This window comes from Monodelphis domestica, chromosome 4 (assembly GCF_027887165.1).
Source record: "Monodelphis domestica isolate mMonDom1 chromosome 4, mMonDom1.pri, whole genome shotgun sequence".
Classification (NCBI taxonomy): Eukaryota; Metazoa; Chordata; class Mammalia; order Didelphimorphia; family Didelphidae; genus Monodelphis; species Monodelphis domestica.
The window spans coordinates 8,775,855-9,019,647 of NC_077230.1; the positions used below are offsets into that span (position 1 = coordinate 8,775,855).

General features: G+C 36.8%; 3 protein-coding genes across 3 annotated transcripts; 1 reads left to right on the forward strand and 2 right to left on the reverse strand.

Annotated features, from left to right (window-relative positions):
• Positions 1–7,953: 7,953 nt before the first annotated feature.
• TFF1 (trefoil factor 1) lies at positions 7,954–15,405 on the reverse strand. The gene is made up of 3 exons (XM_016433145.2): positions 15,295–15,405; positions 10,830–10,973; positions 7,954–8,170 (listed from the first exon to the last, which is right to left on the reverse strand). The coding sequence occupies exons 1-3, from the start codon at positions 15,365–15,367 to the stop codon at positions 8,157–8,159; spliced, it is 231 nt and encodes a 76-aa protein (XP_016288631.1). The 5' UTR covers positions 15,368–15,405; the 3' UTR covers positions 7,954–8,156.
• Positions 15,406–36,603: 21,198 nt separating this feature from the next.
• TMPRSS3 (transmembrane serine protease 3) lies at positions 36,604–95,382 on the reverse strand. The gene is made up of 13 exons (XM_007493179.3): positions 95,365–95,382; positions 94,107–94,257; positions 74,233–74,343; positions 73,270–73,386; positions 72,690–72,813; positions 65,665–65,790; positions 55,895–55,938; positions 54,538–54,703; positions 50,416–50,585; positions 49,578–49,673; positions 43,024–43,166; positions 40,425–40,577; positions 36,604–37,020 (listed from the first exon to the last, which is right to left on the reverse strand). Exons 1-13 carry the CDS (start codon positions 95,380–95,382, stop codon positions 37,003–37,005), a joined length of 1,437 nt encoding a protein of 478 aa, XP_007493241.2. The 3' UTR covers positions 36,604–37,002.
• Positions 95,383–102,680: 7,298 nt separating this feature from the next.
• Positions 102,681–242,774, forward strand: UBASH3A (ubiquitin associated and SH3 domain containing A). Its single transcript, XM_007493177.3, has 14 exons — positions 102,681–102,878; positions 105,767–105,820; positions 138,396–138,582; positions 152,703–152,901; positions 190,529–190,698; positions 202,280–202,488; positions 206,568–206,691; positions 212,126–212,225; positions 221,116–221,238; positions 223,824–223,916; positions 230,058–230,202; positions 233,674–233,774; positions 234,550–234,659; positions 242,480–242,774. Exons 1-14 carry the CDS (start codon positions 102,766–102,768, stop codon positions 242,612–242,614), a joined length of 1,863 nt encoding a protein of 620 aa, XP_007493239.1. The 5' UTR covers positions 102,681–102,765; the 3' UTR covers positions 242,615–242,774.
• Positions 242,775–243,793: the final 1,019 nt, after the last annotated feature.

Here is a 243,793-nt window from a genome sequence, read left to right on the forward strand (position 1 = left end):
GAGCCCCTCTCCACTACTCAAAGTTCCAAACCCAGGACCAGGCTAGCAGTGAAACCCCAAGACTCTGCCTGAGCCCGAAGCAGAGCATCTCTGAGCTTGCAGCTTGAAGTTCTGGGCCTCAGCTCCATCCTTGGCTGATGAAAGGCTGTGGTGAGGCCCTGAGCACGAGTATGAGTCCCCAGTGAGGCTCTGAGGCCCAGAATAAGGCAGACCACAGTGGGCTGTGGTAAGGCTCCCAAACCCTGACTTTGCCTGGCCTTGCAAACCTATATCAGGCCACAAGGGAGACTGAATTAATAGTGGAAGGCAGCTTCCTTCAACTCAGCCCACAGGCTATACAATCACCCTGGAGGAATTACAGAACTAGATCTGAGGAGGAAGAAAATACTAAAGTTCAAGAGAAATATCACCTCTACTATAGGAGAAAGCCCCGACTGTAAGTTAAAAATAAAGGTCAAAAAATGCTCTGAATGTCAGATCTTTGGGGAAGGAAAGAATTTAAGATCAAGCAAGAGACAGAGAATGGTACAAAATGTAAAATGAATAATTTTAATTTCATTACATAAAAAATGTTTTGTACAAACAAAACCAAATGCATCCAAAATTAGAAGCAATAAATGGGGAGAGGATTTTTGTAGCAAAAACCTCTAACAAAGATCTAATTTCTCAAATTTATAAGGAGCTAAGTCAATTGTACTAAAGCTCAAGTCATTCCCCAATTGATAAATAATCAAGAAACATGAATAAACATTTTTAGATAAAGAAATCAAAATTATCTATAAACACATGAAAAAATGTTCTAAATCTCTCATAATTAGAGAAATGCACATCAAAACAACTCTGAGGTACCACCTCATAGCTAATATTCTGGCCAGTATGACAGTAAAGGAAAATAATAAGTGTTGGAGGGGATGTAGCAAAATTGGGACATTAATATACTGCTGGTGGAGTTGTGAATTGATCCAGCATTCTAGAAAGCAATTTAGAACTATGGCCAAAGGGTGCTGAAAGGCTGTCTGCCCTTTGATCCAGCCATAGCACTGCTGGGTTTTTGCCCCAAAGAGAGAATAAGGAAAAATATGTGTACAAAATTATTTATTTTCTTTGTGGTGGTAAAAAATTGGAAAATGAGGGGATGCCCTTCCATTGGGGAATGGCTGGACAAATTGTGGTACATGTTGGTGATGGAATACTATTGTGCTCAAAGGAATAGTGAACTGGAGGGATTCCATGTGAACTGGAACGACCTCCAGGAAGTGATGCAGAGTGAGAGGAGCAGAACCAGGAAAACATTGTACACAGAGACGGATACATTGTAGCACAATCAAACATAATGGACTTCTCTGCTAGCAGCACTGCAATGACCCAGGACAATCCCAAGGGATTTAGGAGAAAGAACACTATCCACATCCAGAGAAAGAACTGTGGGAGTAGAAAAACATATGGTTGATCACATGGTTCGATGGGGATATGATTGTGGATGTTGACTTTAAGTGATCACTCTAGTGCTAATATTACTAATATGGAAATGGGTTTTGATAAATGATACAAACCACACACACACACACACACACACACATACACACACACACACACACACACATAAAACCTAGATCAAATTGCTTGCCATTTGGGAGAAAGGCAAGAGGGAGGGAGACAATTTGGATCTTATCATTTCAGAAAGCATATGTAAAAGATTATTACATGTAATTGGGGAAATCAAGTATTAAAATCATTTCATTTCCTTTTTTTAAAAGAAGAAAATGCATTTTTTTAAAAAGGTCTGGGACAATGGCAACTATGCAAGAGCACATAGTAGCTCATGGTGGCAAAGTCCAGAGAGCTAGGAGTTCAGGCAACAGAAGAATGAAGCATGACTGGTCTGGCCCTCTTCCCAAAATGAAAGTACTGAGGGGTATTTACTAAGGAGAGAAGTGGGGCCAGCCCGGAGGAAGGAGGTTCCCGGAGAAGAAGGCAGTTGTATTATGGTAGTGAAGAGTGCAGAGAATTAGAAGCAGACACCAGAGGAAATAAGACAGACTTCCCTAGTGGTAGGGTCTATGAGTCATACCAGGAGGGCAGGGGGCCCTAGCTTCAGCTGCTATATTTTTAGGCTCTGGAACTTTTGAGTAGGTTTGCTGTTCTCTTTCCTCAGTGTCTGAATTTATAACGTGAGAGGTTCAGACTAGAGAAGCGTATAGATTTTTTCCTAATGCTATGTCTATAATCTTCATCAAAGTAACGGGATTTATTGCCTAGGAGAGCCTGCAGAGGTCCCCTCTCCACTGCCCCCCATCCATGTCCCTAAGGGTGGCTTTCCTTCTGAGCTCTGTGTCAGAACTAAACAAGCAGAATGAAGGTACGGGTTGGACAGAGTTCATGCTGGTGCTTGGGTCTCTGAGCCTCAGAACGGATACACGAGACATCCCCTGTATAGTCAGTTGTACTGTTCGTGAAGGACATAACTAGGAAAGGAAGATCTCTAGTGCAGAAACCTACAAGAAATGGGAACCAGACAAAAAATGACAGAGCATTTCCCTCATTAGAATCCTGTGAGGTAAGGAGATATTATCCCCAATGTACAGATGTTTGAACTGAGAAGCAGAGAAGGGACTTGCCCATCATCACACAAATATGCAGAGTTACAATTTGATCTTATTTCTTTCCATCAAAAGTCTAGTGTTTGACAAAACACACACACACACACACACACACACACACACACACACACACACACACACAAGTTTATGAGAAAGCCCTCATTTTAGGCAACTTGAAAGATGCATTTAAAATGGGATACAGGCTGGGGCAAGACAGTGAAGAACTGGACTAGAGCAAGGTACTGAAGCAATTGAAAGCAAGAAATAAACAGATTGTGTCAGCCAGTGTAAAGGAAAAACAGTTATTGACATCAATTAGAAAGACTGATATTGGTTAGAAAGCCTGCAAAATAAATGGTGGGTTAACCAATTTGAGTGAGTTTCAGAAGTGTTTAGATTTATAGTATATAGAGCCAAAAAGTTTGTTATTAGTCCAACCACTACCTGCCAGCCTCCTTTGAAGTAGGTGTGCTAGAGCTGAGCCTTCCATCTCCTACTGACCACACACAGTGTGTTCCCTGAGGAAATGTTGCTAAAGGCAACACCTTCTATCTGTACCAGAAGAAAGCATCTTCCACCTCCTGCTGCCACTCCAATCTTCCTCAATGGTAGATAAGCATGGAGCAGCTAGATGGTGCAGTGGATAGAACACTGGGCTTGGAACAGAGATATAGAGAACATCCAGTGCAAAGAACATCTCTAGTTGCACTGTTCTTTGAGGGTAGAAGACTGGTTCCCTCCACTCAGTAATGAATATTCTTCTTGTTCATACCCTTCTCATCTGTAAAAGTTAAAATCAAATCTCAATAATAAAATATTATATTTTAGGAGATTTATTAATGATCATTATAAATAAAGGAATAAAAGGAATACAAAATAAAGACCACATGCCCATGGCTGATCAGCCAGTTCAGACACCCACCCTACCACCACTAAGCTCACTGTCATCAAGCCAAAGAGCCCAGAACCTTACACATCTCTGCCTAATATCCCCTGCCTACAGGAAGTATATAACAACAGGAAGTCAGTGGGCTCCTGGGAAATGTAGTTCTTTTTTTAGGGTAACAGATTTTCAATTATACACATCTCAGAGACCCTGATCATTATTCAAACTCTACTCTATACCCCTTTCCACCTGATTCCACATTCTTATCCCCCTCAACTCTCCTACCCCAAACTTGCATCCTAACTCCACCCAAACCTAACACTATGCCCTCTGGAATACCTATTTTGTAGATAACAAATTTTGCTTCATCTTAATCATTTCCTCTCCCACTACTTTCATCTACTAGCTCTTACTGAAATCTGATTTTCCTCAATGACACAGCCTGCCTGGCTATACTGCCACTCATTTTCTTCAGCTCACTGGTAGAGGCAAGGGAATTGGAGTAATCCTTGATCCCCATTGCCCTTTCAGGTACTCATCCTTCCTCTGTCACTTACTAACTACTCTTCCTTTAAGGTTCATGCTATTTGTAATTTTGTTGCTTAGGCATTTTTCAGTAATGCTCAACTCTTCATGATCCCATTTGGGCAAAGATTCTGAAGTGGTTTGTCATTTCCTTCTCCAGTGTATTCCTATTTTACAGGTAAGGAACTGAGGCAAATAGGAATTAATTGATTTGCTTAGGGACACATAGCAAACAAATGGTTTTGAATTTGGATCTTCCCAATTCTGGACATCTAGGTGGTACAATGGAATAGAGTGCAGGACCTGGAGTTAGAAAGATTCATCTTCCAGAGTTGAAATCTAGCTCTGGGCACTATGTGATCCTGAGTCAGTCACTTAATCTTGTTTGCCTCCGTTTCCTCACCTGTAAAATGAACCAGATTCACAGGGCCACAAAAGAGTCAGACATAACTGAAAATAACTGAAAAACAACTTCTTGATTCCAAGCCCAGTACTCTATCCACTGCACCATCTAGCTGTTCCATTCTTATCTACCATTTAATCAAAATTTTGATGGCTATTGTCTAACTTCCCTTTCTTCCTCAATGAATCTGATACCTATAATTGTTCTCTCTTCTCCAATTCCTGCCCTCGTATTAGGGGATTTCATTATATATATTGATACTCTCTCAAATATCCTACTAATCATTTCCTCATCTCATTCACATTTCATTAGATACTCTTCTATACCATGTTAGCCACATACAAAAAATGGTTATACCCTTAATCTTGCCATCATCCACAAATGTACTACCTCCATGTTCAAGGATTATGAAATTCCCTTATCCAACAGTAACCTATTGGTTTTTCATCTCTCCCTCTGCTCTCCCTTACACAACTCTACTCTTCATTCTTACTATGACTTACATTTTATTTGACTCTCAGATCATCTCTCCTTGTGAAAAAATTGGAGAAATTTAGGGGACTTGATCAGCAAATAGGTAATTTTAGAACTTGAGTGAATCATACCGTCTCCATCTTGTGACTCATTTCTGAAGTTAGCTTGGTTTTCTTTTTATTTAACTATGTGTCTATTCCAAATCCTGTTTTGTGAGAAAAGTTTTTTTTTTTCAATTCTAGGAATTGAGAGACCATATAGCATTGTTTGAAGCTAGCCCTGAATGACTGGGAAACCAGAAATTATATTTAGAGATCCTTAACCAAAACCTAGGTTATTTTGACCAAAAATGCAGGCAGATCCTAAAACTGATGCAAGGAGTTTTCTCAGAGTTGTATTTCTCAAACAAATCTATATGTCTTAACCAAAAAGTGGTCCCATAATGATCAATTATTGTTTCCATGTTCCTTAGATTATAAACAGACACTTAGAAAGAGAGAGACATCTCTTTCCCTAAATTCCAGGAATTGTACCTGTTCACTCTCCCCACTCCCAACTTGGAAAGTCTCTAATATTTCTTCCAATTAGAAATCAGATTGCCTAATATTGTATTGTTTCCTTTTAATTAAATTTAATTAATTATTTTTAATGTAAAAAGTCTATATTCCCCCGTATTCAAGGTCTAGCCTAATCTGAGGAAAGGATGTGTTCCCAGTTGGCATGCTTTGCTTAATAAAGTAGTATATTCAGAAGATCCCAACCTTTCTTTCCTCAGTCTTTTCATCTTTTGCTCATTACACCTTGCACTGATCACTCTCCTTTTCTCTCCATCTTGACTCATTGGTGAACCAATTGAACCCTACAGTATTCTCTTTTCAATCCCTAGTCCTCTAATCATGTCATCAGTTATGTGTCAACCTCACTTTTGGATTATTCCCACCATTTGATGCTTTCATACCTACACATGTGCTGCTGGGGAAAAGTAGAGAGAATTCTAGGAGTGTTCTGACTGGGTCAACTATAAATTTATGTCCCATAACTTCAATGAGATCCACATTACTGCTTGGTAATCCTACTATTTTCTCCTTAATAATTCATTCTTCTTCTCTCCCCAGAAGCTCTTCCAAACCTTTTCCATCCTTCCTCAAGCCTCCCATTTCGGTTCTCTCTCACCTCTGCCTCATTTTACAGAAAAAAACTGAAGACGTTCATTATGAGCTCCCTCTTTTCCTCTCGTCTTCATTTCTTGCCATGGAGCTGCCTTCTGTCATGATTTCCTCCCTTATTACTCACTAAAACTAACCCCTCTACTTGTTTAAGTGATTCCAATTCCTATCTCTTCCAGCAGATTGCTCATTCTGATATTTCCATTTATTTTCAATTTGTCCCTCTCTATAGACTCAGTTCATACTACCTAAAAGTATGCTCATATATCCCTTATTTTGGAAAAACCCTCATTTGAGCCTTTCATCCTTCTTTTTTTTTAAACCCTTACCTTCCGTCTTGGAGTCAATACTGTGTATTGGCTCCAAGGCAGAAGAGTGGTAAGGGCTAGGCAATGGGGGTCAAGTCCTTTCATCCTTCTTAATTGCAGTCCTATTTCTCCTCTGCCCTAAGTGCCTCTACTTTCTCTCCTCTCCTTCTTAATATGTTGCAATTATTTTTTTAACTTATCACGCCATAGAAACTGCTCTCTTCAAAGTTATTAATGACCTTTTAATTGCTAAATACAATAGCCTTTTCCCTTCTTATACTATTTTTCTCAATTACATGAAAAATTATTTTAACCTTTATTTTGTTAAGTTTGAGCCAAATGTTCACCTTCCTTCTTTCCTGTCCCCCTTCCCTGAGACACCAATCTGATATAGATTTTACATTTGTAATAAAGTAAAACATCTTGCCATATTCATCATTTTGTGAACAAGAACTCTAATAAACAAAATAAAAGTGAAGAAATAAAGTGAAATATAGCCTGTCTTAGTCTGCATTGACCCTGCATCAGTTCTTTCTTTAGAGGTGGATGGCATTTTTCATCATGACTTTTTGAGGATTTTCTTGGATCACTATCTTGCTTTGAATAGCTGTCATTCAAAAATGGTCATCACGTACTATTGCTGTTGCTGTGTACAATGTTCTCCTGGTTCTACTTATTTCACTTTGCATCAGTTCATGTAAATCTTACAATAACTTTTTTTCAGTCCTTATTCTTTTGATCTCTTTGCAGCCATAATACTGCTAATTACTCTCTCCTCCTTGATTCTCTCTTCTGTCTGGGTTTTCCATTACTATTTCTGTGCTGATTCTCAAATCTACCCTTCTTGCCTTGGACTCTCTTCTGACCTCCAATCCAGCAGATCCAACCTCCTTTAAGATATCTCAAAATGAATGTCCAGTAGTCATCTTGGACTCAATATGTCCCAAACTGAACTCATTATCTTTCCCTCTAAACTAACCACCCCCCCCCATCTTCTATATTATTGTATCAGGCAAATGATTGCCCCAGTCCCTGAAGCAAGCAACCTAGGGATTATCATGGAGTCCTCACAATCTCTTATCCTACATATACAAATAGGGTCCCTTCCCTCCTCTGAAACCAGCAAACCATCTAGGTCAGACCTTCATTGTTTTAAACTTTGATTACTATAATGGGTCTGCAATGCCTCAAATCTCACCTTAGGCAATTAATAAATGTCTATTGAATGAATAAATTGTCACAGCAATCTGAGATGCCATTCTATAACTGTCTCTTTAAGTTACCCACTAAGCCATTTTTTCCTAATAATAGTGATAGTGTCTTCTTCTGAGATCTTATGTGATGAACTCATTTGTAAGTGAATATGCAAATTCTCTATATCTCAAAAGGCAAAATAATTTTAGATTTTTTAAAAAGCCCTTACCTTCCATCTTAGAATCAATACTATGCATTGGTTCTAAGGCAGAAGAGTGGTAAGGGCTAGGCAATGGGGGTCAAGTGACTTGCCCAGGGTCACACAGCTAGGAAGTGTCTGAGGCCAGATAATTTTAGATTTTTTTAAAGAACAAACATTTGTAAAATTTTTCAACTCCTTTTATTTTAAGCCCAAATTATATTAGCTATCAGAGAAACATAAAAGAAATGATGAATTTTGTCACAGAAAAAGTAAAGTCAGAAGTGATACATATCCATGCCAAAGTTGTGGAATATTCAGGAAAAGCTATAAACACCTTCCACTGCCATAAAGTAAGGTTTCCAATGGATGACACAAGCAAAGTCTTGAGGTAAGAGCTCTTAAAAGATGCATTCTAAAGAAAAAAAAATACAAAATTTGTTAATGAATATAAATGTTCTTATTTAGGAAAAAATAAAATTATTTTTTGAATTTTTAATTTCAATTTTGAAAATTGAAAATAGCTTTATTAAAAACATAATTTGAGGAACAGTAGAACAAGTCGTGGCTTATGATTGTGATATAACACTATAAGAAATGACAACTTGGGGGCAGCTGGGTAGCTCAGTGGATTGAGAACCAGTCCTAGAGACGGGAGGTCCTAGGTTCAAATCTGGCTTCAGCCACTTCCCAGCTGTGTGACCCTGGGCAAGTCACTTGACCCCCATTGCCTAGCCCTTACCACTCTTCTGCCTTGGAGCCAATACACAGTATTGACTCCAAGACGGAAGATAAGGGTTTAAAAAAAAAAGAAATGACAACTTAAGAAAAACCTGTAAGACATAAATGAATTGATACAGAATGAAGTGAGCCGAACCAGAAAAATCATTGTACACAGTAACTACATTATAATGATGATCAGCTGGGAAAAATTTAACTACTCTGATCAATACAATGATCCAAAAGAATTCTTAAGGGCTCATGATGAAAAATGTATTTGTCTCCAGAGAGGAAATTGATGAACTCTGAGTGCAAATTTTAAAAAATATACTTTTCACTTAATTTTTCCGGCTTTTTTTGGTAATGTGATTAATATGGAAATGTTTTGACTGATTTCACTAATACAATTGATATCATATTGCTTGCCTTCTCAATAGGTGGGAGAAAGGCCAGAGGGAAGAATAAAATTTGGAGTTCAGTTTTTTTAAAAGGACTTTATTGGTGAAGAGTTTATAGAAAAAAAAAACTAATGATAGGTCAAAGTGCAAAGGATCAGCATGATAAATTGTCTACTTTTTCCAGGTTTATTTTATTCCTTCTTTTAAAATTCTAATTACTGAACATATCACAGAATTAAGGTGACTACTTTTTAGTTAAAGATCCTTTTCTCTCAATGATCATTTAGCTCTTCTGTGTAAAAATACCACCTTTGTGTCAGTAAGGGAAGTTTTTATAATCTTGTACCTAATAATCATCTTAAACATTTTAAAAGATCTGTCATTCCATTGGCATAAATTTTTGTTCCTTGATGTAGATTTTAACCTTTTGGTGAATTAGTTAGCATTTTCACATACTGCCAAATATCTTGATAAACTCCGCCCTAAGCTTTTAATGAGAATCTCATCTCAGCTTTCAGAGATTCATCTTTATCTGAAAATTTGCAATTCATCTTCACCTGCATACCAAGCCTTTCCAACTCTGTTGTTGTTTTAGTCATGTCTGACCCTTTGTGACCCCATTTGGGATTTTCTTAGCAAAGATACAGGAGTGATTTGCTATTTCCTTCTCCAGCTAATTTCACAGGTGAAGAAACTGAGGCAAACATGGTTAAGTGACTTGTCCAGGGACACACAGCTAGTAAATGGATGTCTGATTGAAACTCTGGAAGATGAGTCTTCCTGACTTCAAGCCAGGATTCTCTCCATTGCACCATCTAGCCACCCCTTCTAACTTTGTAGGACCACTCAAAGCCTGAACTTCCCTGACGCAATCTTCCAAAAGGGTAATGGTAGGGAAGAACAAAGATTATGTGCAGTTGTGTGAAGAGATAAACTGATGTAAAGATGAAATCAATCGTGCATGTCCTGATAAAAGAAAGATCCACTTTCCAATGACACATGTAAAACCCAGTGGTTTTAGCTCGTTTGCTGGGGTGGGGGGGGTGGTGGGAAAGAACATGAATCAGGTAACCACAGAAAAATATTCTAAATTAACTAATTAAATAAAAATTTTCAAATAGAAAATGATCAAATTCTAGGATTTTGGCTGGTAAAGTGATATTTGTGTTTCTTTCATCTTCTCTTTGTTTAGAAAGAGGAATATTACTGCAGAATCACAAACTTAAAAAATATTTTTGATAGCTTCATTTCTACTTAGTTGGCTTCTTTACTATAAATTTTATCATTTGGATTTAAAATGTTATCCTGACAGGGGTAACTAGGCAGCTTAGTGTATTGAACCAGACTTGGAGACAAGGTCTTGGGTTCAAATTTGACCTCAGATACTTCCTAGTTGTTTGACCTTGAGCAAGTCACTTAACTCCACTTGCCTAGCCCTTATTACACTTCTGCCTTGAAGCCAGCATTTAATGTTGATTCTAAGGTAAGGGTTTAAAATGAATAAATGAAATTAAATATCTTGAGAAGGGGTCTAGAGCCTTCACCAGACTGCCAAAGGTATCCATGATACTTAAAAATAAAAAAAAGTTTAAAATGCCTAGTTTCAAGCAATTGGAATATTTTGAAAGAATGATGTAAATTGAGATTACTTTCGATAAGGTTACTGTCAAAACATTTTTTACTAAAAAACTGCAGTTTGCCTCTATATTCAGCATGCTTCCTATCAGATGGACCTTATGTTTTATTTATGCTTTAAGCATTATGTTAAATTTATCGTCTTTCTTTGTATGTAAGTAATTATCTAGATTTCTAAGAGCACCCACGTAGGATGATAAACTTTCTGATTAGTTCTTCATAGCACTATGGATTTTAAATCTGGAAGAAACCTCACCTAATTCAACTTCCTCATTGACTGTAAGCATAAATAAGTTATAATAATTTCCCCCCAATACATACCTGTTTCTATAGCCTCAGGGGAGAAGCACCAGGGAGTATTTGGAACAGTGGTGTCAAAGCAGCACTTTTTGTCTAGACATTCCTGTTCTGTGACACCAGGCCAACCACAATTAACTCTTTTCTTTGGTTCCACGTTACATGTATCTGAAAATTTGTAACATGAAATTAAAAATAAATAATCCACAAGCACCAAATAGTCTTCATCTGTTAAATAACATTTATCATGAAATGTAAGTTAGAAACAGCCTCAGAAGTGAGCTGTCCAGATCCTCCTTTCCTAGAGGATGAGACAGAAAGGAAATAGTGGAGGGATGATCTGGATCTCTGATTTTCTCAATGTGGGAAGCGTCTAGCATGAAACTCCCTTCACTGATACAAATCATCATAACTCATCCATAACAAATATTGTTTAAAATTTTTTAAAAATATTTCATTTTCCCATTTAAATGTAGTGATCATTTTCAGCATACAATTTCAGAAATTATGAGATCCAAATTGTCTCCTACCCTCCCTTCCCTGCCCACCTCCTGGAGATGGTAAGCCATTTGATCTGGGGTATTATCACGCAAAACTTACTTTCATATCGGTCATTGTTGTAAAAAAAATACTTCTGTAAAACCCAAACCCCCAAATAAAAACACAAATAAAGTGAAAAACCATATGCTTTGATCTTCATTCTGACTCCAACAATCTTTTTGTCTGGAGGAAGAGAGTATTCTTTGTTAAAAATCCTTCAGAATTGTGATGAATTATTGTGTTGCAGAGAGTAGTTAAGTCTTTCACAGTTGATCATCATACAATATTGCTTTATTGTGTATGGCGTTCTCCTGGTTCTGCTTATTTCACTCTGCATCAGTTCATGGAGGTCTTTCCAGCTTTTTCTGAAATCCTCCTGCTTGTCATTTCTTACAGCACAATAGTATTCCATCTCATGCCACAATTTGTTTAGTCAATGCCCCAACTCATGGGCATCCCCATAATTTCCAATTCTTTGCCACCACAAAAAGAGCTGCTATAAATATTTTTGTACAAGTAGGTCCTTTCCCTTTTTTTAATCTCGTTGGGATATAGACCTAGTCATGGTATTATTAGATCAAATGGTATGCACAGTTTTATACCTCTTTGGGTAACTATAAGGTACATTTTTATACTGTTGCTAGATACACCAAGGTTTATAATTATGCAACGAATATGAGTCAGAGACCAGACTTGAATTTAAGTATTTTCAACCCAAGTTTGATTCTCTATTCACTAGGGCATGCAGCTGCTTGGTCCAAGCAATCCCTGAACAACAAATAATGGTGCTTTGAAATGTTTACTCATATTATTCCATTTGATGCTCATAGTGTTTCTGTAAGGCAAATTATGCTCATTTAACACGTGAGAAAAATGAGGTTCTGAAGCAATAGTTGCATACCTAGTGTGCATGTCAGAATTGGTCCTGCTTACTTCAAGTTCATTTTTATTTCCAATACATTATGCTATTTTAAAAGAGCAATGCTCTCTATAACATACCCAAATGATTATTTACTATTTCCCCAGTGAACAAAACCCATAACTTTCTGATAGACCTACCTATTTATTGTTGGAAATTGCTGAGAAGTTTTTCCTGACATTAAAATTTTATATATCTCTTTGCAATATTCTCTATTGTTTCTAGCTTTGCCCCCTAGACCAAGCAGAATGAATATAATTTCTCTCCTACAATGATACTCTTCAAGTATATATACACACACTTGATATAATCTAAGAAGATTATATTGAATTAGGATAGATGCAGTTTTTATATTTGGGTTCAAAACATCAACTTCCATAAGTACAAGAAAGAAGAGGAAAATCTAGATATGAGTCTGTCTAAAACAGAATAGGTTATTCTATTGGCCTGGAACCCCAATGTGAGTCAGCAATAGGATATATGAACCTCCAAAAAAAAAAAGCTAATGTGTTGCTGCCTCCAGGCTAAGACTTCTGTCTTTCCTCTGACAGAGCAAAACTCTTTGCCATCTTGATTATTATTTTCTGAGTATGGAAGGAATAATATATCTATTAAACCAAGGCTCAGAGGACTTACCACAATAATACTATGTCTCAACAAGGGAAGAGCATGGTGAAATGACTAATATCTTATTTCCAGATATTTTGTTTCTCTTAAGGCAGCTTAAGAATATATTTGCTTTAGTTGGGACATTAATGCACTGCTGGTTGAGTTGTGAATTGATCCAACCATTCTGGAGGGCAATTTGGAACTATGCCCAAAGGGCGATAAAAGACTGTCTGCCCTTTGATCCAGCTATAGCACTGCTGGGTTTGTACCCCAAAGAGATAATAAGGGAAAAAGACTTGTACAAGAATATTCATAGCTCTTTGTAGTGGCAAAAAACTGGAAAATGAGATGTCCTTCGATTGGGGAAGGGCTGAACACATTGTGGTATCTGTTGGTGATGGAATACTACTGTGCCCAAAGGAATGATGAAGTGGAGGGATTCCATGTGAACTGGAACAACCTCCAGGAAGTGATGCAGAGTGAGAGGAGCAGAACCAGGAGAACATTGTACACAGAGACGGATACACTGTGGTACAATCAAATGTAATGGACTTCTCCATTAGTGGCAATGCAGTGATCCTGAACAACTTGGAGGGATCTATGAGAAAGAACGTATCCACATTCAGAGGAAGAACTGTAAGTAGAAACACAGAAGAAAAACAACTGCTTGATCACATGGGTTGAGGGGACATGGCTGGGGATGGAGACTCTAAATGAACATCCTAGTGCAAACAACAACATGGAAATAGGTTCTGATCAAGGACACAAGTAACACCCAGTGGAATTGTGCATCAGCTGTGGGAAGGGGTAGGAGAAGGAGAGGGAGGGAAAAAAATAAGTTAAAAAAAGGATATATTTGCTTTTTTTGGCCTATAGATATAGATATAGATATTGATATTTCACATTGAGCTTTCAGTTCAATAGAATATTCTATTCTGTTTCAGGCAAATCCTTTTCTAACCATTCCTCTTCAGTTCTGTGCTTGGGATGTGGGCATTTTCATCCCAAATGTCAAAACTTTTTATCTCTTATCTGTTCAATATAATCTTCTTAGATTCATTCCACCCTCTCCCAAGGCTGTTTTTGGACTCTCTATCCCCAATAATGTTGTCTTCTTCAAAGTTGATAAGCATGCCATTCACGCCCTTCAGTCATTGAGAAATTCATCAAATAGAATAAAGTGAAGAAAAGACATTTGAAAGACTTGGGCCAATACCTCCTTTTAAACTATGTAAATCTGCTTTGTCTAGCTATTCAATCAATTCCAAAAGGACCTGCCCATGATATTGCCTGTCTCATATGTTTCCATAAGAATAACATAAGTAATTGGTTAGATTATTTGCTAAAATTGAGGTAAGACATAGAAAGCATTCTACTGATGTGCCTGTCAAAAAAGAAAAAGAAACGAGGATAGCTCGGCAAAATTCTTAGTAAAGAATCATGTTAGTTCATTGTCTTAATGACAGTTAGGGGAAGATAGGTGGTTTTGTGAATTGAGGGCTGGGTCTGGTGCCAGGAAGAGCTGAATTCAAATTGAGCTTCAGACACTAGCTATGTGAACCTGGGCAAGAATACTTAACCTCTATCTGCCCAAGTTCACTTTACTACAAAAATGGAAAAACAACACCTACCTCTCAGGGTTGCTGCAGTGATCAAATGAAATAGCATAAAGTGCTTACAGTGCCTGGCACACAGTAGGTGCTTATCTGCTCCTTTAATTTTTAAAAACTAACTCTAATTTTTTTTGGAATTTTGTCATTGTATTCCCTATTCTAAACATCAGAACACTTGCATCCTCTATCCTGCAGCATCTTTCCCAGGCTCTCAGCCACTTATTCCTAGTTGCATAGACAACGTGGAAAAGGATCTGAGGGATCAGCAGGCTCCATCTCTACTCACATAGTGAGTATCTCTAATCACCAAGGGATCGTCCAGCCTCTTTTTTAAGATCTCCTGTAGGCAAGACAGAGCTCTAATGATTGGGAAGTTTTCCTTTGTGTTAATCTGAAGTCTGTCTGCTGGATATCTTCCTCTATAGTTTACACTTTTGCCCTCCAGTCTCATCGAGTACTTGCTAAACTGTTGGCCACCGCCTTCTGCGTCCTAGATCAAATAGACTTCTCAAAAACAGGTCATTTCTAGTAGGGGTCGTACTAGCAGTTGGGATGGGAGTGATGATGATGCTGGGAATTACTTTTACTACCTGCATTCATTTGGGTGAAAAAGTACCAACTCCAGAAATCGTATCACACATCCTCAAGCCATATGGATTTTGCCTTTTTTTCCTGAGACATTCCTCCTGCCTGCCTTGACTTAGCACTTCAAATAGGGAAGAGATCACTACCAGGAATGGCACAGTTATGGCTTTATTGTGCTGCTTCTAGGGCTTCAGCATAAGAAACAGAAATAAGCTTGCCTTACCTTCTCCCTGGGTCAGCAGGCTGAGCCCCAGAATCATAGTGATGACCAGCGTGCAAAATACCTTGTGCTCCATTCTAGTCTTCGGTCGGCTCCCGCTCAGACCCAAAGAAGAATGTGTGTCAAGGATGAGAACTGGCCTAGATTTTGTTTATTATATAGACCCAGGCATATTTGCGTAAAGAGTTTTAGATAACATTTACCTAAGGAGGGTCTGTCAGCTCTCTGCTTGAAAATAATCTCTGTTGATTAAAAAGTCGTTCTTAAACCTGCTAAAAACCAACAGAGTTTGATAGAAGAAAATGCCATTTTGTGTAGTCATCTTGTGACAGGCTTTCCCGATAAGCATAGTCTTGCTTATCCTGTGGGAGTATCCCTGACCTAGCCATAATCCATTTCATAATCAGGGAAGGGACTTTTCTGGAAGTTTTTAATTCTTCTAAAGAAAAAATAACTCGGGAAAATGAAGCAAAGAGTGGCACAGCTGTGATAATAGTACTGTCATTGGTTTTCACTTTCTCTTTTAGAGTGGGACAAAGTCGGTGACATTAGCCCAGCCCGAAGGAGATGTACTTTCCCGAATTAGAGCCTTTTTTTCAGATATTGTAGGATTCCAGAATATACTGAACTGCGGGGATAGAAATGACTAGATCATCAATCATTAGGACCAGTTATTCTTCCAAGGAAACGTTAAAGAGAGGAGAGAAAGTCCTTCTTTGCTCAAATGAACAATTCTTGAAATAACCATTTTTAGTTGCCATTCAATATCTTGATTTTCAGCTCATACTATATTTACCTTGAACTTTTATGAGCCAAACACAGAGTTCTTTATAGTTACCTCCTTGTCTGATCTTAGCAGCAGTAGTTATTATAGTGATAATATTATATTGTGGTCACATTTATATAGTATTTTAATAGTTAAATTTTATATTTATACAACAAAATCTTTCACAATTTCAATTCAAGATGCCAGCAGATCTTTTAATATAGTTAGGCATCGCTGTTCATAGCTTTTTTGTTAACGAGTCTTGCCTGAAGAACAAAGTAGTTGTTTCGCCTTTATCCTCTGTACTCCAGTTTAGTCTTCCATTTCTATTCTTCTATTGGACATATTAAGAATTCCAGATTTATTGAGTCCAAGAAGCATTTTGTGTCACTGGCGAAATAGCACAAGATAAAGGAGTTGTTTAATAGATTTTGAAGGAGTCAAATTGGCATCTTCCAAGTATATTCAGTGATTCATTCTTTCATTACCTTAAAAGCAGTACTCAGTTCTATCCTGGAAAGTTTCTAAGGGATTTAAGGTTAGGTAGAGCCAAAAGAAGTATAAACTGTCTCCCTAGAAAAAGTATGGCTTTGAATCAATTATTTATTAAATTAATGCATTATTGGTGGGGTTTTATGTAAATACCAGAGGCTCAAACATTATTCCCAGGCTTGGGCATATTTTATCTACAAGGAGTGTCCATCTGAGTTAAAAACTGCAACAACAAATAAAGTTATTTAAAATGTTAAATTCAGGAAGCTTCTTTTTAGAAAAAAAAAAGGCAGGGAAAATGAAAATTTAAAAACTAACCAGCAAGGGGGCAGCTGGATAGATGGCTCAGTGGATTGAGAGCCAGACCTAGAGACAGGGGGTCCTAGGTTCAAATCTGGCCTCAGACACTTCCCAGCTATGTGACCCTGGTCAAGTCACTTGACCCCCATTGCCTAGCCCTCACCACTCTTCTGCCTTGGAACCAATACACAGTATTGAATCTAAGATAGGAAGTAAGGGTTTCAAAAAATAAAATAAAATACATCCCTATTCTATACTTTAAATGTGATTGTATTAAACAATCCAATAAAATGAAAAAGAATGACAGATTGAATAAGAAAACAAAACCCCATGATCTGTTGCTTATAAGAAATATATCTAAAAATCAAAAGCAGACACAAAATCAGAATTAGAAACTGGAAAAAATCATTATACTTCAAATGATCCAAAAAAAAACCAAAACAAACCCAAAACACATGAATTGCAATTATGACATCAGACAAAGCAGAATTAAACATTTATGACATAAAAAAAAGATGAAAAAAGAAAGTTACATTTTCCCAAAGGGAACCATAGGCAACAAATTAATACCAGTATTAGAATAGATGCTCCAAATATCTCTAAAATGATAAAATAACCTTTTACTGAACTACTAGAAGACATCACAACACAATGGTTGCAGAAGATTGGAATATTCTTAGTTTTCAATGAATCTAAAAGAAATATAAATAAAAAGGAAACCATAGAATTAAACTAACCATTGGAGAAACTAGAGCTAAAAAACTTATATCTTCTAAATGGGACTGCTAAAGAACATATTTATTTCTCAGAATGACAAAACTTTTGTAAAAAATATTGCAAGCAAATATTAAAAAGCAAGAAAAACAAATATATCTTTATAGTCAAGTCATTCAACTCATTCAATTATTTCCTTATTGATGATAAATTATTTTATATGCTTATACTTTTGTCACAAATGTTTTACTCTTTAACTTAACATAACTAATGCATATGAAAACAAAATATCCATGTATTTGTAGGATTTAGTGACATATATATGTATTTATATATAATTATTACTATTATAGAGGTGTATGGGGTGCTCAGGGAGGGGTAGTATCTCTGGTATGGAGGGCTTGTCGTGCCCTCCTAGGGCAGCTCTCCAGCCTCTGACCCCCACCTGACACCCAGCTCTCACGTGTGGCTCCCAGTAGCTGCTAGCATGCGGCAGCGGCCACACCCCGGGCACCGGCTTCGACAGGCCGGCTAAACCTTGTGAGGGTAGCCATCGGGTCGTCGTCGACCCCTGGTGAACCAGGGCTTTGCTCACCCAGCATGTGAAGACTGCTTCGGTTGAACAAACAGAAGAAACCAATAAGAAGGTTCAACGGCTGAGAGGGCGACCCAGCAAAGCACTGTGGAGTGCTTAGGGCATGTTGGAGCACAAAGGACAACACGGCCATCCAATGCAGCTGAGGAAGTCTCCAGGTGTAACGACTTTTCGTGCCACTGGACCCAGGCTTCCAACACCAGAGAGTGGGACTGTCTCTGTGCATCGACTTTTCCACTTAAATCTCCTTCACACACAAGTGTTTTTGTGCACACTCATCTACATCACAGTTGAACGCGCACAAAGACAATCATCCTCAGTTACCGAGAGACTACTACTACTACTACTATTATCATTATATTGTTATTATCTTGTAGTTCAGATGGGAAAAGTAATTTTTCTAATATTGTGATATTTAATGTTATAGGGATCCCACACTTTAACTGCTTTTCTGCAATTGAACAAAAGTAATAATATAAGTTTAACTTCTATAGATTCTTGAATCTAAGTGACTTTTAAAAATTATTGAAGAAATGCACAAAGGGCGACAAAAGAATATCTACCCTTTGACCCAGCCATAGCACTGCTGGGTCTGTACCCCAAAGAGATAATGGACACAAAGACTTGTACAAGAATATTCATAGCTGCTCTTTGTGGTGGCCCAAAACTGGAAAACGAGGGGATGCCCATCAATTGTGGAATGGCTGAACAAACTGTGGTATATGTTGGTGATGGAATACTATTGTGCTCAAAGGAATAATAAAGTGGAGGGATTCCATGTGAACTGGAACAACCTCCAGGAAGTGATGCAGAGCGAGAGGAGCAGAACCAGGAGAACATTGTACACAGAGACTGATACACTGTGGTATAATCGAACGTAATGGACTTCTCCATTAGTGGCGGTGTAATGTCCCTGAACAACTTGCAGGGATCCAGGAGAAAAAAACACCATTCATAAGCAAAGGATAAACTATGGGAGTGGAAACACCGAGAAAAAGCAACTGCCTGAATACAGAGGTTGAGGGGACATGACAGAGGAGAGACTCTAAACGAACACTCTAGTGCAAATACTATCAACAAAGGAATGGGTTCAAATCAAGAAAACATCTAATGCCCAGTGGACTTACGCGTCGGCTATGGGGGAGGGGGGGAGGAAAAGAAAATGATCTATGTCTTTAACGAATAATGCTTGGAAATGATCAAATAAAATACATTAATAAAAAAAATTATTGAAGAATGTGATGGAAATAGGGCTTCTCTATTTTCCTACAGCAGAGATTAGTTTCCGGAAAAGGTAACAAAACTGACTTAGCAACCCAAATAGCCTTTTCTTTTCTTGATGCAGCTTTGTTGTCCCCAAAGATCACAAAAATTCCATTCATAAGGGATAAGAACTCTTTAAATTTGGTAGGTTTCTGAAGGTCATAGAGTCATCCTACACTGTAATTAGTGGCCAGATCCATTTCATTATGGAGATGAAGAGACTCATGTCTATAGAAGCTACATGTATACCATATCTTTGCTATATTAGAGCAAACTAAATCTTTGATTAAATGTTCTATTACTTACAAGCACGTCATATCAATCTAAAATCAAACATTAGTTGAGAGAGTGATGGTGTTAGGCCTGACCCTAATTGTTGGTCTCATTGATAATTGGGATGAGTTTATGTGACAGCATGTTGGAAGTGGTAGTTAAGTTTGAGGAAGTGATCACATTGCCCATACCACACAATGATATCTAGTGACCAAAGTCCTTCTGATTGTGTATAGGAAGCCCTTTCTGTGGGACAGGGAACAGGATCCTACTCTAATTCTATAAGTAGAAGGGTCATTGCTCTGTGGAAGCAGGGGGTGGATTGCCTTTTCTACTATGGGAGGGTTGTATGACAATTTTAAGCAAAACTTTGATGAGTCACAATATCAGTGACTTGTGTAGGCATGTGATCAATATTGAGAATACTCTCTTATAGAGTCAGATACATTTATTAAGTCTCCATAAATGAACCAACCCTTGTCCCTTTTTTGGTAACTAAGCCAGGAAGTTTTTGCAATCTGGCTCTATAAAGATAAGTTCCTATTTTAGCTATCTCTCTGAGAGGGGAAAAGAAGGTGAAGTTTCTAAAGGAACTCTCTTTGATAGATTGTATCTATACAGCAACTTCTCACCATTCTATCATATTCTATGATCAGCCTACTGTTATATAGATTTACTTCAGACTTTAGGTATGGGTCTAAACTATCTCAAAAGTATACAAGTTTGGTTTAATCAATTAGAAGACTTTGAGCACAGCTTAGGCAAATACTGCTATGAGTACAAATAGACACTCTTGTAATTGGATTATGTAATGGTAGAAATTTTAGGCTTTTGGGAGAGGTTATAATATTGTAATGGTTAAAGTGTGGCTACAGGATTTATGTAATATTGAACAATGGCCGCCAAGGAATTTACTTATGAAATTCCTAAAATGAAACACTCAAGTCAGAATGGAGTTTATGGAGGTTTAATCACACTGGAAGTAGAGAAAGGAGAGGGAGAGAAGGAGAGAAGAGAAAAGGGAAAGAGCTACTCAACCTCTGACCAAGGCAGAGAGAGTTTTAGGCCCAAAGGCCCAGGTGGAAAGAATCAGTCCTTAACTCACGTGAGTGATCTGAAGGAAAGCTGTCTGCGGGCGTCCTCCCTGTTCAAGCTCCTAACACCAACTCGCGTCTAGCTCTCTCCACAGGAAGTGAGTGAATTCCAGAGGCTGTTCCCTACCTCACTTCCTGTGTCTCACAAAATCCAATGGTTGGCTCTAGCTTGGCTTAGGACAACCCAGGTGGGCAGTTAGTTATTTCTGATTTGTCCTTGACTAGCACATGCCCGTGTAGTGTGGGTGTGCACAATTTTTTTGGTGCTAGACCAAGATGGAGACTTTTAAAATTCACAATTAGGAGTCATAGTGTCCATTGTCACCTTGGTAAGTGGGTTGGAGTGGATGATGCCATTTCCAAGAGAGAGCTTTAGGTGGGACTTCTGAAATGTGGGGTTCCTAAGAAAGCAATTGATGAAGAATATTGTTATAAGGAGAGGAAGAAAGCGGTGAAAGGTAATACTTAAACCTTTCTCTCAGTGGAATCAGTTCTGAGATGGAAGAACAGCCAGATCTATTGGGGTATAGAATTCTATCTTACCCCACAGGGAAATTGAGAGGGAATAGTGAAGGGGAGTAGTGGGGTGGAGAGTATTCAAAGGAAGGGAAAGGTTGGGGTGGTGATTAATAGACCTTAATGAAAAATAAGAGGGGAATAAGAAGGGAGGGGGTTGGAAGGAAAGTAAAATAAGGGTTCTGAAAAGGGGAACTGATTAAAAGCAAAACACTGGTGTAGAAGGAAACAGTGAAAGAAGAAAGGGCAGTAATAAAAGAGGAAATCAAAATGATGGGGAATATACAAATGGTAATCATAACTCTGAATGTGAATGGGATGAACTCTCCCATAAAATGGAAGCAGATAGCAGAGTGGATTAAAAAACCAAATCTTATCATATGTTGTCTACAAGAAACACACACGAGGCAGGTAGACACACACAGGGTAAAGGTAAGAGGATGGAGTAGAATTTATTGGGCATCAACTGAGAAAAAGAAGGCTGGAGTCACAATCATGATATCTGACAAAGGCAAAGTAAAAATAGATCTAATTAGAAGAGATAAAGAAGGTAACTACATCCTGATAAAAGGCAGTATAGACAATGAAAAAATATCAGTACTCAACATGTATGCACCAAATGGTATATAGCATCCAGATTTTTAATGAAGCAACTATTGGGGTTTAAGGAGGAAATAGATAGTAAAACTTTACTAGTGGGAGACTGCAACCTTCTTCTATCAGATTTAGAGAAGTCAAACCAAAAAAGAAAAAAGAAAAATAAATGTGAATGAAATCTTAGAAAAAAATAGTTAATAGATATATGGAGAAAAGTAAATAGGGATAAAAGGAATACATCTTTTGAGCAGCACATGGTACATTCACAAAGATTCACCATATACTAGGGCATAAAAACACTGCAAAAATTTCAAAAAAGCAGAAATAATAAATGCAACTTTTCCAAATCATAATGCAACAAAAATTATAATTAGTAAGGGTACATGGAGAGGCAAATAAAAAATTAATTGGAAATTAAATAATTTGATTCTCCAGAATTGGTTGGTTAAAGAACAAATCATAGAAATGATTAATGATTTCATCGAGGTGAATGAAAATGAGGAAATGCCATACCAAAATATTTGGGATGCTGCAAAAGCAGTATTCAGAGGAAAATGTATATCCCTATGTGCCCATATTAACAAAAAAGAGAAAGAGGAGATTAACAAATTGGGCATGCAACTTAAAAAAGAACAAATTAAAAACCCTCATATAAAGACCAAATTGGAAATCCTAAAAATCAAATGAGAAATTAATAAAATTGAAAGTAAAGAACAATTGAAGTAATAAATAAGACTAAAACATAATCTAATTAAAAAAAAGAAAGAAGAGAACCACATTAACAGTATCATGAATGAAAAGGGTGTTCTCACCTCTAATGAAGAGGAAATTAAAGTAATTATTAAGAACTATTTTACCCAATTATGTGGCAATAGACATGGCAACCTAGGTGAAATGGATAAATATTCCAATTTTTGTATTTAGCTCTAGCCTTTTCCAGAAATTTCTCTAGTCTATTTTTCTGCCATGATGGATTATACTCAATTTGATTGGGTAGGTTATTCTTGGTTTTCATAAATTTCATAAATACTTTGCCTTCTAGGATATTATATTATAAGCTCTCCACTTCTTTCCTATGGAAGCTTCTAAATCTTCAGTGATCCTGATTGTGGCTCCTCAATACTTCAATGGTTTCTTTCTGGATGCTTGAAATATTTTGTTCTCCTGAGAGCTCTCAAATTTGGTTTTCATATTCCTAAGGGCCTTCATTTTGGGATATTTTTCAGAGGGTGATCAGTGGATTCTTTTCATTTCTATCTTAACAAGTATATTTAAGATAGGACAATTTTTCTAGATAATTTCTTGGTAGATGATTTTAGGAGTTTTTTTTTCTTAAATTATCTCTCCTATTTTCCAGCTCAACTGTTTTCACATTTTCTTCTACCTTTTTCATTTTTTGACTTTGTTTTATTGTTTCTTGATATCTCATTGAAGCTTCTACTTCAGGTTTTTTAAAAATTATTTTCTTCAGTGAGTTTTTAAACTTCCTTTTCCATTTGGCCAATTCTGCTTTTTAAAGAAATCTTTTCTTCAGTGAATATTTATGTCTCTTTTGCCACTGAGCTAGCTCTGTGTTTTAAAATGCTATTTTCTTTTTTTATTGTTTTGCCTTGTTTACCAAACAATTCTTTTCATAATTTTCTTGCATCACTTTCATTTCTTTTCTCAATTTTTCCTCTAACACTCTTAATCTTTTTTTAACTTTCAAATAAATCGTGTTCAATTTTGATCCAATTAGTACTTTTCTTTGAGACTTATTTGTAGTTATTTTTACATTGTTGTCTTCTTCTGAGCTTGTTTCTTGGTCTTCCTTGCCATCATAGTAACTTTTATGGACAATTCCTTTTTTTTGTTGTTGTTTGCCCATCTTTCTAACTTACTTCTTGAATTTGAATTTTATGTTAAAATTAAACTGTGTTCACCTAAGGTTTGGGAGGCACTTTGCCAAGTTTCAGGCTTTTTTCACACTGCTATTTTCAGAGGTAAGTTCTAAGGGTCTTCAAGTTTCTTGGTGTTTCTAAGTTATTGTGATTTAAGGAGAAATGTGGTCATTGCCTGATCTATACTCTGGTCCTTATTTAGGAAGGACCCCTGCTACAAAAACACAAATGATATTCTTGTCCCTGGAATTATAAACAGGTCCCCAGCTCTCCCGCTGCCACAAGCACAAGTGATCCTCTTTACCTTGGAATTGTAACCAGGGCCCCTGCTACCTTGTGACTGACCATAAGTACTACTTTCCATTCTGGAATTTTGTAAGGACAATGGTTAACAATCAGCACCAGTGCTGTATACCCAGTGCAAGCAAAGGGTCTTTATTATTTTTTATTTATTTTGAATCTTTTCCATGGTTACGTGATTTATGATTTTCCCTTCCCTCTTCCCTCTTTCCTCCTGGAACTGACAAACAGTGCCACTAAGTTATACATATATCATTGTTCAAAACATATTTCTATATTATTCATACTTGAAATAGAGTGATCTTTTAATGCCAAAACCATAATCATATTCCCATCAAACCACATGATCAATCATATGTTTTTCTTCTGCATTTCTGTTTCCACAGTTCTTTCTCTGGATGTGGATAGTGTTCTTTCTCATAAGTTCCTCTAGATTGTCCTAGATCATTGCAGTCTATTACATTTGAATGTGCCACAGTGTATCAGTCTGTGAAAGGGAATTTTTTATTCCCCTTGTCTATTTTAAATTAATCAATCAGGAATTTGAAGTACCCCTACTTAACACTTAATAAGTCATTAACGAAAAGAGTTCACACTTACTTAGTCATTAACACTTAGTCCTAAAAGACCACAAGCACCAGTCCTTTTCCCCCAGCAGTTCTAGGCAAATTGAGAGACTTTGGTTCCTGAGATGTGATAGACCAGCCCACAGTGAAAGGAAGGAGAAACCAGAGAGACAGGAAGTGACATGGAGAAAACTGCTTATAAAAGCCAGCAGAGGGCATTCTGATGAACTTCTGCTACCTTGGTGGCTCTTGCTGAGGGAGGACTTCTGCACTGGTATCTCTGTGTTGGAGAGTTTTTTGTGTTAGAGGGATTCTTCTGCCTTGGACTTCTGCATTGGAGATTGATTCTGCCATGGTAAGACTCTTGCTGAAGAGAATACTGTGACTCCTGGTTGGGGATTGGGACCTGAGGGAGCCTTTGTTGTAGTTGAACAGGATTTCTTCGGATCGGCAATTATAGGGTATTTAGCTAGGCAATATTTTCTACCTCCTTCCTACATTTCTCTCTTTACTGTCCCTACCCTGCTGTAATAAAGCTACTAAAGCTTCTAAGATACTCATAGTTTAATTTTTAATTTTTATAAATGGCGACCTCAACATTTTTTTTAATACTTATATTTGTCAAACCAAACTTAACTATTACAAGTCTCCATGTACAGTATTCTCCTGATTCTGTTCCTTTCACTCTGCATTAATTCTTGGAGGTCTTTCCAGTTCACATAGAAATCTTCCAGTTCATTATTCCTTTCAGCATAATAGTATTCCATCACCAACAGATACCACAATTTGTTCAGCCTTTCTCTAGTTGAAGGGCATCCCCTCATTTTCCAATTTTTTCCCACTACAAAGAGTGAAGCTGAAACTATTTTTGTACAAGTATTTTTTTTATTATCTCTTTGGGGTACAAACCTGTCAGTGCTATGACTGGATCAAAGGGCAGACAGTCTTTTAAAGCCTTTTGTGCATAATTCCAAATTGCCCTCCAGAATGGTTGGACCAATTCACAACTCCACCAACAGTGTATTAGTGTTTGAATTTTGCCATATCCCCTCCAACATTTATCACTTTCCTTTTCTGCCATATTAGCCAGTCAGTTAGGTGTGAGTTGATACCTTAGAGTTCTTTTAATTTGCATTTCTCTAATCAGGAAGGATTTAGAACACTTTTTCGTGTGCTGATTGATGGTTTTGATTTCATCATGTGAAAACTGTCTATTCATGTCCCTTGACCATTTGTCAATTGGGGAATGGTTTTATTTATTTATTTGTAAATTTGCTTTAGTTCCTTATGTATTTGGAAAATTTAATCTTTATCAAAGAGTTTTGTTATAAAACATTTTCTCAGTTTGTGCAAGCAAAGGGTCTTAAGAGTCCTCTGTAATCATTTTCTCACCAGTTGTCTAACTGCCCTACCATCTTCTGAAAGTTCTTGAAGCTACTGCTACTGTTGTTACCACTATGACTGCTATTACAGCTGCCTCCAAAGCCTCAATACTAGTGCTGTTACTTCATTTGAGTCAACCCTCACCTTGATGTCACAGTACTCTTCTGCCAACTTCTTAAATTGTTATATCTCACTCTGATTTTTTGTTGATTATTTTGATTCAAATTTTAATTTGAGGAATTATTTTAAAGTTGTTTATAGGGGAAATTTGGGAGAGTTGAGTGAGTTGCTATCTGTACTCCATCATTTTAGCTCCAGCTCTGACTGTTTTTATACAGATATCAAGGAAGAGAGGTCTCTGCATTCTGTTTCTTTGAAGTACTTGATAGTTTACTTAGAATTTATTTATTTATTTTAAATACCTTGCTCTTTGAAGTCCATAACTTTACTGACCCATCTTTAAAAAAGAGGAACAATGGAAAAAAACTGGTATATTCTGTGTAGAAAAATTACCTTTATATATGTTTTTCTTGTTTACTTGGAAAGGACATCATAAATTCTATAGTTAGCTCCCCTGTTTTCTTCCTCTTGCCAAAAACATAGTTAGAGCAGCTGTTTTCTTCTACTTGCCAAAAACACTCTCCCCATCTTGGTCATATTATAATTTTGCTTAATTTTAAAGACTTTCTCAATTTTAATATAAGACTAGCTGTATACTCATAGAAAACCTTGTTTTTTACCCCATTGAATTTTCATTTCTTTATTTGCAAAATAAAAAATTTAAGCTATGTAGCTCCAAGTTCCTGCAAGTTCTGATTTCTCTGATTCTAGGTAATGAATTAAACTTTAATCTAACTTTTTAGTAACCCCATCCCCTTACAGAATGCAATGTTTCGTTTTTGTCTTTGTGTCTTTAAGGACCAGTATTTTTAAATGTTTGTTGAATTTAATTGTTGAATTGTATCCCTCTCCAACATCTTTGACAAATGATTATTCCCTTAATCTGTAAAACAGAAGTATGAATTTTAGTCTACTGCAACAGTCTTTTAGAAGTGAAAAGCCCTATGAAGGACAATGATGAAAGGAAATGATAAGGTATATATGAACAAAAAGGGAGAGGAAATAATAAAGACTCAGCGAAAATTTATGCTCTCTTTAAACTCAAAATAAAAAGAGAACAAATAAATCATCAAAGACTGATGGGGAAAGTGCAGCTTGAAATGAACTTTACTTGAGTGAGCCATTGGTCTGGAAATTATGACATTCATTACTTACCATTTTTTTCCATTCTCAATAAAATGCAATTACTTCTAAAATTTTCACATATACCTAATCCAATGTGTTTTTCTTATTTTGTTTTAAAGGGAAAAATATATTTCTCAGGATTGTTACAAAATAAAAGGGAAATAATAAAAATGAATTTTCGTAATACTGATGCTTTTTAAGTTACATAAGACACTGCTTGCTAATTTTGGAGGCTTACTCATAAGAGATGTCTTTCACTTCTTTTAAGAATGTAGATCAACTATGTAGATCAACAACTTTTGATTTACTGGAAGAGGGAAATCTTGTAATTATGAAAAATATGTGAGGTAGTGGTAGTAGGACAGTTTCCACTTTGGGATTCAATGTATTTTTCAATTTTATACCCAAATCTCCAGCTTCTTCAGCCTCCAATCATGTTTTTAGACTTGTCTATTTTTTCCCTTCTCCTTTAATTTTTTTTATATTTTATTTGATCATTTCCAAGCATTATTCATTAAAGACATAGATCATTTTCTTTTCCTCCCCCCCGCCCCCCATAGCCAACACGTAAATCCACTGGGCATTACATGTTTTCTTGATTGACTTGTCTATTTTTAAACATGACTAAATTAGAGAGTAGCATGATTTAATTATCCATAAAATCAAACCTTTATTTTACCTATTGGCATTGCCCAGAACAAGAAAAAGAAAGAATTGATATCATCTCTACATGATATTATCTCTCACAGATAACTACAAAATTTGTTTGAGCATCCCTAATCTAGCTCTACTCATACTTCATTATCATCCTACTGAATATACCCCACAAAGGGCGAATAGACTTCAGATGTGTTCAAGGAGTTCCAGCATCAGAAAGTAGAAGTGACATAGCCAATTTATTCTTTTTCAACAGTTATATTATGCTATTATGTTCCAGCATTATAAAGTGAAAGTGATGCACTTTATTCTTTTTCAACTATAATACTATGTTATTGTGTGCAAGGAGAATTTGTGCAATATACATGCAATAGAAAGTAATGGATTTTGGGCCAAAGAAACTCTTATCTTTGAAGACACAAAAGAATTATAATCTGAATCAGTGAAGAGAGCTACTATGATAACAAAAACCAAAAGAAATGCCATCTTCTTAAGAGGGAAGAATTATATCCCCATGGTTTGTTTCTCTAAATATGGATGTGGGGACAAGAACAACTCTTGGATCCTTAAAATGACACACTAATTCCTAATTAGACCTCTGCATATCCCTATCAATTACTGTACAACAATCGATGCTCTTCCTAACAATATTATACTCCTTTCCGTCAAATATACAGTAGTTTAAAGATGATACAACGGACCCATCACTAAGATTCTTCTTAGTCTTCTGATTCCCACTTTGATCATTTGGATGATTAGGGACATAGTCAATAACTATGGAAAAGTGTGGATGGGTGAACAACAAAAAAGAGAAGACCTTGGTAACAATCTAAGACCTTTGTTTCACTTTCTAAAAGCTCTAAACAACATTACTTCAATAAACCTGTGATTTATTTGAGGTGAATCCTCCCTCAAATTGTGCTGATTACAACTAATTCATGCCTTCTAATATTCAAAGAACAAGTTTTGTTTATATACTCTGACATTTTCTCTGTGTTGTATCAATGTATTAGAAGCTATCCATTCAGCATTTATCCTGATGTGTAGTACATACTCAGAGTATTTGTATTTATTTCTTGCTACCTGCTCAGCCTTTCTCCTTTTTGATCTTACAGACCTTTCCACACCACTGATTCTACCTTAACTATTTTATCCAAGACTACCAATAACCTTTTGATCTCTCTGTAGTTTTTGATAATTTGAACTACTCCTTCCTCCTATATGCTCTCTCATCCCTTGGCTTTCATGACACCAATTTTTTTCAGGTTCTCGTATTACCTGTATTCTTCAGTCAACTTTGCTAGATCATCATCCATCTCTGACTCTCTTAGAATGAATACTCCTTATGGATCTCTCCTGAGCCCTCTTTGCTTGTGTCTATACATGCTTTCTTATAAAAGTTATCAGCTTTAAAGAAATCAGCCAAGATGGTAGAAAGGGTACATGTACCCAAATGATCTCTACCAAATTACCTCTGAACAACTTTGATATAATAACTCAAAAACAAATTTTCTGTAGTGACGGAACCCACAAAAGAATGAGTTAAAACGGTTTTCAGGCCAAGACATCTTAGAAGGTCTATAAGAGGGTTCTATAATACCCTGGTGGGAGCAGGCAGAACCTATCTTGGCAAACCAGTACAGGTCTTGGGGTGGCTGAATCAACAGCAATGAATTCTGAAGTTATGAGTCACAGATAATAAGGGAGTCAAGGCAACAGGTCATTATAGGGGTCTCTTTGCTGTCTCCGGGTACAGGCCTCTGTTTCATTGTCTGTACTAATTTTCAAGTCGAAGTCCAGGCCAAGGAGGACCACTAGCACATCCCAATCCTTCAGGTTGCAAGGGAGTAGAAGATATTGGTCATAGTTCCAGGGTATAAAAAAGTGCTTGTGGTTGTTTACAGAGCAAAGCACATGACAAGACAGTATTGAACACACATTTCCTTACATCATACCATCTTATAAGTACTGAAAACTTACAGATCTCCAGAGTTAACTCTACTCTAAAGGCAGCTGTATAAAAATCCTATAGCACTGGGGAGTATCCCCTTCACCACAGAAATTAAATATACCTGAAATAGTTTTTTTTTTTAATTTAAAAGAAAATAAAAAGATTTGGAAAAGAGCAAGCAACAAAAAAAAAAGAAATTCAACAAAGAAAATTATTTTACTAACAGAAAAGAACAAAACAAAAACTCAGAAGACAGCAAAGTCAATACAAATACATCCAAAGTATCAAAAAAATATGAATTCATCTCCAATTCAAAGAGAATTGCTGGAGGATCTTAAAAAAGATTTTAAAAATCAAATAGAAGAGGTAGAAGAGAATTTGGGAAAAGAAATAAGAGTGATGCAAGAAAATCATGAAAAAAAGATTTGACAGATGGGTGGAGGCACACACACACACACACACAAACAAAAACAAGAAAATAATATTGTTTTTAAAAATGCCAATTGGTAAAAGAGACACAAAAGTATACTGAAGAGAAGGACTTTTAAAAAGCATAATTGGACAAATGGAAAAACACACAAAAATTCACTGAAGAGAATTTAAAAGACAGAATTGTCCACATGGGAAAAAAAAGTATACACAAAAAAAGAACACCTTAAAAAGTAAAATTGGCCAGATGGAAAAGGAGGTATAAAGCTTCCTAAAGAAAATAATACTTTAAAAATTAAAATTGGACAAGTAGACACTAATGAATCAATGGCACATCAAGAAATGGCAAAACAAAATAATTAACTGGAGGAATTCTATGTGAACTGGAATGACCTCCGGGAATTGATGCAGAGTGAAAGGAGCAGAACCAGGAGAATATTATGCACAGAGACTTATACATTGTGGCACAATCAAATATAATAGACCTCTCCATTAGTGACAATGCAGTGATTCTGAACAACTCAGAGTTTACAAGAAAGAACACTATCCACATTCAAAGGAAAAACTGTGGGAGCAAAAACACAGAAGAAAAACAACTGCTTGATTACATGGATTGATGGGGATATGATTCGGGATGTAGACTCCAAATGATCATCCTAGTATAAACATCAACATGAAAAAAGTTTTTGACCAAAGACACATGTAAAACCTATTGGAATTGCAAGTCGGTTATGGGTGGGGTTGGGGGAGGGGAGGTAAAGAATAGGATTCTTGCAACCAAGGAATGTTCTAAATTGACCAATTAAATAAAACAAAACAAAAAAAAAAGATAAAGCAAAATAAAAAGAATGAAAGAAATAGAAGAAAATATTAACTATCTACCCAGGAAAAACAGTTGATCTGAAAAATAGATCTAGGACAGACAATTTAACAATCATTGGATTACTTGAAAGTCATGATAAAAAAAAAAAGGAGCTTAGACATCATCTTTTATGAAATTATCAAAGAAAACTGCCCTGATATTCTATAGCCAGTGGGCAAAAATAGAAAAAGAAAGACTCCATTGATCCCTTCTCGAAAGGAATCCAAAATATAAGCTCCCAGGAACATCACAGCCAAGTTTAAGAACTCCTAGACCAAGGAGAAAATATTGCAAGCAGCCAAAAGAAAATAATTCAAATGTTATAAAGCCAAGTCAAGATAATATAAGACTTAGCACTTTCTACAATAAAGGATGAGAGGACTTGGAATATGATGTTCCATAAGGTAAATGAGGTAGGATTACAATTCAGAATCACAATTGAGAATAAACTCAATAAAACTGAGTATAATGCATCAGGGTAGAACATGGATATTCAATGAAATAGAGGATTTTTGAGCATTCCTGATGAAAAGACCAGTGCTGAATAGAAAATTTGATCTCAAATACAGGACTCAAAAAAAGAAGAAAAAGATAATCAGGAAATAAATTCAATATAGTTAAATTGTTTATATCCCTACATGGGAAGATGGAATTTGTAACTTCTATGAATGTTATCATTCTTAGGGCATTTGAAGGAGTATACATAGACAGAGGACAAAGGTGTGAGTTAAATTTGATAATATGTTGTCTAAAAAAATAAAAGATGAGGAAGAGGAATACATGGGGAGTATGGGGAAGGGGAAGGTAGAATGGAGTAGATTACTTTACATAAAAGATGAACAAAAGAGCTTTTTCAGTGGAGGGAAAGATCAGGGAGAGGGGAAAGGGAGACTTTGAACCTTACTCTTGTAAGGATAAGTGCTAAGGGATAGAGAAAAGGCATAGATTGACTTTAAGAGGAAAGGAGGAGAATTTATATACAAACCCTGGGGGTAAAGATTCTGGAAGGAGAGAAGGATCTTGGGATTTGACTGTTTTTAACTGTCACTCCTGATTCTGGCTTTCCTACTGAACTGAAAGAAGGATTTTTGCTCTGGCAACCCCTATGAAGAACTAATCTTGTGGAAAGGTTAGAGATTCCTGGGTTGGAGAATTTGCCTTGGAATAGATTACCTTTTCCCTGGAGTACAGAGATCAACCTCTCTGAGAGCTACCAGTCAAAGACCAACTTAGCTAAGGCAATCCCAAGGGTTTTGTCACCTGGGACTCTGGGTTACCTAGGAAGCCAAACCCAGGCTTGAGAGGGGATTTAGGTTGTCAGTAAGTCCTGTCTTCTTATTAAAGACAATCTGAGTAGTTAGATTAGCAGATAATCAGATAGCATTTGGGGTGTTAGGTAAGAGCAGGGAGTGGATAGGCAGGGCATACAGAAGCAACAAAGAGTACCTCTTGCAAAGTGCATAGAAGTGAGGCTGAGTCTAAATCTATAGTGTTAGGACCCTTCCTACCCTTTTCCCTTACTCCAATTATCAAAATAAACTTGGTTCCCAAAGCCAAAGGGTTTGTACTTTACTGACCCTGGGGAGGTTCCTAGGTGGGTGCTTCTCCTCTCCCATCCATCTAGGACTTTCCAGAACAACCTACCTCCATTTAGTAGGAGTCATATCTTTCACACTTATTATAATTGGCTCAGAGGGAAGAAGATACATATACAACTGGGTATAGAAATCCATCTTACCCTTATAGATAATAAAGTGAGGAAGGGATTGATTGAATAGGGGTGGGGCTGATAGAAAAGTGGATGAATCAGGGTAGGTGGTGGTCAGAAGCAAAAGACTTTTGAGGATGGGCATAGGAAAAGGAAAGAAATTAAGATAAATGGTGGGGAAGAAGGGATAGAGGGTAAAACATTGTAACTATAATGATGAAAATAAAAATTTTTACAGGAAGTCTCTAGTGAAATCCTTATTTCTCAAATACATAGAGAAATGAGTCAAATGTAAAGGAATACAAGTCATTTCCCTTTAGATAAATGGTCAAAGGATATGAACAGGCAGTTTTCAAAGTGATTTAAGGCATCTATAATCATGTGAAAATGCTCTAAATCATTATTAATTAGAAACTTGCATATTAAAACAACTCTGAGGTACTACCCATACCTATCAAATTGGCAATCATGACAGAAAAAAAATTACAAAAATTAGAGATGATGTGGGAAATTGTGGACTGATTTACTTGTTCTAGAAGAGTAATTTGGATCTATGCCCAAGAGGCTATAAATATCTTTTAATTCAGCAATATCATTAGTATCCCAAAAGGAACAAAAAGGAAAAGAACTTACATGTACAAAAATATTGATAGCAATTCTCTTTGTGGTTGCAAAGAATTAGAAAGTGGAAAGATATACATCAACTGGAGAATGGTGGAGGAATTTTTGGTATATAAGTGTAATGGAATACTATTACATTATAAGAAATAATTAGCAGAAGGATTGCAGAAAAATTTGGAAAAACTTATATGAACTGAGCAGAGTGAAATCAGGAGAATATTGTATACAGTAATAGTAATTATTGTACGATGAACAACTGTGAATAACTTATCTATTCTCAGCAATACAATGATCCAGGACAACTCCAAAGGATTCATGAAAAAATGCCATCTTTTTCCAGAGAAAGAATTGATGAAGTCTGAATCTAGACCAAAGCACAATATACATGCATACACACATATATCACTTTCTTAATTTTTGTTCCAAGTTTTTTTCCATAATAAAATTAATATGGAAAAAATATTTATATGATTTCACATATAAAATCTTCATCAGATTACTTGCTGTCTAAGAGAATGGAGAGGAGTTAGGGGAAGGGAAAAAATCAGGACTCAAAATTTTAAAAAACCAAATGTTAAAATTTATTACTTGTAATTGAGGAGAAATAAAATATTATCAAATAAAACAGAATTAAAAAATAAAACTTATTTGCTTCCATCAGGTATCAGGAATCATTTCTCTACAGATAACTACCAAATGTATATGCTCTTCACTAATTTAACTCTAATCATATTTTATTATCAGCCTACTGAATATTTCTCAAAGGAATCACAAACTCAATAAATCTAAAACATATTACTCTATGCTTCTCTGTCACTAGGAAGAGTACCATTCTATACATCTCTGTTGCTCTTAATAATACCACTATCATCTCAGTCATTCTAATTTGCAACTTCTGAGCAATCCTTAATTCTATGCCTCTTACTTGGCTGCCGAATCTCAATGAGTCTATCATATTACTTCTTACTTCCCTTTTTCTCTACATACATAGCAACTACCACAGCCCAGGTCCTCGTCACTTCTTGCTGGAGTATTGTAGCCATCTCCTAAGTGGACCCTCTCGTAAGGCATAGAACTAATTATTCTCAAAAATCATCAGCAGTTCTCCATCATTGATAGCAGTAGTCTCCATTTTTTTTGGATTATACATTCTTATAAGATAAAAATGTTGAACATCTGCCCATAATAAATGTATATTTACCTCTGTGTAAATTTTACAACATATTACTATATTAGATATGAAATTTACACAAAGAGTATATATTAATTTTCAGGGCGTGAGGTCAAACCTCAGAATTGCCTTCCTTTGCATTTCTCTTATTATTGGTATTTTGCAGCATTTTTATGTGATTTGGAAAACTTTGCTGTTCTGTTGAGAATTGTTCATGTCCTTTTACCATTTTCCATTGGGAAATAACTATTAGGTATGTGTGTGTACATGTGTATATGCATATACGTGTACACAAACACACACACACACACATAAAATGGGATTAAGGAAGTCTTCGTGTCCTCCAGACCTTTACGCTGATTCTTTATGACTTGAGTTGCCAAAGGCAAACCACTTTAGTGTCTGAGTCTCTATTTCTTCACCTGGAAATTAGTGATCATGATAGCCACACTACTGTCATATATGGACGTGAAGTACAAATCAGCTCATATACATACAGGGATTGGCCAACCCTAAAGGAAATGCGATGTTCTTAGCACCATGGTGGCACTTTAGTGGGTGCTGAGTAAATGTTTATTGCCTTTCCTTTCTCTTATTTCTCTCATGGGCAAGTGATTGCTGTATGATTCCTTTTATGGTTTAATAATTAGTTTGGGGTTTCGGCAAAGTTTGCCTTTAGTCCATCCACCCTTTTACACACTTCTCAAGAAACCCCACCTCTCAGACAGTTCTATTTCAATTGGTCTCTCTTGAACCTTATCTTTATCCAACGCTTATCTTATCTTTCCAGCACAATTCATGTGTCTTGTATTGCTTTCCTTCAAAATGTATTGCCTGATCAAATAAATTTGTGAAAGCATTAAATAAATAGCTTCAGCAGGCTACAATTGCAATCTCATGTGAAATTTGTAAATGAACAGGAACCTTGTAGAGACACCATGGAGTGACTTTAATACTGGAAATTTATGAGGCATTTTGATTTGGCTGAAATGTGTTTCACTACGTGGTCATCAACCGTGCCTTTCCATACATTGAATTGGAGACAGCATGCTTTGGGGGAAGAGGCCCTGGCTGCAACTGGACTCCGGGGGCATCATTTCAAATCCCCCTTCTGAAGCTTACTGCCCTTGAAAAAATCATTTGCTCTCCTTTGGCATTAGTTTCTCCATTTGCCAAATGAATGGGTTGGACTACATGCTCTCTGTGGTCCCTTTGGATTCGAGATTTATGATACTATTATCAACATATGTTTCCTGTAAACCAGAATGGTAAGGACTACTCGCATACAGCAGCCAAAGTCCAAACCTGATCCTAGGTTTGGGGCTGCCTCTACTGTGTTATTAGTGCCGAGATGGACATTTTTAGACTTCAAATTCACTCGGAGAGTTTAAGAGGTTTGTCAACCTGGGTCCTTTGGTCAAAATGGACCCAATAATACCCAACAGCAAATACTCAACAATAATCCTGAAAAATGTCGGATGCTTAGATGAGGTTAATAATAATATATAATAATAATAATAATATTCTCTCAAGAGAATACAACAGAATTTATTTCTGCTTCTTTAAATTTTTTTCTCTCAATGTGTGCTTATGAGTGTTTTGTATCTACTATTTAGTTGCAAATGGAAAATAAATGTATATGTACAAAGGAAAGGAACACCTGAGTGGAAAAGGAGGAGGGGTGGACTAACCGAGCCCCAAGATCCAGTAGAGAATTGTAGACCTACATAACAAATGAGTAGTAGATCAAAAGCAATTTGTTTCCCTTTTAATCTTAAGAGTTTCATTTCCTGAATCTTACACAAGCAATTAAGCTTCTGGTTTCTTTTAATGACCACAGACCTGGATGTTAATTAATTCACACCAAGATTAAGCTCATTTTCTCCTCCTAGGCAAAAGGTTTCAAAACAAAAAATTAGCAACAATTCATTTTTAATACATGAAAATGATTTATTAATGAACATAATTTTGACATATAAATAGATTTTGAAAGAAGGAAGTTTTGTTGGTGGCCTGGTGTCTAGTACCATGATATTTAATCTAAAATAGCACATTTATTTAATTTTCAATCACATGATTATAAAATTCCTTGAGAAAAATCAGTGTGTTGTGCGTGGTTCCTGTTATTTGTGATAGCTAGGTAAAACATTTGTAAGTTCTTACTCTCTGCCAGGCACTGTTGTGAATACTCAAGGAGAATAATGGAGACCTCTGATCTTAGCCAGAAGTTAAGTTCTACATATCAGTCTTCAGGAGGAGAGGACAGACGTGCTGTAGAGTAGAAATTCAAAGTGTGAAAAATAATCCCGGGGCCCATCCATGCAGTCTTCAAGTTTTTAGTTCCCTCTAAAAATAGAAACAGTGGTTAATTTTTCTAAAATGTCTAAACTATTGCTTTCTATTTTAGCAGTTTTACCATTTCTGTTCAAGTAGGCTTCTCCACTCAGTACTATTGAAACTTTGGGATGCCATTGAAAAATAAATTTAGAGCACACAACAGAAAGCTCATGGTGTAATCTATATAAATATATAGTTAATTCTTTGGTAAAGCATTCCTATTCCCCCCAAACAGAGGCCACAGATTTAGTTAGCAGCTTGTTTGAAATTGTATCAGTCAGTAGATATATCTATGAATACATGGAAGTATGTATGATCCCCATTCACATCTTTTTTTTTTTTTAAACACTCATCTTCCATCTTGGAGTCAATACTGTGTATTGGCTCCAAGGCAGAAGAGTGGTAAGGGCTAGGCAATGGGGGTCAAGTGACTTGTCCAGGGTCACACAGCTGGGAAGTGTCTGAGACCAGAGTTGAACCCAGGACCTCCCGTCTCTAGGCCTGACTCTCAATCCACTGAACCACCCAGCTACCCCCTCCCCATTCACATCTTGAAGAAGATAGCAAGCAAACTTTCATTAAACTCTTCTATATTTTCTTGGTGGCTACAGAAATTCTCATCTCACATGGACATGTACTGATAATTAATTACTAATTCAGTCATTCTATTCCATAAACATGTATTAAACACAATGTATATGACATTGTGATAGGATCTGGGATTATACTATTAGACTCTATTCTCCAAAAACATATAGTAGTGGAGGTCTGATGGAAGTCACAAAGCTAAAAGATTATGACATTACTAAACCAAAATATGTAGCATGAGTGGAGTTTAAGAGGAGTGTGGAGGAATGGTCCATGCAAACTTTCTTTGAAGGGTGGAAATGAGAAAATGTGAGGCAAAGTTACTCCTGAGTTGAACCCTGAAGGGAGGAATATGACATGTGGAAATAGAGGACGAGTCATTTAAAAAGCAATAGGAGAAAGATGGAGCCAATGTGGCAGAGTGGTAGAAAGCAATGCAGTGAGCTCCTTTCCACAATTTCCTCCAAACAGATCTAAAAATGCACCAAATCTTGATGGAAACATCCAGAGAAAGTCACATCCTAGGCTATTATTGATTAACCCCTCCTCATATCCAATCTGTTGCCAAAGTCTATTGATTTCACCTTGGTAATGTCTCTTGAATATGCCCCTTCTCTTCTCTGACATTGCCACCACTTGAGGGAAAGTCTTCATCATCTCATGAACAGACGATTGCAGCCTGCAGATGGGTATTCTTACTTCAAGTCAATCCCTACTCCACTCTATCCTCCATTCAGCCACCAAAGTGTTTTTCCTAAAGGACCACGTCATCTCCCTACTCAATAAACTCTAATGGGTCCTGTGACGTCCAAAATCAAATACAAAATCCTCTATTGAGAGATCAAATTCTGATATAACCTCGCTCCCTCTGACCTTCCCAGATGTCCTTTACCATACTCTCAACCATACAGTCTTCAATTCTATGTCAGACCTTACTGTTTCACAAACAAAACACTCTATCTCTTAGCTCTGGGCATTTTCTCTGGTTGTCTCCCATGTCTAGAATGTACTTCCTTCTCATCTCAGGCTACTGAATTCCTTGGCTTCCTTTAAGTCCCAACTAAACTCTTACCCAAAGGAAGCCTTTCCTAACCCTCTTAATTCTACTGTCTTCTCTCTTAAAATTATTTCTTTTTAATCCTACCCATGAATTATTTGGATTTATTTGTTTGCTTGCTGTCTCCCCAACTAGATTATGATCCCCTTGAGATCAAAGACTGTCTTTTTCCTCTTTTTACATATCCAGTACTTAGCATAGTGCCTTTCACACAGTAGGTGCTTAATAAATGTTTAATGACTGACTAATTGGATTCTGTGAAAAGGAAAGAGAAGAGGGGCAGTGGAGCAGAAGCAGGTTGCATCAAATTCAGAGATCTATTACTAAGCACACCCTGCTCTCATCATTCTGCTCTTTATAAAGAGAGGTCACAAAACCAAGTGAAAGAAAAGTATAAAAGAATAGGATAGAAGGAAAATATTCAATAATCAGCCAAACTGAGAAAATAAATGAGATGAACTCACTCATAAAACTGAAGAGGACAGAAGTGAATTAGGAAGCAAAATCCAACAAAATGTTTTTTATAAGAAAGACACTTGAAACAAAGATTGATGGGAAATTAAGATAAGGGACTGGAGCAAAATATATAATGCTTCAGTTGAATTTTAAAAAGACAAAAGTAATCATGATCTTATATGAGGAGAAAGCCAATATAGGCTCAATTAAAATAGATAGACAGGAAAATTAATATTTGCTAACAGATTCCCTAGAAATTGAATTTATCAAAACCAAATACACATGTACCAAATGATATAGCATCTAAATATTTTACAAAAAAGATTTAATGGAAAAATATCATATAAAATTATAATAGTAAGGAGTCTCAATGTAATCCTTTTAAGACCTAGATAACTTGAACCAAAGAATAATGAATTAATAAAAGATTTTAGAAAAGTTAGATTATTACACTTCTGGAGATTGGAGAAATACAAAAGAAAAGGGTGTACAATTTTCTCAACTATAAATGTTAATTTTACAAAAATTGACTGTAGTTTAGGCAATTAACTGATTCAGCAGATAGATTGTTACACTTGGAGTCAGGAAGAATTAAGTTCCAACCTGACCTCAAACACTTACTAATTGTGTAACCTTAACTTCTTTCAGTATCAGTTTCCTCATCTGTAATATGGGGATAATAATTACGCCTAACTCTCAAGGTTGTAGTGAGGATCAAATTATATATATATATATACATATATATATTTGTGCTTTGTGAGTGTTAAAGTGTCATAAATTTTAGAGTTATTATAAAATCCTAGAAACAAATGAAGAAAACAAGAAATGTGAAATTCATATTTTATGGCCTACAACACAATAAAAATATATTGGAGAAATTATTAAAAATTAATTGGACTTTAAATAATTTATTTCTGAAAAATGGATAAGTCAAAAAAACCTGTATAATCAATAGATAATTTCACTAAAGTTCATGACAGCAATGAAACAACATACCAGGATTTTTTAAATGTAGCTGAAGTAGGCTGTAGGGGAAAATTTATATCTCAACATTTTCTTCAATAAAAGAGAGAAAGAACACATCAAAGCTAAAAGAATAGGAAAACTAAGAGATCAAAACCTCATGATTAAACGTCAAAATAGAAATTCTGAATACCAAAGTTGAAAGCAAAAACCTCATTGAACTTATACATAAAAATAAGAAATGCTTTTAGGGGACCTGATGGGATCTCTTTAGTTTGAACCAGAGAGCTATCTGGAGTTCAAAGCGAGGTACAAATAGAGGAAGCTGGTTATACAGTGAGATACCAACCTCCATCTGTTCGTGTATCCAGTCCAAGAAAGAAGTGATACGGGTGTAGACCCCTGGTTTATTTACATCAGCACAGCCAATTCCAAAGCTGGTAGCCCCTACCAACTTCCAAATCTTCCTCTCTTCACAGACCAAAGGTCCTCCACTGTCACCCTTAATGTGAAAATAAAATGAAACAAAATGTCGATCAACATCAATTTAACCTCATATACTAGGACACATTGTTGTCTAAGCATGAGTGACTAAATAGCAAGGGATGAACATTTCAAGCCTTGGATGTAATCTTATTAATTTAAGTTCATCAGTAGCTCCTGGATCTCCCAATGGACACTAGATACACTTAAAAAAAAAACAAAAAACAAATTTTACCTTCCTTCTTAGAATCAATACTCTGTGTTGGACCCAAGGTAGAAGAATGGTAAGGACTAGGCAATGGGAGTTAAGTGACTTGCCCAGGGTCACACAGCTAGGAAATGTCTGAGGTCAGATTTCAACCCAGGACCTCCCATCAACAGATACACTATTGAAGGTGCCTCTTACATCTACTATAGGACATCTTGGAGGAGGAGATCACCAGTACTGAGACAAGGAACCCAAGCTATGGCCTAGAGTTATCTGGACTTGGAGGAGGGAGTTGGACAATGCAGAGCCAAAGTGAAAGTGATTACTTAGTAGTCATCAAAGTGTTTCACACTCTTCCATTTTAAGTCTTATCCATTTAAGAGAATATAGTATTTTACTGCTGCTGCTTGCTTAAGGGTTTGTCAAAGTGTGTTTGTGAATTCCTTATATTAAGCATTTCTTATACAGAAGAAATAAATAGTTGTCCAACATTTGGTTTACACCGTACACAGAGTCTCCCTTTTTTGGAGAAACCCTAGAGATAAGGCAAACCCAAGACATGAGTGATTCACTTTAGTACTTGGGAGGAGGGAGAATGGGGAAAGAGTAGAATTCTTTTTTCTAAAGGTTCTTTGGTTCTTGTGAGGGACCTCATTTTGAAGAGGGAGAGGGGGCAGAGACCCAAGTTCTCTGGGCCCAGAAAAATGTATATTGTTATACGTGTATCCATTTATACTTAAAAATATAAAATAGCAAAGCCTTTTCCATGTGTCAAAATCTTTGTGTGTTGCCACTTTATTTCCCCCTAACCTTATAGTCTGAGCCAGCATGATATGCAGTATCCCAAGGGAAAAGGTTGTTACTCTTCCATCAGAAGGCTTTGTTCCTTACTTAAGAGAATAATACAAGGCCATCCTCCTGACTCTGACCAAAAATATTTTAAGACACTATTCTTTGGGAAAGCTCATAACTATATTACATATCTATAATCCTGAATGTCTAATTTCAATTATTTCCTGATTGCAATCCTGAAATCAGTTGATAACCAGGTCTCCCAACTATTCCAGTTATAATTTCAGAGACAGACAGAGAAAGACAGACAGAGAGAGAGAGAGAGAGAGAGAGAGAGAGAGAGAGATACAGAGACAGAGAGAGAGATACAGAGAGAGAGAGAGACAGAGAGACACAGAGAGAGACAGAAAAAGAGAGAGACAGAGACAGAGAGACAGAGAGAGAGAGTTCCCTAGCTTCTGGGATCCCAGAGAGACAGAGAAAGAGAGACAGAGACAGAGACAGAGACAGAGAGAGACAGAGACAGAGACAGAGACAGAGAGACAGAGAGAGAGAGACAGAGAGAGAGTTCCCTAGCTTCTGGGATCCCAGATAAACCTTCTAATACGTCCCTTGTTAACACACTTTTAATAAACAGGAAACACTCTAATCCTACATTTCCATCCACCTTCAGCTAAGCTCAAAGATCTTAAACCATAGAACTCCAAGCTGAGCTTGCTCCTCACCAATTATGGAATTTCTTCCAAAAAAATAATAAGAAAACCTAATATATAGTAAAAATGTAACTTTTCATTTACAAAAAAAAAAAAGAAATCTGACAAACTATCTTAGTGACTGGCATGGAGATATGCTAAAGTCAGTTTATAATGGCTTTGGAAAGTTGATTCTTAAATATTCAGAAGGAGCCTAAAGCCTTGTAGAATGATGAATGCTAAAAATCGGGCAGTAACACAGATTTAGAGAATGGACAGAATCTCACTCCCATCTTAGTCAAGTGTAAGAAAATCTCTTAGTACGTGGACACAAGCTTTAGAAGAGGGCTTCTTCATTTTCCTCTCCAATGTGGACCTTACGTAACCACATAATATCTCATTTGGAGTGATCTTTGGTGCCAAATGTAGGACTTATAATGCATGGTAGAAACTGATCATCTCGTTTTTAAATTTCTACAAACTAACATTTAAGACATTCATTCAAATTTCTGCAATGAATGGCCATAATTCAAATGCACACTAAGCAAATCACATAAGCCACTCTCAAGCAAATGCATCTTTTGTCATTCTGGAAATTTACCTTCCAATTATCCAAAAAGTGACTATAACTCCAGGAAGTGTAAATAACGTAGAAGTTCAATATAAGTCTAAAGTACAGATTTTTTTTTTGCTTAAATAGGCCCAGTTAAGCTTCATTTTACTGTCTTGGCATTTTAAGCTCGTTTGAATAAGTTTTAGTGAAAACTCCTTACCTGACAACTGTCTACACCACCCTGTAAATAACCTGCACAGACCATTGAAGGAGCGATGATTCCACCATACACATCCTTATGATTACAAATCTTGTTTGAAATTAAAGGAACTGCCGCATGGTTCAAGACTGTCGAGGCATCTCCTGTTGCAAAATATGTGCAGATATTTCATTAGAAGTACATTAAAAATGATGTGTATAATAAAGGGAAAAAATCTAAGTATAGAAACTATATATGTGTGTGCATAAATATATACAGACATATATACATATACATAGATACATACATATATGAAAGTCATTCTTACTAGAAGTAGGATTTTGATGAATATTTCTATAAAATTAAAAAAATATAAAAAAATTTCTATTAAAATTAAAAAACGAATCTCTATTTCTTATTGGTAAATTCATATTTCAATATAGCAGGTTTGTCCAAGTCAAGAAAGTCCAAACATATATAATATGCCATTCAGTTTTACACTAACTAATAACAATAATAATCATGAACACCAAAAGGGAATGGTTCCAATCATTCTTTGAGGGTTCGTTTTTGAATCTGTACCTCGATTGAATATGAAATGATGACCAATAATGTACATAGTTGTAAAAGATGGAAATTTTACAGTCAAAACAAATTAAGTACTTTAATCCAATTTTTATTTAATTTAAACCCTTTACCTTCTATCATAAAATCAATACTAAGTATTCATTCCAAAGCAGAGGAGCAGTGAAGTCAAAGCAATTGAGGTTAAATGATTTGTCCAGAGAAACAGTTAGAAAGTGCCTGAGGCCAGAATTGAAGCCAGGATCTCCCATCTCTAGGCCTGGCTCTGTAAACACTGAGCCACCCCACTGCCCCAATTCGATTTTTAAACAGGGTTACGAGCTATTAATTCTCTGCCTGACCAACAAAAGAGTTCCTTGGAGTCTTAAAAAAAAAAAAAGGAGGCTGATTGTTCAGTTCCTTGGGAAGAAGCTTCTTATAAGCCTATTTCATGGCACTTAACAAATTAATCTGGGGAGGGAAGAATATTCACCCCTCCTACAAACACATATTGAAGGATTATAGATGATGTGAAATATATGCACCAACAGCTTTAAGAACATAATACTTTCAGTGGCTGCAGCCTAAGAGAAAGAGATGTAGAGTTGGGTTAAGAGATTTTCCACACATAGAAAAGACCTCAGTATCGAGTCCAAAGTGAGCACTTGATAGCTACTTGTTGATGGATTGCATTGCATTTCTCTGTCTGCTGCACAGTCATTCTCAGGGGATTTAGGGACATGACCCTAAATGTCCTCGTAAAACTGGGAGGGAGGAAGAGAAAGAGTCTTTTCTTTGGGGGAAGAAACATGATTTCTTCCTCTTAAGATAGAAGGAGAAAAAAAATGCAGAATTTGTTATAAAAAGGATCCCAGGACCTAGAATTCTTCAAGGAAAGAGAAATGCAATCCACTTGAAAATGAAATTCTGTTGACAATTCTGAAGAAGAAAAGGGGAATTGTCTGGAATGATTAACACAGGTGGACAAATATCATAAATATATCAGATGCACAGTCAAGGGAAATAGGCACATCTCATGCTCAGGGATTTGACCAGTCACAAATTTTTTAAAATATTAAGATAATTAATAGAGAAAGGATATGTATACTTTTATGGTAGATACATACTGGATTTTAGTTTTTTATTCTAATCCTAATATATGCTAGGTATCTGTTAGATCCAACTAGGAACTAGCCACACCTCCATAGGACAAAATATTGACCATAAGTAGCCTATTGTCACCTTTCACACCATCCACCACCACCTCAGGGACATATTTTTTTCCTTATGATCAAAGGTATACAAGCTACTCAGACATGCCTTACAAAGTCACCATTATGAATAAACAAATAAGACTACATGTCTTGGATAGCATGATTTCTTTAGTTCCTAGAGGTTATTTCATCATCTTTCAGCCTATCCCACCCTCCTTTGGAAAGAAGACCAGATATGACAAATATCAACACTGAGCTTTTACAAAAGAATATTTCCTTCTGAGTTATAATAATAATTCCACAGACATACATCCCAAGACATGGGGCAGGATTTTTCACCACCACCTCATACTCTGGGGAAAGGAAAGGAATTAGGTTCATATCTCATTCTTCTTCTGGTCAATAAGTCATCAATAACAATGTTAGATCATATCCATATCACCTAATTTGGAGGGATCCATTTATGGGAAAAGACATCCTGTGTTCCCCTAACACATGGATGGAAGTAACCTCTTTAATTATGTCTTTAAAACTGCCAGACAGGGATGGTCTTCCTCTTCTCTGTACATTCTTTCCACTAGTAGACAGGATGTTCCTTCACAGCATAGTCCCAAATTCAAAGTCCAAAGACTTCCTAGGACCCAAGTCAGAGGTACATTGATTTCTCAGGTCTTCCCTGTTGGACTAACCAGCTATAATGTCCACCTTGGAATCCTTCCTCTAAGGCCATTTGGCTCAATTCAAAGGGCAAACAAAATAAACTAAAATACAACCCCCAGCCCAATTCTTGTGGCCACAGAATAAAAAGATGGAAAATCAGAAAGGCAACCCTTCCTACCACCCAATCAACTACTACTAATGGAAAGAGAGTACAAAAAAAAGAGAGGAAGATTGTCCCTGTCTGGCAGTTTTAAAGACACAATTTATTCTAATTATTCAGCTCATCAAAAAAAGTTTACTTCCATCAATATGTTAGACACAGGATGTCTTCTCCCAGAAACAGGTCCCTCCATACTATCTGGAGCTCAGATGGGAAGGACAGGGAGCAGATATGACCTAAGAGCACACTACTTTGGGAACACTATAGCTCCCCCAGATGGAGCTCTCCTGAATATTCTAGAACAAGATGACACTCATCAGTCTCAAGATAACAAAAGAAGTACCCAAGAAGACAGAAGCTCAGTCCAGACATCCCCTGGAGAAGAGTACAGAGCCTGTCCCTACCACAAAGTCCAAGGTCAAGAAGTAAGCTGGAAGAAAATATAGCAAACAAACTATTATGGTGAAAAATAGATTCAAGACATGAGCCCAGAAGAGAATGAGAACAAAACTTCAACAAGAAAATCCTCAAAGAAATACAAAATGTTTACATGCCTATAAAAAATGATCATCCATTCATCTCTTGGTTCTCTATCCTTATCAGGAGTTATAAAGGCAGTGTCATTAGGCAAAGGGCCTGAAAGTGGTTCTGTTTTGTTTTGATGATCTTAAATAAAAAGAATGGAAAGGAAGAGGAAAAGCAGCATACTCCAGATGTGAATTTTAGATTTTCTCCACCCCGATTAGTCTTTAAAATCCTAGCAACCAGGAATGTATACACCCCTACTTAAGAATTAAGTGTTGAGGAGAATAGCCTATGATAGTCATGTGCTATCAAGTGACAAATAACAAACAACTGACAGACCCTCTGGGCTGTCCTAGGTCAAGCTTAAGCTACCATTGGTACATGTGAGATCCAGGAAAAGATGTAAAGAATGGTCTATATATTTTGCTTCACTTCCTCTCTCCAGCCTCTCTTGCAGAGACATGGCTCTCTCTCTGGCTCATGTGGCTCATGGCAGCATGCTGTGCATCTTGGTGGTTTGGGGGTTGTGGCTTGCTGGTGAGGTGACTAGAGAAGCTCTGTAGCATGGGTTAGGTGAGGCATCTTCCCTGAGTGACCTGGGTAAGTGTTTAGGCTGATTCCTTTTTCCTTTACCTCCTAAAAGGCTATCCTCCTAGGAGACCCCTCATCTCAGAGGAGGCCTCTTGTCTAGTAGCCAAACTAGATTGAGAAGGCCCCTTGGCCAAGGCCTCTGAACTCCTGCCTGGCTCAGCCTGGGCTGGAACAGTTTAAATTCTCTTTCCTCGATCTTTCTTCTTCTTAATTTCTTCCCTCGATTGTAATTAAACCACCATAAAAATCCCAAACTGACTTGAGTATTTTATTGGGATTGAATTAATCCCTGGTAACCACTAGTATGATATATTCAGTCAATAACCCCTAAATTTAACCCCTTACACAGAACAGGAGGAAGATGACAAATGGGAGATAACATGTAATTTGGATGCACAAGTAATTTTTAAGTTTTTTTAGTTAAATCCCAAATAAAAAAACTAAAAATCAAGAGAGAAAGGAACAGAATTTTAAATTTAAATTTATTTAAATTAATAATAATAAAAATAAATAAATAATAAAACTAATTTGAAAAGGAGCTTTATTTTATTGTTTTAAAACTATTACCTTCTGTCTTAGAATCAATACGAAGTATCAATTCCAAGTCAAAAGAGTGGTAAGGGCTTGGCAATTGGGATTAAGTGAGTTCCCTGGGGCCACACAGAACAGAAAGTGTCTGAGACCAGTTTTGAAGTCAGGACCTCCCATCTTTAGGCCTGACTCTCTGTCCACTGAGCTACCTGCCCCAAGAAGCCTCATTTTAAATTGATAAAAACTAACTTAATTTAAAAAAAAAAGATTAAAACCAAAAAGTAGTAAAAATGAAAAAGATGAATTCACAACCACTGAATAAGAAATCAAAGAAATTATTAGGAGCTACTTCACCTAATAATATGCAAATAAAACTAATAAAGTTAAATAAAGTAGATGAATATTTAGGAAAATACAAATTGCTCAGATAATGAGACCAAATAGAATACTTATATAACACTCTTTTAAGAAAAAGAAATTGAATAAACCATAAATGAATTTCCAAAGGAAAAAATAGAACCATATGGATTTATAAGCAAATTCTACTTATTCAACATAAAGTATATAAAAAAAAATATGAGGAGGGGTCCTACAACTTCCTTCTATGACAAAAAGTATGGTCTTTATTTGTATATCATGGGGAATGTAAAAAAACTATAAGCTAATATTCCTAATCAATATTAATGCAAAAATTTAATTGAAATATTAACAAGGATATGACAGGCTGTATTACTACTTGACAGTGATATCATAGAAAAAAATTTTCTGAAGATTAAGCATATATTAGTGTTCTAAAACTGAACAAAACTTAGAGAGATATGGTATAATACATAATCCTACACAGCCTTACATAAACATATATATATATATATATATATATATATATAGAGAGAGAGAGAGAGAGAGAGAGAGAGAGAGAGAGAAACAGAGAGAGAGAGAGAGACAGAGAGACAGAGAGAGAGAGACAGAGAGACAGGGGGGACAGAGAGAGAGACAGAGACAGAGAGACAGAGAGGGAGAGGGAGAGAGAGACAGAGAGAGGGAGAGAGAGAAACAGCGAGAGGGAGAGAGAGAGATAGAGAGACAGAGAGAGAGAGAGACAGAGAGGGAGAGGGGACAGAGAGAGACAGAGACAGAGAGACAGGGGGGGCAGAGAGAGAGAGAGAGACAGAGACAGAGAGACAGAGAGGGAGAGGGAGAGAGAGACAGAGAGAGGGAGAGAGAGAAACAGAGAGGGAGAGAGAGAGACAGAGAGACAGAGAGAGAGACAGAGAGAGAGAGAGGGAGAGAGAGAGATGGGAAATGAGCATAAATGTTAAAAGAGATTTTAAAGTTGAAAAACAAAAGTAAAAATTTTTTGGTTAATAATACAATTTAAATTGAGTACCAGATGTTATCCATTCTGTTAGGTGATCTTTGTGAACCAGAGCATTCAACATGCAATTTCTCAGTATGAATATTTATAAAATAAAGATGTCACCAGCAAACTGAATATGAAAATATTTTATCAGTTAATTGACATATAATTATTTTCTTGCTGCAAATTTTACAAAATTTATTGAAGAGGATAATTTGATCATGTTGTTTAACATTCCATCATCTATAAGGGACCCCAGTTTCTTACCTGTTTAATACATTTTTTAAAGTACAAGGAAAACAATGTAAAGAGTATTTTTGCCTAATAACTATTCCATATGTGTTCCCCATGTATAATCCCTTCACTCATCAACCCTTTTAAAAAAATCGTTTTTACCTTCTGTCTTAGATCAGTTCCAAGATCAGTAAGAACTAGGCAACTAGGGTTAAATGACTTGCCCAGGGTCATACTATTTGAGGTAATGATCAACCCTTATGGTTGATGGTCTATAAATTTGTATGACAGGATTTGATTGATCCTAAGATGGAAGGTAAGAGTTTTAAAATAAATAAATAAACTCATTAGTGGGGGAATTCTGAGCTATGGTGATGAGTGGGTATAGACCAACAGATTCATTGAACCTGAAACAACTTTTGTGGGAGATTCACATATGAGTGAGAATGATCAACTACTAAGAGAAAAAAATCTGTCCCTAACTAGATAAGAGAGGGGTCTCAAATTTTTGCAGACAATTAAGACATTTAAAAGAATTTGTAAAAAACAAAAAGTCAATTCAAAAACAAGATAATGATAATAATAATAATGACAATGAACTTAATTTCCCCATTTATCCTCCAGGATATAAGATAAAATCATCCAAAATCTCTTGGGGAAAAGTTCCTCTAATTCCTCACAATCAGGGGCCATAGGTTGGTATATCAGGTTCCATAATAGGAAATTTTAAAGTACTCACCTCCCTCTTCTGTGGCCCCCCACCCTGATGTCCAGCACATTTTCCCATCAGGGAAATCCTCTTCAGAATTAGGCAGACAAATTGGTTGAATCATATCTGTTTACAAAGGGAATTATATTTTCTTTTAGATTCAACTAAAGAGTCAAGATGGAGAAAAATGTAATTTCTTCTCACTTTAACATTTATCAGTAGAGATTAAATGAAACCATATGGAAAATATGAGCTCTTGATAATATTAAGAACTATTGATTTGTCCCATGGTCTCCCACATAACAACATCACTAGAATAGAACAGAGATGTCTATGAGTAATCTGTCAATGATCACATTAACATTCTGAATATAATATTTATTTTCAAGTTCATATGTTCTTTCTCTCCTTCTTGCCTCTTTTTTTATAATAACTTGCTTTATTATTTGCCACGCATATGTAACCCAACACAGATTACTACATACTAGGTCACATCTATGGACCTCTTTGCCAGGGATTTATAACAAAGTCGAATAAGATTTTATTACACTATATATGGGGACACTAGAATAATTTTCCATTTTAGCTGCATTTTAGATATGTCTAAAATATTTTTCTTTATTGGCAAGCCTTTGCAATCCATGATGGACTCTCTACCTTGATCAAAGATTTATGTATTTCGTTATTTTCTCATGAAACATAGAATCCTGCACTTTTAGAAGTTCAGATTATTATGAAGCCATTCAGGAGATGAATAAGGATTATCATTTCAGAATGGTTCCAAGTGGCAACACTGGAGATCATTGTAGTTCTTATCACTTTAGTTTAAAAAGCAAGAAAACAACAAGGAAATCACACTTTAAATTACCATTGAAAGTGAGAGGTACAGCTAATTTCATTAGAGCAATGTCATTCCCCAATCTTTTTGGCTTATATTTGCTGTGGTATATGATTTTGTCCACTGAATAAGAAGGAGCTGGAGTATCTAGTAAGGTCACCAAACCCACTTGTATGGTCCATGAACTGGGCATGTACAGGCTGAAATGGAATTAAAGATGGTAAAGGTACAGGAAACAAAAATAAAACAAAATATCTACCTACAAATACTGCGAAAACTAGTGTCGAAGGAGGTTATAATACATGTTAGCATTCATGTCACATATTATGCTCTATTTGGTTTTTCTTTCAAGTGACTTCCTTACCAGTTTCTCAGGACGTCTTCAGAACTCTTTGGATACTAAGTAGGTACTTAGAGATCCAACAAGACAGATTTTTACTCAGCTATTAAAGCAAAAAAAGTATTTACATAAGAATTGGTGTGGCTTTGGTCAACAGAAAACTATTTCTGGCTTGAAATCAGAAAGATCTGGGTTCAATTCTTGCCTCTGAAGCTACTCTGACAACTCTATGACCATGGACAAATTGTTCATCTTTAGTGCATCAAGTAACTCTCTAACACTAAGTTGCAAAGTGGATGCCAACCTGCAAATCAAAACTACTCTGAGATATCTCTGACCTCTTAGATAAGCTAAAATGATAAAAGGGCAAAATGACAAATGTTGGAGGGGATGTGGGAAAATGGGGGCACTGTGAACAGATCCAACCATTTTAGAGAGCAATCTGGAATTATGCCCAAAAAGAACTAGTAATACCACTATTAATTTTCTTTCCTAAATATGATCAATGTTTTAAAAAGAAAAGAATGTATGTTTCAAATATTGATAATTATCTATATATTCTAAAATACTTATTCATAGAGCTTTCTGGTTGCAAAGAACTGGAAATTGAAGAGATGCCCATCTATTGGGGAATGGATAAACAAATTGTGGCAATATGATTGTGATGGAATAGTACTGAACCATAAGAAATAATGAGCTTGTTAATTTTTTTAACATAGAAAAAAAGAAAAAATAAGAAGAAAAAATGGAAAGACTTACATGAAATTATAAAGAGCAAAATGAGCAGAACCAAGAGAATATTATATACAGCAACAGAAATATTATTTAAAGATTATGTCCAGCTCCAGATAAATAACTGATATATAGAAACAAGCAAGAAAAAGTTTTATATGGACATATTCTTTTTTTGTCAGATGATGCCTTCTCTAGTACAGGTAGGGAGAAGGAGAGGAAGGTACTTGGAAACTGTAATGTAACAAATAAATAAAATTAACCAAAAATAAAATGATATGGTTCCAGTGTTTAATTCCCAAGGGTCTTTTGAGGCCTATCTTTGTATTATGGAAATGTTTTATTGGTTGATTTACAAGCGGTACTTAAGTAGCTGAATGGTCATCTCTTACTATGTATTTGGTTCATGAACTACAATTTCCACAATTTCTTTCTATGATATAAATGGTTGAAGATCTTGGCATTTAAGGATAATTATCAATAATCTGGTAGTGATCATTTGGTATTGAATTTTTATCCTAAAATCCTATTTTTCTAAACAAATCCACATAAAAGTCATTTCAAAACTTCTTTGATTTGTTTCTTTTTTGATGTCTTTAATTGGCGATATGATTTTCATGTTTTCTACTATGGATATGAATTTATATATTGAAGTAACATTCCAATGTCTTAGTGAATGGAAACAAGATTTTGGAGTAGCAGGAAGAAGTACAAATGAGTTCAAATTCTCAATTCTTCCACACAGAAGACACACTAGAAAGGACCTACTGATTGGGAAATCCAGGAGGGGAAATTATGATTTGTTTTTCCAGTCCAAATTGACAAATGGAGGTCTGTGAGTACTGGGGATGGTACCCAGCCAAGAATGGCTACACTTAAGCATTTCAACTCAGAGAAAGCCTGTGGAACAGGACAAAAAGAGGTCCCAAATACAGTAAAGAAGGATTGAATCTTGAGGACGTTCCATAATTCAATTACAGGTCTAGTGTCAACTGAGGGAGGGACAACCCAGGGTTGGGGTTCTAGGGGAAAGAGTGGTTTTGATCTGTAGGTCTTAAACTGGGCAAGGAACAAATTCAGGAGTAAGCAGCAACTATGTGGTTCTGACTCCAGAAGCAAAGCAAAGTCCCAGTTCCAACCTTAGCCCAGTCTAAAGTCTGTAGCAGAGTAACCAAGGCAAAAAGACCAGAATAAACAGGATCCAGAAGAGCCTTTTGGCAGGCTACTAGTGGTTGAGAACAGCATCAGTATGCTGGATTTCCAACCTGAGACAAGCCTGAGATGTTGTTCCAACTCAAAGAATATGCAGAGCTCACAGTAAGAGAAGAGTGATCAGACTTACCCTGGATCAGTAAAAGCTTTCAGGTCCCTGGTTTAACTGTTCCCAAGGTGTAATAACCCAACATTTGATATCCCAAGGAAGTAGAAGCTAGATCGGCCCAGATGATTCCTCCAGAACTGCACAGAATTTGTCCCTTAATGTTTGTCAGTCAGTCAATAAACATTTATTAGGTACTAATGATTTGTCAGACACTGTACTAAGTGTAGAGGGAGATTTAAAAAAAAGGCAAAATGCAGTCTTCCTCCTCAAGGAGTTCAGTCTAATGAAAGAGACAATATGCAAACAACTACAGGGAAAAAAAAGTTATGCAAAAAATAAATTTTGACATAATCTAGGGAAGGCACTAAAACTAAACGTAGCTTAACAAAAAATCCAAAGTCAGAAAGGAGGATGAAGGAATAATAAAAAGACTCCACCATAAAAAAGACAGAGCCTCCAACAAAAACCCAGAAGAGAGAAAGATTCTAATGCATCTATAAAATAAATTTCAATGAAAAATACAGATTGGACACAAGTTCAACTAGGATTTCCGGGAGAGATGAAATATGTGTTCACAAAGTAGTTTAAAATGTTTCCATAAATAAAATGAGAATATTAAAGGGAAAGGTGAGAAAGGAATAAACGCTATAGAAGAAGGAATTTGAAAGGGAATTAACAGGTTAATACCAAAAGTGTAAAGTTTCATCCAAGCAACAAATGTCCTGAAAATAAGAATAACCCAGAGAGAGGCCAATTAATCAATAGAACAACAAGAAATATTTAAACAAAGTCAAAAGATGAGGAAAATAGAAGTAAATCTAAGACATATTTGAGAAAAGGTATCTCTGAGAATCAGAAGTCAAAATGATTATAGAAAGTATCCACCAGTCACCTTCTGAAAGGAAAATTCCCCAAGAACATCATAGCTAAAATCTAGTGCTTCCATATTGAAGGGAGAAGACTACAAGCAGCCAAAGCGAGAGAATTCAAAGTCTCAGAAACTACAGTCAGAATCACATGAGTTACAATATTCCAGAAGGCAGAGGATATAGGCTTACATCCTAGCTACACCTAGCAAAACTGAGTATAATGTTACTGGGTAAATCTATCCTTTAATGAACAGACAACTTCCAAGCATTCCTGATGCATTTTTTTTTAAAGGCCAGAGCTACATAGCAACTTTGAAGTTCAAATACAGGAGCCAAGAACCGTAAAGAAGAAAACCTAAATGAATAATTATAAAGGACAAAACAAAAACAAATTGATTAAATTATAAGTTTTGCCAAACTAAAAAGAAGAATGCAAAGAGAAGAGGAAAGGAATATACTGCAGGGGAAAAGGGAATGAAGGTTAAGGAAAATTATCTCACATAATCACAATAAACAAGTAGAAATCTATTCAAACAAAATGTGGGAAGAGTGGAGAACACAAAACTATTTACAATATCTCTTTTTTGCAGTAGAATAATAATATACTTTAAGAAATTCTTTGATTAATTTTTATTTCTCTGGATTATGCACATACTATGATGTGAAACATTTCCATATTGTTCAATTTTGTAAGTGAATAATCCTATAAAACCCAAACTGCAAAATACATACCCAAATAAACAAGTGAAAAATCATGTGCTTTTATCTGCATTCCAACTCCAATAGTTCTTTCTCTGTAGGTGGATATGCTTTAAGAAATTTCTGAAAGGAATGCGTTTAGCAGGCACTGATAAAGGAGCAGTAAGATAAGCAATGATGCCAGTACTCACTCATAAACACAATGGGCAGCAGTAACAATCCACACAGGAGTGATGAGAGAGCCACCACAGAGATGATATCCCTGGAACTGGAGGCTAACCTGCCAGGGCCATTGCATAAGGGATGACATGTTTCCACCGACTATGCGTGGGGAATAGCCTATCCTCAGACCACAGGCTGTTGGAGTAAGAAGAAAAAAGTAAAAAATCTCCTTAGTCTAACCATCTCCAAGACATTTGTTACTACCTCTCCCCTCTCCATTTCTCAAAGAGATTGCTGTCAGAAAAGGAGTCACCTTCCATGCAATCATCAATTCGGTTGAATTAAATTAAGGTCAATTCAATTCTCTTATTATAATCTCCTTTTTCTCTTCCCCTCTCTCTTCCTCAACCTGACTTTTCCCCCAGTCTCACCTCAGTTCTAGCTCATCAACCTCTCTTCATGGTCTCAAATCTACAATGTCAACAAGATACTTCCCTTTCCACGCTCCGGGATCCATGGTGCCTTTGTCTTTTCACTGCTTTTCTCCTATTTCCTGTATCCTGCTCCAGAACCATTGCATTTTGAGGAAATTGTGAGATTTCACCATATAGGTCCACTACAAATTCATGTTCTCTGCTTTCTCGTAATCTAGCTCCTTCTCTACAAATACAGGAAAATCTTTCCTATCCTTAAGTCTGCCATCTCTGCAGGCTAGCATACTTTCTTTCTCTTCATCTTTCTCATGCACATCCTCCTACATGCTTAAACTCCCCTTCTTGGTCTCCTTTGCCAGAGACCTCCATTTTCTCCCACTCCTTAAGGATCTACGCCAGATACTCTCCTACTCTATCTCTATACTTTTCCTTAGCAATCTAATCTCTTCGCACTTCCCAATTCAGAGGATTACACTAAAGAATGCATTTTGAAATCCTTTAAAAGTTACAGAAATTTGATCTGTTATCCTATATGGAACTTTCTGCCTACCTTTGCATCTTCAGTGCTTAGAATCGACTGCTTAAAAAATTGTTGCTAGCCTTGCATGACTTGGTTTGACAAGAGTAAAGCTCTCCCAAGAGAATAAACCAGTCATTGCCTTGTTACTTGTTAGAAAGGAACAACAATCTTTTGACCTCGAACCTTTATTTAGTAAATAACATGGGAATATATCCATCCTATTATCAGAAAGCATCAGTTCTGACTCCCTAGCCTATATCTGGGAGAAACTAACTCTCTTAGACTGAAATATATTATACATATTTCTTGACCTTTAATTTAAAAAGATAGAAATCAAAATGGCCCCTTAGAGGGCATGCTATTGTCAAACAGACAAACCAAATAGAGAAATCTTCTCTAATTTTCATATCATTGATATTCCAAAATACTTACTCGTACACTTTAAGATGACTACACGTCCAGATGCACAATTCTCCCTAAAATAGAAACAATAGTAAGTCTTTTTTCTCAAAATACATTTCCCATAAAACACATTTCTTGGTTGTTGAGATTATTAAAGTAATTTTTTAAATACTGGGATAATGGTTATTTAGATTTCTCCCATAGTAGAACAAGGATCATAACTTCAATATGTTATGAAAGAGATAACTGAGATATAAATAACAAAAATTATGGTAAATAACATTAATATTCAAGTGTTATACACTAATAAACTATGAGTCCAGAAGACTGAAGCTACATACCTCTGGCCAAAGAGGGGTTATATTTAAAATCTAGAATGAGAAATACATGTTTGGCCATAACAAAATAAATAATTTATTTTAGTGTACTATACAGGTCTCTTGTGAGGGCTACTTTGTTATGTTTTCTTTTTCATTGGGGGAGGTGACAGTGGAAAAGTTCAGTTGAGTCAATGAACATTAATTGTTTACTTTGTTCCAGACATTATTCTGGTTCTAAATTCTAAGGACACACACACAAAAAGAAAAAAGCAAACCCAAACCAAACAAAAAAAAAAACCATAATTCCTCTTCATCATAGTAATGGGAGAAAATAATTATTTATAAATTAGATACACATACACACATCTTATGATGGAGTCACACAATATATGTCTATGTGTGTTTATAAAATAAATTGCAAATACTCTTAAAGGGAAGGCACCAGCATCGAGAGATATAGAGAAAAGTTGCTGCAGAAGATAGGCTTTTAACCAGGATCTCAAGGAATTCAGAGGAAAAATGAGCTAGATATGATGAGAGAAATAATTATGGGAATGGAAGAGAGCCAGTGAAAATGGAGAATCAAGAAATGGAGTATTGTGTTCAAGGGAGAGCAAGGAGGCTAATTTCAATGGACCATAGGATATACTGAAGGGAGTTAGGTATAAGTAGACTGGGAAGGTAGGGAAGGTCCATGAAGCACTTTGAAAGCCAAAAAGAGGATTTTATACTTGGTACTATTAATAATAAAGGACCACTTGAGTTTATTGAATAGATTCAGGAATATAGTTTTGACAGATGAATAGAGGATTGACTTGGCAGGGAGAAAGTTGAGTTAGGGAGACCAGTCAGAAGGCTATTGCAATAGTGTAGGCACACCATGATGAGAATCTATACATCATCATGGTGGCAGGGTCACAGGAGAGAAGGGAGAATAAAAGAGAGACGTTACGGAAGAAAAATCAACAGGAATTTGTAACAAATTGATGAAAGGTGAGATAGAATGAAGAGTTACGGATGACACCTAGATTGTAAGCCTGACTGACTAAGAGAATGGAGATATTTTGATAGTAATAGTGAAATTAGAAAGAGTGGAAGGTTAGGGGAAAGATATTGAGTTCAGATTTGGACATAGCGAGATTTAAGATATTTATAGACCATTCAATTTGAGATACCAATGGGCAGTTAGAGATAGTATCTTGAATTTTAAGACAGGAGTTAGGACTATATTAATAGGTCTAAAAACCACCTGCATAGTTGAATTTATGGGAAATGATCAGGTTACCAAGTAAAAAAAGCATACAGAGAAAATAGATGGACCAGCACAGAGCCTTGAGGAATACCAGTGGTTAGCAAGCATGATCCAGATGAAAATACAGCAAAGGAGGCTGAGAAGGAGGGGTCAGAGGAGTCAAAGAAGAAGAGTGTGACAGAAATCTAGAGATGATTGTCCAAAGAAAAAGTGTTGAATAGCATTCAAGTTCCCAAAAACGCCAAGTAGATGAGGACTGAGAAAAGTTATCAGATTTGGAAATTAAGAGACCATTGTAACTTTGTAGAGAGCAATACTGATTAAATGATGAAATAGGAAGCACAACTGAAGAACATAAAAAGAGGAAGACAAAAAAAGAACTAGTAGCCCTGATTATAGGCAACATTCTCAAGGAGGTTAACCATAAAAGGGAGAAGAGATAGATAGCACCATAGCTAAGAAGGAAAACTGTCTTAAGATAGGTTGTTGTTTGTTAATTTTCAATTGAAGAAATAAGGAAGCAGATAGTATTTAGGGAGAGATTGAAGATTACTGAGGGAGTGAAGGTGATTTACGTTACAATTTTCTAGAGAAATTGGATGGAAAAGGATCATGTATGTGTGTGTGTACATACATAGAGAGCTTTGCTTAGACAAGGAAAATGTCTGCCTCTTCTTGTGAGGAAAGGGTAAAGGAGGAGATAGTAACAAAATAAATCCAAATAATATAAGGATGGGGGGAAGAGAGAAGATGGAGTTCTCAGCAAATGGCCTAATTGGTTTTCAGTAAAATGTAATATCCTCATCTGATTGGGGTATAGGTGGGATATTTTAGGAGGGAGGAAAATATTTGGAAATGCTGTAGAAGTGAGGTGGGCAGGATCATCAATTAATTAAGGATTGCCTTAAGTCAGAGCATAATAGATATAATATAAATTTGTAATAAGCCCATTCGGCAGTTTATTGGTTTTCTCCATCTTCATTTAGCAGCACTCTAGTAGGAGTAAAAATAGCAGATGGTGGAAGTAATCCAAGGCTAAGTAATCCAAGGTTAGGCAGCGCAACATCAGTGATAGGATAAGAGGGCAAGAAATTCAAGAGAAGAGAATAGTATAGAATTGAACTAGTTCTGGGGACAGCTAGGTAGTATAATAGACAGAGTGCCAGGTCTGCTGAAAAAAACCTGGGTTCAAATTTGGCCTCAGACCCTGAGCAAGCCACTTAACCTCAATTGCCTGATCCTTACTGCTCTTGCCAGGAAGGGTTTAAAAAAACACACAATTAAACTAGGTCCAGAGGCAGAGCCAAGATAGCAGAGTAGAGGGAACATTCTAATTGAACTCTCCCACCATTCACCTCCAAACAAATTTAAGATAAAGCATCAAATTGAGTTCTGGAGCATAACAGCTAACTAAAGGTGAAGGTGAGGCATTTTTCCTGCCCAAGACAACGTATACGTTTTGAAAGAGTTTGGGGGGACACTCTTTGGCCCAGAGTACAGCATGATAATACCAGCCTTAGAGGATGTACATATAGTAACAGTAGCAGTAGCTCTAACATTTCCAGAGCTCTAACCATCCAGAAACAGTAAGGGATTGGACAATGAGTCAGAAAGCAATGGTAGGGGACCCCTGTACAGGCACTGGTAGTAGGACCACTTGGCAATTCCATTGCCTATTATATAATCCAAGATCACAATTACAGGGTGAAGAGCAGTTGCGGTCTATCACAAGGGAACTGGGAGTCTTGAAATAGGAGAAAAATGATTCAATCATTCCCAAAATAATGGACATCCCCTCAATTTCCAATTTGCCACCACAAAAAGAGCTGCTATAAATATTTTGGTAAAAGTAGGTCCTTCTCCCTTTTTTGTGATCTCTTTAGTAGAGAGATTTACTATTTTTTCTAGCTCTATTAAATAATCATTTTGTAGAATAATTGGTATGTTACTGAATAGATAAATTAGTGGTATTACAAGATCAAAGGGTATTCACTGGTTTATAGCCACTTTTATCTCTTTGGGAATGAGTGAACAAATTGTGGAATGTGTTGCTGTTGTACTCTAAGAAAAGATAAGTAGGATGGTTTCAGAAAAAGCTGGAAAGATCTACATGAATTGATGCAGAACAAAATAAACAGAACCAGGAGAACATTGTACATAGCAGCAGCAATACTGCACAATGATCAACTATGAAAGACTTAGCTACTCTCAAAAATCAATGATCTGGAATGATGCTTCAGGACTTATGATAAAAAAATACTTTCTACCTCCAGCCTGGAGTCAGATGCAGACCAAAGCATACTATCCTTTAGAGTATATTTATGGTTTTATTGGGGGGGGGGGGGTTTAATGACTATTTTCTTACAACAATTACCAATATGGAAGTATGTTTTGCATGATAATACATGTATAAAACAGATCAAATTTACTTACCATCTCCAAGAGGGGGGAGGGAAGGGAATAAAGGAGGGAAACAATTTGAATCTTATAATTGTGGAAAATATTTTTAAATTTATTATCATATGTAATAGGGAAAGCAAAATATGTTTTAATAATATTATTTTTAAAATCAGAATTGATTGAGTGGAAGTTATTGATTCTATGAGACATCAAGAAACAATAAAACAAATAAAGCACTAGAAAAAAATGTAAAATATCACACTGGAATCTGTTTTACAAAACAGATTGAAGACCAATGATGTGATAGTTATTCAACTCTAAAAAAGAGCCTACACATCACATTTCAAGAAATTATAAAGAAAACTGACAAGATATCTTAGAACCAGGAGGCAAAATAGAGATAAAAAATATTAACAGTCTCAGATCCAAAAATGAAATCTCTCAGAAATATTATAACTGAATTCTAAAACTCCCAGACCAAACATAAAAACAGTGCAAGCATACAGGAAAAAAGGCATTCACATACTGTAAAATCATAGTCAGAATTACACAAAATTTAGGAGCTGCCATGATAAAGGAGCAGAGGCCTTGGGTATGATATTCTGGAAGGCAAAGAAGTGAGATTAAAACTAAGAATAACTGACCCACCAAAACTGAGTATAATCTTTAAGAACAAAAAGGATATTTGATGAAATTGAGAACTTTCAAGCACTCTTAAGAAAAAGACTAGAACTGAATAGAAAATCTGACAGACTCAAGGAGATATATAAAGGTAAATATGAATCAGAAATCAAAAGGAACTTAATACAGTTAAATGCCCACATATTTCTATGTAGGAAGATGATACACGTAACTCCTAAGAATTTTTATCCTCATTAGGGCAGTTAGAAGAAGTCTATGTAGACAAAGGGCATGGGTGTTAATTGATTATGTTGGGAGTATTCTCTAAAAAATTATGGAAGGATAAAAGAGATGCAATAGGAGAAAGGAAATAAGATTTCAGGGTACTGTCTCTCAGAAAAGAGGCTCAAAAGGAAGAGTTTTTATAGTGGTGGAGGAAAGAAACAGAACAGGTAACCTTGAACCTCTCTCTTAACTGAACTGGTTCAAAAAGGGAAAAATACACACACACACACACTCACATAGAAATCTGTATTATAAAATAGAGAAGCAGGAGGGGGAAAAGCTAAGAGAATGAAAAGGGACTGAAGATTAAGTAAAGCAGAAGTCAAAAGAAAAGTGGACTTTTGAAGGGAGAATTAGGGAAAAAGAGGAAAAGAAAAGAATAAACAGAAGAGAATGGGAGGGGGGAAATGCACAATTACTAATCATAATGGTGAATACAAATGGGATGAAATCACTCATAAAATGGAACCAGACAACAGAATGGATTGAAAAGAAGAATCCAGAAATGTGTTGTTTATAAGAAACACATTTTGAATTGAAAAGACATGGACAGAGTGAATAATTTGGGGCTTTAACTGAAGCAAAATAATTAAAAAGGCAGGGGTAGCAGTTATGATCTCAGACTTTAAAAAAAAAATGAAAACAGACTTGTTAAGAAAAAGGGGAAGGAAGCTAAATTGTGGTAAGAAGGCACTATCTATAAAGAAGCAGATAAAGGGTCAGGCCTGAATTCAAGGAATACATCTTTCTGAGTTCACATCTGGCTTCAAACACTTGCTAGCCATGTAACCCTGGACAAGTCACTTAACCTTGTTTGCCTCAATTTCCTCATCTATTAAATGAGATGAAGAAGGAAATGGCAAACCACCACAATGTCATTTACAGGAAAAACTCACATGGGGCATAAAGAATTGGATACCACTGAAACAACTGAACAGATAAGTCATTGGTCAATTTGATGGAAAAAAGAAAGAAAACCAAATCAATATTAAAACTGAAAGTTAGCAGAGCAGATAGAATGCCAGATGTGGTTTTGAAAGACCCATACTCAAATATAGCCTTAGACACTTCCTAGCTATTTGACCCTGGGCAAGTCATTTGACCCCAGAGTCCTAAGCCTTGCCGTTCTTCTGCATTAGAACTGATACTCAATTCTCAGACAGAAGGTATTCTGCCTTTCTGCCTTCCCTCCTTAACTTCCCTCTCCCAGATTCACTCTTTCCCCTCTTGTCTCCCCTCCACTGCTTGAGACCAAAGGGTCTCCCCTTGATCTGTTCACTCACACTCAACTTGGGGAAAAGATAACTATTTTAATGTCAACTCAATCAGGGGTTAACAAAGAATAACTAGCAGGGAAGAAATGGGAAAGGAAAGTGGGAAAAGGGGGTCCCTGTCTCAATCTAAAACCCTTTTCCCTCCCTTCTTGAATTTGGGGGGGAACTCAAGCCTTGGCAGTCTAAGCCCCCTGAAAGAAAGTCAGGTTGACTCACCCTGGGTTTGGCCCCTTGGCCACAGTTCAGACTCAGGGCAACAGGAGCTGAAGTAAAGTTGGACAAAGATTTAAAATGTCTTTCTCAGACTTCCTCTTCAATGGTTTTTTCAATTGGGAAATGTTGGGGGAAAGATTTCCAGTCACCAGCAGGAAAGATGGGAAACTCTCAGGAAAAAGTGTTTTTCCACCTTCTCTCTTTGGCTTCTGAGAGACCAACTCCTCTACCAGCCAGTCTTCTCCTCCTCAAGATTCCAATCCCTTGGGGCCCCTCCCCCATTGAAGTGATCAGTTACACACACTCTTCAGCCTGGCACTTTTCTTATGTGCCAGCCTCTGTCACTCGTCCCTTTACCTAATCGTAACTGTGCTTCTGATTTGGAACCAATACACAGTATTGTTTCTAAGATGGAAGATAGTTGTTTTTTTTTTAATGAATGTTAAAAATAGATACTTTTTTAAAGTAAGTGAATTAATTCCCCAAGTATTCAAGATGAGGAAGAATGGAGGATATAGTTATTTCATGGGCTAATACCTTGGGAAAGAATGGAAAGAGGGAAGCATTAGAGGTCACTGTGAGGATGAAGGGTTTAGCATTGCATTGTCTAGGGAGAGGTGTAATGACAGCACATTATGATCATAAATGAATTTTAGAGTTTGTGACTATAAACAAGGAACATTTGTGCATACTAGAAAGATCAAGGATATGATCATCTCTCTGTATAGCAGTAGTAGTAGGCTAGAGGAGGAGATCATGAAAAAAGAGTAAGTTGAGAAACTGGAAGTTTAGTCTATTTAAGGGAGTATCAACAGACATGTTGAAAGTCTTTGGTATGAGGACAAAAATTGGGGAAGAGATTGAATCAATCGCTGAATGCACTGAAGAATGAAGAAAAGTGCCCTGAAGGTTGTAGTTAATAACTACTAGAACCTTGATAGGGTTATAAGTTGAAAGAATATCAAAGAAGGACATAGTGATAAAGGGAAAGCTTTAATGTGGCTTTCATGAAAAACAAGGAATATTTTGATTTCCCCATCATAACTAGTGAGTTGAGGGTATGAGAGAAAGTGTAACTAGAACTGGGAAAAGTGATCAGGGAAGCTGTATCTTTAGGAGAAAACCAGGCTTCAGTGAACACAAAAAGATGGAAAGAATGAAAAAGGAAATGTTTTAAAAGGAAAGTAAATATTTCAGGAAGTACAACAGAAGGGTTGGATAGCTTTAGGGTGGGATATTGGAGAAGTTGGGCTATGGGAGATGGAAATAAAGGATTGTTCATGGTAGATGGAGAATGAAATTTGAATAATGGCCTCCAAGGTTAGGAAGTCACTGTGATGATATAATGGAAGTACATTAATCAATGAGAAATTAATTCAGGTAGGTTGTCATTATTGCTATGGTGGGAGGTAGAAATTTTAAAATACATAAATAAATGATGCAAAAATACATATTTATCCTGTTATTGATTAGCTTATTTCTGAGATATACATCCACTACTTTTTCCATGTGATAGAGATATGGTCTGTCTCTTAAACAAACCACGGCTTAATATAAACATTTCTGATATTATACACATAATTTTCTTCAAAATTTTAGCCCGAGATATAAGAAAGGGCCACTAAATTCTCAAAGAATACTTGGATTTTCTTTAACCTGAGCTTAGGGATCATGTATGTCAGGGACAACTTCCTTCTTACTTTGTGTGATCGTAACTTAAGTTGGACAAAGATTGTTTTTGAGAGTCAGCCTGGTGCTGTAGAAAGGAATCCAGATTTGGAAAAAGAAGATCTGGTCCTGATTAACAAATATTCTGCCTTCTAGCTGTGTGATAGTAGACAAGGGATGATGCGTCTCATGCTTGCAGTACTATGCCATAAGGTTCAGAGAGTCATAAGATCTTAGTTTTAGAACTGGAAGGTGTCTTAGAGGTCAGCAAACCCAAGCCCCTTGTTTTATAGATAAGGAAACTGAGTCCCAGGATGTTTAAGTGCTCTGACCAGGCTCACATAGCTGTTAAATATCCAAGGTAAGATTTGAAACTGAATCTTCCTGATTCCAAGTCTGTGTTCTAGTCATAATGGCATGCTGCTTCATGAGATTGTTGTGAAGAAATCGCTTTACAAATTGGAAAGCACTATATTAACGTAAGCTGCAATTATTCAATAATGTGTTTGTGAAGAGACAGGAGATGTGCTTTCTATAGCATGAAAAACAGATGTGAACATGTTTATATTCCCTCCAAAAGTTGTAATATACAATAAGATTTGGACCTACTTGAATTGGATCTCAGCAGTCTAGAGTTCAATTATTTCCTAAAAGGTGTTTTTTCTTAATGCATGTTTTCCTCCTCGTGATTGCTTGATATATTTTTGTTAATTGGACAGGCAAAAGGTCGAAATTAAAGCCTAGCATAATGCCTGGCACATAGTAGGCTATTATCAAATTCTTCTTGATTGATTGCTTTCTAGAGAACATTATATCCCTTTCTCAGTTTAGCATCCTCTATTTTTGTATCTGTTATTTCATCATGATCACCAGTTGCCATTTCTTATAGCTATTGTTTTTCCAAGTTATATTTACAAGTGGAAACTTAGTACTTCTTTAGGATTAAGTCCTTTTGTCTACATTTCCTTTCTCATAAGGCTTTTTACTATGTATAAATTTAATCATTAAATAATACAACCAAAGAAAAAGAAACAGAGCAAGCTACCCAGTGGAACCAGGATTGATGAGGGTCTCATTGTTGCCCTTTCAGATTTATGTTCACCCATCAGAAGCCTAAGGATACTGAGGACAGGCTTAGGAATCTTACGCACTGTCTGCACCAAGGCTGGTACACATGATTTTTAGAAGGTGTACCTCCTGAATGTTTTAGTCATCCTCATTAGGGCTTGTTGCTGGAGGTTCTGTCCCAAACCGCCGAGTAACTTCTGGAAACAGACTAGGCGTGAGTGGTCAGCTTTCAGAATGTGATCTGTGCTTCTAGCACACGTAAGCCCGATCTGAGCGCCGGCATCTTCCAGCAAGATGTGAGTAGCTAGAACGTTCTCTATGTAATGAATCTAACCAAGTGGCCTATGGTTTTTTTTGAATATTTTCAATATCCCAGGGTTGGAGTCTAAGTTTCTGTGGATACTTTTTGCTTTTTGGTCAGTTTTATCATTTGTTTCATTAGATACTAATGTCCAGCGCTAGCCTAATGATGCCGATGCTCAATCCCGGGTCCTTGAGGCCATCACAAGCTCGGGTGGGTCCATGGAAGCGAGAAAGGCATGACGGCCATTAGAATACCACTTCGGAAATGTTTGGGGCGGAGGGACGAGGAAGAAAGAGATTCAGCAAGTCATGAAAGCTACGTGCCAGAACACGAAGGGATTTCGGTTTGCATTGGTGGAGAAACCACCCACAGCACCCAGGCTATGAGCAGCTTACCTCACATATACTGCATGGTGTAAAGAGGTCACCTTATTTTCGGGTATGAGGTGATTCATGGAAACAAATTCCTCTTGCAATTCCTCCTCGACTGACTCTAACCTCATGGTACGTGAACTTATATAGCTGCAAAAAATGAGAAATATAAATCACCATCACAACTATTATATTTATTTTTATCTCTCGGATGAACTTGACCTCAACTCAAAAGTTGACTTTTTTTTTTTTACTATTTCTATCTTTTTTTTAAACCCCACCTTCCGTCTTGGAGTCAATACTCTGTGTTGGTTCCAAGGCAGAAGAGCGGTCAGGGCTAGGCCATGGGAGTCAAGTGACTTGCCCAGGGTCACCCAGCTGGGAAGGGTCTGAGGCCAGATTTCTATCTTTTATAAATCAGGCCTCTATGGATGTAAGAAAGTGTAAGATGTTCATTTCGGATTAAGATATTCCTCATAGAAAGAACACCGTCCACATTCAGAGGAAACACCGTGGGAGCAGAAACACAGAAGAAAAACAGCTGCTTGATCACATGGGCTGAGGGGACATGGCTGGGGATGGAGACTCTGAATGAACAACCCAATGCAAACATCAACAACATGGAAATGGGCTCTGATCAAGGACCCAAGTAAAACCCAGTGGAATTGCGCGTCAGCTATGAGAAGGGAGGGGAGGGAAAGAATAGGATTCTTGTAACCAAGGAATAATGTTCTAAGTTGACTAATTAAATAAATTTTTTGAAACAATAGATATTCCTCATAAACATCTGCACAGGGTTCAAATGAAGGGCTCGAGTAGAATTGATTAAGCTTCAGACAAAACAAAATGTAAAAACGCAACGGTAGAAATATGAATCTTAGAAAATGCAATGGCAAAAATAGTTCAAAGTGATAAACAGGGAAATTATGTTATGTTTACAGCCATCGGGTGTTATTCAACAGGATCATTACCTAATATATGAGAAGCAGAACAGCACAGAAAATAGAGAGAGCCGTCCTTAAATCCAGAAAAACCTAGACTGAAATCTTCCCTCTGATACATACTAGTCATATATCCCAGAATAGGTTACTGGTCTCTGCAGGGATGTGGGCAAAGCTCTAGACCTCAGCTTCTTAAACCTTTTGAGCCATAAACCCCTTTAGCAATCTGATGAAATCTGTGGGCTTTTCTCAGAAAAAAAAATATTTTAAATGCATAAAATAAAACATAGTCAATTAAAAAGAAATGTCCCATATTGGGGTACAGTTATATATGCGGGAGGGTATGTATGTTTCAACTTACATGTATATGTCTGTGTAAACACATATGTAAACATACAGATATTTAAGACAAGTTCATATGTCCTGGGTGAAGAACTTTTACTCCCTCGTTTGAAGAAAAATTATGAACCTATGCTAGTAGAGTTTCCTTCTCTAGCAGTTCCCTCCATCGATGAAATCACAGAAGCAATGCCTATTCATAGCCCTGCTATATACATGGGTACTGGTATGGCATAACAACGTAGACAACTTGATTGAAACTCAAGTTTCAAGGAAAATTAAAGGAAAAAAAAAGAACTTAGAGGGAGCAACAGACAGAAAACTATGAGAGGGGCCTTGATGGGTGTCTTTGACAAATATGTCAACAAGACAAATAAAGAAGAAGTTAAGGACACAAATAAAAGTTTAGAAAAGTTGGATGTGGCAGGTTTCTGGCAGGTAATGGGTACGAATTGCAAGGAACTTAAAATTTTCACAGCTTGACATGAAAACCTAAAAAAAAAAAACACTAACCATATGTTTGGGCAAAAAATTTCATAAACAAATTATAAAAATAAAAATAGTTACTGAAATATGCAAAAACTATTATAATTAAAAGGTCATTAAAGAAAGGATTCAAATTTAAATGTAGATTAGGTAATTTAATATTAAACAAGATGAAGAACAAACTGAAGATAATTTTTTTAAGAAATGACAAAAATAAAACAATAAAACTTTTGAAACACAGAGGAACACCTCAGCAAAAAATGTGTCCCTAAATACTTTAATTATTAAAAAAGAGAAAAAACCAACTACAAAACTGACCATAAATCATTAAAAAGCAACAAAATGCAATATCCAAATCAAACACAAAATTAGAAATTCTAAAAAATGAAAGAAGGAAAAAAATGTAATGGAATTAAGAACAAAAGTAAGACGTGGCTTTGAAAAAAACCTAATTAAATAAACCATTAACTAACCTGATTTGTAAAAAGAGGAAATCAAAATGCAAATAACGGAAATCAAGAAAGAATTCTCAAAAAATAAAGAGAAAATAATACAATTTTAGAAGTAATTTTGTTCAATCATATTCAAATAAAACTAACAAATGTTAATTCTTTTTATCTAGACATTTAACTAGAAAATTTTATTTCTTGTTTTCTTATATCAAAAGTTGCAAACTTGTGATGATCATGTCCTGTTGCAAGTAACTGAACCTATTTACAGTTTCTTGCAGTTAGTCATTATGTTTTTCCTAAGTAGAAAGCAAATGCAGTAATAGAGGTTTCTCTGCCTGCCTCTTCTGTTGTGTGTTTCTCTTTTTGAGCTTAAGTGACTAAGCAGTAACTGAGATTAGTGCTTCTTGTCTCATTGACACCATTGTGATTTCAAGAGAATCCTCCACCCAAGTACTGGTTGCCCATTAGGAATGATTTCTGAGAAAACTTTTCAGAGAAGTTAACAATGACAGAAAGACTTTGAATTGCTCAAACAATATTCTCACAAAATATTTTAATTACTTATCTCAAGGGACCGTCTTACAGGAGTTGTAATTTATTGTTACGTGCTTTATTTGTCAATACAAGTTTTAAGTAACTTTTGTGGCAAATGGAAATAAGTGGTAAATAAGTCGTTGTCTTATCTAGTTTATATGTCGATTACCTTTGAAGAATAAATCTGAGGAAGTAAAATGACTTGCCCAGAGTTGTAAAGGTAATGAGAAGACACTTCAAACCCAGTTCCTCCTGACTTCAAGTCCAACACTCTAACCATTGCACTAACTACCTACTGCTAGAAAGATTAATTAATACCAATATTACATAATTTTCCAAAATTGAGAAAGCATACCACATCCCCTTTATGAGACAAACATAGTTATAATGACTTAACCAGAGAAGGTAGAGAACTAGAAACTAAATCATTCATGAATATGGATTCAAATTTTTAAAGTAAAACCTATCAAAAATATTATAGCAATGCATTCAAGAAATTTCAAACTAGATGGCACAGTGAATAGAATTGAGGGCATGGAATAAGGAAAAGTTAAGTTTGAATCCTGCCTCAAATATTTGCTAGCTGTGCATTCCAGATAAGCCACATAACCTTTAAATGCCTTGGTTTCTTCTTTAGTAAAATGGAGATAATAGTAGCATCTTGGTTAGTATGAGGAACAAGCGAGCTAACAGACATAAAACAATTTGCAAGCCTTGAAGTACTAGATAAATGCTAACTACTATTATGGCCAAATTGAATTCATGCCAGATGTGCAAAAATGGCTCAACAATCAAAAATTTAATAATATTTTTAAAAATCCTGAACCACATGATAATCTCAATAGACTTAAAATATTTGTATAAGACATTTGACAAAGCAAAACACTCGTTATTGCTTAAAAACCCTCAAAATGTAGAGAGGGACATTTTTAATATAATAAAAATGATCTATCTAAAACCAAAAGCTTTAGAATCATGTGCAATGAGAAGACCCTAGATGCTTTTCCAGGCTTTACAATAATAAAGCAAGGATCCAAACTCCCCTGGCTATTATTTGATATCATCCCCAAAATAATAACAATAGTAATACAAAAAATAAAGGCATAAATATAGGCAAAGAATAAATAAAAACAATCCCTCTATGCTGGTGCCATATTTACTTAGAAAACCAAGAAATAACTGAGACAATGAATAACTTAAATAATATTGCAAACTAAAAAAACTTTCCACAAAATAAAATTTTTCTATATAATAATGAAATCTAAGAAGCAAAAATACCATCTTGTTCCAAATTTGTTTGTAGTCCAAATGACTACAAAATACACAAAATATGTATGGATCTGTCTACCAAAGAACACAAAATACTTTTATAGATTTAATTACAAAATACTCCTTAAAGAAATTAAGAACAAATTAAATTGTAGGGAAAATGTCTAATGTTCATGGCTGAGCTTTGCCTATGTAATAATAGTGACAATACTATCATGGTTAATTTGTAATTTTATCAATTGATAATTGATCAAATGATCAAATTTATACTTCATAAAACTCAATAAAATTAAATTCATCTGGAGGAATCAAAAATCTAGAACATCAGAGGAAATAACCAATGGCAGTAATGGAGCATTAATATTAGCAGACAAATTATACACAAAATGGTAGTCATATAAACCATTTAGTATTGGTTTTTGTTTTCTTTATTTGAGAAGTAGATCAATGGAACTTCCTAGATAAGGGAGTCAGAAATAATAGCTCAGTGTCTGTTAAAACTGAAAACACAAATTACTTATGAATTAATTCTCTATTTAATAAACTCTACTATAATAATTAGAAATCACTCAGATAAAAAAAGTTAGGCTTAAACCAACATCTTATGCCATACTCCAAAATAACTTGGAAATATGAATTTGATCTGAATATTAAAGATCATACACAATAAAATTAGGAAAAAAGAGTATAGTCTCTCATTGCTAAGAGCAGGGGATGTGTTCTTAAGCTAACAAGGGAATGAAGCAATGGCAAAAGATAAAATGGATGATTTTGATTTCATGAAATAGAAAAGCTTCTCCAAAATTAAATCAATTCTTTTAGGTTAAGTAGAGTAGACAAAAAAAAATTTAATAAAATTTCTCTGTTACCAAGTTCTTGTTTGATATCAAAGACAGGGACAACTAACAGATCTATCTATCCATCCATCCATCTATCACCAAAAACCATTTGCTAATTTCACACAGTGAAATTTGGGCAATAAAAAGGAAAAGATAACAATAAAAGTTTATGCTCAAATGTTCTTTTTTATATGGGATGGCTCTCTAGGAGAAAAAGTGATGGATAAAATGAAAATTTTAAATCATTTAAAACAACAATTCTTTAAAGTTAGATTAAGTACTAAAATGGATCCAAAATCTTAACCATTTTGGATGTTCTTTCCAACATTATAAGTATAATCCATCCAAATCTGCCCATACTGTGAGTGTTATCCATGTACTCCCATAATTTCACCACCAACCATTATCCTGAAGCACGTCTAGCTTTTTTTTCTGACAGACACTACTAAATTCCTTGAATTCTCTACTTGGCATCTCTCATTCTTACCAAATAAGAAATTTTGCTTTTAACTCATATTTCTAGCTGATGAAAATCTTTTGGTCCAGTTCTTTTCCTAAATTCTGTCCATGTTATATGGTTTAAACCTGCTCATATACATGATGTACCTTTTCATTTCCTACTTTATGATTCTTATAACAATAGTGGCAAAATATTGGTATTTAAAAATTTGCTAAATAAAATAAAGAATTCCCAAGGTTGATAAAGAATGCAAACAGTCCTAACATATACTAAAATATGAGAAAATGTGATACAGGTCATCTTATTATATTGTTATTGAGATACAACTTATTAGAAAGTCATAGAAGAGAAAATTATTGTCAGACCAAAGAATGGGAATAACAAAAGTTAAAGTGTCCTTTTATGGTATCTAAAATTCCAACTAACTCTAGAAGACCTTTTAAATCCAGGAGGTGTCATACTCGATATGTTACCCGTTGAGACATTATCGGTAATTAATTTATCGCAAGAATCCACAATCTTTTGGTTTTTTAAAGAATTTCTTTTTCTTCAAAATCTTTTGATAACCAGTATAAGGGAAATCTCTGTAAACTATTATAGATCGTGATGTTGCTAGAGATCAATTCCTTCCATTCAAGTAATGACAGAAAACTTTTTAAATGGGGGAATGTCAGTAGCTACTGGCTTGGATATTTACTAGACAAGGACTCGTGATCTACTGGAATAGCCATATTCTTGGCTGGAAGTCTATGTTTAAAATGAGACGTTGTTATAATGTGAATCACAGGATTTATGCTGAGTCTTTTACTTATTTTCTGTGTGACCCTGAATCAGTCACTTAACCTCTTTGAGGTTTTAGACTTTGAGGTCGTTTTTCATTTGAAATCTACGATCCTATCATAATCATATCAACAACACCCTTAGTCAATGGGACACGGGACAATTTTGAGGAGGGAAGGAGAGCAGAGTGGAAAGTCTATCATTTAAGAAACATTTGTGGGGATTCGTGCAGAGAAGTCCTGTTTGGACGGGTGTTGAACATTTCCTACAAAGTTTCATTTAGGTTCCATATTTGAGAGTTCTGCAGTTTCAGAGAGATTGTAGTCAAAGGGAAATGTGAGTGGTGAAGAGAAGGCAGATTGAAATAAGGACTAGGATGTGTTTACTTGATGCCCTCACATGTACACAAAGCATGGCTAATGAGTGAAAAAATCATTTAAACAGCTTTATTTGGATGACGTAAGTAACAGGTCTAAATGACTACTTTCTAAAAAAAGCTAATTTTTTAAAAAATTCTTTGTTCTCATGCTGATGTTGTTCAGTCATGTCCAACTCTTTGTGACCCCATTTGGGCCTCTCTTTTGCAATGACACTTTTGCCATTTACTTCTTTGGCTCGTTTTACAGATGAGGAAACTAAGGCAGAAAGGATTGAGAGACTTGCCCAAGGTCACAGCTAGTAAGTGTCTGAGGCCAAATTTGAACTCAGACCTTGCTGACTCCCAGCCCAGTGCACTGCACCCCCACCAGCCCTTGGTTCATGTAAACCTAGCCAAAAAGAAAAGAGAATTTTTTTGTAAGTTTATGTTGATGCTCATACCAAACCTACAACCTTCTAAAGACTTCATACTATTTCCATCTGCATCTCAAGACTTTGACTTGTTTTACTTCATTCTTCCAAACAAACAAACAGCACACAGAATGGTTTCCAATGGGGTTTTCCCATTTACCTTGAAAAACCCAATTGTTCACAGGCTATCAGTCCATATTGACCTTTCCAGTCATCTGAACACATCGTTCTCCACGCAGCATCCACAAACACCTGCAGTACAGCATTGCGGCCACTGACACGGACTGCAGAAAACAGGAAAAGAACATGGTTAGATGACAACATAACTGTAGGATGAATGAACAAGATTATAATCAAATAGTACTTTTATTTATCAACTAAATTGCAATTACTCTATCGGTTATTTTTATTCATTATTACTCTCCAGGTATTATTCACAATTCAATATAATTAAATCCCATCTCTTCATTGCAATAATTCATGGGGCTTCGTGCCCCTGCAGCATTAGTCTGCACCTCTCATTTGTCATACATACATATATATGTTCATATGTACTCTCACATAATTCTCTTGTGGGCAGGGAACAGAATTGACTTTCTCGTGTCATTTACATAGTCCAGCATAGAACTTTAATGTATTACTTTTCACAAAACATGACCTTTTTGTGGGTAAGGAGAAGGAGTAACTGAATTGATTTTCTATTCCTAACAATAATAAAGAAGAGGAATAAATTGAATTACCACATCTGTATTCATCTTCTCCATCTTTACAGTTGAATACACCATCACACCTTGCTGTCAGGTCAATACACTGAAAAGATGATCTGCACCTGTATTTCCCAGAGCAATTGAAGTGTACTAAAGGAAATTGGATTTTAAAAAACAGAACGTTGTAATATTCAACTTTCAAACCCAGGAAAACAAACTTTTGTGCTCAAAAGGCAATTAAAAAACAGTGGGCAAATTCTTGCCCAGCCCTGTTAAGTTAGTCATAAAATTCGTAATGAAACTGTATTCTTCTCGTGTTCTATCTTTTCCTCCCTCTTAGCTGCTATTTCTTAACAAAGAAGAGCTATATCTTCCTCTCACAGAGCAGAATCTATCTGAAAGCAAATCTGAAAGGGGGAAATTCCAGCACTTTAAAGTACTGAGTGGTGAGTAAGTTTACTGTAGGAGCCCTTCACATAGTCTGCCCATTGATCGATCTTCTTTTTTCTTTTTTCCTCCCTCCTTCAGAACAAGGAACAATTAAATGGTGACTCCAAAGTGCCCCCCGACATATTAAATCATTATTTCAGTAGTCCAGTTGATGAGCAAATATGTTACCTTTTAAGACAGATTTCAAAATAAGTTTTCACGAAAATTGCCTCCAACTTGTTTTTCAAATAGCAGAAGTATTTGATAAGTGAATGAATGGGGCTCTTTGTGTGTGTGAGCATTCCTGCCAATATTGACACACCTCACGCTATTCAATTACAGTATCTCCCTTTGACTGGCTCTCATTGTTTCAATTTCCTTAGTGACATAGCCTTGGTTTTTCCCTACATTTGGCTTTAGAAATAGCAGACTGACTACCAAAAGAGTGCTTTGCTTCAGTAATTAAGCCTATAGGGCAGCAAAGCACTTATCTAAAGAGGAAGCTCATGAAGGTTTAATTGCTCTAATAGTTATTTTAGGACCTATGAAAAAATAAATTGTACTCACTGCCCAGACCAATGGCCACTGCTATGATTAAGGCAATAATTCCAATGACGATGATTGGGAAAAACTTTAATGGAAGTAAAGAGAGGATCTGCGCAGCTAGTGCATCAGCATCTATAATCCAAATGGAAGAGTGAGGATAATTGCCATAATTGAAAGATATTTATCTCCTAACATCCTCAGTATCACTCCCTCCCCATCTGCTCTCATCCGGGTCTGACTCAGGTCAATCTTCCAGACATTATTAGACAGAATATTAGAGCCAAATGAGAAACCAAAAATGCATTCAACAGTTAACAAAAAGTGACTTACCAAGAAAGCGACATTCAACAAGGACAAGGATTGAAGAGAGCTGATTCAAGTGAGCAAAGCTCGCTTGCCTAAATTGCCCAGCACAAAATCCACCAGCCAAGCATTAGAGCGTCCTTGGAGTTCTTCATAGTTGCTTGGTTTAGTCCCCTGAGTTAATACAGTGTCAAGAATGGCCTTACTACCTTTGAGGTAAAAAAATATCCTAGCTTAAATAGAGGAAGGAGGATATTGCTCTCTATTAGAAACTTTGCCTCCTACTTTACTGAGAAAAGAGGTCATCAGTCATAATGAAAACTAGAGGCCACCAGTCATGGCCCCATTTATAATATGTGCCATTCTGTCTTCTACTTTCAAATAAGGAAGTCAATCCATCCTTCAAAGCCAATCCTTCTATTTGTTCCCTTAATACCAGGATCCATCTAGATAATTTTTTTTCTTTAATTCACCTTCAGGCTTTTTTATTTTCTATATCCTTTCTCCCTGAGCCTACAAATATGCCCAGGTCTCTCTCATCCTTTGAAAAAAAACAATAAAAATGAATATTTTAAAATCTTCACTTAACCCTTTTCTCCTCTCAAGTTATCTTGAACATTTTTTCTTTCACAATTGAACTACTAGGAAAAGTTGTCTCTTCTCCAAATCGAGAGCCAAAGAATGAAGGATACTCGAGTCAAAAAAAATTATTCTGAGTTCCCTTATATTACAAATAGAAAAACATGCTCAACTAGGTTAAGTGATTCACCCAAAGGTCACACAAATGATAACTGGAAGAACCAAGATTCAAATCTCTGACTCCCAAAGCAGTTCTCTTTCTACTATGACTATCTACAGCAAATAATAATTATTATCATTATCATTGCTCTTATTACTATAACAAATTCCTATAAGTCCAAACTAGCATCCATTCCGTGAAGGTTGGTGGGGTTAAAGGGGTATAAGAGAGGGGTTTTGTTGGCTAGAGTGAATCTGGGTGTCGGAAGCTGTTAGGATACCTGTGGATCCCTGAAATACCGGTTAATCGGGCTCTGGCAATAATATTCTGGGTTAGTCCCACAGAGTAATAATGAAACTGCTTCTAAGAGTCAAAGAAATAAGTGGAGCAGCATAAGATGGAGACTTACTCAACACAAAACCATCATCATGGCCTATATAGAAAACCTCTCCCCTGTTTTTAGTTAAATATGGCAAAAATACCCAAGAATAAATCAGAAATACCAATACCACATCTACTAGAAATGATTCCATGCAGATAGCCTTGTCCAGTCCCGAGGCTAATCAAGTCCTGTTTTTCCTCCTTTTAGGGCTGAAGTCATTTTGGGGGAGGGGAGAACCCAGATGTATGTTGGTCTGCACATGTGTGCAAACACACACACACATACACACACGCATTCATCATGTGATCTACTTGCCAAGAAGAAAACATATAATCCATCAATTGGAAAGTCAATTTGAGAAAGTTCAAGGCACAGTTGAGGGAGCACAAACATACATAATAGACTGAAATGGATAAATCTTCCAGGAATAAGACCCCTGGGAAAGAGATGGGATATAGATATGGGCTCAGAGGATCCATAAAATTGAGAACTGAACGCTAAAGAGAAGTAGACCCTAGTAGCTTAGCTGAGAAAACTACCACGCAGAGATAGTGCATCAGGGGAAGATTTTTGTGAGTGCTTCTATAGAGCAGAAAGTCATCTAGCCTTGGGATATTAGACTTGAAAGTAGTCCTGGCCCTATGCATTTCCTATATGTAAGCCTCATGGTCATTACTCAGATCACATTTGTTAGTAGAAGAATATTCCTGAAGGTTGTAGGGGGATGTTTTACAATCTCTATTCTTACTATAGCTGTTCAATGACTAATTCTCAATGTGAAGTATTCTAGATGAAACCTATGAGCTAAAATAAAAGTGCAAATACCCACTTGATTCACAAAGAGTTGCTCCCTTGGGGACTTGTCAGAAAATCTAAGTGGCAAAATGGAAATATCTCAAAGGAGATACTATGCTTTAATATTTTCATTATCATCAATGCATAATTGGAAATAGATCTTATAATTTATAATATTTCATACTGATTTTTGTCAAGATTAATCTTAGCAACAACTCACATAAAAATATTTGCTTATCAGAACATGGCATTCAAATAAACTCCATCCTTTTAAGTTTTCCAAAAGAAATAAAAATGAAAAGTCACTTAAATTTGAAAAAAGGAAGAGGTGCAGAACCTAAGATTATAGAAAATTTTCAATTAATACAAGCTTCAAAAATCATACTTAATCATGAAACAGATGACAAATAATTTAGCAATGTCTCAAACGATGCTGGAAAGGAGATGCGCATGCTTTTTGCTTTGGCATTACAAATCCAACTTACAAACTGATTATTATAAACAGAATATTTTTTAAAACTTGCATCTGCTCTGACAACCATAAATGAATGCATTGTCCCACAGAATTTTACAGAAAACCAAAAGATATTTTGTGGCCCGCACATGAAGTGGGCATCTTCACAGTAACAACCACTAGAGGAGAGATGGAGTTGTCAATGGATCCTCTTAAAAAGAGTCAAACAACTTCCTGGGAGAATTAAAATGAGCAATTCAGTGAAGATCTAAGGAAAGGAAGTATAAGATTATATCAATATCTAATTGGTACTTGAAGTAGAAAACTGAATGCCATATTTTCCAGTTAAAGGCAACCAAGAAGGAACATACTGAAAGAGATCTAGTGGGGTTGCAAGGGAGCATAACATAAATTCTAGCTGTCCTTCAGCAAGTTCAGATGGCACAAGGAGTCAAAGCAGAACAAAGAACAAATTAAAATAATTCAGCATATGCTTGTATTACAAATACGGAAACTGAGTCTGAAACAGGTTGTAACTTCCCTAGATTCAAAAAAGCTGGTATTGGAGGCAAGATTTAAACTTTTAAATTCTGCTAAGTATGAAGTACAAAATGAGATTTACTTTTATTTTCATTCAATAATTATTAATTATTTGAAGTATTTTGCATATGTTTGTTGCTAGCTTGGATTTCTTCCTTGAAAACTGCCAATTCATAAACTTTGACCATTTCTCTATTGGCTCATAGAAGATAACAATGAAGAGGATGACTTCATAGAAACCTGAAAAAGACATGTATGAATTGATTCAGAAAGCAGAAGGAGAATAATGTACACAATAACAAGATTGTAAAGACAAAAACTCAAGACTGCTGATGAATGAAATGACAAAGTTTAATTGCAACTGACTGGTAATGATCTATCATACCCACCTCTAAACAGAGTCAACAGATTAAAGATGCATAATGGGACATATATTTTTGGACTGAAATAATGTAAGAATTGGTTTTGCTTTGCTATGTATATTTTTAGTATGTTTTCTTTTTCTGTTCTTTTTCTTTTAAATTGAGAGGAGAGAATAGAAATTTTAATCCTTATTCATCGAAAAAATAAAACAAAAAGTAAATTGGCTAGATTTTTGTGAAAAAAATAGTTTTACATAACCAAAATTTTACTTTTGTATCTTCCGTAATTCTCTCTATCCCTTATTTTGTCATGAACTATTCCTCTATCTATACTTATAAATGGTAATGTCTTCCTTGCTCCTCTAATTTATGCAGGTATCCATTTGAAGCATGTTGGGCTATAGAGTGAGGTATTGGTCTGATTAAATTGTCAGACTTTTTTTTTCCAGTTTTCCCAGAATTTTTTGTCATCTGGGAAGATCTTATTGTAGTAGTTTGGATTTTTTGAATTTATTGAACATGAGGCTATTAAGTTCTTTTGTTTCTTTTTATTTTGTACGTTATTATTTTCACTGATCAATCTCTCTATTTCTTAACTAGTACTAAATTATTTTGATGATTACTGTTTTGTAGTATAATTCATCATCTGGGCTTGCTAGGTCCCTTTAGATTCTTTTCCTTGAGATACTTGGACTTTCATTCTTCTAGTGGAATATTATTACTATTTTCTATAAAAATCCATAAAATCGGGAGTGGAAACACCGAGAAAAAGCAACTGCCTGAATACAGCGGTTGAGGGGACATGACAGAGGATAGACTCTAAATGAATACTCTAATGCAAATACTATCAACAAAGCAATGGGTTCAAATCAAGAAAACATCTAATGCCCAGTGGACTTACGCGTCGGCTATGGGGGGTGGGGGGGAGGAAAAGAAAATGATCTATGTCTTTAACGAATAATGCTTGGAAATGATCAAATAAAATATATTTTTAAAAAAAAGAATCTTAAAAAAAAATCCATAAAATCTATCCATAACTTTAAAAATGCTTTGGAAGCTTGATTATTATAGCACTGAATAAGTAAATTAATCTAGATAGTATTGTCATTTTTATTATATTATCCAGGCTTACCTATAAACAATAAATATTTCTCCAATTTTTACGTCTGTCTGTTATTGTATTAACCACGAATCCTGGTATCCCCTTGTTCACCAGCTTTAACATTCCTCTCTTCATTCTGATGTTCTGCATGTTGTTGGTATTATAAAGCTTTTGGTGGTTGTGGTTTTGATTTCTCACTTCTCAGAACCAATATTACATCATCTATTTTCTAGTAATTTCTTCACTTGTTCTTCAATTAAATATGTGAGAAAACAAAATTCTCTTCTTTTATTTGCTTTTAAGTCTATAAACATTTTAATCTTGACAGGACTGACCATCTACAAATGTGCCAAAATATTCATTTGTTGTGGGGTTCTTTTCAAAAATATACATGCTCGGTCCATCCACAAATACTTTATGGGGAGGGAAACCCTTCCTTTTCAAAGTTTCAGTCTTTTGAAATTTTATGTATTTATCAGCTAGTTCATATTTATTAACTTCCAGAACCTTATCAATAGTGGCAGGATTTCGAAAAGCAAAAATACAAATCACTTTGATGTTCCAGTGACTGAATCTGTTTTAATTGCAAGTCTAGCACTAAACAAGAGGAATATTTGTATAGATATTTGCTTTTATCCCATTTTAGGCCCTTAAAAACATTTTACCACCACCTAGTTTACTTCTAGATTTAAATGATTTTGGATCTTGCAGCAAAGTCCTCCAGTTTTATTTGCTTATGTCCTCCATGGCAGAGAGGTTCTCTGCCAGTTGTAAATGGGATAGAAATGGCATTGCTTGGGAAGTTGATTGTATGCAACTTTAAAATGGTGGCAGAAGAGTTACTGTAATTGTAATCGATGAAATTATATGTTGTTTCCATGACACTTTTAATTCAACTATTCTTTAGGGTTATTTAGTCCACAAATATTTTTTAATCTTTTGCTCAACATTGCTTTGTTGATTAAAATTTTTATCACATTATGATCAATAAAGAGTGCATGTAATATGTAGAATTTTATGGAATTTCATGAGGTTTTTATGTCAACACATAACCACTTTTTAATATGCCATCTACTTCTGCGAAATAAATATTTATAGAGAAGGAGAAATATATGTTTGTGTATATGCATATTTGTGTATATACATGTATGTGTTATGTATATATGCTCCTCTATATTCCCAATCAGCAATCACCAGAGAGCTTTAATATATACTTTCCAAAATTCTATTCAGATCTGTAACTTCTTTCATTTGCCTGATTTTTTCATAAATGTATTTATCTAGGTTTGAGATGGGTACATTGAAATCTACAGCTTAATCATGTAGAAGAGGATGGTGAAAAAATTTGAGTATACTCTGCCCTAGTGGTATTTCCTTGCTTCATTCTGCTTCTATTTACCTTCCTTTTTTCAAGACCACAAATATGGGTTCTTATATCTTTCCTTCTACTCTTTTAAACCTCTTTTCATGATAACCATAAGGTCATAATTTGTTTTGATTATGACTAATATCTCCATGGGTGTACCAAGCATTTCTTTCATCTGAGTTCTGCTATCTCCATCATTCCAGTCCCTTTCTTTTCCCTTTTAAGTTGAATGTATTTCTATAACAAATTTGTGTATATATGTGTCTTCTACCCTGCTTTGATGGTTGAAATGGAATTGAGTTTCAAGTGATAGTAAATAGACCCATTCCTCTTTTGATATAATCTACAATTTGTCTATTGCATACATACACACACACACATTACACACACGTTTCTTCCCTGGTGCATTTCTTCTTTGTCTCTCATTCCTTTCTTCTTTTAATAAATGTATAAAAAGTACTTTCAGGTGAAAGGGAGGAACTCACCCATAAAATGAAAGGGATTAAAAACACAGATTAGAAGGTAGAATTCAAAAATATTTTGTCACAAAAAACACACTTGAAATAAAGACAAAAAATTAGGAAAATTCAAAAAGTCTATTATGCTTCAACTGAAATAGAAGAGAAGAACAAAAAAACATACCTAATTAAAATAGATTAATAGGGAATTTATATTTTATAAATAGATAGTAAATTAATATCAATACTTAATATATGTATATATACTAAATGGTATAGAATCTAGATGTTTCAAGGAAAACTTAAATATTTAACTTCCTCTTTGACCTTCAATGATATTAGAATTGAGAAGGGACATTTATTTCATTTCATCATATTAGAATGTAATCACTACATCTTTGTATCATTTCTTCTCATTCCTCCAATGTATTCACATTTTTAGAATGTAAATTTTAGAATGTAAACATGGGTTTACATTACAAAGTATCTACTGAGGTCTTATCTTTTCATCAGGAAAGCTTGGAAATCCTTATTTCATTAGAAATCCATTTTTCTCCTTGTACATTTATGCTTAGTTTTTCAGATTAAATTATTCTTGATTGAAAGTCCATATTATTTGCCTTTAAGAATATTGTATTTCAGGGGCAGCTGGGTGGCTCAGGGAATTGAGAGCTAGGCCTAGAGATGGGAGGTCCTAGATTCAAATCTGGTCTCAGACACTTCTAGCTGTTTGACTCTGGGCAAGTCATTTAACCCCTATTACCTAGCCCTTACCACTCTTCTGCCTTAGAACCAATACACTGTATTGAATGCCAAATTGTGGTGAATGCAAAATTATTTGTAATCCTCATTTTGCTTCATGTGAATGTGAAGTCTTTTGGGCTTCTTTTGTGTCTCTTTTTTAAAATAATGGAACTTCTGGATATTGTCAGTGACCTTTCCAAGAGTTTTCATGTTATGGTTTCTTTTAGCAAGTGACCAGTAAATTATTTCTTTTTTTCCCCACTTTCTTCTAGTTACAATATTTCTGGGCAGTTTTCAAACATGATATCTTGAAATATAATATTCAAACTCTTCCTTTTTTAAGAATTGTTTTCAAGTAGTATATTGATTCTTATATTTTTTCTCCTCTTGTCTTCCAGGTAATTTATATTTTTTCATGTAATATACTTCATATCTTCTACTTTTCAGTATTTGGGTTTTATTTTAATATTTTAATTTAATGACTATTAATTTCTGTTTAGTCAAGTCTAATTTTTCAGGAATCGATTACTTGGAAAGGTTTTAAATCTCTTATAATTTGCTATTAATTGTTTCAAGCTTTTTCAATGGTGCTTTCATTTATTTTCTATTTATTTCCTATGCAGCTCTCATTTCATTTAATATTATGATTTTTTAAATGTTTGTTCTAATTTGTCTAGAAACCTTAGCTGACGTGAAGGCCAATTTATATTTTTCTTTGGAATCTAGATAAAGAAAAGAAATTAAAAGAGTAGCAAAAGCAGATTTCATCATTTAGAATATTGGTGCTATACACAATTCTCTCCTTCTTTCATTGTAAAGAGGATGTGGGGAACAAAGTGAAGAAAAAACATAAGAGCATAAAAGAAAATTCACAGAATTAATGAACATAATACTGAATGTCCATGGAATGAATTCACCCACAAAATGGAAGAGATTGGCAGGACAGATTAGAAAGTAGTATTAAGTGTTATGTTTACAAGAAACACACTTAAATAAAGGCAAAAAATTATAGAATACAGAAAAATCTATTATGCTTCAACTGAAATATAAAAGACAATAGCAAAAAGAAAGACCCTAAAATAGCTAAATAAGGATATTCTTTTCAGAGCAAATCAAATCTAATAAAAACATTGGAAAGATGATAAGGACCTGAATTGAATTTTGGAAAAGTTAGATACAATTGATCTCTGACCAATACTAAAAGTACATGTATATTTAAACTATGCATGACATATTTACAAAAATTGACCAAGTTTGGCTAACATAACAGCAAAGGAAAGTAATGAATGCTGGAGGGGGTGTGGCAAAATAGGGACAGTAATTCATTGCTGGTGGAGCTGTGAACTGATCCAACCATTCTGGAGGGCAATTTGGAACTATGCCCAAAGGGTGCTAAAAGAATATCTACCCTTTGACCCAGCCATAGCACTGCTGGGTCTGTACCCCAAAGAGATAATGGACACAAAGACTTGTACAAAAATATTCATAGCTGCGCTCTTTGTGGTGGCCCAAAACTGGAAAATGAGGGGATGTCCATCAATTGGGGAATGGCTGAACAAACTGTGGTATATGTTGGTGATGGAATACTATTGTGCTAAAAGGAATAATAAAGTGAAGAAGTTCCATGGAGACTGGAACAACCTCCAGGAAGTGATGCAGAGCGAGAGGAGCAGAACCAGGAGAACATTGTACACAGAGACTAATACACTGTGGTATAATCGAACGTAATGGACTTCTCCATTAGTGGAGGTGTAATGTCCCTGAACAACTTACAGGGATCCAGGAGAAAAAAAACACCATTCATAAGCAAAGGATAAACTATGGGAGTGGAAACACCGAGAAAAAGCAACTGCCTGAATACAGAGGTTGAGGGGACATGACAGAGGATAGACTCTAAATGAACACTCTAATGCAAATACTATCAACAAAGCAATGGGTTCAAATCAAGAAAACATCTAATGCCCAGTGGACTTACGCGTCGGCTATGGGGGGTGGGGGGGAGGAAAAGAAAATGATCTATGTCTTTAACGAATAATGCTTGGAAATGATCAAATAAAATATATTTAAAAAAAAAAAAAGAACACCCATGAGGGGAAAAAAAAAATTGACCAAGTATTAAAGAATGTAAACCTCATGAAAAATTTTAGCATTATAAATATATTAAACAGATCTGATCTTAATTGGGAAAATTTTAAATAAATAAGGGATCTTTGAAGAAAGGATTAAAAATTAATGACAAAATGACTTATGAAACAATATAACAAAATTCCTGGGATATAGTCAAAGAGATCCTTGGAAGAATGTATCACTCTAAAACTTCCATCAATAAAAGTGAGAAAGAACAGATAAATGAATTAGGCATGCAACCAAAAATGTATTTAACAAATAAATTTTAAAATCTCAATTAAACCAAATTGAAATTTGAAAATCAAAGAAGAAATCAATGCAATTCAAAGTAAAGAGATGGGGAATTGAATTAACGAATAAAACTACAAGTTGCTTTTTTAAACAACAACAAGAAAGATAAACTGTTAGCTGATTTGATTTTAAAGTGAGGAGGAAAACCAAATTACAAGTATCAAAAATGAAAAAGGAGAATTTACTACAAATGAATAGAAATAAAGGGAATTTTAAGACTATTTTTCTCAACTTTATATGAATAGCTATAAAAATGTAAATGATGAAGTTAATAGAACATAACTTAGAGAATTTAAATAACCCAATTTCAGAAAAAGAAATTGAGTAAGTTATAAATTAATTCCCAAAGTGGGGGAAAAAACTGAGAACCACTTGAAATTACAAGTAAATTCTATTAAGCCCTCAAAGAACAATTGATTACCAGTATTTTACAAACTGCAATAGTAGTGTGAAGATTTGATTTAGCTACCTCCTGATTGTAACAATGGAGATACTTGTTCTAACAGAATCAGGAATGTGTTGGGAACTTTACATTGCTCCACCCTACTTAGTCTAACAAGGTCAGGAATGTCTGCACCCATCCTTAAGGATTAAGTATCTAGGAGGATGGCCTTTGATAGACATGTGCAGAAACAGCTGACAGAACCATGGGCTGTCCTAAGTCAAGCTAAGCTACCATTGGTACAGACAAGATGCAGGAAAGTGACGTAAAACCATCTATAAAAGGTGCGTCACTTCCCCCTCGTCACTCTTTCTCCCGGGAGAGGTGGATCTGACTGGTGACTTCCTGTGAACTGCCTGGGTGCCAGTTCTATCCTGGAACTCAGTCTGAAGGAGCTCCCTCAGATAGCTTCCTTGAGACAGTCTCATGGTGAGTGATAAGACTGACTCCCTTTTCCCTTGGGCTCAAGGGAGGCCCCCTTGACCAAGACTTGAACTCCTGCCTGGCTCATCCTGAGCCAGAGCAGTTTATATTAACTCTTTCCTCTCTCTCTTCTCCTTAATTCCTTCTCTCTACATTAATTAAAATCACCATAATTTCCAGCTGACTTGGGTATTTTATTATTTGGGATATCCCATGGCAACTAATAATTAAATATAGTTTAAGTCACAACTATAAAATTATCCTTACAGTTTTGGCTGACCACGTCAGCTGTGATGAAATACCCTCAATCTTCTTAACTTTCCTAAACTTTTTCTTTACTGTGACTATCCCTAAGTTCATCTTTTAATAGCTTATTTTGATCAGCTGTAGAGATAAGTAAATTTGGATTTTTTCCCTATCTCCTTAAATTAGATAGAATACGGCTATTTTTTTTAACCAAAAGCAGCAAGACTGGGGAAGCTGTTTAGCTACGAAACCTGGAGAAAATTTTGGCCTTGTCCTATTCCCTACATGTTTACTTCAGAAATATGTCATTACAGCCAGTTCACAACTTACTTAACAACTGGCTTATCAGTTCCATGACCAAACTTGTAAATATATTATTCCTTGTCTCTGAAATGGCTCATCCCATGGAACTTATGGCAAAGTCTAATCAACACACTACTCCCCCTTGGGATTTTAATTGTTGTAGCTGTAATATTGTATCTCCTTGGAAAAAATATTTCCCAGCCAAACCAACCAATTGTTCCTTTTATTTATTTATTCAGCAATATGCAGAACAAAATACCCAGCTTGAGCTTATAGAGGAAAGTTTGGGGGAGATCATAGCTTCTATAAAAAGCATTAAAAGAGAGTTAAGAATATCCCAGAACAGGAGTGACTTATCTCTTCATATTCCATCATTATCAGAATCCCTGTCCCACCCTGCTCTACACAATTTGGCTCCTAGTTCTCAAACCACCCCCTCCCATACCCAACCCTCTTCTCCCCCTGCCCATTCCCCCTGCCCTGTCCCCTTGACCCTAGGCCCCCCCCCCCGAGATCTTACTATCATTTCCTATGATACAATTATAGTCTTGATACCTAAGCCAGAGGAAATCTAAACAAAATATATATATATAAGATCACTATCCCTAATCAATATTGATGGGGAAAGTTCCAAATAAAAAAGGCTGAAGAAACAAATCAAGAAAGTCATACATCATTCAATACCAGATCAAATTTTATACAATGAGCTTAGTGGTGATTCTATATTAGGAAGACTATAACTATAATTAGCCATATTAATAAGATCAAGAAAAAATAATATGATTTTATCAATAGCACAGAACGTGATTTTGTGAAAATATAAGATAGTTTGGTTAAAAGCATTAAAATATAGAAAAAAATTAATCTTTCCTCAATATGGTTTATAATATCAATCTAAAACTGAGTCAGTTTCTAGAGCCCATTCCAAAAAGAAAAAAGGGTATTCTTGTGTGTCTCTATAGGTATATTTTATTTTATCTTAGTATTTTATCCATTCTCTGAAATACTAATGATTTATATGGATATACTTTATATCCTGCAGTTTGTTGAAGGTATTAAATTAATTTTTAGTTGAGTCTTAAAGATTCTCTAAATAAGCCATCACATTGCCTACAAAAATTATTAATTTGTTTTTCTTTTGACTATATATTATTTCAATTTCTTTTCCTTGTCTTATTCCTTTAGCTAGTATTTTCAGCAAGATAACAAATAGAAGTGACAATGGATATCCTTGCTTTATCCTTTTTCTTAAGGACACAAAGAAAACTTAAAGGAAAAAGTCACTGTTCCCAAGGAATTTGCAATCTCGTGGAGGAATGCAAGTAATCATGTCCAGAGAAGATGTATACAGGATAAATTTGAGAAAATCTCATATGGAAAGGAGTCACATCAAGGGACACTGGGAAAGGCTTCTTGCAGAAGGTGGGATTTTGTCTTATATTTTCAGGAAGCCAAAAGATAGAGACAAGGAGAAAGAATATTCCAACCATGAAAATAGTCAGAGAAAACGCATAGTGTTAAAAAATGTAATGTCTTATACAAGGAACATCAAGAAGGCCAGTGTCATTGAATCAAAAAGTATATGGAAAGGAGTGAAGTATGAGAAAGCACACAAAAGAAATAAGGGACAAACTTCTGTAAGACTGGATTTATATTACCTCCTGAAGTAACTGGAAGTTATTGAATTTTACCAAATAGAGAGTTATGTGGTCAGATCCTTGCTTTAGGAATATCACCTTAATAACTGAATGGAGGAAAGAATGGGAAGATAGACCTAAGTAATTAAAGAAATATTAATTGCTTGTATATAGGCCAACCAAATACAGTAAAAAATTACAATACTACATAAATTTATTTATTTGATGTTACAGCCATCAAACTGAAAATGATTACTTGCTAAAGACAGAAAAAAATAACGAAGTACATCTGGAAGAACTCACAAAGGAAGTAATAAAAAAAAAGGAATTTGGTACTAGTTTCAAAATGTTGATCAATGAAACAGATGAATGAAACACAATAACAACAGCAAGTGAATTGGTATCCTAGGTTCTTAAGGACCTCAGTTACTAGAATCAAGACTTACTATTTGAGAAAAACCACAGAGAAAACTGGAGAGCAGTCTGTAAAAAATTAGAATTAGATCAATATATTACATAACATGTTAAGATAAGATCCAAATATCAAATGGATATATGCCTTAGATTAAAAAAAAAAGGTCACATCATCAATTAGAGGGAAAAAAAGAAATCACTTTTAGGATCTACATTTATAATGAAATAAGAAAAAAGAGGATCACAGAATATCAAATAAAGAATTTTGATTAAATTAAATTTAAAATTTTTGCACCAAAAGAAAACCTCAAAGTATCTAGGATTAGATGAAAGTTGACTAGGAAAAAACTGGTTCCAGCCTCTTTCCCAGATAAAGGTCTCCTTTCTAAAATATGTAAGGAACTAATTCAGATGTATAAGAACAAGTCCTTCTTTGACTCCTGGGCTATCATGGAGGACACCCCTATCATCTTTTTTGTTGTTGTTGCCCTCCTCTATAGCATCCTCACTTTCTTCTCCATCGCTTTCCTTATCAGCTTCCTCTTCCATGCTTTTTAAGAAATGATCAAGGATATGAATTAGCAATTTTCAAAGTAAAGAAAGTCATGCTATTAATTACCAAATGTAATGATGTTTCAAAGAAGGTGTCAGATATGTGGGCTGAGGTTCTTATGCAATCCACAGTACTCCCAAGTACAACCCAATCCAGAATGCAATTGGGAACTATTTGCCAAAATAAAAACACAATAAAATATGTATAATACTATATTTTAAAATTATATCAATATACAGCCTGCAGAAATCCTTCTGTATAATTTAATGGTCTCTATTTTTAGGACTGACACCACTGCTCTGAATCACTAATAATTAGAGAAATGCAAATTAAAGCTTTAGAATTCTATCTGAAACCCATCAGGAAAAAAAAAAGAGAAAATGGCAAATATTCACAGGGCTACAAGAACGTAGACAAGGTAATTCCCTCTAGAAAGTAAAATAACTCAATAGTTACTCAAATATCCAAACACTTTGACCCAAAGAAACCTCTATTGGGCTCTGATCTATTAGATCAAAGAAAAAGAAAAAGGGCTTATGTCTTCCATGTACTTACTACATTCTATTTTGTATTCTTTATATACAGGTTTTATAACCCTATTCAGTCATGGTTGGGAGCCACTTCTTATTTGTGTTATCATTTCTTACTGCTTTTTTTTTAAACCCTCACCTTCCGTCTTGGAGTCTATACTGTGTATTGGCTCCAAGGCAAATGAGTAGTAAGGGCTAGGCAATGGGGGTCAAGTGACTTGCCTAGGGTCACACAGCTGGGAAGTGTCTTAGGCCAAATTTGAACCCAGGACCTCCCACGTGGCTCTCAATCCACTGAGCTACCCAGCTGCCCCCTCTTACTGCTTTTTAATAGCACAAGTGTTTAAAAATAGTGTAGTGGAAAGAGAGGCGAACTTAGAGTAAAAGAGACTCTGATTAAATTCTAGGTTAGCTTTGTGACCAAGGGCAAAACACCTAAGCTCTCTGAGTCTCAGCTTCTTCATCCATAAAATAGGAGGGACCATGCATGTACTATCTACCTCTAAAGTTTCGAGGGCCTGCAAGTCAAAATGCTGTTTGAATGTGCTATAATTGACTTGTCATATTGATCTGCTGAAACGTAAAAAGGAAAAAAGTTCCAAGAAAAGGAGTTTGGAAGAAGAAAAGAAAAATGAAAGTGAACAAAAACAGAATAGGAGAAAGGCACAAAATGGAACATACAGATTGAATGTTCATACAGAAAGTGAGGAGGTGTGACAAAAGATAATAGGTAAGATTACTTTTATCCTTAATTAGCTAATAATGAAAAGGAGTAGGACTGCTTAATAGAAGAACAAAGTAAACAGAAAAACTCCTCCTTGAGGGGTTCTTAAGCTGAAGTCTATATGGAGATTTCAAAGGTTCTAAGAAATTGCATGGGGAAAAGTAAATCTTTAATAAAAGTATAATATGTATACATAATAATATATTACATGCCATTATACAACATAACTTGTCATCATATATAACAACAAAATATAATTTCATAAATCTATGTCTTTAATAAACTTGGTTTCCTTGTATATTTCAATTTACACTTTCAAAAACATTATTCAGAGAAGGTGTCCAAAGTCTTTTGTAAGACTATCAAAGAAGTTCATGAGAACTTTAGCTCTAGGAAATAAGTGAATGAATTTAAATGTGTTACTTCCAGTTAGTGTATTACATTGTTCTCTTTTTCTTAACTTGGCAATGCATCATTAAGTAGAACATATTTCATTGTACAGGTTATAGTTTGTTTGTTTTTAAACACATTTAGGATGAGTTTTGTTTTCTGACTCAGACATTCTAAATTGGCCCTTGGTTGCTTGCTAACAGCTGTCCTATTAATGCATCATCATGCTATCTTGATTTCTTTCATCTTCTGGCAGGCCCAAATAGTTTCACAATAGCAATGAAATGGAGCTGATATGACTATTGAGCCCCTGATCTTTTTTCTATCTCAAGGAAAAAGCCAGAAAATAAAATTCTATGAAATAGCTATTATTGCTTCTCACTAGATCAGTAGTCTAGATGGCTTAATAAAGTATTTATTAAAGTAGCATCCACTTTAAAATTCTTTGAGGCTTGGAACAATTTTTCACATGATCCTTTCTTTCCTAGCCATCTCTATGACTCTGAATAAATAAATTAACAGGTTGTTTTTAAAAGTCCTTTGAACAGTATGGGGAAAATCACATTTAGATCAACATCTTACACCCTATACCAAAATAAATTCAAAATAGGTAAATGACTTAAATATAAAAAGTGAAATCATAAATAAATTAGGTGAACATAGAATAGTATACCTGTCAGATCTGTGGGAAAGGAAGGAGTTTAAGACCAAGCAAGAAATAGAGATTGCAAAATGTGAAATGAATGACTTTGTTTATATCAAATTAAAAAGGTTTTGTGTAAACAAAACCAATGCAACCAAAATTAGAAAGAAAGCAACAAAATGGGAAAACATTTTGTATAACAAAACTCTATGACAACATTTAATTTCCCAAATATATAAGGAACTAAGTCAAATTTACAAAAAAAAAATCAAGCCTTTCCCCAATCAACAAATGGACAAGAGACATGGATAGGCAGTTTTCACACAATGAAATCAAAACTATCAATAAGCACACAAAAAAGTGTTCTAAATCCCTCCTGATTAGAGAAATGCAAATTAAAACAACTCTGAGGTACCACCTTACACCTAGCAGACTGGAAAATATGGTAGCAAAGGAAAGTGATAAATGTTAGAGGGGATATGGCAAAATTGGGACACTAATACATTGCTGGTGGAGTTGTGAATTGGTCCAACCATTCTGGAGCACAATCTGGAACTATGCACAAAGGACTTTAAAAGAATGCCTGCCCTTTGACCCAGCTATACCACTGTTGGGTTTGTACCCCAAAGACATAATAAGGAAAAAGAGGTACAAAAATATTCATAGCTGCGCTCTTTGTGGTGGCAAAAAAATTGGAAAATGAGAGTGTCCATCGATTGGGGAATGGTTGGACAAATTATGGTATCTGATGGTGATGGAATGCTATTGTATTGAAAGGAATAAAGAAATGGCGGAATTCCATGTGAACTGGAAAGACCTCCAGGAACTGATGCAGAGTGAGAGGAGCAGAACCAGGAGAACATTGTACACAGAGACTGATATATGGTGGAACAATTGTAAGTAATAAACTTTTCCACTAGCAGCAATGCAATGATCCAGGACAATTCAGAGAAACTGATGAGAAAGAACACTATCCACATCCAGAGAAAGAACTGTGGGAATAGAAATGCAGAAGAAAAACGTATGATTGATAACATAATTTGATGGGGAAATGATTAGGGTTTTGATGTTAAAAAATCACTCTACTGCAAATATGAATAACATGGAAATAGGTTTTGAACAATGATACATGTATAACCCAGTGGAACTGCTTGTCATCTCCAGTGAAGGGGGGTAGGTAGGTGGGATCCTGAAGAAATATTCCAAATTTTAAAAAAAATTAAGTCCTTTGAAACTCTTACTCTTGCCACCTACTCCATGACCTCTTTCATCCAACACTAGAAACTATGACTTGGAGGAAATTCTGCTCTTGGATCTCATTCTCCTGGCTAATGACTTGCTTTTCCCAGAATATGATTTCGGGAAAGCCCCAGCCATACTTCACTCTCTCCACTTTAGCTACATCCTCCTTCTATAGGGAGCTTCTATAGGGAAAATCCTCAGATGCCCACATAAAAGAAGTCTGTCATGGTGTTGCCTAAAGGGAGGCAGAATAGATATCTCTAGACTCTTCTATCCCCATCCTTCTCCAAGGGAGACTTTTATTCCTGCCAGAACAAGAATAGGGTGGAGATTACACTGCTTTTCTCAGAGAGAAGGGTACTAGAATAGAATTATATTTATCTGCTACCCTAAATATTATTATTTTAGAGGATATGATTTAGGAGTTCAACTAAACTTCTGATTTCTTTGTCATTAACGGGAATGGGAGATCCAATGCTTTATGTCCAAGGTTTGACTCTGCCTATTATTGTTCATTTATTTCTATCATGTCCAACTCTTTGTGACCTCATTTTGGGTTTTCTCGACTAAAATATTAGAGTGCTTTTCCATTTCCTTCTCCAGCTCATTTTACAGAAGAGGAACTGAGGCAACAGGATTAAGTTACTTGCCCAGGGTCACACAGCTAATAAGTTTCAGAGGCCAGATTTAAACTTACTAAGATGCGTCTTCATTCTGAGCTCAGGACTCTATCTGTGCCATTTAGCTGTCCTGGACTCCTTGCCCACATAAAATGAATTCTACAATGAACACATATAATGAATAGCAAAGAAAACAATTTATCCAAGCCATAAAAAAGATGACAAAGAAAGTATACATAGGAGAAAAACATTAAACAAGACAGAGTAAAGGAACTCTCCTATTGGGAGTAAGATAGCTCAGCTCAACCAAAAAGAAATCCTCCATCTTACCTAAAGGAAAACACCTGGAAATATGGACATTATAGAGACTGCTAACTCTACTTATGTCTTCCTAGAATCTTTTCCTTCAGCAACACGAAATGGGTTAGGGTTTAGCCTCTTCTATCTTATCTAGTAAAGTTGGAAGCCAGAAACATCCAAAGCAACCCAACATTTGAAGAGTCCTCAAGAAGACTTGAAGTTTGAAGAGTCCTGAAGGATACTGAAGCTTGGAGAGTCCCAAAGGGGCTGGTTTTGAGGAGTTCCAGAAGGGGATGATGGAGAACTACAACTCTCTTTCTTCTCACCAACTTCTCCCTTCCCCTCATGTAAGGCAGATCATGCATCTTTACTAATGAGGAAAGAGTCTCATGCCAATAAATCTAGGGATAGGGGTTACACCTTCTTGCTAAATACCTAAGAACATTTTTCTTATCCACTCTTCTTCAGATCTGAACCTATGAACCGCAAATGACCATATCAAACCTGATATTGCTCCTGGATAAAGTGTGTCAACTTATTACCCCATAGCCTTACGCACAACTACAGGTAGTATTCTCAGCCCAAAGCTTCTTTTGGTTACTACTAATGGGGGATTATTTTCCCATATTAAAATTCAGTATCTTGATGGTAGAACCTGTTTTTTTGCTTTTGTATTTATGTCCCTATTCCCTTAGCATTAGCTTGGCACACAGTAAACACTTGATAAATGCCACTTGATTAATTAATTCATAATTGAAATAAGTTATGCAATTTGTCTTTCCATACTTCCGAGAATAGGTACAAAATATTACTCCTTCTACCTCCTCCTTCCCCCAACCTGCTACAAATATTTCTGGAAACTTCAAACTAAGCACCTGCTTTCACACAAGAATCTCTCTGATCTGAACCAGAGTAGATAAGGGGTGATGATTCATTTCTATAAAAGATCTTACTGCGGGACAGTCATATCATTATGACAAATGTTGCAAATGGATAAAATGGTTTATATAGTGTTTTAATGTTACAAAGCACTTTCTTCACATACATTTTACATATTTATTCCCTAAAATAATCCAGCAAAATGCATAATATTAATTCTATTATACTCATTTTACTGATGAGAGAATTGAATCTCAGAAAAGTACTCATCTAAGGTCACATGGCTACTTTGCGCCATCAGTACTTAAATCTGGGTCTTTTATTTTTAAATTCAATGTTCTTTCCTCTACATCATAACTCTGATGCTTCTTTATTCCTAGAAGACTAGCAGAGAAAAATGGTTTAGATTAAAGTAGAATATTTAGCAAATAAGAAAGAACTAATAGTGTAGGAAAAGGCAGTGGGGTGGTTTGCTTCATAGAAAGAAAGTTGAGACCAAGACTCCTTCTGACCCTAAGCTAGTCATATAATCTTAGGACCCCTCAGAAATTCTGCAAGAAAAGGTGCCCATGTGAAATGGTAAAGGATGTTCCTCACAGTGGTCCAAAAAGGGATAGGAGGGAGAATCTGCTTGTTGTCATAATAAAACAAACTACTGAAAGGAAACTTTATCTCTTGAAATCTTCTATAAAGAAATGAAATAATTATCCTTTCCTTGCCTAGTTAAAGGTGGCGGGTGCCGAACCAAGAAATCACGTGTTTTTCTTTCTAACTAGTATTCTGTGATCAGAAGCTTATGCTCTACTCTCAAGGAAAAAAGAGCACCTGGAGAGATTAAAAGGCATATTCTACAGCATTAACCATTGGGATGAGAGGGGAAACCTACCTGGTCCAATTTCACCAGGTCCCATTTTTAAATCATCAAAACCAAAAAATGATCTAAAAGAAAAAGGAGCCTCAGACGTTGACAAGTCAGGATTAGTGGCAGTGACTCCTTCAGAACCTCCTTGGTTGGCCTCCAACTCCACTTCCACCTCCTTTTCAAAAAAGAGAGAGAAAGAGGAAAAGAGCACATTTTCACATCTTTAATCTTTAGGCTAGTCTTCATTAAGTGGAGCCAATGACTTTCTCAAGAGTGCTGTCTGCACTCATGCTGGTGCAGCTATCAGAAATTTTAATTCTGAAGATAATTCGAAATACAGTATTTTCACTTATATACAAAAAAATTGGCTATTATATATATGGCCTTAATTAAGAATAAAGGCAAATATTAGTGCTGGGCACTTTTGTCCCGTTAGCCGCCAGTATGCACCAAAGTCTGAAGAAACTTGGGGCGGCTCACTTCCAACAACCATGATAGCATAACCAGTATTCCCTAATCAAGGAATTCCATCTATTCCTCAATGCAGAGCTCAAGAACATCAGCATCGTTTTAGTTTACACAAACTTAACAAACCTCTTAATAGATGTTTGACGTCGTTCTTAATCTCTTTATTTTTCCGTTCCCTTTATTTTAGGAATGTTTCGAAGCCGTTTTCATTAACCTACATAAAATGTGTAACAGACACCCTGGGGTTGGTCTTAAATTAACTGACCAGCCCAGTTCCCTATTACACAAATTTAGCCTTTACTCTTTTTTTAAAAGGCATAATTGAACACCAAATAAGAACATATTGATATTTCCTCTTCCCCTTCTCCATTCTGTTAGCTGTGAGGAATATCCAATGTAACTAACTCATATGTTTATACTTCAGCCATTTTGTTTTTTATTCTAACTACTATCTACAGCTTGCTATCAACATTCAGCAAAGTATTTAGAGGAAAGAAAGAAAGAAAGAAAGAAAGAAAGAAAGAAAGAAAGAAAGAAAGAAAGAAAGAAAGAAAGAAAGAAAGAAAGAAAGAAAGAAAGAAAGAAAGAAAGAAAGAAAGAAAGAAAGAAAGAAAGAAAGAAAGAAAGAAAGAAAGAAAGAAAGAAAGAAAGAGAAAGAAAGAGGAAAGAATGTACAATAAATAAATTTTGAAATGTAAGACTTATGAGTGAGAATTTTTTCTCTCAAACCGATAATTGAGTTTGTAACACACCGAAGAATACAAGGAATTCTTCCTTTCAAAAACGCGTCACTGTACACCCCCACGTTACTCACCATTTCTGGAGAATCCATCATTCAGAGTAAAAGGGCTTTCCTTTTTCATTATAAAAATCAACTCAATGAAAAACTAGTCTAACAAATTACTCTGCTTTGGAAATATTTCCACCAATTCGCAAGGCACTGCAGGCTCAGTAATTGTAACAAATGGCATTATTGCTGTGGTCTGTGAAATTCAAGCTGTCTATGGATATGGATATCTGATAGCCTAGATGGCTGGATGACAGAAATGGGGAAGGTGAAAAAAAAAGGGCTGCCTCTTTTTTAATTAGTGTGAGCAGATAAGGTAATCAAACCCTTTCAGGGACTTCTCAAAAAAGAATCTTTTGAATAGATTGTTTTCATTTTCATTAAGAGTAACACTGGAAGCTAGGGATAGTGCAATGGCAGTTTCTCACTAGGGGTGAGGATGAGCTTGTTATCCCCCTTTATTTAACTGGTCCAATAAAAATAGTGATAAATAGGATTTAGGGCTAAAGAATTAGAAACTAAATTTACCTGGCTACTTACTTATCTATTTAAAACAAAGTACACACTTCCTTACAAGTTTCTTCCATGGGAATATCAGGGACTGAGACATAAAATTTCTCCTCGGTAATAAAGCTAAATTTCTGATCTGAAGGAATTCCCAGCCCACTCTAGCAGCTCATGTCTAAAAACAAAAATAAGTGAATTCAGATGGAGGTCTGCCACTTCCTGGCTTGTTCTCAAGATGGCATAATTTGAAAAATATGTATCTTATGAATCCAAGACTGTACCTGTTCTGTGCAAAGAGGGATACCCCAAAGGAATTCTCATATCTTGTCAAACCCCCATTATATATAGAACTTCACGAAGTAAATTATACAGATAAATAGTTCAGTGTCTTACTTTGTGGAAGCTTAAGTTCAAGTCAATTCAGTCTCTTATCTTGCAGAGATTTTAAGTTCACCTCCATTTAACTTTCCTTGCTTATGACCTATATTGGAAAGAGACAGCGTTTTATACCAGATAGAATATTAGGCTAGAATAAAGGGATTCAGGTATTATACAACCTGGTGTTCAGCCTCTTCTTAGGTTGTAAAATGGAAAACTGGGTCCCTTATGATCATATTCTGTCTCTTTCCTGCCTAGCGTCAAGCCTCCTCTGATGAGGAGAAGCACCAAGTTTCCGATCTGTTCTGCTGCCTTACAGAACAAAAGTATCATAGTTCCTTTTTTCCCAAGGTTTTGTTCCCTCACTTGAAATGCCCAAGGCTGCCAAAGGACTCCTCCCTGAGGCCATAATGCTATTGCTTCTAGAAATCTCTCTAAATGTTTCATTGGACAATTGAACAATGTAATTTCTACAACCTTTCTTGAAATTTCTGTCAGCTTTGATGCCGTTGATCTTCCTTTTCTCCTTGACAGTATCCTCTCTAGGTTTTCATGGCACTACTCTTTTCTGATTCTCCAAATGCCTATTTGACCACTTCTCAGTCTTCTTTGCTCAATCTTCATCCAAGTCATTCTCAATAACTATAGGTTATGTGCATGACCTTCTATCCTTCTTGCTCTGTATTATTTCACTTGATGACCTCATTAGATCCCATGGATTCAATTATGATTTCTGGGCTGATGATTGTCAAATTTACTTTTCAATCTTAACCTCTCTGCTAACCTCCCGTCTTACAATTTCTACTTCCTTTCAAACACCTTGAGTTGGGTGCCCAGAGGATACATTAAACTTATCATGTCCAAAATGGAACTCATTATTTTTTCCTCTATTTCTATCCCTACTTTAAATTCCCTCTTACTATTGTGGGTTCCACCATTTTCCCAGTCTCTCAGGCTCAAGACCTTTTTCTCATCCTCATCTCTTCATTATCTTCTACTCCTCTCTCTGTGTCCAATCAAGGTCTATTAATTTCACCTTTACAACATCTCTCAACTACAAGCCTTCTCTGATATGACCACCACCCTGTTGTAGACCCTCATCTCCCCTTAGCTGGACCATTGAAATAGCCCGCTAATTGGTCTGCCTGCCATACACCTCTTATCATTACAGTCTATCCTCCACTAAACTGCCAAAATGATTTTCCTAGATCACACGACAATAAACTCCGGTGGCCAGAATTATATTTTAGGAAAAATCATTTTGGAAGCTGAATGGCGGAATAGGAAATGCACAAGGCAAGATGGCGAGGCACCTACCTCTCTACTTCCCATCTGTACTAGAATCCAATCTACATCTCCTCCTCTTGTTTGATAATCTGGTATCTCAGGCCAAGTAGAAGTCAATTAGATTTAAGGTGCCTCATCTCAGTTGTTTTTCTTTATATTTGAGGATGATTCTGAGTATCTAGCATGTAGCAGGTAGTATACACTATAATACTTGTTGATCACTTGATTCTGTCTTTGTTGCTTCTTGATGATAATGGTCCTTTTGTTTGTCTGGATATAGTCTTTAGCCCCTTGGCATAATGCATAATACATCAGTAATGCTGAGGACTATAAACCAAGATAAAATTGGGCTCTAACTCACTCTTATTATTTGCTTCTTTCATTGCTGTTGAGTCATTTCAGGCATCAGTGTCTCTTCATGACACCATTTGAGGTTTTCTTGGCAAGGATACAGGAGTGGTTTGCCATATCCTTCTCCAGCTCATTTTACAGATGAGGAAACCGTGGCAAACAATTAAGTGACTTGCCCAGGATCACACAGCTTATGCATGTCTGAGGTCAGATTTGAATTCAGGTCTTTCTGACTTCGGAGCCAGAATTCTATCTACTGCTCCACCTAACTATTTCATTACTATAATGAATTATAGTTATATGACAGCTAGAAAAATTAACTTGGTATTTATTAATACACCATTATTTTAGATTACTATTATAATCAGTAACACATCAGACACTTGGTTTTTTTCTACAAAAAAATCAAACAAATATCAAATAGAATATTTGTAAAAGTATCTAGTAAGGTGTCTGACACAAAACAGGCATTTAATGAATTCCCCCTTCTCTTTCCTCTCTTATCCTTCTCTTACCTCCTCTCCCTTCTTCTTCCTTTCTTTTTCCTAGGAGCAATTATGGAAACAAAGAATCATGGTTTTCTGAGCTATAGTGTACTCTTCCCCCATTGGTTCATCTACAGTCTCTCTAAATCCAATATAAAGATTTAAATGCAGTTGACTTCATGCTTTAAGACATAAAAAGTAGAATACCTTTCTTTTAATAATAATGGCTACCATTTATATAGTGCTTTATAAATATTGTTTCATTTTATCTTCATATTAGCCCTGAGATAAGGTGCTACTCTGATCCCAATTTTATAGATGAAGAAGTTGGGTAACAAAGAGATTGAAATGACTTACCAAAGGTCCCACAGCCAATAATAGCCGTGGTAAACTATGAGCGCAGCTCTGTCCTGACTCCAGCTCCCCTACTTTATTCCACTGTACCACATACTTGCTTAGTGATATTTTACCTGAATGTTATGTACCATGGGTGCAAGCTGCATTTGTGGGAGTAGGAAAGGAGTGAGAAAAGCCCAGATGGAAAACTCTCTTCAGGAAACTCACTTTAAGCCAAGGACTTGGCTTAATAAAGACAAGATTATTTTAACTGCTTCCTAACTTTATGCTTTTTTCAATATAGAAAGAGGAAGCAAAACCTGCAGAAAAGTTAAATTTAACTAGTTATAAGATCATTCTTATCACTTGCATGCAACATATTGCCTGGGAGATAGAAGGATTTTATTAATTCTATTTATAATGTGTATATTCAAGTATTTGGGGTTTTAATGGTGGTGGGAGTAATGGGGGTTAGAGATGGTGTGTGTATGTGAGTGTGTGTGTTTTAAAAAAAGAAGGAAAGAAGAAAGAAAGAAAGAAAGAAAGAAAGAAAGAAAGAAAGAAAGAAAGAAAGAAAGAAAGAAAGAAAGAAAGAAAGAAAGAAAGAAAGAAAGAAAGAAAGAAAGAAAGAAAGAAAGAAAGAAAGAAAGAAAGAAAGAAAGAAAGAAAGAAAGAAAGAAAGAAAGAAAGAAAGAAAGAAAGAAAGAAAGGAAGGAAGGAAGGAAGGAAGGAAGAAAGAAAGGAAGGAAGAAAGGAAGGAAGAAAGAAGAAGGAAGAAGGAAGAAGGAAGGAAGGAAGGAAGGAAGGAAGGAAGGAAGGAAGGAAGGAAGGAAGGAAGGAAGGAAGGAAGGAAGGAAGGAAGGAAGGAAGGAAGGAAGGAAGGAAGGAAGGAAGGAAGGAAGGAAGGAAGGAAGGAGAACTAGGATTTAGACTGAAGCCTCTGCCACCTGAGTTCATTTCATTTTCTCCTAGATGACATTTGCTTTGGGTTTTTCCTCTAGTTTTTCCAACCTGAGAGAAAAAAATTGGAGTAGACACTTTATTAGAAGACCACACCCTGACCAGCCTCAGTGACCTCTGATAGGCAAAACATTCTATCAGGGGAAAACATCTATAGAAAAGAGCAAATTCAAAATTCATGCAAAGTGTATGAAAGTAATCTCCAGAGAGTGGGAAAGCACTAGAAAGTAGGGAAGGGGTCATCAGGATAGGCTTCCTATAGGAAAAGGCACTCAAGCTTTGAAGGAATTTCAGGTTTTACTGTGACAAAACTGAGCAAGGAGTCTATTGGGAATGAGGGACACACTGTTCAAAAGTCCATTAGGATCAGTTTTGCTTACAGGGAACAGCACTGAAGCCAGTTTTGACGTAACATAGTATGCATGAAGGAGAAATTTAGGGCATCTAAATCCAAAGGAGAGCTGAAGAATTCACCATGACACATGTTTCCATAGGTTGGAATGAAATGTCTTAGGATTAAGTAGGTGGAAAAGATCTTATCAATTCCATTTTAATACAGGAATGTAATTTTTCAAATTTTTATAAGGGGACAAAAAATTGAAGCTTGACAGAATGAAGTAATATCCCTTATATAAATTAATCTTTTGATATAATTTTAAAAGAAATAGAAGTTTAACTCCTTTTGAAACCATTTTAATTAGGTGGGGTTTTTCCAATCAGCAAAAATCTACCTCCTTTCCTTCCCACGCCACGCCCTCATCCTCCAACTGAGAAATAGAGAAAATCCCTATTGCAGGTATGTAGAGTCAAGCAAAGCAAATTTCCACATTGCTACATGCACACATCTCATTTTATACAATGAGTCTTTCATCTTTTTACGAGGAAATGGGGAGCATATTTTATCATTAGTCTTCTGGAATGTTGGTTAGCTATTATGCTGATCAGAGATGCTAATGCTTTCATTTGTCTTTAAATTTTTGCAATTCTAAAAATTATTTTCCCTTTTCCCCTTTGTCCCTTTCTCTACTATTTCCATGTTGAATAAAATGTATTTCTATACCCAACGGTCTAAGCATATCTTTTTTCTCCTTTAAACAATTCAAATGAGAATAAAGTTCAAATGTTACCCCCTTCCTCAACTCTTTCCTCATTGGTTTTACAAACTACTACTTGTGTACCCAGAATAGGGGAGGTGATTTTTCCTAGTTTTTCTTTCCTTTCTATGACTAGTATACTCCTCTTCCCTTCTCCATTATTCTCTTCATGTCATTTAGACATAATAAATTCCTTCCTAAGCCACTTCTAATTAGATTTTCACTATGACCTTCTCATATTAGAATATAAGCAGTTAACCTCATTTAATCTTACTATTTTTAAGTCAGGTTTACCCTTTTTTAAATTTTTCTCTTCATTCCTGAATTTGAACTTCAAAGTTTCTATGAAGCTCTGGTCTTTTCATCAGGAATGCTTGGAATGCCTCTACTTCATTAAAAAATCTATTTTTCCTCTGTAGCATAATACTCAGTTTTTCTAGAAACTTTTGTTTTCTTTTAACTGTGAGATTATTTCCTTTGCCTTCTAGAATATTGTATTCCAAACTCTCTGCTTCTTCATAAAGGTGGCCGCTAAATCGCATGTGGTCTTGACGGCTTCTCAGTGCTTAAATTCTTTCTGTCTACTTGCGGTGTGTTTTCTTTGAAGAGGAAGCTCTCGACTTAAGTTACAATGCTCCTGGGAGTTTTCTTTTAGGTGTTTTGGAAGGTGACCAGTGGATTCTTTCTATTTCCACTTTGTCCTCTGCTTCTAAGACACCTGGGCAGTTTTCTTTTGTGTTGTTTTTTTTTTTTTTAATATGTGTTTAGGTTCTGGTTTTGGTTACGATATTCATGTATCCAATAATTCTTAATTTTTTCCTTCTTGATCTGTTTTGTAGATCATTTTTTATGTTAAATGTTAATGTGTCAAATATTCTTTTTTAATGTTTCTCGATGATTAGCTTCTATTTTATCCATTCTCATTTTCAGGGAGTTTGTTGCTTGGCCAAGTAAAATACTTCTTATACTAAATTATCTCTTCCTGTTCAAATTCTTTCTTCTATGAAAGTATTTTCCCTTTAGCTTAAAATTTTCAGCTCTTGCTTCATCTCTTCCAAGAGTTCTAGTTGAATTTGTGTTTTCCTTTAAGGTTTTGCTTATCAATCATTTTGAGCCATTCCCTTCTCCTGGCTTTGGGTCTGGAGCATCCCATCACTCTTGTAGCTTTTGATGAGCCACTCTTTCTGTTTGTTTGTTTACTCATTCTTCTGGCCTACTTCCTGACTTTCAACTTGTTGTTAAGATGTTCTGTGGTATATCTGGAGGTAAGATCAGTGCTGCTCCTGCTGCAGCGTTCTTTGTTGTGTTACATGGGCATGTCAGGGACAGCTTGGGGTGGGAACCTGCAAGCTTTCGCTGCTCACAGTGGTCTGAAGCAGGGAAAAGGAGAATTGCTGCCCACTTTGGTTTGAGATCTGTCAGGCCTTGACCTATATTTAGGTCTGAGAAACAGTAAACTACTGTCTAATTCAGCCACTGTCCTCTGGGGAAAGCCCTGCTATCTCTGGGACAGTGACAGAACTCTGTCTTCCCTTTGGATTCCTTGGCTAGTCTCCTGTGGGCTTGAGGCAGGGCTAGAATCTGGGTCTGTTCGAGTCCAGACTTCACATTTGTTTCATGCAGTGAGGAACGAACACGTTTTATTTTCATTCTAACAAGGCCAAACTAAATCAACTGACGTCCTCCAAAGAAAACTCCCTCTAGAAGCATGAATGAAATGAACAAATCTGGAAGAAATTAGTCTAATCCTTTACATTGTTTTCTTCCAAGTACTGCTACCTGGCAGGGGTCTCCATGGACTTGTTCAACTCAAAGCATGCATGTAGTAAGATAGGAAGGAAAAAAAAGAATTCACGATTCTCGAGAGTCTAGAGGAAACCACCATCCTGCAACAGGATGTCAACTTTGTCAAAAAGATCACAAGTTAGGGGTGAGGTTTGCTCTTAACAGCCCCAGCCTGCCTTCTTCTATAACTAAATCTATTGATTTGGGTCTCCCAAGCATATCCATTTAACTTGAGTGGGCAAGGCATGGCTGCTAAAGAAACTCAGCTCTACACAAAGATCGCCAAGAAGCTTAAGGACCAAACCACCTTGCCTCTTTTGGAGCCACTTCTGGCTATGGGGTTCCCAGCACACATGGCGTAAGTATTCTTCTCCAGAAATTTTGCTGTTCACTTTCTGAAAGTTTGCCTTGGAGAACCTGTAACTTTGGGCCCTTTGAAATTCCAACCAGAGGCATCTGTTACTCCACTCTCTCGTTAGCTCAAATTTAAAATTTCCTAGAAGTTTAATTGAAGATCAGACCCTCTTTTTCATTTTCTTTCACAGGAAAACAACATTCTGTAGATAGTTTTAGTACACGTGCCACATGGTTCAAACCCTTATAGAAATACTTTATTTTAGAAAGATTGTTGGTTTGCATGTCAAGAAGGAATTCATAAGTTAATAAAAAATAATAATTTATTGAGTATCTACTATATGAGTCACTGATTCAGGTTTGGGCAATGCTGAGTTGTAGCTACCAAAATAGAGCAGTCAATGGTTTTATGTTTAGCTTTGCTTACTTGCAAATGGTCCCAGCACATTGTGGTTTGGGGGTTCCTCCTTCACAATCTACCATGACAATTTGTTTTATGTCAAAAAGTTATAAATGATTAGCCTCTATTTTGAAGAAGTGAAAATTGAAGCACTCTTACTACAATAATTCATTATTTATTGGATATCATAGGATTCATTTAGATTAACACGTCTGTGTTAAACTGGAAAGGAGATTTTGGAGAATGCTATGTTGTTTTGAGTACAGACAAATTTTTAAAAATTAAATCTTCACTTTAAAACAAAGCGATTTGAATGAAATAACATCTGGGGCTCACAACTTCCCCCTAAAATGAATTCACATTATTATGATTTTAATAATCATAATAATTTTAATTAATTTAATTAATCATAATAGTTAATAATCATCATAATAATAAAAATGTATTCTATTTGTGGGTCCATCTCTGCTAAGTAGCATGCCAAGAGAACCAATTTATTTCAAAATTTAAGAAATATTTCTCATTTAGACCACGAATAAGCCTCTTATTTTTGTTTTGCTCTTAGTTAGGGTAGTATGATTTGGCAAATATACCATATATTGGTTTCCAAAGCAATGTACTTTTTCTGTACCTCAGTAACTAATATCCTTACTTCTGCCTTAGAAAGAGGCAACATTGTATAATGGATAGAATATTGACTAGGAGTAAGGAAGACTTTGGAGTTCAAATTCTGCCTAACATCCCAGAACTATTTAACCCCAGGCAAAAGACAACCTCAATGAATTAATTAGTTAATTAATTAGCATTTATTTACATTAGATTTTATCTTTCCATCTCACTGTAACCTTCTCCCCATCCTTGCAATAAACAATACAAAAGAAAAAGAAAATGTTCATAATAAACTCAATAAAACAAATCCACACATTGATCATGTCCAAAAGTATATGTCTCGAGATTTCTTTAAATCCATCTCAACAAAGATTTAATAAGCAACTATTATGTATAGAGTTCAAAACACTTAAAGGAAGTTTTAAAAAATAAACATTTAACATCTGAAACTCAACTTATCCAAAATAAAATTCATCTTTCCCTTTTTCTGTAATTTCTTCTTTCTGGCAAGGTTACCACCATTCTTCTAGTTATCCTTAGCATTATTTTTTACTCCACATTCTTTGGTTCTCCCCCACTACCCTCCCCATCCAAGTAATTCCAGGGATTTCCAAATACACCTTTTTAGCTCTACTCTCATAGCCACTCTCCGGGTAAAGACCCTCATTGCCTTTGGTCTAGACTAAAACTAAATTGCCTTAAGTCTCTCCCCACTCCATTGGCACCCAGGTGTCAAAGAGTTTTTCTGAAAGAATTAATAAGCCCCAAAGCTTTTAGGTTGAAGCATAAACTGACTGACCCTTAAAGTACTTCACAACCAGAATTCACGGTCCCAAGGTTTTCCAAATTTGTATACATTACCCTCCTTCTCTCACTGCATGTTCTATCCGCTCTTTAAAACACTTTCTAATATTTCTAAAAACTAGAGAATAAATCATTGTTTCCCAGAAACTAGACCCAACCAAAACTCTCCTAGAAGTATGAGCTTATATTAATTCAGAGTACCTTGGTGCCATCCTAGACCAATATCTTCATCCATCTCTGTGACTAGAAGAAAATTGTGTGAGTTTTCAGAAATCAAAAAGGCTTTTGTAATTAATGCAGCAAACTAAATTTCCTAAAGAAAAAGTTTTGAGTTTTCTTTGAAGTACTGATGGGTGTAAGCCCCACTTGCTTTTCTAGAGTTATTGGGGTCATATTAAAATGTTATTAATAATAGTTATGTACCAATATTATTTGTGAAGTGATATTCCCTCTTTCAATAAAATAATCCTATACGTATAATAAAGACATTTTCAGACATTTTTATAAAAAACAATTGAGTGAGAAAACCAACCAAATCTTGATGCCATAATTGTATAGACTTTCCTAATAGTGTGCCCAGTAAGAAATGTGTAACTTTTATATAAACATCTTAATCAGTTGTCATCAATTCCATACTATCCTCACTCTACCATCTACCTCACATTTATTAAATAAATATTATGCTGCCCACACTATAAAACATACATATGTAAGGGTGAATATGGATACATTTTCATGAGGAATCAGTGTTTTTTGTCCTATAATTCCTCATCTCTTGTGCCCCTCAATTTTGTACCATATTTTATAATCCTTATGAATTTAATTCTTTCCTGTACTATTTGATGAAATGTTAGCCATGACACTCCGATAATTAATTAAATTGATTATAGAATATTTGGAAGTTAAATTATTCTGTAAAATCCGGAACATATGAATTCTGTATGTATAAATGAGTTTATTGTTTCCACTTCAATCCATCTCATTTTGGGGATTTTTAAATGTAGTTCATCTTCCTTATTTACCTTCTCTGTTGTACAGCTTTAAGTCTTGAACAATATCATATATTACATTTCCCATAGACAAAAAGCATTGGCAGCTACAGGAAGAAGAACAGTAGAAGAAGCATCAGAATGGTGAGTAAATTTGGATTTTGTGTTGCATTTAGGGCAACTCAACTGGTTTTTCTTTTCTCCCCTCATAATATTTATCTTTCAGCATAGTATTTATTAAACTTTCAAACTTGCATATGGTGCTAAGCTATATATTCAAAAGTAAAAATAAAATGACTCCATGAAGAACTAATATTTATTAGTCATGCTAGTCATGCTCATTAGTCAAGCTTGTCAGGGTAGAAAAAGACTTAAGGTGCTAGATTTTGAAAAAATAGTAGTAATCTGGCCCAAGATATTTCCTAGCCCAGCCATGTGGGCAACTCACTTTACCCCCAAAAGCTGGGCAACTAGCTGGACAACTCTCTTAACCCCCATTGCGCCTAGCCTTTAGAGCTCTTTCACCTGATTCTAGAGTCAGTATTGATTCTAAGACAGAAATATAAAGTCATTCATATAGCAAAAATTATACTCAATTTTTATTTTCCCTTAAGGAAGGAAAATGTCAGTATGTTTGTTTCTTTTAAAATAGTTTTAATATCTAAATACATTGAAAATACATGTTAGATTTATGATTTTCTTGCTGGACTTGATCAACTTCAAGAAGATTTATGTATTATAAATTGTGCCCTCCACTTTTCTATCCTAATCATTCATGAAAAAAATTATTTTCTGTCATGTTTAGCATCAAAAGCATATGTGTGTACAAACACATATATACATACATGCTTTTTATCATAATTAAGAAATTTCTTTTTGTCATAATCATATGTGTGTATATTAACTTTTCTGAAATTTTTTCTCACTATTCTGAAACTATTAATCAGCTCAATTAGTTCATTTGTTGATTCCTAATTTTTTATTTTTTAAGTTTATTTAATTAATTAATTTTGAATATTTTTCCATAGTTACATGAATCATGTTCTTTCCCTCTCCTCCTCCCACCCCCCTCCTATAGCCAACGAGCAATTCCACTGGGTTTTACATGTGTCACTGATCAAGACCTATTTCCACATTATTAATATTTGCACTAGTATGATCACTTAGAGTCTACATTCCCAATCATGTCCCCATCAAACCATGTGATCAAGCACTTGTTTTTCTTCTGCGTTTCTGATCCCACAGTTCTTTCTCTGGATGTGGATAGCGTTTTTTCTTATAAGTCCCTCTGGATTGTCCTGGATCATTGCATTGCTGCTAGGAGAGAAGTCAGTTACATTCAATTGTGCCACAGTGTATCAATCTCTGTGTATAATGCTCTCCTGGTTATACTGCTTTCACTCTGCATCAATTCCTGAAGGTCGTTCCAGTTCACATGGAATCCCTCCAGTTCATTATTCCTTTGAGAACAATAGTATTCTGTCACTATCAGAAACCACAATTTGTTCAGCCATTCCCCAATTGATGGGCATTCCCTCATTTTCCAATTTTTTGTCACCACAAAGAACATGACTATAAATATTTTTACAAGACTTTTTGATTCCTAGTATTTTCTAAATAAGTCATCACTTTGCTTGCAGTAATAGTTTTATTCTTACTTTATGTTCATATTGAGAAAGCTCTTAGATTCTAATATTTTTCACCACAAATAGTTCTAAACACACATGTACTCACATATATGCAGATGCACATAGACATGCATAAACATATACATGCATATATATATATGAACATTTGTTGATTGGCTTAGAAGTAACATATTCAAAAGAAATAGGATAAAAATTTTCACAGCATATATTTTGTGTTTTATTATCAATAACTGTATTTGCAAGGGAGAAATACTAGAAGATTTTTTTTAAAACATCAACACAGGGAGAGCTAGATATCTCCTCTCTTCTCGTTTACTGAAAGTTCCAGAAATGCTAGTTTTAATAATAAAATGAGAATGTGTGAAATTGAAAGTCTAAACACGAATATGGAGACAAAATTGTCCCACTCTGATGAATCAACAACAACAACAACAACAACAAAAAACTGATTGACCCTAATTGGCATCATTAATAGATTCAGACTAGTAGTTGAATATAAAATAAATCCACAAAAATAACATGTACATATAGCATTCATATTGGCATTAAAGAAATTATGAGAAAAAATCCATTAATTAAACTATAGAATTCATAAAGTGCCTAGACATTAACCTATCCATCTATAAAAGATTTGTATAAGTATGGCTTCATAGACATAAAGGAAAACTAAAATAATTGGCTTATCAGTCAGTGCTTGTAGTTGGGCCATACCAACACCATAAAGTAATGATAATATAATACCTAAATTAGCTTGCACATTTCTTTTCATAGCAATACAGTTGCCAAGGGTAAACAATAGAGCGTTAGATAAACTGAGAACAAAATTCATTTGAAAGAAAAACAGGTCTAGTATCTAAAGCAAAATCATTAAAAAAGTGGGAATAAAATTAGCATTGCCTTACCAAACTACACACTATAATATAAAGTTTCAATCATTAAACCTATTTGATATTCAGGTTTCAAGCCATGCTACAAAGCCATAATCATCAAAACAATTTAATACCAGATAAGAAATAGAGTGGTTGATTAATGAAATGGATGGAGTACATGATATAGGGAAGCAAATGAGCACAGTAACCTACACTTTGATGAACCCAAAGATCCTAACTATTAGGAAAAGAACTCACTCTTTGGCAAAAACTATTGGAAAAAGTAGTCTGGCAGAGATTAGATGTCAACCAACATCTCATTACATCTACCAAGAGAAGCTTCAAATAGGAACGTGATTTAGCTATAAAGAATGACATCATAAACAAATTAGAGGAGAATGGAAGAAATTACCTGTCAGAACCATGGAAAGGAGAAAAGTTCACAATGTAGTAAAAGACTAAGTAAATTGGACGTAACATGGAAATTTCTGATTTAGAGAAGTGAAAAAGCTTTTAGACAAATGATAAAATTCAATTAAAGTTACAAATGAAGCAGGAAAAAAATCTTTGAAGCAAATTTATAGAATAAAGATCTCATTTCTAAGATTTACAGGTAACTGACTCAAATTTATAAGAATAAGAGCCATTCTCCAAATGACAAATGATCAAAGGATATAAACAGTCATCAGAAGAAGAAATCCAAGTAATGAATGACCATTTGAAAAATATTCTAAATCACATAATATTAGAAAAATTAAAAATAACTTTGAGGTACCACCTCATAGTTATGGCATCAGAATGGCAAAGATGACAGAAAAGGAAAATTTAAAATACTAAATGGGCTGTTGAGAAATAGGTATGTTAATGTATTGGTGGTGGAATTGTAAATTCAAATTGGAACTATGGCTCAAATATTATAAAATCATGTCTACCCTTTGATGTTAAAGAAAGAGGAAAAGAACCTATATGTACAAAATATTTATAGCAGTTCTTTTGTGGTAGCAAAGAATCGAAAACTAAGTGGTTTTCCCCTAAATAAGGGAATGGCTGAACAATTTATGTTGTATGAAGTTGAGGGTATATTATTGCTCTGTAAGAAATTATGAAGGTGATAGTTTCAGAAAACCTGGGAATATTAAATGAAGTAATGAAAGTTAAGTGATCAAAACCAGGAGAACTCTTTTTACAATGACAACAATATTGAAAAGACAAATTTGAAAGAACTAAGAAGTCATATAAACCCAATGGCCAACCACAATTCCTTAGGGTCTGTGATGAAACATGCTACCCACTCCAGATAGAGAGATCATGGGCTCAGTGTGTATATTGAGGGAAAAACGTGTACATGTACATACATACGCACATATGAATGCATGGATATGATTATGTGAGAATTTGTTTTATCTGATTATGCATGTAAAAAGTTGTTTTTCTTGTTTACTCAGTAATTGGAGGAGAAGGTGGGAGGGAGAAAACCTGGACCTGAAAAGAAAAGTAATTTTAAAATTATTTATTCTAGTTTTTAAAAATAGAAAAGCAAATCAGGGAACAGAGTCGGTAAATGAGAATCAGGAAGAAAAATTTAAGTACATTAATCCATTGATTTATAAATCCCATAATATAATTTATTAAGAAATTAAATTTGAGCTTCTAGGAAAACTGGAAAGTAGTTGGGCAAAATTCTTATAATACATACTACAATAAGTTCCAAAAGAGTACTACCCAAATATAAATAGACAACTGATTTTTAAAATTAAAGAATAGGAGGGATATTTCACAGCTATGGTAGGGGAAGAAATCTTAAATTATTGACCACATAAGAGGCACGTTGATCATGATGAAAAAAATAGAGAAGTTCAATTATATAAAATTAAAAGGCTTTTGCATAAACAAAGTGAATGTAGTAAATAAACAGAAACTGTCAAATGGGGAAAAGATTTTTGCATCAAGTCACACTAATAAAAGACTAATAAGTAAAATAAAGAGACACAAAAATACAACTTAGATTTCCTATAATAGATAATTTGTCAAAGGATATGAAAAGGTTTCAAAAGAATAAATCATTAGCGTCTCTTATGTGGCTCAGTGGATTAAGAACCAGGCCTAGAGAAGGAGGTCCTAGATTCAAACCAGCCTTAAGCATTTCCTAGTTTTGTGATCCTAAGCAAGTTATTTACCTCTTAGTTCTTACAGCTCTTCTGCCTTGGAACCAATACATCGTATTCATTCTAAGACAAAAAGTCAGGGTTTAAAAATAAAAGAATAAATTATATGAAAGCATCCCACAAATCACTACTAAGAAAAATATGAATAAAATAATTCTGCATCACCTCATATTCTCCTGTCATCTCATATAGACCTAAGTCGGTACACTCCAGCAATTCAGCCTCGTGCTTAGTATGCAATGAGATGTTTTTTAACTGAAAAACTCAATAACAAAACAAAGAATCAAAAGAATATTATTTCAAAGGTTTAAAAAATTCAAATAAAATATATATTCCCTTAAGTCTTCATATTTATCATAACAATTGGCTATATTAGTTCTGAAAGGCATTTACTCCCACTAGACAGTGGAAATTGTACTAAACCTCCAACACTAACACCCCATCACCACCTCTCGGTCTTTTGTGCTAAAAAGAATTCAATATAATAATAATCCCAAGAACAGCCTCTCTGCTATCATAAAGTGAAACCAAATAAGCCTACATAAAACAAATGCTGCCAATATCTTGTTCTTAGAGATAAGGTTCCCCCAAAATTTAAGGGGACCCTCTGCCAGGAAAATATTCTTAAAACCATATTAACATGAATAAGACAAAAGGAAAAAGTTAAATTTTTTTTAAAAACCCAAAACACAAGAAAACACAATCAATTAAAAACAAAAGTATAACCCATGCAGTGAGGATAATTTGACGGGAAACATATTAGAATAAAAATGATGGCCAGCACAACACCAGGAACATCGGATCTATAGCATTAATGATATAACTACACCACCATCACCAGTCTCCATAACAAGTTTTTAAAAGACAATTTCACATCCTAAAGATCAGTAAAAAATAAAATATTTCTGGGGGCATCTGGGTGGCTCAGCGGATTGAGAGTCAGGCCCAGAGATGGGAGGTCCTGGGTTCAAACCTTGCCTCAGACGCTTCCCAGTTGTGTGACTCTGGGCAAGTCACTTGACCCCCATTGCCTAGCTCTTACCACTCTTCTGCCTTGGAACTAATACATAGTATTGATTCTAAGATGGAAGGTAAGGTTTAAAAAATAATAATAATAAAATATTTCACAATAATTCCACCCCTTAACCATCTCAAAACCTTTATAAGAAGTTGGCCAAGCATTTCCAGGGGGGAAATAAACCTGATTCCTTTTTTATGATTTTCTCAAGTATTGAATTTGAGAGTCAAATTTTCCTTTCAGTTCTGGTATTTTCATCAGGAATGTTCAAAAGTCCTCTATTTCATTGAGTGCCTGTTTTCTCACCTGAAGGATTATGCTCAGTTTTGCTGGGTAAATGATTCTTGGTTGAAAACCTAGCTCCTTTGTTGTCTGGAATATCATATTTCAGGTCCTCCTATCCTTTAATGTAGAATCTGCTATGTCTTTTGTTGTCCTGACTGTGGCTCCATGATATTTGAATTGTTTATTTTTGGCTGCTTGATATATTTTCTCCTTGACCTGGAAGTTATAAAATTTGGCTACTATCTTTGGAGTTATCCTTTTAGGATCACTTTCAGGAGGTGATTTGTGGATTCTTTCAATTTCCATTTTGTCCTCTGTTACTAGAATATTGGGGCAGATTTCCTTGATGAATTCGTGAAAAATGATGTCTAAAAACTCTTTTTTTGATGATGGCTTTCAGCTAGTCAATTCTTAGATTATCTCTCCTGGATTTATTTTCCAGGTCAGTCATTTTCCCTATGAAATATTTCACATTTTCTTCTATTTTTTTTTCATTCCTTTGACTTTGATTGTTTCTTGATGTCTTGTGGAGTCGTTAGCTTCCACTTGCTCAATTCTAATTTTAGAAAAAACCATAAGTTCATTTGGAAGAACAAAAGATCAAGGATATCCAGGGAAATCATGAAAAAAAATGCAAAGGAAGGAGGACTTGCAGTCCCAGATCTCAAACTATACTATAAAGCAGTGGTCATCAAAACAATTTGGTACTGGCTAAGAGACAGAAAGGAAGATCAGTGGAATAGACTTGGCATAAATGACCTCAGCAAGACAGTCTATGACAACCCAAAGACTCCAGATTTTGGGGAAAAAAATCACTATTTGACAAAAACTGCTGGGAAAATTGGAAGACAGCATGGGAGAGATGGGGTTTAGATCAACATCTCACTCTCTACACCAAGATAAATTAGGAATGGGTGAATGACTTGAACATAAAGAAGGAAACTATAAGTAAATTAGGCAAACACAGAATAATATACATGTCAGACCTTTGGGAAGGGAAAGATTTTAAAACCAAGCAAGACATAGAAAGAGTCACAAAATGTAAAATAAATAATTTTGACTACATCAAATTTAAAAAGTTTTTGTACAAACAAAACCAATGTAACTAAAATCAGAAGGGAAGCAACAAATTGGGAAACAATCTTCATAAAAACCTCTGACAAAGGTTAAATTACTCAAATTTACAAAGAGCTAAATCAATTGTACAAAAAATCAAGCCATTCTCCAATTGATAAATGGGCAAGGGATGTGAATAGGCAGTTTCAGATAAAGAAATCAAAACTATTAATAAGCACATGAAAAAATGCTCTAAATCTCTTATAATCAGAGAGATGCAAATCAAAACAACTCTGAGGTATCACCTCACACCTAGCAGATTGGCTAGCATGACAGCAAAGGAAAGTATGAATGCTGGAGGGGATGTGGCAAAGTAGGGACATTAATTCATTGCTGGTGGAGTTGTGAATTTATCCAACCATTCTGGAGGGCAATTTGGAACTATGCCCAAAGGGTGCTAAAAGACTGTCTACCCTTTGATCCAGCCATAGCACTGCTGGGTCTGTACCCCAAAGAGATAATAAGGAAAAAGACTTGTACAAAAATATTCATAGCTGTGCTCTTTGTGGTGGCCAAAAATTGGAAAATGAGGGGATGCTCTTCAATGAATGGCTGAACAAATTGTGGTATATGTTGGTGATGGAATACTATTGTGCTCAAAGGAATAATAAAGTGGAGGAATTCCATGTGAACTGGAACAACCTCCAGGAAGTGATGCAGAGTGAAAGGAGCAAAACCAGGAGAACATTGTACACAGAGACTGATACACTGTGGTACAATCAAACGTAATGGACTTCTCCATTAGTGTCAATGCATTGTCCCTGAACAATCTGCAGAGATCTAGGAGAAAAAAACAATATCCACAAGCAGAGGACAATTTGTGGGAGTAAAAACACTTAGGGAATGATTTTCTTGAAGGAACTTTTGTACTTCATTTCCCATTTGGCCAATTCTATATTATAAAATATTATTTTACTATGTGAATTTTCGTACCTCTTTTTCCATATGTCCAATTCTGTCCTTCAAGAAATTTTTCTCTTTAGTGTATTTTTGTATATCTTTTTCCATTTGGCCAATTCTGTTTTTTAAAAAGTTCTCCTTTGTATTTTTGTGCCTTTTTTTTTTGGCTTCTCCTTTACCAAGCTGCTAACTCTTTTTTCCTGACTTTCCTGTATCATTCATTTCTTTCTCAATTTTTCTTCTACCTCCCTTATTTGATTTTTAAAAATCTATTTGAGTTGTCCCATTAATTCTTTTGGGGCTTGTAATATTTTTCTTGAAGGTTTTGAATGAACCAATATTGACTTTGATGTCATCTTCTGAGTTTGGAGATACCCTGTCACCAAAAAAACTTTCTATGTTGAGTTAATTTTTTGTTGTTGTTTGCTCATTTTCCTTCCTTTTCCTTTTTTTTAGTTTAAAAAACTAATAAAGTTGGACTCTGTACTTGTGTTGAAGAGAGCACTATTCCAAGTTCTTTGTGTAGTTGCCTTCAGAGCTGGCACTGGAGATCTATCTCTTTTCAGTTCTTCCAAGGTGGTATTGTTATGTGTAGAGCTGTCTCAGTTCTCAGGGATTTCCTGCTTAAAAAATTACAAAGTGCCTCAACAAAGTTAACAAAGATTTATTAGCAAGATTGATGACTGGGAGGCAGTTCCCAGGTCTCCCTGGTCAAAAGAAAAAAAATCAATAAAATATGACATTTTTATTGGTTTCATGAAAGAGCTGGGTGCATGGCAGAAAAAAGCAAGGAGGCATGTGACTTAAGCAAGATTGGGGGGAGGGCACATCAGTGACACTGGAAATGAGTATGGGGTTGGCATGTGACCTTGAGTGCTGAGAGCCATCAGGCCACGATGTCTTGACAAAGTCACTCATGGTAGCTAAGGAGGCCGCAGAGTGGCTTTTGGCAAGATGTGACTACCCACTCTATCCCCTTTGCATAACCTCTTATTAACATCCCTTATGTAAGGAATTAACATGATTATTATTCCCCCTAGTCTCAGAAGGAATAATGCAAGAGCAAAATATCTGTACTCTATTTCTCTAAAACATCACCAAAATATCAAACCCTCAAACCCAATCCCAAAAGACTACCATGCATTAACTTTTACTTAGGTACATAACTCCCAGTAAAATCGCAGCTACAAGCCAAGCCCAGAACTTTCCCACTTATAGAAACTTATTCTCATGAAGCCAGCATACAAATCAATCATAAAGGTCTATACAAAATGTGCAGGCACAACAAGCTTCATCATCAGTGACTTGATTCTTCCCCTTAACAAACTCCCTAGTAAACACTGAGAAATGATCAGTCTAATATTAAATCTGAATTGTGTTCCCAGTACCTCTCAACCCAATGATGATTGTTGAATTGTCTTTAAGAACTTCTGATTGATTACTTCTAATAAGTAAATTTCCTTGATTGTGTGTAAGCTCAAAACTCCTCACAGGGTAATGAGAAAATTAAGCCACCTGGGACGAAATCATTTATCTTGCAAGAAACCTTTATGCTGTCAAGAATCTGTAATCACCATACAAGAATATAGAATGTTAACCAAGTGATTTGTTAAAAGTTAATGTATCACTTTCCCAAATATCTCTATTTGGGCGTGTGTGTTAGATAATGTATCTATGTGCCAAGAAAATGGGTATGAAAATAAATACCAAGCCTGGGAATGGCAGAGCAGCTATCACATGCAAAGCATGACTGTGGCCATAAATATACAGCAGTCTTCCATTTGTTATTTTCTTGACTGATTGTTTGTCACCTGTTGGGACCCCCTGGAGTCACAAGTGAGGCTGGACCTTGCCCGTGGCACTTGAGTGCAGGTGATATTGGGGCTGGGGTTGGGGTTGACATTTTGGAGTGACTGGTGTGAATTTTAGATTTACTCCATCCTGCTTAGTCTTTAGAATTTTAGCAACCAGGAATGTATACACCCCCACTTAAGGATTAACTGTAGGGGAGAATGGTCTATGACCAACATGTGCTAGCAAGTGACAAATCAGGAACAACTGACAGACCCCCTTGGCTGTCCTAAGCCAAATTTAAGCTATCATTGGTACATGTGAGACACAGGAAGTGATGTAAAGAACTGCCTATATATTTTGCATCACTTCCTGTGATCCCTCTCTCAGCAGCATTGGGAACTCTGGCAGCGTTTTGGCGTGCTTGCGGCATTTGACTCTATAGTGTGGTTTAGGTGAGATGTCTTCCCTGAGCAACCTTGGTGAGTGGTAAGGCTGATTCCTCCTTTCCTTGACCTCCTGAAAAGCACAATCCTCCGAGGAGGCCCCTCATCTTGGAGGAGGCCTCGTGGTTGGAAGTCAGGCTAGATTTAATCTTCTGAGAAGGCCCCTTGGCTGAGGCCTCTGAACTTCCCTAGGCTTAGGCTAGGCCGGATAAAGCTTATACCCTTTCCCTCTCTCTTCTTCTTAATTTCTTCCTAGTATTGTAATTAAACCACCATAAAAATCCCAAACTAACTTGAGTATTTTATTGGGATTGAATTTAAATCCCTGGTGACCAATAATATAATATATTCAGTCAACAACCCTAATTTTGCCCCTAACATTGGTGAGGTAGGGCCTGAGGTGGACAAAGTTGTTATCAGTGAGGTATACAAATCTAAAAAGTATGGAAGGGGCAGCTGGGTAGCTCAGTGAATTGAGAGTCAGGCCCAGAAATGGGAGGTCCTGGGTTAAAATCTGACCTCATTCACTTCCTAGCTGTGTGACCCTGAGCAAGTCACTTAAACCCATTACCTAGTCCTTACCACTCTTCTGCCAATACTCAGTACTGATTCTAAGATAGAAGGTAAGGGCTATTAAATAAATAAATGAATGAATGAATGAATGAATGAATGAAATATAAATTAAAAGTACGGAACATAAATGCCCTCTTTATCTATTTATTGGTGCCTATTAAGGAGTCTTCTCTGGCCAGGCCATATCCCTGAGGTCTGAATCTCAGAGGACTCATGTGTTCTTTCCAGTCTGGGATCCTTCTAGTGGCTTGGGATTTCCGGAGGACCCTGAACCCCCACCTCAGTGTGCTATAAGGAGAGGTGTGTTTAATACTCTCCTGTCTTGTGCTTTGGTCGGTGAGTAATCCCAAGAACTCTTTTCCCCCTTGGAACTTTGACCAGGGTTACCTGCTCCCCTGTGATTGCAGGTGCTGGAGTATGTTGGTGCTTTTCCTCCTCCTCCTATTGACTGAGCCTTAGCACTGAGACCTTGTTCTGTGTATGGGTGATGTGACTATTGCTTTGCACCCAGTGGTAGAGAGTTCCAGAACCCTTAGATGCTACTTCAGTTGCTACCTAGGTCTGTTGCCTCTGTGGGGCCTGCCTTGGCAAACTGTGCTCCATCTCCAGCTCAGTGCACTAGATTCCTCATGCTGGACTTCTAAGTTGTTTTGGGCTGAAAAATTACTTCTCATTCTCTTTATGTGGGTTATACTGCTTGAGAATTTATTTTGAGATGTTGCCTCACAGTTTATTGGAGGGTTAGAAATCAGATGAGCCCCTGTACCTTCTCTGTCATCTTGGCTCTGCCCCCTCTTGTTGTCCATTTGTGAGTTTTTATTTCAAAGTTTTTCCACAGCTTTGGTCTTTCCATCAGGAATGCTTGGAAGTCCTCTCTGAAGGTCAGATTTCTCAACTTTAGCCTTATATTCCATTTTGCTGCCTAAATAATTCTTGACTGTAAGTCTATATACTTTCTGGAATATCGTATTCAAAATTCTCTATGCCTTTAAAGTGATGGTTGTTAAATTGTGTGTGATCCTAACTATGGCTCCTTGGTTTTTTTTATTCTTTCTTTCTGATTGTAACATTTTTTTCTTTTGACCTGGAAACTCTAGATTTTGGCTATGCTGTTCCTGGTAGTATTGATTTGGGGACTTCTTTCAGTAAATGACCTGCAGATTCTTTATATTTTAACTTTGCTTTCTGGTCCTAAGAGTTCTGGTTAAATTTTCTTTTAAGATTTCTTGAAGTAGATTTTGGTTTTGTTGATAGTGTTCAGATAGTCCAATGATTCTTTTTATTTTTTTCTTGATCTATTTTCAAGGTGAGTTATTTTTGCTTTAAGATATCTTACATTTTCTTCTATATTTTTAGTCTTGTGACTTTATTTTAATATTTCACATTGTCTTATGACTCCATTGGCTTCTATTTGGTCTTTTCTCATTTTAAGGGAGTTAATTATTTAGACAAGGTTTTACACCTCTCATTGCAAGCTCTGAATTCCCATTTCAATTCTTTCTTCCATAACTCTCATTTCTTTTCCATTTTTCCTTGAGTATTCTTATTTCATTTATTTTTTTAAAAAGTCTTAGCTCTTAAAAAACAAATAAAACCCTTGTTTCATCTCTTCCAGGAATTCTTGCCTAAAGTAGGGTTTATTCTGATGTTTTGCTTGTAAATGTTGGGGAGTCATTCTCTTCTTTTGTGTCTTGAATGTTCTTATCACTGTAATAACTTTTTTAAGGGGAGATATTTTTATTTGCTTATTTCTCCAGCTTAATTCATGTCTTTGGACTTGATATGAGAGCTGGGCTGAGCTGTGCAACACTTCTGAAGGGAAGATTTGGACTAGTCTTGCTGCTGCTTTCTTGAGATGTTGGATGTTGTGTTCTATGTTCTTAGAGACTAGGGACCTGCACATTTTCAAACATTCCCCAAATGGTCTGATTCACAGAAACTCTGTTTCCTTTCTCACCGCCCTCATTGTGAGTTCTTCAAGTTTTTGTCCTGGAATTGAATCGGAACATACGTAGACTGCTGCTGGACTTAATCCCTATCAGGCCCTTGGAAAGATACGTTGGTTCAGAGAGGAAGAATTATAGGCTCCTCTTTGATTTATTTTTGATATGTGACCCAGAACTGGGCAGTGGGCAAAAAAGTTTTCAGTTTGCTTCTGTTCCTATCATTGGCTGAGTATGAGCCTTCCCCTTGCCCTGGTAGACAGTCTCTTGCTGGGCATTGGCATGCGAAAGCAAAGAGTGCTCCCAGCCTCCTCCTCTCCCCAGTGTCCACAGAACTCTGTCTCTCTATGCTGACCTGGGCTAGACAAATGACCCACTGTGACTTTGGGGGGATTTCCCCATCAAAATTCAAATGAGGGTATTTTCTAGATCTAGTGGAGAGGTGCTCACTATGCTTCTGTCCCTCTGCCATCTTGGCTCTCAAGTGTGGAACTTTTTAACTGATAAAGCATCAGTTCTCATCAAACTACGAAGCACTCCATTAGCATATTTATTCATAACCCCAATTTTTGAAATGTCTCTGGAATTCTGGGGAGAATTAGCATTGTTCTTTCAAGTGCCTCACACAGTGACTTACACCCAGAATTATCCTTTCCCCAAAATTTGTCCCAGCTGTCAATTGTTTTCAGCCACCAACCAATCAGGTAGCAAACCTGAGAAAGTGCTATGATGGAAAGATATGAAAAGATTGTCTTCAAAAAATCAGAGAATGTTAGAACTAAATCAATGCTTTAATAATAGAATCTTATCCAGATACTTCCTAGCTGTGTGACCCTGGGCAAGTCACTTGACCCCCATTGCCTAGCCCTTACCACTCTTCTGAAGCCCTGGAGCCAAAACACAGTATTGAATCCAATGTGGAAGGTAAGGATTTAATTTAAAAGAAAAAAAAAAGAATATAATCTTACCTACCAAGAAAAGTGGGACCAAGATAGGTGAAATGACTTTCTAACATTGTCCATTCAGTTCAGAAGACATTTGGAGGTATAGATGCCAAAGCAATCATTTCTTTTACATCTCAGCAAATAGGGCACTGAAAAATGTGAGGGCTAGGAAACTACCCCAGATGAAACTTGGCTTCAAGTTCTGCCTCCTCTGACAAGCTGGCCCCATGACTAGGCAAATCATTTCATCGTTAGCGCCCCAGGCGACTTTCTAAGGTTTTTAAGTTTTTACAGCTTGTTAAGTTGTAAAACAAGAGAGAGAATTTAGGAAACAGAGTTGGCTACAGCAATTAAAACAGAAGCCTGGGCTAAAAAGGACTAAGAAGGAAATCAATATTGTCCTTCCTGGTCAGTGTGGGCAGTAACGCCCTGTTACCTATCACTTGACACTTTCATTGCTTGAGGATAGGGTTGGGCAAAAATATTTGTCTATTAATATTTAGTTTGCTAACTCACTGTACAAATAGGCGAGCCATTTCATGTCTCTAAAGTTTTGTTTCCTTATTTGTCTAATGAGAGAAATGGATTAAATGATCTTTAAAGTCCCAGATCTAAATTATAATATTTTGTATTTCACTAACCAAAGTGGAGAAGGTATTAATAGCGTGCCAAGTATTCAAACTTCTGGCCTGGTTGCATGGGAGTCCGCTGAATCTGCTTTGGGAGCACCATTTTGTCCTGCTTCGAGGAATGAATTTATTTTTGAAGGAAAAAAAAGAAATGCTTTATTTTTGAGTCATGAATAAGTTTTTGAGCGTAAATGGAAAAGCCTGAAGAGGGTCTAAGTTCAATCTGCTTTAATTTTAAACTCTTAAGGTAGAAAGAAGCATACTGTTTAAACACCGTCCGCTTAAAAATAACTTTCAGATATCATATGAGGAACAAGAGGGATGAAATATTTTCTCTGATTTCCTACAACCTTTCAGACGTCTCCAAAACAGATATGTTGTGATAACAGATAAACAACTTCAGCTGTTTCCATTTTCTAAGACATCCGAAACCCCAAAGAAGGTTCAAAGAAATGAATCAAGAACTAATGCTCTCTGACCCTTGGAATAGAAAATGTTAATCTGTTGTGAACTATTTCTTGTTGCTGCAGTGACTGATGTTCTCTGGCTTGAGACTAGAGAGAGCTGCTGGTAGGGGACACACCTGAGGGTACCTAGTTACAATGGAGATAGAGGTACTACAGAGATAGAGAGACACTGAGAGATACTGCCACAGGGGAATGCTCTGGGGTTTGCCTACTGATCCCTACTGATTGTGGATAGATCAATCTATTTCCTAACCTCCTCCTCCTTTCACTCCCTCCCATCTCAAACTCTCTCCCTCCCAGTTTCTTCTTGAAGCCTTTGGCTTCCTCCCTCCTCCCTGAGTGGATTAAGATATTTATGAGAAAAAAACTTCTTCCTTTCTTTTTTTAAGGGGTTTATTGGGATAACAGGACAAGGAAACTGAGGAAAGAGAGATGAGGGTTTCCTTAAACTATAAGGAGAATTTAGGAGGGTTATGGAAATAGTTCAGTAACAACTGGGACAGAGAGGACAGAGAGATGAAGGACAACAGTTAAAGTCTTCTTTCTTCTTCACAAAGCCACCAAGGTCTCTCAGACTAATTTCAGAAGCTCCCCTCAAGAGTCCTTCAGCCTAACTAATAAAAAAATACTAACTAATTAAAAAAAAAACTAAATAAGATCAGTTCAGCTTCTTCCCCCTCAGCCAGTCACCAAGACAAGTCTCTCCTTCAACCTGGCTTTCCTCCAACTCTTGGTCAGTCAAATCTCAGAGAGAAAGCAGAGGTTTCTCCCTTGGTCAGAGAGCCACAAAGCCAAACCAGCCCCCCAAGGGTCCTTCACCCATGGACAGACGCTAACCAGGATCAGTTCTCAGCTTCTTTCCCCTTTAGACAGGATCAACTGCCTCTCTTCCTGGGAACATTCCATTTAGAACAGTGGTTCTCAACCTTTCAAATGCTGTGACCCTGCAATACAGTTCCCCATGTTGCGGTGACCCCAAACCAAAAAATTATTTTGGTGGCTACTTCAAAACTGTAATTTTGCTACAGTTATGATTCAGAATATAAATACCTGATATGCATTATGTATTCTCATTGCTACAAATCAAACATAATTTAAACATAGTGATTAGTCACAAAAACAATATTTAATTATATGTTGAGAAATATTAATCCAGCAGGAGGCAGCCTGAGTGCTGCGGCGGGAAGTAAATCCTGCCTGGGGAGGGTGTCTGCAGATGCTGCCTTCTTCCTGTCGTCTCCCTCCAGCTGGAGCTGAGGCTTCACTTTGCTGGGATTACTCTGCTCTGTTATCCGCTCCAGGAGTTATCCACTCCAGGACTCGTTCTTAACCCCTCCAGAGCCAGCCCGCCCCCCCTCCCCCTGCTCTCTCTGGGTCTCTGTTTGAATCCGGTCTCCAGGCAACAGGGTAAATCCATCGCCCCTCATAGGGGGAGGGCTGCTGATAGGTAACTAATATTAGTACAATGTGCGGGCAGCAGGGTCTCTGTTCTTTCCAAGATCTTGCTGTAAAGTAGCTCGATTTCTCAGTGGCTAAAGCCATCAGAAATATGTATTTTCTGATGGCTATAGGTGACCCCTGTGTTTTGGTCTTTTGACCCCTGCCAGAGTTGCAACCTACAGGTTGAGAACCACTGATTTAGAACCTTCTTCTTGATTGACAGACAGGTCTCCAGCCTTGTTTCTTGCATCTTGGCTTGCTCAGCAAAACCTCTCTCTCTTCAGGGCTCTACCACAAACCCCCCTTTTATTAGAAAAAAAATGCAACTTGCATTTTTCAATGATACTTACTTTAATAATAATTTCATCTATCTATCTTAACTCTGCTCTGTTATAAGTATACCCTTAATCCCCCAAAATAACAAAATCCTAACTCATCTTAGCTATTCTAACTACCTAAATGCTAAGCTAAGAGTGAGATAGAAAAATGATTTAGGTAAGAGATTTACATGAACATAGTTTTACATAACAAATCAAGAAACAACATTCAAATCATCTCAACAATGTCAATAACATATTAAACATGCAAACATCCTATTTCCTAATGTCTATAAATTCACTAAGTAAATCTTCTAATACTAACAAATGCTAATCTACCATTATGATGCAAACTAACTTCTATACTGCAGAACTTCTATGTCTCTACTTCCTAAGACCTGAACAAAGGCACTAGACTGTCACTAATGTTAGTCATTGGAATATATTAATAAACTATTCTAATAAAGTTAGCATGTTAGTTATTAGTACTTACATGTGTACATAGGATCCATACAAATTTACATATGTACAACATTTTAAATTTCTGTGCAAACTCATGCAGAAAAGAAATATCTCTGTTTGAATTTTCCACAGAAATTTTCAGCACTGTGTCTTTGTTATGCAACTATGTACCTTGTATACTTACCCAATACATGAGGTATCTTCCTAAAATGTATTACTATGTAGAATGTGCATGTATATATGTGGTGTTTACATGTATGACTCATCCTTACATATCCTCATGGCCAAAAGTTCCAAGATTTCAAAGTTCCAAAGTCCTTCCATGTCCATTCATGTTGCATGTAGAAATTCTTCCTTCCTCTCTGGTCAGCACATCACTCTTCCATCTTCTTGAAGACTTGGGTTCTTCAAATCAGGATCCACTGCAATAATCACAAACCAGGAACACAGGAACAAACCACGAACGATTGTGTGCAAGTAAGATTTTAATGCATGTGTGCAAGTAAGAGTGAAAAGTTACTTTTGCATGGAAGTAAGATGGACTCTTCATGGATGCAGAATTTATCAATCTTTCTTCATGTCTGCAAGTTAGGATAACATGTGATTTCTTCATGCAAGGGGGTAAGCTTTTGCATTTGTACATCTTCGTGCTTGCAGGTAAGGTGTACAAGTGTTTTACATGGATGGGTATGGGCATTATGTATAGGTTTTCAAGACTTTGGTAAGAATAATGATTTCAATTTTTTTTTCTTTATCAAGGAGGTTTATCATATGGTTACTGCTATTGTTTCTTGGATGGTTACTGTATGTAGTTCTTGGAGATAGTTCTTTTTGTTTTGTTACTATATCAGGCAGAGACTATTTTATGTTTTATATTGAGGGTTTTTTTTTCCCCCTATGGCTGCTAATGTTTTCCTTTTTGGCTGTAACTGACTGCATTTCTTCAGAGCTGCTAATTTCTTATCATTCAACATGTGCAGTCTCTCTCTACTTTATTTTGGTGGCAAATATTTTTATGTCCTTTCAGTAGGTTTTCATTCACAAGGCTTTTGTTTTGATTTCTTCCTGGGCTACTTGTGTTGCTGTTCATGACTAGGACTTTTTTTTCCCAGATGTTATCTATATATGTATCATCACTGATGACATGTGAGGTATCTGAAATTATGAGATAATATCTTCATAGCATACCCTCTCTCTCTCTTCCTTCACCTGGTAGAGACTGTTTTAGGATGAAGGTTGAGAGATATGGATAACCTTTTTCTTTCAGGTCTCATCTACAACTTGCTGTTAAAGACTTTGATAACAAATTCAACCAATTTGAATCCATGCTTCTCTAGCATTCTAGATGTTTGTGTCTGTCCTAGTTATGAAGTTGAAACGGAACACTACAAGTTTAGGGGTGTTCTTATGGTTGAAATACTGATTCTTCTTTTTCAGGAATAATTTATTTACTACCCCAAGACTAGTCTTCATTCACATAAGGACTTTTGCGTAGTATGATGCCCTATGGTACTACAACTAATGTTGGTTCCCCTGTTACAGCATGAATGGTACTTGTCATGTGTTTGAAGTTAGAGAATAGAAGTGAAATTGTGTATCTATCTCTCCTCCTCCAGTTCTCAATATGTTTCTTAATATTCACCTTCCCATTCAGAATCTGTAGCTGCATAAGCCATGTAATTCAACTTATCTATAAAGTCATCTTCATTATCAACCCCTAAGCTTGCATAAATTTCTTCTAATGGTATACAACTTGTTCTGTGCCCCCAAAAATAATCCCTCATCATCGTACTCTTGGTAAGATTTTGTTTGCACTGGTCCTAGGTATTCTATCTTCTCACTTGTGTCCTACACATCCCCTTCTTTGTCTACCTCTTCATAAAGCTTATAAAACTCATAAGGCATTTGTTCTATTATCATCTTCACCCATTGTTATCACGCCTTCTGGTATTCCTTCAGATTCACTGAATCCAATCACTCTGTTATTTAGATTTTGTTCAGTGCCATGTAAACTCTTGTCAGATGTTGGTAACTCTGGCTTTGTGTTTTGATCTAAGCCCATGTCATCAGCTTCTGTGTTTCTCACATCAGTTCCAGGTAGTTTGTCATCACTAAGCTTTAGATTTACTTCTTGAATTGGTAAACTTGATGATATGGGGTTAGCTTCTTCTAGCAGATCTTGTACACTGTTAATAATCATAGATCCTACTCTAACACTAGTCTGAGGTTTATGTTTATCTCCATTCTCATTAGATATTAAACATTTCATTAGAGGTGGGAATCTTTCCCTCTATTTCAGTATTTTGTTCTGGGACTAAGGTTTGTACTTTTGCATGTCCCCCTGTGTCAGAAACAGGATGTGTGTCTTCAGTCTGTCCCACGACAGAATTATATTGTCCCCCACTACAACATAAATCTCTCTCTGGCTTAGTAGCTAAGGTGTTCATAACTACTAACTCATTGCCCATGTCCTTGCTACTCTCTGCCAGTTGCATATGTAACTCAGTTAATTCTTTTTTATTTCATTCATTCCCAATGAAGTCTTCAATGGAACATGAATCTAAATCAAAACAGTTGCTTTGGCTTTGCCCCTTAGAATGCTGGCTTCAAGCCTGCCTTTTGAATCCATGGTGGTTTTTCCAGTAGGTAAGAATTCCATTCCATCCTGCTTTTCAAATTTAACTGAAATGTCACCTCCAATACTTTGAATATGATTATTATTGTGTTCCAAAGTAATGTCAGCTTCATTCTCAGTTAGTTTTCCCTTTTCTACAACACTCATTGCTGGATGGAAAGTACCAGCTTCTGGATTCAGACTAGATGTCATTTCTATGGGTACCTGGGCCACAAAGCTCTGGGGAGAATTAACTAAGCATCTGTGGATGTTTTTAAAGCATTGTCATCTCTAGCTACAGGAACCTTTAGGGAATTGAAATTATGTGTCTTTATATCAGTCACTAACTTTTTCTTGAGTTCTTGTGACTTATTCTTTCTTTTTCTTTTGCTTAATTCAATCCCATTGTCCACTCTACACTGGAAAAAGTTCTCTAGGAATGATTTTATTTCCTTTACAGACTTTTCCTGTGTGGTTACTGTACAACTCATTTCAAAGTCTTCCATCTCATTTACTATTTGAGACGTTATTTCCTCAATTTCTGTCTCAGTTTCTGTAATCTGTCTCAGCCTTTCTCTTGCTTTATTGCAATGGCTATCATTCACACAATCACTTTCTTGCACCAATTTTACACTATTTCCCAAGTTTTTCCTACTATTTTCAACTGCAGCCTCTTTCTCACAATTTCTTCTACCTCCAAGTGTCACACTACACAACTTATGGGCCTGGCTTCATAACTGTTGTCTAACCATATCAGAATACTTCGGCTTTGCTCCAGTTTTTATGGCATTTTGTATTTAATTCAAGCCCGGAGCTTGCTGTGAGGACTTTAACTTGCAGTGTGGACTTCTTATACCTAGATTGTCCATTTTGTCTGTCTCTATTATTACTCTCATGTTTCTTCTTCAAAAAACAGTTTCTAATCAAGTGACCTCTTCTGTGGCAAAAGAAACATTCCCTAGTTTCTTTTTTGCATTAGTCTTGCCTTGTAACTCAGTATCTTTTGAGTAGATTTTGTGTAAGTCCTAACTGTGTTCAGATGTTTAATTTCCTCAATTTCCTTTTGTTTCAAATCATTTTCAGTCCTCTCTAATTTATCTTTCAGTTCTTGAACTTCCTTACTTTAATCTCAATTGTTTTTAAATAGGTAACCTGCAGCCTCTCTCAATCCAATCAGGGAAACTGAGTCATACTTAGGGAAATAGTTTTTGAAAAATATTCTCAAATTCAGTGTGCATCCCCTCAGAAATTGTCTATGGACGTGTCCAGCTGTCTCTTCAGTATCAGCTTCTAGACCTAAGATTGACTCTGCCATCTCTGACAGACAGTCCATGTGTGTGGCAGGATGTTCCCCTTTATCCTTCCTGATCTTGTCAAACTTGGCCCATGCATTTGGTTTAGAACAGCATTGCTTAATGGCCTGCATCAAATCCTCCCTGTACTTTCTAAGGTAGGATATGCTAGTTGAAATGACAAAGTCCATATCCCCTCTTTGCTCTACAGTTGGCCAGCTAGTCAAACTGCTATCAGATCTAGTTTTCTCCAAAAATTGTCTCTGTTCATGGGGGGCTGCACAGTTCAGACAATAGGAACTCAACATCTTTGAAGTCCTGATCAAATAGCCTGAATTCCCGTTTAAGCTCCTTTTGGGACTTAAAAGGATTGTCCACAAATTTTGGGAAATGGCACTTTATGGATTACAGTTCCTGTGTGGAGAATTGTCTATGGGCTTTTGAGTGAATCACACCAGCATTAGTAATGAACTTAGTGACCTCCTTCAATGGACAGATTTTCTCAGAGTCATTAGCAGTCTGGTTCTCATTTCCACTGCCACCTTCAACTTCCTGAGGTACATTCTCTGATTGCCCATTGTCCTTGCCCATAACTAGATCTAGTCCTTTTTCCTTGATCAGTTGTTCAAATAAAGCCTTAATCTTGCCTTCTAGGTTAGTATCAATGGCCATAATCTTCTCTGCCTTAGGGGGTACTACAAATCTGAATACTTTCTTCACTTGGGTTAGAGTCTGCAACACAGCCATAAAGATTACGTATACTTGTGCCAGGACTTGCCAGAGAACCAGTTCATGTTGAAATGGCAATTGTAAAACAGGCATTTTAACATTGCCTACATATTCCAGAATATCCACTACCATATGGGTTATCCTACTATATACAATGTGGTATACCCAAAAGCAGGCAATCACTGCCACAATCACAATTCCAAAAACAATTTGTCTGAACATCTTGACTTTGTTCCTTTACCAGGAATCTGTAAAGTTCAGTCAAACTAGAGGTGCCAATTGAAATAGATGGATGATCTGTGGAAACTAATTTCTTGTTGCTGCAGTGACTGATGTTCTCTGGCTTGAGACTAGAGAGAGCTGCTGGTAGGGGACACACCTGCAGGTACCTAGTTACAATGGAGATAGAGGTACTACAGGGATAGACACTGAGAGATACTGTCACAGGGGAATGCTCTGGGGTTTACCTACTGATTCCCTACTGATTGCTGATAGATCACTCTATTTCCTAATCTCCTCCTCCCTTTACTCCCTCCCTTCTCCAACTATTTTTCTCTTCAAGTCTCTATCACACTCTAAGCTCACTCAGCCACCTTCTTTCATTTCCCACATTCCTGACTTACAATAAAATCCATCCCTATACCCTAGTCCCTTCTCTCTCTTCCAAGTGTAGTGAAGACTAGCTATGGAAATTTACCCTGGCCACAGCAGACAGATAAGCGACCACAGCTCCTTGGGAGCAAATGCCAGTTGAGACCTACAACTGGTAAAACCAGTGCTGCAAAGCTCTGAACTACAGCCTAATTGCCAACAAGCCTACAAAACCGGAAGCGACTAGAGCTCAGCCAACCACTGAATGAAGACAGGATGGCCAGAGACAGGCCAAATGACCCTCTAGCAATAGCATTGTAAAGCTCTAAACTTCTGGTACTGGAACAAAGAACTAAGGAATAGAGGAAGCAGAACTGCACAAGAGGTCAGAACATCTCATGGGGGAGGGTCTGTGCATTATTCCACAAAGCCTGAGGGAAAGAGCACATTAACCAGTAGGAGTCATGACTGAACCCCCCCACCCACCCACCCAGTCAGTTGGGGCAAAGGTCCAGGCTGGTCGATCTTGAATTGCTTAGCAGGAGAGAAGACTCAGACATTTTGAAATTCAAACTCCAAGGAAACCATAATTAGAAAGGAATCACAAAGTCAATGATAAAGCAAATAAGAGGGGAAGGGAAAACTAAAGTTACCAAGGATTTCAAGGAGAAGAAAACTCAAAAATGTAACATGAGTGTTGTGGTGGTGAAGAGGTGCATCCCTGGGGTTCGGGAAGGATACCTTTTGCAAGCATGCAAGACTCCAAAACTTAGCTTAAAAACAAAAAGAGATTTATTAATTTAGAGAGTAATGTTGAGAATGGCCAGAAGGATAGCAAGGTGGAACAGCAAGATGGAGAGCAGTTCCTTGGGAGGATAGCATGAATGGAAAAGCTATTCCCCCCAATGACATCAGTTCTGGGGATTTTATACTTTTTACAATAGAAAGTGCTAGTCACTCAGGCATTTGGTGAGGTGGGGTGATCATCTGACTGGGGTCTGCCTGGAGACATAAAGATTCCTTAGTTTTAGGGAACAGACAGATATCTGAGATGTAGCCTGATAGGATTGAGGTGTAGCCTGGAGGTGCATCTCTCTGCCCATCTTAAATCTAGAGGATGATCAAAGAAGGACAATCATCTTAGGACCCTAGAGGGGTCATTGGATGTTTTTAGGCTCAGAGTCATGAGGATATAAGGGAGCAAGGGAATTTCTCTGATAATAGTTTGCCTGGTTTTCTGGGAGTAATGTCATCTCTCCCCTCTCCAAATATGTAAGGGAAAAGGAGCAATGGTCTCAATTTTCTGTGACTTCTTCAGAGCTGAGAATGGGTGTAGAGTTGTCCCTGCCTATCGTCAGGAGAGAGAGGTATTGACTATAGGCAATTGTCAAGGGCATCAGGCTGGGATGGTTGCAGAGCTTGCCGTGGCATCTATGTGACTCCCATGAGTGCTTTTACCCTAGAAGCAACTAGAGCCATGACAAGGTTACAAATACAAGGTCCACATATCCCACAGAGGAGTAGCCAAAACTGGAGTGGTTGTGAATCTCTTTAAAGCCTCAGGTCTAAGGTATACCTCAGAGGCACTGAGACCTCGGGCTAGAGGCCTGGGGTTCTCTCTGCTTTGGGGGGTGCTTCATAAAAACCCAACACTTAGAGGGACCCACTTTTGCTACTGCTTCTCCAAGCTGAATCAGAGAATTATCCTTCCAGCTGACTTGGTACACATGATTTAAAATACCAAAAAGGACAAAGAATGTAAGGAAAGAGATAGTCATGGCTAGAGCAAGAGATATTTAAGATAACAAGGAGGAGGAGATGGAACTACTTATTCCAAAGTTTCCTTAGGTTAGGTCTTTCAACAGAAGAGGAATTTGAGATCTTCCAGTGGCTCACAGGAACAAGTAGCTTCTGTTCCCCCATCACCACCTGTTTCTGGAGGGATAAAGGGTTTAATATGAGAGACATGAGCCCATGTATTCTGCTCCTCTCATTTTACAGCTGTAGGAGTAGATAAAATAACCCTTTGGGGCCCCTCCCATCGAGGTGTTGGTGGGTTGATCCACTCCATGTCTTCAGGTATACCAAATCTCCTGTTTAGGCTGGGTGGAGACATTCCTCTGTATCCTCTGTTGAGGGTTTGGGGAGGATTTGATTAGCATATTCTCTTAGAACTTGGTGGATCCAAATTGTTTAGAATAGTGAACAAGGCTGTGTATTTCTGTATCTAAAAGAACACCAGAGGTTAGAAAGGGTCTCCCATAGAGCAATCCAAATGGACTCAGCCCTAAATTTTCCCGGGGAGCAGTTCTGATTCTGGTTAGGGCAATGGGGAGATCTTGGATCCAATCAATCTTTGCCTCCTCACAGTTTGGTGAGGGCTCTTTTTAGGGTCTGATTCATACGTTCTGTTTTCCCTGAAGATTGGGGATGCCAGGTTGAGTGTAAATGGTAAGTAATGCTTAAAGCCTTAGAAACCATCTGAGTGATCTGGGAAATAAAGGCTGGGCCATTATCACTCTGAAGGGTTTTTGGAAGGCCAAACCTAGGGATGATTTCATTGAGTAGGGCCTTTGTGACATCTTGTGCTTTCTCTGATCTGGAGGGAAATGCTTCAGGCCAGCCTGTGAAGGTGTCTACAAAGACTAAAAGGATCTTGTACCTTTTACAAGGTGGCAAGTGGGTGATATCTATCTGCCAATCCTCACCAGGTGATTCCCCTCTCCTTTGAATGGGCTTAAGGAGGGGAGGTGGCCTAAGAGCTCCAGTGCTCTTGGTTTGGGCACAGAGGGCACAGGATCTGCAAATTTCCCAGATGGTTTTAGAAATGCCTTTGCCTGTGAAAAGTGGCTTTATCAAAGTGGTTAGTGCTTCTCTGCCCAAGTATGTGGGGTTATGTAATCCTATAACCAATTTCCACATTAAGTTACTAGGGAGGAGCAGTGGTCCAGAGGGAGAACACCACCACCCGCTGTCTTCAAGGGTAAATCCCTGATGTTCTGCCTGTGCAATTTCCTCCTCAGTGTACAAGGGGGAAATGCCTCTTGGAACTGTGGGGTGTTGTGGGGTTAGGGTCAGAGCAGGCAGAAAAGTGGCTCTTGTAGCCTCTTTGGCAGCTAGATCTGCCCTATGATTCCCTCGGGCTATGTTGGCATCTAGACCCTGATGTCCTCTGCAGTGGATGACAGCGATTTTGCTAGGTAAAGTGACTGTCTCAAGTAAACTCAGGATTTCCTTCCCGGGTTTCAAGGCAGAGTTTTTGGTAGTTAATAAACCTCTTTCTTTCCAGATGGCCCCATGAGCGTGTAAAACATGAAAGGCATATTTTGAGTCCGTGAAAATATTCGCCTTTTTCCCTTCAGCAAGCTGCAATGCTCTTGTGAGGGCGATCAGCTCTGCTTTTTGTGCTGAAGTCCCTGGGGGGAGTCCCTTTGCCTCAATGGTGGCTGTCTGCGAGACTACAGAGTACAGGGCTTTCCTTACCCCATTCTCCATAAAGGAGGACCCATCTGTATACCAGCTGACCTCTGCCTCAGGGAGAGGAGAATGTCTGAGGTCTGGTCGGCTGGAGAAGGTGTCCTCTATCAACTCCTCACAGCCATGGGAGGTGGGGTGTCCTGGAAGAGGGAGGAGGGTAGCTGGATTCAGTGTCCTGCATACCTTCAGGGTAAGGCCGGGTGTGTCCAGTAAAAGAGCCTGGTACTTAGTGAGGCGACCCCCAGAGAGCCATCTTTGACCTCTAGCTTCCAGGTGGGGGGTCAGAATTTCTAGGGCTTTGACCCAGAGTTAGTTTAAATGCCTCTTCTGAGGACCATGGCAGAGACTGCCCTCAAGCATGGTGGCCTTCCCCTGCTAACTGAGTGGAGTTGTTTGGAGAAGTAAGCAATGGGATGCAGGTCAGGTCCTAGGTACTGTGATAGAATGCCTAGGGCAAACTGCTTTCTCTCATCCACCAAAAAACAAAAAAACAAACCAAAAAATGGTTTTTCAAGGTCTGGAATCCCTAGGGCAGGGTGAAAGAGAGTGGGGTTTTTTTAAAGTGAAAAGGCTGTTCCTGGTCTCCCCCCCCCCCAGTCTAGGGGTTCTGAATCAGGCCCCTTAGTGGCCTCATAGAGAGGTTTTGCAATGATCCCAAAATTAGGTATCCAAATCCGGCAAAACCCTGCCATACCCAGAAAAGTTCGGAGCTGTCTTTTGGTGGAGAGGACAGGAATGGACAGTATGGCTTGTTTCCTGTCTGTGGTGAGGGAGCAGGAATTTGGGGTTAGGGTGTGTCCCAAATAAGTTACAGACTGGGAAACAAGTTGGGCTTTAGAAGCAGAAACCTTGTAACCCCATTCTCCTAGAAAAGTTAGGGTAGAAATTGTATTTGTGATACAAGCAACTTCAGATGGACTAGATAGCAAAATGTCATCAACATACTTCAAGGTTCAGCTGCTTGTGAGTCTCAGGGCTCTAAGATCTTTGTTGAGGGCAGCCCCAAAGTAGTGTGGGCTGTCCCTTAGGCCCTGTGGGAGCACACACCATGTGAACTTGTGGGATCTAGGGTCTGAGGGGAAAACCCACTCAAAGGCAAACAGGAATCTGCATTTTGGGTGCAAGGATATGCAAAAGAAGGCATCTTTCAAGTCAATGACAGAGAACCACTGAGAATTCCCTGGTATTTTAGTTAGAATTGTATACAGGTTTGGGACAATGGGGTGAACAGAAATTATTGCTTCAATAATACGTCTAAGGTCTTGAACCATACGCCAGGTCCCATTTGACTTTCTCACGGGTAGGAGGGGAGAATTGTGAGGTGAAGAGCAATCTTCTAAGAGGCCATAGGCTAAGAAGTTATCAATGAGAAGTTGTAATCCTTTTCTGGCCTCTGGGGAAATGGGATATTGCTTCCTGTGTGGATAAGGAGAATCAGGCTTGAGGTTTATCATTATGTGATCCAACTGAATGACTCTTCCCGGTATGCCTTGATCCCAGACAATGGAAGGTACTTTCTTCCAGATTTCTGAGGAGATTGTTGGAGACTTTTGCAAAGGAGTAGTTGGAGAAGTTAGAATTGAGATAAGGGAAAATTGTGAGCCTAATTTCTTCATAATATCCCTGCCCAGTAAAGGACATGGGGAAGAAGGAATAAAGAATATATGTTGAAATAATTTGTCTTCATGGGCACACGTTAGGGGTGCTGTTTCCCTACAGCTGAGTGCCTTTCCCCCAACTCCAATTACCTTATGCTGTGAATGGACTGTAGGACCATTGTGAGTTTGGAGAACAGAATATGTAGCTCCCGTATCAATTAGAAAGGTAATTCTCTTACCTTCAACCTCAAGAGTAACCCTGGGTTCGGCCATGGTGATAGAAACTGGGAGTGAACAAACCCTACGGCATCCCTATTCCAAGACCTCAGGAGACTGGGGGTCAGGAACATGCCTCTAGAGTCACCGGGGTCTCTGGTTGGTGGGGCACTGTCATTTCCAGTGTCCCTTTCTGCCACAGACTGGACATGGAGTTGTGGGCAGTCTTTCCTTTGAAGGACAGTCCTGCAGTCAGTGCCCATCCTGTCCGCAAGTGTAGCAAGAGCCCATAGGTCAGAAAGGTGAGAGCTGCCGTGAGGAGTTTCTCACATCTCTGCCCTTCTATCTCAACAAGGTCCCTGTTGTGAAAAACCTTAAAAGCAGCCTCCATTAATTGGTTTATTGGAGTCTGAGGTCCCAGATCCAGCTTTTGCAGTTTTCGCCTGATGTCTGGGGCAGACTGCCCTAGAAAGTGGAGCCTTAAGATAAGTGCCCCCTCATCAGTGTCCAAAGGTGGACATTGGTATATTGCTTCATGACTTCCACTAATGGGGACAGGAAGAGGGCTGGATTCTCCTCCTTTCCTCAAGTAATTTCTTTGAGCTGGTTGTAATTTACTCACTTTCTAATCCCTTTCTGCATGGCCTCAAGGAGACAATCTATCAAGGTCTCTCCTAAGTCTGTCCCTTTCATTTTCATATAGTCCCACCCAGGATCTTGCCCTGGGACTGAGGTGGCACCAGAAACTCCTGCCCATGTACCCACTAGGGCCTTCTCATCACCTATTTCTACAGCCAAATCCCAGATCCGTTTTTTCGCATCTGGGGTGCAACAGGTGGAGATGATAATATGCAGACCTGCCCAGGGCAGGTCAAACTGCAGGGTAAGGGATTGAAAACCCTCAGTGAATTTGGCATGGTTCTCGGGATAGAGACTTAACTTCCCCTTCATCTGGGCTAGATCAGTCACAGAAAAGGGAACATGTACCGAGCCAGTCCATCTAGCGAGGGTACCTCTCGCATAGGGAGGAGGTGAGCCCTGTCGCCATAGCTCAGTCTGCTCTGGGTGTGGAGTGGGCTTGGTTGAGGAATGGGCGAGGTAACATTATCCTTAGGCAGTTGTGGTGCAAACAGATGCTATGGTTGGGAGTAGAGAGAGCAGGGCAGAGGTTCAGGAGCGGAGGGTTGAGGAGAAGAACCAGGAAAATCTGGAGGAGGAGAGTCTGCAGTAGAAGTTAATTTTGGAGGGGAAGGCTGCGGCTGTGGCTGTGACTTAGCCAGTGTAGGAGATGTTATCTCCCTGCTCCTCAGGGAAGCTAAATTGCCTTGGAAAGCTAAATCATGCAGAACTTCCTGTTGAGGACTTTCCCCAGAAGGGATCAGTAAGGCACATGCAACAGAAATTTCTTAGCTCAAGATTCTGGCTAAGTTTAATAAAGGCTGAAATACAGGGAATGGCTGTCCATTTCCCTTCCCTTCTGCATCACAAATCCAATTGTTTGATGGTGCTATAATTTAGAGTGCCACGGATAGGCCATGGCTCTTGATTACCAAGGATGTAACGTGGCCTGTCAACATTACTTAAATCTAGAGAATGATCAAAGAAGGACAATCGTCTCAGGACCCCAGAGGGGTCATTGGCTGTTTTTAGGCTCAGAGTCACCAGTATGTATGTAAGGGAGCGAGGGAGTCTCTGATACTTGTTTGCCTGAGTTTCTGGGGGTACAGTGCCCATGTCAGTGAGTAAATAAATCCACAGTAGAAGCAGTCTCAACAGAAGGAAACACAACTTCCAGATCTAGTCAACAAGTTGAGGCATCTATGAATAAATACTAAAAAAAATAAAGGGAAAGGATCCAACATTGGATGAGCCAGAAAACTCTGTGGAATTGGAGGAAAATATGTGCCCATAATATGCTACTCTCGAGTGACTCATGCAGATACATGCAGATTATTAGAACAAACTTCAGGACATGAACAGCAAAAATAATGGGCAGAATAGAAAAACAACAATTTTCAATGTCAAATCTGGCCAAAGAAATGAAAAAGAAAACAATCACTTGTGAATACCAGTATAAAGAAGTGAAGGATAATCTAGAAGAAAGACCAAAACCACCGATAGCATTAAGAGAAAATATGCTGGAGTCTAAAAGCTTTCTGGCAAAAATTAGGCTGAGAAAAAGGATTTATGCCGCTTTCCATAATACAATCCAAATGGGTACATGACCTGAATATTCAAGAGTGTAAAAATGGTAGTACCTGAAGTCAAATAAAGGCCCTTTTCCTGACTGTGATGGTGTATCTGTGGAGTTCGTGGAGCAGGACCAGTATAGGAGAGAGAGAGCCAAAGCCTGACTGCAGCTAGCTTGGGTCTTCCTCTCTCCTCTCAGAGGGAAGCACTTGTCAGTTGCAGCACCGGGTTCCCTGAGGCCATGGCTGGAGGAGAATTTGAAGAGCAGCTTCCCTCACCAACTAAACCTAAGGATGGCCTGAGCTTTTCTCCCACAGAGAGGATCTAGAGGCAAGGCAGCCCGGGCTTTGCCTCAGAGGGGGTAGGCTCAAAGGACTCTATTGTTCTTGTAACATATACCCTTCGGAACTATTTCAAGAGGCTTAGCAAAAATCTGGCTCCTTTATAAAGGTTTTAATGAAGGATCTTAAATAAACTGGGTGTAGGAAGGTGGGGGTTGTTACTCTAATATTTTCTACAGGGTCCCTCACCTGGGGAGTGAGGGTTTCCTGACCCCAGACTTCTCCAGCCCATTTCCCCAATTAAATAACCCCACTATTATTTAATGTAACTAACTGGCCTAAGGAACTACAAAAGGGATGGGTACAAGGAGGCAGGAAAGGGCAAGGGAGCTGGACTCTACTTTCTGTGAGACCACAGCCCCCCTTTGGGGTTTAAGGCATCTTCTCCTCAGCTGAGAGGTGGTTGGAGATAACAGATTGAAGAAAGATCTCCAAGAAGCTAGAAACGTAGGAACAGGATTCTCTCAGGGGGCTTTCAGTGAAATCCCCATCCCCAAAACAGATCTTCTCAGGTCAAGGACCCAGATCAGAACTGCAGAATTCCATCCAGCTCGTCCTCAGGTCACTTTCCTTCCCAGAATCCTTTGCTCTCCAGCTGACATTTTTTCTCTCCCTCAGCTCTGATGTCAGGATTCCAAAAATCTTACCGTGCACCCATCCTTAAGAGAGCATACTAAAAACCTAGAAAAAAAAGAGATCAAATACCTTTGACAGATGTGGTTAAGAGACATATTTCTAACCAAACAAGAGATAGAGACAATTACAAAATATAAACTAGATAAATGAAATCTTTTGCACTGACAACATTAATACCTCTAGGATAAAATGGGGAGTGATTGAAATGGGAAAAATCCTTTATATCAAATCTCCCTAATAAGGGTTTTGTATCCAAGATACACAAACAAATAAGTTATTATGATTGATAAATCTTCCTTATTCTAATTAGATCAGTGGTCAAGAATATAAACATAGTTTTCAAAAAGAAACTTTAAAGTATCCACTACCACACACACACACACACACACACACACACACACACACACACACACAAAATGCTCCAAGTTACTAATAAAAGAAATGCAAATCAAAACAACCCTAAAGTTTTACCTTACTCCCTGAAAATTGGCAAAAATGATCCATAAAATGGCAATAGTCGATGTTAAAAGGGGGGGAAATCACATGAATACATTAATGGTGGAGCTATGAACTGGTACCAACCATTTTGAAAAGTGATCAAGAATTATACAAAATTTAACTAATACAAACACAAATTCAAAATAAAGCAACTAAATGTCCACATCCTTTGAGCCAGAGACTCCATTACTGCACGAGTACTATAACAAAGCCATTAATAAGAAATTAATTAGAAAGTCCCTATAAAACCAAAATATTTATAGTAGTATTTTTGTGATAGCTAAGAAATGAAAAACAAAGTAGTTGTCCATCAGTTTGGGGAAATACTTAAATAAACTGTGGAACATGAATGTAATAAAATATTACTGTCATAATAAATTATGTGTGTGACAAATCCAAAAATATATAGAGTCCTTCGATTGGGGAATGGCTAAACAAATTGTGGTACATGTTGGTGATGGAATGCTATTGTTCTGTAAAGAATAATGAACTGGAGGGATTCCATGTGAACTGGAACGACCTCCAGGAATTGATGCAGAGTGAAATCAGCAGAACCGGGAGAACCTTATACACAGAGACAAATACACTGTGGTACAATCGAATGTAATGGACTTCTCTACTAGCAGCAATGCAATGATCCAAGACAATTCTGAGAGATCTATGAGAAAGCACACCATCTACATTCAGAAGAAGAACTGTGGAAGTAGAAACACAGAAGAAAACAACTGTTTGATCACATGGGTTGAGGGGGATATGACTGGGGATGTAGACTCTAAACGATCATCCTAGTGCAAATATCAATAATATGGAAATACTTTTTGATCAATGACACATGTAAAACCCAGTGGAAATGTGTGTCAGCTAATGAGAGGGAGGGAGGGGTAGGGGAAGGAAAGAACAAGAATCTTGTAACCATGGAAAAATATACTAAATTAATTAATTAAATTAAATCTTTAAAAAAATTTTAAAGATATAGAAAGATACATATGAATTGGCAATAAGTGTAGTAAGGAGAAACAAGAAGACAATATACCCAGTAACTATAACAAAATAAATTCAAAGAACAAAACACCAAAAATCCCTCAGAACTCAGAAACTTGAAAAGATAGTAAGACAAGAAAAGATGGTGCCAACCTTCATTAAAGTAGGATGTCCACAGACATTACACTCTGTACATGTTTTTCAGATTTTTTTCAATACATTGATCAGTTATAACTTTTTGCTTTAAAAAAATATAATTTGGAATGACTCCCTGGGAGGAGGAAGAATGCTTTGGAAAACTACAACAATGTGAGAAAAATTAGCATTATTTTTGCTGATATAACTTCCAGAATAGGACCTCAAAGAAAAATAATTTCCAGAGAGGACCTCAAACAACTAAAGATGTGTAGGAGATATTGCAACTGTAAGAGAAAATTTAAGGATCAAGTTTTGCTTTCTTTTCTTTTGATATTGCATCAGAACTGAGTGAAAAGGATCTCTCTGACTTGTGAATGGCCAAATGATTCAATTCTTCCTTGCAGGTTGCATTTTCATTACAACGACCCTTCTTTAGATGACCCAATCCCTCAAGAATATGCCCTCTACCTATGTCCCACTGGGCCTCTGCTGGAAAAACTACAGGATTTTTGGAGAGAAAGCAAGCGTCAGTGTGGCAAGAACAGAGCACATGAAACTTTCCCCCATGTGACACTCTGTGACTTCTTCACGGTAAGCTAGTTTCCTTTATTTCCTAAAATGCAAACTCCCTAACGTGGCATTCAAAGGATCCCAAGATATGGTTCCATCTTTCTTTTCATGCCTTATTTCTTACTACTTTTGTTTACATGCTCTCTATACTATCCAAGCTGTACTACTAGCAGTACTAAATGTTCCCTGACTTGTCTTCCTTCCTCCTACCTATGGGTATCTGCATACTTTGTCCAATATTCCTTAGTCCTCCCAATTTATCCTTCAAGGTCTTACTGAAATGTTCCCTACTTCATGAAGCCTTCTGTAATGAGAAGTGATCCCTCCTTCCTCAAGTCACTAATGCCAGTTTGTTCAGCCTCTCTTACTCACTAGATCATGTTCTAATTTGTGTTATAGCTCTTAGTACATTTGCCTGATCTGCACCTCCCTGAGGGAGGCAGTTGTAACTTTAGGGATAGTGATTATGGTTTATACCCACAAATAATTCTTTTTTTTTTAACCCTTCCCTTCCATCTTGGAATCAATACTGTGTATTGGTTCCAAGGCACAAGAGTGGTAAGGGCTAGGCAGTGGGGGTCAAGTGACTTGCCCAGGGACACACAGCTGGGAAGTGTCTCAGGTCAGATTTGAACCCAGGACCTCCCATCTCTAGACCTGGCTCTCAATCCACTGAGCTAACCAGCTGCCCCCTCCACAAATAATTTTTGAACATGGTAAGTGTGCATTTCAAGGGTTATGGTTTTAGAATTCCTTTAGAGTTTACAAGACCACAAGTCTTTCCTGTTATAGACAGAATCATGACAAGATTGATTAGCTCGAGCTTTGTTCCAGAGTACCATCATCTAGGAAGAAAGCCTCTTCTCCATTTGGAAACTTTCCTTGAACTACTTTGATTTCCTGTTTTGGCCACATAACATGATACCTCACTTCAATTGATACCAAACCTCTCCCAGGGCCCCCTTACACTCCTTATCTGCTACCTCTTTCACAGAGGTTTTGAAAGGAGAGTCAAGAGCATCATCCATCCATGTGGAAATTAGAGAAAGCAGACGGGGAACCTTCCATCTAATCATTCTTATGACAGTGTGCTATGAGGGTGTCTTGCAAGAAGAAGAGGAAGGGCTATCACACTTCTTTCTCACAGAGTCCATCTCTTGCATATTCCCAGACTCCAGAAGAAATCTAATTAGGATAAGTAAGAGGCCTTCCATTTGGCCCTATGTCTTCTTTCATGTTATGTACACCTGTCTGATTGCCACACTTGCCTGGAATTGTGAAATAAAGAAGTGGACACCATGCCATTGTATATGTACTGTTAGGTTAGGATTTGGGGGTAAGGAAAACACAAGAGGAAAAAACATTAAAATCTGCTTTATTGTTTTGGAAGGGAAAGGAATAAGGGCTTAGGGATTTGCTTATTCTTATTCTTATTTAAAACTAACTAAACTATACTAACTAGGTTACTAAACTAAAAAACTTAACCAAGTACCCAAATCTCACACAACACGAGTCCAAAAACCAGTTAGATTCAGGATCTGTTGTTGTTAGATGTCCAAGCAAGTCCTGATGTCCAAGTGAGACTGAACAGGAACCCTTCCTCAGTTTCAACACAAGAAAATCCTCTCCAAGCCTTCCACTCGACCTCCTCAGGAGACCAGAAGAAAAATCAGTTGGCAAAGATGGAATCTTCACCTAGATCCCTCAGGCTCTGGCTCTCATATGGCCTTTGGTCACATGCCACTGTCAATCATTTCTAGGTTTGCATTTTTCAGTTTTTGCACAGCTTTGCAAATTGCAAACCTTTTCATCCTTTATCACAATTCCCCCCTATTGCACAAATCAAAAATCATGTTGGAAACACTATTTCTGAATTTGTGCACAATCTAAAATACTTACCAGTTACCTAAGCTAAGAAATCTGCCCAAAATAACAAACAACCTACACTCAACTGTCTTACTCTAACTGACACTAACCTATTTATAAGGAATTGTAACAAGGGAGAAAGCAAAATGAAAACAATGTAAATAATGAACAAGTACAAAAGTCAAACAGAAGCAAAATCAAAACAGCAAATAGCATCAAACAAAAGATGAACATAGCTTCCATGCAAAATTAAACTTAAAATACTCTTATCAACTAAAACAGAAAACTGCACTACTATTGCAGTACATTAACATTAAAATTAGAGGGAAAATGTTTGAAAATTACAATAAACACAACATTGCATAAGTTTTACAATGAAAATCAAACCAAACATTAAACCACTTATGCAAATATATGTAACAAAAGATATTAATGAGCTATGTACATAATTTACACATTATATATACATATAGCATGTACATACAAAATATACATGCATGCTATACATATGCACACATATACACCTATGTACACTTCATATTTACACATAGTCTACATATAAACATACACTACAATGCAATAATTTACAATCCTATTATATACCCTATTTATATATATTTACATATTTATTTATAATTTTGTTTGATATGTGATGTCATATGTTGTTTGTGTTGTGTAATGTATGATGCAGTGCAAGTCAGTATCTAATTTTCTTATCTTATTTTACTTAATATTATCCAACTAATCTCTATCTTCCAAATACTTCATCTAACTAAATTTCTATAACTATACATTGTTTCATTCATTTAAATAGTGATTCAATGTAACCTAACCATGTTTATATTTTGGGCTTCTGTTTTATTATGTTGTTACTTTTGCTATGTCACGTTGTTTGGCTATTTAAATTTCAGTGTTACTGTTATAGAAGAGTTATGTTACTGTTGTATGCAACATACTTACCCCTACTTCCTTTCACTTGAATATCCTTCTGCAATTCCATAGTAGTAAATATATTTGTGTTTGTATGTGAATAAATGATATGTTATTATTTGCTATAACACATTACCCAAAGTATAAATTCATTAGTCCATTTATCCTATAATCCTCTTCATTGCAAATTTCACAAAGTCTTTTAAATTTAGAAGTTCTCAGTCTTCTATCAATGTCCATTAATTCCTGAATTCTCCTCTTCATCATATTGTCCCCTTCTATCCTCTTCCACAGGAATGGTCCTCTCCTTACTGATCTTTTTGATTGCAGATTCAATTTGACTGATAATTCTATCTTTCTGCAATCTCTTCATTTCCTTCTTCTTCAATGATGTGTACATTTTCATTATTTATACCATGTGCTAATTTTGTATGTGAACAATGATACCAAGAATCTCTACCCAAAGGGGCAGCTGGGTAGCTCAGTGGATTGAGAGCCAGGCCTAGAGATGGGAGGTCGTAGGTTCAAATCTGGCCTCAGACACTTCCCAGCTGTGTGACCCTGGGCAAGTCACTTGACCCCCATTGCCTAGCCCTTACCACTCTTCTGCCTTGGAGCCAATACACAGTATTGACTCCAAGACGGAAGGTAAGGGTTTAAAAAAAAAAAAGAATCTCTACCCAAAACTTTTACTGAAGATGGAGAAACCAACACAATTGTGTGAGGACCTAACCAATTTTCCTGTGTTGCTGATGTTTTAGCAAAATTCTTTGAATATACCATATCTCCTGGTTCATAATTATGAAGAGAATAATACAAAGGACCAGTTTGAATTAATACTCCCATATCATGTAATTCTTTTAGTCTTTGTTGTAAAGCACTTAAGTAAGAAGCAAGTTGACAATCTCCTCCTGAGAGAGATGTATAAACTATCTTACAAGTTTTTGCTTCTAGTGGAACATGTCCAAAGAGCATTTCATAGGATGATATATGCAAATCTGCTCTTGGCCTCATATGTAAGTAAAACAAAGCTATGGGAAGGATCTCTCACCATTTGAGATCAGTTTCAGCACAGAGATTCCCCACCATAATCTTAATTCCTTATTCAAGTGCTCAACTTACCCAGAACTTTTGGGATAATAAGACACATGATATTTTGGTGTTATTCCTAGATTTTCATAGACTCTTTTCAGGATGTCTTGAGTGAAATGGGATCCTTTATCAGAGTCTATTGTTAATGGTACTCCAAATCTAGGTATAATTTCCTTAATTAACACTTTCACCACAAAGTTAGCCATATTTTTATTTGATGGGAAAACTTCAGGCAATTTGGTTAATCTATCAACAATTGCCAAGCAAAACTTGTATCTTCCAGCTTTTGGCATGCTGATGTAATCAAACTTCCGTCTCTCAAATGGACAATATGCTAAAGGTCTACCACCTAAAGCTTTCTGTCTGAATGCTCCTTGATTGAATTTTTGGCAAACAGAACAGCTTGAGCAGACCTTATTTGCTACAGTATTTATTCCAGGAGCAACCCATTGTCTCTTTATGGTGTCAATTACAGCTTGAATACCAAAATGACCTTTTGTGTGAATGGCTTAACATAGGTTAATAAATAGGTATACAGGTCTTTTGGTAACAGTGGTTTTCCTGTATCTGTTAACCATATACCATATTCTTTTCTTGCTCCAAACTTCTCTTTCAACTTTTGTATTTCTGAGTCTACATAAGCTTTTTCTAGATCATCAGATTCTATAGTTGATAAGTTCATAATATACACTGGAGCATTTCTGGCTGCAAATTTTGCAGTTATATCAGCTCTATGATTTCCTTTAGAAACTGAATCTCTTGTATTAGTATGACTTCTACAATGGATTACGCTAGCTGTTTAGGCTTCTGGATAGCATCCAACAACTCAGTTATTATTTCTACAGGAGCAATTGGCTTTCCTGATTCAGTAATAAAACCTCATTGTTTCCAGATCTTTCCTGTAGCATGACAAACAGAAAAGGCATAATGAGAGTCTGTGTAAATATTTGCACTTTTACTAGCTGCCAGAAGAAATGCTTGCTTTAAAGCGATCAACTCTGTGGTTTGAGCACTAAGGTTACTAAGTAATGATCCATACCACAGTGTCTCAAATTCTATGACAACTGCAACACCTGTACATCTAATTCCATTACACAAATATGAAGATTAATCAGTGAATAGAACCAAATCTGGATTTTCAATCAGAGTACCTTTTAAATCCATCCTTGGCATATCCACTAGATCTACTACTTCTAAACATTCATGTAATGGTTCACCATCCTTTGGCATATCAGGAAGAAGTAGCTGGATTTAATACACTACACCTTTTCAACCTGATGTTTTCACTACCTAGAAGTATAATTTCATTCTTAGATATTCATTGATCTGAATATGCTTGAGTATGAAATTTCCTCATTAGTGCTTCTATTTGATGTGAACAAAATACGGTCAATGGACATTCCAAAACTAAGTCAGATGGCTTTTGAACTAACATAGCTGCAGCAGCTAAACCCCTTAAACAAGGAACTGTACCTGCAGCAATTGGATCTAGCTGACAACTATAGTATCCAAATGGATGATAACTTTGTCCTAAAGTTGTGTCAGTACACCAGATGGAATACCTTCGGTCTCATGCACAAATAATTGAACAGGTTTAGTATAGTCTGGGATTCCAAGAGCTGGTGCAGATGGAATTGCTTCCTTAAGCTTACTTAACACTTGCAGATGTATAGGTTTGAGTTTCAGAGGTTCTGGTTCTGTATTCCTGGTTAGATCTGTTCAACATTTAATAATTTCACTATATGCAGGTATACATTGTCTACAAAAACCAGTTGTCCCAAGAACAGCTCTGAGTTGCTTCTTGGTCTTAGGTGCACTCATTTTCTGGATATCAGCTATTCTTTTCTTAGTGATACTTCTAGAACCCTCTGACAACACAAAACCAAGATACTCAATGTGAGGCAAAATCCACTGAAGTTTTGCTTTAGATATTTTATGTCCATGTTTATATAATTCAATCAAAAGAATCTTGCTATCTCTCAAACACACTTTAGCAGATAGAGATGCTAGGAGGATATCATCTACAAAATGTACTATTTTACTTTCCTTGAATTATATTGTTTTAAGGATGCTATTCAAAATTTGAGAAAATTGGCTCAGACTATCACAGAATCCCTGTGGAAGATGAGTGAACGTCCACTGGGCACTGTCGTATGTGAAAGCAAAGATCTTTTGAGAATCCTTGTGAATGGGTATCGAAAAAAACGCTGAACATAAATCTACCATGGTGAAATATCTTGCTTGACTTGGAATGGATGATATTATAGCTGCTGGACTTGGTACTACAGGATGAGTCTTAATTACATGATCATTTACAGATCTCAAATCCAGTATGACTCTATAGATAACATTACCATCTTGATCAAGCTTTTGTTTCTTTATTGGCAGTATGGGAGTATTGTAATTTGAAAAACACAGTTTTATGATCCCTTGTTGAATTAGGGACTCAATAATTGGTCTTATTCTGTCTATAGCTTCTTTACTCAAAGGGTATTGAGGAACACAAGGAACTGGTCCTTCCTTGGTTCTATCACTGGATCAGTTGATTTCAATAGGCCAACATCTGTGGGAGACTTTGCCCATAAATCTTCTAGTATATCCTCAGGAATAGGATAGATGGAACTCAACTCATTCTCTGCACTGACTGAATATAAGAACAGCAATGGAAAGGCTTTCAGAGATTTTTCTGGGAATTGTAATGATATATCCCCAGTGTCAGTTCATTGAATTGTTGCTCATAATTTACAAAGCAAGTCCCTTCTGAGAAGGTTCATTGGACATCTTGGCATACATAGAAATGCATGCTCCACACTTAATGGACCAAGGGTTATCATTTTAGGTTGTAATTTTGCTACTCTCTCTGGTTTTCCAGTAGCTGCAATCACTTCCATAGTACCAACAGCTCTATAATCTTTAGGAAGACTTGCAAAAATGATTTACTGGCTCCAGTATCCACCAAAGGATCATATATCTGATCCACTATAGTTACTGAAACATAACATTCAGTGCTATTTGGGGGTTGGAAGGTTTCAAGAATTGGTGCAAGTATAGTATCATCAGTACAAGGCTCAGTCATTTCCTGTCCATCCAAGTCAACATCTGCATGAATTACATGAGTTTCCCAGGATTTTGCATCATCAGTTTTTATATTACTTGCATTTGTCCTTAAATTCTCCATCTTAGTATCATTGTTCTCATTTACAATTTCATTATTATTATTTAGATTATATTCTTCATTAATTTCTCTTATCATACATTCATTAGGATTTTCTCTTAAATTTATATTACAATGTTCTTTCTCTGTATAATTACACCAATTATATCGTCCTTTGATTCAATTAATTCATTTGCATTACCACCTATATTATTTTCATTACACCATTTTCATTTATCCTCAATTCATTTCCAATTATATCACACTCATTACTTGATTCATTATCATGTGTTCTAAGGAATAACCTTCATAAGGCACTATTCTTACTCTGGTCACCCTTCACAACCTGGCTATATTTAGGCCTTGCTCCAACATTTGCCCAAGACTGCATAGTATTTAAATCAGGTGCTTGTTGTCCCTGGCAATAGGCATTTTCACATTGATTGGTATACTTTATTATTAGTAGTACTACTATTATTATTATTTTTATATATATAATATATAATATATTATTATATATTATTATATAATTATTATTAGTATTCCATCTATTATTATTGTAATTATTACTACTCCAATTATTGTTTCTATCATACCCATTATTCAATTGTCTCTTAACCTGATTCCTAAATCGGCAGTCTCTGTACAGGTGTCCAATGAAATCACACAGGAAACACTTCCTAGGACTTGATCTCCTCTCATTTGGTTTATAAGTATTATTAGTATACCTTGGCTATACAGATCTTAAAGCAGCCACAGCTTTTATTTCTTTGATTTCACTGGCCTTTGATTCAGCTTCTTGCAATTTCCATTTTAAGTCCTCAACAACAGTATCCCTCTTATCGTTCTTATCCTCCCAATCAGTAATCAAATATGTGGCCTTTTTCCGTAGATCCTCAAGGTCTAATTCTTCCCAGTGCGGGTAATTTGTTTTAAAAAATTGCCTGATCTTTGGGAGAGTATTTTTAACAAAGACCCTCTTAATATGTGCAATTGAGTTTTCTTCCAGTGGATCCATCCCCAATAAAGTTTCAGCTGCCTCAGTTATCCTTTCCAGGAAAACCACAGGAGCTTCAGAGACCTTCTGTTTGATTGCCTCAAATTTTGACCATGAATTGGACCTTTTGGTATAACTTCCCATTGCCTCCAGAATTGCATCTCTTGCCTCTACCAATGTTTCATAAACCCCCTCATCAGATGTATCTAATTTCAAATCCTCTGGCCAAGGTTGCAGTAAAGGATCTGTTCTACTGTCCTGTATAAATTTGGTCCTTTTCCTCTTTGTCAAGACCTCCTTCATCAGTAGGGCAAAATCATTAAAATCAGGATTGTACAAATCAATTGTCCTACACATGCCCTTAATTACCCTATTAGGTTCATCATTAAAAAGTGGGGTTCTCTTCCTGATGGACTCAAGGTTTTCTGGGGAAAATCTCTTACACATTTGTACTTTATGGACTTCATTTTGTCTTACCACTGGCATATCTCTAAGTGGGCACAAAGAAATCATTCCTGCCGCTTCCTCTTTTTCTAGCCTATTTAAGTGTTTGTTGTTATCTTGTGCAAAGCCTTGAGTCATATTTAGGTTTATTAAGTGCTCGAGGATATCTAGATGAATTTTCATTGGCATAACCATCATCTTCATGTCATCCCTCCTAAACCAGGTCACCAGATATTTTAGACGCTTACGACATGGGCACACAGAGGCACGAGACTTGGAGACCACACAGGCACAGATTACAGCCAGGGGTACATAAACCGCAATGTCACAAAGCTTAACATCCGTTGAGGGTTTCAGACCATCCATAGCAAACGCATAATGACAGTAAGTAGGGAACATAACAAAAATAAAATATGGCATATACATTAAATAATTAAAAAACAATCCCAACATATTGCTAAACATGTCTACTGACATGCCAGCTTCCACTGTAAGATTATTGCTACACTGTATGTTGTACATATACCAGAAGCAACAAAATTAAATTTCAAACAATCAAAACAGTTTTTTCCTTAAGATGGCTGCCCCAAGATGGCTGCTGGGGTCTGTGATGCAGCTTCAGTAAGTAACCCCTTCTGGAAGCCAACCCTCAGAATTCTATGTAACCCCCTAAGCTCCTAGCTAGCTAAATACACAATCATACAATAAATAAAAACAATAAGCAGTTTCTTCAGCCTACCTGGCTCAGCCAAGCTGTTAGGTTAGGATCTTTGGGTAAGGGAAACACAAGAGGAAAAAACATAAAAATCTGCTTTATTGTTTTGGAAGGGAAAGGAATAAGGGCTTAGGGATTTACTTATGCTTATTCTTACTTAAAACCTAACTAACTATGCTAACTAGGTTACTAACCTAAAAAACTTTACCAAATGCCCAAATCTCACACGGCACGAGTCCAAAACCAGTTAGAGCCAGGATCTGTTGTTGTTAGATGTCCAAGCAGGTCCTGATGTCCAAGTGACACAGAATGCTGCCAGCAGCCAGATACAGGAACCCTTCCTCAGTTCAGCACAGGGAAATCCTCTTCAGACCTTCCTCTTGACTTCCTCAGGAGACTAGAAGAAAAGTCTGTTGGGGCAAGATGGAGTCTTCCCAGATCCCCCAGCTTAGGCTCCCATGTGACTCTTGGTCACATGCCCCTGTCAATCATACCTAGGTTTGCACTTTTCAGTTCTTGCACAGTTTTGCAAATTGCAAACCTTTTCAGACTTTATCACATGACATCTCCTGCCTAGTCTCCAGCCTCCTACATGAAGAGAAATGCCTTTCTCATCTCTTGTTGCTGGGATATGGAAAGAGTCACCATTCCATCAAGTTTAAAGCCTTTTATCCTGCCTTGGGGAAGGAGTATCACTTGGGTTATAATACTATTCACTGAAGATCTCTAAATTTTTCACTTAATGATTAAAAGAATTCCTACTTGGTCACATTCTTCACATCCTAGTGTCTATGAACCCCTTTCGGTCATCATCCAAATTACATTCCCTAGCCCCCCTTCTACTCAATACTTTATTGTCATCTATCTCAACCAACCCACCTCAAGCCTCAACCAAATACTACCTACCCATTCCACTGTGTCTTTTGGAATGGCTACCACAAAAGCAACAATTCTTTCCCAATTTTTACATATTCTATCTCTCCTTGAAACCTGGATTCCTCCTAATTACACAGACTCCCTGGCCACTGACTACACTTCCACTCATTTCCTGAGATTTGCTGATCAATTAAGGTGGAGAATTGAAATATTCTTTGCTCTCCATTGCCACTACCAAATTCTCCCTTTACCACCATCACTCAGTGACCTCTCTTACTCTGAAGTCAGTACAACCGACATCTACCATCCAATCAAGATCTTTGTAGCTATTGTCTATAGATCTCTAGAACATTCCCCCCTCTTTCCTTAATAAGTTTCATACATGACTCACAATTTTTCTCTCCTCCTCTCCTGCCTTCATACTAGGGTCTTCAACATATTGATGTTGAAATTGATATTCCATCAAAAACCCAACTTCCCAGTTCCTCAATCCCATGACTTACTCCTCCATCCCACCTCAGATACAAAGATGCTCATACCTTGGATCTCATCATCACTCACAAATATACCATCTCTGTGGTCAAGAATTCTGAAATTCCCTTTTCTCATCACATTCTATTATGATCTAGCCCTGACCTCTCTCCAGATTGCCAGTTTTGCATCTCCAGCTGGCTAAGAGTCATTTCAAACTGAATGTCCAGTATACATTTTAATACATGTTCAAATATGAACTCATTATCTTTCCCCCAAAACCCTCTACCCTTCCAAATTTTCCTATTGCTGTTGAGGGCACCACCATCCTCTTCATCCCCAAGATTCACAATCCAGGCATCATTCTTTATTCCTTACTCTCTCTCACCACCACCCCAAATCCAACCTTTTGCCAAAGGATTTTCAAAATCAGTTTCACCTTTGCACTATCCCCTTTAGCCCAATGCCTTTGCCATTGCAATGTTCTATAAATAATAAAATAATGATAACAGATAAGATAATAATCGATAATAAAAATAAGAGACTAGAATGTGTTTGCTCTGGACTCAAGTGATAAACAAGGATAACGTAAGTAGCCAAAAGTAATCGATATCTTTGGAATCAATAAAAATCCAATCTAGGTAGAAAGAGAACAAATTGTTATACATATCTACCACCACATTGTAGGGGGTTCCTCCTCCTAAGTAATAGTTATTCGCTGCCTATCCCAGAAACTCTTCTCCCCATGTTCTGTCATTGTTCACACATAACCAATCCTCAACTCTCAGGCTCAACCCACACTTGTCAGGTGCCTTCTCAAAATGCTACAATCCTGAATGCTACTATAGAAATATTGAGTCAACTGAATATACTGCATATTCGTTTTTTTTTTCTAATCTCAGCAGGAACTCAATGAAACAACAATTCTTTTATTCTTTCTTGATTCTCAAATCCTCAACTTCACTTCTAGTTGTTTAGTCATTTCAATCAAGTCTTTTTCATAAATCTATTTGGAGTTTTCCAGTGCTCCACCTAGATATCACTTCATGCCTCTTAATCTCATCAAGTTTTGGTTGGTTTTTTTTCTAAAAACCCTTACCTTCTGTCTTGGAGTCAATACTGTGTATTAAGAGTGGTAAGGGCTAGGCAATGGGGGTCAAGTGACTTGCCCAGGGTCACCCAGCTGGGAAGTGTCTGAGGCCAGATTTGAACCTAGGACCTCCCAACTCTAGGCCTGGCTCTCAATCCACTGAGCTACCCAGCTGCCCCCTTGGTTTTTTTAAATGGGAAATCAAGTCTATGTAGCATCAGCTCCCTAAACCTTCCTAGTCTATATTTCAAAATCTTTTACCTTCAGTCATACTCTTTATTTTTGCTCCAAATTTGTGGAAGAGGTGGTCCTCTTTGTCAAGGCAAAGCTCTCTATTTATGCCTTTCCTCTTATTTATTCTTTTGTCTTCTGAAGATTGCATTATATCATTTATGCTCTATCTTTTGTCAACTGCTTTTCTCCATCTACCTACTGGTTGCTTTTCCATTGGATACAAATATTGTCAGGACTCTCCATCAGTCTTAAAAATCCTTTCTCTTGGTTCCACCGTATCCTCAGGGTATTGTCCTCCATGTCTTCTCCCATTCAATATAGACAGCGAGGCGGTTCTTTGGTGGTGGGTGGCCTAGGCGATGGGAGGTCTGGCATCAGAAAGACCTCAGTTCAAATTCAAGTTCAGATACTTACTTACGGGCTCTGTAACCCTGGGCAAGTCATAGCCATGTTTAGCTCAGTTTTAGTATCTGTAAAGTAAGGATAATAATGTCTCCCAGAGATCAAATTATGTGTTATTTGTAAGGCTCTTAGCACTATACCTGTTACATAATAAGTGCTTCATGAATATGAGCTATTATGATGATTTAAATAGTCAAGACCATCATTACCTTGAGTGCTTCTTTGGAATATGGTGAATCTTTGATCCACGTATGTAGAAACCTCCATTCTGAGTTTGTTATATTCAGTTGCTTCACTAAAATAAACTTTGGAGGAGTCCATAACAAAGCACAGAGGAGACATTTTGGGGAGGTGGAGTTCATTCAAGATGTGATTCAGTGCCTCAGTTAGCTAGCAGGTTAGTCAGGAAATAAAGATTTATTAAATGCTTACTCTACTCCAGGCACTGTGCTAAGCACTAAAGACAGAAAGGCAAAAGCAGTTGTTGCCCTCAAAGAGCATGCTGTACTGATTTTTATTTGATTTATCCCTTGTTTCACTTTTCTCCGTATCCCCAGGTTATAGAAGGCAGCTAATAAATGCTAGATGCCACATTGAATGAACTATGTATAGCAGAGAACTGAGGTCTTCTCTTCTCTTTTGTTCTCTTACCATTTTGATGCTAAGCTGGGAGAATGTTTGCAAAGTGTAATTTGTAGCCCTCCTTCCCGGTACAGCTCTTTTAGTTTTGTTTTATTGGAGTCTAATGAATATTCAAATGGGGGGAGGGGGAGGGAGAGAGATGCAGAATTCCTATTAAGGGTTAATGAAGATCTTCAAAAAGATTTCTTATCCTAAGTTAACTAGTTGCTAGAAGCCATGGACTTTGAATCAGTATTACACACAGACAGTGAATTAAATAAGCTTAATTATAGCTAGATTTTATTGGCTTCCCTGAGGTAGATGTTCGGCTGTTTCAGTCATATATGACTCTTTGTAGCCTCATTTGAGTTTTTCTTGGCAAAGATACTGGAATGGTTTGCAATTTCCTTCTCCAGCTTTTTTGCAGATGAGGAAACTGAGGCAAACAAGGTTAAATGATTTACCCAGGGTCACACATCTAGTAGTAAATGTCTGAGGCCAGATTTGACTACAGAAAAGTGAATCTTCCTAACTCCAGGTCCAGCACTCTATCCATTGACGATGAGGGGGCTTGTAACCTAAGCCAGGGACAAAAGACTTCTTAGCCTATCTTTATCAGAGAGATGCTTTCTAGTCACTCCACAAAGGTAGATGGGAACAAAGATCCCAGAAAATGTCTCCAAAGAGCAAAGGCCCATAAATGATAGAAACTTGGTGGTAAAAATGACCAAAAGGGACAATAAAAGATGATATACTCAGTAAAGAACAGAGATGAAATACTGGTAATGTAAAAGAAAATGGTATTATGGCTTGGCCAGCCAACACTGGAAGTCCTAAAACATTAGAAGTGTATTACCCTGACCACACATGCTCGTTTTTTTCATATGTGCCCTCTAGGCATGTTTTTGGTCATGTGTTTTCTCAATACGTGAATTCTTCCTCATCAGTGTGACAAACTGTAGAAAAATATATCCAATAAGAGATCGCTTTTCTGGTCGCTAATATGTGAGGAGGAATGCCCAGGTGCCTCAAATTTTAAAAGAAAAAAAAAAGAATCCTAATTTGGGTGAAGGATAATGGATGGAAAGATGCTTGTACTCCAAACAATGATGATATGAATCCACAAAGGAAAGATTATGCGGTAAGGGTCTCACTTACATTGGCAAGAACCATAGCTCTCTATTAGGTATTCTTAAAACTTGTATGATTCTTCTTAGGGACAGTGCGTTTTTTACTTGTTTTCTCTTAGTGTGAAGACCAGAAAGTGGAATATTTGTATGAGGCCCTGAAGAGAACTGGTGACAAGATTTTGAGTTCCTTCCCTTCTACTATCCCTTTGAATCTCCATTCTTCCATCAGTTACCTTGGATTCTTCATTAGTGATAGTTCTGCAGATGTTATTCGAGAATTTGCCATGTCCTTTGCAACAGAAGCATCAATATTGGCAGGTAGGCTACCATATGCATTGAAACTATAGAGATTTTTCAATAAGGAAATTATTCATTTTTAATATTAAAATGAGCAAAAGCCATAACAAGGAATTCTAGTACTCAGGGAGAATTCATTGAATGAAATAGGGGGAAGGAGCAATCTATGATATGAGTGCCTCAGTACATGCATGTAGTTGAGGTAAATTGGAAGTAAGACACTAGGCAGCCAATGAATAAAGGGTTACTGTCAAAAAGACAAATGAGAGACAGATTTGTTTTTGGAAGAGAAAATGGCATGGAGGTCCATAGAAAATAGCAATTAGTATCTGGAAAGATGTAGTTAGAAAGAAGAAAAGCTTGTTAAGTGATGGTGGCAGAGGGAGTATCTGAATCAGAGAGAAGGCAGAGCTGCTGAATTTCATTTTGTTTGTTTTCTCTATAAAAGAGTATGACTTTTGTACTAGAAAGGCAAAACTATGATACCCAAGGTAATCGAGGAGATTACATGACAGTTATCCTAGTAAGGCTGGATGGATTCAAGTCAACTGGATCAGATAAACTACATCCTTAAGGTACTAACAGAACTGTTCCATGAACCTATTGAACCATGGTCAGAAATATTCACATGATCATGGAAAATGCAGTATTGCATGACTAAAGAAGAGTAAATGTTTTCATGATTTTCAAAAAATTAAAGGATAAAATCTGCAAACTATATTCTAGTGGACAACGTTGATGCCTAGAAAAAGTATGCAATAGATTGTTGAAGAAATGATTAGTGAATATCTAACAAAGAGCCAGCATAGTTTCATTAAGAAGATATCCAGCCAGAGTGGGGGAAAAACTGGGCAGCAGGACCTCTGCAGAGTCACAGGTGATCTATTTTGTTGTGGACAGTCCCTGTTTCACCTGCTAAGCATGGGACTCTGGGCTTCTGCCACCTGTTTCTGGATATGTGAAAAGTGTTGGTTTTCTTCATAAAAAGACTAACCCAGAAGTCCTTAGAAAAGTTCTAGCATCATTTAAAAGATTTGATAAATATGTGGCGTGGGGATTTTTTAGTATTCTGATCCAAAACTCCTGTGTGAAAGAGGAAGAAATGTTGGAGCTGCTCAAGTTTGATTGGCAAAAACTACAATCAGTTCTGAACAACTTGAAAAGGGACATCAAAAGTAGAATTTGAGTAGAAACCACTGCAGATGGGAAGACTATTTTTCATAATTGCTACTTTATAAATTATCGTCTTTTGATTAATGTGGTGAAATATAAGCTAGACCACAAGAGGATGAAAATTAAGACTGATAAAAGGATTCCACTTATTGAACTTCTTTCACATTTTCCATTTGCTTTAGTATTTTTACAGACTTGGAAGCCAATCAGCTCTTTGATCTCAGGACTAGAATTTTCCATGGTACCTTTTATGAAGTAGATATGAAGAAGGATGAGTCAGCAATGCCCCCAAAAGATGGCCACATGGCCCTGGCAAGATTTAATGAACAGATTCAGTCCATTTATACATTTCCACAAGAGCATGAGGATGTTAAAAGTTGGCCTGTGAAATCTTTGAGGCAGAACTACTACTGGAGCTGCTGGAGCTGCTGGCCTTGCAGATAGACATCACTGGGGAACATTGAGTATCAAGGACTTGTACACTCATAATGTTCATGAAGTAAAAAATCAAGCCATTCCCTAATTGACATGGTCAAGAGACATGAATAGGCAGTTTTCAGATAAAGAAATCAAAACTATCAGAAAGCACATGAAAAAGTGTTCTAAATCTCTCATACTTAGAGAAATGCAAAGCAAAACAACTTTGAGATACCATCTCACACCTAGCAGTCAATATGTCAATATGACAGCAAAAGAAAATAATAAATGTTGGTGGGGTTGTGGCAAAATCAGGACATTAATGCATTGCTGGGGGAGATGTGAAATAATTCAGTCATTCTGGAAGGCAATATGGAATTATGTGCAAAGGGCTTTAAAAGAATGCATACATATCCTTTGATCCAACAATACCACTACTAGGTTTGTACCCCAAAGCAATAATAAGGAAAAATGCTTATACAAAAATATTCATAGCCACGCTCTTTGTTGTGGCAAAAAAATGGAAAATGAAAAGTTGTCCTTTGATTGGGGAATGGCTGAACAAATTGTGGTATATGATGGTAATGGAATTAGTATTGAGCTGTAAGGAAGGATGATCTGAAGGAATTCCATGTGAACCGTATTAAATTTATGGTTGGACTGAATATTTAATTGGTCACCAGGGATTTAATTACTAAATCCCAAAAATGAATTACTAAAGTAAAATGGAATTTATGATAGTTTATTTTTACAATAGAGGGAATATATTAAGGAAGGAAGAAAAAAGGGAGAGAGAGATCTCCAGCTTCCTCTGAGTCAGGTAGCAATTCAAAGGCCCCAGCCAGGGGAAAGGAGTCTCAAGACAATGGGCCTTTCCTGGAGGCTCACGTCTCCAGAAAGGACAAGGAAGGAAGTCAACCTTTACACTTACCATGTTGTCAGTTCAATCAGAAGATTCTTTTATCAGGCTCAAGTCCAGAAGGCTCTACTCCAAGTGTGTCTCTTTCAAACTCCCAGAAAAACAACCTTCAACAACCAACCCTCAGAAGACCAACCACCAACTCCCAGAAGACCAGCCTCTAACAACTAAGCTCATTTAGGCCCTTGTCTCCTTCTTTTAAAGACCTTTTTTCTTGTGTCACTTCACCTAATTCCACATTTACTAATCACAGCTGACACTCTGCTCTAGGACTGCCCAGAAGACAGTTAGTTGATTCTAATCCATTACCCACTATGGCATACATAGGTCACAGACCTCCCACTTCATGATTAAGTGGGATATTTACACCCTTGGTGATTAGATCTAACATGGGCAGATCTTCCCATTCAACTTCAAGTACTGTGCTTACATTTATGAGGATTAAATCAACAAATAGACAGGGGATTACAATTCAATCTTCACAGTCAAGGAAGAGCTAAGTACCTTCATTGTTACAATCAAAGGAGAGCCAAATCCAATCTTCACAACTGGAAGAACCTCAGTGAACTGATGCAGAGTGAAATGAGCAGAACCAGAAGAACATTGTACACAGAAAGTAAAACATTGTAGAACAATCCAATGTAATGGACTTTGCTACTAGTAGCATTGCAACAAATCAGGACTCTCCTGAAGGACTTATGGAAAAGAATGCTATCCACAGTGAGAGAAAGAACTATGGGAGTAGAATTACAACAGAAAAACCTATGACATCACTTATCACATGTATATATGGGTGTGTGATTTGGGGTTTAGGATTTTAAAAATCGCTCTATTGCAAAAATGAATAATATGGAAATGGGTATCAAGTGATAACATTGATACAGCCCAGTGGAATTGCTTGTCAGCTCTGGGAGGGGGGAGGGAAGAGAAAGAAAATGAATCAATGAATCATGAAAACATGGGAAAATGTTTTAAAAGAAAAATATGTTCATGGAGAATCATCATAGAGGACCAAGATGATCTTCATTGGGCAGCAGCTGATAAGAAACCCAACAAAGAGAGACCTATTTGGTTGAGAGAGAGCCCAGTCTACAGAGCTTATGACTGAAGAAATGAAGGAAGGTAGATCAGACATAGATGTTTTTCAGGGATGGGGAAAAGGAGGTCTGGCACTGAATGAGGAGGAGGAGTCATGAGAACCTCCCCATTCATGAAAGGACACCTTCAGCAGCCATTAGCTCATTGGGGCGGCTGTTTCTCTCACTACTACAAATGGCAATGCTTCAGAGAATGAGGCAAGAAAATCAGGAAATTCTGCACCCCGTCCATCTGCAGCTGTCTCACTTATACCAGGCAGGCAGAAAGAAGAGGAGGTTGAGGAAGTGGCAGGTGAGCCAGTTGTCATGGTAGCTAGGCATTCATTCTCCTGCTACAGTGAAGTGAGCGAGTGACCTGAGTTAGAGGCACAAATGGCTGCAACAGGAAAAGAAGTCTATATTGCAATGGGACAAGACATATTTGAATGAAACTTTTCCTATCTCTTCCATGTAGCTAGACTAAAGAATGAGTTTTTCAAATTATTTCCCAATATTTTGTCTAAAGAAAATGTTCATTTCACACAAATCAGAACAAAGGTATGAATTTTACTTTATTGTTCCAAAACAGAAAAGAGGAGGAAAGAAGGAAAGATAATAAAGTAAATTTTATACAAACTGGGACAATTCATTTACCCCCTTTGTCTGTCACCACAGTATTAAGATTTATTTTCTATTTTTTTTGCATCCATCACTTGCTCACTCTTTTAAATGAGGAATATCTCTGCCACCAATATTAATTTTGTTTTTTATAGATGTTTGACAAAAAGATATTATGCACAGAGGAGCTGGGTGGCTCAGTGGATAGAGAACCCAGCCTAGAGATGGAAGATCCTGATTTCAAATCTGGCCTGAAACATTTCCCAGCTGTGTGACCCTGGGTAAGTCACTTAGCCCCCATTGCCTAAGAGTGGTAAGGGATAGGCAATGGGGGTCAAGTGACTTGCCCAGGGTCACACAGTTGGGAAGTATCTGAGGCCAGATTTGAACCTAGGTCCTCCCATCTCCAGGCCTGGCTCTCAATCCACTGAGCTACCCAGCTGCTCCCAGCATCGTTTCTTAATGCAGTATTTTAAACACATATGTACATATTTACACATATACCTATATATAAACTTTTTATAGGTGCCCATAAAAGTAATGACTTTTAAACATTTTCTCTTATAGTTTTTTTAATATAATTTTACACACCTTTGTGAACATTAAAGATTGTTTTAGAATTTGACCCTTAAAACTGATTTCTTTTGTATGGTTGAAAGCTAGAATTGAAAAACTATTTTCCAACTATATTATGCCACTTAAACTTTGTTATTGCTGGTAATGTAAGACCTGGGGCAAGAGTTCTAACTGATATTTTATCTCCTTTAAAAATGAAGTTTTCTTTAAAAAAAAAAAAAAGAATATCATACCAGACGAGTCCTACATCCTTTTTAAACAGGTAACTAAACTAGTAAAGTCAAGGAAATGTTCCAGATATAATTTCTCCTTGCTATGATTAGAGCACAAAATGTTCGTGGTAGCATAAATTGCTTCCTTGTACTTACTAGGGGTAAGATTGATTTCAGGCCAGTATAATAGTCTATTGCACAGCTACAGTAACATTCACCAGTTGCACCATTCTACCGTCTTCCATTTTCTTAGCAATAAAAAAGCAGAAATGTCCAACTCCAGGAGCTTGCTTTCAAGTGCTGCCCCAAACTGATTAGCATAATTGAGTGATGGGGCAGTGCAGCCCAACGTGTTCATGTGAAAGAAACTGAGCATTCTAATCTTGCAAATACCATATTTGTGCTACTATAAATGATGACATCAGTGAGCACTAAGTAAGTCTGGGAAACTGGCGCAGACAAAGACACAGAACCAGACACAGTACAAGCAAAGGCCACAGGATACGGCAGAGCAGATTAAATTTGTACAGATGATTTCAGACCACAGCGATGCTGACGTTGGGAAGAAGGTGAAGCAATTAAGTGATATCCCAGACCAAAACCAGGCTGAATGTCTGATTGTTTTGCATGACTGCAATGAAAATGTCAATTCGAGCTCCGAGTGGAGAAGAATCCAGAGATGTATTCACAGGAGATGGTTGGGAAAAGGAAGGGAATCTGAGGCAGAAGGATGGTGGACAGATGGAAGGCAGTGAGGAAGGCAAAGAGAATCAAGACCAAGACAGAGACAATGGCAGCAGAAAGGGCAAGCCACTAAAGAGGAGAAGAGATGCCAATCATGAATGAGAGTTGCAGGGTCTGGAAAATGGGTTGGATGGTGCTGAGCCTGAAGGCTTATCTGGAAGCGTCGTAGAAAGAGGCTGGAGAGGCAAGATAAGGCCCAGGTGGCTCTGGTAGGAGGGGACGGTGATTTTCTGCCCAAAGCATAGACCCCTTAACCCAGCTGATTAAACAGAGCTAACCAGTACCAAAGACATCTAGGTGGCACGGTGAGCTGAGCACAAGACCTGAAACCAGAAAGTTTCTGTCATCAGATGCTTAATAATGGTGGGACCCTTGGCAAGTAAGAAATGGGTCGAAGCAGAACATCATATCACAGCTTGGATCAGGAAATGGCTTCTTCCATCACAGCATGATGAGCATTCTAGGAAAGGAGTTTGGCGATGTGGTGATGTAGCACCACAAGGCTCCCAATTCCTAGAACAGCGCAAGACAGCCAGACTTTGACAGTTGACAGCTCAGCACTTAGTCAAGTGGGAGCACCACCGCTTCCTTCCTTCCTTCCTCCTGGGTCATGGCTTTACAACACAATTTCCCCTGCTAGTGAGTGCATAATGATTTAAAGAACCCGGCAGATTTAGTGGTCCACAGCCCTTTCCCCAAACGCCAGGTTTTCTCCTCACTTTCAGCCATCATAGAGGGGTTCCTGAAGGAAAAGCCACCTGCTATGACCATCTGTACAGCTACACCTCTGGCCCTTTCCTCTCCATTGCCAACCAAACCCCCCACAGCTCCACAGATATCCTCCCCTGAGGTGCCCTCAGACAAGTCCTCCAGCCTTTAGCTGACTAAGCAGAATCTGAAGCCACAAAAGAAAGATTCCTTCCTGGCTCAGCGGATAATTTAGGGCTAAACCTGCACTTTGGGACATTATGGTTTGGGGCAGAAGCTGTCCTTTTAGGGTATGAGTTTACTCCTACCAGGAGAACGAGTCAGATTCCAAGCAGCCATTGCAAGTAAGTCTTCTCCTACCATTTTATCCAACCAAAATCAAGCCATCTCTGGCTACTAGACCCTCCCAATTCAGTCAGCAGCCTTTACCTCCTGAAACAGTGCTCAGGGCCCACCCTATGAGCAGAGATCCCCACAGACTTGGAAGTAACCTAACTCCATCTCCTCATCTCCTCCGAATGATCTGACTCATGCAAAGAATGGCTTCATCTCTGTACAGGTCACACTGTTGTAGACCACACGATCTGTTAAAGATGCTACTGACCCTGTGGCCAAATCTGATTCACCTTCTGCTCCTACTTATTTCCAGTCTCAGTGACAGCATCCACAATTTCCTTGCTGAGAACAACCAATCAGCACTCATCTATACCACAGGGAGGAGCTTCCAAATACTAGCTCATGGAATCCAACAGCACAACATCTACCCGACTGAAACACATCATCTTCTAGGCACACTTCAACATCAATTCTTTTGTATACAAGCATCTAAAGTGCAATGAGTCTCCATTCTTTCTCCACCACTTTTTACAAAGCATCATGCAGAGTCTCAATGCCTCTCCCTGTGATCAGCATTTCATCCTAGCAAAATTCTGACACAAATATTCCAAGTTTCTTCTCCATGGATCCATGGATCCTTCTCTAAGAAAGTCCTAATCTTTGTCTGTGGTTCCACTGTGATGTAATAGCATGCACTATGGAGTGGGGAGAAGCACATTTATATATATATGTCTTTTTCTGGTGCTTCAAGATTTTTTTTTATCCAGGTTATTTTATCTACTTATTTTTAGCATTCTTTTTCATTTCAAGTTTTTTCTTAACATCTTCTGCCTTAGAATCAATATTGTGTAGGGGATGGAGTAGGACACCTCTTCCTCTGATTTCAGGAAATTATGTTTGTTCTCTCTCTTATAATTAGAAAGTCCTAATCATTCTTCCAATTAGAAATCAGATTACCTCATCTCATATCTTGGTTTATATCCTGTTAATTGTTTTCTTTTAATGCATAAAAATCTGCCTCCCCTTGTCTTTGAGATCCAATGCTGAGCTGAGGATTCCTTGTCCCAATGTGTCATACAATTGACATTCATAGCTTTACCTTTGTTTCTTTATTTATTTCAGATTTTACCCATTACATCTCTTAGAATGACTTATCTCCTTTTTAAGTTCCCAATCCCCCAGCTACAATTGCTCTTTCTCTCAAACCCCCCCCCCCCCGCCGTGTTTATTTTGTGTATATTCTGTACATGATTGTCTCAGGAGAATGGAAGCTTCTTGAGGTTAAGAATTGATTTTTTTACATTTGCTTTTAGTGATATCTTCTGTTTCTTATATCGTCATGGTTGTCTCAAATATTCCTCACTCTACCTCTCCCGCAGACATCTCATATAAGAAATAATAGTTTAAAGAGGAAAAAAGTCAACACAACAAATGAATACACTGAGAAAAGTCCAAAAACATATGCAATATGTAGCAGTTGAGGACCTCCCACCTCCATCATCTCTCCTATTGGCAGATTTCACCCCTGCCTTGTAGCATTTATCCTGTGGGTTTTTTCATTGTGCCTCACTCCTGGAACAATGTTGCTGGTGCCAGAGAAGACACTGGCCTAGGGTAGGTCCAACCAACTCATTATCTTGGTTTAATACTATTTTCTACCTTCCCTTGGTTACTTTTTTTTTCTTCGTTTGCCTCAAAATCTCCTCCCTACTACATCCTTATCCTCTCATTCCCCAAGATGCCAGTTAACCCTTGTCTAGTTCCTCCCTTCCAGACTTAGGATGAGTAGACTTTTCAAGCACCAAATCCCCTCGATCCATGTTGGCAACAGCATGGCATGGGTGCCCCAGGGTTTGGGAGGGGGCTGCTCCATTCCCCCTCTCCACTGCACCTGAGGACATTTTTGCATGACCCACCCCTCTATCCAGCAGCCCAATGTGAGCACTTCATCCCTCCACTCTCTGGGGTAATGAAGGGGCTCACAAGTGACTTGAAGGAGCAGTTTGGGCACTTGATCTCTAAAAGGTTTTCCAATGCTGCCCTAGACCCTACCCAGTGCCAGGTCTCTATCTCCTTTCACAAGCCTCTCCCTTTGAAATGGTACTTCAATTTCTATGTTCAGAAGTTCTAACAAATCCTCTACTATTTCCTGTACTGTGGTGTTAAGGTCTTTTCTCCTCTCACGGTCTTTTGGGAGGTCTATGATCCTGCCTCGGAGATCAATATGTTTTACTGCCTCATCTGCATATTTTCTTTTTGAAGAAAGAATCTGCTTGGAACATTTAAAATATTAGGATTTTAATTACTATTTAACTAAGAATTATGTTCATTAAAATATATTCCATTAACTCCCTCTGTCCTCCTGTACTTAAAAGACGTACGTATATGTCTTAAATTGCGTCTTACTGATTTTATTCATCAGCTCTTTCTCTGAAGGGAGACATACATAAGTAATTTTTCATAGAAAACTTCTGTTGCTGTATATAATAATTCTCTTGAATCTGCTTGTTTTGCTCTTCATAACGTATAGAATTGGCGCGGTTTGCATTTCTCTAGTCAATAATGATTTAGAGCCACATGTAAAACCCAGTGGAATTGCACATGGTGGGGGGAGGGAAAGAATATGAATCTTGTAACCATGGAAAAATATTTTAATTAATTAAGAATTTCCAAACTAAAAAAAATAATAATGATTTACAGCATTTTCTCATATATATGTGTATATAGCTTTAATTTCTTCATACAAAAACTGTTCATCTCTTTTGACCATTTATCAATTGGGATATGGCTCAGATTCTTATATACTTGATGAAGTTCTCTATATATTTTAGATATGAGACCTGTCTGAGAAACTGTTTATAAAAATTTTCCCCAACTTACTGCTTTCCTTCTAATCTTGACTATATTGATTTTATTTGTACAGAAACTTTTCAATTTAATGTATTCAAAATTATCTATTTTACTTTTCACAATTCATAAATTCTTCTTCTATCCATAAATCTGATAGTAATATGATCCTTGTTCTTCTAATTTGCTTATAATATCTCCCTTTACACCTAAGTCATGTATTCTTTTTTATCTTATTTTGGTAAATAGTGTAAGAAATTTCTCTATACTTAATTTATACCAACTTGCTTTCTAGTTTTCCCAACAATTTTTTACCAAATATTGAATTCTTATTCCCATAACTTAGATCTTTACCTTTGTCAAACACAAGGTTATCATAATCTTTCATAATTGTTTGTTGTATATCTATTTTCTTCCATTGAACTACTTTTCTATTTCTTAGCTAGGACTAGATAGTTTTGATAATAACTGCTTTATAATATAGTTCAAAACATGGTACTTTCCTTAACATTTAAAGAAGTATTTCCTTTGGTATTCTTGGTATTTTATTATTTTTTTCTAGTTCAATAAAATAATTTTTTTGGTAATTGATTTGGAATGATATTGAATAGGTTAATTTAAGCAGGATTGCCATTTTAATTATATTGGCTCGGCTCACCCATGCACAATTAAAATTTCTCCAATTCTTTGAATCTGATTTTATTTGCATAAAAGTGTTTTAAAGTTATATTCATATAATTACTGGATCTGTTTTGGAAGATGTACTCTGGTATTATATTCTACCTGTGGATAATTTAAATGGATTATCTCTTATTTTCTCTCCTTGCAGGACATTTTTAGTGACATATGGAAAAGCTGATGATTTATGTGTGTTTCTTTTATATCCTGTTATTTTACTAACATTAGAGTTTCAATTAATTTTTAGTTAAATATAGTACACATATGTAGAAATTTCTAGAGAGAACTAGGATTTTTTATCTATATTCATTAATGAAATTGGCATATAATTTTCTCTCTTGGATTTTCTTACTAGTTTAAGCATCAGCATCATAAAAGGAGTTTGGCACGAATTCTTCTTTACTAAGTATTCTAAATAATTCACTTAATATCAAAATTAGATGATCCTTAAATGTTTGACAAAATTCACTTGAAAATACACCTGGTCCTGGTACTTTTTTCATAGGAGGTTCATTTATAACCTATTTGATTTCTTTTTCTAAAATGGACTTATTTAAATATTCCATTTCCTCCTCTCTTCATCTAGGCAATTTAGATTTTTGTAGGTATCCATCCATTTTATAGTTAAGTGTATTGGCATATAACTGGGCAAAATAATTCCTAATGCTTGCTTTAATTTCGTCTTCATTGGTGGTAAATTCACCCTTTTCATTCTTGATGCTAGTGATTTGATTTTCTTCTCTCCTTTTAAAAATGATATTAACTAATGTTTTCTCTAATTTGTTGAGGGGTTTCATAAAACTAACTCTAACTTGAATTTATTAGCTCAATCATTTCCTTAAATTCAATTTTTTTAATCTCATGTTTACTTTTTAGGGATTCCAATTTAGTATTTAATTGAGGATTTTTAATTCCTTCTTCTAATTTTTTAAATTGTATACTAACTCATTGATCTATTCTTTCTCTATTTCATTGATATAAGAATTTAGAGATATACATTTTTCTCTAATTACTGCCTTTGCTGTATCTTATAAGTTTTGGTATGCTGTCATTGTTATCATTTTCTTTACTAAAATTATTTATTGTTTCTATGATTTATTATTTAATCTATTCATTCTTTAAGACCAAGTTATTTAGTCTCCAATTAATTTTTATTCTGTGTTTCCATGGTCCTTTATTAAAATATATTTTTGCATTATGATCTGAAAATGATTCATTTAATATTTCTGCTTTTCTTTACTTAACTATAAAATTTGTTTCTTAACATGTGATCAATGTAAAAGTACTATGTGCTGTTGAGAAAAGGTATTTTCCTTTTCTATCACCATATAATTCTTTCCAGATATCTATCATATCTAAGTTATCCAAGATTTTACTTATCTCCTTAACTTCTTTGGGTTTTTTTAGATTTATATAGTTCAAGAAGAGAAGTTTTACATCCCTCTACTATTGTAGTTTTGTCATCTATTTTCACCTGTAGCTCTTTTAGTTTTTATTCTTAAAAATTGGATGCTATAACATTTGGTACATATGTGCTTAGTATTGATAATGTTTCTTTATCTGTAATACAATTGAACCCAATATAGTATCGCTAGTTATTTCTTTTTTTTTATCCTTATCTTCTGTCTTAGAATCAATACTAAGTATTAGTTCCAAAGCAGAAGAATGTCAGGGACTGGGCAATTTAGGTAAAGTGATTTGCCCAGAGTCATACAGCTAGGAAGTGTTTGAGATCAAATTTGAACCCAGGACCTCTCATCTCTATGCCTGGCTCTGATTGTACTGAGCGACCTAGCTGCTCCCCCATAACCATTTATCTCTTTTAATTAGATCTATTTTAGCTAATTTTATCTGAGATCATTATTTCTAACCCTGCTTTTTTCTATCAGCTGAAGCATATTTTTTTTTTACTTCATCTTTCTATTTTTATTCTATGTGTATCTCTCATTTTTAAGAGTATTTCTTGTAAACAAGATATTACCAGGGAGGGTTTGGATTTTTAATCCATTCTGCTATCTATCTCCATTTTATGGATGAATTTAATACATTCACATTCAAACTTATAATTATTAATTTATATTTCCCTTCATTATATTTTCATCATTATTTTTCCATCTTTCTCTCTTCTTATTTTATTCCTCCTCAGAAATCTAATGTTCCTCTATTACCTCCCTATTCCCCACCCCTTCTTTAGTTCTACTTTCATTTCCCCCCCTACCCTTCTAAGTAAGATTCCCTCTTTTCTCCTCCCCTTACCCTCCTAGTTGTTAATCTAGTTACTCTTCTTAGTCCCTCTTATCCTCTTATTTGTTAATATAAGTGACTTCTATTATTCTCTCATCTTATCTCCTTTCTCTCTTTTTTTATATTCTATATATCCTTCTAAGAATCCATCTTTGAATTTTTATCCCTCTCTCTTATCTCTGTATGATGTAATAGATGATATTTTAGGGTGTATATTTTGATGGATACTAGATAACTAATGGATAAGGTAGTTATCTTCTTTTGCCTACCTTCCTTCTTTTTATACCTCTCTTCCTCCCTCTTCATAAGCCTTTCAGCCTCCCCTCCCCCCTTCCTCAGTCTCCCTCAAGTCACTCAGTGTGAGCTGAGAGGTTTCAATGAAATAGTTCTTAATCTTCTTTGTCAAACAAGGGGTTTATTTGGGGAATACAGGACAAGGGTGGAGAATAAGGTAAGAGGGGTAGGATATCCCTATTCTCTATGGTGAGTGTTGGATTGGAAGATATTGAGAGAAATGGCAATTCAGTCACTAGTATGAAAGAGAACCAGTCAGAGAAAGATATAAGGACTACTGTCCTTTTCTTCTGCCTTCAAATCAGCCAGGTCACCTCCAACTTGATTATCTCAAGTCCCAGAGTTAAACTAACTTCTTCCTTCACCTCAGCCAAAAAAACCAAAAGTCTTCAGCTTCGGTCACCATCATCAGCCAAAGACCTCAAATCCAGTCAAACCATTGGCTCTTGCCCCCAACTGTTTCCCAGTCACATTCCAAATGGAATGTTCATTTGACTGATAGATGATCAATCTCCAGTTTCTTGTCTTGCTGCATTTTCTTATAATTTCTCTCTTCTCCACAATGAGGAAGAAAAATTTTACCCTTCTATGTGCATGCATTATTTCTTCTTTTACTCAGATCAAATGAGAATAAGGTACTACCATCCTTCTATCCCTTCTTTTCCTTCATTGTAACATTTCTTTAATTCATGCCTTTTATATAAGATGATCATTTCAATTTATCTCTCCCCATCCAATTTTATTTTATTTTTAACTTATTCTTTTATATTCAATTCAACCTCAAAGCTTCTATCTATAATCATTCAAACCATCCAATTAATCATATCATTCTTAAAGTTTAGACATAACATTTTCCTAGATGAGAAGTAAACATTTATTAAATCATTTATAATTGGTCTTTCATGTTATCTTCTTATTTATCTTCTCATTCCCATAGATTAAGTTTTCCATCCAGTTCTGGTCTTTTATTGAGGAATATTTGAAAGTCTTTTATTTCTTTAAATGATCATATCTTGACACTCGACTTTTTTAATAGGTTATTCTTAGGTATAAATCCAGCTCCTTTGCTCTTCAAAATGTTGTATTCCATGCCCTTCATTTTTTTAATGTAGAAGCTGCTACTTTTGTTATTCTTACTGCATCATCATATTTAAACAGTTTCTTTTTAGTTACTTGTAGTATTTTATCCTTAACCTGGGATTTACCAAACTTAGCTATAATGTTCCTTGGAGTTTTCCTATTTGGACCTCTTACAGATGGTGATCAATAAATTCTTTGAGATTATCTCCTGTTTCCAAAATTTACGGGCAATTTTCTTCAATAATTTCTTGAAATATAGTGTTTAAATTCTTTTTTAAAATCATAACTTTCAGGTAGTTCAATAATTCTTATATTGTCTCTTCTCAATTTGTTTTCCAGGTCAGTTGCTTTTGTGAAATTTCCAATCTTCTTCCATTTTCCATTTTTTAAATTTTAGTTTTATTATTTCTTGTTGTCTTAAGAAGTCATCAGCAATTCTAATTTTTAATGAATTATTTTCTTTGGTGAATTTTTGGATTTCTATTTCCAATTGTTTGGCCCTTCCCTCACAATTTTCTACATTTTATTGCATTGTTGTTATTGTTTTTTCAATTTCTCTTATTTAGTTTTTTCCTTTTTTTTTTAAATCCCTATCTTCTGTATTAGAATCAATACATGTATTGGTTCCGAGAGAGAAGTGCAACAAGGGGTAGGTTATGGGAGTGAAATGACAACCAGAATCACACAACTAGAAAGTGTCTGAAGTAAGATTTGAACTCAGGACCTCCCCTCTCTAGGCCTAGCTTTCAATCCATTGAACCACCTGGCTACCCCCTTCTCATTTAGCTTTTCAAGTCTTTTTTAATTTCTCACAAGAAAACTTTTCAGGCTTGTGTCTGTTTTACAATTTTCTTTCAAGTTTTGGAAGTGAATCCTTTAATTTCAATGTCTTCTGAATTTGGCCTCTTATCTTTATTTCCAAAGAAGCTACTTGTGTTGGGTTCTTTCTCTTTTGCTTACTTCTTTCTTTCTTTTTTATTTTTAGCAACCTATTTCTTAGTCATCAATTTCATACAAATATCAGGTTCTTTTCCCTGTGTTTAAGCGATAATGTTTCAGGGTTTAGATTGTTGTTATTGTTGTTGATTATGATGATGTGATTTCCTGAATCTCTTTTTTAAAATCTCTTTTGTTAATCATTTGCACATTCGTGTTCAACAGCTATATTTAAAAAAGAAAATTGACTGTCCAGAATTTTCCTAATTTCATTTGAGCCCCTCAATGGAATTCCCTAACCTCACCCTTCCATTCCCAGTTGTTAAACCAACTGAAATTCCTGTCCGCTCTCCTTATTCCCTTACATATCAGGCCATGGCCATGCAAGCTACCTCAAAACTTCAATAACTACCAGTATGAAGTCAGAAATCAAAGAAGAAAAGGACATATATGGAAAAATGTATTTATAACCGCTTTTTTCCCTACTCGTCCCAAACTGGGAACAAAGAGGATGCCCATCTGCTGGGGAATGACTAGACAAATTATAGTATATGATTGTAATAGAATATTATTGTGCCATCAAAAATGTCAACATGGACTGTTTCAAAGGAAACTAGGAAGGACCCTATAAACTGATGCAGAGTAAAGAGAATTGGAAAAACAATTTACACAATGATGGCTTAACTTTAGAGAAAAACAACTTTGAATAATTTTAAAATTCTGATCAATTCAATGATAAATCTTCTCCCAGAGACAGGACAGACTTCAAATGAGAAAGGATTCATCTATTTTTGGAGATAACCAGAGTGGAGATTAAAAGGAAAGGGGATTCATACAGATTTTTTTTCAAGATTTCTTCATTTTCTCTTTTTTATTGTTTATGGGTGGTTAATGGGAGGAAGAAATAGTCTTTGTAAAAATGAGTAAATTACATATTTCAAAGGAAAAGAAAACTATAAAGCAAAAGTTACGGATAAAAATTGGGCAGGTAGGTGGTACAGTAGATAGAGTCCAGGTCCTAGAGTCAGGAAAACCTAAATTTAAATCCAGTTGTGTGACCCTAGACCAGTCACTTAACCCTGTTTGCCTCACTTTACTCACATGTAAAATGTGTTGGAGAAGGAAATAGCAAACTACTCCAATACTTTTTGCCAAGAATATCCCAAAAGGAACCATAAAAGGTCAGACATGACTGACAATATGGCTAAACAAAAACCAATAAAATTAAAAACAGAAGATGCTTTTAAACATCCCCCCCCCTTTTGGGGGCGACTGGGTGGCTCAGTGGTTTGAGAGCCAGGCCCAGAGATGGGAGGTCCTGGGTTCAAATCTGACCTCAGACACTTCCTAGCTGTATGACCCTGGGCAAGTCACTTGACCCCCATTGCCTAACCCTTACCGCTCTTCTGCCTTAGAACCAATACCCAGTATTGATTCTAAGAAGTAAGATAAGGGTTTGTATAAGTGGAGATTTTTAGTCTTTGGACTTCACCCCCCCAGAAGTTCCTTCGTATTTCCCAAAATTCCCTTTTCCTGCGTCCCCACATTTTGCGTGATTGTATTTAAGTGACTGTAATTCCTCCCTCTTCCTCTCTTGGACCTGAGACCAGACTGAAGTCAGGCATTTCTTTTGTTTTGGTTATTATTAATACAACTTTATAAAATATAATATTTAGTTATTGATTATTAATTTTGAAACCCACAGGTTTAAATAAATAAATAATAAACATCCCCCCCCCAAAGAAAAAAAACTCAATTTCAAAAAAGGTTTTAGTTGCATTTAGCAACACTAACTAGGTGGTATAGTAAGTAAATAGAATGGTGGGATTGGAGTCCAAAAGACTTATTTTTCTGAGTTCAAATCTGGCTTCAGTCTTGTGACTCTAAGCAAATCATTTAACTCTGTTTGTCTCAGTTTCCTTATCTGTAAAACAAGCTAGAGAGGAAAATGGCAAACCACTCCAGTATGTCTAAAAAGAAAACCCAATTGTGTGATACATGTAAAACCCAGTGGAATTGCTTGTTGACCACAAGAGGGGAAAGGAAAGAACATGAATCATGTAACCATGAAAAAAATATTCTAAATTAATTAAATAAATAAACTTAATTTTTAAAAAAGCTTAATTGTGGTTACAGAGAGAAGGACACAACTGAACAAGAACAGCAACACTAGAAAGATCAGGTCAGAATCTAGTTGTGTTGCATTCTTGCTACGATGGTTCATATTCCCTTTTACTTCTCATTTCTGATTCAAAGGAAAAGATTTACTTCTCCCCAAACCTATTAAATAATAATCCCAGATTTAGAAGTACTTTTATGCCCAATTTGTTCCATCTAAAATGGAAATTACAAAATGGAGACATATTTCTAGTTAAGCCTGAATTACTTGGTTAAACTATCAATATAAACTCAATTTAGTGGGTAATTGCCAAATAAAAAATGTATGATTAAATTATAACTTATAACATGAGAACCCTTCAGGCTAAAAAGAATAGCAGTAATAAGTAAAAATAAATAAATAAATAATAAAAATAACTTTTAGAATTTATTCCCGTTCCCCAATCCTGGGGCGTATTTCTCTTGCACACTCCCTTGTGAGACTCTTGACCTGGACCTAAGAAAAGTGACTTATCTACTGGGCTCGGTGGCACAAAGACTGTTATCCTTCCACAAGCCTAGAAAGTTATCCTTGGATACAACTTTATATAATGAGCAATTCATTGTACTGGTCTTGTTTTTCCCAGGCGTGATAACAATGGGTTGTTGCTAGTGCTGTTGAGTCGTTTCAGTAGTATCCCAACTCTTCTTGATCCCATTTGGGTTTTTTAGTCTACGACATTGGAATCCATTTCCTTCTCCAGTTCATTTTACAGATGAGGAAAACGAACCAAACAGGATTAAGTTTCTTGCTAATCACAAAGGTAAGAAGTGTCTAAACTAAGACAGATTTGAACTCGGGAAGACGAACCTTTCTGATTTCAAGCCCAGTGCTCTACGACTGCACTGTAGCTAGCTGCTTGATCGCAATGTAGTCACTGTTAAAAAGAAGGAAAGAAATTAAGAAAAGTTTAGGGTCGATTCACAAATAAAATCTTTTTGAATTAGTACAATGACTATCAAGGGAAATCTGGCCTTACCCAAGTATACTAAGAGCTAATTTGTTAGAAATGCCCTACCTTCATGATTAGGGAATTATAACTTGAAATGTCTCCCAAAGCCATATCAGCTTAATGGGTTGTGTTTTCCACCACTGGTGGCTCAGAGATTACCAATGAGTACTTGACATTTTCATGACTGACATTTTAAGCCTATATGTCCAACCTGTACCATTTGTATTATTATTTATTATATATAATATATATAATATATAATATTATAAATATTATATATAATATAATATATATTATTATTTATTATATATATAATATATATGTATTATTATTTATTATAATTTGTATTTATGCATTACTACTATTCTTTTTAGCCTGAAGAGTGTCTTAGAATTCTTCAGGCTAAAAAGAATAGTAGTAACAAATAAAAAATGTGGGCTTAAATTATAAGTTATTTAAGCCCACATTTTTTATTTGTTAATTACCCACTAAATTGAATTTATATTGAGAGTTGCACCAAGTAATTCAGGCCTGTCCTCCAAGATGGATAGTTAAATATTACTAACATTCTTACTCCTTTAGAGTTGGAGATTGATTATGCAGCAAAAAAAGTGACTTCCATTATGTCATAGACTCTGCCACTCAAATGTAAACCCTGAAACTGCTTACTCATTCTCAACATTGAGCTCACACTGGTTATCAGCAAGATGGCGCCAGTAAGACTCACTTTATTAAAGGAGCTTGTGGGAAAGTCTATCTTAGATCTCTTCATCTCAAATATAAAGAAGTTTCATAGGAGAGATAGCATGATATATGATACCTAGGTCCAAGTCCTGCTTCTGATATATTGCAAAGAGGGTGCCAATCTTGTATTAATAGGAGTTTCCTCATCCAGAATTTCCAACCATCAATAAAATTACAAGTCTGATCCCTGTTCCAATCTCTATTACTATAGTAACAGAAATGTAGCATGGTATAATAGAGGAATCTGGGTCTCAGTGGTTAAGATCACTAAGCCTGGAGTCAGGAAGACCTGAATTCAAATCCAGGGTCAACATGTGCTAGCTGTGTGATCTTAGACAAGTCACTTACCCTTGATGTGGCTAAAAGGTAGTTAAGAAGTTGAGAGCTAAACCCAGAGCAGGATAAGTCATTTAACCTCTGATTGTCTGACAAAAAAGAATCTACTAGAGAAGGCATTGGAAAATCACTCTGGTATCCTTACCAAGAAAACCCCATGGGATGTAGATTCTAAATGATCACCCAAGTGCAAACATGAATAATATGGAAATAGGTCTTGATCAGTGACACATGTAAAACCCAGTGGAATTGTGCATTGGCGAAGGGGGTAGGGGGTAAGAGAGGGAAAGAACATGAATCTTGTGACCGTGGAAAAATATTCTACTTTAATTAATTAATTAAAATTTTCCAAATAAAATAAATAAATACACATATATTTGCATAAAGACTTTTTAGTTATATTCCTCTGTTTCCTATGTAGGTTTTTGGCAGGTACACTACCCAAATATTTTATACATACTGCAGTTATTTTAAATAGAATTTCTTTCTCTCTCCATGTTAGTTTGTTGGAGATATATATAAATGCTAATGATTTATGTAGGTTTATTTTATGTCCTACAACTTGCTGAATTCATTTCAATAAAATTTTTAACAACATATCATATGTCAAAAAGTAGTTTCCTCTTTACCTATGCTTAACACCTCTCCTTTTGCACCACGTAGCATGAGGAGCTTGCCAAGAGGTAGCTCAGTGGATTGAGAACCAGGCCTAGAGATGGGAGGTCCTAGGTTCAAATCCTGCCTCAGCCACTTCCTAGCTGTGTGACCCTGGGCAAGTCCCTTGACCCCCATTGCCTAGCCCTTACCACTCTTCTGCCTTGGAGCCAATACCCAGTATTGACTCCAAGACGGAAGGTAAGGGTTTTTATAAAAAAAAAAAAAAGAAGAAGAAGACTGTCACAACTGACATTTTTCTGGATGATCTGTTGAAGACAAATGATACTTATACAAATTATATATTATATATAAATCTCATTTCTCTTTGTTTCTGTCTTAAATTTATACCTTTTCAATGGAAAAAAAATTTTAATCCTTATTTAAGGAAAGAAAAAAAAAGCCTGGAAAGCTTCCTACATATGCTGTGCTAAGGTAATTCCATCAATTGCTTTTTCTTGACATTGTAGCTAGAATTTTAATATTATATCAAATAATACTTGTAATTCTACATATCCTTTACTTATCTCTTTCCTTATTGGAAAAGCTAATTAATCCTCATTAAATTTACGGTTTACTCTTGATTTTAAATAGTGTGGAAACATCTTAAAATTTAATTCTTGATAAAATTGAAAATATTAATAAATATTTTTCTTCAAAGCCCTTGAGGACAAAAAAATTTTTTTTCTTAAAGAAATGGATTGGGGTACCACCCAAAGTTTTAACAAAGATTAAGTCTTTTTATATTTACTTCATGTTCTACCCACCCACCTGGAACAGATTGACTCCTTGACCCACCCTTCTCCATTGTGAATGGATATTGACTTTTATAAAAGGGAGGGGAACCCTGTGTTTGCTCTGGGAATGAAAGGAGTGGTAAAAGAAGGAATGGGGTCATGACCAACAATTATGGAATGTTAATCCAAACTGTACTTCTACATATCATAATTTTTTCCTTGTTCAAGATTACTATAAATGTGACCTGAATCTTGGAAGAGAGTCATGTGAGTGGGCATGAAAGAACTCTACTATTTGGACATCTCTCTCCAAGCTAGAAATACTTGGATATTAGATTAATGTGAAATTAAGCAAATTATTAAAATTAATATTTTGAAAACTTACTAGTCATCATATTAAAGAAAGATCTATTTTTCCTAGAATTTATAGAATATATATTTCAAAACAAATATACATGTTTTTCCTATCAAAAACCTTTTCTGCATCAATCTTTATAATCATTCTTTTGATGTCCTTTTTATTAATACAATTGTTTTGATATTTTCCCTAATATCAAATCAACCCTGAATTCCTAGTCATAGTGTAAAATCTTTGTTATATGTTGCTAATAGGTTGTTTGCTATTATTCTTTTAATGTTAATTCAAGTTGTCAATTTATAATTTTCTTTCTGTGTTTTGACCATATTTATATCAGAGGAGGAACCTGATAGTATCATGTCTCTTCCTCTTTTTTCAAATAACTTATGTAATACTGGAATTAATTGTTCTTTCTTTTTCTGAGATGCCATTGTTGTTCAGTTATTTTTCAGTAAGGTCTGATGCTTCATGACCCTATATGAAATTTTCTTGTCAAAGATATAGAGTGATTTGTCATTTCTTTCTACAGCTCATTTTAGAGATGTGGAAACTGAGGCAAATGGGGTAGAGTGAGTTGCCCAAAGTCACTTGCTAGTTAGTGTCTGAGGACAGATTTGAACTCAGGAAGACACATATTTCTGACTTTAGATACAGCATTTTATTCACTGTGCCACCACCTAGTTGCCCTTTCTGAAATAAGGTTACATACATCTTCTATTTCTTATATCATTTTAAAATTGAGTATTTTAAAAAAGTATATATTCCTGAATTTCATTTTGATAATCCGTTTTCTGATATATAACTGGACAAAAGCATTTTTAATCATTTCTATTTTGTCATTATTTCTTGTGAATTCACTTTTAAAAACTCTAAACAGCTTGCCACTGAGTTATCTTCTTTCTTTTAATAAAATTAGGTTGATCATTTATCTCTTCTGTGAATTTTTTAAAAACCAGCACCTAGTTTTATTAATTCAGTGTTTAGCTTGGGTCATCAGCATGACAATCCTCACAAATGTGTGGTCAGTTTTTGAAAAGTTTCCATAAACAATTAAGAATATGTATACTTCTTTCAATTCCCGCTTAATAATCACTAGCAATCTAACATGTCAAACTTCTCTTCAGGTCTTTATCATTTTATCTTTATCATTTATATATTTTTTAATTTATCCAAAAGGAGTATATTAAGATCCCCAGAACTAGGATTTTATTACTTATTTCTTACTGTAACTCAAGGAACTTTTCCTTTAAGATACTCTGACATGTTGTGCTTATATATTTAGTGTTGCTATTAATTCATCATCTATGATGCCTTTCTACAGAAAGTAATTTCCGTTCATCTCTTAATCAACTTAATCAACTGTTGTCCTGCCTGAGATCATCTGAGATCAAAGCTACCCCTGTCTTTTTTCTTCAGCTGCAGTATTTTGCTCTAGCCCTTTGTCTTAACTCCATGTAAACCTTTATCTTTCAAGTATTTTTCTTATAAATATCATATATTCAGCTTTCAAATCTATTCTGCTAGGACATTATTGTTAATATAAGTGATTTGATCCTGATTAGTAAGACTTCAAAGTATTCTGGGCCATGAAAAGTATCCTTGTTTCAGACTTTGAATGTACTGCAGTTTAGTTTTCGGTACCTTTAAAACTAGAGTACCCATAAAATTCTGATTTTGAATTATAAAATTATCTCATCCAACTGACAACTTATACATTATTTCAGTTACTCAGATTCTCAAGTCTTCAAAATGAAATTGTACTATAGCAGTAAATGCCTCTCTATGTCTTTCTAATTCAGATTAGTACAATCTAGAAAGTCTGCTCGCATAATCAGATGTACAGTTGCTACATTCATAAGGCAAATTCAGCTGATTGAAAATATAATATTTGGGTCATGTGATTATAATATTCTTTTTAAAATTCTTACAAAAATATGCTTGTAAGCTACTATGGAAATTAGATAGTATTAAATATAGCTAATTTAGTTAAGGTCACATTTTTAATCATATACTATTGAGATATTTATGGAATTTTTTTAATGAAGTGGCACTCTTTACATGCTTGTAGTACTTTAATAATTAATAATTTAATAATTTAATAATTAAAAATTATCATAAAGACATTTTAAAAAGGAAAATTTACTATATAACTGCTTGTTACAAAGTTTTGTGTAGTTCTGTAAGGATCTTTTTCTTTATCTGATCAAATGCAGTGTAATTTTTTTAACCAAGTAATTACCACACTGTTAAAAAGTTCAGTAGATTTTTTTCCCCCTTAGGAAAGTAAAAGCAGTTTATAAAAGGTTAAAATGTAATGGGTATACAAGATACACGTGCATAAATACACTTTTCTTAAATCAGGGAATTCAATTAACAAATATGTTTATTAGGCTTTATTTATGAATACAATTATTATAGTGTGGGACAATGATTTAACCCTAAAATAAGTCAATATAAATTTTAAAATATGAGTCTAAAAAGGCCAGAAAAGAGACTAAAAAACAGAGCCTATATTATATCCACAAGCAGCAACAGATCTAAAGCATTATTCTTTACCAACACTTTTAGAGCCTACAGCTTTTTCCTTATGAATTTCTTTAGATTTCCCCAATCTCAGGGTTGTTGACTAAAGTTTAACTGTTTAACAACAACCCTTATTTTTCTGAAAGTGAGGCATGATAATAAGAACCAATTTTCAGATTAAAACCAGGCATTATTAAAAATGTGCTAACAGATCATAACTTTCTGGATAGAGAATCCACCCTTAAACTCCTACAGTTTTGTATAAGACTTGAGGAAATGACAGAGGTGCTAGTTATGACCATGTTGATTGGGCTGATCATCACGAAGAACACAGGGGATCCTCTCTAGATCCAGTAGTAGGTGATTAAATCTTCAAAGCTTATACAAATGACAAAAAGCCCCCAAACTACATTTCTGCAGAAAATTTAGGAATTATATATGGTATTTGTAGTATATACCCAAAATGGATTTTAAATAGGAAATAGAAGAATGATGCTTAAGTTAGCATTTAACACTACAATAAAAAGATGAAAGCAATGTTAATAAACTACTCTCTTCCCCACCTCAAAAAATACATTATTTATCTGCTTCCATTTCATAACTAGGTTAATCTCATTCACATGCACTTGTGATTATTAGTCTTGTACTTCCCTCCACCCAATTACCTTAAATTTTTCCTTTCTTCTCTTACCCTTTACCAAGAAGATGGGGGTGAAAGAGAAGCTGTTTTTTAAGCATCTGTGCTCTCGATTTGATGCAATCTGCTTCCTTCATTCTCTTCTCTTTCTTTTACTCAGAGCCCAAACATAGTTCCTTTTTCTTTTTCATTCTTTCCTTTTAAACCCCTTTAAATTTCCCGATACACTCTCCATAATTAAAGTTTGTTTTGCTTAGGACTTAACCTCTTCCTTAATCTACCCTTCTCTCTTTTCCCTCCTGACCAAATGAAATGTATTCCTACACTTAGCTGTATGTGTGTATTCTCCCCTCCTTTGACCACTTTACATAAAAATGAGGGTCACCTAACTATGAGTGATAATTCTTCTAACCCTTCCTCTCTCTTTTTCCCTAATGTATTTTTTCTATCTTTCCTTTCTCCTTTTAAGATCATCAAAACAACAAAACCACTCCCAAATTATTTTATTAGACAGCCCTCATGACTCTTGATGATATCAGAGTTATTCTGGGCAATGATCCTTTCTCTTTTGCATTTTGGAATATCATCTTCCAAGCTCTCCATTTCTTTTGAGTGGTGGCCACAAAATCTTGTCTCATTATGACTGGCTCGTCAGTATTTGAATCCTTTTTTTCTAAAAAACTGAAATATGTTTTTCCTTGACCTGGAAATTTTGGAATTTGACTATGATATTTCTGTGAGTCTTCATTTAGAGTTTCTTCTAGGAGGTGACTAGTAGACAGTGTTTTATACTTTCACTTTGCCCTTTGATTCTAAGAGATCATCTCAGTTTTCTGGTATAATTTTTTGAAATGTGATGTCTAAGTTCTTCTTTTGGTTGTGGCTTTTAGTTAGACCACTGATTCTTAAATAGTCTCACTTTGATCTAATTTACAAGTCATTTTTTGTATGAAATACTACATTTTCTTCTAGTTTTTCAGTGTTTGGAATGTGTGTGTGGATTTTTTTTTTAAGCATTTGTTGTTTTCATGGAGTTATTAGCATCTATTCAGTTCATTAGATTCTTTTCAAAAAGTTTGTTGCTTGGGAAAAGTTTTGTACTTCTTGCAGTAATCTGTTCATTTTATTTCCAAGTCTTTCCTTCATAGCTCTCATACTAAAAAATTCTTTCCTCAATTTTTTCATTTTATTGCAAATATGATTTTAAACTTTTTTATACTTGCTTCATTTCTTTGTGGTTCTTTGAGGCTTTGATTATTGAGTCTTTAGAATCTTCTTTTTGCGGGGTTGTGTTTTGGGTATCTCTATCAATATTATAACTCCTAAATGTAGGAATTTTTTTTGTTTATGCTTCCAAATTTCTGTACTCAATGTCAGAGCTAGGATTTGTGCATTTCTGGAGGGAATATCTAGTCTTTTTTGGTCCTGTTTTATATTCTCTTAGGTCATATAGCTATTGAGATTTTTAGAGATTTTGAGAGAAGCTTAAGTTAGGGTCCTAAAAGCTTGCAGTGTACCTAAAGTGGTTGGATCCAGGATAATTTGTTGCATTCCTGTTCTGAGTTTGGCAAGCTCTTAATTTAGGTTTAAGACTTAGCTTATCCCTGGTTGAAATCTGAGTAGTATGCTTCTGAATCTGATTACCATATGCTAGCTGAAAGGCACTTCAGATTCAGAGGGACAGAATTTTAGGCTCATCCTTCTTTTGAACTCCTAATATTGGGTATTCTACTTCAGATTTCAGAATGGGCTGGGAACTGGATCTGAAATTCCATTCCCCTCCCAGAGACATCCCAGATGATGTTTGCTTCTATATTTCTTCTTGTTGTATAATACATTCCCTCTGACCAAGGTTAACTCCTTGCTATGGTCTATTCCTATGGACACAAGTATCCTTCTCAAAGCACAGCAGATCTGTGCCCCAACCAGTTGTTACCAATCCCTATTCTCCCATTCTACCTCCCATCTTAAAGTTCTCTCTTTCCCTTTCTTGTCCACATCTCCTACTTCCATTTTCATTTTAACATATTTCTATACTGAAATCTGCATGTCACTGCAATTGCTCAATTCCCTTAATATGCTTTAGAAGAAAGAGATGTTAATAGTATCTCTTCCTCTGACCCTTTCCTCTATTTTTAAATATCATGGTCTTAAACATCTCTCTTATAAGATAATGATTTTCCTCTTTCTTCTCCCTTTATTCCTATGAAGATTTCTCTGTACCTCAGATTTCCAATTTTTCCTAAGATTGTCAAAGTGGAACAAAACCAACCACAAGCCCTCTATCATCTTTACCTTTTTCTATGGACCTTAAAAAATTGTGGCTTTGAGAAAACACTTGCTTATTATGCTCCTGTTTGTTTTTAAATAGTTCATCCTTGAGTGTTGCCTTCCAATTGAACATATTTGTTCTTTTCTATGTTGCTCTTAGTTCCTACATTTTCATTTCAAAATGTTTATTCAGTTCTTGCCTATTCAACACGATTGCTTGAAAATTCTCTTTTTTAGCAAAGTTCCTTTCCCCTCAAGTTATAATTAGGTTTGTTGGATATATTATTATTGTTTATAAGCCTTTATTTTTCACCTTTTGGAATATTGTATTCCCAGCTTTTCTCTCCTTAAGATAGCAGCTGACAAATATTGTGTGATCCTTATTTGAGTATTTTGATGCTGAAACTTTTTCATTTTGGCGACTTATAATTTTTTCTTAGACCTAGAATCTCTTGATTTTAGCTCTTGCCATAACTGCAAATTTTCATATTAGAGTTTCTTTCAGGAAGTAAGTAGTGGATTTCTCCTCTTTTCATTTTGTCTTCTGGTTGTAAGAGTTCTGGGCAATTTTTAAAAATAATTTCTTATGACATATATAATCCATGCTTTTCTTCTGATCATGATTTTCATAGAATTCAATAACTCATAAATTATGTCTCCTTGAACTGTTTCCCATGATAGTTTTTTTAAATACTATATTCTGTTTTCATAATATTTTTATTTTGTTTTAAGACATGGTCTCCTCCACAAGCTGGACCTTCTTGTTTCAAAAAGCTGTCTATTAGCTTCTGTGGGCTTCCGGTGGGTGCAGTTTTAGCTGGGCTGCTGAGCGACTTGTTCTTCAAAGGACTCTGGACCTTTTTTGTGGGACTGACTGTTTTTTTCTTGCTTTTTTTCTTATCCTTCACTGCTGGTTGTTTTAGTTGTAATAAAGGATTCTTTGATACTAAAAAGCAAAAAAAAAAGACATGGTCTCCTCAAGCCATTGTTTCTTTTTAGTCCATTTTAATTCTCAGGTCACTCATTTATTATGGAAGATTTTCCATCATTAAGTTGGTTTTTTGAATCATTTGTTGTAAGGTACACATTCTCTTTGCCACCCTTTCCTCCATTTTGAATCTCTTTTTTTTCCAGGTACTCCTGTAACTTTTTTTAGCCAAGATGTTTCTTCTATTATAATTGCTTTATTATAGAGTTGCTCTCTTTCAAAGAGTATGCCTCCTAGGCATCTAAAGTATTTCTCTACAATATTCAGTATTTTCTTTGGTTTATTCATTTCAGCAGCTTCACTGTCTAGGTGTATGGGTGTGGGGGAGAAGGGGGCAGAGGCTGTTCTTGGGTCAAACTCCACTCTTTCACTCTTGAAGGATGAGGGCAGACCCTGGCTGATTTGGGTATGTGTAGTGGGTATGCCCAGGACCTTCCTTTGGCAGGAATTTTTTTTATCTTGTCTCATGCTCTGATTCAAGCCCAGGTTATATGGATGCCATCAGGCTGGGGCCAGGTCTCTAAGCAGCCCTGCTGCTGAGGCTTTTTTCTCTTGCTGCTCACAAGGACTCTTAGATCACATCCACACAGGGCTCCACTCCAAGGCCCTCTCCTGTTTCTATGGAGCTCAGAACTATTCCCCTTAATGGGCTCCCATGGGGCTTTCTCCCTTTTGCTAAGAGTCTTATGTCTTGCCCTGAGGCTCTAAGCAATCTTTCAGCCATTGACTGCCTGGGCTTCCTCCTTCACTAATGGCCTCTTCTGGTTGTTCCTCTCTAGTTACCATGAGGTTGCTTTGAGCTACTCTTGCTACCTGGGCTCATTGCATCAAGCTCTATGAAAGATCCTAGCCATACTTCTATGCACTGAATGACTAGGTGGAAGCCCCTTGCAGGTGGGTCTCCTTAGTCCTTTTCTAAGTAGTTGGGTGCTTATAGGTGATCTGGGATCCTCTAGATCATACCATATTGGCATCTTCCCATGATTTTTTTCTTTATTCACCAAAAGGGAGACTATGCAAGAACAGTTTATTTTCATCTAAAAGTTCAATATTCTTTTGCCACACTTCATGGTTATTTAAATTATCTATATTATAGGGGGCAGCTGGATGACTCAGTGGCTCAGTGGTTTGAGAGTAAGACCCAGAGACAGGAGGTCCTGTGTTCAAATCTGACCTCAGACACTTCCTAGCTATGTGACCCTGGGCAAGTCACTTAATTCCCACTGCCTAGCCTTTGCCACTCTTCTGCCTTAGAACCAATACCCAGTATTGATTCTAAGATTGAAGGTAAGGGTTTAAAAAAATTTTTTAATAATTCTCCATATTGTCACAGTGTATTATGCAGAGACTTAAAACATATTAGGTTTTCTAAAAATACTGATGTCCATCGCTATATTTATAATGTTAACAGAGCCATAGAAGACTACAATGGTAGATATTTTACATCAAATGGCTCATATTAGAGAGAAATAGTGGATAACCAACTCTAAGAAAATTCAGGGTTTACCAAGCTCAATGAAACTCTGGAAAATACTCTGGATAGGAAGAAATGACATGATTCTGAATATAGTCCTAAATAGATAAGTAGCATTGTTTACCCCTAATCTAGAAAGGAAACTCAGAGTCTCATTGGGCTCTCTGGATTCTGGAGAAACAACAGTCTGCTGATGGGCATTCTGATGATACCCATTTACCAAATCAATTACAAGTCTGCTTTTTTTCAATGGGACTGGAAATAGAGCATAGCTTTAGAGACTCTAAAGTCAGCCAGTCCAGTGGTCTCTCTTCCTAGGCTCTTACAGCCTTGTAAATCCTGTATTTTAGAGACTTCTTTATATAAGGACTAGGCTGAACAGAGCCTTTGGAAATGCCAAAGGATGGTCAGACTAAACGATCTGGTCCCTGAAATGGCTTTTCACCATAAATGGTTTGAAAAACAAATGCTTGCTTTTCCTGGGCCCTAATTATTACTGGCTAGATGATCCAGGGTCATATCAACACCTTCATACAGAGTAGTCCATTATTAGCCATGTGATGCAAGATGATCACTCCAATAAAATAAGGCAAAGGAGACTTCCATGACCCCCTAGATAGTATTGCCCTTTTTCCTCATATTTGTGGATTTGGATCTTGAGAAATATTCTTTTATATAATTCACTGATAGCTATGATCACTGTGAGAGAAGCATGCATAACTAGAACCTCACTGGACATCAGTCAGGTAATGGGGGATGCCAGAAAAGATGTGGGTGATTCGACGAATCCTAAATGTGAATTGTATTGATTACATCTGAGAGAACCACAGGATATGGGGCAAATGAAATCTTCAGGTCCACCCAAAGCAATCTAGGATAAGGGAAAAAAGAATTGGAAAATAAAGGTTTCTCTGTTTTTAAGTCAGGACCAATGGAGAAATTTTATTAATTCTTAAATCTGCATAAAGTTGTTTTGAGAGAGGCATAATATATACTCTCTGCTGAACTAAAAAATCAGATCGATGCCCTTATTAGAATGGCAAAGATAGGGAGTGGGTCCATCATCAGTTTGGATGAGGAAGTCATGATACCATCTTGTACTGGGTGTGGAACCATACGATCCCCTTAGCAAAGGAGAAGACAACTCTTTGTATCAATGAAACCATTCTTTTTTTTTTTAATTTGGTCAATTTCAACATTATTCCTTGGTTACAAGAATCATATTCTTTCCCTCCCTCCCCTCCCCCTCCCCTTCCCAGTAGCCAGTGCGCAATTTCATTGGGTATTATATGTGTCCTTGATCAGAACCTATTTCCATGTTGTTGGTGTTTGCACTGGGATGTTCATTTAGAGTCTCCATTCCCAGCCCAAATCCCCTCGACCCATGTATTCAATCAGGTGTTTTTCTTCTGTGTTTCTGCTCCCACAGTTCTTTCTCTGGATGTGGATAGTGTTCTTTCTCGTAGATCCCTCCAGGTTGTTCAGGGTCACTAATGGAGATGCCCATTCCATTCAATTGTACCACAGTGTATCCATCTTGTGAATCTTAAAACTGCTCAGACTCTACTTCAGAAGTTTTGGTTAACCAAATTCCCCATTTTAAACAATGGAGGTACTTGATCAGCAATGTACTGAGAACTTTTAAAATTACTCCACCCTACTCAGACAGTGCCGTAGGGGAAGATAAAGTTGTAAAGTCCTGATTAAACAATGAAAAGTCCCCAACTCATACTTAGAGTGAAGCAAAAACCCTAAGCTAGGTCTATTTTTAGATCTAATACAAAAGGGTGCTAAGTACCTATAAAGGGTAAATTAATCACTAAAAGGTCAAGCAACTTGCAAAAGGCAAGCTTAACAAAAGAGGAGTGAGGTTTAGTCTACCCAGAGAAGGTGAGAACTAAAGAGTGATGAGAACTAAGAATGGGCAGTCCTGGAAAAAAGCATCTACTGTGATTGGTAGATGTGAAAATTTAGGGGAGGTGACATAAGAGAAAATTTTCTTTAAAAGAAGAATTCAGTTCAGTTTGGTTTGAGTTTAGTTTGGAAGCTGAATTGGAGCTCTGAACTCAGTTCAGAAGCTCAGGAGTTCAGTGGATGACTGGAGCTGGCTGGAGACAATCTTGTGGTGAGTGAATAAAGACTGACTCGCTCTCCCTTAAGGCTCAGGCTATTTGGCCTAGGCCCTTCCTACTATTTTCTATTCTCTCTCTCTCTCTCTCTCTCTCTCTCTCTCTCTCTCTCTCTCTCTCTCTCTCTCTCTCTCTTTCACTCCCCCTCCCTCCCCCCCTTAATTCCTCCTTCATTTGTATTAATTAAAATCTCCATAAAACCCAGCTGACTTGGGTATTTTCATATTTGGGAATTTTCCCATGGTGACCACTTATTTTTAATATAAATCAAGACACTAAAAATTATCTTTACAGTTTGGCCAAAACCTTTACAGTTTTGGCAATTCACAGTCTTGAAACCCACATTTTCACAGTTACAGTCTCTGTGTACAATATTTTCCTGGTTCTGCTCCTTTCGCTCTGCATCACTTCCTGGATGCAGAAGTTCTTCCAGTTCATCATTCCTTTGAGCACAATAGTATTCCATCACCAACAGATACCACAATGTGTTCAGCCATTCCCCAATTGATGGGCAGCCCCTCATTGTCCAATTTTTGCCACCACAAAGAGCGCAGCTATGAATATTCTTATACAGGTCTTTTTCCTTATTATCTCTTTGGGATACAAACCCAGCAGTGCTATGGCTAGATCAAAGGGCAGACAGTCTTTTAGCGCCCTTTGTGCATAGTCCCAAATTGCCCTCCAGAATGGTTGGATCAATTCACAACTCCACCAGCAATGAATTAATGTCCCTACTTTGCCACATCCCCTCCAGCATTCATTACTTTCCTTTGCTATCATGTTAGCCAATCTGCTAGGTGTGAGGTGATACCTCAGAGTTGTTTTGATTTGCATCTCTCTGATTATAAGAGATTTAGAGCGCTTTTTCATGTGCTTATTAATAGTTTTGATTTCTTTAACTGAAAATTGCCTATTCATGTCCCTTGCCCATTTATCAATTGGAGAATGGCTTGATTTGTTGTACAATTGATTTAGCTCTTTATAAATTTGAGTAATTAGACCTTTGTCAGAGGTTTTTGTTATGAAGATTGTTTCCCAATTTGTTACTTCCCTTCTCTTTTTGGTTGCATTGGTTTTGTTTGTACAAAAACTTTTTATCAATGATACTTCTTATACTGACCAGGGTACCTATCCTTAAATATCAGTAAGACACAACTCACATGATTCAGAATATGCCTCTCTAATGGCAAACTGATTGTGTTTGTCATATTCACCCTTCTTAGAAATTTTTGTCACTGTGATTTATACTCATACAGGATGTAACATTGCAATCCCAATAATTGCAATGTCAATCACAGCATGTAGCAGTAGCCATTAAAATTCTTGTAGAACATATATTAATTCTAATGGACCTCCCTACAAATTAGTTTCTTATGAAGGTATTCATTTTACTACAAAGGAAATCTGAGATTGGGCCTGCAAAACAATCTTATTTATTGAACTTCCCTCTCCCAATTCATTTTCAGTAAACTGGTATTATTGAAGTCTAAAATGTTTTGCCAAACTAGGTATTCCACCTCTCAAAAGCTGTGTCTATACTGGATCACCACTATCTCAGAAGTAGTAGGATTCTATGTTCTAGTGGAATCTAACATTTAGTCTTGAGGAAGATTTACCTGTTAAGGATAAACTTATTATAGATGGTCTTGGTTAATCCCCTCTAGTCCTTCCTTATTCTATTACCTTTGATGTGTTGCCTAAAACTTTAAGTTTCTTGTCCCTCAGAAAGTTCTACATATCTGAGGTAAATGTCTCAACTTTCCCTTAATTTTCAAGACTCTTTTCCTTGATAATGGCTTTGACAACTCCTCCTTATAAAGGGTTTGGGGAGAAAGGGGATTATTTAGAGGTTCTCTGATTTCTTTTTTTTTTTAATTTTCAGTTCCAAATTCTTTTAACCAAAAAGCAAAAAATATGATACCCATTATTCATATCAAGTTATATAAAATATATTTCCACATTAGCTATAATGCAAAAGAAAAAGAAACAAAAAACAATAAAGCAAAAGAAAATGTTCTTTAATCACACTGAGTAATTATCAGTTTTCTCACTGGAGGTGGATAGATTTTCCATCATGAATTCTTTGAAATTGTCATGGATTGATCAGAACAGCTAAGTCTTTCACAGTTTGTAGCCCCCACTAGTGAGAGTAGCTCCCAGTAAAATCATAGCCATAACTTAGATACAGCTAGACACATAGCCTAGGCATCACATGAGGCCCCCAAACCCCTCTTTTCCACCCCTCCCCACAGAAACTGAATGTCCTTCCAAGAAATTATGGATGCAGGAATTCTGTGTGAAGCTTGATTAAATGGCTACACACTAGCATACTGAATTATTACCTATAGAAAACTCTGTTTGGAGTCATATAGATAATCTAAATCCATTGTCTCCATCCTGTGAATCATTGACTTCCATTCTGAGTGATCTAATCCCTGCTTGGTTCAGCCCTCTATAATAGCTACCTGAAATCAATAAACTTTGTCACCGATCAGCAAGAGGGCTTTTGAGTTTGTCTGTAAGTCTGTCTGTGACTTTCCTAATCCCAACCTCATCCCTCTTATCTTGTTCCATGACCCACAAATAACTTGATGAGCTGGTCTCTACAATAGTTGATTGTTATTACAATATTTCTCTTATTATATACAATGATCTTTTGGTTCTTTGTTCTGCATCAGTTCATATAGGTCTTCCCAAGTCTTTTAAATCCATCTCATCATCATTTCTTATAGTACAATAGTTTCCCATTATAAACATATACACAGCTTGTTCAATCATTCTCCAATTAATGGGCATCCCTCTCAAGTTCCAATACTTTGCTACCACAAAAAGTTGCTATAAATACTTTTGTACATATGAGTCCTTTTACTTTTTTAAAATCTCTTTGAGGTACATACCTAATAATTATAGAGAATTATACTGGGTTAAAAAGTCCTGGGTCAAAGAGTACACACACTTTTATGTGTCTTTAAATATAATTTCAAATTATTTTTTCCTTCCATTTTAGCATCAATACTGGGTATTGGTTCCAAGGCAGAAGAGCAGCAAGGGCTAGGCAATGGGGGTTAAGTGACTTGCCCAGGGTCACACAGCTGGGAAGTGTCTGAGGCCAGATTTGAAACTAGGACCTCCCATTTCTAGGCCTGGTTCTCAGTCCACTAAGCTACCCAGCTGCCCCCAATTTTAAATTATTTTCCAAAATTGGTGGACCATTTCATAGTTCCACCAAAAGTGTGTTAGTGTACTTATTTCTCCACATCTCCTCAAGCATTTGTCATTTTATTTTTTTGGTATATGTTAGTCAATCTGATGGGTGCAAGGCAATATTTCAAAGTTGCTTTCATGGTCCATTGCTTTCTAATGATATACATGAAATTTTTATGATTATGAAATTTTCATAATCATGGTAAATATTGACCTGCAAGGAAGGGTTGCAATCTTGAGTCTCTAAATGAAGATGAGACTTCTGAAGAAGCAATCACTTTCCAGCTCTTGAAGAAGAAAGGTACAGGTCTCAAAGGAGGCTCCAGAGAGTCAAAGATTTGGTATTCTCTACTGAATAAAATTTCCTAGGGAGCAGGAGTTTGGGGGATGATGGACAGGAAAATACTAAATCATGTGCAGTAAAGGGAGAGTTGTAGTACTGTCACTGACTCTGGGAAAAGTTATATGCAAGAAGCTTATGATCTCTTTGCTACCTTGATACAGATTACTCCAATACCATGATGGACATCAGTGACTCTAAGGTACTATCAATTAGTGCTCTCATCCTATTTGGGGTGTTTAGAGAGGACTAGTATCTCTGGTGTGAAGGCTTGCCAAGACCCTTTCCAAGCTATTCATTCATTTTTGGAATCCATCATCAGCTTTCACCTGTGGCTCCAAGAAACTGTAGCATATACAGAGGCCACCCCCCCCCCCGCCCCAGTAATATCTCAGCAGACAGGTAAAACCAGGTTAAAAGTAGCAGACAGGATTTACATCGGCTGCTGATCTAGGTGAATGTCTACTCCTAAGCATGTGAAGACTTTTCCCAGTGGAATGGGTGGGAATGGGAGAACAATTGTGTTTCAATAACCATGAAGGCAGTTAAAGCAAGTATTATAGAATATTTAGAGCTTCGTTAGATATGGAAGATGCCAAGGTCATTCATTGCATCCCAGACTGTCACCAGTTGTCCTGACTTTTATCTTGCCATGACTTTGATGACTCTGGAAGGGAGAAGAGTTAATGATTGTGTACCACTCAGTCTCACTAAAATCCAATTCACTCACAAACCAAGACATCACTCATCATTAGTCTTCTTCAAAACAAAAGAATGAACAACTCAACACAACAATACTAAACTTATGATTCTACTATTGGGGTCATGCTGTCCATCCTGCTCCAGTTCTTTGTTGCTACTTTGCATTCACTGTGAACTGTCCCTGGAATGACTCACAACATGGACTGCTTTTTTGTAAAGAACTTTTACAATGTCATATTTTAATCTTTCTTTTATTTAAGTTCCTCTGTATTAGTCTCTTAGCATCCCTGTATTAATAGTTGTTTAGTAAGAACACTGAGGGTATTTTAGATTTGTAAGGTTCCTTAGGTTTTTTGAATGCTGACACTAATATAATTTTTATTGCATTGTACTAAAAGGATATGTATACTATTCCTGACTTATTTAGCATCTGTTTGTGATATTTTATGCCCTAATACTTAATAAGTTTTTGAAACAGTACTATGCACATCAGAGAAATATGCATGATACTTTATTTCCATCCAGTAATTTCCCAGGGAGCTATAATATTTAGTTTTTCTAAAATTCGATATAAGTCCTGAATTTCTTTGTTGCTTTGGATTTTTATTAGATTTCTCTAGAGTCAATGGTGTAAATTAAAATTATGCACTATTCTATTTTCTTGTCTATTTCTCCTCATAATTCACTTTTATATTTATAAGCGATTTAGTTGGGTACAGAGATATTCAGAATTGAAATCAATTCATTGTCTATTATCTTTCAGTAAAATAAAATGTCTACCTCTTTAAATTGAGTCTTTTTATTGTTGCCTTGTCTGCAATTATAATTGCTGCTCCTACTTTTTGTTGTAAATACCAACAACTTTGTAATCTGTAAGAACTATGATCAATATAATCACCCACCATTCATGATTCCAGATGATTGATGATGAAACATACTATTCATTACAGAGAGGTAAAAAAGTGAAGAATGAGACATATATGGTGAAATTTACTTTGATTGACAATGCAGATTTGTTGCAATCATTTTTTTTCAATAAGTGACAAATGAGAGAGAAAATAAATTTGGGTTCATTTTAAAATAGAGAGGTAGGGGTGCCACAGATGTGTAATGTTGCATGGACTTGCAGATGAGGGCACAGTAATATTAGGTTTATTTAACTGGTTAATTTTGTTAAAGGAACCTCTTGCAAAGTGGAAGTAAACGGTATGCAATATAAAAACAAAATATAAATAATAGGGAAAGGAACCCAAAAAATTCTGTTGCCACTAAGTGGTGGCATACAGCCCATCTTTTATTAAAGCTGAGATAGTTTTCATTTGAAATAGCAAGAAGGATATCATTAGGATATGTGTCATTTAAGAGACCAGGATTTGAACTACTCATGTTGCTTCTTTGCTACGTAAAGTAAAAAAAGCCCAGCCTAGAAATCGAGATAGAGGGAAACGATCTACATTTGAATTATAAATAGAAATTATATATGTTTAATCTGGAATTGTACGTAAATTTATTTATTGAACTTCATTATTTATGAGCGTTTCATTGATTTCTGGTACTAAGACTGAATTGTACCAGACTGAGGAAAGTCTCTCCTCAAATATCTGGAAAATGAAGGCCTTTGGTTAGATAAGATCTAACATTTTCCACCCCTATAGTCTGTGATTCTATATACAGAAGAATGTGCACTGCAAGGAACACAAAGTGAAAGACAGAATTCTCGTCCTCAAAAAACTTATAGTTGACGGGTAGCAATGACAAGTGTAAAATGTGACATAGCTAGGGCAGCTGGGTGGCTCAGTGGATTGAGAGTCAGACCTAGAGACAGGAGGTCCTGGGTTCAAATCTGGCCTCAGACGCTTCCCAGCTGTGTGATCCTGAGCAAGTCACTTAACCCCCATTGCCTAGCCCCTACCCCTTTTGTAACTTGGAACCAATCCATTGACTCTAAGATGTGTAGGAGTAAAAATGAATAAATACTCCTAGTATTTTAAATATATATATATAGGATTTTTAATACTAAATCAAAAGAGAAGGAAAAGAAAAAAGGTTCTTTCAGTCAAGTGAGCAGAGCAAAGAGAGCCAGAGACTCACACCTGCAGCACTATCAAAAGTACAATCCAAAAAAAGAGCCCTAAAGCATGGGTCTCAGCCAAATTTATCTCCTAAGCATCCTTACATAAAATGAGGATGTAACTTAAAAGAATGTTGGGAATGTAGCTCAGGTGTGGCAAATTTTCCATCTGCACAGATGGAAGGTAAGGATTTTAATTTTTTTTAAACCCTCACCTTCCGTCTTGGAGTCAATACTGTGTAAGGGCTAGGCAATGGGGGTCAAGTGACTTACCCAGGGTCACACAGCTGGGAAGTGTCTGAGGCCAGATTTGAACCCAGGACCTCCCGTCTCTAGGCTTGGCTCTCAATCCACTGAGCTACCCAGCTGCCCCTTTAGTTTTTTTTAAGTGGCATAGCAATTTAAGAAAAAAAAATAGAAGTGCAATACTACAATATGAGATGAAATGTCAAATTGTTTTTTAATTTGTACAAAATTGCTAAATTAATTTAATTTTATGGATTTTTTAATAGATTGCATCGTAAAGCCATGTACCAAACAACTCCACCTTACCCTTGCACATAAATTTTGTCCTCATCATCAAAAGACTCTGGAACAGTTGGCAAAATCCATTGACCAGTTACACAATTGTCAATGGACTGCAGCTCTGTATTCTAGGGATATGCGCTTTGTACATTACCAGGTAAGATTCTTCCTATAAACCTCTTCTGCATGGGGCTTCAATGTCTATAGATTTTATCTTTAATGTATTGGAAGGAGGGGAGAGAAAAGGAAACGGTATCATCCTGCCTAGGAGAAGTCTTACATCAGCATGAGCATGTGGGTCCCCGTGTGTATCTTCATACTATATAGCCCCTCAATTGGGACACCAGCCACCAACTCATTTTCTCGGGCTCAGTCATTTCTCCAGCAGTTCTCAATTCCCAGAGAATGACCACCACAATACAGTTTGAGAACTGGCATGGCTGGTCTTCCTTCCTTCATATTTTGTTCATTCATTCTCTTGAGATTCTTGACCTTTTGTTCATCCAGATGAATTTTATTATTTTTTCCAGCTCTATGATGCGAATTCACTTTTGCATAAGTTCTGTATTTACTTCAATATGTACAAGTTGTTTCTTCCCTTGACATTTTTTCATTCATTCACACATTGTCATGAATATGCATCATATTGATTTAGCATAATAAAAATCATTTCCACTTTAATATTTTAGCTTTATTTTATATCAATAACGAGTTTACACACAAGTTTTCCAAAGTTACATGATTCATGTTGTCTTCCTCCCCTCTTCCCTCCCTCCTCCCAGAGCTGACAAACAATTGCACTGGATTAAACATGCATCATCACTCAAAACACATTTCCATATTATTCATTTTTGTAAGAGAAGAATCTCATAAAATCAAACCCCCAAAGTATATACTGTAAAGGATTGAGAAAAGACCCTAAATAGAATCCCGCTAGCCTGGTGGCCATTGAGAGTCAGCTGAGAATTCTGGGAGAGAACTGGGAGCTGAGAAAGAACTCTGCCGAGCTCAACACTTCCAGCCTTGGAAGAAAAATGGAGAGGAGCTTTTTCCGGGGGGGGGGGGGGGGGCAGAGGAGATCTGAAGCCACAAGAGGAAAAGGAGCCTGACTTTCCTACTTGTTGGTGTAACAGCTTCATCGAGAAATCCTTCCCCAACCCCTCTTTCACTTGACTACAACTTCCCAAGACTCAGAAGGAGTTGGGTTGGACTCTTTGACCAGCGCCAATCTGCTCTCTCCTTTTGGATCTCTCTCTCCCTCTCTTGCCTTTCCTTGAACTGATTACTAAGATTTAGTTAAGTTATAGTGGTATAGAGATCATAAGAAGTCGTCAGTTGGGAAAGGGGCTGAGGCACAGGAGCCTCAAGGCTGAGCCCTTGAAGTCCAACTGCCGTGGAAATAGTTTTCCAGGGCATCCTCTCCCACCATCCTTCTCCCTTATTCCTCAGACCTACCATACCCTTTACCTTTCAATAAAACCTTCAGTATAAGTCAGATCTGGGTCTGGGCTTGTCTTCATAATAAGGGAAAGGATTAGACAAAATTGAAGACAGGATTTCAAAGCTGAATCCTGTCCTTTGACTGTGGCTAACCTGACCTGGGTTGCCACAACCCTTCCCAAAAAAGGGTTTGGTTACACACCCTTTGCTCAGAACTGCTGACAAGGAAACCTGACATCTTTTCTTTATCCAGTTTGTGCCATGACAGCGCTCAAAGGAAACAGCCATTAAATTTATCCTTTGAGAAGAGACTCAGAAAAGTTCTTCCTGTCTCTCTAAGGTGGCCTCAAGCCCTGGTGTCAACTAATCTCAGGAAGGGAGAGATATGGCCATCTTTCCCTCAACCTTTCTGCTTCATCCTTATCCCTTTCTCCACATTTCCTTACAACCTCTCACTGGAGCTATATCCTTCCAGTTGGGACAAAACCTACACACCCCTCTCCATAGAAAAGAGAAGAAAAGAGAGTCCCCCCTCTTCTCTTTTACAATACCTAAATAAACAAGTGACAAATCGTATGTTTTCATCTGCATTCCTACTCAACAATTCTTTCTCTGGGGGCAGATAGCAATGTTTCTCTTAAGGCCCTCAGAATAGTCCTGGATCATCACATTGCTGAGAGTAGCAAAGTCTATCACATTTGATCACTCCACAATATTCCACTTACTGGCTACATTGTTCTCCTGGTTCTGCTTATTTCACTCTGCATCAGTTCAGGGAGCTCTTTCCATTTCTTTCTGAAATCATTCTGTTCATCATTCCTTATAGCACATTCCTTATAGCCTTTCCCTAATTGAGGAACATCACTTCATTTTCAATTCTTTGCCACCATAAAAAAGCACAGCGATAAATATAAGTTCATTAAAAAAAAAAGAACATGGCTCTACTCAAAATCTCTCAGGATGCTACGGGAAATACATTCCTCCTGTTACAACACTTGAAGATGATAGGGGAAATATACTTTCCTGACTCATTACCATAACCCTATTGTGGAGGATTGTTATTATTGTAACACTTGATCCTTGACCTTAATAGTTCTTATGTGCTTCCATTTACACAAAACCAACCACTCACAATAACAATACTATTAAATCTTAAACATAACCCCTTACTTAATGAGGAAGCAAGGGGGCAGCTGAGTAGCTCAGTGGATGGAGAGCCAGGCCTAGAGACGGGAGGTCCTAGGTTCTAATCTGGCCTCAGACACTTCCCAGCTGTGTGACCCTGGGCAAGTCACTTGACCCTCATTGCCTCACCCTTACCACTCTTCTGCCTTGGAGTCAATACACAGTATTGATTCCAAGATAGAAGGTGAGGGTTTAAAAAAAAATAAATTTTTAAAAAATGATGAAGCAAAAAACATTAATAATCAGTACAAATATACCATAAGGAAATGAGGGAATCATTATATAATAATCTTTAGCATTTGCATAGCACCTAATCTGAGTCAGACTCTGTGCTAAATGCTCTCACAAATATTATTTCATTTCATTCTACAACAATCTGAGGCAAACAGAGGTTAAGTGACTTACCCAAAGTCACACAGTTGATAGAGGACACTTTAAATATCTAAGACTTTACCATCTTGCTTAGTTCTCCTATTCTACTCATTCTTGATCATTCCAGGCAGGTTCTTCACCATCCTTCAAAGGCTTAAATTGGTACCTTCTGCTACATTAGGAGATAAAAATTCACCAACTTTTCTGCTCATTATAAGAGCTACAACCCCCATTTAATCAGCCCCCTAGTTTCAAGTTCCCAGATTGGACATTTTTGTAAGTTTAACCTCTTAAGCCTTAAAAAGAGTTGCATGAAAATGAAGTGTGGGAACACAATGTCCTGCAGCTTCACTCATTTCTCGGTCTTTAATCCAGTCTTCCTAACGCTCAGTGTCTAAAAACTTTATTTCTTCACATTTGCATTTCAGAAGTTTTGTTTACACAGTTCATTTTCTACTAGATTTTAGCTATCCAAGTGCTTATATACCAAAACACACCAACTTGCATTCTTTATAAGGATGTAAAAAGGAGTCATAAATAAGCCTTTCCACCTTTGCTGAAAACTGTTTCTTTACCCGTGAATTTTAGTCATTTTTATTAAATAGAAGTTCTTTTTCTGACCTCTTTCAGGCATCAAACTGTTCCTCTACAAAAGCCTGACGTTCTTTCCAAGTTGATTTCTTTTTTTGTTTATGAGAAAGTACTTTTTCTTTCTCGGCAACTAAACTGCTCACATCTTAAAGGAACAGAATTTACGCTTATATCAAGGAAGTTATCCTGAGTTGACTTCCAGGTGAAAGATTAGATTTTCTTCATCTAAATGCAATGAAAACTATTTTGTTTCTTTTGTATTGAGTACGGAGGGAGCAGCTAAGTGGCTCAGTGGATTGTGGCCAGGCCTAAAGTCCTGGGTTCAAATGTAGACTCAGAACCCCCATGGCCTAGACCTTTCCACTCTTCTGCCTTGGAACAAATACACACTATAGATTCTAAGATAGAAGATAAAGGGTTTGGGGGTTGTTTGTTTTTCTTAATGCGGAGACTTCATCCGATCTATATGTGTCCTAAGGTGGTTGAACCAAAAAGAGAAAGATTTCTGTTCTTTAAAAAATAAAAAATAAAAATCATCTTGAAATCCTTTAACTCAGTAAAGCTTTGAGTCCTGATTGGATCTTGGGATTTATAGTTCAGAGGAAAGAGCGTTTCCCCTTAGCCTTGAAAGCAATCGAGATCTTTGAGCCAGAAGGCAGAGCTGAATCACGCTGCAATTTTTAAGAGATGCACAAGCTGGGACAGACTGAAAGGAAGAAGGCAAATCTGAAGGACTGACCAGAAGACACTGGGAGTTCAGAGGCAATAGACAAAAGAAACTCGCCTATAGCAGAGAAGGAAAGTATTGGGGAAAGCTAATAATCTACACCGAACTTTAGAGTAGAAGACTGGGATGAAGCTATTGATCGTATCCTCGTCTTTAAGAGAAGTTCCAAGAAATGACTTATTCTTCCTCCAGCTCGCTCTCCGGGACCATTAGAAGAGACTGTAACAACCTTTATTTCTTTCTTAATCTTAAAATTTTGAGTAACCTCAATGATAAAGAGGTCGGCTAGAGAGAAGCATAAATTCAAATGAGGCAGGAGCGTCACGCCTCAATGAGCTGTTGTGACTCAATTGCTCATTTTTCCTTAATACAAACTCCATAAAGCATGGCCATCCATTACGTTGCCCCAAGACTAAAAAGGCTGATTCTAACCGAGTGTGGCTGATTAAAGCCCTAGAGACAGAGAAGGAGGTGGCAAATGTTAAGGGCGCCATCCTCTGGCCAAGCACGCCTTCAGCCAGGATCAGTAGAATAGTTTGAGCGCTTACTCTGTTTTGTTGGCACCCTGAGGCCTCAGCATGCGCAGTACAGAGACGGCAGCCCCATTTTGCCTCCTGCTGACTGAGTTAGAAGGAAAGTATGCTGCCCGACGCAATGGGGCTGAGCTAAAAGACCCAGCGGGAATGAAGCTCGCTGACGGGGTTCTGGATCACTCCGATGCGCACGACGCACCATTTCCCCCCAGCTTTTCTTTCATAGATCGGAACATGCCTGGAGAGCCACTGGGGCGAACATACAGAAATGCCTTACCCAGGCCTGCCCCTCTATTGCTATTTAGTGTGCATATTCTGCTCTCTTCTCTCAGTCATCCGGATGCATCTCTCCCAGGGCTCTAGAGTACCCCGAGAGCTTGGCATTTCTCAGCTTCCCTGGCTTCAAGTCCACAGCAACGTCCCTCTCCCCAGTCGTATTGTCTCCGTTCCATTTAACGGCTTAATATCAATTTCACACACACACAAAGATGCTTATTCCAGAACTATAGAAAGAAGAAGCCTACATTTTGCCACCAATGCTCAGGGGCACACGACATGTCCCACCCAAGGTCACACCCAAATGGGGCCTCTTCACTGGGTCAGTCTTTGGCTCAGTTCTCCTGGTGTGGGTCCTGAAGGCCACTCTCTAAAGGCCACTCGCTGCTTACTCACTCGGCCTTTACTCCATCTCTTCCTGACCTCTCCTGACTTAACCTTCATCAAGAGGGGGAAAAATGCAAAGGCCAAGAGCCAAGTCCCTTTCACAGGCCACTGGACCTCAGAAGACAAAGCTCCAAAGCCTCCTCCTTTACACGAGGCACCATGACTGAGGGATTGAATAAGATCCACAAGAACACAGCTGAAAACAATGAGGCAGAAAAGGACAAACTATGACTAAAGCTTATTTTTTAAAAAAAGGTATTTATTTTAAAAACCCTTGGGGGGGGGGGGTAGGGACAGCTGGGTAGCTCAGTGGATTGAGAGTCAGGCCTAGAGACAGGAGGTCCTGGGTTCAAATCTGCCCTCAGACACTTCCTAGTTAGGTGACCCTGGGCAAATCATTTAACCCCCATTGCCTAGTCCTGACCACTCTTCTGCCTTGGAAGCAATACCCAGTATTGACTCCAAGATGGAAGGTAAAGGTTTTAAAGTTTAAAAAATAAATAAATACATCAATGGACAAATGAATGAATGGATTATAGATATATAAACAAACAAGATAAATAAACAAACAAATAAATAAACAAATGAACAAACAAATGAATGAATAAATAAATAAATGAAAACCCTTACCTTCCATCTTGGAATCAATACTGTGTATTGGCTCCAAGACAGAAGAGTGGTGAGGGCTGGGCAATGGGGGTTAAGTGACTTGCCCAGGGTCATACTATGACTAAAGCTTCTTGATGCCATTTCAGCCAAAGAACTGAGCTTCCCATGGACCATCATGGAATGCCTGTGCATGTTCCACAATCTCTCTGACACACCTCCTTTCTATTTCTTCATGAGTCTCTTTGAAGGAAAAGCCACCGTTCCCCATGGGGGACCCGTTGCTCCAGACACCAAGTACAAATATTCCACAGGAGATCACATTTTCTGTGACTGTGTGGTTTACTAAACATGGTAAAACCACCAATGAGCTATTTCCAGTAGAATGGAATATATATGCATTTGTCTCCAAACCTCTTCCTATTTACCTTCTTTGAGGTATCCAGGAAGAGTCCGATAATCAGCTGCTACTACGGGTCGTGGAAGGGAGAGGGGGCTGTGTGTGCTTGAGACCCGACGGAGCTCCCAACCCAATCGTGGCAGTGTTTCTGACATCAAGTCCTGGATGTCTGCCTGCGAGGAAGTCTATCTCAGACCTTGGCTTCTAGTACTAACTTCTCAAATCAGTTGCCACTAGCCTGGATAGTTTGACTTCCCCTAGTAGCAAATAAATGCATCCACGCTTCTGCATGTCTTGAAATAGAGCCTAATCTCATAGGCAAACAGGAGTATCCAATCTAGCAAAGCTATGTCTAGATTCCTCACTGTTCCCACCATCTCTTATAACTTTCTATATTTCAAAGCCAGCATTCAAATCTTACCATATTGCCTCTCTTCTTATCTGTAGCCTCTTTCCTGCTTTGAGGAAGCACACATTTGATGTAGTCTGCTTTTGGGGCAGCGGATTGAGAACCAAGTCTAGAGAGGGGAGGTCCTGGGTTCAAATGTGACCTCAAACACTTCTTAGCTGTATGACCCTCAACTCCTATTGCCCAGCCCTTATTGCTTTTCTGCCTTAGAAACTGATTCTAAGATTGAGGAGGATTTTTAAAAGGGAGAAGGATAATTTTTCATCATCTTTCTTTGTTGCAAACATCATGGACCCTCGGAGAAATAATAATGTGAGAGCAGGAGAAATGACACTGGCTTACATAAGAACTGATAAACAAGTGAATGACTTTTGTCCAAATAACACATACAATAGAGGTGTCAAATATGCCACCCAATAAGATTAAAACATAATTGTGAAATATTTACTAAAAGAAATAAACATGCAATAAAACATAATGTTAATTTGAGGTCTTCTAAATCATCATGCAGTCTGCAGGGCTCTTTATGTATGGTTTGACAGCACTGATGGCATAATGGAGAGTCGAGATTTTAAAAGTCTACTTCTGATTCTACCATTACAAATAAATTTAACAAATGAATAATTCAAACCCTTTAAGTCTCCGTTTCTGCCTTGGAAATAAAGATAAATAAAATTTTTAGTCTTAGAAAATTTGGGAGAAATGGTCTCAAAAACAACTCCTAGACCAGTGATGGTAAACCTTTTAAAGATGGTATGTTGTGTCTCACCCCTCTCCCCAGAGACTGCATGCCATGCCCCCCCACCTTACTCCATACAGGGAAGTGCTCCTATTGGGATGCTGGGTAGAGGGGCAGGTGAAGTGAGGAATGTCCTCAGGTACAGGTGGAAAAGGGATGGGGAGCAGCTCAAGTCCCTCTGCCTTTCTAGTGACAATCTTTAGGGGGGGGGCATCATGCATGACCACAGAGAGTGTTCTGCATGCCATCTTTGGCACATGTGCCATAGGTTTCCTATCACTGACCTAGACTAAGGGCACTGAGAGATTAAGTGACTTAACCAGCCTCATATGACTACTTTGTTACTGACTTAAACCCAGGTCTTCTTGATTCTGAATTCAGCTTTGTATCTACTATACCATATGTTGCCTCTCCAAGTGATCATTAGCAAGATTGTCAATCCATTCAATCGATATTAGTAAAGGAAGTTTCCTTATCAGGATTTAGTTCCCTTTACCAGTGACATCACAGATCTAAACATGAAATTGTTATGAGTATAGAAAGAGATCATCTATGAATGTATTCTGGAAATTTTAAAGTATAATATTAATCTTATTTGTGACATAATAAGCAAAGAGGGAGCTCTACCAAATACCTTTTATGACACAAACATGGTACTGATTCCAAAGCCAGGCAGGTCAAAAACAGAGAAAGAAAAATATAGACCAATCTCCCTAATGAATATAGATGCAAAAATATTAAACAGGATACTAGCAAAAAGACTCCAGCAAGTGATCAGGAGGGTCATTCACTATGATCAAGTAGGATTTATACCAGGAATGCAGGGCTGGTTCAATATTAGGAAAACCATCCACATCATTGACCATATCAACAAGGAAACCAACAAAAATCATATGATTATCTCAATAGATGCATAAAAAGCCTTTGATAAAATACAGCACCCATTCCTATTAAAAATACTAGAAAGCATAGGAATAGAAGGGTCGTTCCTAAAAATAATAAACAGTATATATCTAAAACCATCACCTAACATCATCTGCAATGGGGATAAACTAGATGCATTCCCAATAAGATCAGGAGTCAAACAAGGATGCCCATTATCACCTCTACTATTTGACATTGTACTAGAAACACTAGCAGTAGCAATTAGAGAAGAAAAAGAAATTGAAGGCATTAAAATAGGCAATGAGGAGACCAAGTTATCACTCTTTACAGATGATATGATGGTCTACTTAAAGAATCCTAGAGAATCAACAAAAAAGCTAATCAAAATAATCAACAACTTTAGCAAAGTTGCAGGATACAAAATAAACCCACATAAGTCATCAGCATTTCTATATATCTCCAACCCATCTCAGCAGCAAGAACTAGAAAGAGAAATCCCATTCAAAATTACCTTAGACAAAATAAAATAATTAGGAATCTATCTGCCAAGACAAACGCAGGAACTATATGAATACAACTACAAACCACTCTCCACACAACTAAAACTAGACTTGAGCAATTGGAAAAACATTAACTGCTCATGGGTAGGATGAGCCAATATAATAAAAATGAACATCCTACCCAAACTTATCTATCTATTTAGTGCCATACTCATTGAACTTCCAAAAAAATTTTTACTGAATTAGAAAAAACCATAACAAAGTTCATTTGGAAGAACAAAGGATCAAGGATATCCAGAGAAATAATGAAAAAAAAATACAAAGGAAGGTGGCCTTGCAGTCCCAGATCTCAAACTATACTATAAAGCAGTGGTCATCAAAACAATTTGGTACTGGCTAAGAGACAGAAAGGAATAAACTTGGGGTAAGTGACCTCAGCAAGACAGTCTATGACAAGCCCAAAGATCCCAGCTTTGGGGACAAAAATCCACTATTTGACAAAAACTGCTGTGAAAACTGGAAGACGGTGTGGGAGAGATTAGGTTTGGATCAACACCTCACACCCTACACCAAGATAAACTCAGAATGGGTGAATGACTTGAACATAAAGAAGGAAACTATAAGTAAATTAGGTGAACACAGAATAGTATACATGTCAGACCTTTGGGAAGGGAAAGACTTTAAAACCAAGCAAGACTTAGAAAGAGTCACAAAATGTAAAATAAATAATTTTGATTACATCAAATTAAAAAGTTTTTGTACAAACAAAACCAATGTAACCAAAATTAGAAGGGAAGCAACAAATTGGGAAACAATCTTCATAACAAAAACCTCTGAGAAAGGTCTAATTACTCACATTTATAGAGAACTAAACCAATTGTCTAACAAATCAAGCCAGTCTCCAATTGATAAAGGAGCAAGGGTCATGATTAGGTAATTTTCAGTTAAAGAAATCAAAACTATTAATAAGCACATGAAAAAGTGCTCTAAATTTCTCATAATCAGAGAGATGCAAATCAAAACAACTCTGAGGTATCACCTCACACCTAGCAGATTGGCTAACATGACAGCAAAGGATAGTAATGAATGCTGGAGGGGGTGTGGCAAAGTTGGGACATTAATTCATTGCTGGTGGAGTTGTGAATTGATCCAACCATTCTGGAGGGCAATTTGGAACTATGCCCAAAAGGCGATAAAAGACTGTCTGCCCTTTGATCCAGCCATAGCACTGCTGGGTTTGTACCCCAAAGAGATAATAAGGAAAAAGACTTGCACAAGAATATTCATAGCTGCACTCTTTGTGGTGGCCAAAAATTAGAAAACGAGGGGATGCCCTTCAATTGGAGAATGGCTGAACACATTGTGGTACATGTTGGTGATGGAATACTATTGTGCTCAAAGGAATAATAAAGTGGAGGAATTCCATGGAGACTGGAACAACCTCCAGGAAGTGATGCAGAGCGAAAGGAGCAGAACCAGGAGAACATTATACACAGAGGCTGACTCACTGTGGTACAATCGCATGTAATGGACTTCTCCCTTAGTGTCAATGCAATGTCCCTGAACAATCTGCAGGGATCCAGGAGAAAAAACACTATCCACAAGCAGAGGACAAACTGTGGGAGTAGAAACACAGAAGAAAAACAACTGCTTGACTACAGGGGTTGAAGGGACATGACAGAGGAGAGACTCTAAACGAACACTCTAATGCAAATACCAACAACATGGAAATGGGTTCGAATCAAGGACACATGTGATACCCAGAGGAATCACGCATCAGCTATGGGAGGGATAGTGGGAGGGGGGGAGGAAAAGAAAATGATCTTTGTTTCCAAAGAATGAAAATGACCAAATAAAATAATGTTTAAAGGAAAAAAATAATAATATTAATCTTATTTGTTATTATATTCTGGGTGTCTTAATCTATTATTCACCATGACAAGTAGTTGCCAACAGACGGTGTCTTAAAATCTAATAATATTTCAAGGTATTTCGTAGCAGAGGGAGGTAGCTGTCAAAATGTGATTACCAACATTTCTTTTTGAACTCGCATTCATCAGCTTTAGCAGGAACATTCTACCACATTTTTTTTGATAACTCAAGCAAACTTTTTTTAATACTGTCCACCCTTTGGAATGATTCTTTGAGGGGCCAAGCTATGCCATAGTGTTTGGAATTCAGAGTGGCAACTCATTATGGGATAACATTTTAACTTTGACAAAAACTTCCTGTTTTCATGATATCTTCTTAACTCTTTTTCTTCAGGTATTTTGTTTTGTTTTGTTGGTTTCTCACACACACACACACACACACACACACACACACACACACACACATAATTATTTACTCCAGACGTGTCAAACATGCAGCCCACAACATTTCTGAATAGGGTCCAAACTAGATTAAAATACAATTGGGAAATATTTGGCAAAAACAAATAAAAATACAATAAAACATAGATGTTAGTGCATTTTAAAAACAATCATAATGTGGTCCACATGAATCCTTATGTACAGTTAAGCGATCCTCATTTCTGTTTGAATTTGACGCTGCTGATTTATGCTGTATGATGTTGTTTTGATTCTGAATATCGGAATTTTAAAGAGATATTTTTGAATTTTATGTTACAATTGTTCCCTAATACAAAGTCTTTTGCAAGTTCTGAAAAGATTTTCCTACTTTTCTTAGACACTGAGAGCACTTTTCCAGTATAAGCCTCAAAACATGGATGAGCTGATGATAACTGCTGGTGACTATATCTTTGTTGATCGAACCCAGCAAGCCGAGGCCAGTGAAGGCTGGGTGATTGGGATCTCCCACCGGACAGGCTGCAGAGGCTTTGTGCCTGAGAATTACACAGAAAGAGCCAATGAGTCTGATACTTGGGTTAAACACAGGTTAGTATAAACATTGTCTAAGAGTGGCAACGAACAGATCAAGCTCAAGTATTGGGGTAGATGTTTATGGAAGGGCAAATGGGTTCTTTTCTTACCTCCATTCACAAAATATACCCCCCAAACCAGGCTATCTGTGTGCATATTTGTTGGCTATAGAATCATCTTATTGGTATTAACTGATTTGTGTTTCCTTGATGGTTTGTGTACGTTTAAAATAAATTTTCTAGTTTGCTCAAGACATTCTGCAACCATTTTTGGAAAATGTCAATTTTGTTGTTGTTCTTCTTCTTCTTAAATGTAACCACCTGAGCCTTAGGAGTATTGAAGAAAACAACGTAAGTGAAAGCACTTCATAAGTGGAAAAGTATTCTCTAAATGTCAGGTGTTTGATACTTTAATGCATTTGTGATTTCACCCATGTGAGTATTCCCTCCCATAATGCAGATGGTGAAGTCTCCGTATTGGTCTGTCTTTTGGGACTCATACATGTTCTCTCAAAATCCTTCTGAGCTGGCTGATCCTTCAATGCTGCGGTCCCTGCTCTAATTCTCTTGCCATTGCCAGTGGCACGTGAGGATTGTGCATCAATTCTACTCTTATTCTTAACCACATAATGGACCCCCCTTTGCAGTCTCTGATGCCATTCTTTACGCCACTTCCCTTTTCTAAGATTTGACTGCAGCATACTTGGACCAAAACTGCTATTGCCCTTTGGTGAAGGCGACATTTTAATTCTTTGAGTATTGTTCTATTACATAGATAAAGCCCTTTGTTTCAGAGAAAAGGTCTTGGTTTAGAGTTACTCAATCATTCTGAAGTTTCCCAAAGACAATCTTGAACACTTTCTTCTTGTTCAATTTGAGGGTGAATCAGTTGTCCGTACGTAGTGTCTGTGGCAAGAGCTTGTCGTTGTGGGTGATTCAAAGGGAAACAGAAGAGACATCTCTAGCCTCTTCTTCCTCCACAAGAGACTTCCATTCCTGCCTGGAAGGAAAACCAGGAGTTTGTGAGTAAAGGTCACCACTCTCCTCTCTTCAGAGAGAATTCTAATTAGAGAATATATGCTCCCTTAACTATTATTAGTCTAAGCAATATGACTGGGTTCCATCTAACTTTATCACTTTTTCACATAGGGGGAAAGGGAGACCCAAGATCTATATCTAAGGCTTGACCCCTTCCCCACTTATTGTTCCACAAAGGACATACATAAAGAATAATAAATAAACTCATTTATTTAAATGATAGCAAAACAAAAATCAGAGAAGGTATGTGTAGGAGATTATGTACCCAACATCACAGAGTGAAGGAGCTCTCCCATTGGGAGCAAGGTTAATCAATTTGGCCAAGAGGGAGTCAGTGTCCTAGATGTCACCCAATGAGAAACTCCCCAAAGTCTCTAGATAGGCAAGCTAGGAATGGAGGCACTGTGGAGGTCTCCAGCTCCTCTCATTTCTTAACAGAATCTCACGACTCCCAGAGTAAGAGTCAACCTGACGGGGTAATGCTTTTTCTTTAGTGTTTCCACTTATAAAATCACATTAGTTTCTGATATCGAACCATTTGATGGAGTCAAATTTGTTATCAAGAACTTTCTTTTCTGGGTCTTCAATAGCTGCGGTGATAGCACCTACAGGAAAATGTACCAGGTTATATCTCCACAGGAGTTACTTCCTGGAATGTTGGCTGTGAGTATGAGATGGAAGCACTACTATTCTCAAGGCTTTTGAGTTCAAAGTCCTGGACCATTTCTATTAGGATTTTAAGGGAGATGATGACCAAGATGGTGGTTTGACTTGCCTTGCAAATGCTATCTCCTCTCTTTTTCCTGTCTTACTATCTGAACTAAACTGTCTTGCCTGCCATGTGAAGGGCAGTTAGTTGGAAGTTGACAAGGTTGACTGTCCCCTTCTTCACAAGGATTCTTTCCCCAGATGATGACTGTGAAGGCTAGGCTGGAAATAGGACTGGTATGCAAGGGATCTCGTGTCCATTTTCCCCTAGCCTCATGTGCCCATTCGCCATTTGGTGTCACTTGGTCAGTAGCTGTTGCTGGTAATATCAGGGAATATTCACTATAATATACTACAATACTCTTTTCCCTCAATCATGGCTATAAGGAATGGGCTGAAATTAGATCTGGTGCTTGGGGGCAGTCCTTGGGTTCCTGAGTTCTGGATGCTGGGCTATCTACAATTGGGATATGAGGGGAAATGGAGGTGAAGGTGGTGGTGCTGATTTGACTTTCCGAAGACATGCTATCTCCTGTCTTTCTCTCTCTCTCTCTCTATCTATCTATCTATCTATCTATCTATCTATCTCTATCTCTAACTCTCTCTCAATGTAAAAACTGGCTTGCTTGCCCTTTCTTGGCAGTTGGTGAGAATGGCATGTCCCTTCTTCAAAAGAGTTGCTTCCTCAAATGATGATTGTGAGATCTGAAAAAGAACTGCTATCATGCCCAGGATCTTGTGCTAAGCATAGAGAAAGGCATACTTTAGTATAGATCTGTTCTAGAAATGATTACCATTTTTTAACCTTTTGCATACTTTCCTAAAAGAAGAAGTGAAAGAAGAGAAAATTTTAGTGGATGGCATTGTTTCCTGATAATATGAATAAGTACTGATAAAGTTTCCTTTGTTGAGATAATGGACAAAAAGACTTGTACAAGAATATTCATAGCTGCGCTCTTTGTGGTGGCCAAAAACTGGAAAACGAGGGGATGCCCTTCGATTGGGGAATGGCTGAACACATTGTGGTATCTGTTGGTGATGGAATACCATTGTGCTAAAAGGAATAATAAAGTGGAGGAATTCCATGGAGACTGGAACAACCTCCAGGAACTGATGCAGAGCAAGAGGAGCAGAACTAGGAGAACATTGTACACAGAGACTAATACACTGTGGTATAATCGAACGTAATGGACTTCTCCATTAGTGGTGGTGTAATGTCCCTGAACAATCTGCAGGGATCTAGGAGAAAAAAACACCATTCATAAGCAGAGGACAAACTGTAGGAGTAGAAACACAGAGGAAAAGCAACTGCCTGAATACAGCAGTTGAGGGAACATGACAGAGGAGAGACTCTAAATGAACACTCTAATGCAAATATTATCAACATAGCAATGGGTTCAAATCAAGAAAACATGTAATGCCCAGTGGACTTACGCGTCGGCTATGGGGGGTGGGGGGGAGGAAAAGAAAATGATCTATGTCTTTAACGAATAATGCTTGGAAATGATCAAATAAAATATTAAAAATATATATATATATATAAAAAGTTTCCTTTGTTCAGATGTCCCAAAGGACTTGGGGCTAAAGATTATTTGTCTTAATATTCTTAGTTGGATGCAAAAGAAGGCTTTTTAATATGCTTCCAAACCATCTGACTAAATGTTTTTTTCTCTGTCCCTACTCATACTGTAAGTGCTTTTTCTTGGGTATTTACTGTATTTGTACATTACTGTCTTCAGATAAAATATTTTCTCTGTTATAGACTTTCCTGCCTTCCTATTCCTAAACCAGAATTCTCTCTCCTCTAAATTCTTACAGTATGCCATATCTCAAATTGTTTTCATGCTTCTACCTAGTTTGTATGGTCAAAAAACCCTTTACTTAATGGCCTGCCTACTAGTGAGGAGGCTGGTCAGAAAGTATCCTTCACTGGGACCGTACATCAAAAATGTTCTAGCTTAGAAAACCCCACCAGAACTTGCACTGCGATTTCCCAGCCTTTGGAAAAGTCAGGGTCACTTCCACCTTACAATGAGTCAATGGAGTAAGACTTTCTACTTTTATAACAGTTATTTGTTCAGTAAACAATGTTTTCTTTTTGTAGCCTTCACGATATCTTGTACATAGTAAGCAGCTGATAAATACCTTGTTGAATTAATGTGTTAATGATAAGATTTCTAGACAACAGACTTTAGGTTAAACACCCAGCACATAACTATGTGCAAGCGCGCTACGTAGATATTTTTTGATGCTGAGGATATATTTAGGATGGTGCTACTTTTTAAGACCTAAACCCCAAATCAGTGACTGAATTTCTCAATATCTCTATTCTTTCTTTATTTCTAATAGAACTTACACCTTTAGTCTAGCCATTGCTCTGGACTCCAAGGACAGGGAACATGATACTACAATGAACCATAAATTGCAACATTCATTAATGACAGCAAAAACAAGCAAAATACAGACGTGGCAGGTAATTGTGTTTTCATGTTAAAACTACTTGTATGTTGTCAGCCATACATCCTAATGAAATATTGTATTTCTGAGGAAAATTCATATAAAATATGCTCTCTATGAAGTCCATCTCATTTTGCCCAACATGGAGACGTATCCTTTTTTGAGTATGACTTTAGAAATTGATGAAAGAGGATTGTAACAAAGAACTGAATTTGGCACGAGATTCTACAGTTGAGAATCTCTTGGCTGGGGAAAGAGTACATATAAAGGGAATCATGAATATCTCAACATAAATACTTCACAGACACAAATCTATCAGAGGAAAGCAGGCATGACGTATTTAAAAAGAGCTTGGCAGAGGCAGTGTTCTTCATTGAATCGAATGCACAGAATATTGGAGTTGGAAGAGATCTTCTAAGTCATTTGGCCAAACAAGAATACTATCTATAACATACTAGACAAGTGTGGGAAAGGAAAGGGGGCCCATTTCCTTCAGAACCAGCCCGATCCACTTTGAAATAACTAATAGTATAGCAAGACTGTCTATTTCCTACAGACTAGCCCCTTGGGTTCCCCGAGAATGGCTACACCTCTTCCCTGGGAGGAGTATACATACCTTGGGAGTCGGAGCGACATCTTCTCTAATGGTATTGGCTTAAGTTCCCATTCTAGTAAATTCTCTCTAGCTTTAAGTACCTGGGAAGAATGATCTCAAATCTAAAAACTGTTTCTGAAAAACATTTTGCCTAGCAGGGTCACTCTCAGATGTGATGAAGAAGTCTGTCCCTTGGAGGACACGGCGTCTTGCCTAAAATCTCAATCCACTACTCAGCTGGGTCTTGGTTGCTCCTTGGACTGGGTCAAATTCTGGTTCCTGGACCTCTGGTGGTTTACTCTCCTGACCTTTTGAAGTTCCCAAGAGTGAAACCTAGTATAATACTACTTTACCTAAGACCAGAGAAGAATAGACAGAATAAACAGGGAATAGACAACAGAAAAACTATATACTCATTGACAGTCCCACTGATAAGATTAAGTTCCAAGACTATTCTGGCTCAGCAGAAAGACCCCCCATTCATACCATTCATAAATAAATAACTACTAATAATTAATAAAGAAATAAAACCAATAAAGTAAATATTCACAAATGCTGTGAAATTCACATGGAGACTGCATCAGCCCATTGGCCAATCAATTTACATGAGTTACAAATTTTTCCTCATATCAGACTTAACTCTGCATCATTGCTCCCAGTTCTGCCCTCCAGGCTGGCTAGAAAAATCTAATCCTTCTTTGATAGGAAAACTCTTCAGAGACTTGAAGGGTACCATTTTCTCCCTGGGTCTTCTGTCCTACTAAATAAGAATCCTCCATTCCTTCAGCCACCCTCCAAAATAAACATCTTAGGGCCTTTCACTATCCTGCTTGTCCTCTGGACAATCTACAAATTTTCATTTTACTTCCCAGAAATGAACATGATCTAGATATGATCTGATTGGGCCAAATACCACAGGGCTCTCACCTTTCTGGGCATTATATATTTCTAAGATCAAATTTTACCTTAGTGGGAGGGAAGGAAAATGTCAATAATGGGGAAGGGTTATGAGAGGGAGAGGGAAGAAGTACAAGGCCTAGCATCCTGAAGCCCCAAATTTAACTTCAAAACATTACTGGGGCCAAAAATGATGACAAACAAAGTCTGAGCACTCAGGGAAGGCGAACATTTCAACTCTCCTTTTCTCCCTCTTTTTCTTCCTTTCTATGATTCTTGGTTCTTTTGGGGGGGAAATAACATCTCCCCAAACAATAGTTTTGCCATGATAATATATCTACAGCATAGCCAAAAATTTCTGTACTTTATTCCTTAAGAACATGGTTCGTTACTCCTTTCCATTGTCTAAAGATTCTTTACTTCATAACAAAAAATATTCTTATTGCAAAAGATTTAATATTTTTACCTCAAATATACCCAGATTTTTTGAAAGAAATATTTAAAAACCAAAAAAAAAATTTAAAAACCCAATGCCTCTAAAATGGGGAATGCAAGTAAAGATAAAACTATAAAAGAAAATGAGTATCTAAAAGATATAAAATATTCTCCCCTGCTCAATTCAAGAAAACAGACATCATAACCTAATCTTAAAAAAAAATAAGTTGAGCAAGCCTTAAATGAAAGCTTAAGAAACTCTCCAAGTCAAATATTTTAACAAGTATAATTGATCAAGCATTTCAAGAGCAATTAACAGTGATGCTACAAAAATGACTTTAAAATACAGCGATAGAAAGCATACTGCCAAATCTGTGTTACGGTCCTGATAATGAAACAAGGACAAATAGAAATTTTAAAAATAAAATCCTCCCAGAAAGTAATTTCCAGTTACCAACATGGATACAAAGCAGGAATGCAAGAAAAGTTATGCATTAAACAAAATAATTAACATGATTCATCGAGCAAACAACAAAGATAACAAAAACCACATGATTATTTCAACAGATGCCCCCAAAGCCTTGGGCAAAATACAGCACTCATTTACATTAAAAACCCTACAAAGCAGAAATATAGAAGATTCCTCACTTTTTTTCCTAAACCCTCACCTTCCACATTAGAATCAATACAATGTATTGGTTCCAAGGCAGAAGAGTGGTACTAGCTAAGGGGGTTAAGTGACTTCCCCAGGGTCACACAGCTCATAGATCAGATTTGAACCCAGGATCTCCCAGATCTCTAGGACTGGCTCTCAATCCACTGAGTCACTCAGCTTCCCCTAAAGATTCCTTTTTTAATATGATCACAGGCATAGATTTAAAACCAAGAACTAAAATTGTTGGTAAGGAAATACGGTGGATCTTTGAACAGAACAGCAGTTTTCACATTTTTGGTCTCCAGATGCCATTATATTAATTTTTCTGATGTGTAATCACTTTTATTTTTTAAATATATAACACATGTAACAATAATAATATAATAATTATATGTGATAAATGTGCAAATCCAAGAGAAACAACTTCTCACATTAGCTATGTTCAAATTTTTATAGCTTTGAATATTTTTTAGCTTCCCTCTTTAGCTCTGCACCCTCCCCAAGAAGGCAGGTAGTATGATATAGGTTGTAGGTATTTTCATATAATAAAGATTTCCCCGTGTGTTGCGTTGTAAAACAAGATATTTATTACTTACACTAGAGAAAAATTCAAGGAAGAAATAAACTGAAGAATGGTGGGTTCCAATCTGCATTTCTTTCATCATAAGTTCCATGGAGTTGTCTTGGACCCTTGCTTTGTTAATAACCGTTAAGTCTTTCACAGCTGATCATAATACACTATTGTTTTACAACGTACAAAGTTCTCCTGGTCCTGCCAACGTCACTGTGCATCACTTCATATAAATCCAGGGTTTTTTGGTGATCATCTTGTTTGTCGTTTCTCATGGCACACGAGTATTCCCTTTATAACACCTTAAAAATGATTAAGAACAGGGGTAGCTAGATGATTCAGTGGACTGAAAGCCAGACCTAGAGACAAGAGGTCCTAGATTCAAATCTGGCTACAGACATACCCTAGCTTTGTGACTGAGCAAATCATTTAACTCCCATTACCTAGCTCTTGCCCCTCTTCTGTCTTGGAACTAATACACAGTAAAAAGTCTTTTTTTTTTTAATTTAAAAAAGGGAAGATCACAAAAACCCAAAATGCTGAAGAATAATTTAGTATGCATTAGCAGAATTCATAGCATCAGGTGCAGTAATCATGATCTCACACAAGACAACAGTAAAAAATAAATGTAGTTAAAAGAAATAAGCAGGAAAATTACATTAATACTTATAAGCATCAGAGAAAATGAAATAAAATCAATACTTAATATGTAAGTACCGGATGGCGTAATAGCTAAGTGCTTGACTTGAATGAAAATTTAATTGAATTACTGAGGGAAATAGCAAAACTACAATTATTAGAGACCTCAGTGTGACCCTTTAAAACCTATATATATATATATATATATATGTATATATATATATATATATATATATTCTAACACAATCAATAGAAGAACAATTGTAGATGGTCCTCAAAGTGGTTTCTGAAGTAAGAATTTTTCAAAGGAAATAAAGGAAAAATAGCCCCCAGAAAAAGACGCAGAACATGCGTTTCTCGGAGTCTTGCTAAGACATCACTATTTTCAATACGATTTTTATATTCAAAGCTATTTTATTTTCCCAATTACATTTACTAACAATTTTCAACATACATGCTTTCTGAAATTATGAGATCCCGATTGTCTTCCTACCTCCCTTCTCTCCCCTCCTCTCAGACGTAGTAAGCAATTTGATATCAGTTATCCGTGAAGTATCATGCAAAACCTCCTTCCATATTGGTCATTGTTGTAAAAGAATACTCATGTAAAGCCAAAACCCCAAAATAAAATCATAAATAAATCCATGAGAAGATGTAGGCTTTGTTCTGCATTCCAACTCCAAAAGTGGAGAGCCTTCTTTGTCAGAAGAGCTTCAGAATTGTCCTGGATCATTGTATTGCTGAGAGTAACTAAATCTTTCACAGCTGATCATCGTACAATATTGCCGTTACTGTGGACAATGTTCTCGTAGTTCTGCTTTTTCGCTTGACATCTGTTCATTTAGGTTTTTCTAGCATTTTCCAAAATCATCCTGCTCGTTGTTTCTTATATCAGCACTCTTTTTAGTAATTCCAAATATGTTTATTCTATGGAAGCTGTGAGAAGCATCCTCAGGGACGTTAGAAAGCAAAATTTCCCATAATTGTGAAGGACAAGACCTTAGGGGAGGAAAGTTCTATTTTCTTTGTCAGTATGCTATAATACTATTAGAAGTGTTGATCCTCAAATAAGGTCGTTTGGTATTTGAATGCATTTAAAATCAGAAGACTGGTGTTCAAGTCCCACTTGCTCGTTGTTTGGTGTTGTGTGTGCCACTTACTTCTTTTTTCCCCATTAAAAAGTTTAATTCCCTGTATTTGTGAAAACCAACAATGGTCATCCCACCAAAGCAACCACCATTATGCTCCTTCCCATTTAGTGATCCAAACCATAGTCATTCCCTTCTTGGTATCCAAATCACAGTCCTTTTCAGCAACAATGTTAATCATGTCAGAGGAACCATCACTGCTTAGTGCTATTTCATCAGTAATTAGCATTTTTAAGATCTCACGGTCACCAAACAGGTGTTTTATTTTAGGTAAAGAGGTACATCACATACATCTTCCATATAGAAAGGCTTGGGGGAGTTTCCTTGGTAGAGTCATTTTTGGACTCCATCAGGTGTGACACCTTCAGGCTCATCACAACCATCGCTGTTTTAGCTCCCATACAGGATGAGTTTAAGGATGAAAATGTAAAAAGTATTTGGTAGTCAGCAAAGCACTAGAAATTGTAGGTCTCCGTTGCCATTCTAATTCTTTTTCTCCCGTTTTCTCAGGGACTAACACACAGAAGAAGCCTCTTGGTGGTGCGTCATGGGGAAAGGGTGGATCAGATTTTTGGAAAGTCTTGGTTGCAGCAATGTTCAACAATAGATGGTAGGTCGAGTCAAACCCTGGATCCAACTTGGGTTATTCTTTTGAAATCAATTCTCTAAACACTACCCCAGCTTCTCCATACCATTCCTTTGTACACACTATAAATGTTATGACAAGTGCCCCAAGTTGTAACCTTTCAATTCTACTCAATTTTAGGTTCCACATGCTTAGAAAATACTCTGAGCCCCCCTTCCAGGCTGGACGTATCTCCCTCTGCTTCTCAGCCCACCCTGAAAACAACACCAAAACCCAAGCCATTTACTGCTCTCTTAAATATGGGACATACAATTAGAGTGAAAAGAAGAAGTCACTAAATATCGTAAGCTCAATCACCAGGAGCAATGCTTACCATCAACCAGATGGACTTGGTTTTCTATATCAAAAAAATGGGCACAGGAAAGGTGTGCATGTTCATCGCAGTAGCATTCACTCCACACAACATCTGAGCGAGCTTCAGAGGAAGGACGGAACCTCTATGGTTCTCAGCAGGTTGGCAACATCTGCCCGTTTAACCTCTTTGTGAGGGTCATTAATCATTAATCATTAATGCTTGGATCATTAATCAGTCTAACAGATGTAGGAGGATTTACCCAATCGTAACAGATCCAAATCTCCACTCCGCCAAGAACCTCTCTCCCTCCCTCCCTCCATCAATTTGTCATCTCTAAGAGGACCCGTAATTGCATGAACTTAGGAAAAGGTTACATACATGTAGATCATAATGTTTACTTTGAGGCATAAAAATAAGTAAAAGGAACAAAAGCAATAAAGAGAAAAATCTGCTTCACCAAAATACTAATATTTACGACAGCATTATATATGTCTCTGAGGTTTGCAAAGCACTTTACAAACATTGTCTCATGTTATCCTCACAATAACCTTGAAGAGGCAGGTGCTATTATTATCCCTATTTTATGCAATGGGAAACTGAGGCAAGCAGAGGATCAATGGCTTGCCCAGAGTCGCAGAGCTAGTAAATGTCTAAAACTGGACTCGAATCCATGTCTTCCTGAATCCAAATCCAGCAGAGCATAATATGATTCATAGTTTCTCCCAGACTTAGGGACTCTTTAGGCCAGTTTTTAGATATGGCCTTGATCTAGCCTATAGTTTAAGTGCCTAAGCTTGAGGCAGTTAAGTGATGCAATATATACCCAGTACTGGATTTAGGAGGAAGGAAGACTGAGTTTGAGTCCTGCCTCAGACACTGACTGTGTGACTCTGGGTTCTGTCTCTCATCTTCAAAATGAGGGTAATAATAGTACCTGCCTCGCAGGACTATTTCGAAGATCAAATGAGATGATAACATACCTAAGGACTTTGAAACCTTAAAGCGCTGTATAAAGAGGAACTCTCATTTTTAGGCTCCGGCTCACATACTTCTTCCAGGAGTTTTGTTGTTGCCCAGTTGTTCTAGTTGTTCCCAATTCTTCATTTGGAGTTTTCTTGGCAAAAGTACTGGGGTGGTTTGTCATTTCTTTCTGCTCATTTTAAAGATAAGGAAACTGGGACGAACAGGGTTAAGTGACTTGCCCAGAATCACACAGTTAGGAAATGTCTGAGGCTGAATTTGAACTCAGGAAGATGAGTCTTCCTAATTATAAGCCTGGCATTCTATCCATTGTACCACCTAGCAACGCCAAGATCTTTACCCATACCTCTAATCTCCCAATACCTAGATAATTTTCCCTACCAGAATAGGTAAGTTAATATCACACTGGTTTCAGATGCTGATTCTACCAAAGATCTGACCCTGGACCATCTGGCAGTGATGATGAACCTTTTAGAGACAGAGTGCCTGGCCCCATCCCCACCCCACTCCCCAGAACAAGTGCCATGCTCACTCACCCCCAAGACTGAGTTCCATACCCCTCCCCCACACCAAATGAGGATACACCCTGCCACCCCTTATCCCACACAGGGGAGAGAGAAAGTAATTCCATTGGGCTGCTAAGTAGAGGGATGATTGAAATGAGGAATGGCCTCAGCGAGTGTAGAAAGAAGGAAGGTTATGGGCTGAGTGCTCCACTCCCCTCCAGCTCTTCTGCCTATGAGTTGTCCACTTTATCCCCTGTGCACTCCCATTGGGCTTCTGGGCAGAGGGGCGGCGGGTGTGAAAAAATGTCATCAGGCATGGTGGAGAGGGGGAGATGAGCAGCTTCCCCTGAGTCCCTCTGCCTTTCTAGTAATGAACTCTGCGGGGTGGGGGCAGGGAGTGAGAGTGGTGAGTGCCCACAGAAAATGCTCTGCATGCCATCTTTGGCACCTGTGCCATAGGTTCACCATCACAGCTATATGGGTCAACTCTCAAAGTTGGAACTTCTCTGTTCTCTGTACTTTTGCAGCTGGTGGTACTATCAGTTCTTCAGTAACAGAGTGGTAGGAAAAAAGTCAAGAGCAGGCTTGGACAATCTCCTTTGATCTCCATTCCCTTTATTTCACCTCTTTCTCTCTATCTATCTTTTAAAACCTGAAGGATCTTCCATGGCCAACCTTCAGCTCATTATGATTTCAGTTTTTCCAGTGGATTTTTTTTTACTTTTCAAGTGGGATATAGATATAAACTATTCCATGATGTAGGAGTTCCCAGAAGAGACTCTTTAAATGGATTAGGTTTGATCCCAGGGCTCAACCCCAAAGAAATCACATTCACTTTGACTTGTCAGTTCCCAACCTGGATACCTCCAAGGGAATCCCAAAAGCAAAGCTTCAGTTTGACTCATATCTAAGATTTCCCCACAAAGGAATAGTAGTTTCCTCCCACATATGTGTATTAGGTAAAGGACAAGTTGGGTTTGTTTTGTTTTGTTTTTTAATTTTCTCCACTACAGGGAAAAATGAAACAAAACATAAGATTGCAAATTACTCAAGGCTAAGCATAAACAGAGATAGGAAGCACTCAAATTGCCCATTTTGTTCAATATATTTCCGCCAGAGGAAACCCTGGACAGTTATTTCACATTAATCTCAAATTTGCCCTATCTGAGTAGTTCACAGCTATTATCATGGAAGTCTGTGGAGTTCAAAATCTCCTACCCAAGTGTTAGATGGCTTTAATCCTTCAGCCACAGGCATGCTGGAGTCAGCTAAAACTGGCTTTTGAAAGCCAATTAAATTTTCAGTGTGAACATTTCATTGGGGCATGAATGAGAAGTCCAGCAGAGTGTGGCAAGGTGGGAAATGAAGAGATGACTGGACTAAGCACCCTCCTTAAATGGATGTCACTCTATCCTCCAAAATCAGGTTTTCTGACTCCAAATAGTTTTCTGACTCCCTTTTCCTCCATCTTTTTTCAATCTGATTTGTTTATGTAACTGAGTGATCCTTGGGTATAGGCATCTTCCCCATGAGGTATGGACCTCTCCACCTGACCTTCTGCTGAACTTTCTTTTATGTGTTGTCTCTCCTAATTAGATGGTGAACTTCTTGAGAGCTTCTATTTGCATTCTTAGTGCTTAGTGCAGTCCTAGATACATAGTAAGTTCTTAAAAAACCTTTCCATTCATTCATTTACTTATTCCCCACAGTCAAAGAAAACAAACCAATAAGGGGGAAAAATGTGTCCATGTGTTTATATACATATGTGTCTACATTTCTATAAGTACATACATATGCATGTTTATATGGGTGTATATACAAATATTTATAAATATATAGCCCATATTAACAAAAATATTGTAGCAATATTTTATTGTGGTTATTAAATTGCTATATAATACATGAGATTAAAGTGAGAGTCCATCAATTGGGGAATGAATAAACACATTATGATATATGAATGCAATGAATGATCAAAGGAAAGATTCAGAAAAGCTTAGGAGGACTTTGTTGAACTGATACAAGAGTGAAGTGAGCCAGAAAATTTACATAATGACTACAATACTTTCACCATTATATTTAATGCTTGCTCTTGGTTTTTAGATAACTGCAATTTATATTAAGAAAAAAATTCATTTACTCTTCTGTTTTCTGGGGTTTTTAATGAGAATAGGTGCTATATCTTGTCAAAAGCTTTTTCTGAATTGTTATTTTTCTTGTTCTTATTAATAAAATAGCTTAAAATGTTTAAAATTTTCCTAAGATTGAAAAATCAGTACTACATTTCTTGTATAAATGTAATTGGGAAATAGTGGTTAAGTTTTGTAATGTGTTCATGTAAGTCTCTTTGTGTATGTATACATATATACAACTATGTACATGCATAATTTTAATTTTTGAGATTCATTATAACATTATAAAGAAAAAATATGAAAGGTTTAAGAGCTACGACCAATTTAGATTAACTTTTAATAAGATTAATGATGAATCATGCTTCCTATCTCTTGACAGATTGATGATGACCAAGAAATGCAGAGTTAGATATATTTTCAATGACAGCCAATGAATGAATTTATTTTTCATGAATTTTTTTGTTACATGGGAAAGCTTTTCTATTTATTTTGGAGGAGAATGGGGCACTAAGAATCAGACAGGGGTAAAATATTAATGGCAATACTAGAAACTAAAGGGAAGAAAAGAAAATCTAAAAATCAATGAATCATCCTAATAATAAATGCAATTTAAAATAATTTTTAAGCAAAAGGACAAAAGGAAGTTAAGAAAGAATACCCAAAAAAGACAGTCAGAAGCATGATGGTTAAACTTGATTATAGCTCCTCCCACTAAAAAAAAATGTTCAAAATAGGAACAACAACAACAACAACAAAACCCTCAAGATGTATGTAATTCTCCTTTGAATATCATTTGCTACATCAATGATGAAGGAGAAGAAAAATATCTATGCATTCATACACAAAATCATAACTCTAGAGCAGGCAACTATTCCAATTCTCTCATTTTATCTGAGGCATTAACAGTTATAGAATATAAAATTACAGACATATGTATTCAAATATATGTGCCTAAATATACAGACCCACTTAACCTGCTTGTCTCAGTCTACTAGAGTAGGAAATGACAAACACTCCAATATAATATCTTTGCAAAGAGAATCTCATGGACAGTATTGACATGCTATGGTCCACAAGGTCACAAAGAGTTAGACATGACTAAATGACTGAACAGTAATACAAATCCATCCATATGTATGTATATGTATGTTCATGTGCACATTTTACATAGAATATGTACACACATGCATTACTCTCCCTATAAATGTGTTTGTCATATGTGTAATATGTTCATAGAAAAAGACAATGTGGTATAGTAGGTAGGGAACTGGCCTTGAAATCAAGAAGACATTTTAAACATTGTTTTTATATGTAATAAGGGGGGAAATAAAGTCTTATTTTTTTTTAATTTAAACTCTACTGTGAATAAAAAGAAAAGAAATCAAGAAGACTTGAGTTCAATTCCCACTTCTGACATATACCAGCCATGTCACTGCAGGCATGCCAGTAGACATTTCAACACCCCAAGACATTTTCTAGAATATTAAATTGCCCAACGGGTGACAATCTCCATTGGTAAAAGCAGTTTCCTCATCCTAATACAAGTCCAGTCCAAAAACAAACAAAGCCAAAAAGTTCAGAAAGTATTTCTAGAAATAACTGAACAAAAATGGCATAATGATGCAATCTGTAACCAGTCATCAGTAAAGAGGTGGTGTGATGGAGTGGAAAGAGCATTGGATTTGAAATCACACCTCATTTGGAATGCTGCCTCAACTTCTTACTATCTTTGTGGCTTTGGTCAAGTCACAACTTCTCTTGGGCCTCAGCTTCTTCATGTGTAAAACAAGTCGGGGATAGATTAGGTAACTTCTAATCTCTAAATTACTTCTTGCTTTATCACTCAACAGTGATGAGAATCTATGGAGAGTTTTTAGGACTGCTGAGTTCTTGGTGAATTTATTTTGTGTGAGCTGGTAACAGCTCAGCAGTTACTGAAAGAAGGTCAAAGACCTTCAAAATACAAGGATCACTTTGGGAATAAATCCCAGGTTTAGTATAAAGGGTCTATTCTTCAGAAGCAAAATGTAGGAAAGACCTTTGTGATAATTAGCCAATGAATAGTGTTTATTGAGGCAACTTGTAGAGATTTGGAGTCAGGAAGATGGGAATTCAAAATTAGCCTTCAAGACTTACTAGCTGGGTGACTATATGCATGTCACTTAATTTCTCTTTGCCTCAGTTTCCTTATCTGCAAAATGGGGATGATAATAGCACCTACCTTAAAAAAAATAGCTACACGAGAGAAATATAAAGAAGATTCAGCTAGAAGACATTGAATATGAAAAAGCCTTTAAATTTTAATGGACTAAAAACTCAATATGTATTATAGTAATATGATGAGGCCGTTTTAAAAATATATAATGTGATCCTAGACTAAGGAATATCCAGAACAAGGAAGATGACGATCCTGTCTTGGTCAGATCACATTTCAGTAAGTCCATTAAGAAGTTAATGGCGGACAGACAAGATGGTTAAGGGACTCAAAACGATTTTCCCTGAGGATCCACTGAAAAAACATGACATTGTTGAAGAAAAGACTTTAGGAAGACAAACTTGAACAGTGCCTGCCTACCACCTAGAGTTCTGTGATCCTGATGCTTAATACATATTTGATTTGATCAATGAATTGAACTACTTCAAAGATTGTCATTAGGAAAAGAAATAAGCTATGTGATTCCCAGATAACAGGACAAGGACTAATGGCTCCAACCAAAATGCTGGGAATACAAGAAGAAAAAGGAAACAGTCCCTTCAAGGGACATTGGAAAAATAACATGTATTCAAATAAATGAATGCATATATGTGTATGTATGTACATGTGTGCATGTATACCTACATCCATGTATACATACATGCACGTACAATTAACACCTTGGGAGACCAGGAAAGACCTTCCATAAGACATAGCAAAAGGAAACTTGCAATTTCAAAAGCCAAAGGGAAAGAGGGGAAACTTTCCAGGTTGGAGGACAGTCTAGACAAAGGCATTGAGGCAACAGATGGAGTATCTCATTTGGAGAATAGCAAGTAGACTCACTTGACTGAAATGTAAAGTAAATGAGAGGAAGCAATATAAAAATAGTCTATGTTCTAAACTCTAGAAAGATAGTTTGGGGACAGACTGTGAAGGATTTTTGTTGGTATTTTTTCCTATAGGCAAGAGGGAATAGATGAAACCTCTTGTGCAGGGGAATATTAATTTGTCAACTATATTGAAAATAAAGGTACAAACTAAAGGAAGGTAAATTGGTTAGAAGGTTGTTGAAATAGTCAAATTCAAAGTTGACTAAGGTGATGGTAATTTAAAAAGATGGAGTTGAATTCTCATGATCTTGTGCAAGAAGAACTGAAAACATACGGTGATTACTTTGGATGGAGATAGGGATGGGAGTAGTTGAGAAGGAAGGATTGTCTCCAGAATCTTGAATCTGGATGACTGAAAGGATGGTGGTACTTTAAAAAGAAATGTTAAAATTTTGAGAATGGGAATATTTTAAGGGGAAAACAAGTCAATTATATAGATATAGATATTGAGATTGAGATTGAGATTGAGACGCCTTGGAGATATCTACCAGTCAGTTGTTGAAGTAGGAGTAGAGCGCAAAGAAAAAAAAAAGTAGATTTTGCAAAAATCCACTTTTGTTGATATTTGAATTCAAAGAGACCTGATGAGATCACTAAGAAAATATAAAGAAATAAAAGGATCCACGGAAAAATCTGGATTCATATTCACAGTTAATGGGAATGGCAAGAAGGATGGTCCAGCAGAGGAAATTGAGAAGTGACTGACCAATAGGAAGAGAAAAATTGAAGAATAGCTAGTATCCAGGTACAGGGAGTATCTACCAGTGTTATATGCTGCAAAGAGGTTAAAAAGGCTAGTATGAAGACAGCAAGGAAAATGAGAGGCTGAATACCTAGGCTTTTGGGTAAGTGATAGATTCCCATCTGAGAGGGAGGAATTTCTCAAGTAGAACATAAGTGCAACTCAACCCGAAACTCATTGGCTTCTTAGCTCTTGAAGAACCTTTAATTCTATTCAGACTGTCTTATACTGGGGTCACTGCGGGCATATATACAGGGGAACAGGAATGTCAAGAAAGCTGAACTATGCTATATTCATTCTTCTGCTGCTCCTTGATGGTGATATTCTTTGGCCTCAGTAAAAATGCTGATTATTTGCAAACCTAGAGATAAATAGTCCACATGATTCATGGTAGTAGCAAAGGAACAGGTCCATGTTGAACACTATTTTCAAGCTATATGTAATCTCCTTTGGACTACAACCTGCAGGTCTCTCTCCAGATCTGTGTGAATATCATTATTTCCATCTCTCATCCCACCATCCCTTATAAAGGCTCTGAATCTTTTTTCTATCTTTGTATGACTCATCTCCTTCCTTCTGGCACCAACTTTGCGCCAATAGTTCCCTGTAGAGGCCACATGGCTACTACAGCCTCTTTCCAAGTCAGTGAGTAGTCCATTTCTGTATTTATATTCTTCCCTCAGTCTCTATATTATTTTGCTAAGTCCAAGGATCAACTTAGGGTTGTGAACACTATAAATTCCCAAGTGTAAACTCAGTGATCACCATCGTAAAGTTAAATTAATGCCAAAAGATGCAGAGAGCCAGATTTTAGCTTTGTATGATTTAATTTAAATTAAAATAAAATAAAATCTAATTTTTAGAGTGATTTAAAGGTTGGATGGATTTCCTGAGAAAGTAATGGATTTCACTTCAAAGGAGGTCTCCAAATAAAGGTTACATGACTACATCTGGTGATACTGTAGAGAAAATTTCATATGGGCATAAATTTAATTTGATTACTTTTGGAGCCTTCTGGAATCTTGGAGTAAGACAGTAAAGTGATTTATAATAGACTTTTTTACCAACTTGATGAAATTCATTTTAACCAAAACATTAATTTATACCATAGGAAAATACTATAGACCAGATATGAACTTCCCTTCTAGTCTGCCAGAAAGGAAAAATGGACTCAAAAATTTTGAAAATGATCCACCTTTATCCTCCTGTGGCATTTTCCAGTCCAGACTTACAGGTATGTATTCGATTTTTTTTCTCTAATGTGGCATTAATGCCAAGAACTGAAATTAAAAACTATCTATACAGAATTAGAGGTGGGGAAATTTAGTACTTTATAATTTTTTAAGTCAAAACATACCCTACATTTATGTTTTTAATCTTTTACTTCCTTTCCCCTTAGTTTTAGTCATCAATTCAATGATTTATCATTTTCAATTTATCTAACTTCTTCTTTTCAGGATTTCTGTTTTAGTATTTAATTTAATTAAATGTTTTCTAGTATTTTTAGTTGCATTCCCAATGCATTGATCAGTTCTTTCTCTTTTTTGTTAATCTATTACTTCTTCAGTTCAGTTTTATGTCCAAAATTTTATCTTATCTATCATATACCTTTAGATCTGAGAGGGCTCTTAGGGAATATCAGCTTCAACATCCTCATTTAAAAGGTGAGGAAAACTAATTATCTCAGAAACTGGAGAAGGACTTCTATGACCAAAAATCTAGGGGAAACTGGACAGCTAGCAGAAATTAAGTTGAGACCCACATCTCACATCATATACCAAGATAAGCATGAAATAGATATAGGCCAGAACATAAAAGACTTGATCTTAGGCAAATTAGAGAAGCAGGGAGGAAATTAACTTTTGGATCTATGAATAGGAAAAGATTTCATATCTTATCAAGTTTATATATAGTTAGTTAGTTAGTTAGTTAGTTTGATCCCTTCTGCTTAACTTCCCTATAACAGTAGCAGAGAAATTAAAAGGTAAAATGAAAACTTCTAATTGCCAGGAGCCATCAAAGAACACACTATTTGACATGGTCACATGTGGAAACCGGGGACTGCAAAGCAGCCCCCAGAAAGGATGGAAACATCCATTGAAACCCCACTAAGTGACTTTTCTTATTAACATCCCCTTATTATTGGAATTGCTATGATTATTATTCTTACTTAGCCCTGGGAAAAACAGATGAGAGCAACATGCTTGCAGGGTTAATACAGATGTCTGTCCCACTCTGTCCCCCCAGAATATTACCAGGATATCCCACTTACAAAATTAAACCTAAGGATTCTTATATGCCCACTTAGATAAGACCCTCTTTTCTAGGCATAAAAACTTCCGGCAAATCTGTGTCATGTTGATTCTACTCTCTGACCCTGAACTTAGCAACAATGTTTTGTTGACTATCTTCTTAGGCTTCATGTCTGTTGTTAGGTTCCATGGAAACATGTATGTTGAGAATGAAATTGTGTGCCAAGTAGATGTGTGATCATGAGAGTATAAAATAAAGCCAAGCCTCAGCCAAAAAGGGGAACAGTTTATCCTGTGAAACCTGTGCTGTAGGTTGAATAGAAAGCTGTATCCCATTCATCATTTCACCAACACCATCCCACCTCCAAGACCCTATCCCCTATGGGAGGCTGGCCCACCCCACAGCATATAATATAAAATGTAAAATTTTTTGCACAAGTAGATCTAATGTAACAAAAATTAGAAGGGAACATTTAACTAGGAAAAATTTTTATAGCAATTTTCTCTTATAAAGATCTATTTTCCAAAATATACAAGGAACACTTTGAAATTTACAAGACTAAGAAGAAGTCAATCCCCAATCAGTAAATAGTGAAAGGATATGAACAGGCAGTTTTCAAAAAGAAGACATCTAAGCTATCAACCATTATATGATTATGTATTTTATTCGACCCATGCTATTATGAAGCCTGTAACCCTAAAGAAATCAAAGAAAGAAGAAAAGAATCTCTATGTGCAAAAATGTTCCAGCAGTTCTTATTGTGATCAGAAAAATTTGAAACTAAGAGGGTATCTCCTACTGGAGAATGACTAAACAAATTGTGGTATATGAATATAATGGTATATTATTGTGCCATGAAAAAATTAGGATAGGGACCATTTCAGAGGGAACTAAAAACACCTCTATGAAATGAAGCAGATTAAAGTGAACAGAAGTAAGAGAACAATTTATTCAATGATAATGCCACTATAGGAAGAGGAAAAAAAACCTTTGAAAGGTTTTAGAGTACTGATAAAAGCAATTATAAACTATAATTCCAAAGGAATGATAGAATCTTGAAAAAAAAAACAAAAGAAATATGCATTTTTGGATGTAGCTAATATGTTTTGCTGAATGACAGCTATGAGAATTTTCTATTTTGAGTTTCTTTTTAATTTGCACAATGGAGGAGGTAGTAAGAGGAATAAATTTTTAAAACTTAATGATTGAAAAATTAAAATTATATACTTTTTTTAGATGATGAGAAAAGTGAGGCACACTGAAATGAAATATCCTGTTATAGCATTCACAGAGCTAATGAGTATCAAAACTAGAACTAGAAAAGAACCCAAGTACCTTTAAACTGAAATAATCTGTTTCTGTAATATATCAAACTATTGTTTGGCTTTAGACATGGATGTGTCTGTACATGTGTTTGTGTAGATGTAGATGTGTGTGTGTGTGTGCAAATTTCCACCTACAAATTAACTGAAGGAATATTTGATTGAGTTATTTCTCTTCCCTATATATTAGTAAGAAAATCAATTATAACCCATTCATGGTCAAATTTAAGTTTTTGTTTTCCAGGGGAAGCTCTACTAGATAGTGGCATCAAAATTAACTATATGTACTGTTCACCAGCACTACGATGTATACAGACAGCAAAATACATCCTAGAAGGTAAATTAAATATTTAAATGAATTTCCATTATTTTCCTAAGAAAATTGCAATCGTTATTCACAGAATTTTATAATGTTGGTACTGAAATGGACCTGAGAGTTCATCTAGTTCCATGTTGTCGAACCAATGGCAAGTGTGCCAGAGGGGGATGTTCCCCTTCCCCTCTCCATTGTACCTGAGGACATTTTTCACATCACCTGCCCCTCTGCCCAGCAGTCCAATGGGAGTGCTTCCTCCCTCCCCAATCTGGGCAAGGGGGCAGCTCACATGAGGTATGAAGGTTGTAATTTGGCACTTGGTTCACCATCAATCCAATACTTCTTTTTAACAGTTGAAGAAACTGAGACCCCAAAAGGCCTGACTTGCTTAGGATTACATAGCTAGTAAATGGCAGACAGGACTAAAGTTCAGGTTTCCTGACATATAGCATAGTGTTATTTCCCCTGTCTTATGCTATATCTCTTTCCAATGGCAAAAAGGAATTAAGCACAGCTAAGAACTTAACTAATAATTAATTCAGAGAGATCTCCAGGTCTACTCTCTGAGAGCAATCAGATAATCATAAGATATACTTCCTAAAATTGGTAGATATTATCCTAATTAAAATTTCTCAATGGAACAAGACTGTAAGAACAAGATATCTCCATTGAAGGAAAAAATAAGCATCGCGTATCTGTTTTCATCCTTCACAAATAGTTTCCATCCTTCATATTTAAGCCAATGTCTGTCCTACTATACTTTTTGAAATAGGAATCACTACATTGAATAGAAAGTTGGATTAGATAGGTTATAAGATCATTTTCCAACTCTAGACTCTAATTCTTAAGTTCCCTATGAGAGGATGAGGAAATTGAAATCAGGTACCTCTCCCAAAAGAAATTGCTACCAAGAATGTAGCAGAGCAAAACGCTTGTCTATTAAAGACTAAGGCTTTGAAGGTATATTCTTCTCTTTTGTAGGAAAAGAAGAAGGAAAACACTACATAAGAATAAAAGTAGTCATCTCACAGTCAAAAGTCCAAATTTCTATTCATTACTTTGCCCAGTCGGTGATAAATTGGGTTAGTTTAATCTAGTCACATCTCTGACTTGCTATAGTTTCCCCATCTGTATAATATAGATGTACTTAGCTTAAAAATAAGTGATTTTAAGTGTTTTTTTGATTCTCCTGATGGAAATAATCTGACAAGACAGCATTGTTGGACTGTTTTTATTTAAAGAGAGCTTTTTCCTCCTCTTGTGTTGAACAGAAATCTATATGCCTATAGTGATCACATATTGGCATCCAGTGCTCTCATGCTTTTTATTTGTTTCCATACTTCTCTGTATTCCCATTCCTCAAACTTCCAATTTCTTCCAGCAGCTCTTTCAGTATCTTACTCTGAACCAAGAAGGAGTAAAACCAGGGGGAACAATTAATTTTTACTATAGTGTCACTTTTTTGTGATAAATATTACCACCACACTTCTAAAAGATAAAAGTATTTCTACTAGTAGCGATGCAATGATCCAGGACATTTCTGAGGGGCTTATGAGAAAGAATGCTATCCAGAGCCAGAGAAAGAACTGTGGGAGCAGAAACACAGAAGACACACATATGATTGATCATGTGGTCCAATGGGAATGATTGGGGTTTGGGCATTAAAAGATCAATCTGTTACAAATATGAAAAATATAGAAATAGATTTTAAACAATGATACTTGTATAACCCAGTAGAATTGCTTGTCAGCTCCAGGAGAGGGGAAGGAAGATGGGAGGGAAAAATCGTGAATCGTATAAATCATGGAAAAATATTCTAAATAAATTTAAATTAAATAAAAGATAAAATCAAAATTGAATGCAAAACCCATATATACTCTAACTTCTCTTTTTTAAAATCCTTACCTTCTGCCTTTGAATTGATACTAAGTATTGGTTCCAAAGCAGAAGAGCAGTAAGGAAAAGGTAATGGGGGTTAAGTGACTTGCTCAGGATCACATTGGTAAGAAATGTGTGAGATCAGACTTGAACCCAGGACCTCCTGTCTCCAGGCCTTAGTCTCTTTCCATTGAACCACCTTGCTACCCCCATTCTGGAGAACTTAGGGTGTGTTGGAGCACATCCAATGCAGCTGAGCAAGTCTCCAGGTGTAGCGACTTTTCGTGCCACTGGGCCCAGGCTTCCAACACCAAGAGAGTGGGACTGTCTCTATGCATCGACTTTTCCACTTAAATCTCCTTTACACACAAGTGTCTTTGTGCACACTCATCTACATCACAGACGAAAGTGCACAAAGACAATCGTCATCCTCGGTTACCAAGAGACGACTACTACTACTACCCCCATTCTAATTGTAATAAAGGATATGGTATCTTGGAATGGCGGGTTAATTCCATTGAAGAATAGATATTGACTAAACGCATATCTTTCTCATGCCTTCTTGAGTGCTCTTAGGCAAGAAAGACATTCCTTTGGACCTGGAGAGTTCTTGGTCTCAAACCCATTAATGACATAATTATACAAGCACCAGCATCTATGTAAAGAGCATAGAACAAATTTTCACCATTAATGCCATTTGGGGTCAAAACGTTCTTTCTTAAATAGAGGGGGGAAAGTTGTTTTCAGATATAATTTTCAGCAAAGTTGCATTTCTTCTTCTGACCTTAAAAGTTTAGGCACACTCATTAGCTAGTATATGTAGCTGAACTCCTGGGCCAAATATTCTTTCAAAGGTTAGTTGTCTCTGCAATGTGTGATCTCTGTCATTCAATATTCTTATAAGCGTGGCCAGGGGAGCACCAGACGTGTTCAGCATCCCCACCGCTGTATGTAAAGCACTTTATCCTCGCTTTTCTTACAGTGGCTGCCATCTTTTTCTAGGTTCCCTTTACTCTGTTTCTTGTTCCCACAAATGGAAAAATTAGAAAAAGGCACCACTGGAACCAAGGTCACCTGCCTCTGCCCCGAGAAATGGATACTTCCTCCCAAGTTTCTTGGGCTGATGCTATCTAGAGCCCATCCTATTATTCTCTGGGGCCAGAAATCTTGCAGTCCATTAAAATATCAGTTCTGGGGTATTTGCAATCCACAAACATCAACACTTATCAGGACAATTATGACGGAAGGTGGGGGTTTAAAAAAGGAAAAGAAAACCCCAAATGGGGTCACAAAGATTCAGAAACCAAAAATCAAGGTTTGTGAAGGTTGAACCTGTAGAAAGAGTAAAATAATGCATAGCTAAGGGACAAACTGATCTATAATACTTGCAAATAAACATGGACAGCAAAATAATAAAGCAGAAGCGTACCCAAAACATATTTGGGGTGCCATATTTTAGGAAAGAGACAGGCTAGAACAGGTCCAGAGTGACCATGATGGTGAGGGATCCAGAGACCAGGACCTGGTAGGACATCTGAAAGAAGTGGACCTGTTTTGCCAAGAGAAGAGAAAACTTAGAAGGGATACAGTACCTTTCTTAAAGAATCTGAAGGACTGTGATGTAGAAGAGGAGCAGACTTATCCCGTTTGGCCAATATATCAATGAGTATCTATAATTACATGTAAGGCACACATTACAGGATGGGTAGCCACATCTCCATTTTTCACCTGCAATATAGTCAATTAACATGAACACGGATTAACTAGATCCAGCTCTCCAGTCACCTGTCTATCTACTTGCTCTTAAACTTCAACTGACTTAGTCTTGCATTACTAAATCTGAACTTGGGAGGTCCAAAGCTAGCTATTAGCATTATTGGACTCTCGGGGGATGTCTCTGTAGCCCAGGAGTCTTTATGGTCCAGTTTTACTAAGCAAGAAAATTGCTGTTTTGAGGTTCAGCCTTCACCCTTTATCAGAACTAACCTGGGTAAGCCGACCGAGTTATACTATAGAGTGTCCCTCTTCAATGGAAATGTCATTTTTTTGAGCCAGTGTCTGGTGTAGGCTGCCTGGTGAACGGCATCTTTTTATTTATAGTTCCCTGGTGAAAGTGTCCATCATTTGTCTCTACCTGCTTATCAGGGAGTCCAATTAACCCTTCTATGGGCAGTGAGTAGTGTTTAATTTTCTTTACAGGGTGCCCAACCAATCTGTGGGTCTAATTTGGCTAAAAAAAAGGAATGCTAGTCTCTTAATTACAGGCAACAGAGTGAACATTCAAACACTGAATAAATCAGATCTACTCCTATTCTGGAATGGTCTAAACCCTGGGCATATTATCTCTGCTGCTCATCAGGCTCCTAAATCTGGCTAGACCGTCAGTAAACAGTTAGTTGTTAAATGTTACAATGCACTGTGTGTCTCTGTTTCCACTATTTAAAGACCTTTTTCTCTTGTGTCACCTCCTCTGAATTTTTTCTTTTAAACCCTTTCCTTCCGTCTTGGAGTCAATACTGGGTATTGGCTCCAAGGCAGAAGAGTGGTAAGGGCTAGGCAATGGGGGTCAAGTGACTTACCCAGGGTCACACAGCTGAGAAGTGTCTGAGGCCAAATTTGAACCTAGGACCTCCCATCTCTAGGCTTGACTCTCAATCCACTGAGCTACCCAGCTGCCCCCTCCCACGAATTTTATGTCTACCAATCACAGCTGACACTCCTCTCCAGGACTGCCCACTCTTTCACACATGGGTCACAGACCGCCCACTCAATGTATGAAATGGCTGTTTACACCTTTTGTGGTTAGTTCACACTTTTTTGTGGTTAACCCAAACTTCTAGTACTGGGTTTACACCTTGGGCTTTAGAATCTAAAAATAGGCAGGGGATTACAATTTAATTTTCACAATAAAGAAAGAGCAAAGTACCTTCATTGTTACAATCAGGGGAGAGCCAAATCCAGTCTTCACAGTACCAATTACTGTACGAAATATAAAAGATGTAAAGAAAGGTTGTTGACCTTCAGGAAAATGGCAGAGAGAAGATTCTCCTTGAAAAAGACTATTCGATCTGGTAATTATGAGATTATTGCTTAGCTAATATGGAAATATGTTGTGCATGATTTCAAATGTATAGATTGTTTGTCTTCTCAGTGGATAAAGGAAGGAATCATAGTGAGGGGAAAAATTCAGAACTCAAAATATTTTTTGAAAATGAATGTTAATAAAGAATAAATTTATTTTAATAATTAAGTAGAGGAAAAGAGACATCGCCGGCAATTTTCAAGATAGCCTCTATAAAGCCAAATTCCAGAAGGATTTGAAGAGAATCCGTAGAAAGCTAGTGGAGGCTTCTGTTCATACATGGACTTCTCAAGGAGATTAGCCGTCAAAGGAGAGAGATATAGAACAATAGCTATCAGGGAAGAGCAGAGGAAGCTGTATCTCTTGGCCACATTCTAAGCCCTGGTCCCTATTATTCTGGCAAAGATGACTCTCCACTTTTAGTCCTGTGTCAGGAGAATGTCTGCTTCTTGCTGTCACAAGACCAAAGGTAAGAAGACTCAACTTGGTAGTTAGTCAAGGTCAGCCACCTCCATCAATAGAAAGGGTCTTCTTCCCAGGCTCTTGAATCACTGTCCCTGGACTACAGACATAGTAGATTGCCAATTGCCCTGCAATACCTCTGCCTTGACTGCTTCTCCCTCATGTGCCATCGTATTGACCAAGTCCTCAGAGAATGCAGAAGATGGACAATAACTACTGTGGCTAAGAGTTGTCATGTGTACATCACTCAAGTTATTCAGTTTCCTGGGTTCGATATTGTTTTTATTTCTTCTCTAGATCAAACTTTTCATCCTTCTATCAATAGCATTTGGTATACCCATACAATAATGCTGTCTCCATTTTGCCATGATTGCATTTACATAATTAATTTCCAGGTTCCTGCATCGACTGTCATTTTTACTAATCTCATTCTCTACACTGATATTTATTGGGTGTGCAGGTGATTGTGGTAGTAAACAGAGAGGATAGGGTCATCCGCTAACTTCACAAGGACATGCTTTGTTGTGTAACTTTTTAGCAATATTTTCTTTTTTTTTCTAGCCACCCCACTGTGGGATACTTTATTTTTTTTTTATTTTATTTAGTCAACATTTTCTTGAGCACATCAGATGTTTCAACTTCTCTTCTTTCAAATATGATATTTGGGCGTGTTTTATGTGCTAGTTGTTGGAGTCTGTTTCAGTTCCATCTAACCCAAATCACTGTGCTTCTGCATCTAGAACTCAAACAGGAGAAATCATTGAAAATAAGAGTGGAACCAGGACTCTTTGAATGGACTAAATGGGAAATAGGTGACACAATCCCCGCCCTCATGTCATTGGCTGAATTGAGCAGAGCTAAGTATAATGTTGACGTTGATTACAGGTATGTATGCTGGCCTCCTGTTTCTCCCTTTGATCTTCTGTTCTCCCAGGCTTTTCATCATTTACACTTCAAGTAACTTTTCCCAGCCTGGATGAGTTCCGCACCCAGAGCTGTGCTGAGCATGCTGGGTAGAGTACATACGCTGTAAGCAATGTTGTGTGAGATACAAAATAAACAGAAGACATTGTCTCCAGCTCACCTCAGTCCAACATTTGCTAGATGTGTCTAGACATCATTCCAAGCACGAGGGATACAAAGACAAAAACAAGACCATCCTCTCCCCCTGGCCATCCCACAAGAAGCGTACATCCTATTGGGGAGACGTAACGTAATAATTCACAGATGCAAGAAAGTTGCGTAGTGGGGCTGATATCTGAGTTAAACCTGGAGGAGAGAGAAGGATTCTTGAGAGGCAGAGATGAGGGAGGCAAACATTCGGGGAATTAGGGAGCATCTTGTGCGAAGTTAGAGTCTGCATATGGGATGGTGACTTTTTTCCCCAGGAACAAACCAAGAGACAAAGGACCTTTTTCCTCTGTGGGGGGAAGCCCTAAGTATAGCGGGCAGTGGAGAGAGAAAGGAGAGGGAGGACTCCCAGCTCCTGATCCTTCCCAACGGCAAAGTCAGAGAGGAGAAAGAACAGAAAAGTATCTGATTTCTTGCTGCTTTGAAGATTTCTGATCTCCTTCTATATGTCCCCACTGCTCCTTTGCTCCTCCACTTTCTAAGAGAAATCATGCCAGAAAAATACAGGCTTTGATTAGGACCTGACAAGAAGGCGGCTATTGACTGGGGACTATCTTAGCTTATCTTAGGTTGTCCATAAGGAAATTCGTTTGGAGACACAGGGAACCATTAGTGGAATAAAGATATAATATGGCCTTTTGTCCTTGGGAGCACTTTCCTCACACCACATGTTCAGTGCCACAAAACTCATTTGACCAAGAAGGTTGAACTGCAACTATAAATCAAGGTTTTCCTCATGAATATGAGAACAGCATACAAGATTCTTTAATATGTGTAAGTTCAAAGATAATTTTAGAGCAGCTAAATATCTCAGTGGATAGTCAGGCTTGGAGATGGGAGGTCTTGGGTTTAAATCAGGCCTCAGTTCCTAGCTGTGTGACCCTGGGCAAGTCACTTAACCCCAACTGCCTAGCCCTTAATACTCTTCTGCCTGTATCAACTCTACAACAGAAGGTAAGGTTTTAAAAATGATCAGTGGTCCTCTTAATAAGATCATGGAGATCTCCCTCATCGAGGGAGCCACTGTCACAAAGGATGACCCAAGTAAATTGGAAATGGAAGAAGAATTCTCTAATAAGTGATGCTGTATGCCAGAAATTCCTATTTGCTGATAACTTTGGGATGGTTATATCCAATCTGAAAACAGCACAGGGATCCTCACTATCATTCAAAGACAGAATTGAGGAGGCTTACAATTAACCAAGGAAAACTCAAGTCATTGAAAAGGTGAAGACTTGTTTTAAGAGCCTTCACACTGTCCTATTTCTGGACCACCTTAAGATATAAGACTGATGAGGACATAATAAAAGATGGAATAAATCTAGCAAGACTTGGTAAAATAGATAGTTGCCTCGATTGCTATAAAACTATAAAATTTAAAGAAATTTAAACTGAGACTACCAGTTAAGATGGAAATGGCTACAGATTGTAGAAGATGCCAACTCTCCCACATATATGCCAGCAAAGATCCGTAAGGCACCAGATTTAATAACGACCAAGAAATCTAAAGAGGGAAAAGCAAATGCTCCTTAGCTTATACAAGGAGCCACAAGGAAGCTAGTGTCACTGAATCACAGATCTGAAAGTCACCTGTAGAGACCGACAATTGAATCCATTGGGGCTGATGAGATAATCCAATGAAATAATGTAGAAAGAAGAAAAGAGTCAAGCACATATTCATGGATGATAGGACCCTCACACGGGAACATACACAAAAGGATAACTAACACCTTCAACTGTGTACGGCTACAGATGTCTCCATACTCCTCTGATTAACATTGCTCTCATAAATCTATACTGGATATTCTCTGGATGCTATTCCCTGTGGTCACTGATGGACACCACCTACTGCCTGTACTGCCAGTTTTGATTCACCTACAGTCTTTGATGAGGTTAACAACAGTCCTTGTCTGGCTGAGTGGAAGTGATATGGGAACCAAGTGGACTGTCTTCTCTCTACAAGAAGCACTATGTATCAATAGATGTTTCACTAGCAAATGCAGTGCCGAGAGTTCTCAAATTCAAGAAATCCCAAACTTGGAAGGCAATTTTCTAAGTTGGTGCTATCCTAAGAAGTTCCCTCTAAAAGGCTGAATTCTGGAATCATACTCTGTAGGAAATTCAGGACATTAGGGTTCGAGAAATTGGTTTTTTTAATTACCTTCTCAGGATGCAAATACATATTTCCTGTGAGCATTTGCTTCTGCCATGAGTTAAAATTATTCTTTTCAAATTAATTTTAAAATACTTAACAAAAATCTGTTTTCTCTCCCTCTTAACACCCAAAATATGGGGGGGGGGGGGAGAAAAAGAAATTCTTTATAACAAGTATTCATAATCAAGCAAAACAAACTCCCTTATTATGTTCAAAAGATGTGTGTTATACTGCACTCTGAATCAGCTTCTGCATCAGAAAATAGATAGCATGATTCACCATCAGTCTACTGGAATCATGCATAAAGCTTGTACCTCAAAATCCATTATTTTTATAAATATCGGCGTTCTAGTAAAAATGGTTCTTCTTGGTCTGATCACTTCACTCTGTATCAGTTAATACAGGTCTTCTAAAAAGCAGTTTGAAATTATATTCGGTTATATCATACAACTCATTTCCCTTAATCCAGATGTACCACTGTTAGACCTATACCCAGAAGACATTGAAGAAAGACGGAAAATCCTTTGTTCAACAATGTTAATAGCTGCTCTCTTGTGCTGTCAAAAAAGTGGAAATTAGGAGAATGTCCATAAATTAGAGAATGGCTAAACATATTATGCATATGAAAATTATGGAGCACTTTTGTGCTAAAAGACAAGTTTTCCACTATGATTTTAGTAGAAAGCCAGAGAAGGGAGGGAAGGTAAATTTTCCTCTTCTATTTTGCTGCACTATGGAAGAATTACAAGAAAAAAGATAAAATCATATTCTGAAGCGTTCAGAGATTCCTTAAACGGCCTTTCCCTGGAGCTGACTCCTCAAGCCAACTTCAAACTCGGGGCAGTTTGCTTTTATTAAAACCCATCCGGGACCTGGCCGATCCTTATCCAGTAAGTCACTAGAATTTTCCTGTATCCCATCAGTTGCCTTCATCTGAGACTAATACCATGTTACTTGGTTTGTTCGTTTTTTTATTTGTTTTATGATTGTTTAGGGAAACTATCCAATTTTACTTAGGAAAGCCCTGACTTACCATGAGTTCTGAGAGTTCTTTTTATCCTCATTTTCAGATCTGAATTTCCACTTTCCTCCCTGAAGACATCAGAAAGTTATGACGACTACGTCAAACGGTGTTCTATGACTGTGAAGCAGATTGTTGCTGCTTGCCAAGGTGAAAGTCAAGGTGTTTTGGGCAATGGATGTGACTTTTCATTCCCTCTATTTTAAGATTTTACATCTAAATTAGAAACTAGCCAAGACAACTTGGACAGATTTAATGGTTGTCAAACTTTTTGGAGTTTTCTCTTTTTCTCATGTCTTCATCCTCCAGATCTAGTTCTAGCAAAGATGTTAAAGCAAAGCTAAAGACAAGGAAATGTGTCAAGTCAAAATCAAACCAACCCAATATTTTTTTTAATTTGAAAAGAGAAAATACAGTAGCTATTGTTAATAGTATGTATTATGACCAGATTTGGTATGGGAATCTTGCTACTCATAGGCATGCACTGATCTGCCCAGAAAGCTCTACCATTATGCTGATATACCTCACACCCTTGCCATTCCCCAGGAGATCTCAAGGTTTGATAAATACCTTCACTCAAGGGGCTTGGAAAAAAGTCAAATGTTAAATCTTCAGTTTTGGGTATTTCATTTGGGAAATAAACAAATACTAAAAATTAGGGATTGATTTATTGTTTTCTTGAAAATAAAGTGATGGAAAAATGTTAATGCAGATTAAAATTTAACATATTTGATCATAATACGTTATAAACAATAATTGCTGAATCTTTTCTAAGTGTCATGTTTTCGGGAAATTGGTTGTTAAACATTTACCACCACATTCCCAACTTCATCCTACAAAATATTTGAGGGACTCTAATCTAAACTTTGGGTAATTGGAGTAATTATTACTTTGATCCTCTTTTCTTTTTCTCTTTTCCCCCTAGGAGGTGTAATCTCAATTATAAGCCATGGTTCAGCTCTGGATTCTTGCACTCGACCACTACTTAACCTCCCACCCAGAGACATCAGTGACTTTGCCCAACTAGTCAGAAAGGTAAATGGATTTTCCAGTAGGATATTCCATATGGAATGCCATTTTCACTTTGGATGCTGTATTATGTCCTGATGCTTGGCAAAAGTCTCAATGATCAAAGAATAAATAGATGAGGAATTCATTCAATTGATATAATGGTATGATGGGAGAATAAATTAATTGGGAGCTAAAAGAAACCTAATCTGAAGTACTAAAAGTCATGTGATCTGGAAGAGTTCACTTTACCTCTCTCACTCTTACACTCTTCACATAGAAAATTAGAGGGTTAGACTAAAGATCCCTTCTAGCTCTAAATTCTATAATCCTTTGCCCTTCCCAGCACTTATCATTTGATTATTCAATTGTTTTTTTTAAGAGATGAGTCATTATTCTATCTTCCTTTACAAAAATAAATGTAAGAGTTTTTCTTAGCTCATTCATGTAATGAATATAGATGGTAGCCACAAGGATCCAGTGCAGTGCGTGTGGAAAGGATCATTTAAATATATAAAATATGGGATCTGTAAATCCCCATTACCCACCTAGAGAAGAAACTGCCATTTCCACTTTGGGGCAGAGCAGGAGGGCACTTACTATCCATTCTCCTATCTCCAACAGGGACACTGAAATAAAATGTATATCTCTACTGCATGTCAGATAAATGCAATCTCTTTTGAAATCAGAATAAAAACCATTTTCTCTAGGCATTCTGGGTGAGAAGTAGTCCTATCTCACACTGAAAAGGTACTAATTAGCCTCCTCTCAGCCAGCTTAGTTCCTTCTAACCAAATATTTATTACATCAAAGACAACCACAGATAGTTAGCAAACATTTATCTAAGCAAGCAGTAAGACAGAACTCAGAGAAGTTATACAAATTAGAATTAATAAGATTAAATGGGTTCTTTGGCTAGGGAATGACAAAAGTCACTTGACCTTGCTAGTGCTGCAAATCAAGGGATATATTTAGGGGCTTTCTCCACATGTCTGAGGATCTGGAAATTCCCATCAGTCATCCCAAAGTCCAGACCTTCTCTATCTGTATTTCTCCCAAATCCAATTCCTTTCTCCCTCATATATGCCACATGCTGCATCATAGGCTCAGACATTGTACTTATACACGGCGTTTCTTGAGGAAGGAGCCTAACATGCCTCAGTATGGGAGTATGACATAAAAAGAAACTTTAAAATTAAAGGACGAGATTACTGAAGATAACAGTGGGGGAGGACCAGAATAAATTGGGGACTGGGAGTGGACTGGCCTTTCCATTTGTATAGGTACCTCCTAGAAGAGTAAATTCCCTCTGCCAATAAAGGTCAACACCCTCTCTACAACTGATAGTCCAAGCCAATTATTTAAGATACATAGAGGCTAAATGACTAGCCCAGAGTCATATTGTCAGTAAATATCAGAAATGGGAATTAAATCCATGGATTCCTGTCTCTTGATTTGCTACTGATTCTTTTTGTTATCAGAGATGATGAATGTTGGACAGGCCTACTAATTCTTGACCAATGAAAATGAGAAAAGAAAAACTCAAACAAGCAGTCACTACAAATTTCCCAGTTGTCACAATTTTTTCCTTCTCTTGCTTTTCTCTTGTCTTCATTCATCCCCATGTTCTGATGAAGAATAGGATTTCCTTTTATAACTCTTAGGGATCACCTAGGTACTAGTTTGAACTTTTATGATCATGAGGTGATGCTTATTTCTATCAGTTCTTTCTCTGGAGGTGGACATACATAAGTTATTCTTCAAACAATATGTCTGTTCCTGTATGAAATGCTATATATAATATTCACTTAATTCTTCATCATTTCATGTAGGTCTTCCCATATTTTTTCATTAACCTGCCCTTCATTTCTGACAGTGTAGTAGAATTCTATCACAATCATATCCCACAACTTGCTTAACCACTTTCCAATTGATTACATTAATAACAAAAGAAACAAAACCCATATGGTTACATCAATAGATGCAGGAAACATTTTTGACAAACAGAAAGCTCATTTCTATTAAAAACATGTGAAAGCTTAGGTATAAATGGATTTTTCCTTAGAATGATAAGAAGGATATACCTAAAACCATAGGAAACCATGATCTGTAGTGGGGATAAATTAGGAGCTTTCCCTATGAGATCCGGAATGAACAAGGATGCCCATAATCACCAGTATTTCTTAATATTATATTTTAAATGCTAGCAAGAGCAATAAGAGAAGAAAAAAGAAATTGAAAGAATCAGAATGGGGGCAAAGAGGTAATAAAACTATCTCTCTTCATGGATGATATGAGAGTACATATGGAAAATCCTAGAGATTCAACTAAAAAAATACTTAAAACTACCAATAATTTTGGCAAAGTAGCAGGAATTAAAACAAAGCTGCATTAATCACCAGAATTTCTATGTATTACCTGCTTGTTTTTCCAAATTTGTCCCAGATGATGCAAGGGAGGTTAGATATTTCATTTATAGATCTCCAAATATTTTTTATCTTATGCCCATGTAAAAACATTCAAAATATACTCTGAAAATATGTATACTTATTTGTAGATTTAGAGGCATACAATGTACATGTATATGCGTATATATAATATCTATACATGAATACATATAATATATGATGCAATGGATTATATATTATAGAATACATATAATGGGAATGTTAACAGGATAACTTATAAACTATTTTAAACATTTAAAATTTTTACTTAACAATAGAAAAACCATAATATAAAATGCTAATTACTATGCTAGATAAAAATTAGCAATGTTAATTTTGGCATGAGAAATATGATTGAATTTGCTTCATTACTTTTTAATAATCCTTGTATATTTTCTGGAGTAATAGCATAGATGGGCAGGTCACATTTGTCTGCAAGAACTAATTATTCAGTTCTTTGTTTCTTTATGTTTAGCTCAAAGAGCGAATTCATTTTGGGGTTTTTTTTTGGTAATACAACAGTTAAATAATGGATCATAACAGTCAGTGAACATAATAGTTTTTCAGGACTCATGTTGCACTATATAATCACTAACCAAGCAGAAGTCAATTATCTCTGGTCTCAGTTACTCAACAAAAAGTTTTCAGTAAAAATCCATTCCTTTTTTTTTAACATGGCTCTGCTTAATGGGCATTATCATGACTTCATTTCCTAGTCAGAGTTAAATATTTTACTAATTTTTTATGGAGACCAGTTTAGCTCTATCAAAGGAGTGTAAGAAGGAGACTATATGAATATAATGAGAAAGGAAAGGTTAAGTTGGAATCACGTTGTGAAGGGCTTTCAACGGCCAAAAAGAGGGATTTACATTTGACCCTTGAGTCAACAGAGAGTATGTAGAGTTCTGACATGATCAGCCATGCTTTAGGAAAATCGTCTAGATAGCTGTATGGAAGATGCTTTGGAGGTAGGAGAAACTTGAGGAAGAAATACCAATTAGGAAGCCATTGCAATCATCCAGAGGAGAGAAGATGTGTACCAGAACTAGAGTGATGATTGTGTGACTGAAGAAAAGGGGAGAGATGAGAGATACAATTTTAGAGGCAGAGATTTGGCAAGAAAATTGGCTATATGGAGGGAATGAAAGGGAAGGGAAGAGTGACAGTATCCTCAAAATAAATGGGGAAGTCTGGGGAAAGGGGTGAATTTGGGGTAAGGGAAGATAATGGAACATAATCCACTGATCCTGATCATCTTAGACAGATCATTTTTTATCCAAAAAGAAAAGGGGGCAGGGGGGCAGCTTTTACTCACAAGTCTTGGGTTGCCTTCAGAATGTGAAGTCTATTATCTAAGTAGCATTTTATATCCACATGGTGGTGGAAGCAGGTAAACTGCAGGGGGATGGGTAGAAAGCATATTCTCATTGGCATCTATACAGCTGCCACCATGGATATCCAAGTAATGGTTAGGTTATAATTACCTTAAGAGCACAAGGTTTGGGCTGGGTGTAGGAATTTGTACAGTGGGAGAAAAGGAAAAGGATGGAAGAATACTGGATAATGAAGGGTAAATGTAGACATATGGAGATACTTGTTATACGGATTGTGGTATGTGATTGTTATGGAGAAAAAGTGGTATACAACCCACCTCTTTGCCCTCCAATTGATTGATTACAAACCCTTTGGAGTCATACCACAGTTCCTAGTTTCTATAGGTAGATATGTAATATTCTGTGTGGCATGACATGTTTTCAAGAAGGAATCTAATTTGATGAGATCAAATCTAGAATTAGAATAATAAAACAAATAGCTTGATTCAGGGAGCTGAGTGAATCCCATATTCATTTTAGGATTGTTCTACCTATGTGGTTTCAATCTCATCTTGCGCCCCTCCTAGCAGAGGGAGGATACAGATGCCTAAAGGAGAAAGTAAAGATGTTGGCAGCAAATAAATTCCTAGCAATGCAGAAACAACTGAAAACAGCACCTACATAGAAGGTTAAAATGAAAGCATAATTAATAACTCATCTGTGAGCCATTATAGTACTTAATTCTCCATCTTGGACAAACAATTATCTCAATTATATCTTGTATTACTTTTTATTCCAGGTGCCAAAATTACAGTTTACAACTCTGACTCCAGTTGTCTATCTGGAGGTAAAGAGCATATTTGATCACAAATTCTTTGGAATTCTGGATGATCATTGAGTTGATCAGAGTTCCCAAGTCTTTCAAAGTTGATTATCTTTACAATATTGCTTCTTACTGCATAAATTATTCACATGGTTCTGCTAACTTCACTTTGCATCTGTTCATACACGTCTTCTTGTGCAACCCTTTGCATCATGATTTCTTAAAGTAGAATAGTTATTCCAGCATATTCATATGCCATCACTTTTTCCCTGTAAAATGTGCTCCTCTTCAGTTTTTATAACCACAAAATATAAATATTTTTGTACATATGGGTCCTTGTCCTCATCCTTTGATCTTTTTTGGGCTATAGATAGTGTTATTACTGGGTATATGAATAAGCACAGTTTAATTGCTTTGGGGGCATAATTCCATAATTGCTTTCCAGAATGGTCAGACTGACTCACAGTTCCATCAGCAATGTAATAGTGGACCTATCATCCCTCTACCCCTCCAGAATTATTGTTTCATTTTTACCTCCTGTGAAGCTCTCTGCCTCTCATTTGATCATGAGCAATTCCCTTATCCATAGATCTGACAGGTAATTTCTTCCAAGTTTCATCCTTAGTTTTTTGGTCTTCCTTTTCCTTTTGGTCGGATTTTCTTTGGAGGTCATCTTTCATCTTCTTCACCTCATCTGTCATCTGCTTTGCCTCATCTTTCATCTCCTTTGCCTCATTTTCCAGCTGGTTGATTTTGGCTTTCAAGACACTATTTTCTGTTTCTAGATGACTTATCTTAGTTTTTAAGTTCTTTTCCCAATTGTCTTCAGCCTCTCTTAATTGTGTTTTGAATTGCATTTTGAGTTCTTCCAAAGCCTGTATCCAATTTGCTGGGATTTCTGATTTTTCCTTTGCTGTTCCCTCCCCCTCTGTTTCATTCGCTCTTTGCTCATTACCTGTGTAGAAGCTGTGTATTGTAATTTCTTTCTTCTTTTTCTGTTGTTTGCTCGAGTTTACCCCGTCTTTGCTCCCCATATTTGTCTGTGCTCGTGCTCCTCTCATTTTGTTTTGGTTTTGGGGCTGTCAGTCTCCCCTCTTGGAGCTTTGTCAGATCTCTTGATACAGTCTCTAGAGGAGGAATGTTAGCTTCCCTGTCCTCTGGAGGCTTTTGATTGGATTCAACTTCATGCTTTTTAGAAAATTATTTGATTCCACCATCCTTGCTAACCACCATCCCAGAAGATAAACTCCTTGAGAAAGCTATCTACACTAGCGGACTCTGCTTCATCTTCCTTTATTCACTTTTAAACCTGCAACAGTCTTCCAAACTCATCATTCAACTGAAACTACTTTCTCAAAAGTTACCATTGATTTCTTGATTGTGAATCTAATAGTCTTTGCTCAAATCTCATGCTTCTTCAACAATATGCAGCCATTGGTGAAGGTCCTCTTCTTCTCCTATATAGTCTCTCATCTCTAGGTTTTTGTCATATTCTTCTTTCCTGGTTCTTGTCTGACCTCTCCTTTGCTGGATTTTCATTCAAGTCATGGCCAACATGAATATATGCAAAAGTCCTGTCCTGGATCCCTTCTTTTCTCCCTCTCTACTAACTCATTCATTTATCTCACATGGATTTAATGGTCATCTCTACTCAAGTGGTTTCTATGTGTTGTTGATGATGTATCTTCGAACTCAACTTGACCAAAACAGAATCCATTTTCTTTTCCCTCAAATCCTCCTTACTTCCTAACTTCTCTATTACCATCAAGGACACTACCATTCTCTAAGACACCTAGTTTTACACCTTAGTGTCATCCTTGATTTCTCATTTTCACCCTACATATCCAATCCATTGATAGTTTGTTGTTTCTACCCTCAAAACATCTCTCCTATAAATGCCTTTCTCTGTATTCACACCTATTACATGCCCTTGTCATCTTTCACATGAACTATTGAAATATTCTTCTAATTGGTCTACCAATCTCAAGTATTTCCCCTTTTTAATCCATCCTCCATTTAGGAGACAAATTGATCTTCCTAAAGAACAGATCTGACCCTGTTACCCTCCCGCAATTGAATAAATGCCAATGGCTCCCTATTTTATCATCCAGGATCATTTATCTATAATCTTCTGTTTAGTTTAAAAGCCACTCACCATCTGGCCTCTTCCTCTTCTTCCACTGCTCTTACTCTTTATTCCTCTCCACATAACCTACATTTCAATGACACTGGATTACTTGGCATTTATTACACATGACACTTCATTTTTAATCTCTGTGCCATTGTCTCTTTCTCAAGCCTGCAATGTTTTCCCTACTCACAGCTGTCTATTGGCTTCCTTTAAGACTCACCTCAAATTCCACCTTGCTCAAAAGGCCTTTTCTGGTCCCCTCCATGTCACCCCTACTGCTAAGTCATCCATCTGAGATCACATCATATATACCTTGTTGCTGTTCAGTCATTTTTCAATCATGTCTTATTCTTCGTGACCTCATTTGGGGTCTTGGTAAAGATATTGGAAAATGTTGCCATTTCCTTCTCCAACTCTTTACAGATGAGGAAACAGAGACAAACAGGGTTAATTTAACCCTGACTTGCCCAAGGTCACACAGCTAATCAGTGTCTGAAGTCAGATTTGAACTCCTAAAAATGAGTCTTCTTGACTCCAGGCCATCATCTGGTTGATATCTCCTTTAGTTTACTTATTTCTGTAGCTTTAGTTCCTGAATCCAATCTATGTACCAGAGCCAAGTGTCCTCTGCTATCCCTCTGGGTCAATATTAACTTGAGACCCCTGAGTTTTTGTGCTAACCTCAGCCTCTTAAGGATAAGTCCCCCTAGATCTTAGAGTTTTAAAGTACAAACCTTTGGGGCATCTATAGAAGCTCAGGACAGAGTGCTAGAAATCAGAGTCCTCAAAGTCTTTATTACCTACCTGAGGTGGAGTGCTTGGCTTCCCCAAGCTACAGACAGCCCTGCATGTTACAAGTATCTATATGGCCAGTCTGGTTGTGTTGGGAGTCTGTCCTGAAGGTCACTCCTGGCTTGTAGTCCAATTTGCCTAAGTTTCTGTCAGCTTTGCTACAGGTTCCTGGCTGACTTTCATGAATTTCTTGAGGAGACAAAGATTATTATAGTTCTCATTTGATTTCTTGATTATTATTCTATCCTACGAAAACTTAACATTTTTTGCTAAAGTGGGTATACAGGCTGCCATCTTGGCTAAAAGTTCCCATTAATAAACTATTAAAATATTTTTTCTAGATCCCTTCACTTGGCATGTGTTTCTGTGAAGAAATAGAAGAGAATAAATGGCAACTGAACAACCCACCAGTTAAAACACTTACTCATGGGTCAAATTCAGCATTTAACTGGAGAAACTGGATACAGGATTGTTAAGAATTCTCTATATTCTTCAATGAAACTTCATAATGAAAAAATTAAAATTTTTTCCTCTTGATTTAACATCTTGTGGGACCATCGAATACTATAAATTTGAAAATATTTTTGTCTTTGTTGGTATTAATTTTATAATTAAAATGTATACTTTGGGATCATGGTATATCCAGTAGTCATTTTTGTCCCAGGAAGCCCTAATCTAAGAATACGTTAATCCATCAGAGGTCTCACATTGCACCTTTTATGTGTCCTAAGTACTGAAATCTTGAAAATAAAATTCGCTACTTCTCAAAATGGCTAAGTGTGGCCAGAATTTTCATAAATCCAAGACCCACCAGTAAAGATGTAAGCTTTTTATTTTATATGCAATAACTATTCTTTGGCCCCACTCTTCTAGCATAAGACCAAATACATCTCCACTTCTAGGAAAAGACTTCTGAGGGATTGGCGGAATAGCTTTTCCCTAATGCCAGAAACTTGAACATCCATTCTGTATATGTTCCTTCCACCCTCAGTTCCTGTTCCATTTATCCATCTCTAATATTCATTAGATTTTATAAAGAGAGATTTACTTATTTAATTCAAAGATATATCAAAAGCAGAAATATAAACATTTCCTCATAACATTCATGTTCCCCATACCACTTCAGGCTCCAGGAGTTTAAACTTCCAAGAGTTTCTACATAGGCTTAGTCCCATTAAGTTCACATCCAAATTCAGCATCAATGCTGGCTTTATCCTAGTGTCAGCTACTATTCAGTTGGGTAAAGGTCACTCCTTGCTCATTGGAGCACTGATGCTCGACCGGCTACAAAACCCAACAAAGACTTAGCTCTCAGACACCTGGAACTTGAAGACTTACTGACATTTTGAAATTCAAAGGTTGCAACTTCCTGATTAATCTCTTTAATCTAAAACAAATGCTAAGACCAAGAACTGAGATGTGTTCTCATAGAGGCAGAGCTCCTGAAGCTTCTCCTCTGACAACAATTTTTAATAATAGTTTTCTGACATTTTGCAATCCATATTCTCTCCTTCCCTCCCCCATTCCTCCTTCCCAGGGTAGCAAGTAATATAATATAGATTGTACATGTCTTCCCCTAGAATTACCTCTCTTCCCCAATGGACAAATGGCCAAAAGATATGAGCAGACAATTCTCAAAAGAAGAAATTAAAACT

Bases quoted from the DNA above. Each gene is read 5' to 3' on its own strand.
- TFF1 (XM_016433145.2), bottom strand. From the start codon at position 15,367: ATGGAGCACAAGGTATTTTGCACGCTGGTCATCACTATGATTCTGGGG. The intron at 10,974-15,294 runs GTAAGGCAAGCT...ACAAATTTTCAG, and splicing joins CCTGCTGACCCAGGGAGAAG to ATACATGTAACGTGGAACCA.
- TMPRSS3 (XM_007493179.3), bottom strand. The intron at 54,704-55,894 runs GTAAGTATTTTG...TTACTCCAACAG, and splicing joins AGTCATCTTAAAGTGTACGA to CCTGTGGTCTGAGGATAGGC. The intron at 40,578-43,023 runs GTAAGGAGTTTT...TTTCACATTAAG, and splicing joins GTGGTGTAGACAGTTGTCAG to GGTGACAGTGGAGGACCTTT.
- UBASH3A (XM_007493177.3), top strand. From the start codon at position 102,766: ATGGCTGCTAAAGAAACTCAGCTCTACACAAAGATCGCCAAGAAGCTT. The intron at 152,902-190,528 runs GTAGGCTACCAT...ATTTTTTAATAG, and splicing joins AGAAGCATCAATATTGGCAG to ATTGCATCGTAAAGCCATGT. The intron at 202,489-206,567 runs GTTAGTATAAAC...TATTTCTAATAG, and splicing joins GATACTTGGGTTAAACACAG to AACTTACACCTTTAGTCTAG.